This window comes from Muscardinus avellanarius, assembly GCF_963383645.1.
Source record: "Muscardinus avellanarius genome assembly, chromosome: 4".
In the NCBI taxonomy this organism is placed as follows: domain Eukaryota; kingdom Metazoa; phylum Chordata; class Mammalia; order Rodentia; family Gliridae; genus Muscardinus; species Muscardinus avellanarius.
Genome location: NC_137789.1, coordinates 72408133 through 72696490, shown reverse-complemented (window position 1 = coordinate 72696490; position 288358 = coordinate 72408133). Strand labels below are relative to the sequence as shown.

The window sequence follows — 288358 nt, the reverse complement described above, 5'->3', positions numbered from 1 at the left end:
CCAGCTGCACGCGCTGGCCTAGGAGACCCTGTTTCCAAATAAAAAAATGTAAAAAATAGGTCTGGGAGTGTAGCCTGGAGGTAGAAGGGCTTCCAGGAACCCCAGTACCATGCACAAAAAAAAATGGGCAACTGATTTGAATAGACAAAAGAAGAGATACAAATAACTAACAGATACACAAAAAAATATTCAACATCATTAGCCATCAGGGAGATGCAAATCAAAACTACACTGAGATTCCATCTTATCCCAGAGTGGCAAGCAAAAAGAAGTCAAATAACACAAATGCTAATGAGGATGTGGGGAAAGAGGAACTTTTTTACACTGTTGGGAGTGCAAACTAATTCAGCCACTATGGAGATCAGTGTGGAGATTCCTTAGAAAACTGGGAATAGATCCACCATATGATCTGACTATACCACTCCTGGGTATCTTTCCAAAGGGGTTGATGTCTGAGAACTACACTAACATATGCATACCCATGTTCATAGAAGCACAATTTGTGATAGCCAAAATATGGAACCAACCTACGTCTCCATCAACAGATGAATGGATTGCAAAATTATGGGAAATACACACAATGGAATTCTACTCAGCAATAAGGAAGAAAAAAATCATGTCATTCTCAAGAAGATTAAAAGACCTGGATAACATTATGTTAAGTGAGACCAGCCAGGCACAGAAAGAGAAGGGACATAAGGAAGAAGGCTGAGGTTGATTAGTGGAGGAGCTATATTCAAATATGTGCATAAGTGTGAATGTAGCATGGTCAATCTGGACACTCATTACTGGGAGAGGGGAAAAAGGAAATGGGGCAGGGGAGAGCACCAAGCACTGTGTAAGTATATGCCTTTTCCAATATGATCCACATAAAAATAAGTATAAAAAATAAAAAAATAATAATAACACAAATATTTAGTTTGCTAGGATTTTAATTTTGTGTATTTCTTCAAAAAGTTTGTTAATTTCTTTGGTTTTGTTTCTACTATATTTCTATTTTTTACTTTGTGTATTGTTAACTTTATAAATGTTAACCTTCCATTCATCTTTTTTATTTAATTTGATGAGTATCTTTAGCTTCTGGGTTAAATTTTTAGCTTTGTTTTATTTATTTATTTATTTATTTATTTATTTAAAATTTTGGTGCACTGTAGTCATACATCTTAATGAAGTACAAGATGGTAAAGGCATACATGCATCCATCACTCATTTAGCCCTTCCCCAATTCCCACCCCATTCTCTCCCCCCTCCTCATTCTCATATTCAGCATAGTGATTGACTTTGATATGACTGTTAATATACATCATGTACATTAGGGAACTTCCCTCTTCCCCCCCATCCCCCTCAATTAGGTCACCAGATTTCCTCCTATGATCCATTTTCTTCCTAGATTTCACATATTAGGGAGAGCATTCGATATCTTACTTTTTGTGACTGACTAATCTCACTTAGCTTAATATTCTCCAGTTCCATTCATTTCCCTGTGAATGACATAATTTTGCTCTTCTTTATGACTGAATAAAATTCCATTGTTTGCATATGCCACAGTTTTGTAATCCATTCATCTGTTGATGGACATCTTGGCTGGTTCCATAGTTTGGCCATTGTGAATTGTGCAGCTATTAACATAGATACACATGCATTAGTTTGGTAGTTTGGTTTCCATTCTTTGGGGTAGATACCCAGAAGTGGTATTGCTGGGTCAAATGGTAGGTTCCTTTTCATTCTTATGAAAATCCTCCATACTGTTTTCCAAAGTGGTTGCACTAATTATTATTTTTGTTATATTTATTGTTATGGTATTAAATACTATAAAAATTTCCAATATCAGCTTTGACAGTTCCCCATAAATTTTATTTGCTATGTATTTTTACCACTATTTTCTAGAAACATTGCAACTTTGTATGTTTCCCCTTTGATCCAAAAATTGTTTGAGTTTAAACTTTTATAAGAATGAAGCCTTCTAAAAATGCTTTAAAAATAGATTACTAGCTTTTTGAATTATGGTTAGAGAATGCCATTTGAATTATTTTCACTTTTTGGAAATCACTGAGATTTTTCTGTTGGTCTGGTCTGATTATTTTTAATCAATGATATAGATGCACTGAAAAGCATTTTTCTTTCATGTTGTGGAAAATAATATATACTTACCAGGTGACTTATTAATTTTTCATTTGTATTTTTGTACTTATTATATTGTTCATTCTGTTCACTTAATTTGTCTAATTTTGAGAAAGGTTTGTTAACATCTCCTACTATTATGTGTTTCTAGTTCCCTTTTCATATCCCGTAGTATCTATTTTATGACTTCCTATTATATTGTTTTTTTAAGCTGTAGACTTTAGTTTTAAAATATATTCATTTTGTTTTCATTAATACTTTTCTGATAATAAAATTGTGACCCCTGATTTACTCTTACCTGTATTGACCTATTATATCTTAATTTTAACTTTAATCATTTAAATTAGCTCATTTTATGAGTGTGTCTTGGACATAGCACAGAATTTAGTTCAATTTTTTAGACATATTAAATGGCTTTTTATTTTAGTAGTGGACATAAGCATTTTTTTATTGATACTACTGATGCATTTACTTTCAGTGCTGTTATGTTTTCTGTTTGTATATTTACTATCTACAGCTGGCTTTCAGTACATGGATTCCATATTTATGGATTCAATCAACTACAGATTAAAAGCTTCTTTTTGGAAGTAGAAATTGCACTTGTACTGAACTTGTACAGATTTCTTTGTCTTATCAGTAGTCCATAAAAATATAGTATAACAACTATTTATGTAGCATTTCTACTTTACTAAATATTTTAACCAATCTAGAGATGAATCACACAAGAGAATTGTATAGGTTACATACAAACACCACACCATTCTATATAGGGGACCTGAACATCTGCAGATTTTGGAATCTGAAGAGATCCTGGGACAAATGTCCTGGTTGCTGTGGGTTGACTATACTATATGCTCTCTTTTTCTTCCATTTATTTTGTTTAGTGTTCAGGAAAATTTGTGTGTTTGTTGAAGTTCCTAAACTTATACTAATGTCTTTAGTCACTTATATATTAGGATATTACCTTTTGGTTCCCTACTATGTAATGTTTTATAGTTAGTTAGAAAAAGGGTCATATGAGGAAAAGAAGCAAGGCAAGATACAAGTAAGGAGCCCCTCAGAATGGGTGTGTGAGTGTGGCTAGTCCTCTAACATATCGTAGAGGACATTGGTATTGGAAGTCACCCTACCTGGTCTGAAGTTGTTTTTACCATCACTGCCTAGTCCAACAAGACAAGAAAAAATAATGATCAAAATAAGGATTCTATTAATGGGATAGGAACATCATCAGGGGAAAAGAGCACAAAAAAGAATGAAGACTATATATATATATATATATATATATATATATATATTCAGATAGATGATAGATAGATAGATAGATAGATAGATAGATAGATAGATAGATAGACTGACCAACCTTCAAGCTGGGCATGGTGGTGCACACCTGCAACCCTAGTACCTAGGAGGCTGAGACAGAAGAAATGACACACACATTTGAGGCCAGCATAAGCAACTTCATGAGACCCTGTTTCAAATCTTAAAAAAAAGTAATAAGAGCTGAGGGGTACAGCACAACAGTAAAGCACCCCTGGATTCAATCCCTAGTATCTCAAAAAAGATCCTTCAAAAGTTTGTTTCAAGCTGGGCATGGTGGCACATGCTTGTAATCCCAGTATTTGGGAGGCTGAGACAGGAGGATCGCAGTTCGTGGCCAGCCTCAGCTACTTAGTGAGGCCCTTTGCAACTCAGTGAGATCCTGTTTCAGAATAAAAAATAGGACAGGGAGTGTAACTTGGAGGTAGAATGCCTCTGGGTTTAATCCCCAGTACTACAAAAAAACCTTTTTGTTTCATTACACGTGTTGTTTTTTTTTTTTTCTTCATTAGATAGGGATATCTACCAATTTTCTTTCTGACACTCAAAGTAGGCATTCTATGACCCACTTTGAAACTAAGCATTGCAGATACTAAACTGCCAGCTTGTCAAATTTTAAGCCCCTGAAATTCTTGGCACCAGAAAATAAAATTTGAATTGAATTCTACTGAAGCCGTGCTTGTGATCAGTCTTTTCTACAAAAACTCCTGATTAAAAAGTTTTGTGTAACTAATGAAGAGTTATAGAAAATATTCATGTCTTAGGCCTAGAATGGATCAAATAGTGATCATATATGACTGAATCCAGCCATGTGGTCTGGCTCTTTTCTCTGTGCCTCTTCAGCACCTTCACCACTTCATATCCCAGCATGAGGCTGCACCAGAGTCTAATTCTGATGGAACATGCTGGTAATAAAAAGACTACGTGCAGATGACCAGGAGCAGGAGTCAAATTTTTAAATATTTTAAAATTTAAAATTTAAAAATTTTCCACTCATCATGTATTAAGAAACAATTAATTGAGAGCTAAACCTAGTGCTCCTCTGAGCTATTTTTCTAAACAACATGAATGAGGTTGCAAAGTGGGTGAGCTAAAACATAGTCCCTCATGATACCTGACCAGGATATTGTGAGGATTGAAGCTTTAACCCATGTAAGGTGTTTACCATGGTGTTGCTGAAGGACCTCCAAAAATAATTGCTAATATTTCTATTATTATAAGCCTTCATCAGCCTTAGACCAAAGAAAGGAATTTAGCAAAGATGTATCTGTGAAGCATAGCATACCTCCTTTTGTCCTTTGCTGAGATAAAATATATATATTGGTTGTTTATTAATTTATAATAAGTTTATTAATTATTTAATAATTTATTAATACTATAAAGTGCTTTGTAAATAAGTAAACTAAAAATGATATCTAGCAGCTTCTTTTAAATGGTATCTTCAGTACACAATAATGTAACCTGATTTAATTAAAGAATACAGAGTTAAATAATAAAAAGCAGAGGAAGAAATAAATTAAAAGGCACAGTCCAGGGAGAAGGGCAAGTTTTCAGATGAGATTTGAGAAAAGATGGTGAATCAATGAGGCAAAGACACTAAAAAGCTGTTTTACTTGAGAGAAGATAGAGAAGAGGTCTCTCCTTAGACAATCTGCTACATTCCCTGGTACCTAATTATAACATTAAATGCATCAGCATCTCCAATAACATGAATGTTAATGACAATCATTGCTGAGACACAAAAGAGCACTTAATTATCTTTTGGGAAAGTAAATGCCATCATTACTGAGAATTGTGGAAGTCATATAAAAGTTGAAAATGTAGTAAGTCTGGGTTAGCTAACAATGAAGATCTGAGCTCCCCTTCTGCAGTTTATAAGGTCATTCTGGAGAATACCTGACCACCTGGGATCTATGTTTCCAGCACTGTGGCATCTAAAGGGGACCAGTGGCTAGGCTGAATGCTGAGGAAAATGGCAGCCGCAGAATGCAGCATATCTCGGTAGCTGAAACAAAAATGTTCAACTACAGAGCCAACCGAGGGGTTAGGCCGATGCTGGGGCCAGCGGCCAGCATTGGAGCCTTCTGTGAGGCAAGGACAGTGCCAGGGCCTCCGAGGCCGGGATTGGAGCCTGCAGAGGGGTGAAGCCGGTGCTGGGGCCAACGGCCGGTGTCGGAGCCTGCCTTGAAGCAAAGCCAGTACTGAGGCCTCTGAGGCCGGAATCGGAGCCTGCCAAGGGGTTAGGCCGGTGCCGGGGCCAATGGCCGGCATCAGAGCCTGCTGTGCGGCAAGGCCGGTGCTGGGGCCTCCGAGGCCGGGATCGGAGCCTGCAGAGGGGTGAAGCCGGTGCTGGGGCCAACGGCCGGTGTTGGAGCCTGCCTTGAAGCAAAGCCACTACTGAGGCCTCTGAGGCCGGAATCGGAGCCTGCCAAGGGGTTAGGCCGGTGCTGAGACCAGCAAGGCCGAAATTGGAGCCTGCCGTGAAGCGAAGCCGGTGCTGGGGCCTCCAAGGCCGGGATCGGAGCCTGCCAAGGGCTTAGGCTGGTGCCGGGGCCAGCGAGGCTGGGATCGGAGCCTGCCGTGAGGCAAGGCCGGAGCTGGGGCCTCTGAGGCTGTGTTTGGAGCCTGCCGAAGGGTAAGGCCGGTGCTGGGTCCAATGGCCGACATCAGAGCCTGCCGTGAGGCAAGGCCACTACTGAGGCCTCTGAGGCTGAGATCGGAGCCTGCCTTGAGGCTAGGCTGGTGCTGGGGCCACCGAGGCCAGGATTGGAGCCAGCTGAGGGGTTAGGCTGGTGTCAGGGCCAGCGAGACCAGAATCGGGGCCTCCCATGAGGCAAGGCTGCTGCTTGAGCCAGCGAGGTCTGGATCAGTCCACCAGGTAGCCAGGCCACTACTGGGGCCGTCAAGAGTGGGATCGGTACTTGCAACGTGGCATGCACAGAGAAATATCGCAGAAAATAAAAACCAGATGCTTCCCTTAATCAGCAATAACTAGGAGGAAAGGGGCAATAGGAAGAGGTCGAGCTATAGAAAGGGTCCAATAGTGAAGCAATTAAGGTGACCAATCAGAGGGTATGGAATAGGGGAGGATGGAGCCTCTTTAATATGCAGGAGGTACATAAACAAATGTATCAAAGTTAATCACCAAACAAGCATGGGATCAAGGGAGAGGGAGGGAATGGGATGGGGACTGGATGAGGGATAATTGGATGATGTGTGCTTGTATATCCTCTCAAGTCTTGTATTCCAATGTGATATATGATTACAATGCATATATATATATATATATATATATATATATATATATATATATATATTTTTTTTTTTAACCCAAAAACACAGTCAACAGCATACAGAAGTCATTACAGCAACAAAATCTAAACATCCAACAACGATGGACAACATGAAGTATCCTAAATTATGGATAAAAGGCACTGAAGAAGGAATGGAGGTACAGACCAAGGACATTCATAATCTCTTCAGAGAAATAATTTCAGAGAATTTTCTAAACATGAAAAGAGATTTGAATCTTCACGTCCAGGAGACACACAGAACACCATTACAAGATCAAAGAAGAACCTCCTCACACCATATAATAATCAAAATGACCAATATAGAGGCCAAGGAAAGAATCTTAAGAGCAGAGAGAACAAAAGGACAGGTGACATATATAGGCAAAACAATAAGAATCACCCAGACTATACAACCCAAATCATGAATGCCAGGAGAGACTGGTATGATGTAATCCAGACCCTGGAAGAAAACAACTTCCAACCAAAATTGCTATATCCAGAAAAACTATTATTCAAAATTGATGGAAAAACTAAAGTGTTTCAAGATAAGCAGATCCTCAAAAAATTTATGAATTCAAAGCCAACACTAGAGAAAATACTTAAAGAAATAAACCATAAAGAACAAAAAAGAAACAGACTTCAGAACCAGAGAAGAGAATAAATGAAGGTGAAAAGCGGGTCATCTAAGTAAAGAAGAAATAACAGGATACCTAACAGAAGACAAAACACAACATGACAGGAAACAAAAATCATATTCCAATAACAACTCTGAACGTGAAAGGACTTAACTCACCAATAAAAAGACGTAGACTGGAAATGTGGATTAAAAAACATAATCCAAATATATGCTATTTCCAAGAAACTTACATTACAGCCAAAGACATTCACAGACTGAAAGTGAAAGGATATAAAAAGATATACCATGCTAATGGAGACCAAAAATGGGCAGTAGAAGCAACACTGATATCCAACAAATCAGACTTAAAGCAAAAAACAGAAGAGACAAAGCAGGACACTACCTTTTGTTAAAAGGAACAATCCACCAAGAAGATATAATGATAGTAAATGTTTATGCCCCAAATGTGGGGGCAGCCACATTTGTAAAACAAAATATTCTAGACATCAAATCTCAAATAGACCCAAATACAATAATATTAGGAGACTTCAACACACCTCTCATACCAAAAGATGAGTAAAGACTCTTCAGAATTAAAGAAAACTATAAACCAAATGAACCTAATTAACATATACAGAATATTTCAACCAGAAACAACAGAATACACATTCTTTTCAGCAGCCTATGGAACCTTCTCAAAAATAGATCACATCCTGGGCCACAAAGCAAGCACTAGCAAATTGAAAAGATGTAATATAATTCCCTGCATCTTTTCAGACCATAATGGAATGAAAGTAGAAATCAACAACAGGAAACACAAAAGAAACTATTTAAATGCATGAATATTGAATGCTACACTTTTGAATGATGAGTGGGTAAGATCAGAAATTAGGGGAGAAATAACGAAAGTTTTGGAATTAAGTGAAAATAGAGAAACAACTCACCAAAATTTATGGGACACTTTGAAGGCAGTGTTAAAAGTTAAAATCACTGATTGACCACATAAGAAGAGCAGAGAGTCGCAAAGTAAACAACCTAATGATACATCTCAAGGACCTAGAAAGACTGCAACAGTGTAATCACAAAGCCTGCAAAAGGCAGGAAATTATTAAAATCAGAGCATAAATTATAGAACAAAACAAAATTCAAAAAATCAACAAAAGAAAAAGCGGCTTCTTTGAGAAGATTAATAAGATTGACAACCCCCTGGCCAACCTAACCAAATGAAAGAGAGAATCAAACCAAATTATTAAAATCAGAAATAAAAAGGAGAACATCACCACAGACAGTGAGAAAATTCAAAGGATTGTCATAAACTATTTTGAAAACGTATACTCCAATAGACGGGAAAACATGAAAGAAATCAACAGATTTCTAAACACATATAACCTACCTAACTGAACCAAGAGGACACAGAAAATCTAAACCAACCAATAACAAGCAAAGAAATAGAAAGAACAATAAACATTCTGACATCAATGAAAACCCCAGGCCCAGATGGGTTTCCAGCCAAATTCTACAAAACCTTCAATGAAGAACTAATATAAATACTTGACAAATTGTTCCAGGAAATTGAAAGAGATGGAATTCTCCCAAATTTCTTCTACAAGGCCAGTATCACTTTAATCCCCAAACCAAATAAAGATACCTCAAAAAGGAAAAATTATAGACCAATATTCTTGATGAACATAGATGCAAAACTTCTAAACAAAAACTAGCTATACACATTCAAAACCATATTAAGAGAATTATACACCATGACCAAGTTGGTTTTATCCCAGAAAAGCAAGGCTGATTCTACTTACACAAATCAATATATGTTATTCACCACATAGAACTGAGAACAAAAACCACATGATCATATCAATAGATGCGGAAAAAGCATTTGACAAAAAAAAACACCCATTTATGTTAAAAACACTACAGAAAATTGGAAGAGAAGGAATGTATTTCAACATCATTAAGGCAATATGCAATAAACCCAAAGCCAGCATCATATTGAATGGGGAAAAACTGCAAGAATTTCCTCTAAAATCAGGAACAAGACAAGGAGGCTCACTATCACCACTCCTTTCCAATATAGTCCTTAAGACTCTTGCTACAGCAATAAGAAAAGAGAAGGACCAATAAGACAAGAGAAGGAAATCAAAGGAATTTGAATAGGAAGAGAATAATTAAAATTATCCTTATTTGCATATGGCATGATATTTTATCTAGAAGACCCAAAGAACTCAACCAAAAGACTACTGGAGCTGATTAACTAATTCAGCAAAGTAGCAGGATACAAAATCAATCTAAAGAAATCAGTTGCTTTCCTTTATGCCAACAATGAATCCACAACAAAAGAAATAAAACTATTTCATTCCCTATAACCTCAAAACCAATAAAATACCTAAGAATAAACCTAACCAAAGATATAAAAGACCTCTACAACAATAACTATAAAACATGAAAGAAAAAATTGAAGATGACCTTGGAAGATGGAAAGATTTCCCATGTTCATGGATAGGCAGAATAAATATCATCAAAATGGACATTCTGCTAAAACTGATCTGTAGATTCAATGCAATTTCTATTAAAATGCCAAAGACATTCTTCATAGACCTAGAAAAATCAGTCATGAATTTTATATGGAGAAAGAAAAGACCCAGAAAATCCTAAGTAATCCTCAGCAATAAAAATCAGGCAGGAGGCATCACAATTCCGGACTTCAAATTAAACTATACAGCAATAGTAGTATAAAGAGTGTGGTACTGGCAAAACAGGCAGACTGACCTGCTACAGCATCTCATACAGGCCTTGAGCACAATCTCAACCAAAAAAACTCGCAAAAGCCTAAGTCCCCCATGAGTATAAACATTTCCTTCTTCAAAAAATTATTTTAAGATTATTTAGATTAATATTTATAATTTAAATTTTATAAATAAGCATTATAACTAATAAACAATGGCATATAAAAATCTGAGTCAACAAAGATCAGTGCGGGAAAGCCTTTATTCATCCCTCTGAGCTTAGACAGCATATTCCAACTCACACTGGAGAGAAGCCATATGAATGCAATGTGTATGGAAAAACCTTCATCAAGACCTCCAAAGCTAGACAACACAGGAGCACACACACTGGAGAGAGACCATACGAATGCCTTCAGTGTGGGAAAGTCTTCAGTACACCTTCTATCCTCATGCAGCATGAGAGAACACACTCCGGGGAGAAGCCTTATAAATGCCACCATTGTGGAAAAGCCTTCAACCATCCTTCCAGCCATAGGTTGCACCTGAGAACACACACCAGGGAGAAGCCTTATGAGTGCGGGCTGTGTGGGAAAACCTTCAGCTACCTCACTTCTTTTAACCGACATGAGATGGTCCACACTAGAAAGAGGCCTTACAAATGTCCTCACTGTGAGAAAGCGTTTGCTGCCACTTCCTCCCTCAAAACACACACCCACACTCTCTCTCCAGTGGAGAGAAACCGTATGAATGTCATCAGTGTGGGAAAGTCTTTGGTTCATATCATAGCCTGAGACAGCACAGAAAGACACACAGTGCAGAGAAAGCCCATGCATGCTGTGAGTGTGGGAAAGCCTTCACTCACCATTCTGGCCTTAGAAACCACGAGAAAACACATACAGAAGAGAAACTCTATAAATGCCATTGGTGTGGGAAAGCCTTCCTCCAAGTTGTGAACCTTAGGCGACACGAGAAGACACACACTGGAGAGAAGCCTCACGGGTGCCATTTGTGTGGGAAAGCCTTCATCCAGCTCAGTCACCTCAAACAGCATGAGAGGAAACACACGAGAGAAGCCCTTATGACTGTTATCAGGATGGGAGCCCTAATCAAGAAATGGGCCACTGAACTGAATAGATACTTCACACAAGAAGAGATACAAATGGCCAATAGATACATGAAAAGATGTTCAACATCACTAGCCATCATGGAGATGCAAATCAAAACTATGCTGAGATTCCATCTAACTCCAATCAGTGTGGCAAGCATAAAGAACTAAAGCAACAACAAATGCTGGAAAGGATGTGGGGAAAGAGGAACTCTTTTTTACACTGTTGGTGGGAGTGCAAACAAGTACAGTCACTATGAAGATCAGTTTGGAGATTCCTTAGAAAACTGGGAATGGATCCACCATTTGATCCAGCTATACCACTCCTGGGTATCTTTCCAACGGGGTTGAAACCAGGGCACTACAGCAACATATGTATACCCATGTTCATAGCAGCACAATTCATAATAGCCAAAATATGGAACCAACCTAGGTATCCATAAACAGATGAATGGATTGCAAAATTATGGGAAATACACACAATGGAATTCTTTTTTTTTCATACAATGGAATTCTACTCCACTATAAAAAAAGAACAAAATCATGTCATTTGTGAAAAGATGGAAAGACCTGGAGAACATTATCTTAAGTGAGATCAGCCAAGCACAGAAAGAGATGAAACATATGTTTTCTCTAATATGCTCAAACTAGAGAGTATTAGGGATACCAGAGGGACTCCAGACAATGGAGGGGAAACCTCATCAAAGATAGAGTGGAAGGATAGGAGAGGAAGAAGGCTGAGGTTGATTCATGAAGGAGTTACATCTGAATTTGTGTAAAAATATAAATATAGCATGGTCACCCTAGTCACTCATTGTTGGGAGGGGTAAGGGGAAGGTGGGTAGGGTGCCAAGCACAGTTTGAATGTATTCCATTTTCAATATGTTCCACATTTAAAAAAATAATAATAATAATAAAAAAGAAAAATGTGGAAGAAGCCTGAGTCCCAGAGTCTGTGTAACAGTTTGAGATGTCGAAGGTGGGTTCTTATTCACAGCTAGTTTAGGAAAAAATAGCCAGAACTGCTGCAAGCTTCAGCAAATTTTATTATTACAAAGGCAGAAAGAAGGGACAGAGTAACAAAGTACCACATTAGAGGAAATATGGTGGAGTGTCTAAAAAGGAAGACATTGAGGTTTTTGAAGGCACAAATTTTTCATAAGAATTTACCACCTCTCTCTTTTTTAATACCTTATAGCCAATAATCTTCTTTTTCCCCCAAATGCAGGTGCAGGCCTGCCAGTTATCTTTGCAGTGAAAGCCTTCTTTGTTCATCGTCACAGGACAGTCAGGTCTGACATCACTGATCTAAATGTGTTACTTGGTTAGCAAGGTCAGGGGGCTGCATGGTAGAAGCCTGCTTTGTCTTTGACTTTAGTCTTAAGCATGCATTGTCCACCTGTGTTCTTGGAGAGGTTTAGCCCTTTCCTATCCGTCTGTAAAAAGTTGCTTGTTATGTTAAAAATTTGTTCTGCAATAAAGAAAATAAAGACACAGGAATAGAGTCTTTTAAAGCATGAAGGTTTGGGGCTATAACTATTTTGTCTAATTAGTAATTAATATTGGGTTAATATACCTTGCTTTTACATCATTAACTTTAGTCTACACTATTGTAAAAATCCATATAATTCTAGTGTTTAGCTGGGCTAACAGCCAACTCTTAGCTGACCAAGGTCAATCCTGGCTGGAGCTCTTGGCTGACAGCTTAGAGGCAGAGAAATAGATTTTATTGTTCTGCCTAAGTACAAAAGCTTGTTCAATTAATACAGCTCTTATTAATAATCAATACATGTTCAGTCCCCATCAGTCTCCATTTGAAGAAATAATTTAGGAGAGTGCCCAGCTTGACCATCTATAGTGGAGCAGACATGAGTAAGGAAGTTTTATTTGTTAAACTACTAGTATTTCAGAGTTTTTCATACTGTTTCTATCAATATATTTCCATCACTTTTATTTCTGAAGTTAATTTTTTACTAAAACACATAGCTATTAGAGAAAAAGGCAATTATTAAAAATTATGCAAAGAATAAAATGGAGGGGCAAAGGAGAGAAGCAAAATCCAGCCAGGCAGGTGCTGCCTGTAATCCTAGCTATTCAGGAGGCTGAAGCAGGAGAATTGCAAATTTAAAGTGGGCCTGGGCAACTTAGGGAGACCCTTACTCAAAAAATAAGAGGGGCTGGAGATGTAGCTCAAGGGTACAGTACAGTGCTTATCTGGCATATTTAGACACTAGGTTCAGTTCCCAGCACTGAGAAAAGTCACTAGTTAGAAGTATATTTACAAAGTGAAGAAGTGAGAAAGCAGTATGGCGAGTTGTTCAGTATGGCTGAAGTGAAGAGTTTGGCAAAGGTTTATTCATAAATATAGCAGAAAGGTCAAATAAGATAAGAAGAAGATTCTTTAATTGGATTGAGGAACCAGGATATCATAACCATCGTTAGTGAAATCAGCTTCCAATGAGTGTTGGGAGATGAGGTCAATCTACAGGGAAAGGACTGAATAGAAATTAAGATAAAGAAGAGAAATGAAAAATTCTTTTTCAAAAACTCTGGCATGAAAGGAAAGAAAAGCTATCTAGAGAGAGGGTATATAGAGGAAGCTATAGAAGGAGGAAATTCTTGTTGTGTTTTATTATTTTTTTAAGAACTGGAGCGACTGGTATACACTTAAATGCTACTGGAAATGCTGCAGCAGAAAGGAATAAAAGAAAGGGTATAAAAGAACTTCCTGAGAAATTGAGAGGCCTCATGGAGAGACTTGCCTTGAATGGTAGAAAAGGCAACCGGGCCTCATATATGGACACAAGGCAAGAACAGGTGCTGCTGCAAATGGCTGAAGGAATGGCTACCTGCTCTTACTATAGAGCCTGCAAAGCATTTAGGAAATGTGGGTAATGATGTTTTAGGCAAAAGGAAAAAGATCCGCAGAAAAAACATCAAACAATGCATAAGCAAGGGAGAGTGAAAATAAACCCAAGTGAGGCTAAAAACTAAAACTATATAGAGATACAGATAAAGATTCACCCATGAGGGTGTAACTGTGAAATGTAGTAAAACAATACAATAAATAAAAAGAAGTGTTTTTCATAGATACTGGCAATAATATATTTAATACTTGTCTTGCTAATATTAAGTAAGAGACAAGCTAGTTTTACAAGCATCGTTTTATCTGATTGCACCTACCAAAATTGCACAAATCAGGCTGGGCATGGTGGCACATGCTTGTAATCTCAGCATTTGGGAGACTGGCACAGGAGGTTCACAATTCTCAGACAGTCCCTGCTACTTAGTGAGATCCTCAACTAAGTGAGTTGGGTGCAACTCAGTGAGACCTTGTTTCAAAAATAAAGAATAAAAAATAGGTCTGGGGGTGTAGCTCAGAGTTAAGAGTGCCCCTGTGTTCCATTCCCAGTACCACACACACACACACACACACACACACACACACACACACACACACAGAAAATGTACACATCAGCTGGGCGTGGTGGCACATACCTATAATCCCCGTATTTGGGAGGCTGAAATAAGAGAATCACAGGTTCAAGGCCAGCCTCAGCAATTTAGCTAGACTCTCAGAAACTTAGGAAGACCCTGTTTCAAAATAAAAAGGATTGGGGGTATAGCTTAGAAGAAGAATGCCCCTGGGGTGGTTCAATCTTTAGTACCACAAATGCATGTGTGTGTGTGTGTGTGTGTGTGTGTGTGTGTGTGTGTGTGGAGAGAGAGAGAGAGAGAGAGAGAGAGAGAGAGAGAGAGAGAGGAGAGAGAGAGAGAGAGAAAGAATATATCACAGCTCCACAAAATATAACTTGTATTTGTGTGTGTGTGTGTGTGTGTGTGTGTGTGTGTGTGTGATACCAGGGATGGAACACAGAGGCATTCTACCTTCGAGTTACACCCTGAGCTCAATTTTTTTTTTTTTTTTTTTTTTTTGGTGGTACTGGGGTTCCTGGAAGCCCTTCTACCTCCGGGCTACACTCCCAGACCTATTTTATACTTTTTTATTTGGAAACAGGGTCTCTTAAGCCAGCGCGGCTGGCTTCGAAACTGCACGATCCTCCTGTCTCGGCCTCCCAAGTGCGGAGATTACAAGTGTGCGCCACCACACCTGGCCCTATTTTTATTTTTATTTTGAAAAATAAAAATAGGGTCTCAACTAAGTTGCCAAGGGCCTCACTAAGTAGCTGAGGCAGGCCTCGAACCTGTGATTGCAATCCTCCTGATCCTCCTGTCTCAGCTTCCCAAGTACTGGGATTACAAGCATTCACCACCACGCCAGGCAACTTATATTTTTTTTAACTTGAGTCTGATTCATATTAAGTAACAAAATCATGTCTGTGTGAGAACACATATTCTCACCATACTTCAAAAATGCTGTTCCTTTGAGCAATTAAAGAACATTCATTTTGGAGAAAAATAAATGGGGATTGATATATTATTTTCATATTTTCCTATGGTCAACTTTTGGAGAACAAGGTCTTTGTCTTTCATTTACATATCACATGGGCATAGCAAGTGCTTAAGTATAAAAAAGATATCCAATAAGTAAGCATAGTATTACATTTAATTTCCTGATGCCTATTTTAACATTCAGAACAGAATAAAATGAAAATACCACAAAGAAAGACATATTAAAAAAAAAGAAGTGATTTGAAAAAAACATCTTAGTCAAGAAGAAAATAAAGTGGAAAAGTGTATCCATCAGCATTCTTGCAACCATACTCTAAAGATTGACACATAACCTAAAGAAAAGATGTATTTTCTTATAGTTTTGGGTTTTGGCCATATTAGGGCATAGCTCCAGGAAGCAGAGAAAGGAAGAGCACATGGGCTGTGCTCACACTTGGAGGCCAGGAGCAAGTGAGATGGAGCCGGGAGAGGGGAAACCATTTCTATAATCTCCAAGGCTTCACCCCCAGGGGTCACCTCCTCCAGCCACACCCTACAGCCTATTGTGTACCACCCAGGTAACTCCATTTCAATGGATCTACCCACTTGTGGGATCACAACCATCATGTCTCAATTATATCAACCCTGAATAGTAATAAATAGGGGACATTTTATATCTAACTGTAACAAAAAGTAAAATATGGTATACATTACACATGGCAGTACAATTGCCTGGGTTATTGAATGATTTGCACATGCTGAAAATAATGAAACTCGTGCCACTACTCGTGAACAAGAATGGCACATTCTTGCCTACACCAGTTCCCAACATTTTACATGGGTGCAATAAATTTTAAAATTCCATTTTCATGTTTACATCGCAAATAATGAATTTTCTTAAAGTTGAATTAACCCCTTTTCAGACTCCATTTGGGAAATCCAAAAAGCTAGCCTTTCAAAAATCATACATTAATATATACAATTTTAACAACATGGAGTTAAGAGTTTGGAATCAAAATATTGCAAATTCTAACAAAAGTTCACAGTTTTAGGTATCAAAGGAAAGCATAATATGCATAATGCACAATAAGCAACATTTGCAAACTACACGTATGGTGTGGGTACATCTGGTGTAATATTTAATTTGAATTCTATCTTTGTGTTACGTACTCAGAATGTCAAATAGTACCAGCTTTATCAATCCCCCCAAATAGCAAACTACTTAAGATGTTTCACTCCAAATCTATATCAACAAAGCTCCAAAAGCAAAAATTATAGTAAAAAGAAATGACATGAACTTCTATTCTTTTCTTTAGGGGAGAGGGTGTAACTCAGTAGTAGAGTGCATGTTTTGCATGTACGAGGTATTGGTTCAGTCACAGGCACCAAAAACCAAAAGGAAAAAAGATATTTCTTTAAATGATTTATTTTTTTATGAAATTCAAACAACAGCAACAAAAAGAAATAATCACTTTAGATCCAAGTTAGAAATTATTTTAATTAACCATAGGTCAACATGGTTGTCTAGATATCACTATGTCAATATAGATAAATAATAAATATAAAACTGACTATAAGGATTTTCCTGTGTATCTAAAATTATTTAATTCATTTGCACTTAATAACAAAACAGAAAAAAATATAAAATTCTAATTTTAGATAAATGTTTCACTACCATCAAAATTAATGAAAGTTACAAAGAAAAAAATTAGTGGTTGGAATTTTGGCCATTCTTAAAACTACCTTTCACTTTTAATTAATACTGCCTGATAATGTTGAAAAGATAATCACACTTCCTCTGGCTTATTTTATTTTTGTTAATTAATTATTATTTAGGCCCTGTCAAGGTTTACCACATTTATATCCTGTTCTATTGCAATTATCCACATAGATGTTTAATTTTAGTTTTATGTTGAAATAAAATGACACCTCTGTTCCCTTTTCCAGCTCTTCTGCATTCCTAACTTCTCAATTTCAACTCATTGAACGGCTGGCTGAATGTCAGCATCCTTGGTTTTTCCAGGAAGGACTCAACAATACTGAGTGTGTTCATGTTTGGGAATGGCTGCCTTTTCCCTTCATAGGGTGGACAGCTTTGATGAGTGTAATATTCTTTGACTATACTTTGCCTAAATCAAGCTTCTTTTACTCCATTGTCTTATGCATTGGACAAGAAATCTGACGCCAGCCTGCTCTTTCTCCATGTAGGTAACATCCAATTCCTGCGTAAATGCCTCAGTCATTTATTATCCGTAAAGTCTGGCAACCTAAGATATGAATCAGGACTACTCATTCTGTGTTAATCTTCTCTGGAACATGATGTGATGGCTTACGCTGCTGAGTCAATTCCTAGTTTACTTCAGGAAAAATATTTTTAATTGATGTTCTTCAATTATTTTTCCACTTTATTTATTGGGTTCTCAAATTCATAAACACTAGGCATCCTTATGTTGGACATCTCTTTTGTCCATGTCCAATTCTAATTGTTAAAATCTATGCCTTTTTCTTTTAAATTCAATTTTTTTCTTATAATCATTCATTCATGGTGCTTCTAATGGTCTTAATTTTTTTGTGGAATTATTTGAGTTTCTAAAAAGAAAATCCTGGACATTCTAGAATAACTAAATAAAAGAAGTTAGGATACAAGTAATAGATATCAGGCAGTTACAAATTATAACATTGAAATTGTTCTCTTTAGACAAAAATAATTGATGATTTTAATAATATAAGTTATGCTATTGAATCTATTCTTATCTAAAACATCCTTGTAATGCCAGTTATGATTAGTTGCTTTGAACACAGGAATGTTAAAAAGGAAACAACACTACTTCCCTGAGCTTTTCATCTGATGTGTTCTGAACACCACTTGAGTGCTACTAATCAATACCATTTTGTACTAAAGGTGCTAATTATGTACTTAAACCTTTTATGTCAAATATCTGTGCATCCCCCCTATCAGCCTAGATAAAATCTATTTAAACTGGAGTTTTTTAAATGCTGATTTTAGGAAAAAAGCATTTCAATTAATGTTATGTTTATATATAAATATATTGCCATGAATCTCAGTAACAAGCATGAGGAGACATGTGCATGTGTAAAGGTACCACTTTGAACCTCACTAGGATGTATAATTACAATGCACCAATAAAATAATTAAAATGCTGATTTTACTGCCAGGTTTAATGTCAAAGAAAACATTTTTTTTATATTTTATTTTATTTTGTTGCGGGTTTGGGGATGGAACCCAGGGGCATTTGACCTCTGAGATACACCCCCTGCCCTATTTTTTTTTCTTTATTTTGAAACCAGGTCTCACTGAGTTGCAGAGGGCCTCACTATGTAGCTGAGGCTGTCCACGAACCGCAGTCCTCAGGTCTCAGCCTCCCGAATGCTGGGAATACAAACATGTGCCACCCACCCAGCGAAAACATAATTTTTTAAATGATTACTTTTTTATCTTTACAAGCAACTTTCTTAGGATTATGATGACAACTTGGAATTTCAAACAAAAAGCTTCAATGTATAGATAGTTTTATTTTCTTTGAGTTTTTTTTTCTTTCTTTGCAAAGAAAACAAATGGCCTAAAATAAATTGGATTGAGGTAATTAAGATCTTGAAGTAAAGAGCAATAAAAAATATTAGAATTATCAAACATTACATAAGTGAGTAAAAGATATTAAGGAGTTGGATGTCACTGTGTAAGGGACAAAATCATACCAATCCACGTAAGGACTTAACAAATCATGACATCTAATCTCTTTATGGGTCAGAAAAGTCCTATGCAGAACCTGTTCTTCCCAGTCTTCAATTCAAAACTGTGTTAGCCCACAGGAAAATAGAATTTAAAATGTAGAATTTTAAAGAAAAAATAAAATTAGTACGACCAGCATTGGAAGTTTGAGGCTTTTTTAACACAATTTTTTTTTTCAATATCGGGGATGGAACCCAGGGGCATTCTACCTCTGAGCTACAACCCCAGCCCTATTTTTTATTCTTTATTTGAAAACAGGGTCTCACTGAATTGCAAAGGGCATCACTAAGTAGTAGCTGAGGCTGTCCTCGAACCATGATCCTCCTGTCTCAGCCTTCCAAATGCTAGGATTACAAGAGTGAGCCACCATGTCAGGCAACACAAAATTTGATATCTATTCACTAAGAAGTACTGATATACTCTAGAGAGGAGTAACAACCAATAATAACTTTGGTTTAAACGTATAATAATAATTTGCTTTCCAAAATTATTCTATCTCCCTCAAGTTGAAACCATTCATTGCACATGTTGGGAAAAAACAGCTATACTCCCCGGGTGTGGTGGCACACACTTGTAATCCTGCGCTTGGGAGGCGGAGACAGGAGGATCGCAGCAGGTTGGAAGCCAGCAGCTTAAGAGACCCTGTTTCCAAATTTATAAAAAGTATAAAAATAGGTCTGGGAGTGTAGCCTCGAAGTAGAAGGGTTTCCAGGAACCCCAGTACCACCCCTCCCCCCCAAAAAAGCTGTATTCATTTGATGTATTTAAAAAAAAAAAAACAGGATCAGAGAAGGGAAAAGATTTAAGTTCATACAATTTCATTAACCAGATAAATGGAACAAGAATCTAGGACCCAGGCCTTCATAAAGGTCATAACAGAAATGCAAAAGACTGCTAAATACATAGCTGGTTGTACAGTCTATTTTGTTTGTTGTTTTCTCATGAGTGTCCTGTTTGAATCTAATTCAGAAGTTTGCCACCATTTCTCCTGCTTTTCAGGAACATAGAGGGACCAGTAGTGGAGCAATCCGTGCTGCTGAACAAATTTTATATAAAATGGTGGCAAACGTGTTTTTGCTTTTTAAGACACAAAATAAAGTGTGTAATACTCATGATCATAAATAAAATTTCCATGAAATTAAGATGAAAACCAAATATGCTAAATTTGATATTTCAATATATATTTACAGAAGTCATAAAAACAAAGATAACAGCGAAAGAAAACTAAGATACTCGAAGGCATTTGACAGCCACTCATAAAAAAATGAATTATAAGGACATAAAATGCTGAGATTATGTTATGCATTTGAACAAAAAAATCCATCAGATCCATTTTTATTTTATAAAGTGAGATTTTAAGAAGCATCTGTTTATATATTTAATGACCCATTTTGCAATCAGTGCCTTTGTAACCTCCAAATAAACTTACAAGTTTTGTAGTCTATGATTATTCTTTCTCTTTTTCAAAGTAAACACTTTAATTGCAATAATATGGGCAACAGACTGCATAAGGTTAAAAAGAATGAGAGATTGTGGTAAAAACTTTCTCTTCAGAAGTCAATGTTGCTGCTTTCAATCAGTAGTAGAAGATGTATTTTTATAAACCGGGCATGGTGGTGCATGCTTGTAAGCCCAGTACTTGGGAGGCTGAGACAGGAGGATTGCAAGTTCACAGCTAGCCTCAGCTACTTAGTGAGGCCCTTTGCAACTTAGTGAGACCTTGTTTCAAAAAAAAAAAAAAAATAGGGCTGGGGGTGTAGCTCAGAGGTAGAATTCCCCTGTGTTCAACTGTTCAATTCCCAGTACTGCAAATATATGTGTATGTTTGTGTGTGTGTGTGTGTGTGTGTGTGTGTACACATATATACCTTACATATATAATATATATTATACATATATATATATGATAGTCCCTGCTATGAAAGTGATTTGGCATTAACTAGACACGGCACCTGGTCCTGTGACTAAAACTGTCTAAGAAGTCAAGACTGTACCATCACTAGGTAACAGTGGTACCATCTAGGGGAATAATGACCCCACATAATGGCTTTTTCTAAATTACACCATACCTTTCCTCCTCCACAGCATCGAAGGTTTCTAAAAATCTAATACAACTCATCTGGTATTTTTTTTTGTTATTAAGGAATAACTGAATTCACAAATTTAACACTAATCACACAACTTTTGCAAAGAGAAATAACATTAGCCTCAGAATTTAAAGAAAGATAGACCTGTATGTGGCCTTGAATATTTGCTGCACTGCTCTTCAGTTGAACTGAGTTGAGTTGTACTGCGCTGAGCTGAGCTGAATCAAGTTAGCACAGAGAGATGCATTTGCCAGGATGTTTAAATAGGTTTTGTCACCACTTACATTAATTTAGGTTACAAAATTACTCTGACATGCTTCACAAAGGCAGGAGCTCTCCTGATTCTGTTCCTTCAGGTGAGTTTTAAACTCTCTGCTTACTCTTATCAAGATGAAGCATCACATTTTATTTTGATAATGAGATCTGAGGCAATTTCACCTTGCAGAACTGTTACTCTTCCAAGAAAGACTGACTAAATTCTTGCTAGAGCATGCTTTTTCTTTTCCCTCTCAAACTCACCCATGGCTCAAAACTGTCACCTTTGCTGTGAGTTACATTCACTGAGAATCAATGTTTTCTTAAATATCTTGTCATCTGTATGCCTCTTTAATAATTTGCCTCTTCGGAAGCTTTTTTTTTTTTTTAATTATGGATTGCTCCTTTTCCCCACACACAATCATTTAAGACATCAACTTAACAGTTTGCAGACCTCTTCAAGTCTCTCTTTAAGAAAGGTAGGTTCTCTTGTCTTTGATTATTCTCTTAAGTAGACAGAAGAGATTGATTTCCAAACTTCTTTGGCTAACAACTGTGTCTGTATAACTTAAGTAGTATCAGGTTCCATGAAAAGTACCTGTATTCATTAAACAAAGAAAAAAAGACTTCCTCTTCATCCTAGCCTGAGATTATTCACAATGTGACTATTTTGTTATCATATCTTTAAAGCTTAAAAAAGACCATGATTTTAAATAAGAAAGGTAATAACATCAGTATTGGTAATTAGAAGATACACAGAATTTGATAGACCCCGAAAGCAAAAAAATAAAATAAAACAGCGGAGAGCTGTTCTGAACTTAAGTAGTATGCAAATTGCTTTCTTTTAAATGGTAGCATGATAACAAATTATATTTCTGGATCTTGGCACATCAAACTACCCACAGATGAAAGATGACTTAATTGCTTTGACCACAGTCCGAATCAGAATAGCTCAGTTGGCAAATATAAAAATAGCTTGGTGCTATTTGCATTTGCATGTGAACAAGGAGTGATTTCATTTTAATGTCCAAAGTTTAAGTAACAAAGCCACCTACAGGTAGTGAAACACACCTTATAAGAAAAAGAACCAATTCCTGACCGTAGTGTCTAAGGGTTGCATGGGACACATTGATCTTGTCAGCTACATCCGTGTGTGTAGGATATAACACTGTCAGCTCAGTGCCTTCAAATTCAGATCACAGTACATCGTGAGTTTATGTCTTTAGAGGTTTAGCAGTTAAGGATTCACAGAGATTTGTTGCCTGTGCCATCACCTTTAAATAACCTCCTAAAATATTTTAATAATTCATTGTTACCCTGAATGTCTAATGTTGCTGTTAATAGCTTAAGTTGCTTCTTAAAATTTTACCTAACAAAATGTTTCAAATAAATAATCATAGCAGAATGTGGCTCACTATATTTTAGACTTTACTGTGTAGCAGCCCAAAATAAAGTAAAAATATATAGAAGAGAAAAAATATGACACAAAGAATAGAAAATGTCTCCAGGCCTTGTATTAAATGTGAATTTAAAGCAAGTAATGGTAAAGCATGGACTACAGACTCTCCATTTTTTCCATGTTGGAGATGATATTCCTTTCATATTTTCTAAACTTTGTAATCTACACAGCAAACTTAATTCAGGGGAAAAAAAATCTACCATAACTGATTACCATAACCAGGATCAGACATTTAAATCAAAAGTCACTTGAGTCGAAAAAGGTTTAAGTTTTTTCAATAAATTATTTTTTATAATGACCATAAAAGTTATATAGTACACAGAGCCTGCCGGAGCTAGATACTTTACTGTACCTGAATTGCAAGGAATACTTTCTGAGATATAAAGCTGACAATCAGACATCCAAGTGTGTCTGGAAAATAGCAGTCCCTGAAAGATTAAAGTGAAAATGTTAGCAACCTCGAAGGTAACAACCATTGTTCTTTTGCTTTTGAACCAGGAGATAGAATGGGCAAATTATAATACAATCACTTATACAGAAATCAAAAGAGTAAAATCACAGATCCAAATCATTTTCAAAGCAGAAAGTGAGAATTCTTGCTCCACAAAAACCTATATTGCGTCTGCTACTTATAAACCAGTTCTTTGGTCAGGCTAAAAATACAAGCATAAAATGGCTTATTTTGTAAGGTAAAACCATTCAAATTCAATGAAGCCACTACTTTTGCAATATGATCGCCTTGTGTTTTAAATGTAATTTTTTTTCAAAATTTAATGACTACTAAAGAAGGACAGATATATCTGAGGTTAAGCAAGATAAAGTATTGTTCATAAATATCATTATTACAAAACATATTCTTGACCAAAACAACATGAAAGAAAGCAGTTTAAGGTGATGGAACTTGGAGGTAAACTTAGGGAGAACAAATATTTAAAACTGGCAAAACTACTGCAGATATTTTTAAATGGAGAAGAGGATGAATAATGATGCGAGGACTTAAGGGATATATCATCATTTTAAGTATTTAATCTTTTATTCTTAAGCTTTTTAATTGTTAAAGAAAACTGTACACAAAACAATACTAATGTGTCATCTATTATCTCTCCACTTTCTGTGGAGTTTTTTAAAGAAACTTATGGGAAAATTTCACCCATGACATTCTAATCTCATTTCCCAGAGACAAACAGGTCAAGTGTTCAATGATTTTCATATTTTTTTCTATGTGTATTCACACACACACACGCACACACACACACACACACACACACACACACACACACACATAATGCAGAGTGGGTGAATGGTTAAAGGGTTTCATTTTTTTTCTTTAGCCGGGCACTGTGTTGAACACTTGTAATCCCAGCATTTGGGAGGCTGAGACAGAAACAGCTTATACTATAATCACTTATACAGAAATCAAAAGATTACAGTTTGCAACAGCCTCAGCTACTATTTAGTGAGACCCTTTGCAACTCAGTGAGACCCTGTTTCAAAATAAAGAATAAAAAATAGGGCTGGGGTGTAGCTCAAAAAACAACAACAACAACAAAAGAAAAAAACTGGTCCTGTGTTTGACAGAATCCTCCATCTGGTCTTCATTCATAATCTCCACAATACCTGCAATGGAGAAACGTGTCATCTTTTTTCTTATATGATTTCTGCTGGAACTGCCATAACCAGATATTCCTTCTCTCTGAACTCTGATTTTTCTTTTTTTTTTCTTCTTTTTTTTTTTTTTTTTGGTACTGGGGATGGAACCCAGGGGCACACTACCTCTGAGCTACACCCCCAGCTCTATTTTTTATTCTTTATTTTGAAACAGGATCTCACTGAATTGCAAAGGGCCTCACTAAATAGCTAAAGCTGCTGCAAACCGAGATCCTCCTGTCTCAGCCTCTCAAATTCTGGGATTACAAGAGTGAGCCCCACCACATCTGGCTCTGGTTTTCCTTTTTGACTGTGAACATCTCCACTTAACCCACTCCAGCATCAAGGAGTCTATTCAGATACTTCCTGATGCACTTCACAGAGAGGAGGTACAGATTTTTGGTTTATAGGTTAGCACCCTAATCATGACTCTACTGAAAATTCCAAAGAAATCTGGGATTTTGCACTGGGGGACTCACCATGTCTTGGGTTAATCATCTTGAGTGTTGGTAAGGAACACATACTCTTTTTTTTTTTTTTCTTGTTTTTGGTGGTACTGGGGTTCCTTGAAGCCCTTCTACCTCCGGGCTACACTCCCACGGGCTACACTCCCAGACCTATTTTTTAACTTTATGTGGAAACAGGGTCTCTTAAGCCAGCAAGGCTGGCTCCGAACCAGCGCGATCCTCCTGTCTCCGCCTCCCAAGCGCAGGGATTACAAGAGTGCGCCACCACGCCTGGCCACATACTCTTTTTTAATAATAAATATAGCTGCATCATTTTCTCCACCTTGCTTTTTTAACTTAATTATGCATCAGAAATGTCTATACAGCTCATTGTTTATAAAAGTATACCCACATTTACTTTTTATGACAGTAAATTATTTTATGGAATGGAGGTATCATAGTTTATTTAACCACTTGATTACTGGAAAACATTTGTTTAATATATTCTGTACTTTAAGATAATTTGCATATATCTACCTTGTTAATGATACTGAACATCTTGTAGTTTTTAGATATTTATATTTTTTCATATAATTGCCAGATTAAATTATTTTCTTATTCTTATTAGATTTTTGTTTTGTAGATCTTTGTATATTTGATGAGCTTATTTCCTCCCAGTCTGCCATTTTTGGTTGCTGTTATTTTTGTTTTACTTTGCTTATGGTCTTTTTCTTCATAAAACAGGAACCTTAGTGTTTTTTGCATGTTCTTAAAAATGTCAGCCTTTTTCTTGTGACTCCTTGGATTTTATATTACTTAAGAAAGACTTTCCACTCTAAGTCTATAAAAACCATCGTTATATAAGTAGTAATGTTATAGTTTTATTACTGTATTTCTTAAACTATAATACTGTTTAACTTGATTCTAATATTTATTTAACATTTATTCTAATTAATTAATTAACATTTAAATAGAGTATGTTGGCAAGCACTTACATAATAATAAAACTTGGGGAAATAAATAGCTGAGGTTTAAAAAGATGAAATAATTCAGACAAAGTTGATTACCTTTCTTGATAAAAATCACTAAATAGTTGGTGATGAAAGCAAGGCATATATTAAATTTAGACTCATGATATGCATTGTCTCCATAAGTCTTTCATTAAAAGAAATAATTCAAGTTGGCTTCTTACTGCATTAAAAACTGCCTGATGGACCATGCATAACAGAAATACTAATGGCATAGATACATCCAATCATAAGGAGAAAAAACGAATATCACACTAAGAGTAGTGATAGGTCTGCATTCACAAAGCTTTTATATTAATTATCTAAAGGAAGAAAGAAATTACATAATCATTAACATATCACCAAACTGAAAAGTGTGCTCCACACATCTAGAAGTATTTTACAGGAGATTATTGTAAAGGATAAAAACAGAGTAGAGTGTCTAAGAACTGACCTTGAGCCGACTCATGGCCATTTCTCTATCTATCTATACACAGTTTAGTCAAATCATACTATGGTGATTGCTTTATAACAGAATGGAGACAAATTCATTCAGTTTAAGACAGCAAAAAGAGAGCGAGCACTCCACAGGAAGGGCAATGGGGCTATTCATGACAGAAGGGCAAAGCAGTGGTGGGTATGGCCCCTGAGGACCCAGGAATGCAAAGGGTCACACTATAGCTCCTACTCCCATGGCCTTTAAACATGGCCCAAGCAGTGAAACATGCTCTAAAATCTGCCAGTACCTGAAAGATGAGGTTTTTAGTCTTGTTTGATCAACACCCAGAGGCAGTCAGGAAAGGCATGGGCAACAGATCAACAGATCCATTTTACACCCGAAAGTAAATAGGACTAAAGACTGTGCCAAATATGTAGTTATTTTGATATGTATCTGCTATGTCTACTCCTACTTATTCCTTGTAAAACAATTCACAGAGAATTAAACTTAGGTTTAAGATCTATAAAGACTATAATTCGTAAACTCTTTTTAAAAGTAAAGCAGACTTTATGATACAAGTACCTTTCCCATACACTAAGTATACTAAATACAGTCTTTGGCCTCCAATGTACATATTTACTTTTCTGCTTTCTTTCTTTTCATCCTTCCTCCCCGTCCCCATTGTTCTTGAAAACATGGAAAACAACTTAAAGGAGTAAGAGTGTTTAAATATATTAATTATAATACAATCTTTCTGGGAAAAATGTCTGAACTTCTCACCCATGAAGTAGTGGGAATTTTTTTGTTTTATTTCCAGAAGTACCTATGGTCGAAGGAGGTTCTCAAATAAGTTTGGAGATTTACTTTAATGTCCCCACGCTGCCCACATGGTAATGTCCATCCTCCATGTGAGCTCTGCACTACATGAGCCACACAACCTGGTTTGACTACCAACAGTGTAGCAGGACCCTCTTCTGATAGTGGGGATGCAACATTTCATCAGAGTATGTTGCTTGTACGTTGACACTCTTGTTATGATGACTTGTAGCTGTTGATTTCCCTTTTGCCATGCTTGCTTACTGCTGTGTAAATACAGCACAAATGTGTGTGTGTGTGCTGTATGTTTTTTTCTAAGTGGACAACTTAATCAGTAGCTTTCAGCCAAATAAATTACTCAGGCAGCCAAGTTAAATGTTTCTTAAACAGAAATTAAGATGATTATGTGCAACACTACTGCACTGCTAGAATAGATCAAATGACCTCATCAGAAATGTTTGAGGAGGTGTCAAACTTATCCATGTTAAATTTCAAAACTTAACTGTGAAAAGCTCTCTAGCTAACCATCTGTTTATCTAGTTCCTCCTATATATAATCAAATTTCTTTCAAACAGAAACTCTTGCATTGACAGAGTAAATGAGTCCAAATATTTGGCTTAATATATCTTCACTTTAATTAATCAAATAAAATTAATCTTTCAACTGAAGTGACATTTACATTTGTCTGTTTGATCTACAATATTTTTGAAGAATATTCATAATATTTTGTACACTATAAAAATCATATCTTCTTTTATTTGTATTCAAGCAGCTGGCCTGTGTATACAATCATAGATGAGAATGTTTAGTTGTTGAGAAAAAAATGACTAGTAACCAATGATGATTACTAAAAATGTAATAAGGAAGTAGGAGAATTTATGTTCAATGCATCATTTCATATTACTCCTTTTACCGAGTATGGTAAATACTGTCCCCCAAAGTAATACTGAGAATGCTTTTATTAAAAAATACTTATCCTTAAGCCGGGCATGGCGGTGTATGCTTGTAATCCCAGCATTGGGGAGGCTGAGGCAGGAGGATCAAGGTTCACCACCAGCCTCAGGTACTTAATGAGGCCCTTTGTAGCTCAGTGAGACTCTGTTTCAAAAATAAAAAATAAAAGTAGGGCTGGGGACATAGGTCGGAGGTAGAATGATCCTGGGCTCTATCCCCAGTACACACAAAAAAAAAACCCCACACTTATCTTTGAAGATAAAATGTTTGGGTCATTAAAGTATCTGAATAGTATTTAAGCATTTGGTTTTTTTACTAGTCAGCTAATTCTTGAGAGCGCTGAGGTTGCAGCATCCTTTGCATAAAAGTAGTTCAAATCCTGACCTAAATGTTAATTTGTGTTTTAACTTCTTTCATCAAGTTATGCATTTATGATAAATTAAATAAATCTATGTTATCATAAACTTCAAGGATAATAACTACATCTGAATCCATAAAAACTATAAATCTTTAAATGTAATGCATAAGCTTATTTACAAATAATTTTCTTCTAAAATTGTGTCTGACAATTTTTAATGATCACAAATGTGCAGATAATGTTCTTTAATCACAACTAACCTATCAGCGAAGTAATCTTTGAGGCATAAAATGAAGTACTTCTCCCATCTCTGAATATTTTTTTATTTAGATTAAGTATTATCACCCACCTTGTTATTCTCTTCATTGTCAGGAGATGGCGCTGTGGGTTTTAAATCACAAGGCGAAAAATCCCAAAGCACTGCAGAATTTTTAGTTTGGTTTTTTCTTTATTCGTGCACACCGGACAAACCCTAAATATGTTCACCTTTTTTTTTTCCGAATAGTTTTAACTTCTTTTCAAACATTTTTTCTAGATTCTTTTAAAATAAGGTTGAGAGAGAGAGAGACACGTGTAATACAAACAAGAGTGTTTTTATTGGTCCCTGGAGAAAACAACTGACTTGCAGAAGTTATGTACTGAGCCAGGAAAACGGGAGTAAATCTTCATAAATTATTTTCAGTAGTTTTCTACTACCTTTATCACCTGCCGTCGTTCCCACAGTGATGAGCAGGCACCGAGTGATTCATTTATTGTAGTGGCCAACGCCCTTAAAAGCCTCCAAGACTGGGAAAGTTCGGCAGGGACTTGGTGTGACCTCTAGGACCGGCTGGAGTCTATACTCGTGCGCGGCACTAAAGAGCTGTTTCTCAGGGGCTGAGGGTGCCGCTGCGGTGTCTGTTCCAACTTGGGCTAATTTGTCGCCAAGAAGTAGCGAGAACCAACCGACTTTCTTTAAAGAAAAGGGAAATCTTCTCTCAGGAACTTCGTGTAACGAGTTCCAACTTTTCCACTGTCAGAGTCCTGGGAAGCGCCGCAGCTGGGGCCGGGGAAAGCCCTGGGACTCCATCCGCCAGTTCGGGTTCCCGCCAGCCCCTCCGCCCTCTCCCTCATTAGCTCCCCCAGTCCCGGGACACCCGGGAACCCAGAGGCTCCTTCTGCAGTGAGCTTTATAGGACCTAGCAGAGGGAGAGAAAATAGTGGTGACCGAGTCACTTGGAGCCTTGACCCCGAGTCTTGGGTAGTGAATCTTTCTTTCACTGGGCAGATCTGCAGTCCCCTAACCCTGCTGGGGCGCAGGATGCGGAACCCAGATCCCGGCTGCCTAAGCTACGCAGGTTTTCGGCTGACCCCGGCGCCCCAGACCGCGCTGGGCCGGCCAGGCAAATGCAACTTCAAGGTCACCGCGTGCGTGTCCGGGTGGGCGCGCGGCCGAGAGTCCCCCGGCCTCCAGCGCCAAAGCCAGAGATGGGAGACCCTGTCTGGGATCTTTCTCAGTGAGGAGGGTCCAGCTGAGGTCTCCGCGTTCCTGGCCAGACCTTCCAAGCTGGACTCCATCAGTCGGGAAAGAGTTCCCCTGGGGCTCTTTGGGAATTGGCTTTCTCAGAGCAGCTCCCATGCTAAAGTTGATGTTATTTTTGCCAAAGTTTGTTTTTTATGTTCTAGAATGTTCTGAAATCCATAAATCGAAACACACGCAGACACAATTCTCCCTCTTCGAAAACACACTTAGCTACCCCAATCCAGGCTGTTCCTGTTTAATCTAGCTATGCAATAAAGCTGTTTATCAGAACTGCAGAAACAACAAAGGGGAACTCGTGGCTTTTCAATTTCAAGGAAGTTTGTGTTCCGTTCGTCTTTTATTAGGGCTCCTATTTCAAATTTCAATATTAGGATGATCGCTAAGAATAAAAACTACCTTCGTCTGCAGCTCACTGCTCTAATTGCGCTGCGCTGCTGCGCTCTGGACATTTCAGAATCCTTTCCAAGCCATAGGTGCGTTCCTCCCGCAGTAACACAACTGCGTTCGTCTATACGCATGGCACTGTGCTCCGGTGTATACATATTTGGTATCCAACACCTGGCTGGCCGAAAATGCTCCCTTTACTGACGTGTTTGCCTGGGCCTCACTGCGCCTAACAGCCCAGCTGGGTGTCCCCCCCAGTGGCCTAAACTGCCCCACCCCGTAGCGCGGGCAAAAGGGATGATCCCCTGCTTCAGTTCCCCCAACTGTGTAGGTAATTCACATCGCTCCTCCCTGAAACTGCAAAGGATTTCTCTCCCCTTGCTTTATTTTAAGAGGTCATGTGTGGGTCAGGAGATTTCTTCGCTGTGGGTGGCTTCACACCCTCGGCGCCCGTGTCAGAATGTTCTGATTCTGTCTTTCCCCCCCGGCCACCTTTCCAACTGCCGGTTCCCCGAGCATCCAGGACTCTGTCCCTATTCTTGGCGGAACAAAGTTGGAGCGCGCAGGTTCCCTGATCCCTGCGGCCCGGGGGCTCCGAGCGAGCGAGCGAGCGGCCGACTCACCCTCCCCTCCGCGGGCTGAAACCAGACAGCCGGATCCCACTCAGGGGAGGAGAGGGAGCTGGGGCCGCGACTCCGAGTTCGCGACGATTAAACCAGGTAACGAGACAAGGGGCAGATGTGCTTTCATTGCTCGGTAAGATAAATGCAGAGTTAAGTGCCTGACAACTTCCCAGAAGCAATCAGCAAAAGTTTACGAGTGCATAAACCTCAAAGACCATTCCCCGACCGTGGTTAGAAAGCCCGCGTTTAGAGCTTCTATAAATTCTCTGGTCGTTTCCCAACGCAAAGTTTCCAGCGACTATTAAGCAGCCACCTACTCTGGAGAGACTGGAGAGATTTTCTTGACTCTCAAAAGAAAGAGGCGTTGCGTTCTTAAGGAGTGAAATAAAGCTGTTCAAAAGTTTGTTCTGGAAGTTGGACGGCCTCGGGCAGGAGGGGGGTGGTAGAAGGGCGTAAAGGTGGGATAGGGAGGTGCTGAGACACTTCCTGGCCTGAACTGTCTAACAGCTTCGAGAAACCAAGGTCCAGAGAAGGTCCCGAGTCTCGCCCCGACAGGCAGCCCGTGGCCACCACGGAAGTCGCCCCCGTTTTGTCCTGCTGGCCCTGTAAAGCACAGCCTCGCCAGGCACCTACCGCTAAAGCCCGCCCCCCACTAGGCCCGGACTTGGCCCTTCCCGCGCCTTGCCAGTGCGCACTGCGCGATAGGATTCGAGGCGTCTGGAAAAAAGTTTCAAGGCAACAAAGAAAGAGGCTGTATGGAGAACTAAGTGAGCCGTCGGGGGTTGGGAGGCTCGTAGCCACCCCACCCAGAGCCACAGCCGGCGAGCCTCCTGTAAGGAGCGCGAGGATTCTGACCTGTTAGCATCCTCAGGCAAACACACCAACCCGGGCGTATAGAGAAAATTCACTTATTATCCCAGTGAAAACAGAGCTACTAATTGAAAAACGGTAACACTAGCGTGTGCTTAGCCTCCAAAAGGAGAAGTTAACAGCTAACAGCTACTGGAGTCCGGGGAGGGAAGGGGAGAGACCAGCGGTGAGTGAGGGGCAGCCCTGCAGGTCACCTAGCCCTGGGCCCCCTGCGACGCGTGAGGGGGAGACTCTGGCCTCTGTCAGCCCCAGTCTGAGTGCCCCTCAATAGAGCCTCCTGCAGCCCGACGGCTCTTTCTGAATCTCTGGGTTCCAATGTATCCAAAGGAGCAAGGTAACTGAGGACTGCTTAGGGTTCAGGGCCCCTGGAGATCAGAACACAGACAATTGTTTTGGAAAGAGAGCGCTGAGCTCCTTTTCAGCCTTTCCAGGTGAAACGACACAGACATTTCTGTGTCACCCTTACCCTTCCATCCTGAAATAAAGCGCCCAACTGTTCTGACATTACCATTCAAAAACAGGTTCTGTGGTGAACCTCATTTGTGAATCTATTACAGAGATTAATAGATTATTTCTCCTTTTTCAACTAATTCTCAGTGGGGAAATTTAACCATATGGTAAGGAGAGAATTAGAATTTCATCACATTAGAGCAAAATGTAATGAAAAGAGTCCAACACCTGGGGCCAACTCTGAAAGCCACAATTAAAAGGTTCTTAATGAAACCAGAGAAACAAATACTAATAATAACCTGCTCAGCCTTCAGTAATTCTGCCATCTAAGAAAGAATTATTGGAGGTGCTGGGAAATACTGTTTTTACTTATGTCAGAAGGATGAACCCAGCTGCTAGATACCACGTAGTGGAAGGATGGACTCGGAGGCCAGGGGACTCCAGCGCTTTTCTCTCCAGGATTGGAGCACGAGTCTTCACAGCTCTCCCCCTCCCTAAGCCTCCAAGAACCACCCTGATCTAGGTGTCCTCAAAGGGCTTCATAGACGTGTTCCTTCCAAATAAGCACGCATAAACGCCCACGCTTAGGGTGTGAGTGGATTCGACTCGCGGTGTTGACTCTTCTAAAGCAACTGAATTTTAATCTTCAAAGTTTGAGAAACCAGTTTCTTCCTGTTTAGGAAATCATGTGCTTCCTAATCACCATCACTGCAGAAGTCATTTGGACACCGCTGCAAACCCCCAGACCCCTTTAAAGATCATATGGAGTATATAATCAATTTCTTTTCATTTTGCTGTTTAAATTTTTTTAATTCGGGTCGGAAACGGGGAGTGAAATGGGGAGTGGAAAAAAGGGCAGCGTTCGGGGGTCCGGGGGCGGGGGGGGGCACACTTGCTTTGCTCTCTTATTAGCCGAAAATCTGAACCGAAATTTGGGCAAGCCAGCTGAGACACCACCTCCCCCCCCCCCCCTGGAAGTCCCATCTCTAAATCCAGACCGGGGACGTCCGATGAACCGGGGCGGAGTATAATTCTCGCCCGGAAGGGTAATTTAGCACAAGCTGAGACAGCAGTGGAGAGGGAAGGGCAGTGGGGGTGGGGTGCGGTGGGTGGGGGCGTCTGCTTTCCACAGGACTCCCGAGCCTCGCAGTGCAGCTACAATTTGCTGAAGGAGCAAAGAACATCCTCGGCTCTAAGTAGGGCTTTTAGTGTGCTCATTGATGAGTGAAAGTCGCCACACATGTCAAGCTAAAGGCAGTTGTTGGGTTACTAACAGGACCCAGCGCCTTGCAAACATATGCGCTAAGCTGTGTATACAGATGGCAAGCAGAATAATGGAGCCGGCGCCTTTTATAAAGCTCTAGCTGCTGCCTGTCTTCAGACCTGGGAAATGAAACTATTCAGACTCGCGGCCAGATAGCGCCTGCGATTGTTTGTTACCGTTTTAATCCTATTAATTAAAACGTTAACCTGATTGGGTAGAAAGCGCTGTCCCAACAGGCGAGTCTTCTTCATAATAACCTACTCAGAGATAATGATGTAAAAGACTCCCCCGTCTGCGGCGGCGGCGGCTGGTTGATGGGTCCGGAAATCTCTTGAAGGTGAATCCAAGCAAGATAAACGGCGCGGAGAGGCGGCGCGGGGCCGGGCTCCGGGCGGCGGCGGCGGCGGCGGCTGCACTCCCTGCGCGCCCGCCCTCCCACCATGCGGGGCCGCGGCCCATGGTGAGCCCCAGCAGCCAGCACCGCCGGCTGGAGACGAAGAAGAAAAAGAAGAGGAGGCGGCGAGCGCGGGGGAAGGCGAAAAAGAAAAAGAAAGAAGCGGAGCGGGCTGCCGGCGGCGCGCGCGTCCTCGGGGCCGCCTGAGCGGGCATGGAGCGCGGGCTGCACCTGGGCGCGGCGGCGGCGGGCGAGGACGACCTCTTCCTGCAGCCCAAGAGCCTGGGCGCGCCGGCCGCCAAGCGGCTGGAGGCGGCGTTCCGCCCCGCGCCCCCGGGCATGGACCCGCCGCGCGAGCGCCCCGCGGCCGCCGCCGCCGCGTCGCCCCTGGGCGGCTTCGAGCCGGCCGACGCCGAGGGGGCCGGGCTGCTGCTGCCGCCGCCCGGGGGAGGCGGCGCGGGCGGCCCCGGGCTGCTGACGGGCGGCGGGGGCGACCCCGGCCTGGGCAGCCTGCCGGCCGGCGCCGCCCTGTGCCTCAAGTTCGGCGAGGGCGCGGGCCGCGGCGCGGTGGCCGAGAGCAGCGGCGGCGAGCAGAGCCCCGACGACGACAGCGACGGCCGCGGCGAGCCGGGGCTGCGGGGCGCGGGCGCCGAGCCGCGGGGCTCCCCGGGCGCGGGCGGCGGCGGCGGCGGCGCCAGGGCGGCCGAGGGCTGCTCGGGCGCGCACCTGCACGGCGGCGCGGGCGGCCCCCCGGGGGGTCCCGGCGGCGGCGGCGGAGGCAGCAAGAAGTCCAAAGAGCAGAAGGCGCTGCGGCTCAACATCAACGCCCGCGAGCGCCGGCGGATGCACGACCTGAACGACGCGCTGGACGAGCTGCGCGCCGTGATCCCCTACGCGCACAGCCCCTCGGTGCGCAAGCTCTCCAAGATCGCCACGCTGCTGCTGGCCAAGAACTACATCCTCATGCAGGCGCAGGCCCTGGAGGAGATGCGGCGCCTCGTCGCCTACCTCAACCAGGGCCAGGCCATCTCGGCCGCCTCCCTGCCCAGCTCGGCGGCGGCGGCCGCGGCGGCGGCGGCGCTGCACCCCGCGCTCGGCGCCTACGAGCAGGCGGCCGGCTACCCGTTCAGCGCCGGGCTGCCCCCCGCCGCCTCCTGCCCGGAGAAGTGCGCCCTGTTCAACAGCGTCTCCTCCAGCCTCTGCAAACAGTGCACGGAGAAGCCTTAAACACCCCCCACCCCGAAAACCGCCGGACCGACGCCACAGCTGGAGGCCCCGCGAAGCTGCTCCCTACCCCCTTTTATTTTGGTCCTCTCGTGGTTGCGAAAAACTTGGAGAACAAACAAAGCAGAGGCCGGAACTGAGAGGTGTCGGAGACAAGCGAGACTCTCGGCCTCGACAGCCCTATAGCACCTCGGTCTTTGGGGTGGGGAGGGAGGGAGGGGAAGAAGGTGAAGTTGGGATGGAGTCTGGAGGTCTTTTTATTATTTATTTATTTTTATTTTCCTCAGAAAAGTGGCAACTTTGGTGGCAGCCTAGATCGCCGGAAGCAGAGTTTTCCATAAAGGTGAAAAATAAGTTGAGAAGTAGTGCTTGGTTATGAAGCCCAGACAATGTTAATCTAACCATTAAGCTTGAATTTGGGTGGTGCTGAAGGGAAGAGGAGTCCGGGGTCTGGAGACAGGTGGAACGGAATATTCATTCAGACAAATCAAAAAGGGCACTTGAAAAGAAATTTTGATTCTGAGCCAGGAGACAAACTTGAAATGTAGACTTATTTAAGTGTGGGGCGGGGCGGGGGGGACCCAGAGAGAGACTCGTTGTTATGAAAGACTTGTATTTTTTATTGTCTCTGAACTTTAATCCTGTGAAAATGCTCAAAGTTTTGGCGAGAGTGACATAACAAAAAACAAACTGACTGTGGCCGAAAGAAAAGAAATGCATTTAAAAATATTTATGTGCACCTTGTTACTTTCTACTCTGCAGTGACGGATTAACAATTCATGGTATTTATTTGTTATTCTTCAATGACCCTTCCACATCAACAGTATTTATCATGTGTTAAGGTCATGGGTCTTATGTGCAGATTTTTTAATGCCTCTAAAATTCTGTTTATAGATTAACTTATACTGTGTGCCAAGTGTTTAAAGGTTTATTTGCCAACAAGTATGAAGAGAAATATTGATGTATCTGAGCTGCTTAGGTTTATGAAAGGTCACCTGGATATTTTCAGTTGCATCATCCCTGTATTTAAATTGAGCTTTAATAAATTGCTTCAGTCCAAAAATTACAGGAAAGGTGTATTCTTAATTGATGAATGAATTGATCTCTTTTTTGAAAGGGGACTTCTTTGCATTCCAAAAGGGAAAAACATCACAGCAATAGATTCTACAAGTAAGAACATGCTAAGCAAGTATTTTTTTCCAGGCTGTGCTGTACATTTTTAAAGGTCTGATTTAGTTGCTTTTAATATATATGTACATATATAAGTTATTTTAACTGTGAAGAATTATTTAAGTTAAAAGATTGGTTTGATTTGCCTATGGTGTGATATCCTTTGTTATTTTTCTAAAAAAAAATTAAAAAGAAATAAAATAAAGCTAAGGTAAAACAAGAAGCTATTTACCCAAAGTGAGCTTTCAGTTTTAGTTTGCATGGCTGTTTGCCTGCCTTTCTGTCCTATGAAAATCAAGAGAACCTTCTTTATTTTCCTTCTTAAATGGAATCCTTCTATTTTCCACTCCTTAAAAATAATACAAATTCAGTTTTTCAGGTTGGATGGCGAGTTGGGAGCTGTGACGGATCTGTCCGTGGGTTTTGGATGTGTAAAGAATGATATTATATATATATATTAAATAGGTCAATCAGATTATGACAGCTATGTACGACCATTTGTATGTGTATCTATGTCAGAAAGAATCTTTATTAAAATATTTTGATCAAACATTTTATTATGCTGTGCTTTGTGGAAGGAGCAATCACCTCTCTTCTGTGTTACTCTTTGCTTGAAAGGTAACAAAAAAGAAAAGAGTTTCAGAGAAGGTGGACCAAAATTGTAAACAGTAGTCATAGTTCACTTGTTTACTTGGTAAAAGAACCACAGGTAGGCCTTGCCATGGAAGGAGAGGTGGATGGGGCCAGTGGAGGGACCCTTAAGAGGTCCAGAGTTCCTGGCTGCTGGTATGCACTTGAAGGCCATCCTTACACTGGAATTCATTTCCACTGGAATGGCATTGATAGCTATGGAGGGTCTCGCAAAAGTGGGTAAAGTTTCTTAAGTAGTTTTAAGTCGGTGTTTCTACCTTCAAATACTTAAAGGCCAAGGAAAAAGAGGGATTTGGATTCTCTAAACACTGATTTTATTGTGGCTTTTTACTGTTTTTTTACTTTTTTGGGACAAAAGAATCAGGTATGTTGAATTCCATAAGTATAAATCATGCCCATAGAGATCCAGAACCTGCTGTAGGCCTTGTTTGTTAATGAAGACTTTTAGATATTTGGATTGGGTTGAGCATGGATTCTTACTAAAGAATGAAGGATACACTTGTCTTTGGACCTTTATATTGCCCTCCAGTGTACAAGGTGCAATTTGGATGGTGGTGGAGGTGGTGACGGTGGCGGTGGTGGTGGTGGTGTGGTGGGAAAGGTTTGAGTGGTTCCTCTGCATCCAATGTGCTGAATGTGTTTTGGTCTATGTAGCCTCTGTTCATAAAGCTCTCCCTAACTGCTATGGAACTTCCTGGGGGGCGAGGGAGGATATTTTCTGCTCCACTTGCCATCAAAGAAGATTAATCAGAACCTGTAACTTTTCAGAAAACATAACAGCAAAGGGCCTTGAAGCTGGAGCTCTCCCAGTCTGGGAGTCTGGGTGGAAAGAGCAAAGAGACCAGGGCAGCCCCCAGGCAGAAGGAGACCCGTCTCTCAGCATTTACCAGACAAAGCCTGGGTGCTTCTAATTATGATTATTAAAACAATTTCCATGACGATGTCTAATATTATGTTAATTTGAAAACAACTGTGTATGAAAACTGTCGACTATAATACCTAAATTCATTTAATGAAACACATCGTTAAGGCAATTAAACCTCCTGGATGTGATTAAGAAACATAATTACGACACTGTTCTGCGCCATAATTGGGTGTCTTTAATCAAGGGGTAAAGTGATCAGCAACACAGCCATTAGTTTGTATTGTTCTGGCCCTGCTGTCCATCATTCTGATTAGGAATTAACCACAGCCACCACCAGCCTGATGCGTTCCCCCTTCTGCATATTAACATTGTAGGGGACACATTCGCTGTAAGATTTACTGCCTGATACTTATCATTATTAAGAAAGCCTCCTTGAAATAATTCCTCTACACTGTTCAACTACTATTAGAAAATGGACAGAACAACAAATCTTGAACTTCAGGAGAAAAGAGAAAAAAGGTCACTGTCCTCACATCCTTATCATTCAGCCTCTAGGCTTAGTCCTGCAGAGACATGACATCCATAGGGATGGGGATGGGGAAGAGAAGAGAAAAAGTCGAAGTGACAGCGGAATAGTCCTACTAACTGCAGCAGCGCTAATGATATTAATTTTCTAATAATTTCAGAGCAATCAACCTTCCTTCCAATCCCATGAGTTTCAGCATGCAGTTGCAGGAGGAATGGGGGACACCTGGAAGAACAGGAGAAGGGTCTACTGGTTCGCTCAGGTAGCAAAGGTTTTTCAGCAGTAGATGTTGGAGAAGGAAACGGTGGTTGGAAAGATAACTCTTTCCGGGCCACTGTTCTGCTGAGGTTGGGGCACTGAGTTTCTGCCTAGTCTGGAGAGGTGTGTGCACACACCTTGAGGCCCCAGATGTCTGTCTTGCTTGGAGCAACATGTCAGGACCTGGTGATTGAGCTCCGGGAGTTCAGAAGTGCAGAGGTGCCTTCCAGGGAGCAGACAACCTGGTCCCTAAGGCTGCTTTGTGCGCCACAGTACAGTGGCCAGCACCCACCCTGTGGCAGTGGTGGTGACGCATCTCCCAGGCACACCCAGTGTTCTTTTAGGGAACTGAAGAGTGGGCAGATTAAGCCCAGGTAAACTTCAAGAGTTCCACTTAGCTTTTTAGCCCCAGTTAAGTCCTACGCCAGCTTGACACTGGGCACTGACAAAGGCTTCAGCTTTTCTTTTACTACAAGACCAGCAAATGATCATCTTGGGAAAGCTTTCTAGTTACCTCTCCTCCCCACCACCTCTCTTGGTGGGTGGAAGCCTGTGCGCCTGTGTGCATGCGTGCTTTCCTGTGCACCCTGAGCTCTGCAACTATGAAATCCTTCCAAGACCTTGTGACCTTCGTGTTCTAGCAGCACCCACTACCCATCCTCACAACCAAAGATCTACTAGGGACAGAGGCTTACAGAATCCCCTTTTCCACTTTGGGTCTCCAGCACTAGAACCGGACCTTTCTAGGCGATCTGGACCCTGCGATTGCTCTGGGATGAGTGGCATTGGCTTTTCTAATGTAATGACTTGTGAAAGATATAATCATGTGTTAAATTGAATCCTCCGTTTAACTGTTAATGGTGTGCTCTGGGCACATTTATGTATTAGATGCTATGGTAACTAATTACCACTTGGAAAAAGGATAATACACTTCCTAGACTTTGAAAAATAATGATGGGAGTTCACTTCCCGGCTGCTCGCAGCACATTGTGAAGGCTCTGCCTGGTTGAGCAAGGGAACCAACGCTCCTGGAACCAGAGGTGATGAATCCTGGTCAGGTGAGGCTCCCTTAGTCAAACCTTTGATGAAAATGTGATTCCGCTCCAGAAGTGGGGAGTGCAGTCGACAAAACGAGCCTCTATAAAAAATTTAATTGCAAGACCTACACATCAGAAACATAAATAAGTTTTCTTTTAATTAAAATGCAGCTCAGACTAAATTATCCATGTGTCGAGCAACTTTACATCAATTAACAATTTTTGTTGTGTGGGCAAAATAATTGAGCCTGTCTCCTGTGCACTCTGCATTGGCATTTATGACTCCAGTGCTCTTGGATTCGCCAAGCCAGTGAACTGCAGATTGATTTAAACTTGATCTTTTAAATCAAACCTTGGGCACATTAGGGAAAACCAGAAGGCAGCAACTTCATTTTAAGAGTAAAAAGAACTTTCAGGATGAGAGTCTTTTTCTCATAACCAGATCTTGGTGTGTTTCCTAGAACCGGGTTTCTGCAGGCTGTGAAGCATAACCAGGAGTCTGTTTCGCCCAGGGCTGAAGTGTTTGTTCTGGGCTCAGGAGCTGGGAGGTGGTGGCCTTCCACAGGCCCGCCCGGCAGCTCTAGGTGGCCCCCGACCCCGAACCGAAGGAAGTCCACCAGCCGAGCCCGAACCGCGTAGTTCTGGCTTAGCTATCCAACTGAGCACCCCTACGACCCAGGTTTTGCGGTCCCTCCTGCTGGTGCAATTGCTGCCCAACTTCCGAGTTCTTTGGGGGCAGAAAGCCAACTTCAAGGTTTCTGCCTAGAACTCTCTTTCAAGGGTCTCTGTAGCATCGGACTGTCCCCTGGACCCCGGCGGCAGATTGGGCTCCCGCGTAGTTGCAGGACTTCGAAGAAGCACCCAGCCGCAGCTCCAAATTCGGAAATTCTGCGACAGTGCTTCAGCTTTAAACCCCAAAGGACTCTTGCTTTCTCAGGTGGCAGGAAAACTGATCGCCTTTCCTGAGGTTTGATTTGGGTTTAATTCTACCACTTTTTCTAAATTACTAGCTTTAATGTGATCCAGGAAACTTTTCTGGCTGTTGCAAAATAATAAGGGGGAGGGAAGGAGAGAGAGAGAGAGAGAGAGAGAGAGAGAGAGAGAGAGAGAGAGAGAGAGAGAGAGAGAGAGAGAGAAAAGAGGAGAGGAGAGGAGAGGAGAGGAGAGGAGAGGAGAGGAGAGGAGAGGAGATTGACTTTTCTTTCCCTTCTCCAGTATTCTCTAATTCCTACAATAGATCAGGGAGTTTAGGGAGAGAAGTGCCTGGGATGGGAAGGATAGATTGAAGAAGGAAAGAGGATTTTGCAGTTGCCCTCCCCCCACCTCCATGGATAATGGACAAGCCTATCTTACAAGTTACCAGGATGCTTTGAGAGGGAGTTGACTTTAAGTATTTGCAATGTTTCATCTTTCTTCCAAGCTGGAGAAAGAGTTAATTCTTTCCAAAGACCGTAGTTGCCCTTGTCTTCTCAACCTGATTCAGGGATGCAATAAAATATGAAGCAAATTTATGATCTGTTTCAAGCATTTTATTGCTGTATTTTTAAATTCATATATGCACATATAAGAACTATGATCTGTGAATAATTTGAAATGCTATAGTAGAATGATACATTTTAGATAAAACATAATCATATCTTTATATAATTGTCTCAGATTCAAATAAAAAAGAAAAATAGATTTCTAATGTGGACCAAACTGAAAAACTAATGACAGCCATAAACTGCTAACCAACCATAAATTAACATCTTCATCAAATGCTAAAATGTATCAGTGGTTATATAAAGCAATTATTATTTCTCTTTATAAGTTTTAGAATAAAGTCCAGGGATATTTAAAGGATCCATAATTTACAAATGTTTTTAGTCCTAAAGATTTCATTTTTTATTAAGAGGATAGTCACAACTCAAATCTGCTATATTAATAGAGGTGTTTAGAGATGAAAATTTAGATTTAAATATAAAAATGCTTCATAGCCTAACCTCATTTTACACATTCATTCTGCTCTGAAAATAAAGAATTTCAGGCAAGGATTTCTCTTTTAAATATTCTTACCTACTTTTGGAAAAGAGAAGACAAATAATCCTGTTAGTAAAGAGACTTGAATTATGTACCAAACTAGTAAAACATAAAATCATTCATTGTTTGTCCAAGTATAGCTACATTTGCCATGTACAGACTCTCTGCAGTATTATGGTCAAAATTTGGATACTAGTCTGACCTTCATTTGAGACTTCCGTGGAAAGAAGTAATTTCCCTTGTAAGGCCTCTATACAAACACAAAGGACCATGGGAGAGGAAAGGGCATCTATCTATTAAATGCCTGAACTATCAGGCATTAAATATAGTCAATTAATACCTGTGTAGGTCTATATAACTTTTTTTTTGGAGAAGCATCAAGAATACATGTATTTAAAGTGTAGGTTTCTCGAAAAAGTGAAATATTTAAAAACAAATTAAGTTTTTGGACAATATAGAAAATTATTTTTTATGAAAGCAAAAAGCAGTTATTTGAACTATGGAGGATGTGAGTGGTATACACATTCAAATTATCTCTGCTACTCAGTTGTTATTTATAGCGTATTATCTTATAGAATAGTTATGCGTGATCATCCCTCAATTTCAAGGATTAATGGAGGTCTTTAACTGGTTAAGGCCAGGAGGCCCTTCCTTAAATCTAATGTATTGCAGACTTGTTTAATCTATTTCTTGTTTAAAAATGGAAAGCATTTTATAACTTTTCTGTAATTTTAGACTATTTCCAAACAAAAAGGGTGTGTGTGTGTGTGTGTGGTGGGGGGTACTGGGGTTCCTGGAAGGCCTTTTACCTCTGGGCTACACTCCCAGACCTATTTTATATTTTTATTTGGAAACAGGGTCTCTTAAGCCAACACAGCTGGCTTGGAACCTGCCTGATCCTCCTGTCTCTGCCTCCCAGGCGCGGGGATTACAAGCGTGCGCCCCCATGCCTGGCAACAAAAAAGTTTTAAAAGTGAAAATCTACTTGTCCAATATGGAGGGAGTACTACTAAATGTATATTATTAACTTTGTTGAAAGTTCAAAAGTGATTTCAAAGACTTTTTAAAGTATATAATTTAGAGTATAAAACAAAGACATTTGTAAAACTTAAAATACACTGGTTAGTTCTTCTAATTATAGAATTTAAGTATATTTTATTTAAACATTAATTAAAATAAGACAAAAGCATGTCTTAAATTATTATCTATCAGGTCATAATGATATACATTTTATGTTAACTCCCATGGCTACTTCTAAGAAAAAAAGTATGTGGAGTAAGTGCTTCTTTGCAAGCAAATGAAAACCTCTAGTGAATACATGCCTCATACAGACATTACATCTGAGTCGATGATGAATCATTAGATGGTAATACCTTTACCTGTTATTTCCACTCCTCTAGTTTCTCTTATAAGCACACAGTGCTGTAAAGGATATAAAATGCTTCATAATTCTCTCTAAATATTTTTTGTGTATTCTGCAAAATATCATGTCTCTCCTTATAAATATCAATATATTTAGGAATTGAGAACATAGACTATATTTCCAATAAGTAATAATAGATATTACCAAATGCTCTTTAAAAATGCCAGCATAGCTGGTTGTGGTGGCGCTTGCTTGTAATCCCCGCGCTTGGGAGATGGAGACAGGAGGATCACGCAGGTTTGAAGCCAGCCTGAGACCCTGTTTCCAAATAAAAATATAAAAAATAGGTGTCTGGGAGTGTAGCCCGGAGGTAGAAGGGTTTCCAGGAACCCCAGTACCCCCCAAAATAATAATAATAATAATAATAATAATATAAAAAATAAAAATGCCAGCATAACCACCGAGTAGTTTTTATCCAACTTTGTCCTGAGTAGAAAATGCACATTATTACTCACATTATCATGGCTGATTTTAAAAAAAAATCTACAAATTTTTATCTTTTACACTAAGTATGTTGTAGAGTAGAATTGAAAGCAAAGATAATTACTTCGCAGCTCTTTCATTGATTGGGAAATTTACCTTAGCTAGGAAATAGTGAACTGACTACTTAAAATGAATGGATACAGCTTTTTGTAGAGGCTTCTATTATCTGCGAAGAGGAGCACCTTCTAATAGACTTCTTTTTTTTTTTGTCTTTGATTTTCTTTTAACTTTTTATTGGTGCATTGTAGTCGTACTTCTTAATGGAGTACAAGATGGAGGAGGCATACATGCACACATCAGCCAATTAGCCCTTAGCCAATTCCTGCCCCATTCCCTCCCCCTCCCTCCTTCTCATGTTTGGCTTAGTGCTTGACTTTGATATGTTTGTTAATGTACATCATGAACATTAGAGAATTCCCTGTTCCCCCCTCCCATCCCCTCAGGTCGCCTTATTTGCTCATCTATAATATTTCCTTTTTCATCTAGAGTTCCTCCTATGACCCATTTTCTCCCTAGCTTCCGCATATTAGGGAGAGCTAACAGAGTCTATAGCAAGTGCCTGCAGAACGTTAGTGACTCACATGTGTGTTTCTTAGAAAAGTCAGTGTCCCAGTGAAATGCTGTACAGGTACAGTGACTGAACAAGTCACCTTTCATTTTCATCAACAACATTCTGTACTCTATGCTTTGTTGACAATTTTAAGAATAAATCAAATACTATCCAAATATTATACAACTTTATTCATTATCTGTGGTACAGTGAAAAAAACCTATAGAAGACAAAGACCACATCTAATAAGATCTCTCTCCCATTTTCTGTTGTTCTTATAAGTGTCTTTCTCCACAGAATAATAGTGATTATTAAGAATTATAACTCAGCCACATCAGCTAGCTTAAAATAAACATTACAGGCCAGGCGTGGTGGTGGCACATGCCTGTAATCCCCACGCTTGGGAGGTGGAGACAGGAGGATTGCACTGGTTCGAAGCCAGCCTAGTTTCCAAATAAAAATATAAAATAGGTCTGGGAGTGTAGCCTAGAGGTAGAAGGGTTTCCATGAACCTCAGTACCTCTAAAGATATAAAACAATAAAAAATAAACATTACAAAACTTAGTGATATTTTTTGGATCTCATATATAAGCAACAAAATTAAAACTAAGTGAAAAATACTCTGAATATGTAAATTGATGTATTTATAGAGAGTGTCAAAAATAATATATGTATATAAGAAGGGTGGGGTGGGAGTATTCAGACATAAAATCATCTTTTATAATTTACAATACTGTTCTTTTCTATTTTAAAAGCCATTCTTAAACATAACTTTTGACAAATTTTCACCTATTTAAAACTGTAATTAAATTTTCTATGAATTCAATTCTAGAAGTTGTATGTATAAAATAAACATTTAAGCTGAAAGTTCAAACCTCACTGATCATTTATTTAGATTAACACTTATAAATAGAATAAATAATAATTGCTTAAAATCCATATTATTAAGTTTTATGAAATTGTTTATTACAATTTAAAATAATGCTACATGGAATGTAATTTTGAATGCTAACTTTTTATAATTGAGCATGTGAATATGAATACCTAATAATGCAGTGCAAGTGATAGTTTTCAACACTGAAAATTTTAATTAATTAAAATGCATATTTTAGGCCATGAGATTCTTGATTATACGATTATTGTCATTCTTGTATACTTGGATCAACACTTAGATAAACCTTATGCTTTGGTCTTTAAAGCATTTAAGATTCCATTGTTAAATTAGGAAATGTTTAAGGAAAATATCACCCAACTCATTTGGTTTTAGTACAATAAAGAAAGCAATCATGTACACTTTGAGCAAGAAAGATACTTTGCCTTAGGTGTGTGGCTCAAAACTTAATGTAAAATGGACATGATATTGCAAAGAAAAAACAAGACAGATGAAAGCTTGCATATAGGTTGCTTATCAGCATGCTTTATTTGGTGATAAATGGCTTTTTATGAACTAATTCAGGGCATTTAGCTTTAGCCACCAACTGGATGCTTCATTATTATTGGCCTTTGATATAAAACAATACCTTATTTATTTTCTTTAATTTGAAACTTAGGTGATGCTGTAAAAATGTAAAAATGGGCTTTAATGATATAGATAAAATACATATATGCATATAAAATATATGTATAATAGGTAAAAATAAAAGACAAATTTCTACAATATATATATAATAGTTCATTAAAACTCTTTAATGGCTGGTTTTGGTTGTTTTTGTGCTATTTTCACAATATCTGTTGTGTTCTACTTTATATAATTATGCATAAGAATTTCTCATTATAGATACTACATTGGTATGACTGATGAAGACTGTTTAGAACTAACAAATTAGAACACTTTTAAAGAATTAATTTATTTCTTAGGACTATATTTACAGTAAATCAGTTGTGTGTATGTTTTTTTTAATAAATTGTGTATTCTTGAAATTGAAGGATAATCCAGTATGCAGTGTCATATCTAGAATAGAGAAAATGCTCAATAAATGTTTAGCTGAATAAATAAATAATGCATTAACTACTGACTAAAAATTATTCCCTTTAGCAAAAAAAGAGGAATAATTTTAAAAGGCAAAATAATTGCTAAAGTGTCTCTGTCAGATTTCGCAATTATATATACTGCATTATATATTTTAAGTAAGTTAACATGGCTAGGTGTAGTGACACACTCCTGTAATTCCAGTACTTGGAAGGCCAAGACAGGAGGATTACAGGTTCAAGTCCAGCTTCAGCAACTTAGTGAGATCCCACTTTATAATAAAACATAAAATAAGTCTGGGGGTATAACTCAGAGGTAGAATGCCATTGGGTTTGATCCCAGTACCACCAAAAAAAGCACCTGTAACTGATTGCCATCATTAACCCAAGTATCAAAAGACCTCATTAGTTTTATTTTTCAAATGAAGACACTGATGCACTGATAGACACAGTGACTTGTGGATGATAAAAACCAATCATGTCAAAACTAGAATCCATGTCTTTTAGCTGATTCCTTCATGACATTTTTTTCTATTTATAAACAATTTAGTTATTGTATTCAAATCTGTCAAAAAAAAACAACCTTTTTGGTTTTTCTGCCCATTTATTTTATGGAACCCAGGGGCATTCTACCTCCGAGCAACACCTCTAGCCCTATTTTTTTTTTATATCCTTTTATTTTGCAGTACTAGAAATGGAAACCAGGGGCATTGTACCTCCAAGCTATACCCCTGCTCCTATTTTTTAGTCTTTTTTATTTTTTGAAACAAGGCCTCACTGAGTTGCGAAGGGCCTCACTAAGTAGCTGAGGCTGTCTGCAAACTGTGATCCTCTGGTCTTTGCCTCCGGAATGCTGGGATTACAAGCATGTGACACCATGCCTGGCCTTTATTCTTTATTTTGAAACAGGGTCTCACTGAGTTGAAAAAGGCCTTAGTAAGTAGTTGAAGCTGTCCACGAACTATGATTCTCCTGTCTCAGCCTCCCAAATGTTGGGATTACAAGTGTGTGCCTCCATGCTCATTTATATAACCCTTTCTTGGCCATCTTATTCTTACTTTCTGTTCTAAATGTCTGTGTACCCATGTAATTATATATTAAGCTGAAATTAGAAAGCAATAATTTCTTATGCTCCTTCTACTGCATCATAATGAGAAGTGTACTTCTAAGTCGAATTTAAGAATATGGAGGTTTTAGGCAATATGGCAGACTAGATGTATGAGCACAAAGTGAATAGATTATGCTTTTTTGCAGGCAGGAGATTAAACCTAGGGCCCAAGCTGAGCACAAGTGTGTGTGTGTGTGTGTGTGTGTGTGTGTGTGTGTGTGTGTGTGTGATTCAAGATCCTGCATAGCTAACATACATAGTTAGTATACTATAAGGAAATTGCCTAGCAGGGTATGGTGGCACATGCTTATAATCCAAATACTTGGGAGGCTTAGACAGGGGAATAGCGACCTCAGCAACTTATCAAGATCCTACTTCAAAATAAAAAATAAGAAGAGCTGAGATATTGCTCAGAGGTAGAATGCCCCTGGGTTTAATACCTGATGCAGAAACAAAAAAATCTGCTCCATAACATAAGACTGTGGAGATACTTACCTGTCTAAGCCTTGTGTCTTGGTGAAATGAACAAATAAATTAATCTCTCTCCTGTCTATTTCAAAGCATGAGATTGCATTCTACATGACTTAAGGCTAGAATTCACAGTATATATGTAGTATCCCCTGTTTCCTCCCAAATAAACAGACCCAAAATTTCAAGTGATCTGAGTTTGATAGTAACATTAGCAGTCAAACAGAAACAACCACAAATTCTCTCTGGAGTAATGAACTTTAGGCACAGGTCTTAACATTTCCCAGAGACAAAATTCCAAGAGGCTCAGTAATCAAGCCATCCTGAGAAAGAGTTAAAAGAAAAAATAAACTACGGAATCAGATCCACAAAACAGTAATAAATCAGAAATATCAGATGGAGAATACAAAGTATGTTTGCTGAATATAAAGAAATTAAAGAACACATAGAGTATATGATGAAGGAACAAGATATTGTAAAAAATTACCAAGCAGAAATGAGAAACAAGAGAATTAGTGAACTATAAAAGGTAATCATTGATTTTGGCAAACTCAATGAAAAGGAGAATTTGAAGGCTGAGAATTGGAGGCTGGCACTGATTCCAAATCAACCATGCAGACTCACAGAAGGGCAAGGGTGGAATGCACCTAAGCACAGCACATAAACTAAGAATGCTTCAGGGAGAGAGAAGGCTGTCTGAATTAAATGTGTGTATGAGATGGGGCAGTTGGAGACAGGGCCTGCAGCAGTTCAAGGCTGCTTATGGCTGGGCACAGCCAGGGAAAGATGGGAGGTAGTGTCTCAAGCTCTTGGTTGGCCTCTTCTCCACTTTAACTGACATTGTGAAAAGACAGCATTAAAACATGGTGAGTGCATGCTGCAGTTAGAATGATAGAGTAGATACACATAAAGCAGCATGGGCATTTCTTTAAAAACCATGCTTAACAAGAAAACAGAGAAGCCACAATTTATAGAGAATATGCTTAAGGCAAATACATGTGCATTCAAGACAGATATATATATATATATATATATTACATGTAATATATATAACATATATTCAAAAGTATGCACATAAAAGTTATGCATCAAGCACATTAGCATGCTTGCCCATGAGGGGAGTCACATGATGTTACAGATTAGGGATAAAAATAGAACAAGTACATAAAGCCAGAGGGGCTTGCATAGACCAACTACAATTGTATACCATGAACTAACAAGCATTATAAATATTATCACCCAATCTTATAAAACTGAGGTTGAAATAAAAACAAGGAAGAGAGTCTCACTGGGCACTATGGCAGCACCATCATGCCAGTGGCAGCCCAAATCACCACACCCCCCCAGAGTTCCAGACCAGTGTGCGCCAAGATCTTAAGTGAAGCTGTGTCCCACAGGAGAACTTCCAGTACTGTGCCCCTAGGTATTCACACAGCCGTAATAAACTTCCTGGGTCTGAAATCTGTGGTTCAACTCAGCTTTGCTCAATAACATTGTAAGTGAGGTTGTGGTCCCTGCAGGAAAACGCCCATCCCGGGACCCCTAGGGACTCCTGCAGTCCCAGTAAACACTCTGGCTCTGAGACTTCCCAATGCAGCCCAGAGAAAGCAGGAGAGGGGGCTATTATTGGACATAACATATGCTTTGACAGACTCAGGCTTTGATCAGCAGAAAGTGTGGGGGGAAAGTCTAGCTTTGCCTAACTAATAGAAGCTCCAGGATCACCACAGACCTCCCAGTCGTGGCGATCAGGAAGAAGTCAGACCAGACCAGTCCTATCTGTGGAGAACAGACTCTTACTTTGAGTTTTGTCTCAGAGACATATATCACCAACAGTGACAGGGAGAAACTTAGACTCCAAACTGGTGAAGTGTGGAGGGCGACCTATGCTTAATACTTAACCCAGCCCCAATGGTATCAACCATCTGCAGAGGCTGAGAAAATCTCAGAGAACCAAACTCACAACAGGAAGGGTGCCAATGGTACTCAGAATCTGCACAGAGAGAGACTGCAGCAGACCTATCTGCTGAATACTCATTTATTTGTAGAGTTACCTTAATTAGTTGTTGAGGTTTGTTTTTTTTTTTTTTTTTTTTGTGTGTGTGTGTGTATGCCTGCTTGTTTTTTTGTTTGTCTTTTTTTTCTTCTAACTTATTCCCAAACCCTCTCCCAAGCTTCTTCCTTTGTATATATCAACTCTCTTCTCACTGTACCTTTTCTGTATTTTTTCTGCTTTTTATCTCTCCCTTGTCTTGTATCAAATTTACTTCATATCATTATACCACAAACTCTACATTGGTTACTAGAATACTACTACATTCTTACTATCTCTAATCACTGGTTTATACTACTTTGCCAAATTCATACTTTCATTCTATTCAACTATATCTGAGATTTTACCCTATTCTTCCATTTACTCCTGTACTTCCTTCCTTCCTCAACATTCACTGTTGAATACAATACAAAAAAACCTTGGATATATTAGCTGACTTCTAGAGACTGAGAGAAATCTATCAAAAGCAACAGAGGCAAACTTCTAAAAAAATTTAAAGGAAGAACAACAAGGGAGCAATGAGCTCCCACAACTCCACAATTACTGAACCTGATAATACAGAATTGCAGAGATCTGCAGAAGGTCAAATCAGGAATGTAACTGTAGAAATAATACAGGAATTCTGAAAGAATTTAGAAGGAGTCTGAAAGAAATAAAGGATGCAATCATTAAAGTCAAGGCATCTATTCAAACCATAAACAATGGCTTAGACCACATGGAGAGTAAGTATTATTTTCCTTCTAGAAGATGATCATTCCAAAAATGAACACATAGTTTATAACATAGAAAAAAAATTCAACAGTAAGAATTAGACATTAAAGAAATATGGACACATCTTAAAAGAGCTAACCTAAGAATAATTGACATAGAGGAGGGAAAAGAAGGTGAAACCAAGGGGATCAACAATCTTTCAAAGAGGTAATAGCAGAGAATTTTCCAAACATAGAGCAAGAGATTGACACACAGGTACAGGAAACTTATAGAACCCCCTTTAGACAAGATCAGAGAAAAGCTTCCCCATGCCACATAATACTCAAAATGACCAGTGTAGAAGCCAAGGAGAGAATCTTAAAGGCAACAAAAACAAAAGACAAAATGATATTCAGAGGGAAACCAATTCGAATCACTCCAGACTTTCAAAACCAAGTCATGAAAGCCAGAAGGTCCTGGAGTAACACATTCCAAACTCTGAAAAAAAACAACCTCCAGACAAAAATTTCCTACCCAGCAAAACTATCTTTCAAATTAGATGGGAAATAAGAAGTTTACATGACAAACAGAAGCTGAGGGAATTTATGTCTAAAAAACCGCACGAGAGAAAATATTCAGAGATTAACTACAAAGAAGAAACAAATAATACATGCCAGAAGCAGAGAAACAAGAATTTCCATCCAGCAGACAACTAAGAAGAGAAGAACAAACAGTATTTCAAACAGAAGTAAAATCTCAACATGTTAGGAATTAAAAATCCTCTCTCAATAATCACACTGAATGTAAATGGCCTCAATTCCCCAATAAAAAGACATAAAGTGGCTAAATGGATTAAAGGCCAGAATCCATCTATATGCTGCCTGCAAGAAACACACCTTTCAAGTAAAGATAGAAACAAAACTTAAGGTAAAGGGCTGGAGCAAAGTAACCCATGCCAATGGAACTCGAAGACAAGAAGGAGTTGTAACTATGATATCAGATAAGTTAGACTTCAAGCCTAAGCTCATTAGAAGAGACAAAGAAGGTCATTTTTTACTGGGAAAAGGAACAATTCATTATGAGAAAATAACGATAATTAACATTAATGCCCCAAACTTAGGTGCAGCTGCTTTCATAAAATAAACTCTTTGTGACATTAAGTCACATATAAATCCCAATACAATAATACTGCGAGACTTCAACACACCTCTCACACCATTAGATCAATCTTCTAGACTAAAAGTCAGTAAAGATACCTCAGACCTAAAGAACACCATTAATCAAATGGACCTGTTAGAAACATATAGAATATTTCACCCAACTGCAGCAGAGTTCACATTTTTATCAGCTGCTCACAGAACCTTCTCCAAAATAGATCACATCCAGGGCCACAAAGTGAGCACTAGCTAATTCAAAAAATGTGACATACTTCCCTGTGTCTTTTCAGATCATAATGAAATGAAATTAGAAATCAACTATAAGAAGACTCAGAGAAACCACATAAACATGTGGAGTCTGAACAAAACACTTCTGAATGAAGAATGAGTCATAGAAGAAGTGAGGGTGAAATAAACAAATTTCTAAAAATAAACAAAAAGAGATATAACATATCAAAACCTCTGGGACACACTGAAGGCATCATTAAGAGAAAAATTTATAGCACTGAGTGCTCACATAAGAAAAACAGAAAATCATCAAATAAATAACTTAATGACACACCTCAAAGCTCTTGAAAATCAGGAACAATCTACCCACTAATCCAGTAGAAGACAGGAAATCATTAAAATCAGAGTAAAATAAATGAAATAGAGAATAAAAAAATACAAAAAAATTAACAAAACCAAAAGCTGGTTCCTCAACCTCAAAAAAAATTAACAAGATAGATAAACACTAATCAAGTTACCTAAAAAAAGAGAGAATCAATCCAAATTTTGAAGTTAAGAGATGAAAAAGGAGATATCACAACTGACAGTGCAGAAATCCAGAGTATTACCAGAAATTACTTTGAAAAACTATACTCCAACAAAATGGAAAATATGGAGGAAATTGACAACTTTCTAGATAAATACCACCTTCCTAAACTAAGTCAAGAAGACATAGAATATTTAAACCAACCAATAGCAATCAAAGAGATTGAAACAGCAATAAAGACCTTACCGTCAAAGAAAAGCCCAGGACCAGATGGTTTCCCAAGTGAATTTTATAAAACCTTTATAGAAGAACTAATCCTGATACTCCTCAATCTATTTTGCAAAATAGAGAGAAACAGGACTCTCCCAAATACAAATCTATGAAGCCAACATCACATTAATACCAAAACCAAAATAAAGAGAGCATAAGGAAGGAAAACTACAAGCCTGTATCATTGATGAACTTGGACACAAACCTGTTAAACTAAATACTAGCAACACACATTCAAAACCACATCAAGAAAATCATACACCATGACCAGGTAGGCTTCATCCCAGGGATGCAAAGCTGGTTCAACATACAAAAATAAATCCATGTAATTCATCATATAAACAGAACCAAAGACAAAAATCACATAATCATTTCAATAGATGCTGAAAAGCCTTTGATAAAATCCAACATCCATTTATGAAAAATGCAGTTCAGGCAACTGAAATAGAAGGAACATATCTCAACATCATAAAGGAAATCTACAATAAGCTCACAGCTAACATCATATTAAATGGGGAAAAACTTCAAGAATTCCCCCTAAAAATAGGAAGAAGACAAGGATGTCCATTATCACCACTTCTCTTCAATATATTACTTGAGACCATAGCTAGAGCAATAAGGCAAGAAAAGGATATCAAAGGAGTACAAGTAGGAAAAGAAGAACTCAAATTTTCACTATTTGCAGATGACACGATACTACACATAGAAGACCCAACAAACTCAACCAAAAGGCTTAGAGAACTGATCAATAAATTCAGCAAAGTGTTAGTATACAAAATCAATCTTAAAAAATCAGAAGCTTTTTGTATACCAATCATAAATCCACTGAAAAAGAAATCCAGAAAACACTTCCACTCAGGATTTTCCACAAAAAAACAAAATACTTAGGAATAAACTTAACCAAGGAGGTAAAAGACCTCTACAAAGAAAATCATAAAAATTAAAAAAAGAAATCAAAGAAGATCTTAGAAGTTGGAAAGATCTTCCATGTTCGTGGATACGTAGAATGAATATCATCAAAATGGCCATACTTCCAAAAGTGATCTACAGACTCAACGTAACATCCATTAAAGGTAAAAGATCATTCCTCACAGACATAGAAAAACCAGTCCTTAAGTTCATTTGGAATAACAAAAAACCCAGAATAGCCAAAGTAGTTCTCAGCAACAGAAACTACAAAGCTATTGTAATAAAAACAGCATGGTACTGGCACAAAAACAGATACATAAACCAATGGAGCAGAATAGAAGACTCAGAAACAAATCCACACACTTATAGCCAACTGATATTTGATAAAGAGGCCAAAAACCTGCACTGGAAAAATGATAGCCTGTTCAACAAATGGTGTTGGCAAAACTAGTTAACCATATGCAGAAAATTGGAAATAAATCCCACTTTCTCACCCTGCCCAAGAGTCAATTCAAGTTGGATCAAATACTTGGAAATTAGACCAGAGACCTGAGGTTCTTTGAAGAGGGCATAGGTCCAACACTGCAACACATAGGCACAGATAAAAACTTTCTCAACAAGACCCCATAGGCACAAGAAACTAAAAGGCGAATCAATACATAGGATTGCATGAAACTGAAGAGCTTCTGTTTAGCAAAGGAAACTGTCAAAAACCTCAACCAAGAGCCAACAGAATGGGAGAAGGTTTTTGCCAACTACTCCTCAGATGGAGGACCAATATCTAGTATATACAGAGAACTCAAGAAACTCAACACTAAAGAAACGAATAATCCAATAAAAAAATGGGCAAGTGTACTAAATAGACACTTTATGAAAAAAAAATTCAAATGTCCAATAAATGTATGAAAAAATGCTCAATATCATTGGCAATCAGAGAGATGCAAATCAAAACTACCCTGAGATTTCACCTAACTCCAACTAGAATGGCAACCATTTAAAACATAAACAACAATAAATGCTGGTGAGGATGTGGAGAAGTGGAAACTCTAAAACATTGTTGGTCAAATTGCAAATTAATGCAACCACTTTGGAAAACATTATGCAGGATTCTCAGAAGAATGGGAACAAATCTACCATTTGATCCAGCAATACCTCTTCTGGGTATCTACCCAAACGAAAGCAAACCTAACTACCAAACTAATGCGTGCGTATCTATGTTCATAGCTTCACAATTCACCATAGCCAAACTATAGAACCAGCAAGATGTCATCAACAGATGAATGGATTACAGAACTGTGGGATCTGTGAGATATGTACACAGTGGAATTTTACTAAGCCACAAAAAAACACAATTACATCATTTTCAGGGAAATGGATGGAACTGGAGGACATTATGCTCAGCAAGATTAGTCAGTCACAAAAATAAGAAATCGGATGCTTTCCCTAATATGTGAAAGCTAAGGAGAAATGGGTCATAGGAGGAACTCTAGGTGAAAAAAGGAAATCCTATAGAGGAGCAAATAAGGCAACCTAACTGAGGGGATGGAAGGGGGAAAGAAGGAAACTCTCTAAAGCACATAATGTACTTAAATAAACATATCAAAGTCAACCACTAGGCCAAGCATGAGAAGAAGGGTTGGGGAGGGAATGGGGTGAGGATTGGTTAGGGCCTAATTGGGCGATGTGTGCATATATGTCTACACAAAATTTTTTTTAAAAATCCCATTTGATGTATGAATACAATGCAGCAATTAAAAAAAAACAAAAAACAAAAAACAACAACAACAACAAAAAAAAGGAAGACGCCGGGCGTGGTGGCGCACGCTTGTAATCCCCACGCTTGGGAGGCAAAGACAGGAGGATGGTGCAGGTTCGAAGTCAGCTGTGCTGGCTTAAGAGACCCTGTTTCCAAAAAAAAAAAAAAAATAGTTCTGGGAGTGTAGCCCGGGTATAGAAGGGCTTCCAGGGACCCCAGTACCACCACAAACAAACAAACAAACAAACAAACAAACAAAAAACAAGGAAGAAACAAACTCAATGGATGGGTCAAAGAGCAGATTAGATGTACTAGATTGAAAAGAAAGATGAAGAAATATTTAAATAAATTACTTCAAATGAAAGTTAAAAATAGAAAATGTGCGAAGAAAGTCACACAACATGGAATATATAGTGAGAACCTCTGAAGTAGTCAAAGATAAAATGGCTTAAAATATTTTGTACATTAAAGACCTCAGACTCAGGAAGCAGGCTGCAGACATGACATACAGAAAGAAATTAAGAACATTAGAGTCAAGTGGAACACAGTATAATGGTCAAAGAGAAGCAGCAGACCACCAACTGAGTAATTAAGTTGACTAGCAGCTACCCTTTGAACGGAAGCATTAAGAATGTGGAAAATCATCAAAGTGCTATGTGGAAATGACTATCAGCTTAGACTAGTGCACCTGGCAAAACATCTCTTAAGAAAGAGGGCCTCCAGCAACCCCACTTCTGGACGTTTGTCCAGTTGACTTACAATCTTGTTTGTTAAAGAGATGCCTGCACTCCCATATTCACAGCAGCAATGGAATCAGCCAAAGTGTCCATCAACAGATGAACACATAGAGATAGTGATATATCCGTAGACATCCTTAGAAAAGAATGAAATTCTGTCATTTGTGACTACATATATGGACCTGGAGAACATTATGTTAAGCGAAATAAAGGCAAGCATAGAAATAAAAATACTTCATATTATCACTATGTATAGAATCTAAAATAAAATAATAGAAGCAGAGAATACAGTGGTGGCTACAGACCGTGGGGATGAGGAGAATGAGGAGATGATGAGCAAAAGGTACAAAATCTCAGAGCCAAGATGAATTAATTTTTTCTTTTTGACTTTTATTACACAGTATGTTAAATATAGTTGATAATAGATCATTATATGTTCCAAAGTTACCAACAGACTACATTTCACATTACCACAAAAATTAAAAATGAGTGGATGGATATATTGTCTGGCTTGATTTGTCATACATTGTATTCTTAAGTCATAACATATTTTTTATCCCACAAACGTATACAATTATAAACTGTCATTTTTAAGAAAAAAAGAATGAGGGTGAAAATAAAAAATTTCTCAATCAAATCAAACCAGAATTCATAGCAGCAGATCTTAACTAAAGGAACATTTAACGCATCTACTTTTAAGTAAAGAGAAAATAGATACTAGACTATCTTATTTACTGATTAATATAATAAATATTTTGTAATGTTACTTTAAAAATCAAGTTCTTTTCATAAACATAACAAATTTCTGAAATACTAGAATTTATAGATAATGCTGCATGAGTGAACTTGGGCTTAATTATCTGTCTTGTCTTTTTACATATTGTATCATTATGTAGGACAAATGTCATAAACTTGGTAATTATATTTCAAACATAATTCAAATAAATTCCAAATCTAAAAGGTGAGACATCAAGAACAAATACTAGCATTTAGTTTCTTCTGTTATATAAATGGAAGCATTTAAGAAAGAGTTTATTGCAATGTTGGCATAACTCTTAGCAGTTATACTAAAGCCAAATGTTATGATCAATGCTATAATGATTGCAATATTTGCTCTTAGAATAAACCTAATTCTAATGTCTAGAGTAATTGCTGAATATATAATAGTTTTTGTGTTTTCTTATATATTAACTCTTAACAGTATCTAACTTGAACATGAGAGGTCTTATATAACAAGAATTTTTATTCGATTGAGCCATAGTATATGAAGTAATAAAGAACATTTATGGATGATTAAATATTGAAGTGAAGTTGAAGCATTTAATCTACTGAAAAACTCATTTAATGCAAAAGTACCCTGACAATATAGATATTATTGATTTTATACTTGAAGAGAACATTTTCATCCAGTGTGGCTCATGGAAATTTAATTTCTTCTCTGAGAATTTGGAATCTGTTAGACTGTGTCTATTTTCCAGCACAATTTCCCAGGAGTACATAAAGTATACTTTTACATATTAGAGAAGAATTTGAGTAACTTAAAAAAATCCCACAGTGCCAAATGTACTGCTATGAAAGTATATTCACTGTAACATGTGAAAATCACAAAAAGTAAAAACTATAAAAAGGTATTCTGAACTTATCATAGCGTTGACTTGGATGTCCCTATTATACCACCACCCTGCTTTATTTTATGGGTTTCATGACCATGTGCAAACTGGACTGATCTCAGATCAATTATAAATTGGTACTTTTTAAACAAATAAATATTAGATGTGCAGAAATTAAAAACAAATAGGTGAGCTTAGGACATTTAGGTTTTATTTTTACAGATTTCTTTCCTTTTAGCTTCTCTAAGATTTTGCCTTGTACCTAAATAAAAATTCAGAATCTGGATGTGCAACACCAACCAAAACACGGCTGTGGTCTAATCCTATAGGCTTCTTGTCAATTATTTCCAAATCAAAGTAGGTTAAAAATACAATCAACAATAATTTTATTTCAATAACTGCTAAATATCGGCCTGGACATTTGCTGGCACCAAACCCAAATGGCATTAAATACGTCTTCAGTTTTTTTCCTCTTTTGTAAAAGGTGGTTTTCTTCTTACCGTCTTGCAAAAAACGATCAAATCTAAACTCCTAGAAAAAAGAACAAATAGTGTTAAAGTTGAAATTTTTGCATGAAATAGTTTGAGTTCAGGTCCACAAAGTTACTAGTTATCTATGCCTATCTTAAAAAGCTACTTTTAACCTGGTAAACACCAGGAAGTAAAACCTGACTACTTGGAACTGAAAACTTGAAATTATTTTCTCCACTCAGTGTGGTGATTACACCTGTACTCTCAATAATTAGGATGGGAAGACAAGAGGATTGCAGGTTTGAAGTCAGTCTTAGCAACTTAGGGAATCCCTCAGTAACTTAGTGAGACCCTGTTTCAAAATAAAAAATAAAAAAGAACAACTGAAGTCTAGCTTAGAGGTAGAACACACCTGGTTCAAATCCTAGTGCCAAAATGATGATGATAATAACACTTATAATAATAAAACACAAACAAAAAGAAATTATTCCCTCATTTTCAAGTGGAACCTAAACACCTATCTGACATCCCTTCATTGTTTTCTCTCTTACTGGCTTAGTTTTCTGCTGCTATCACAGGCTGAGTAACTTATAGAGTGAGGTGTTTTTGGCTCATAGTTCTGGAAGTCCAGGAGCATGGAGAGGGTGAGGGTCTCATGATACTTCTTTTTCTGGTGGAGAGGTCATTCATAAGACAGACACACCATCACTTTATAATAAACTCCTGTTGTGGGAACCAACCTAGTCCAAGGAAATTGAGAACTAATGTAAGAAAAGCCTTAATCTCTCTTAATGACAACTCTTATGGGATCCACCTTCCAACACTGTCTCAATGGCAGATTTCAACATGAATTTTAGAGGGGACAAACCATATTAAAAATATGCTACTTACACTGAGCTGTTTATGTGTAGAATTTGTGTCGCTGTTTTTGTCCTGTAATCTGGATCATGATAGACCTTGATAGACTGATTTTGAGGTAGGAGGTATTGCAGTGCTTCCATCTTATCATGGGATAGTGAATCCTAGTAGTCACAGGCGCTGTCTAACTGTAGATCCCTAACTTTCTTTTTCCTTATATGTTCCCAGTTCCCAACTAGCTATGGATGAGTAAGAACAACGAGTTTAGGATTTGGTGCTTATATTTGGATTAAACAAATACAAAATTAATAAGATTTAGACAAAGAACTGGAGAGAACCTAAGCCCAAAAGTCAAATATTATTTTCTTGGATGTTGAAGAGAGTTTTTCCTATGGATTTTTTTTTTTTTTGTGATACTGGGATCCTGGAAGCCCTTCTACCTCTGGGCTACACTCCCAGACCTATTTTTAAGCCAGTGAGGCTGGCTTCAAACCAGCGCGATCCTCCTGTCTCCACCTCCCAAGCCCAGGGATTACATGCCCGGCCCTTTGGAATTTCTATTATAGTGAATTCTCTTTGGGTTAACTCTTGGGTGGCTAGCATTTCTGGTATATTTCACAAATAAGTTATATTATTTGCTACAGAAAATCATGGGACTGGTTTATCTAGGGTGTTTAGACCATCACTTTAATTTTGCCAAGCTGCCAGTGAGTTATGGTTCAATGCTTATCTGAGTGTTTTTTTATTTATTCATGTATGTATGTATGTATGTATGTATGTATGTATGTATGTATTTAGTTACTTATTTATTCATTTTTTGTGGTACTGGGGTTCCTGGAAGCCCTTCTACCTCTGGGCTACACTCCCAGACCTATTTTATATTTTTATTTGGAAACAGGGTCTCTTAAGCCAGCAAGACTGGCTTCGAACCTTCGTGATCCTCCTGTCTCCACCTCCCAAGCGTGGGGATTACATAAGTGTATGCCACCACGCCCGGCAATTTGGGTGTTTTAGAGGAGACTGGGTGACCTTATTTTAACCCTTGATGAATTAAACCAATGATTAAATTAGGGCAAGTAGCTTGCATTAAAATGACCACATATTTACTATAATAACATTAGACCTGTTCCACACACAATTCTGATATAACCTACATAAAATAAATGCAAAGAAATAGGTCAGATCCAAGGCATTTCAGGCTATGGCGACAACACTATAATAACATATGGATAGGTTCTGAATCCTTCATAAGTGCTCTAATTTTCTCACTCAAGGCCAATGTTGCTAATGTTAGTGAATATTTTAATAGTAATGGTTTTACCCTCATTTATCTATAATACTTATTTTTAATAAGTATTTGATCTTAGAAAAATTTTGGTATTTTCTCTTTCCCTCTGATTTGGATATGTAATTACAATGGCAAAATTAATCTGCACCTTTATAATTATTTTACTTCCTGAAAACTATTACCTTAAGCCTTTTGGAACATGAGTGTATTTTATCATAGTTCTGTGATGTAGCCACATAGGAGGTAAACCAGTGCTAACTATTTGTAGTAAGGAACAAGGACACTGTCTGCTGATATAGACTGTTGCTGGATATAGAGTTACTGTAAGGAATTCCCTCCCATGATCTCCTTCCATCACTGTGACCCGAGCCTGCTGGACTCAGCTGAGTCTTGGTGCTGCTTCCTTCCTGCTGACCAATATGAGGATGCTAACACACTTTCCAGAGCTCCCTGGAGATGTCAAATTAGTTAAAGAGAACTTTGCTGTGAAACAATTCATTAGTAAAAAGTCTAACTACAGACCCAGAAAATAACAAAAACAAACAAACAAAAAATCGGCACAGGTTTTGACTTAATAATTGTAAACATACCCGAAACTATGGTGACTTTTCAGGATCTTCCTTGTGAGTATCTGTGCACTGCCCTTTGAGAGGCCATAGTGCTCATGACCTTTACTTAGCATTTACAGCCAAGTCCCTCAAGCTTCCAGTCAATCATTAATGCCTCTCCTCTAGTTTTCTGGGACCTTCAATTTAGCTTCCTAATAATAATCATAGAGAAATTCCTATTTTGAGTGAGGCATGGTGATTACACCAGTAATTTCAGTGCTTGATAGTCTGAGAAGGGAAGATAGCGCTTAGCCACTTAGCTAGATCCTGTTTCAAAATAAAAAAAATAATAATAATACAACGGGTGTATTTGTGATGTAGAGTGCCACTGGGTTCAATCTCCAGTAACAAAATAAAAGAAATTCTACTTTATTTTTTGAGACGAAAAGAGACCATCACCACACAGGCACAAATATTTTTGGTTTAAAATTTACTTTCGGTTTGTTCCACTGCCCAGGCATGGAAGCCAGAAATTAATTTTGGAAAAGGCTTGTGGCCTCTGCAGGAATATAGTTTGGTTTACTCAAAGGAGAATGGATATTATAATCTTACTCTTGAGATTTGTGAGGTCACAATAACATAAACAAATGGACAGGAAGTTCACGATGTATCCACTCACTTGGATGCACTTAACTCAGGATTTATTATGCTGCCTTAAATTCTTTTCAATGGCCATAGTAAGTTCCATGGTTCACAATTAAAGAGGGTTAGCTAGCCAGGCATGGTGCCACACGCTTGTAATCTCAGTGTTTGGGAGGCTAAGGGAGGAGGATCGCGGCTCATGGCCAGCCTCAGCTACTTAGTAAGGCTCCTTGCAATTCAGTGAAATTATGTTTCAAAATAAAGAATAAAAACGCTGGGCGTGGTGGCGCACATTTGTAATCCCCGCACTTGGGAGGCGGAGACAGGAGGATTGCGCAGGTTCGAAGCCAGCCTTGCTGGCTTAAAAGATCCTGTTTCCAAATAAAAATATAAAATAGGTCTGGGAGTGTAGCTCAGAGGTAGAAGGGTTTCCAGGAACTCTAGTACCACCACCAAAAAAAAAAAAATAAAAAAAGAATAAAAAAATAGGGTTGGGAGTGTCGCTCCGAGGTAGAATGTCCCTGGGTTCCATCCCCAGTGCCAATGTAAAATAAAATAAAAGAGGGTTAGCTAAATGGATGAGAATAGAGAAATCAGAAGACAGTATAAGACACTGAAATTCCCCATTACCCCTCTAATTGACTTCCATACATCATTCTTCTGCATGAGGTTTATCTACCAAAGGTTTCCAAAGGAGGCTACCCCCTCCAGGGGTGCTAGAATGAAATACAGAACCATAAAATAATTCAAAGTTGTCACTGCATCTTTCTGTTTATTCCCTTAAAGATGGCCAATTTTAATGGGCGTGGTGGCACATACCTGCACTCTCAGTACTTGGAAGGCTGAGACAGAAGAATTACAGGTTTGAAACTAGCCCCAGCAACCTAGCAAGGCCCTGTTTCAAAATAAAAAAAAAATAAAAAGGGCTGGTGTGGAGGGAAGCTCAGAGGTAGAATGTCCCTGGGTTTAATCCTCAGCACCACACACACACACACACACACACACACACACACACACACACACAGCAGATTTCTAGGGAGGTGTTGAGTAACTGTTTTTTATTTTCAAACAGGGGTCAAATAAACAAGTATGTCTGAAATCTCTTCTGGCTGGCTCATGATAGGGTACGTGAACCAATCTTGTCAGTGCAAGTCTTTGGGGGATACTTAAGAGAAAACTTTCCTTCTTGTAAAGAGAGAGAAAAGTAAAAAGAAATATATTATCAGCCTTCCTCCTCTGAACCTGTTCATGTGGAATCTGATGTCTGGAACTGCCCAGGCACTCTGCCACTAGGCTGAAGACAGAGCTTACCCACTGGAGAAATCCCAGGTGCTCACACCTGCACACTCTCTTACTCACGTCTGCATTTTCCATGCATCCAACACTATGCTATTCCCATAGCAGAGGTTCCATATATGTTTGTTGAATTAATGAACAAATATGTGAGATCAAAGAACCTCTGAAAAGCAATGTTTAAGCCTTTGAAAGAAATACTGAATAAGAAAATATATAGAGAATGAGAAAGAGATGAATATTCAATATTTACAAATAGTAGAAATTGATATAATATTGAAGCACTTGAAATCAAGATTGGATAGAGGATACAATTATCTGAATAGAGGAGAATTTTTTGTGTATGTGACATGGAAAATTGTGTAATATCAAATTTTTGTTTTCAAAATACTATGTTTAGTTCAGCTCAACAGACTTCTTTAGTGCTTCCTATATGAGAAGCATTGAAGTGACAAAGGCATGAACCATGACAGGTGACCAAAATATGGTCATGTCTGGTATCCACTCAATTCATAATTTGAGCATCAGAATCTAAATTAGATAAAAGATGTGACTTCCTAGTAAGAAACAAAATCTGCCAGTGTTTTGAGTGGATGAGTAAGCTGCACTGCTGCCCCTGGTTTACAGCCCTCCGGAGGGCAAGATGGCAAAGTACCAAGTCCTTTTTTTATCCCCATGACTTGGATTCAAATGAGTTGTGAGCTGTAGCCAGCTGCTACCAGCCTGGGAAAGCTTGTGTACACCTCTTTCCAACTCTCTCCAGGGTCATATTGTTATTAACATACAATCTACCAAGGATGGCCATATTGATACCATGAAAACTCACAAATATTGTGAATCAGAGCTTTTCAGGTCTCTGATTTACAAGGACACCACTGGTCTCAATATGGAAGTCTCGAAGTGCTGATTTACAGGTACACAAAACTCCCTCAATGCTCAGTGTCTGAGTATGACGAAACGGCTATGTGATAAGTTCCTGTATTGTAGGCTCTTTAGAACAGAGGATTTTTCATTTCTGTGTCACCCATTATGGCAATCAAAGGGCTTTGGGGATAGTAGATGTTCAGTCTGTGTTTGTTTCCTTAAAGTCTACTGATGACACAATTTCTTTTCCTGTTTGCGATACAGACAAAAATTTGAGTATTTCCCCATTTGCCATAACTGGTATATTTGAAGAGCAATGATGATAATTAAATAATAATTGATAGCATAGTTTCTATAATGATTTAGAATTTTTTCAAGGATTTTCAAATTCTTTTATCTTATTATTCCTACAATTCTGAGCAAGAGCCATGGCAGAAGTGCCCTTTCAACTTCAGATTTTAGGGGGGCTACTCCCAAGGCTTTGGCTGCATGGTGATGGTAGTACTTGCCATCTGAAATACTTGCTGCTTTTCCCCATAGCTCAACAGTGCTGCTAGGTCTTCTTTTATCACTTAGCATTTCAAGATCCAGGAAAACAAACCCACAAGTTTTGTTTTCTCCACAGTTACACTTCTCGGCACTATTGCATTCTTGGTAGAAAAAAAATCATCTTTTTTTTTCCCCAAAATGGCGACTGAGGGACACAGCACTTCTCAGTAGCTGAAGCAAATAAAGTTCAAATACGTAGAAAGCTGTGTCTTAATCAACAAAATAAATACATACCAGGAACCAAAACAAATCCTGGTACCTCAGGGGAATTCTGAACGTGAAGAAGAAGAAGAACAAGGATCGGACACCGGACCTGCTACAGATACAATCGGATCGGAACGCTGATCCGCGCGCCGCTTTCGCGGCTGTCCGTGGATCTGCCTGCCCGATATTACCGCGGCAAGATAATCCGGGACTGAAAACGGACTTAGTTTCTCATCTTAAGCAACGAACAGCACCCACGTCAGAATTCTGTGTGGTCACCAGCGATTGGATCACAACAGCATAGAGACAGACTCCCATGGAATCCTGAACCAAGGAAGGCAGGTAACTGCGGGCGCCCAGGGAAGTACAGACCCTAGTGTGCGCTGCACCCCAACCCCCCAGCACGCCCCAGCCTCAGAACCGAGCACTCCCTTCGGTGCACCTTGTCTGCGCCCCGGTCCCCTGCTAGCAGTCAGTGCCTGTGCCACTGCCACTGCCACCTCTAAATTGGAGACTGCCTGTGCGTCTAGCTCCCGCCACCTTGCCAGAGCCTGCCTTCCAGGTTGCAAAAGCCCTGTGTGACCCGGAAACCTCCTTGGGGCACCCCCAGTTTCTACATCCCGCGGGAGGCAGGGACCATTGCTGGACACCATGCACTGGATCCTTGAGCACCTATCCTGCACCCCTGGCCCACCACTGGGTGTTCCCACCCTCCTGGTAGCCAGATGCTTAGTTCTAAGCGAGAACACAGCTCAATACACCTTGGAAGAGCATACCAGCAGCAATAGACAGCTGTATCCACTCACACCTGGGTCCAGTACTAGCAGCACACCCAGCCTGCACTCTCGGAATAGGCAGAGCTCTGGCAGTAAATGTGGGCATCCAGGAGTCAGCATCCATTTGCCCAGGGTACATCTTGGGACCACACCGGCTAACCCAGCTGGAATTTCCAGAGACACAGGAAAATCCATCGGGCCGCAATATCTGCACAGGACCTCAGGGGGAGGTTCTAATTATACATTGGTCATTCTCCACCACTGTTATAGGGAAGCACAGGCTGGAGACTAGGGTGGTGAGTGCAGAGGTGCTGACCACAGGTTAGAATTTTGCAGAACCTGTGAATTGTACAGAATCAAATAAAAGTGAAACCAGACATCCGGACACATAAACCTAAAGCAGCTACAGGAGAGAAAGGTGTCCAAACACCCAGAGTGATCTAAGAAGATAAAAATAGAGTATAAAGAAAACTAAGAGACATTGGATGGTATTCTGAAAGTTACCAAAGCAATCAGATACGCACATATTATATGGACCTGACACCATATGCATAAATAAGGAGGACTGTTTGTTTTACTTTTAATGTGGATGTTTTGTTTTATTTTGCTTTTACAGTACTTTTGTTTTGGTATGGTTATTGCTGTTTTATTTTTTTTCTTTTAACCCACACTTCTCTTACTTTAACTTGTTTTTTTTTATATATATTGGATAGTTTGCCTTATCTTTTTATATCACACAGCTGCTAGTTCCTTTTATTTTATTCTTGTTCTTTTTTCCTCTTTCTTCCTCTTTCCTTCCCTTATTTTCATCCTCCTCCTTTGATTGGTTTTCCTCCCTTTTTCTTGGATTACATAATAGTCTTGGTATCTTGTGTGGATTTTTTTCTTTTTTCTTTTTTCTTTTTTTATATGTCTGTCTGCTCCTTCCATCACTCCTATTTACAAACCTTCCCACACTAACCCTACATACTTTTCTCCCCCAAAACTTTTCCCCATAATATACCTCCTGGTTTAATACTCAAAGTATTTCTTATATCCATAATTACTCTACTAACGACAAGAGTCCTAGTAGTTAACTCTCTCTCATTCCTAGCAAGATATTACCTTATCATACTTAAAGTCTTTCTCAACCTAAACATATCCTCTACCTAATCCGGCTCCTTTACCAATCACCCCAGCTCCCCCCACATCACCCACCTTCAACACTGGAAAGGCTCTGCTGACTAGCCGATATTCCTAAACTCCCAATATTAAGATTTGACTAAGCATAATGCTCACGAACGATGGGTAGAAACCAGAAAAACAGGACAGAGAACGCTATTAATATGAGAACCAGGAATTATGAAGAGACAGCAGAAATCACGAATACTGACCTACTAGAAATGCAAGAAGGGGAGTTCAGAATCTTGATGTTCAATATGATGAAAGGATTTAAAACAAGTATAGAGGAGGTTAAAGGTGAACTAGAAACACTAAAAAAGAATCAGAAAGAGGTCTGGAATGAAATGAAAGAGGCAATAAGTGAAATGAAGACAGCAATAGAAAGAAATTCTGGAAGATTAGATGAAATGGAAAACAGAATATCAATATTAGAAGACAGCGCATCCCAAACCGAAAACATAGTCTGCGATATACAGAAATCTTTACAGCAACAAAACCTAAATATCCAACAATTACGGGATAATATGAAGCGCCCTAATTTACGGATAATAGGCATTGAGGAAGGGTTAGAGGTACAGACCAAGGGCATCTGCAACATCTTCAAGGAAATAATCTCAGAGAATTTTCCAAATATGGAAAGAGACTTCGATCTTCAAGTCCAGGAGGCATACAGAACTCCACTGAGACAAGACCAAAAAAAGACCACTCCACGTCACATAATAACCAAAATGACCAATATAGAGGCTAAGGAAGGAATCTTAAAAGCAGTGAGAACAAAAGGACGGGTGACATATAGAGGCAAAACAATAAGAATCACCCCAGACTATACAACCCAGGTTAGGAATGCTAGGAGAGACTGGTACGACGTGATTCAGACCCTGGAAGAAAATAACTTCCAGCCCAAACTAATCTATCCAGCAAAACTACTATTCAAGATCAATGGTGAAACCAAAGTCTTTCACGATAAACAGAATCTCAAAAAATTCATGAATTCAAAGCCAACACTAGAGAAAATTCTTAAAGAAATAAACCATAAGGAAGAAAAAAGAAGCAGACTTCAGAACCAGAGAAGAGAGGAAGTTAATAAGTGGGCCATTTAAGTAAAGAAGAAAGATCACACCACCCAAGAGTAGACAGAACACAAAATGGCAGAAAACAAAAATCATATTTCAATAATATCTCTTAATGTCAAAGGACTTAACTCACCAATCAAAAGACATAGACTGGCAATGTGGATTAGGAAACATAATCCAAATATATGCTGTCTGCAAGAAACTCACCTCACAGCCAAAGACACTCACAGGCTGAAGGTGAAAGGATGGAAAAAGATATACCATGCAACCAGTGACCAAAAAATAGCAGGGATAGTAATCCTAATATCCAACAAAACAGACTTTAAACTAAAACACATCAAAAGAGATAAATCAGGGCATTTCCTTTTATTAAAAGGAACAATATACCAAGAAGATATAATGATAGTAAATATTTATGCCCCAAATATGGGTGCAACCACATTTGTAAAACAAATCCTTCTGGACATAAGATCCCAAGTAGATCCAAATACAATAATTCTGGGAGATTTTAATACGCCTCTCACACCACTGGATCGATCTTCAAGGCAAAAGATGAGTAAAGACGCTCTAGAACTAAAGGAAACCATAAACCAAATGGACCTAATAGACATTTTCAGAGTATATCAACCAGGAACTACAGAATACACTTTCTTCGCAGCAGCTCATGGAACCTTCTCCAAAATTGATCACATCCTGGGACACAAAGAAAATACCAGCAAATTCAAAAAATGTAATATAATTCCTTGCATCTTTTCAGACCACAACGGAATAAAAGTAGAAATCAACAACAGAAAACTCGAAAGTAAGTATTCAAATTCATGGAGAATGAATGATACACTATTGAACAACGAATGGGTAAGAGCAGAAATTAGGGAAGAAATAAAGAAACTTATGGAAACAAACGAAAACAGAAACACAACCTACCAAAACCTATGGGACACCATGAAGGCAGTTCTAAGAGGAAAGTTTATTGCATTGAGTGCCCACATAAAAAGGACGGAGAACCACCAAGTAAAGAACCTAATGACACAAGGCAAGGATCTAGAAATTCTGCAACAGTCTATTCCCAAAGCCAGCAGAAGGCAAGAAATCATCAAAATTAGAGCAGAAATAAATGAAATAGAGAACAAAAAAACAATTCAAAGAATCAATAAAACAAAAAGTTGGTTCTTTGAAAAGATTAATAGAATTGATAAACCCCTGGCCAACCTAACCAAAAGAAAAAGAGAATCAACTCAAATTATCAAAATTAGAAATGAAAAAGGAGATATCACCACAGATAGAGAAGAAATTCAAAATATTATCAGAAACTACTTTAAAAATTTATACTCCAATAGACTTGAAAATCTGGAAGAAATTGATAGATTTCTAAGCACAGTTAACCTTCCTACACTCAACCAAGAGGACATAGCAAGCCTAAACCAACCAATAACAACCAAAGAAATAGAAATGGCAATAAAAATTCTTCCACCAAAGAAAAGCCCAGGCCCAGATGGGTTCCCAGCTGAATTCTACAAAACCTTCAGTGAACAACTAATACCAATACTGCATAACATGTTCCGGGAAATTGAAAGGGATGGAACTCTTCCAAATTCCTTCTATGAGGCCAGTATCACATTAATCCCCAAACCAAATAAAGATACCTCAAGAAAGGAAAACTACAGACCAATATCCTTAGTGAACATAGATGCAAAAATTCTAAACAAAATACTAGCTATATGCATTCAAAACTATATCAAGAGAATAATACATCATGACCAAGTCGGTTTCATCCCAGAAAAACAAGGCTGGTTCAACATACGCAAATCAATACATGTTATTCACCACATAAATAGAACCAAGAACAAAAACCACATCATCATAGCAATAGATGCTGAAAAAGCATTTGACAAAATCCAGCACCCATTTATGTTAAAAACACTGCAAAAAATTGGGATAGAAGGAAAGTACCTCAACATTATCAAGGCAATATACTGCAAACCCAAAGCCAACATTATATTGAATAGGGAAAACTGCAAGAATTTCCGCTACAGTCAGGAACAAGACAAGGATGCCCACTATCACCACTCCTTTTCAATATAGTCCTTGAGACTCTTGCTGCAGCAATCAGACAAGAGAAGGAAATCAAAGGAATTCACATAGGAAGAGAGGAATTAAAATTATCCTTATTCGCAGATGACATGATCCTTTATCTGGAAGACCCAAAGAACTCAACCAAAAGACTTCTGGACCTGATTGACAAATTCAGCAAAGTCGCAGGTTACAAAATCAACCTAAAGAAATCAGTGGCTTTCTTTATGCCAACAACGAATCCACAATGAAAGAAATAAAAACAGCAATTCCATTCACTATAACCTCAAAACCAATAAAATACCTAGGAATAAACCTAACCAAAGATGTAAAAGACCTCTACAACAAAAACTATAAAACATTAAAGAAAGAAATTGAAGAAGACCTTGGAAGATGGAAAGATCTCCCGTGCTCATGGATAGGCAGAATAAATATCATCAAAATGGCCATTCTGCCAAAACTGATCTATAGGTTCAATGCAATTCCCATTAAAATACCAGTGGCATTCTTCAGAGACCTAGAAAAATCAATCATGAACTTCATATGGAGAAAGAAAAGACCTAGAATAGCCAAAGCAATTCTCAATAACAAGAAACATGCAGGAGGCATTACAATCCCAGACTTCAAACTATACTATAGAGCAATAGTAGTAAAAACAGCATGGTACTGGCACAAAAACAGATATACTGACCAGTGGATTAGAATAGAAGATACAGAAACAATCCCACACATCTTTAGTCAATTAATCTTTGACAAAGGGGCCAAACACATACGCTGGAGAAAAGACAGCCTTTTCAACAAGTGGTGCTGGGAGAACTGGCTAACCATTTGTAAAAAGATGAATCTAAACCCCTATATCTCACCAAACACAGGAATCAACTCAAGATGGATCAAAGACTTAGAAATTAGACCTGAGACTGTGAAGTTAATAGAGGAGAGCATAGGTTCAACACTACAACATATTGGCACAGGCAGTAACTTTCTCAACAAAACCCCCAAAGCTCAGGAAATTAAAGCACGAATAAAGAAGTGGGATAACATCAAACTAAAAAGTTTCTTCTCATCAAAGGAAACTATCAATAACCTTAAGAGGAAGCCCACAGTATGGGAAAGGATCTTTACCAGCCTCCATTCTGATAGGGGGCTAATATCCAGAGTATACAAAGAGCTCAAAAGACTCTACACTGGCAAAACAAACAACCCAATCAAGAAATGGGCAAATGAACTAAATACACACTTCACAAAAGAAGAGATACAAAGGGCTAATAGATACATGAAAAGATGTTCTTCATCACTGGCCATCAGGGAGATGCAAATCAAAACTACACTGAGATTCCATCTAACCCCAGTCAGAGTAGCAAGCATAAAGAAATCAAACAACAACAAATGCTGGCGAGGATGTGGGGAAAGAGGAACTCTTTTACACTGTTGGTGGGAATGCAAACTAGTTCAACCACTATGGAGATCTGTGTGGAGATTCCTAAGAAAGGTGGGAATAGATCCACCATATGATCCAGCTATACCACTCCTGAGTATCTTTCCAAAGGGGTTGAATTCAGAGAAATATAGCAACATATGCATACCTATGTTCATAGCAGCACAATATGTAATAGCCAAAATATGGAACCAACCCAGATCACCATCAACAGATGAATGGATAGCAAAACTGTGGGAAATATACACAATGGAATTCTATTCATCCATAAAGAAGAACAAAATTATGTCATTTGCAAGGAGATGGAAAACCCTGGAGAACATTATGTTAAGTGAGATCAGCCAAGCACAAAAGAAGAAGATACATATGTTTCCTCTAATATGCCCTAACTAGGAAACACAAAGAATACCAGTGGGACTCCAGTTATTGAAGGGGAAATACTAGCTAAGTTTGGATGGTAAGATAGGAGAGGAGGAAGTTTGGTCTTGATTAACGAGGGTCTACACCTGAACATGTGTAAAATTATGAATACGTCATGGTTAACCTGGACAGCCATTGGTGGGAGGGGGGAAAGGAAAATGGGGGCGGGGGGGAGGGCATCAAATATAGTGTAAATGTATACTATTTACGTTCAATAAAAATTGTTTAAATAAATAAAATAAATTGAAGAAAAAAAAAGAAATCATCACTACTTACTTCTGATTATTTGGTAGCCATTGGCATAATTTCTGGCTAATAATAGATGTAAATTTAAAAAAATTCAGAAAAAAATTAAAAGCTATTTACTCCTAGTTAATTAATAGATTATCTAGACTTTGTTGGATGGCAGGTATACCTCTAAAGATAGAGGAAGAGTCAAGAAGGGGAGTTTGGTTTGTTTTCACTCTCACCATTATAAAATTCACTTGTCAGTCTGTTTTCCCACATAGTCAGGAACCACCTGAATGCTTAGCATTACAGTAAACTAAGTAACTAATATTAAGTCAAAATAATTCTTAACACAGAAATTACATGTTGGTAACTTATAAGCCAAATTAGGACTCAAAATATATTTTACTTATCCTTTATTTTCTTAAACTTTATTTTTTCAAATATCTAAACATCCAAACTTCATTCAAAAGTCAAAATTTTTTGATTCTAAAAAATCCCAAAGAAACAAAACAGCTTGGCCAAAATAGACCTAAATGTTTGCAAGCGCTGAGGGCTAGTTCAGAAACATATAGTGGTCCCCTTTACATGCTTTCTGGGGTCTGCTTTCACCATAGTTCTTTCTGCCCCCCAATAGCATCACTGTATTCACACACATGCCACTTCATTATTTGATCTGTTTATGTCCAGTACATATTTGAATATGCACTCTCTTTCCTGACTTAAAGTTTCAACTAAAGTATATTTCTACTTTCAGTGTGTGCATCCATCCCAGAATCCCCTTCTTTATCCAGCTCACTTGGATGGTCTCCTGTGTGGGCAGGAGACAATGAAACAAGTAACTTCCAGGTACCTTGACCTGCACTATGACACAGGTATGTACACGACACAGAGGAGACAATGGCAAATTCTCAGGAATGAGGTGGGAAGCAGGGACATCACCAAAGAAGTGGTGATTGAGGGATTCTTGGGTAAGTAGACTGATGAGTAGACAAGTAAGGAAGGATTTTTCAGGAATAGATGGCCTGTAAAGCCATCAATTGCAAAAGGATGACCATGACCTATTTGGAATGCAGTAGTCTATATGTCTTTGGAGCTCAGCCATTCTGAAACTGAGCCTCATTGAGAACTATGTTCTGATAAGGTGCTTGGGCTTCTATGTCTCACTAAAATAGTTCTACTTGTGTTCAGAGTTGGGCTTCCTCCTATTTGGGGCCCAAAAGGTGTTGTTTGTTTTATCTAAGGTCTGGTATTCTCATTCAAAGGTTGTAGGATACAAAAAGCTGGTAGCAGTAAATATGGGTCCCTGGTGAGTTCCTGGGCCAGTGTTCTTGATGACAAATAGCCAGGAAGAGGATTTTTCAGAATTTTTCTTCTTTTTTTTTTACTGTCAACACATGGTGGTTTGAGACGGGCATCTGTTATATGAACTTCTGTAGCATCTATGTATTGCCATCTTGTACTAAACTAGAAGAATAAATCTATATGTCTGACAGTGGTGGATGCTTAGTAAATGTTTATCGAATGAATATTAAGAGCTGGCCAAGTCATATCAAGGTGGTTCTGTGCTAGGACTTATCAGTATTCCACAACTAATTTCAAGAAAATAATACCATACCAAAAAATTAGCTAGTTAATTTTATCATTAGTCAGGCATAATTGGCTAATTTAAAAATCTAGTAAATAATAGTGTTTATCATCTCAAGTTAGAGCTACTCTAATGCTATTAAATCTGCATTCACGAAATTGCAATTTTGTTCTTAGCCACTGATTTAGTATGAGGCAAACTCTTCTGATTACTATTGAGATTGGCAATTTATTATGTAAAGTTTGAACATTGCTATTTAGTATTTAACAGAAAAAGTACATTGAAATGCCTTCAAATTTTAATGTTAGTTTTTAATTTTCTAAAGTTCTAAACCAAAGTCATTTTTTTTTATCATGGGGGTAAAGAGTGGTGGGAACTGGGAGTCTCACAAAGAATGCTGCCATAAGCCGGGTGTGGTGGCGCACGCTTGTAATCCCCGCGCTTGGGAGACGGAGACAGGAGGATTGCGCAGGTTCAAAGCCAGCCTCGCTGGCTTAAAAGAGCCTGTTTCCAAATAAAAAAGTATAAAAATAGGTCTGGGAGTGTAGCCCGGAGGTAGAAGGGTTTACAGGAACCCCAGTACCACCAAAAACAAACAAACAAACAAACAATACAAAAAACAAAGAATGCTGCCATAAAGATGGTGATCAACATTTGCTGTTTATTGATAACTTGAATATTGATTTAACTATTATGAAATGCATAGTAAACTTAGTGTAATGATTACAATGAAAACAATAAATAGAAGTTAAATGAAAAATTATAGATAGACATGAAATTCTTTCAAATTTAAAAATATTTCTCAAATATTACCTAATTATTTGCCTTGTTTATTGAATATTTATGAGTAGGATTTCTCTTTCTCTTTCTTTTCTTTTTTTGCTGTTTGGTACTGGTGATAGAATGCAGGGGCATTCTACCTCTAACTTATACCTTTACCCTTTTCTAATTTTATTTGGAAACAGGATCTTGCTAGGTTGCCAAGAGTCTCACTATGTTGCTAATGTCCTTGAACCTGTGATCAAGCTGTCTCATCCTTCCAAGTACTGGGATTGCAGGATTATATTACCAGGCCTGGCTGAGTGGATTTTTTAAAAAACATTTACAATGTGGAGATAAACTTTTCTGTAGAATGTTAATTAACTTGCTAAGGCTACATCTTATTTGCTGTTATCATTCACATATTATTTCTTCCGAAAAATACAGAAACAATACGTACATTTTCCCTCCACACTAAGATATTTGCTGCTGCCAATTAAATAAATGCAAATCATGTTATTGTATTTGATGTTTGTTCTTTTCTTATTAATTTTTAAAATGTAACAATATTTTAATTAACTCAACCTGGTTTGAAATAGCTAACTTAGAAACTGAGTTCCAAAATGGTCCAAGTTATGAAGAAGTCAAAAAAGAGCACAGAAGTTACTTTTTGAAAAAAATAAAATAAAAGGTCTATACACAAAAACTGCAGCAGCAACCTGACTTCGGAGAAGCACAGGCAGAATATGGCTGCACTCAATTTGCATGCAGGTGGTGAACCTCTGAAGTGGTATTAAGGGATGAACCAGGGTGGATTAATTTCCAAGTCTTTGATATTCATTAACTCCAGCTTCAGAAAAAAAAATATGAGATGACACAATTACCCTCAGAGCTTCACCCATGAGCAGCAGCTTTATAATCTCAAGTTTATAGTGCCACATTAATTGATGAAGAAGGGGCACACACCTTTGGTGAAAAAGTATTTGGTCTTAACTACAGAGATGATGGTATTTGACTTTGGGAGAGTCAACTCCATTTTGGAAATAATTAGCAAAATGGTGGTCATTATTTATTTTCTGTGCCACTTATCAATAAGCAGCCTTTCATGGCTTTCTCTGCAAAACAGAACCTAATTTGGGTGGGCCTAAAAGTCATGGTAGCCAAGATACAACGTCCATTTCATTTGAAGCAAATTGTATTTAGTCTCATTATTGTATTTCTATTTATAGATCCCACAATATTTCAAAGCTGGCTTCTTAGAAAACACTTCAATAAAAAGGAAAATTATCTTTTTAGAAGGTAAAAGAGAAGGCATTAAGCTGCTGCAAATCTTTCCTGGAATAAGGTGGCAAGAGGAAGAGCGAGCTCATGAAGGAGTGGTAGGTACTGTGCTGAGTAGCAGTAGTAATAAGCTTGATGGTTACTTACCTCCGGAGCTTCATAGATTTCGGGGTCACTATGTAGGACTGGAGGGAAGAAGGCTACGAAGTCTCCCTTTCGCAGACAGTAGTTGCCAGTTTCTGAATTGACAGTCAAATCCTCTTCAATGAAACGAATGACGCTAGAATATGTGCACAGTCGCAATACCTCCAAAAGGAAGCTTTCTGAAGGAAACAAACAAAAGCTTACCAAAACATTACTGCTCCTGAAAAGGGCTCTCCATTAGCCTCTAATGTTCATTACTAATAGCCTTGATTGAAAAGGAAAAGATTTCTTCATCACATTCATGGAACCCAAAGAGGGAGCCCAGTGTGGTGGTGGATGGCAAAATGAGCAGGGAGCGATCTATTCCCATCACAGTTGGGGGCCTTTCACAGGTAGGAGGCAGGAGTGCTGAGTTTGGGCAGAAAATAGTTGATTAGGATGTTTCTAAGAAAGAACAGCCTGTAAGAGAGGAATGCTGTGTCAAGGGCATACCTGTCTCACTATGATAGATAATTACATTGTACCAATAAAAGTATTTAAAAAAGAGCATACTTGTTGGAAAGTAAGACCACATTCCACTCACAGTACACTGCTGGTGGGTCACCTGAATGACCTTTAAACCAGAGATGCCTTTAAAGGGAGGCTTAGATATTTAATAACACTTAAGCAGTTAATAGTAAAGTAATTGTAGTAGGGCTTTCTGAGTCAGCTCAACACTTAATTTTCTTTTATGCTAGCTGTAAATAAAATGTGAGTCAGCATGTGCTAGAAAATTTTTAAGCAAAAATACTTTCATTGGATTCAAAAGAAAGCCATGTTTTCTCTTGCATCCAGAGGAAATAACAGTAACCATCACATCTTGGAAGGTTCCAGAAACTGAATGTCCTTGCTTTCCCAGTGGCCTTCACCTTTTGCTCCTAGCACGACAGATTTTATGGCTAATTTCCGGCAATTTATCCTGGCAGTTTGAGGAGGAATTCCTTTGGGAATAATATGCATAATTTGCATAAATCATTCTGATAGCATGCATATCAGCGTGTAGCTCCTGTCTAGGTCTGCATCTCTCCCTTCATAATCAAAACTGACTATGTTTCCACCAGCATGAATAGGTCTTAGAATATAAAGCTTGATTCTTTCTAATCAGCAACATGAAAAGGAACTCCAAATGCAGATTTCCCCCTCTGCACATGATAACAAATGGTTGTGTTTATGACTTGCAATTTAGAACCCCCACACACACACCAGTTCCTTAGTATTCAGCAAAATTCAGACACACTGAGTACTCAATTGTTAGATTATTAAAGGCAGGGCCATCAGTGAAGGCTTGCATCTGGCTAAAAAAAAAATGTTATTTCAGTAAAATTTATATCCATGCAACGCTCACACAGAGCTATGAAGTAGCTTTGGGTGCCTTCTCCCAAGAGGTTTGTCCTTAAGCATGCATTTGTCTAAAGAAATGCGGCTGCGGTCAGCTCTGTGTGGGCAGTGTGGTGATTCAATGTGACGTACAGATAGGCTGTGCATATTCTCTTGGACTGCCTTCATTATTATAATCAGGCAGAGTCAAATCGGTTTGCTGGTGATGAGGCCAGAAAAGAACTTTGGTTTTGGAACATGGACTCTACTGAAGATCGCCACAAGGCACCTGACACGACGGATTTCAGCCGGCAGGACACCAAGCGCCAGCACTGCCATGGAGAAAAGCGAGGGCCGGCTTCCCACACGCTGCTGCTGGCCCTGTTGGACCAACAGCAGCATAGCATCATCTTAGCTGGTGGTGTGAAATGGTAGCTGACATATGTAGTGATGCTGTTCACCCAACAAGTCCAGTAGGGGTGTGGGAAGAAGCAAAACAAAAGCAAAACAATGGTCGGGTGGCTGTTGTGACCGGGCAGCCTTTTACAGTCTGGATAACATGGTTCCACCCGATTGGCCGGCATGCTCTTGGGAAGCTTGGCAGCTTGCGCCCACCACAGTATCGCAAATGACAATTGGGCCGGCATATCTTATGCAGAAGTTAATCACAATAATGGAGCTCAAAGTGTGGCTCAGCAGTCAGATCGTAAGTGACAAATCTGTTTTACCTTCCAGTACCGGTTATGTGTGCAAGATGAGAGGTTGGCTCTCGCTCTGAGCGATCATGCCGATAATCATTAGACGACAAAAGTAATGAGTTGGGTTATTATCAGCAATGGAAAGTCGAGCTTATGGGGCTCTGCAGTACAACATACAGACACAATAGCCAGCAGCTCTGCACCAGCCCCAGTATGAGTACAGGCAGAGCTATATGTTGAGAAGGATGACAACTGCATAATAATAATAATAAAATGCAGGCTCTACTTGTAGTTGTCATAGTTGAGCAGACACAAACCAGTGCCACCGACAGACCAGCTGGGCCCTGGGAGGACTTCCATGCTACACCAGGAGGTACAGTAAATTATCCTGCACGGTGGAGCAACATCTGTTTCTGCGCTAGTGCCGAACAAACAAGGCAATTTAAAACATACCAAGGGATAACCAAGCAACAAATGAACATGACCCTCATTTTTTCCCCTTCTCACACACGAGGTGCTAAACTTCACTGTGCAAGCATTCCATGAAAGAGAAGCCAGGTTTTTATTTGATAAGGTGTTGTCAGAGAGATTTTACATATTTCCAAAATAGAAAGAAAAAGCTTATAGTATTGTTATTCTTAGAATCTTTCCCCCTTCTATCTTCATTTATTTTACACCAAAGCTAGCACTGAGTTCTCAATTCACTCTAGAATTTAAAAAAAAAAACTTTCCATATACTTATAAATATTCAGTCTTTAAACCTAATTTGCTATACTTAGTTCACATGCCTTCAAGCATTTGTCTTCCAATTTCCACTGAATAAATGCGTACTAATGAGAACTAGAGCAAGCTGCTGAGGCAAAGCTGGGTGACTTGGGTCTGGCCTGCCACCAGCTTGTGATAGGCGGGCAAATTGAGTTAAAATGAAAAGTCTTGTCAGCTGAAATTCAACATGGTAGCCAAACAGCAAGCTGTCAATCATCCAGCCAAAACAAGGGACTGCAGGTAATAAAAGGTCATTGTGAATCATTAGTGCACTTGGCTTTCATATGGAAGTTAATTTTAATTAAACATGATCTCTATCTGTAAATGTTTTATAAAACTTATTGTACATAATGGATTGTTAATTTATACTAACATTTAGCAGGTAATGGAACCCTCTAATTATTAGAACGCATTGTAGAAAAATGGCTATCCAGAATGCAAATATTTGGGAGATGAAATTTACACCAGTAATTCACTGCAAGGTGCCAACAGTTGCAACTGTGATTAAGATAAGGCTGCCAGTGTATTATTAAAAACCAAGCTTTACTGACTAGTATGCACAAGGAAATTGGATTACAAAATTCTCACAAGGAACGTACAATTCCCAGCCTGTGATACTTTGTCCACCTGGTGAGGGAAGGTTCTTTTCCCTTTTCAGGATATAAAACTATTCTGACTAAGTGTCCCTACTGAGCAAAGAGCTGGGGAGTGTCTCCAGCTAAGATGCTTTACAATATAATTGAAGGAAAATGCCAAATGAAAGGAAATGCTGGTAGAAAAAGACGACACTTTCTCTTCTGACCTCACATAGCTATTGTGGCTGGAATAATTGACAGATGATTCTTATTTGCAGGTTTAAAGTGCTAAAGTGGATCATGACAATCAATAATGCATGTTACAATGCAAAAACAAATAAGCACATCCAGGATTCTGCTTCACACTCAGGCCATGTCTGTGTATGTGGAATGAATGTACTGTGACATGGCCAGGCTGTTAATTTGGGTCATCTTAATGATTGGTGCAGGCTGGCATGCCATCTGATTAGCCATGGTGATCAGTGGAAGCAGAGGTGGCTGGAGTGAAATGTGTGTGCTAGGCCATGCTGTAGTCACTGGGGCTGAACACTTGGACAGTCTCAAAGAGAAGGCAGGCGGGAAGGGGAAGGAGGATGCAAATGTGGTGTGTCCTAGAAGGTGCAATGACATGAAGTGAGACTCAAGGTGTGTGTGTGTGTGTGTGTGTGTGTGTGTGTGTGTGTGTGTGTGAGATAGAGAGAGAGAGAGAGAGAGAGAGAGAGAGAGAGAGAGAGAGAGAGAAGAGAGAGGGAGGAATTTCTATATAACCTCGTCTAGGCAAATGAGAAGGTAAATAAAAAGTTGTGATCATAATATCATTTGAAGCAAAATCACACATTTTTGGCTCAGTAATTTTCTATTTCAGTAAAGTTAAAAATAAATCTAAATTGGTACACATGCCTACCTTCGCAGTGCATTGAAGATGCAGCCTTTGGTTTACTGCTAAAATACATAAATGTAAATTGAACATTGTATATTAAGTAAACATTTGTAAAGATCCTACTCTGCTCAAAGCACCAGGCCACTGTTGCTGGTAGAAAGCAGAACAACACAGGAATTTGACTGTCAGGTACACACAACCTAGGTGGATCAGGCGAAAGGCTACAAAAAGGGCTCACACAGCAGAAAGAACCAACAGGCTAGTACCTGCTTTTCGGTGGAAAAGAAGACTATTGGATAAATTATATGAGAAAAAGGAGATGAATTCTTATAAAAATGTTATGCATTCAGAGACCTCAGTGTCTTACTATCAAAGCACTCCACTGCCTCTGACATAGTGCTTTGATTATTCTGGCCCCCTTTCTACCTGTAATAATAAAACTTGCTTAAGCTTGCAAAATAAAAAGGAAAGTTACATAGTTACATATACTCACACAAGAATGCACTCAAGATTCTAGTGAAAATATTGCATGTTTTCTTTTAAATTTTATTTTAATTGACAAATGAAAATTATACATATTTATGGTGTGCAATGTGATGTTTTGAAATACATGTAGATTGTGGCTGGCTAAATTGACCTAACAAGTGTATTTATTGTCTGTCTCATACTTATTTGTGGTGAGAACACTTAAAATCTACTTTCTTCGTAATCTGATATTGCATAATTTCTAATTGTATAATTACAATGATGGCATTTTGAAAGTTCAAAATGCACTTTTCATATTGAGGTAAATTTTTTTCTCCCCTTTGGTTTGCTCCTTTTAGAAAACACACAGGCAGAAAAGTCTAATCCCTCTTCCACTTAACAAACCTTTAAAAATGTGTAGAGGTAATTATCACGTCATTTTCAACTTGAGTGTCAGTGACGTTATGAACGTCACTCTTCTGACATGCTGGTAAATTCAACTAGTTAATGTTGAATTCTCTTAAAATGTGGCAGAACTACCACAGATGAGCAAATAAGGTGTCCTAACTGAGCGGGGAGGGAGGCAGAGAAGGGAAATCCTTAATGTTCATGATATAAATTCACAAGCATATCAAAGTCAATCACTAAGCCAAACATGAGAAGGAGGGAAGGTGAAGGAATGGGGTGGGAAGTGGGGAAGGGCTAAATGAGTGATGTGTGCGTGTATGCCTCTACCATCTTGGACTCCATTAAGATATAGGACCACAGTGCACCAATTAAAAAAAATGTGGCAGAACTGAGTGTACTTTTTTTAGTTAGGAAAGTAGAGAGGAACTCGTATTTCCTGTGTCCTAGACACCAAACTTGTACTGATGCTTTGTGGAAGTAGACAAGGAGTAGATCTCTTTTAAGCTTTCCAGAAGTTATTAGCAGCCCTGGCTGCCTATTAGAGTCACCTGAAATTGTTCAAAATAAAACAACTCTCTCAATACCAGCCCAATGGATTCAGAACCACTGCCTTTACTCTAAAACCTTAAAGTTAGTGGTTTTGAACCGTAGCCAAACATTAGAAACCTCTGGGGAGCTTTGAAAGCCCTCAGCCCACACCACAAAACAAAGAAATCAGAACCTCTGGGGGCAGCACCAGGGATGACCATTTTTTAAAGCTCCCTGGATGATTAAAATGAACGATCAAGGCTGACGACTACTGCTTTAAACCACTTTTTCATAAACCACATATTTTCTCAATCTTATTCTTTTGCAATTGATTTTTAGACCTAAACATAATAATTTGCTATTTTAGATGTCATTAAAGTTCCCTTTCAATCCTTTTAGCTTCTGTTTTCATCATTCATTATCTTATTGAACCTCCTTAGTTTTGTGCCAAAATAAAAATTTAATGAACGTCTAAATCAGTGTTTTTCACATTTTTACTCATGTTTTCTTGTATTACTTCTAAAAATCTCACTGTCTCCATTGCTTAACTTTCTGAGGTAGCTCTTTATGGAAGATTCCTTTCCCCTCTCTACAGTTAAAAGTTCCTACTATAAGGGAAGATTATACCTCCTCTATTTCTCTATTAGAGGAGATGATTTTAGAAAATATCACAATTGTCTGACTTACACAAACTTTTAATTTTTAAAGTATTTTATAATACTAAATGAGATTTTTCAAAAATATCTGTAATTGTGATAAACACACCATACAAATATGTTAGTAATAAAGAAAAAGACAACTGCATGTAGGATATATAAAATCCCCACCTACTTTCTTCATATCTTTTCTGTAAATCTGAAACTATTCTAAAATGAAAAGCTTATTTTGTTTACAAAAACAACCACACGATTTCAACACAAGCCTCCCTCCTTATATTCACCCTCAAACTCAGCTGCATTTGAGAAATGGCGAAGCATATCTTATAATAAATAGTGCTCAAGATCTCTCGTACTTTTCTAGACAGTGGTATGGTCGGGCATTGAAGTCAGGCAGGCCTGGCATCAATTTCTCGATCTGGTCCTATCTAGTTGTCTGATTTAGGTTGATTAGCTAATTTCTCTGGATTTTATTAACCAATAAATAAATACAAATGTTAGTAGCTAAGAATTAAATAAGCTAAGATACATAAAGTACTTAATTGAGTGTCTGGCACATAGTAATATAATAATTATTAATATCATCAGCCTAGGATGTAGCTCACAAGTTCTTGCATAGTATACCTGAGGCCTTTAGTTTAATCCCCAGCACTGCAAAAAACAAAACAAAACAAAATAAAACTCTGAAAAGTGCATCTATATGGATATATATGTATAAATATATATAATATACACACATACACTGTATATGTGTATTCAGATGCACACACACACACACACACACACATTATCTTATCCTGAAGTTAGACATTCAGTTAACTCTATCATGATCTGGCCCACATTTCCTGATCTTGTCCATGTATATATTATGTCTAACTTTGCAATATCAAGGAAAATAAAAAATTCATCTCCCCTCTCAGTAGAACAATGAAAAAAAAAGATTTTAAAGGCTCTGGGATCAGACAAGGCTAAGGAAAAGATGTGGTCAGAAAATCTGACTGAATATCCTGCCCATCTCCTTTAAGACCTCCATGCCCATAGGCAAGTTATTTAGCATCCTGAGAATTATGTCATCTGTAAAAAATAATAAGCTGGGCGTGGTGGCACACGCTTGTAATCCCAGCATTTGGGAGGTTGAGACAGGAGGCCCGCAGTTCATGGACAGCCTCAGCTACTTAGTGAGGCCCTCTGCAACTTAGTGAGACCCTGTTTCAAAATAAGAATAAAAAAAATTAAGAATAAAAGCCGGGCGTGGTGGCACACGCTTGTAATCCCAGTGCTTGGGAGGCAGAGACAGGAGGTTCGCGTAGGGCGGTGCTGGCTTAAGAGACCGTTTCCAAATTTTAAAAAGTATAAAAATAGGTCTGGGAGCGTAGCCTGGAGGTAGAAGGGTTTCCAGGAATCCCAGTACCACCAAAAAAAAAAAAAAAAAAAAAACTAAGAATAAAATGTAGGGCAGGGGGTGTATGTAGCTCAGAGGTCAAATGCCCCTGGGTTCTATCCTCAGATCTGCAAAAAAGAAAAAAAATAATAATAACAAATAATATTGGCCACAGTCACTCAGAGTATTCTGATGAAGCTCCCCATGAAATAAGTCTATAAAATTGCACTGAACTATTAAAAATCATAATATGTTTGATATAGACTATAATAATTATTGTTATTAAAGGACCTTTATTTTTTCCAGCCAACCCTTCATTTCTGTGTTTCTCCAACCCCAACTGCTCACAAGTAATAAGCTTAAGAATCTTTAATAAAATTTTGATGAGGACACTGGAAGCTCCTAATTCTATAGTTATTACAATTTATAGCCCTTTTCTTTTATTAAAAACACAAACTATGAGCTGGGTGTGGTGGCACACGCTTGTAATCCCAGCATTTAGGAGGCTGAGACAGGAGGACTGTACAAGTTCGAAGCCAGCCTCAGCTACTTTAGTAAGGCCCTTTGCAACTCAGTGAGACCCTGTTTCAAAATAAGAATTAAAAAAATAGGGCTGGAGGTGCCTCTTGGCAGTAGAATGCCCCTGGGTTCCATCCCCAGTACCACACACAAAACAAACAAACAAACAAACACACAAATAAATAAAAAACAAAACTATGACAGATTTTTCCCAGCTCTTGTTTTTTTTTATTTTTATTTTTTTTGGTGGTACTGGGGTTCCTGGAAGCCCTTCTACCTCCGGGCTACACTCCCAGACCTATTTTTACATTTTTATTTGGAAACAGCGTCTCCTAAGCCAGCGTATGCGGCTGGCTTCGAACCTGCACGATCCTCCTGTCTCTGCCTCCCAAGTGCGGGAATTACAAGCGTGCACCACCACGCCCGGCTCAGCTCTTGTTTTATAGCACCTTCTTTTATTACAGTATCCCTCAAAGGGAGCATGTTTGCAACTTTGCTCAATTTCAGGACATATACTTAAACAAAACTAGATGCCTAAAATTCACCTACACTGTTGAGGAGCTATTATCCACTTTGCCTATGTTTTAACTAGAATTCTGCCTGCTCTTTTAATGGGCAATGCATAGAAAGAGCATCCAGGTGGGGTAAAGTGGACTTGAATATGAGGCCAATTTAGGATCATAAATAATTGAAAAGCAAAAAAACAATATAAACTATGTAGGGAAGTCATTTTGGTGCTATCAATATCATTTTGGTGAAAACAATAGCTAATATATATTGTGTCTATGCTCTGTGCCATTATATCATCTAGATGATATTCAGGTTAAGTATAAGTAGTATTCATCAAGATATTATTATTTATCAAAATTGCAATCGTGAGAGCTTGTCCTTCTTTATTAACATTTTTCTTATCTTTGTGAATCATCTTTTATGTTTTTCTTTTTCCTACATTTGAAACCTTCAGTTCTATGTGATATATTCAGTTAGGTATGGTGGCACACGCCTGTAATCTCAGTAGTTGGTAGGTTGAAAGAGGAGAATGGTAGGTTTGAAGTAAGCCTTAGCAACTTAGTGAGGCTATAAGGACCTTAGTGAGACCCTATTTCAAAATAAAATAGGTCTGGTGGTGTAGTTCAGAGATAGGATGCCCTTGTGGGTTCAATTGCCAGTACCACACACACAAAATATAAATAAATAAAAATAAAAATAAATAGTATCTCCACCCAGCTATTTCTTTCTAGAAAAACTGAATAATTTTTATTTTTCTCTCAGAGCTTCTCAAATTTCTATTCTATTAGCATATTTTCCTATTAAGATTTTTGGCTCTGAGTAATAGTTATCGAATCCTCATTGAATTTATTTTAAATTTTATTTAGATTTGAATGTAGAGATATTTAATAAACATTAATAGATTAAAATTTAGTGAGGTTATGATAAGAAGAACCTTTATTTATAAGATATATAAATATAAAAATTTTAACATTGTGGTATGTTTTGTCTAAAAGAAAAAAAGAATGGTTTTAATGTTTCCAATGACTTAGCCTATGGAATTCTAACTTCCCTTCTGTAAACTGTTTTGTAACCAAAGTGTGTTGAAATGCAAAATTTCTGTAAAAAGAATCTCTTTTGCTGTGCCGATATTAAAATTATCCTTCCTAGTTAAAAAAATGCAGCATTCATTTAACCATTGTAATATTTTTTATAATGATAAAAATTCAAGCTAGCCTTTAAAAATGAAATTGTATTTAAAGTATGCAGAAGACTTCTTAGAGCCAGTCATGGTGGCAAATACCTGTAATCCTAGTACTTGGGAGGCTGAGACAGGAGGATTGTATGTTCAAGAATAGCCTCAGCAACAACAGACTTTCAGCATCTAGCAAGACCCTGCTTTAAAACAAAATAACAAGGGCTGGGGACGTAGTTTGAGGTAGAATGTTTCTGAATTTAATCCCCATTATCTCTTCCCTTCCCTTCCCTTCCCTTCCCTTCCCTTCCCTTCCCTTCCCTTCCCTTCCCTCCCCCTTCCCCTTCCCTCCCCCTCCCCCCCTCTCTCATCACACTCTTCCCCTGCAGTACACTATATGTTTAGTTATGTGGATCTTGCCTTTGCATATATAGTTTATGCTTTTTTGGTAGAGGAAGACACTCATGACTGAACTATGACTAAAGGCAGAGGTTACTGTTGTGTTACTAATTCATAAGAATTGGCTCCAATTTACTTAAACCTCCATATCATGAATGAAAAAGTGTACTATTTCCCAAAAAGTATTCAGATCCAAACTTGTAAATTCTATTCATAAACAGAACTGGCCTCTGCTGGAGACTGAGGTCAGGATGAATCTGTTGGCTGCTAAAAAATATAAATAAATAAGATGTGCCTACTTTTTTTTTGGTGGTGGTACTGGGGTTCCTGGAAGCCCTTCTACCTCCGGGCTACACTCCCAGACCTATTTTTACATTTTTTTATTTGGAAACAGGGTCTCCTAAGCCAGCGCACGCTGCTGGCTTCGAACCTGCGCGATCCTCCTGTCTCTGCCTCCCAAGTGCGGGGATTACAAGCATGAGCCACCATGCCCGGCAAGATGTGCCTACTTTATTGGCCTTTGTCCAGGACGATATCAAGTCTCTTGAGATTTTTGTGGATGATCATTGATAGGACAGCTATAAATTTCTGAGGGCTCTAAGGATAAAAGTCTGTAGGTCTAGCCATGTACCTATATGAACCCAAATTATAGCTCTAGAACTTTCCATTTCTTCTGATCAAATAAATTGAAATTTTTCTCTTTTAATATTATACTTTTCTAAGAGTAAAACATTTGTTAACATATACTATAAACATAGTTGTGAATGATCTATATTGTTTTATTTTTCAAGAGGCAGTGCAAGTGGAATATAATATAGAGAAGGCTGAGTAGAAGTTGAAGTGTGTATATTAAATTTATTTGGGAGATGGAGTAACAAGGAAATTCAAAATAAGGAGGAAAAGGAGAGAAGAAGCAAAGATAATGTAGTAGGGGAAGGATAGGAGATAGAAGTTAAAATGTGGGGAGTAATATAGAAGGGGGATGGGGACTGAGATAAGAGTAAAAAAAGAAGAGTACTTTGGGAGAGAAGCAGAGGAATAAAAGGAGAATTAAGGAAGAGAACGGTTCAAATAATGTTATGTTCATATATGAAGGTATCACTATCAATCTCACCAAAATGTATGGAGAAGAGATAGAGAAGCAAGGTGGGATGCAGGGAAACACAGGTGTTGTGTGTATATATGAAGGTGTCACTTTAAAAATTTTTATTTTATTTTTATACATATTTTATTGAAAGTAAATGGTATTTACTTTTGTTTAAACTGTACTTGGGGCCCTCTACTCCCTCCCCCTGTTTTCGCTTTCCCTCTCCCAACAATGAGTGCCCAGGGTAACCATGCTATATTCATACTTTTACACATATCAGAAGTAGACCCCATTAATCAAGTCCAGCCTTCTTCCTTTCCTATCTTTACATTCAAATTTTGCTGAGATTTCCCTTCCATTATCTGGAGTAATGCTCTAGATATCCCAGTGCTCCCTAGTTTGGGCATATTAGAGGAAAGATTTGTCTCATCTCTTTCTGTGCTTGGCTGATCCCACTTACCATAATGCTCTCCATGACTCTCAATCTTCTTGCAAATGACATGATTTTGTTTTTCTTTATAGCTAAATAAATTCTATCATGTGTATTTCCCATAATTTTGCAAACCATTCATCTGTTGATGGGGACCTGGGTTGTTTCCATATTTTGGCTATTACAAATTGTGCTACTATAAACATGGGTATGCATATGTTGCTATAGTTCTCTGATTTCAACCCCTTTGGAAAAATACCCAGGAATAGCAGAGCTGGATCCTATGGTGGATCGATTCCCAGTTTTCTAAGGAATATCCACACAGATCTCCATAGTGGCTGAACTAGTTTGCACTCCCACCAATAGTGTAAAAGAGTTCCTCTTCCCCCACATACTGGCCAGCATTTGTTGTTATTTGATTTATGTTTGCCAATCTGACTGGGGTTAGATGGAATCTCAGCGTAGTTTTGATTTGCATCTCTCTGATGGTTAATGATGAAGAACATCTTTTCATGTATCTATTGGCCATTTGTATCTCTTCTTTTGTAAAGTGTCTATTCAATTCAATTGCCCATTTCTTGATTGGGTTGTTTTACTAGTGAAAAGTATTTTGAGCTCTTTGTATATTCTGGATATTAGCCCCCTATCAGAGTGGTGGCTGGTAAAGATCTCCCATTCTGTAGGCTTCCTCTTTAGGTTCTTGATGGTTTCCTTTGGTGAGAAGAAACTTTTTAGTTTGATGCTATCCCACTTGTTAATTCTTGTTTTAATTTCCTGAGCTTTGGAGGTTTTGTTGAGAAAGTTACTGCCTGTGCTGATATGTTGTAGTGATGAGCCTATGTTCTCCTGTAATAACTTCACAGTCTCTGGTCTGATTTCTAAGTCTTTGATCCATCTCGAGTTGATTCCTGTGGATGGTGAGATATAGGGGTTTAATTCCATCTTTCTACAAATGGATAGCCAGTTTTCCCAGCACCATTTGTTGAAAAGGCTGTCTTTTCTCCAACGTATGAGTTTGGCCCCTTTGTCAAAGATTAATTGACTATAGGTGTGCAGATTTGTTTCTATATCTTCTATTCTGTTCCACTGGTCAGTATACCTGTTATTGTGCCAGTAACATGCTGTTTTTACTACTATTGATCTACAGAATAATTTGAAGTCTGGGATTGTAATGCTTCCTGCGTGATTCTTATTGCCGAGAATTGCTTTGGCTATTCTGGGTCTTTTCTTTCTCCATATAAAGTTCATGATTGATTTTTCTAGGTCTATGAAGAATGTAGTTGGTATTTTAGTGGGAATTGCATTGAATCTATAAATCATTTTTGGCAAAATGGTCATTTTGATTATATTTATTCTGCCTATCTATGAGCACGGGAGATCTTTCCATCTTCCAAGTTCTTCAATTTCTTTCTTTAATGTTTTATAGTTTTTGTTGTAGAGGTCTTTTACATCTTGGGTTAGGTTTATTCCTAGGTATTTTATTGGTTTTGAGGTTATAGTGAATGGAATTGTTTGGTTTATTTCATTCATTGTGGATTCATTGTTGGTACAAAGAAAAGCAACTGATTTCTTTAGCTTGAGTTTGTATCTTGCAACTTTGCTGAATTTGTTAATCAGATCCAGAAATCTTTTGGTTGAGTTCATTGGGTCTTCTAGATAAAGGGTCATGTCATCTGCAAATAAGGATAATTTTAATTCCTCTCTTTGTATTTGAATTCCTTTGATTTCCCTCTCTTGTCTTATTGCTGTGGCAAGAGTCTCAAGGACTCTATTGAAAAGGAGTCGTGATAGTGGGCATCCTTGTCTTGTTCCTGATTTTAGAGGAAATTCTTGCAGTTTTCCCCCATTCAATATAAATGAAATAGAGAACAAAAAAAATTTCAAAGAATCAACAAAACTAAAATCTGGTTCTTTGAAAAGATTAATAGAAGTGATAAACACCTGGCCAACCTAACGAAAAGAAAAAGAGAATCAACTCAAATTATTAAAATCAGAAATGAAAAAGGAGACATCACCACAAATAGTAGAGCAATTCATAGAATTATCAGAAACTATTTTAAAGTTTTACTCCCAAAGACAAGAAAACATGGAAGAAATTGATAGATTTCTAAACACAGTTAACCTACCTAAACTGAACCAAGAGGACATAGCAAGCCTAAACCAGCCAATAGCAAACAAAGAAATAGAAATGGCAATAAAAATTTTCCATCAAAGAAAAGCCCAGGCCCAAATGGGTTTCCAGCTGAATTCTACAAAACCTTCAGTGAACAACTAATACCAATACTTCATAACTTGTTCCAGGAAAGTGAAAGAGATGGAACTCTCACAAATTCCTTTTATGAGGCCAGTGTCACATTAATCTCCAAACCAAATAAAGATACCTCAAGAAAGGAAAACTCCAGACCAATATCCTTAATGACCATAGATGAAAAAATTCTACACAAAATACTAGCCATACACATTCAAAACCATATCAAGAGAATAATACACCAGGACCAAGGTGGTTTCATCTCAGAAAAACAAGGCTGGTTCAACATAAGCAAATCAATGCATGTCATTTACCACATAAATAGAACCAAGAACAAAAACCACATGATCATAACAATAGATGCTGCAATAGCATTCAACAAAATCCAACACCCATTTATGTTAAAAACACTGGAGAAAAGTGGAATAGAAGGAATGTATTTTAACATGAAGGTGTCACTTTGAACCTCACCAATAATTACAATACTCTAATAAAAGTATTAAAAATAATGTTGGGTTTCAATGACAAGGAATTGAGAGCAAAAAATAAGAGAGTTGGTGAATTTCAACTACATTTTTAAAGATAATTATCATATTCAGAATACAATCACACATTCTTTGAGTGTTACTTCCCAGTATGCATCATCTTGTTCAAATAATTCAATGGAATCTACTTGAATATATGGAAAATGTAATCTAAATGTTTATAGAAAGTGTCAAAATATCCAAGTGGAGTTAACTTCCAAGAACTTTATACACATCTTGTGTATTTTTTTCCAGTACAAAGCATACTTTCTGCCATTGTCTCTGATCAGTCTTAGTGTGACCAGTAGGAATAACCTTGACAAGACCTAGGCCATTTTTCTCAATGCCAACTGTGACCAAGACTGGGACAGCCTCTGTTCTCAGAAGTTGCATCAAATAATCTGGAATGTATTTAAATGATAAAAAGTTAATTACAATAACTCAACTAAAATACTAGCCAACATGGTCAAAAAAAATGAAGTAATAGAGATATATAAGCACTTATTATGGCATTTATTTATATCCTAAAAAATATAGGGTTAAACATTAACACAGAGGAACTAGTGAATAGCTCATTGATAGGTAATTTGACTTTGGGAGTATGAATTTACTACATTATGATAACAAAGAGCCTTCTCAGGACTACTAAAGGGGACGGTAGTCTGCTGTGATTAAGAACTCATGTCACAGATGTATTGGCTGTGAAAACAAAACAAAAAAAAACCAAAGATTCAAATATATAATGACTGTATATCTAATGAGTTGGTCAACATTTTACAAAATATTAATATTGTACATAGATCAACAGTACAACAGGACAAATAGTACAACAAAAAATAAAAATACTATTTTTCTCTCCTTCCTTCCTTCCTTCCTTCTTTCCTTCCTTCCTTCCTTCCTTCCTTCCTTCCTTCCTTCCTTCCTTCCTTCCTTCCTTCCTTCCTGTGTGTGTTTAAATCATGAACTTTCAAGGAAAAGGAATTTTACTATATATTTTTAAGAATAATACATTCCAACTACATACTACAAACACCCTAACCCATGCCTGAAAATATAGACACCATTTTAAGAAAGAATAAATATGTTTTGCACAGATCTTGCCTTTCTGAAATACCGTTTTGATTCCAAAATTATTTTCTTATCAAGACAGTACAGTAGTGTTTGAAAGCATTGTCATGCCAACAGATGCTTAGAATCAAATGACTTAACAGGCATAAACTCCCCCCCCCCCGAAAATAATTGCAAAGCTTTGGTTTAGTCTTTTGCATACCTTGCATAGTTAATTACCTAGGCTTTAATGTTTACATGCGATGAGAGTATCTACAGCTATAAACTACATAATTTATAATTGATGTAAATGGGTGTTATTATGTCAATTAGGCAGCTGTGTCCTCCACCTCTTGGTAAACAGCTATGAGTGATAAACTGAGTTTGCAGAGTTACCTTTATTTCTTCAAAACAGATAAAATAAATTACCTAGGCAGAGCAGGCTGTCCAATTGTTCTCTGGTGATGTGGATGGAAAATCCAGACCCTTTCTTTTGACCTGTTGACTGTAGCAAATGGTCAATTTCGTCACGTAGTGCTTCCACAGCTTCTGGGTGCTGGAGAAGATAATACATTGCCCAGAACATAGCTGGAATAGTGTTTGTCACAGAGGCCCAGAGAAAGCCAAAATGATGTGCTGGGAGAAAATAAGTGAAAAGGAAGATTAATAGCGTTTATTACACTGATTAGATTTGCAGTGTGCTAATTAAAAGATGTTAGGACACAGACCCAGCCAAGGATCAGTGCATGCTAATGAGAACCAATAGGCTTCTGAAGTCTAATTTTCTGCTTAATGAGAATAGTTTAAAATGTAATGTGTGTGGGGGGGCAGGGAGGTGGACGATGAGATAAGAGGAGTAAATGCAGTTTAGTTATACTTTCTCATTATCATCATTAAGTATCTTGTTTTACCACCTCAGCAAAAAAAAAAAAAAATCAATTATCACAGAGGGTTGTTTCAGAGTAAAACATTTTATCATTAGCCAATTAGAAAGAGCATAAAAATTTTCAAGGTCGTCATTTTGTCTTTTTATTTCAAAGGTCTACTGTAAATTATTTTATTTTAGGCAAGTAATGGTTCAGAAGTATCTTACCTCCTATTTCAAAGTCTCCATGCACATAGTATTTCTCCAGGATATCTTGCCTTCTTTGCACAATTTCTGACTGTTCATGAATCCTAGCTAATTTTTCTGATGACAGAGCTTTTATAAGTTTCTTCTGAAGAGACTTATAATTTCTCAGAAGCTCAATGGGTATGTCAGAAATAAAGTATAAGAACTTGCTATCAAAATCTAATATATCATCTCTTAGTTCATTGATAATTATTTTCCTGTCACTAGTAGGAATTTTTCCATAGATGGTTGTAAATGTGATCTCAAATATTATTGAACTGAAGAATGTTAATACTTGTTCTGTGTTCCATGTTGTGGTTTCTAATAGCTGGGGCTCAATTATTTGTTTTAGATTCTGCAACATGTTTTCCAAGAGGATGTCCAAAGATTTGCCTTGCAAATGTTGATAGGGAATATGAAGATCATGGTACAAGTTTTCATTGGTTACCATCTTCTTGGTGGAGAATGCTTTTTCTGATATTTTTGCAGAAAATTTATGAAAGCTTAATTGTTTATGATTTTTCAACACTAATGGGCACAGGAAAGGATCCAAAATAAATGTTATGTACTTCCCTGAAAAAAATGAAAAAAGAATATAAATTCATCTGATAGAAAACCAAGAACATACATTCTTACTTTGAAAACATTTTAATATAAATTAGAAAGACCTTATTAACTAAGACAGAACATTTGATAAAATCAATTTCACCTAAAAGTCCAATATATGTACTGTTTAAAATAGAAGACGGTGTAAAGAAAAACTCCAGAAGCTTAAAGCTGGGAGTAGTGGTGCATGCTTATCATCCCAGCATTTGGGAAGTAGAGACTGGAGGATCACGGTTCGTAAACAGCGTCAGCTACTTGGTGAGGCCCTTCGCAACTCAGTGAGACCCTGTTTCAAAAATAAAGAATAAAAAATTAGGCCAAGCATGGGAAGGAGGGATGGAAGGAAATGGGGTGGGGATCGTGTATGGGCTAATTGGATGACATGTGCATGCATATCTACACAAGTCTTTTATCCCATTAAGATGTATAACTACAATGCACCAATAAAAAATTTAAAAAATGATGTGGAAGCTAGGGAGAAAGTGGGCCATAAGAAAAATTCTAGACGAAGGAGTAGACTCTATAGATGAACAAATAAGGTGAACTAACTGAGGGGGTTGGGAGAGAAGAGGGAAATTCCCTAATGTACATGATTTATATTTACAAACACATCAAAGCCAATCACTAAAGCAAACATGAGAAGGAGAGAAGGAGTGAATGGGGAGGGAATTGGGGAAGGGTAAATGAGTGATGTATGCATTTATGCCTCTACCATCTTGTACCCCATTAAGATGTATGCGTGGTGGCACATGCTTGTAATCCCAGCATTTGGGAGGCTGAGACAGGAGGATTGCAGGTTTGCGGACAGCCTCAGCTACTTTGTGAGGCCCTTTTCAACTCAGTGAGACCTTGTTTCAAAATAAAGAATAAAAAATTGGTCTGGGGTGTAGCTCAGAGGTAGAATGCCCCTAGGTTCAATCCCCAGCACCACACAAAAAAAGTTTTATGACTACCATGCACCAATAAAAAAAAATATATTGAAAAAATTAGGGCTGGGGGTGTCTCTCAGAGGTAAAATGCCCCTGAGTTCTATCCCCAGTATCGCAAAAAAAAAAAAAAAAAGAAAACAAAGCAAAACTCCAGAAGCTTAAAGTCAAATATCTTGAAGTTCTTAAAATATCTGTTACATGGTCATGTATATTTCCAATTTTTATTTTAATTAAGGCCTCCAAATATTTTAAATATTTTTAAAATATTCTCAGACTCCCTCGACGTAAATACTTCTAATTTTTCTTCAATAAGTGAAACAAAAAAAAAAAAACAAATTGCTAAGATAAATCATCCATTGATAATTGTTTTCTCCTGATAAAGAGCCATTTTACACTTGGTATCAGTTTGGGTCAGATAAAATAATTTTGGTTGAAATAAATAACAATGTCATGCACAGTGGACACTTACAAATAAGTGTTGAATTTAATGTAAGCAAATAAAAAAACACCTATGCTAGCATTTTCTATTTTTGTAGATGAGAATATAGTGGCTCAGGGAGATTCAGAAAAATGCTCAAGGTCATATGCTGACTTGTGATTGAAACAGGATTCCAAACTAGAACCCATGCATTTAACTGTCCATCCATCCTTTCATTCATATATTCAGTCAACATTTACTGAGATCCAGACATTTGGTTGGATTCTTTTCCTCTTAATAAATAGATGAAGATAGAAAAAGAAATCACTGTGTTGCTTTGGGTAGTGACCTGGCAGAGGAAAGCAGAAAGAAGACTGCTGAAGCTTGCCTCTGCTTACCAACAAGGGTTCCATGAGGTGATAACATTTATCTTTTCCATATTATCATCATTGCTCAAGCTTATATAATTAAAATCCTGGGATGGGTGTTAAAACTACAGATTCTTGCAAGATTCTGATTGAGAATGCCCAGAGGTGAGGCTTATTAGTGTCTTTTTTGAAAAGACCCTCAAGTGATTCTTACAAGGAGATGACCTTGAGGAACAGTTACGCTTACAAAACTGTCAAGGACCTTGGAAAGTTCCCAGCTCGACCCCTGCATTTATGGGTTGAGAAAGCTGCGGATGGACTAGAAATTCCTTCCCAGACACCCATCTTTTTCTTACACAGTGCTGGTTTCTTCATACTGGAGGCTGTTTTAAGATTCTTTCTAATTGAGCTGGGCATTGTGGGACATGCCTGCAATCTCAGTATTTAGAAGGCTGATACAGGAGAATGGGAGGCTTGAGGCAGCATCAGCAACATAGCGAGAACCTATCTAAAAAAAAATAAATAAAAGATAGGGCTGAAGTGTAGCTCAGAGATAGAATGCCTCTGGGTTCATTCAATCTCCTTAGCAAAAAAAAAAAAAATTCCTTCTACTTAAAAAGACATTATATGCAGATAATACTCAATAATGACATTTAATAAGTTATTCTTATTATATACATATGTCCAAATACATACATGAAGCTTAAATGGCCCTAGAACTTTTAAAATCTAATTATTTGTCTCCATCCTTTTTTTTTTTCTTTCTCTCCTAAAGAACTTCCTTTTGTTATTTGTGGTAACTCAAATGGCATTATAGAAAATAAATTCAATTTGGTACAAGATATTTAGGATAAAGTTTTGAAATAATTTTCAACCAAATCTTAGAAAAAGAATAAATGTATTTGTTTTACAATTTACTATGTCTTAACATAGTTTAAGTTTTCAATACACACAAATATACATGTGCTATGGTTTATTTCTCTAAAAATGAATCATAATACTTGAATTTTATTTACTTCATAACCTCTTGTTTAATTTAATAATCAAAGACAGGCTAGAATTGAGTATTCATTCTGGTAAAATACCAAAGCTGGGACTTCCGGGAAGATGGCGATGGAGAAAAGCAGGGCTTATGAGCCCCGCTAACAACCAATCTCTATTACCACAAAATCAGCGCCTTTCATAGCCAGAAAACACCATCAGCAGAGAAACAAAAATGTAATTACAAGAGACAGAGAAAAAGAGGCTGGAAAAACAAGACACCAGAAAGAAACCAGACCACAGTGCTGCGGCGGAAGACACGACACAAAGCGGTGGGCACCATTTTCCCTTGCAGCACCAGGCTCCAGAGAGGAGGGGAACTCAGAACGGAGCTCAGAGCCACAGAGGAGACAGGCCGGCCTCACAGCCGAGGACGCAGCAGCAGCTCCATACTGCCGGCGGCAGTGGCGAGCTCACCGGACAGCACCAGAACAATGCACTCAATAGCCCACCAGGCTCCAGAGAGGAGCAGCAGACAGGAAGCCGAGGTGAGCCGCTGCGGATCAGCCGGGAGGAATTCGGCAGATTTCTCGGCGCAGGGAGCATCTAAATCTCCCAGAGGCTGGGCTCAGCACACCCTGCAGGGACTCAGAGTGGAGCTCAAAAACAGAAAAGAAATACACCAGCTTCACGGCCGAGGGTGTGGCAGCGGCGCCATATTGCCACCGGCGGCAGCAGCAGCGAATTCACCGAGTCCACTACACCTCCATCAGCGCACTCAACAACAGTGAGTCAATTTGTGGCCCTAGAGGAGAAATCCCAGTACTGCACTCCCAGGGACTTGACCCAGTGGGGGAGTGGCGGTGGCAGAGATATCACACCATAGGAGAACGCCCAACCTGGCACCCCACCATGGTCTAAGGCAGCCTCGATTGACTCCCTGGGTCTGAGACTCTGCGATACAACCCCATAAAGGAGTAGTGGGGACTGAGATACCACAGACTCAAGATCCAGAGCACCTTAAGTGAAGTCGTAGTGACCCAAGGAAAGAACCCAGAGAAGGCACAAACTACCTAAATCATGGGGAAAAGGAATAATAATGGAGCAATGAATGCTCACAACCCCACAACATCAGAATCTGATAAAACAGAAATTCAGAGATGTCTAGAAGATCAAATCAGGAAAATAACTGTAGAAATAATAGAGGTGTTTCAAAAAGAATTCAGAGAGAGCCAGAAAGAGATAAAGGATGCAATTAATGAAGCAAAGGCCTCAATTCAAAGTACAAACAACCAATTAGACCACATGGAGAATAGAATCTCGTTCTTAGAAGATGATCATTCAAAAAATGAATGCATAGTTTCTAATTTAGAAAAAAAAATCCAACAGCAGGAATCTGACATTGAAGAAATATGGGCCCATTTTAAGAGAGCTAACCTAAGAATAATCAGAATAGAAGAGGGAAAAGAAGGTGAAACCAAAGGGATCAACAATCTCTTCAAGGAAGTAATAGAAAATTTTCCAAACATAGAGCAAGAGGTCGATACACAGGTCCAGGAAACTTATAGAACCCCCTTTTAGACAGGATCAGAGAAGAGGATCCCCACGCCACATAACTGTCAAAATGACCAATGTGGAAGCCAAGCAGAGAATCTTAAAGGCAACAAAAACAAAGGGCCAAGTGACATTCAGAGGCAAACCAATTAGAATCACTCCAGACTTCCCAAACCAAGTCATGAGAGCCAGAAGGGCTTGAAGTAACATATTCCAAACTCTGAAAGTAAACAACTTCCAGCCAAAAATTTCCTACCCAGCAAAACTTACTACCAAATTAGATGGGGAAATAAGAAGCTTCCACGACAAACAGAAACTGAAGGAATTTATGTCTTCAAAACCAGCGCTAGAGAAAATACTCAAAGAGATTAACTACAAAGAAGAAATAGGTAACACACACCAGAACCAGAAAAACAAGATTTTCCATCCAACAGACAAGTAAGATTTGTTATCTGTGGAGATTCATTATTTATGTTAGTCTTTTACCTATCTCTAAATTGTATTGTTTGCTTTTATTGTTGCTAATTTTCAGGATTTCTAGTTGGAATATTAATATACCTCCAGATATAGCATTTGGAAATATTTTATCCCAGTCTATCAGTAACTTTTAACTCTGTTTACATTGTCTTTGGATATACAATATTTTTTTTATTTTTTAGGGAGTTTGTTTACCCTTTTGTTGCCTGTGCCATTGAAATCATATCCAAGAAATCACTGCCAGTTTCAATGTTGTGAGGTTTTTATGACCCAGATTTTCTTCTAAAAGTTTATAGTCTTAAGATTTATATTTAGGTCTTTTATCTATTTTGAGTTAATATTTGTATATAGTGTTAGGTAAGGGTCCAATTTTATTCTTTTTCATGTAATTATTATTTTTCAACAATATTTAGTTAAAAGATTATTACCTCCACCAAATGTTCGTGGAAACCTTGTCAAAAATAACTTGACAATATATGGAAGAACTTATCTCTAGGCTTTTATTTAACTGCAGTGGTTTATATATCTGCCTTTAGAACAGTACTACACTGTTTCAATTATTGTAGCTTTATATGGTTTGAAATCAGAAAATATACATCTTCTAGCTTTGTTCTTCTTCGAGATTGTTTTGGGTATCTAGAGTCCATATTCCATACCAGGATAGATTTTTTCTGAAAAATAAATAAATAAATGTATGATAGCTTCACCTAAAAAAAAAAAAAAGAAAAGAAAAGAAAAAAAATATTCTCTGGTAAGAAAGAAAGCAAAAAGAAATATTGAACTGTTATCTTTTAGTCATCAAAAGCTTGGAATCAGACAAACTGTTTTGTGAGATTATCATCGTTAATATTGGATAAATTGCTATAAAACTAGATGTCAACCACTAAGCCAAGCATGGGAAGGAGGGATGGGGAGGGAACGGGGTGGGGATCGTTTAGGGGCTAACTGCGCGATGTGTGCATGTATGTCTACAAAAGTATTATCTTTCTACCATTATGATGTATGAATACAGTGCACCAATAAAAAAAAATACAAAAGCTGTCTTCTGTACACTTTTTTTTCTTTTCTTGTCTTTTACCCTGTGGAAATTAAAATAAAAAGACTCAACTGGTTTGGGGCATACATTATGACACCTGTTTTACTATGGCAGCTTAATTAAATAAAATTGCCAGCATTTTCCTGACAACTAATTGAAAAAAGTCAATTCTCTTATTTTACACAGATATAATTTTAGGCGATGCTGTATATTTTCACAGGTGGTGATTCATACTTTTCTCTCTTCACTAAATAAGAGGATTTGATAAATATTTATAGGATTATTTTAAATTATTCCCTAAAGTCCAGAGCATGTATAAAAGGCCTAATTAATAAAACTTCGATTTTTAGAAAATATTTTGAATTTTTTTCTAACAATTTTCCATATTCATCTATGACTTAAATAAAAAGATAAAAACATAATCAGACTAGACAGTATGAGCTACCTGTTATTGGGCTTCCTGAGGTATAGGGTGTATATATGTGAAAATATTTTTCTTTATAATTCATAAGAAATATTATCTATCCTTCTATCTATCTTCATATCTATTATCTATCTGTTTCAATGGGAATAAAATGACATTCATTTCAAATATAAGGAATAAATATTGAATGTGAAAAATTGGTTGGGGTTAGTAACCAAATTGTTTACATTTTCAAAAGTCAGTTGTCTTTGTTAGATTCTTTTGAAAAATCATTACCAATTAGTTTGAAGCAATGTTCAATTATAATTCTCAATGTTTAACCCTCTCAAGGCTCTTTATGCCATAGGGTCTGTATTTTATCTTTCTCATTCTTACTTTGATTTTCTTTAAAATCAAGTCATTACTTTCTGCCTTCTACCTTTCTGATTAAGATGTGGATTGCTTTAGAAGTAGACATCTTGATTTTATGGATTTTACTTTTCAAGTGGGTTTGGAAGTACTAATAACCCCGGAGATGTTAACTGGCTTTCCAACTTTTAATCTTCAGTATAAACAATTTAAGCTAAGTTTTCCAAAATTAATATTAATTTAAACCATCTGTCCACCATCTGCTAATGTGAGATGCAAAACCAGAATTTCTTTGTGATCTTTAATCAGACAGTTAGGAAAACACATATACATTCATAAAATGAATTTAAATTTTCTAACAAAGGAAATCTTTTGAAAAGTTATTTTGAAAGCTATATACTCTTGGAGCAAAATTAACTCTTGCCCCAGCATGATTTTATGTAAATGAATGCCACGTGTCAGCAGGCATGTTGCCTAGTTCACAAAGATCACAAGGTAGAAAGACTATCTTTTGCCATGTTTCTCAATGAGAAGATGGTGCTGTCAGTAATTGATATGAAATATTGATTTAAAGAATTTCAGAGTTTGCATTTGTCTAAAATATAAATGTCAAAATTGGGCCCATGTCTGCAAAAAAAAAAATACAATATCAAATGATTCTTTTGAACACTAAATTTGAAATGGGGCCAAAAATTTTAAGCTATGCCTTGCCAATTATTTAATTCTCTTCCCTTTTACAGAGTCAACTGGGCCTTTTAAGATATTAATTAATTCTAGCATTCTTGTATAACCTGTCAGTGTTCCTTCACTGAGTCAACAACAGCCTCTTTACTTCAGAACTAGTCCTCTAGGAGGGTAAAGCTACATGATTCAAAGTATGTTGATAAATGTAATTTTAAAAATCCAGCTATTAGCCCTGATAGCTCATATATATGAATTTTGATATCTGGATCATTATCAATTGAATTTGGGTTTTTTCATGCCTGATAGTTGGTGTTATATGGAGACAAAGCCATGGGGATATAAGACAACTATTTGGCTACGTGGAATAGAAATATCTAGTCAAGAAATATGAGCTAAGTCTGAACCTTAAATAAATTTCCCCTAAGTCTATCTTTGATTTCTGTGTTTAGTTGCTTCTTCGGCAGATTTCTTTTTTAAACTCTCAAGCTGAAAGTACCAGTTAGGAGAGTGGAATATGTGCCAACTTCTAATCCTGTGAGGTTGACCACCTCTATGTTCTACCCCTCTTGTTAGGGAGATTTCACTAGCTGTTGACAATGATGTACAGTAGAGTTTCGCTGGGGTGACAAGCAAGGAAAACGATTCCACTGTAACACCACACAAAACCAATTAGAGAGCTATTTTCTGCGACAGGCCACGAATTTACGTGGTTTCTCATGAAAAGATGTATCTTTTAATTTCTTTATTAAGATGACATCCATGTCCCTTGAGACTTTGGGGGATGACAATCATTTGCTCATCCAGCACAAACATACCCTCACTGAAATCACACTGTGGGAAAAGGGGGAAGATTTTGTCCTTCATTTTCTAAATGAGCTACCTTGCAAATCAGTCATTCAAACCATATACACTAATGAGATTTCTCAATAGGAATTATTCAAACTGTAGTAAAAAAACTGGAAGAAAAGCAGTAGTACCTTTTGCACTGTGGTTTACCACAATGTCTACCACAATTGTCTGTGACTGAATTAAAAATATATAACCATGGTCAAATTATTGAGACACTAAAAATTCAACATCCTTTTCAGAATTCAAGATAAAGATATGAAGTGTCAACAGAAATTGATTATTTGAAAAGTGAATAAAGTTATTCAAATCTGCCACAAGTTTCTGCAGAATCATCTCAGATAGTTTTTGTATGATGTGTTAAAAAGGGAAAGCTAAATGTTTTCAATAATTTTTGTACCTACTCATTGGAAACATGAGAGTAAGTTTTTTAGAGTAAGAATGATTTTTTAAGGAGTACCAGATAGATAGCTTATGTATATCATAATATTTCATTAGTTCTGAAGTATTAGAAATTTTCCACATAAAATATTTATTGTAAATCAATTGGCGTTGAGCTGTGGACTAACTGTTGGTATAAAAATAAGGAGCTAAAAGAATAATGAAGGGTGAAAGATGAGTTAATAATACATTCACAGTGTATTAGATGATTTGATACCAATGATACTGGGATTAATTAGACCCTGAAGAAGAGGCTCTAATATAGGGGGAAATGTTCACAATAGGATCTGAGGAGAAAGGAATGTGTGACTATGGCCTCAAAAGAAGAGCCTGTATCAATCAGGTGAGAACAGAATCCTGCCAGGAGCAGGAGGAAGCACAGAGGCCATGGTGTATGATGAGGAAATTTCCAACAGTGTATACATTAACGGAACATTAAGCACAAGACAAGCTTTAGCAGAGGAGTGGGCTGGAGAGGCAGATGTAGGCTGGGTCTTGGTAACCCTTGTGAGGATTAAATTATACATTACAAGTCCTCTTTTTCTAAGATAAATGCTTTTTTCCATTTCAATTTTTCTGCAGTTGGAGTACATGCAGTTATTATTGAAAGAGACTTGCCAGATGTCAAGAGAAAGTTGTGATAAAACTAATACTGCCTGTTCATGGGAGAACTCAACCATGTTGATGAGGTAGTCCAGTTGAATCCTTAAAAAAATTGTAATTTGGGTGTTGTGGTGCACACTTGTAATCCCAATACTCAGGATGCTGAGGCAGGAGGATCACAGGTTTGCAACCAGCCTCAGCTACTTCGTGAGGCCCTCTGAAACTTAGTGAGGCCCTATTTCAAAATAAAGAATAAAAATAGGGCTAGGGGCATAGCTTGGAGGTAGAATGCCCCTGAATTTATTTCTAAGTACTGAAAAACAAACAAACAAACAAACAAACAAACAAACACACAATAAAAATGGTTAGCACTGAAATCAAGTTATTGTATGTGTAAAGATTACCTCTCATCCTTACTGCTGAGTAATTACAGAAAGAAGCAGAAGATGTAAGGGGTTGAGCTAAGAAAAACGCATGCATAGAAATGATCTACTATGCCGGGCGTGGTGGCGCACGCTTGTAATCCCCGCGCTTGGGAGGCAGAGACAGGAGGATCGCGCAGGTTCGAAGCCAGCCGCGCGCGCTGGCTTAGGAGACCATGTTTCCAAATAAAAATGTAAAAATAGGTCTGGGAGTGTAGTCCGGAGATAGAAGGGCTTCCAGGAACCCCAGTACCACCAAAAAAAAAAAAAAAAAAGAAATGATCTACTATTCAGAGTCCATGGAGGAACTAGAAAAGCCAGTGCCAAAAAGTAGCAACAGAATGTTTCAGGAAGAAATGAGAGGTCAGTGATGTCAGACTAGGTAGAGATGCCTAGTCAATTGGACCCATGAATGAAGGAGAGAGAATACAGCCTCTTCCTGCCTCCTTCTGGTATTGCCCAACTGGAAGTCGACAGACAAAGGGATAGAGGGTAAGTCAGCCTGTAGAGACCAGCTTTCAGGATATGGATAAGACTTAAAATTAAGGAAAGGAACAGACAGCACAACAGATAACTGATGTGGAGGTGTATGGGTGATAATGGCCATGGCCACCATCAATTTTTTCTGTCCTCACAGGCACTCTGGTGCGCTGACTCTGCTCCTCTTCCAGGAAGAGGCAGAATCTATTTCCTTGCCCTTGAAATTGGGCTGCACCTTGACCTGCTCTAACTAACAGAACGTTTCAAAAGTGTGCTTTTGCAACTCCTGAGCTGAGGCCTCAAGAAAACTTATAGGTTTTCCTTTCATTCTCTTGAAACACTAACTGCCAGGTAGGAAAGTTTTCCTGAGGATCTCATAGACAAGGAAGCTCAGCCAGTATGTGAGGAGGCCACAGTGAACCCTGCAGAACAATCAGGCACACAGATGACTCAAGCCACACAGGTGATGCAGGCAAGACAAGTTGTTTTAAACCACTAAGTTTTGGGGAGATTCGTTAACACAACAATAGATAACAGATACAGCTGGATAACTTCGGCCTGGAAATAGGACTAGCTAAGAACATTTCAGGGTCTCCTCTAAAACCTATATGTTTAGGGTGTGTCATATTCTTATAGTTTGGTTGTTTTAGAAGACATTTTTATTAAAGTTGGAAGCACAATGAACAGTTTAAAGTGAAAAGCAAAATCCAGGCAGTATTTGCTAGGGACACAGGGATGGATGAAGAGGAATGGGTATATAGAACATTGAGAAGTTTTAGGACAGTGAAATCATTCACTGTCATAGTAGATAGATCACATGATGCATTTTATGTTTGCTTGTTTGTTTCTTGTGGTACTGGGGATGAAACCCAGGGGCATTTTACCTCTGGGCTATACCCTCCGGCCTTATTTTACTTTTTTTTGGTGATACTTGGGTTTCTGAAAGCCCTTCTACCTCCAGGCTACACTCCCAGACCTATGATTTTTTAAATAATATTTTTATTTGGAAACAGGGTCTCTTAAGCCAGTGCAGCTGGCTTCGAACCTGTGCAATCCTCCTGTCTCCACCTCCCAAGCATGGGGATTACAAGCGTGCGCCACCATGCCCGGCACTTATTTTACTTTTTATAAAGAGTCCTTAACTTACTTTAATAAAGGGTCTCACTAAATTGGTCTGGAACCTGAGATCCTCCTGTCTCAGCCTCCCAAGTACTGGGATTATAGGCATGCACTACCATGCCCGGCATACATGATGGATTTTTTAAAACCTAAAGAATAATAGAAAAAGTAGGCAACCCTAATGTAAAAAAATAAACTTTAAATCATTTATCAGTATTCACTCATCAGTTGTAATAATGGTGTCACACTGACAGAAAACGTTAATTAGGGAAACTGATCAGAGTGGAGAGTGTTGCATATGCCAAATCTCTTAGCTATCTGCTAAATTGTCTATAAACCTAAAACGGCTCCTCAAAATAAGGGCATTAACTTAAAAATTTATTCTTGTTCTTTTTTTATTTGTTTTTACTCTTAAATCCCAGCCAAACTAAAACAAAATGATGAGTGATACCTGGAAAGGGAAGTTCTCTAGGTGCTATTTAGAGGGCTCTATAATTTTCTTTCTTTTCTTTCTTTCTCCTTCTTTCTTTCTACCTTTCTCTCTCTTTCTTTCTTTCTTTCTTTCTTTCTTTCTTTCTTTCTTTCTTTCTTTCTTTCTTTCTTTCTTTCTTTCTTTCTTTCTTTCTTTCTTTCTTTCTTGGTGTGGAATGGAAATAAAACCCAGAATCCAGGGGCATTCACCCTCTGAATAATACCTTCTTCTCCCCTAGCCCTTTTTATTTTTTTATTTTGAAACAGGGTCTTGCTAAATTGCTGAGGCTGGCCGTAAACCTGTGACTTTCCTGTCTCAGCCTTTCAAGTACTAAAATTACAGGCATGTGCCACCACACTCTTTTAAATGTGATGATGGCTACACTCGAAAATATGGTACGGTTAGCATTAGCTCTACAAATAAAACAATGTTGTAAGAATATCCAACTTTTTTCTGCAGAAAAATATGAAGTCATTAAAGAACAGATTAATTATAACATATGTAAGGTACTCATAGAAGAGCTTCTTACCTCCAAGAAGAACAGTAAAAATGTCACCATATTGCTTTTGAATAGTTCTCAAGTAACCTATGGGATCCTTTTGTAATTTCAGAGCCTCTCCAAGATAAGGAAGCCAGCCTTTTATCAATGGAGGCTCTCCAGGTTGCCTATAAAAAAAAAAAAAGAAAAAAGAAAAGTTAAATCATTCTTATTTTAATGCATTTGGTTTTTATTCAGTCTAGAAATAGATTACATGGTTTGCACATTTTCTTTCTGTTCTCTTATTCAGTGATCTTTCTATAATGATAGTCCTGTTTATTTGTTTTGTGGTACTGGGGTTGGAACCCAGGGGCATTCTACCTTCAAGCTACACCCCCAGCCCTATTTTTTATTCTTTATTTTGAAACTGGGTCTCACTGAGTTGCAAAGGGCCTCACTAAGCAGCTGAGGCTGTCTGCGAACCGCGATCCTGATCCTCTTATCTCAGTTTCCCAAATGCTGAGATTACAAGAGTGCACCACCTCCCTCCTCAGCTTATAACTATAGTCGTGTGTTGTTCATATTCCTCCAATATCTGGCTCTGGGGTAGGCAGTTTAATTCACAACTTTTGCTGAGCAATGTTTGAGAACTTTATCTTGCAAGGCATGAACATCTGCCCAACAGCTAAGTTACAACCTGTTTTAGATATTTCATGTTCAATTTTCCTTCATCATAAGTAAGCACCTGAAGAGTCTGTGACTAAGAGAGCCTTCAGGAAACTAAATCAACTGTTTATGGTAACTTATTCTATGAAATTATCAGTTTGGTATAGTGCCAACCAAAAACAAATGGTCAGCTGCCTCATTTTTTGGTCTTCCACAAGTCATCTCATAAATGCTGCCTGGTCAATTTAGTCAGTAAGACTCAACTTACTTTTGACTAAGTTGTGGTCACCTAGCATGAGTTTGGTGAGAGATGCTCCTAATCTAACATCCAATTAAGCAGCTTGTAACAAATCATGCAAGCAACACAACACATTTTGATTGTTATTTTGTTTTATACTAGCACTATGTGTTTATATATGTGGATCCTGCCCAACTACTCCCGACCTCATTTTAAATCTCAACCCATTCCTAGTTATTTAGGTTTTTATACAAATAAAGGGAAGGCATTTTTTAATGTTGAGAAATCTTCAGTGATATTATGATTCATTAAAGCTTTAGGGGAAAGATGTATTAAGGAATTTGAAGTTTTTCAAACCACTGATGAGCATGTAACACAGTAAATGGGGGGGGTGTTCTTTAGCATGAACGAGTGATATTAAAGTATTTATTAGGCATTTTTTTCACTGATTTCATTTATCAAAGAGTTTAGAACTAGACGGTACCTTGGGGGCTTTGGTGCAATCTATCAGTTTTACAGGTAAAGAGATCTCAGATTTGAGAGTCAACAAACTCGCCTAAAGTCATAAGACTACTTAAGAGCAAGCTGTGCACCAGGATGTAAGTCCTGGAGACCCACAGATACACTAGGGCCCCCCTAGGAACATTAAACAGTCAACCTGTGAACTTGGTAAAAAAACCCATCAAAGCAGCTCCCCGCTTAAACTGACAGACACATGCAGTAAACATTAGGCCCCTGTGAATCTGAGTGCTCTTGCTGTGCTCTGGGTGTTAGATGTGGGTAGTTTAGTTGCCAAAGGAGAGCTCTTTGTTATCAGATGTCAGTTATGCTGGGACTGCATAATCAGAAGAGACACAATTAGTAATCTTGAAAAATATGTTATGCTACTGAGAACAATAAAAATCTCAACATTATTTCCACCAGGTATATATTTTGATAAATTCTTTTTGAAGTGTTAAAAGTTGAAATTACAAGGGACTATGGATATTTGTTAAATTTCATTAATAATGCGACCCTTTTTAAAAATATGAAGCATCCTTTAAAATACAATGAATTAAACAAAAAATTGCTCCAGCAAACTTTTATTTGAAAATTTCTTTCTAGTCATTTATTTGGTGACCTCAATCCCATTTGAAGTAAAAGCCAAATAAACAAAAATGCCACTTTTATCCTTGGAGGAATTAAAACAAATATTCAAAAGAACTCAGATTCCTTAGTCCATCTGTGAGATGACTTATATTACATGCAACCCACTTTGATTAATCACAAGATATTCCTAGCTTGGATCTAATCAAAGATCAAGATTATGATCACACCAGCATGGATTTTAATGTAGCAGGATTAACCCTATTTAAGAACATATATTTAAGAACATATTTAAGAACATATACTTAGAAACTATTTAAGATTAATATTTAAGAACATATACTTATAAGAACATATACTTAGAAACTATTTAAGAACATATACTTAGAAACAGGAAAACAAGAAGCATTGCATGGAAATATGGACCTTATTTTTCATATTTTGTTCCTATTATTTTCTTGAATATAGCATTATATATTTCTATATGTCCTTTTCATTAAAGGACATATAGAAAAAAAACTATATGCATTGCTTTAAAAGGACATATAGAAAAAACTAAAAAAAAAAACACTGTAATAGTTGATTTTATGTCCAAAGACTAAACAAGAGACTGTATGCATATAATTAAAAATCAGAATCCATAAGGTGGAAGTTGTCATAGCCCACATGCTATCTATCTGTGACTATGAATTTGTAAGTGGTCCACTTCACATAATTTCTTTTCAAAATTTCAACTATTTTCCTTGTACTTTTACTGTGTTTGGTTTAATGCTGCTTGAATGTTGCATTGTGACAAAGATTTAAAAAAGGTTTTTTGTCATATTCTAATTTCATGTAGTCAGTGTCATCCCCTCTGCTGTCATTCAGGCAAAAGCTGGATCCTTCATGCTCTCCACAGCAGGAGAGGATGGAGCTCTAAAATCCAGGGAAATATTAACATTCAGAGTTCTGGAAGCACATTAGAAAGCCAGTTTACTGTTACAAAAATGAGAGGGTCATCATTTCTTACAGCTATGTTTATTTTGGCAGCAGTAAGCTTAAGGCTATTAAACATCATGTCACAACTATGCATAGTTTCAGAAAAAAATACAGTGCTACTTCAACTTATGACCCACTGAAGACAAATAACAGAAATGTCTTTATCAGTGTATTTGTAAAAATTATTTAGAGGAAAGACATCATCACAATAATCCAGAAAGGCCGGTTGACACATGGCACATAGAAAATACTGCTATTTTTCTTCCTCATGCTCTATGACTTTGTGAATAAAATACTGACTTCCCACTACTAAGTGAGAATAAAGGATGCTTAGTGCTTGCTGGGGATAATGAGATTCCAAAGTTTAAAAGAAATTGATCCTAAAGTAATGATGGGAAGTTAAGAAAATCTATGGTCTATATCCTCTCTTAATGTCACTTAAACAGTACACACTTTTAAAAATCTTCTCATTAGTATTTAAGAGACTACACAGACACATTAAAGAAATAAAATAAACTAGAGTTTATCTAAATATATAGACTGACTATAAAATATAACACATATCTAAGGATTATAGGTGTGTGCCACTGCACCCAGCTGTCAAATTCAGCTTTGACAAAGTAGCAAAGACAATTCAATGGCTAAAGGACAGTTTTTATCAACAAATGTAATGGTAACTGGGCATCTACATGCAAAGATGTGCATTGAGACAACTTTTTGTAACCTTTACAAAATGGAACTAAAAATGGATCAGAGACATAACTGCAAAATGCAAAATCATAAAACTCTTAGAAGATCACATGGGAGAAAATGTCTGAGCTATGAGGACCCTGGAGGGCTGAGTTGTGAAGGGGGTAGTGAGAAGCAATGGTATAAAGGCTGTGAAGGATGAAAGCAATAGCATCAATGCTGAGCCTGCATGCACAGGTGGAAGCACCTGGGGGTGCTGCATGGTACCCACTTGCAGAGTCCAGCAACATTTACTTCTCAAGAAATTTCTTCACAGTATTCTTTTAAGTGAACACAGCAGTATCTCAGTCAAAATTCTTCCTGAACAACTGACCATACAATTTAGAGAAGGAAGATTTATTTACTCAAAAATGTTTGGAGGTTCAGAGTTTCAGTGCATTTGAGGCCAACATCTAGAGCTCAGGGCATGATGGCAAGATGTACAAAAAGAAAGAGTGTAGGGTTTCTGCTCCTCACATCACAGAGGCCAGAAGTAGATAGCACAAGCAAGGGAATCAAGGACTATAGATAACTCCCAAGGCCACAGCCGAAGGGACCCACCTTCTCTAGCCACCCAGTAAATTTATTACAATAGACTTAACCAGTGATGAGATTACAACTCTCATAATTTAATTATGTGAACTATAAATATTAATATATAAGCTCTTCAGGGAACATTCTATATCTAACCATAATGAGCAGTAAGTAACCATAGTCATAACCACATAATGCTATCTCCCTTAAAAAATATGGAAATAGAAATGCAAAAAAAATAAAAAGGTATACTGTACCTTAGATTTTGGTGATGAGATTAAGGGGCTTTGGTTGTTGATATATTCTAATTTGCACATGACACAGAAATATTGCTTTTGAACTGTAGGTGTTGCTAATCTAATAAAATAACCTTCAACTTGGGTTTTTAAATTTTTTTCATGATTAGACTGAGGCTATACCTTTTGGAACAGATTTCTATAGCAGTGATGTGACTTTTTCAGAGTACAGCAGTTTTATATAATACAGAAATGCTATTTTAGTGTTTAAAATGAAATGCATGTTCAGAAACTATTGTCTTCTTTAAAAATGTTAATTGCAAAAAATCACACTCTTCAAATGATTGAAGTCTGAATCTAAAGAGGAGTTCAACATTCTTAAAGTGGTTGGGTACAGAATCAGCCTAAAATTTGCAGTAAGGACAACCACTGTGAAGATAGAGGGAAGATGTTGAGGGGCAGATGCTATAACCACATGATGTGTGGGCATTCGGTATTACCCAGGGAAATTCTTTTTTTATGGTAGCATGGCCCACTGGCTTTTAATACATATTTTTCACCTTTTTACATATACAACTTTGAATGCATTTTAAAATTGATAATTATATTATACTTGGAAGTATTTTTTTTCTTTATAGTGACCCATAAAATACTGCTAACCTTCAGTGGTAGCATTTAGGACTGAATTAAATATACAAATATATTAGGAAGCAAAGAAGAATAGAGAGTGGAATATTATAATTATTGTGTGTGTGTGTGTGTGTGTGTGTGTGTGTGTGTGTGTGTGTGGTACTGGCAATAGAACCCAGGGGCTTTCTACCTCCAAGCTATACCCCCAGCCCTATTTTATTCTTTTTTCCGTATTTTATTTATATGTCGAACATATTGAAAATGGTGTACATTTAGATTGTGCTTTGTGACCTCCCCCCATATTCCCCTTCACCCCTCCCAATAATGAGTATCTAGGTTAACCATGCTATATTTATACTATTACACATATTCAGATGTAGCTCCTCCATTGAACAACCTCAGCTTTCTTCCTCTTCTATACTTCCATTCTAGATTTACTGAGATTTTCCCTCCATTATCTGGAGTCCCTCTGGTATTACCACTACTCCCTAGCTTGGGCATATTAGAGAAAACATATGTCCCTTCTCTTTCTGTGCGTGACTAATCTCACTTAACAAAGTTCTCCAGTTCCTTCCATCTTCTTGCAAATGATGCTATTATTTTATTCTTCTTTATAGTTGAATAGAATTCCATTGTGTGTATTTCCCATAATTTTGCGATCCATTCATCTATTGATGGAGACCTAGTTTGGTTCCATATTTTGGCTATTACAAATTGTGCTGCTATGAACATTGGTATGCATATGTTAATGTAGTTCTCTGATTTCAAGCCCTTTGGAAAAATACCCAGGAGTGGTACAACTGGATCAAATGGTGGATCTATTCCCAGTTTTCTAAGGAATCTCCACACAGATCTCCATAGCAGCTGAAAAAGTTTGCACTCCCACCAATAGTGTAAAAGAGTTCCTCTTTCCCCGCATTTTTGCCAGCATTTGTTTTTGTTTGATTTCTTTATGCTTGACACTCTGATTGGGTTTAGATGGAATCTCAGCGTAGTTTTAATTTGCATCTCCCTGATGGCTAGTGATGTTGAACATCTTTTCATACATCTATTGGCCATTTGTATCTCTTCTTTTGTGAAGTGTCTATTCAGTTCAGTAGCCCATTTCTTGATTGAGTTGTTTGTTTTGCTAGTGTATTTTGAGGTCTTTGTATATTCTGGATATCAGCCCTCTATCAGAGTGGTGGCTGGTAAAATCTTCCATTCTGTAGGCTTCCTCTTTAGGTTCTTGATGGTTTCCTTTAATGAGAATAAACTTTTTAGTTTGATGCCATCCCACTTGTTAATTCTTGCTTTAATTTCCCACACTTTGGAAGTCTTGTTGAGAAATTTACTGCCTGTGCCTATGTTAGAGTGTTGATCCTATGCCTTTCTCTAATAACTTCACAGTCTCTGGTCTAATTTCTAAGTCTTTGATTCATCTCAAGTTGATTCCTGTGCATGGTGAGAGATAAGGATTCAGATCCAACTTTCTATAAATGGTTAGCCAGTTCTCCCAGCACCATTGGTTGAAAAGGCTATCTTTTCTCCAGCATATGAGTTTGGCCCCTTTGTCAAATATCAATTGTGGGTTTGTTTCTGTATCTTCTATTCTGATCCACTGGTGAGTCTGCCTGTTGTTCTGCCAATACCATGCTGTTTTTACTACTACTGCTCTATAGTATAATTTGAAATCTGGGATTGTGATGCCTCCTGCCTGGTTCTTGTTGCTGAGAATTACTTTGGCTATTCTGGGTCTTTTCTTTCTCCATACAAAATTCATAACTGATATTTACAGGTCTATGAGAAATTTTGTTGGTATTTTAATGGGAATTGCATTACATCTATATCACTTTTGGCAGAATGGCCATTTTGATATTTATTCTGTATATTTATGAGCAAGGGAGATCTTTCCATCCTCCAAGGTCTTCTTCAATTTCTTTCTTTAATGTTTTATAGTTTTTGTTGTAAAGGTCTTTTACATCTTTGCTTAGGTTTATTCCTAGGTATTTTATTGGTTTAGAGATTATACTAAATGGAATAGTTTTCTTTATTTATTTTTTGTGGATTCATTGTTGGCGTAAAGAAAAGCAACTGATTTCTTTAGGTTGAGTTTGTATTCTGCAACTTTGCAGAATTTGTTAATCAGCTCCAGAAGTCTTTTGGTTGAGTTCATTGAGTCTTCTAGATAAAGAATCATGCCATCTGCAAATAAGGATAGTTTTAATTCCTCTCTTCCTATTTGAATTCCATTCATTTCCTTCTCTTGCCTAATTGCTGTGGCAAGAGTCTCAAGGACTATATTGAAAAGGAGTGGTGATAGTGGGCATCCTTGGCTTGTTCCTGACTTTAAAGGGAATTCTTGCAGTTTTTCCCTATTCAATATGATGTTGGCTTTGGGTTTATTGTATATTGCCTTAATGGTGTTGAAATATGTTCCTTCTATTCCAATTTTCTGCAGTGTTTTTTTTTAACATAAATGGGTGTTGTATTTTGTCGAATGCTTTTTCAGCATCTATTGTTATGATCATGTGGTTTTTGTTTTTAGTTCTAATTATGTGGTGAATAACATGTATTAATTTGCTTATGTTGAACCAGCCTTGCTTTTCCAGGATGAAATCAACATGGTCATGGTGTACAATTCTCTTGATATGGTTTTGAATGTGTACAGCTAGGTCCTCTTGGTTCAGGTAGATAGGTTATATGAACTTAGAAATCTATCAATTTTGCCGGGCATGGTGGCACACGCTTATAATCCCTGTGCTTGGGAGGCAGAGACAGGAGGATCACACGGGTTCGAAGCCAGCTGTGACTGGTTTAAAAGACCCTGTTTCCAAATAAAAATATAAAATAGGTCTGGGATGTAGCCCAGAGGTAGAAGGGCTTCCAGGAACCCCAGTACCACCAAAAAAAAAAAAAAAAAAAAAAAAAGGAAGAAAGAAATCTATCAATTTTGTCCATGTTTCTGATAATTCTTTGTATTTCCCCACTGTCTGTGGTGATGTCTCTTTTTTCATTTCAGATTTTAATAATTTGATTTGATTCTCTTTTTCTTTTGTTTAGGCTGGCCAAGGCTTTGTCAATCCTATTAATCTTTTCAAAGAACCAGCTTTTTGTTTTGTTTTGTTGATTCTTTTAATTGTTTTTTTTGTTTGTTGTTGTTGTTCTTCTCTCATTTATTTCTGCTCTGATTTTAATGAATTCCTGCCTTCTGCTGGCTTTGGGATTAGACTGCTGCAGTCTTTCTAGGTCCTTGGTTGTGTCACTAGGTTTTTTGCTTGGTGGCTTTCTGTTCCTATGTGTGCACTCAATGCTATAAACTTTCCTCTCAACACTGCCTTCAAAGTGTCCCATATATTTTGGTAAGTTGTTTCTCTATTTTCATTTATTTCCAGAAAATTCTTTATTTCTCCCCTAATTTCCAATCCTACCCATTCGCCATTCAATAGTGTATCCTTGAATTTCCATGTATTTATATAGTTTCTTTTGGGTTTCCTGTTGTTGATTTCTACTTTCATTCCATTGCAGTCTTAAAAGATGCAGGCAATTATATTACATCATTTGAATTTTCTGGTGGTTGCTTTGTTTCCCAGAATGTGATCTATTATGGAGAAGGTGCCATAGGCTGCTGAGAAGAATGTGTATTCTGTTGTTCCTGGTTGAAATATTCTGTATATGTCTATTAAGTCCATATATAGAGATTTATAGATTTAATTAGATCTGAAGAGTCTTTACCCATCTTTTGCCTTGAATGTCTATCCAGTGTGTTGAGAGGTGTATTGAAGTCTCCCACTATTATTGTATTTTTACAAATGTGGCTGCACCCACATTCAGGGCATAATCATTAACTATTATATCTTCTTGGTGGATTGCTCCTTTTAATAAAAGAAAGTACCCTTCTTTGTCTCTTCTGATGTGTTTTAGCTTAAAGTCTGTTTTGTTGGATATCATTGTTGCTACTCCTGCCTGTTTTTGGTCCCCATTGGCATGATATATCTTTTTCTATCCTTTCATTTCCAGTCTGTGAATGTCTTTTGCTGTAAGGTGAGTTTCTTGCAAAAGCATATATTTGGATTATGTTTTTTAATCCACATTGCCCACCTCTGTCTTTTGATTGGAGTGTGAAGTCCTTTGACATTCAGTGTTATTATTGAAACCTGGTATTTGTTTCTTGTCATTTTGTGTTCTATCTTCTGTTGGATATATTATTTCTTCTTTACTTAGATGCCATGCTGATCAACTTCATCTCTTCTCTGGTTCTGGGGTCTGCTTCTTTTTTCTTCTTTATGGTTTATTTCCTTAAGTATTTTCTCTAGTGTTTGCTTAGAATTCATGGATTTTTTGAAGTTCTGCTTATTTTGAAACACTTTTGTTTCTCCATCAATTTTGAATAATAGTTTTGCTGGATATAACAGTTTTGGTTGGAAGTTGTTTTCTTGCAGGGTCTGGGTTACATCATACCAGTCTCTCCTAGCATTCATGACTTGGGATGATTTTTATTGTTTTGCCTCTATATGTTACCTGTCCTTTTGTTCTCACTGCTTTCAAGATTCTTTCCTTGACGTCTACGTTGGTCATTTTGATTATTATATGGCATGGAGAAGTTCTTCTTTGATCTTTTCTTAATGGTGTTCTGTATGTCTCCTATGTTCTGTGAAGATCCAAGTCTCTTTCCATATTTGGAAAATTCTCTGAAATTATTTCTTTGAAAAGATGCCCTTAGTCTGTTCCTCTATTCCTTCTTCAATGTCTTTTATCTGTAAGTCAGAACGCTTCATATTGTCCCATAGTTGTTGGATGTTTAGGTTTTGTTGCTGTAATGACTTCTGTATGCTGTTGACTGTGTTTTCAGTTTTGAATGAACTGTCTTCTAACAGTGATATTCTACTTTCCATTTCATCTAATCTTCCAGAATTTCTTTCTATTGCTGTCTTCATTTCATTTATTGACTCTTATTTCATTCCAGACCTCTTTCTGATTCTTTCTTAATGTTTCTATTTCCTTTTTCATTTCTTGTAGACTTGTTTTAAAACCTTTCATAATATTGTAGACCAAGATTCTGAACTCCCCCTTTTTTAATTTCTTGTAGGTCAGTATTTGTGATTTCTGTTGTCTCTTCATTATTCCTGGTTCTCATATCTTCAAGGTTCTCAGGCCTCTTTTTCTTATGTGTTCCCATCATTTGTGAGTATTATGTCTAATCCCATCTTAGTATTAGGAATTTAGATGAGTCATCAGGTTAGCAGTACTTTTTCCAATGGTGAAGGTTGGGTAATAGGGGAGGAGCCATGCTGATGGGTACAGGTGTCGGGTTAGGTAGAGGATATGTTTAGGTTTAGTAAGAATTTAAGTATAATAAGATAATATCTTGTTGAAAATGGGAGAAAGTTAGATAGTACGACTCTTGTAATTAGTAGACTATATAAGTATGGAGATATGAAATACCTTGAATATTAAACAACGAGATACAGTATGGGGAAAAGTTTTGAAGGAAGCGAGTAGGTAGGCTAAAGTGGGGAAGTTTTTAAGAGGGATGGGGGAAGGAGCAAACAAACATAAATAAAGTATCAACACAAGATACAAAAACTATTATATAATCAAAGACAAAAAAAAAACCTAAAAGAGGAAAAAGAAAAAAGAAAAAAAAAGAGTAAGAAAGAGAAAAAAAGGACAAAAATAAAATAAAATAAAAAGAACTAGCGACTGTGTGGGACCAGACAACAAAGCACACTATCAAACATATAAAAAAAAACCCAAATAAAAGAAAAAGAAAGAAGGGGGGGAAAGAACTAATAAAACAACAACAGCAGTCCTACTAATTTACGAATATAGGGTTGGGTCCATATAATATCTGAATGATTGCTCTGGTAGCTTTCAGAGTATAATCCAATGTCTCTTAATTTGCTCTGTGCCCTGTTGTCTGCTTCTTAACCCACTCTCTGGGTGTTTGGACCCCTCTTTTGCCTTTGACAACTTGGGGTTTAGGTGTCAGGGTGTCTGGTGTCAGTTAATAAATTCTGTACAAGTCCCGAGTTCTGTGTATTTCCACCCTGTAGTCCGCACTCTGCACTCTCCACCCTGGACTCAGGCCTGTGCTTCCCTACCGCAGGGGTGGAGGGTGTCCAAAGTAGACTTGGATTCTCCCCCTGAGGCCCTGTGCAGATACTGGGCCTTGAGGACATTTCCTGTATCTCTAGAAATTCTAAGTGGGCTAGCCCATGGGGTTCCAAGGTGCACACTGGGCACAAAGGGTTACTGTAGGGTCCCGGGGAGCACACAATTACTGCCAAAGCGCTGCTGGTCCCAGGGCATGGACTGGGTACGTGGCTATCACTCATCAGGAGCACGGGTATGCACAGACACCTAGCACCTGGTCCCAGGCTCCAGCAGGGTGCACAGGGCTAGCGCTGGACGCAGGGTGCAGGCTGGGCACTCTAGGCTAGCTCTGACTCTCGCGGCGCAGGTTGGGCACAGACAGGTAGTGCCAAGACTCGAGGCTTGAGGCAGGTGCAGACAGCTGTGCTGGGTCCAGGGGCGCAGACGGGGGCACATAGGCTAGCACTGGTCTTGGGCTCGGGCAGGGTGCACAAAGCTAGTGCTGGGTTTGGGGGGGCGGGGCACAGGCGGGGCACACAGGCTGGCACTGGTCTCCGGCTTGGGCAGGATGCACAAGGCTAGTTCTGGGTCCCAGGGCATGGGCCAGGCATACACGGCTAGTGCTGGACCTGGGGCCCAGGCTGGGCACCCAAGGTTAGGGCCCAGTCTCGGGGCACAATTGGGGTGCACAGAGCTAGTGCTGTCCTGGGGAGCAGGCAGGGCCCGCAAAGCTACCGCCAGGGCTCAGGAAGGGCACACACGGCTAGCACTGGACACGGGGCATGGGCTAGGCGCACAAGGTGAGCATTGGGTCTATGGGTGCGGGTGGTGCACACAGCTAGCACAGGTCTTGGGGCCTGGGCAGGGCGCACAAGGATAGCGCTGGGTCCTGGGGTGGGAGACAGGTGCCCAGGTCTAGCACAGAACTTGGGGTGCATGCTAAGTCCAGCAGCTTCTCTGAATACACTCAGATACCTGGCTTCCTTGATCCAGGTGTCTGGAGGACTCGCTGTGCCACTGTGGTCCTGCCTTTGGTGAGCACACGGGCTTCTGGCTGGGGCGCCGCTCGCTGCTTAAGATGTTAGAGCTCTATGTCCGTTTTCAAAGTCTTGGGTTATTTTGCCACATTGGTGTCAGTCAGGTCCAGGGATTGTGGTTTGGGCCAGCAACTCGCGCTGGCATTGGTGAGTGACCCAGCTGTGTCTGCAGCAGATCCAATGCTCGAACTTTTTTTTTCTTTCCAGTGGATCTTGCAGCTTAGGGTTTCTGGATTCCTTCTGCCGAGGTTCCTGGATCTGTTTTGGCTCCGGGGATATATTTATTTTGTTGATTATGATGCTGCCTTCTCGGTAGTTGAACTTTATTTATTTCAGCCACTGATAAGTGCTGTGTCCTGCAGTCGTCATTTTGAATCCCCCTACCCAGGGAAATTCTAATGTTTTCAGGTCACATTATAATGAGGGAGGCAAAATGGGTTTCTGTGGCAGCTCTGGTAGGGAGTAATGCTCCTTACAGCTAGGGTGAATGTTAGACAGTTACAACTGAAGTTTCTGAATCTCTCTCTAAGTTTTTCCCCCAAAGAAAGAAGCAGAACACTCAGTCCCCACTCCCTTTAAAATACTACTGCATCTCACTAGTACAGTTAGGGAACAGAGCACTCTCAATTCATAGGCTGAATATAAATATCTGCTTAATATTTGCTGTCTACGAATCTGACCTACTATAATCTCTTTTCAGGATGAGTATTAATCCAACTCTGTCTAGAAAAATTATGCAGTTCATTACCATAAGTAATCTCTGTTGTACCCTGTGCTTAACCTTCATTTTTTTTCCTCGAGTCCTATAATCTTGCAAATCCACTGGTGGTATGTGATCAGCATCTGGTGTTCACACAAATTCTGCCTCCTAACAACAAATGAAAATCCTTGGATAAAATTGTCATTTTCCAGGCTATCAATGATTTGATTCTCTGCTCTTTGGTGATTTCTGTACCCTTTTAGAAAGGTCTGTCATAATAAATAAGGCCTTTACTCTTGAAAGGTTTTGGCTCTATCAGATGGCAATCGACTTGAACCTTGATTTAATTTCCCTGTACCAAAGATATTCACTATATAAGTACTTTTGATCAAAGCATTAACTGTAATGGCAATGCAAAAGCAAGCAATACTGAATAGTCACAGATTTCTCCACTCCTGGCATGGAATCAGAGCAAAGCCAACACAAATATGAATAAATATATCTTCTCACCCCAGAACATAATGTTGCAAGCCATACACCAGCTGAATCTTGAGCCATCAGTTAATCTATGCAGTTTTGTGATCCAAATAATACTGTCTATAGAATGTGCCTTGTAAGCTAGATTCCATTAGCAGATTTATACTAAAGCCTTGATCAAGTGAGTGATCTGTAAATGCCTTTTTGGATAAGAAGCCAAATCACATCAATTTGGATTTCTCTCAGAGAAGTGTATGATTGAGCTATTTTTAAGTGGGAGAGGTGCCTAGGTTGGCACTATGAAAATAATACCAAGGTGTACATTTTTAAGATATCATTTAAAACTTGGGTCTCAAGCAATAAAGCAATAAATGACAATACAAATGGAGTCTGATTTTTTTATAAACTTGACCCTGGATATTAGAGCATAGTTCAAGGCTTCCTAATTTTCTCTATGTGTTACTACAACAGCCCAATGGCTTTCTTTCAATCTTTCTTTCTCTTTTTTCTTCCCTTATTTCCCTTTCCTTTCTTCTTTCCTCTCTTTCTTTCTTCCTTGTTATGCTAGTCATTAATTTATGTTGGTTTTGATAAGTTACATTTAAAAAGTTTCTATTGATGCATTGTAACCCACATCATAATTAAGTTTAGAGTGATCAAGACATACATCCACACAGAACTTTCTCCCAGATCCCCACCCTACTCTCTTTCTGTCCCAGTACTTAATATTGAAATGGGCATTAATTTTGTATATGTACATGTCATATGTTTGTTAATTGAAGTGTTTCCTTCATCAAATCTCCCTCCTCCCACCTGCCTTTCTTCCCTTCACCTCCTCTCATTACTCTACTTGGGTTTCTCCTTTTTTGTCTGGAGTCCCTTTGGTAGTCTAAATTCTCTCTAGTTTCCACATATAAGGGAATATATGACTCTTCATTTTTTGTGACTGGCTGATCTCAACCTAATATTCTCTTAATTTCATCCATTTTCCTTCAAACAATACAAATTTTCTTCTTCATTCCTGAGGAAAAGTTCATTGCATGTATATCCCACAATTTCATAACCCACTCATCTGCTGATGGGCACCTTGACTGGTTTCATACTGGTCAAGGTCATCAAACTGGTTGTTAACAGAAGCTGGGATCGGAGCCACATGGTGCAGTGTAGTGAGAGGAATCAGGTGGCCATTGGCCCAGCTTTGTGAATTTGACCAGTTTACTTATTTTTTTCATGTTTCCTCATCTGTAAAATACTACATACTATGGTACTTTCTTTTTGTGAGAAGTATATCACAGTTGATAGATGTACAGGACTGAATGTAATACCTTTTACATGATAAGCACTCAAAATGTTAACTACTATTGTTCTTATCATTATTATTATTATGTCAACCTGGGATCATCTGAAATACAGATCTCATCAGAGCTCTCTTCTGACTTGCCTAAGAGTTTTCAATAGAGTAACGGTTTTTATTATTATTTTTATTTGTTTGAACACTTCTTTTATTTGGCTAATTTAGATTTTAGTTTAGTGCTGCCATTTTTGATTTGCTGGTCAAGGGATGAAACAGCAGAATGACCTGCCCACTTTGAAGGGATGAAAACATTTTAGGCTTTGTATTCTGAATGAACACATTTCAAGAGAAATGGAATTGGCTTACTAAGTTACTGGATCATAGAAGAAAGCCAGTCAGAAATATTTAACTGGCCCAGACAATTTAAAGAAAGGGAAATCAATTCATAATAGAAAGTTATTTCAACTCCTTAATTAAAATAGAAAGCCGTGCAACCAAATGTGTAATTTCTGAGATGATCAGTTTCTCATTTATTTTACAGATGGGATTTGATTTGACTCAATGGAAATGATATCAATCCTATTAATTCATCACTTCTTACATTTGATTAAATCATTTGATTTTGAAATGCTTAATCAAAAATTAGAACCCAGAGTTTTGTGGAAACTAAATTATAATAGAAGGCAATCCCAGAAGCCTTGGTGATGACAATTTAGAGATCAATGCCAATGATGTATCAAATGACATTTCATCAGACCAAGCCAATGAGAAAATAAAGTTCCCAATGCTACAGGTCAAAGTCAATACTAAAATAATTAAACACAACTTATCAGAACCGTGGGAAAGGCAACCCAAGGACACTCTGGTTTGCTGAAATGGGAAGTTAATGGAGAGCCCATAGAGCGTTGTGCTACATCTGCTTTGTAAAATGATTCATAATTTTGTTTTAATATGGAATAAACTAATGTACTAAAAGCTAAGAGTATCTTTACATTTTTTGCACAGTGTACTCTACTGAAAAGGCAATGTTTTTGTGTTGTCCTGAGTTACAGGCTTTTCCCAAAGATCAGTACCTAACTTTGACTAGTAGTTTTAAGTCACTGGATAGAAGGAGAATATGACTACTCAGGAAATTTACTGTCACCAGTATCGGAACATGCAACATCAGAGGCATGACATGCTTACACATAGACTCATAAAGGTTTTCAACTTCTAATATTCTTTCAGAGATAAGCTCTCACATAGTATAAACAACATAATTCTTGCATGAGCATGTTCTTTGTTTGCTCACCCATCTCACATGCATCTTCTTACTTATTTGGGGACATCAAGTTTCAGTATTTATGCAACTGTCATAATATAGCATTCCATTGCTTTGTTTTTGTTTGCCTTGTTTTCTAAGTACACATTACTAGTTTTTATTGATCTCTTCCCATCCTCTCTAAGTTCTCTATATGGTCGCACATATGGTCCTGTAATTTTATACAGTCCTTTCTTATTTTTTCATTGTTCTTTCTCTTGCTCTACTTATAAGAGATTTTTTAATCAAATTTATTCCTTCCATAGATTATTTCACTACTTTTAAATTTCTAATTTTCAATATTTCTTTTGTTCTCTCTGGTTTATATCTTATAAAAACTGCATTCTGTTCTTCTTTTATAAACAGGATATCTTCTTTTTCTATGATTATTGTAATTCTTTGGGATTTTTCTTCTGTTCTCTGAAATTTATATTTCCTCCAGGTCTTTTTTTTTCTGTTTCCTTGTTATGTTTTCTCTCTTCCACAGTGAAAACTTTCTTTCATGTTTCATGATCTACCTCTTTTACATTTGAAGAAGGGCTCTGTGTATGTTGGTAGGGCTGAGCCATTTGATTATATGGTGGTTGGCAGGGGACCTAGGTAGAATAATAATCTAACTCTCTTTTTTAAGTATATGGGTGGCTTTGCATATTTTTTATTTTGCTTTGGGTCCTTTAGGAATAGAACGTGGTATACAAATACAAATAATTATATTTCCTACTAAAAGTGAAATTGACCAATTTTGAATTTATCCTTATAGTTTTGAGAAACTATTGCCAAAGACATTTAGAGAATATTTGGAGATAAAATATATTTTAGTTTTATTTTATTTGTGGAAATAAAAATAAACAGAAGAAGTAGAGAAGACTGGCATCGGAAGTCAGGAAAGAGAGAAAAAAGGTGATGCAGTTATGTAAACTATCAGTTACAACTGCAGGTGAAAAGAGGGGTTATTATTTTCTGATGTTGTTCTCAGTTAATTACAACACTCCTGTAAGTGATATCAACTTCTTTCAGTGACTGGAAAATTTGGGGAAAACTGGCAGAAACTTTAAACCCGAGTAAATTAATATACTGATTTTCATATGTGTTTACATGCATTTGTATGTGAATTTTAAATTGGGATCATAAAAAGCGATGCCAAAGTTAATAATTTGCTAATTTCTTCCACAGTTCACTCCTTAGATGCAAACACCTTTCCTCATAATAGGATAGAAAAAATTAAATACGCAAGGGCCCTAAAGTCTCTTTCCTTGTTCCTCAGATACTTGCTTAGGAATAGCTGAAGTCTGATAGTCTTCTGCATCTATAGAAAGTGATTTCATTTTTATTCCCACAAAAATATGACATTGGCTAAGAAAAATAGGACACAGACTAAGAAGCCACTGTTAGATTTGCAAAGGTTCATTCTGCCATTTTGAGAGTTTACAGATAAGTTCTTATTTAGTGATTGCTAACGAACATTTAAAAGTTCATTCTGTTTCTTTCCCAGAATTATAAGGTCCATATTATTTTCATAGGATTTGTTTCAAACTGTGAGTATAAAAGAAACAAGTAGTTTATTTATATTAAAATAGACAGAGGTTCGTGGCAGGGAAAGTTCCCTAACATTTAGAGTGAATACTCAGAGAAGTCTCACAACTCTATAATAAAGAGATAATAAAAAATGGGCAAAATCTTTGAATAAGCATTTCATTCAAAAAGATATACAAATGGATAATAAGCACATGAAAATGTATTCAATATCATTAGTGTTTAAGAAAATGCAATTTAAAAACTGAAATAAGATATACTCACTAGAATAGTAAAAAAAAAAAGGATGAATATACCAAGTATTATAAGAATGAAGAGGAATCAGAACTCACATATATATTCCTTTCTCTATATATTCCTCTATGTACTGTATATTCTTGTTAGTAGGAATATATAGTAATGTAATCAATTAAAATGTTAGCAGTTTCTTATAATGTTCATTAAACACAAATATATGACCCATTGATTCCACTCTGATATATTTTTACACAAGGGAAACAAAAACATGTGTTCACACAAAGACTTGTATATGAATGTTCATAAAGGCTAGAAACAAGTCAAATGTCTTTTGCCTAGTGAATGGATAAACAATATGTGGTATTATACAATGAAATATGACTCAGTAAGCAAGAGTAAATCACAAGTCACAGATACATGCAATGACACAGATGATTCTCAAAGGTATTGTGCTAAGAGAAATAACCGGACATATGATTCCATTTAAATAAAATGTCTAGAAAACATGAAAACAGAGGCAGAAGGCAGATTACTGCCCCTTCATGCTGAGGTAAGAGCAAGGATTAAACGTAACCAGGCATAGGAAGTTTTGAGGCTGATGTACTAATTAACTAAAATGCATCAATTGCACATTTAAAAATGAATGAATTTCATAGTGTGTGAATTAAATCTTTAAAATCTACTTAAACTTAAGTCATGTTCTATAATATTTTATATTTCAATTGTCAGAAATGTCTCTAAATGAGATATATCACTGAAAAACTGTATTAATTAATTAATTAATTAATTAATTTTGGTGGTACTGGGGTTCCTGGAAGCCCTTCTACCTCTGGGCTACACTCTGAGACCTATTTTTTATATTTTTATTTGGAAATAGGGTCTTTTAAGCCAGCACGTCTGGCTTCGAACCTGCGCGATCCTCCTGTCTCCACCTCCCAAGTGCAGGGATTACAAGTGTGTGCCACCACGCTGGGCGAAAAACTGTATTTAAATTTGTATTATTATGCAAAGAAAAAGTAAGGATAATTCCATTGAACTTCACGTTATAGATACTGTTGGCAAAAATGTTAAGATAAATTAATTTTATTTTACTTTTATTTATTTATTTATTTATTTTTGCAGTACTGGGGATGGAACCTAGGGGCATTCTACCTCCCAGCTAAACCCCCAGCCCTATTTTTCATTCTTTATTTTGAAACAGAGTCTCACTGAGTTGCAAAAGGCCTCACTAAGTAGCTGAGGCTGGCTGCGAACCTGAAATCCTCCTGTCTCAGCCCCTTGAATGCTGGAATTACAAGCATGCACCACCACGGCCAGCTGATAAGTTAATTTTAGATGCTCTTAGCAATTTTTATATATGAAAAAAAACTATTTTCATATCTTTCAAACAAAATTCTTATTTTTTATTTTTTAATTATTTATTTAATTTTTGCTGAGCAATCTATATGCTTCTGCAAAATTCCCTAAGTAGAACAGGGTCCTGAAACTAGAAAAGACTTAAAAAATATGGAAACAGAATCAGAGAAGTAAAATAAATTGCCCAAGATTGCACAGCAATAAAGCAGCTAGAAAAATATTTGGGCCAAGCCTCCTGACTCACAAGCCAACGATTCACTTTCTGCATCACACTATCCAAGAAAGGACAGGCACATGCCAAGGGTAAGGGCATCTTGACTTTCTGAAATCTGATTTCTCTTTTCTCTGCAATGTTCTGAACTTACAGTGAGCCCAGAGGTGATAATTCTATAAAGTAAATAAACATAAGATGTTATCTCCCATAGGGCAACTTCTGTTTATAGCTAAATGAGCCAAGATGAAGACACACTTCAAATAAAAGACTCAGCTGGAATAACACAGCAAAGAGGCTGCTTAGCTTGAAAGGGAGTCTGGCACATCGCCACTGTGATTCATAAACTATAATGTAATAAACTTGTATGAACAAAAATCTAATTTCCATATTCAACACTGGTTACCTGAATGAGCCATATGAGATCTAATTTTTGGAAACAACATTAATTCTCTGGAAACAAAATAAGCCACTTGATACTAGCCAGAATGTGGTAGCTGAAGGGTTTTCAAATTCTCCATCCCAACAATACATCATGTCCATCTCTCGATTCCAAGAGGTATTCCTAGAAACTTCCAGAATGGAATCCTAGTCTGGTATAGTGTCCGTTTTTCAAATCACTTCTGGTTGATGAAAGTATAACACAAAAATTCGGCATTGTAAAAAAAATAAGGAAATAAAGATAAGGTCATCTGAGTGTCCGTTTAGATTTCAAAATTTAAATTTTACCCATTTAGAGAGCTGCATTCATTGTTGTTGTTATTATTATTTTGGTAGTAAAATGAAAAGGAAATGGAAGATTTGTGGCATCAAAGTTTTTAGAGACCAGAAATGGCAAATATTTACTCAAAAAATGCTCAGGCAATTCTTATTAAATTTCTAAAGCCATACAAAGAAGGAACAGGAGTACTCGATATTCCTTAAGCATAAATTTTAGTGGACCTAGCGTAGGACCTACACTGGTCTGTGATAATTGTGAACTTTTCCTTCCTGGAGGTGCTTTCTCCCCTGCTGCCCCCCTAATGCTGGGCACCTGTCCCTCTCTGGGCACACTCACAGTCCTGTGGGGTCACTCTCATCCTCCCTCAGCAAGTTGCTCACACAGTACTTAACTTTTGTTCTTGTTAAATGATGTCTCCAGAGCCCTTTGCTCCTTTCTATCCCTGCTTCTCTATAAAGTAGAAGCTTAGAATGCTTAAGTCACTGTCTTTTTCTCTAGCCCCAGTAGTAACTGGAAAATCTGTAATAACCATTTTTCCTTAATATGATAATATTCATATTTAAAGGTAGTTCATGGGAGATGTGGGAATAATCTCCATTTGATATGGAAGGAGCTATAAAATTTTTCTTAACATCAACACCTCTAAACATATATTAAATGGGATGTGGAAGAATACCACACTCTAACACTGTCAACTGTCTACCTTCCAAAGTGATCCGAGTTTTAAAAACAAAAGACAAAGATGTCTTATCACAGTCAAAAGAGTAACATCAAAAGTAACCCACATGCTCTAGATTCTGTGCCTTTTCAAAAACTGTGGTATGAACACACATAATATGAAGCTGGGTGTGGTGGGACACGCCTGGAACCCCAGGACTTGGGAGACTGAGAGGAGGACTGCAAGTTCCAGTCAGCTTCAGCAACTTAGCTAGATCCTTTTTCAAAATAAAAAATAAAATAGAGTTGGGGTTCAGAATGCCCATGGATTCAGTCTTCAACAAACAAACTAAAATAAAAAATTAATAAACACATCTTAAATTTATCATCTCAACCATTTCTAAGTGTGCAGGAGTGTTAAATATGTTCACCTAATGGTGCAACAAATATAATATTTTTCATACTGCATAATATTCCTTTGTATGTATATAATAAGTATATACACACACTAAGTATGCATGTATTTTCTTTACTCATTCATCTGTTGATGGACACCTGGGCCGCTTCCACTGTTGGCTATGGTAAATAATGTTGCAATGAACATAGGTGTGCATATATCTCTGCAAGATCCTGCTTTGAAATTTTTTAGATACAGACCCAGAAGTGGGATTGTTAAATCATACTGCAGTTCCATTTTTGTTTTTTGAGGATCCTCCACATTGTTTTTCCTAATGACTGGACCAGTTTACATTCCAACCATCGTGCACAAACATTGTAACTTCTCTGAATCCTCACCACTTGTTATTATCTGTTCTTCTGATAGTGGCCACCCCTGATTTTGATTTGTGTCTCCTTAATTTCTAATCACCACAAACATAGTTTCATGTGCTTATTGGCCATTTGTACACAATCTTTGGAGAAATTTCTAGTTCTTTGCTTACTTTTAATTTTTATTTTTGTGGTACTGGGGATGGAACTCAGGGGCCTTCTACCTCTGGGCTACACTCCCAGACCTATTTTATATTTTATTTAAAAACAGAGTCACATTATGCTGCTGAGAGCCTCACTAATTAGCTGAGGCTGGTTTTGCACCTGTGCGATCCTTCTGTCCCAGCCTCCCATATACGGGGATTATAAGCACGCACCACCACACACGGCTCTACTTTAAAATTTTTTTTTTTATGGTACTGGGGATTGAACCCAGGGGCATTCATTCTATCTCTGAGATAAACCCCCAGTCCAATTTTTTTAAACAGGGTCTCACTAAGTTGCGGAGGGCCTCACTAAGTGGCTGAGGCTGGCCTCGAACCTGTGATCCTCCTGTATCAGCCTCCCAAGTACTGAGATTACAAGTATACACCACCACCCCAGCTACTTTTTGACTTTTTAAATGTTGTTGATGAATCATAGAAGTTTTTTATATAGTCTGGATATTAACCCTTTATCAGATATATGATTTTCAATTATTTTTCCCACTCAGTAGATTGTTCAACAGGTTTTGTTCTATTGATTGCTTCATTCTGTAGATTATTTTTAAGTGTGATTATGTCCCATTTGTCTATATTTTTATTTTGTTGCCTGTGCTTGCAAATATTTTTAAAGAAAAATTACCTGATACACAGGCCCAGATCAAGGTGGAAGCTATTTACATGGAGTAAAACAGGTCATAGAAAAGCTAAGAGAAGTGCATAAGCAACATAGGACTCTGGAATTTAAATGTTTCCCAGGCTTTCTGAGAACCTAGGTTGGTGATCTTGGAGGTTAGAAGCCCAGGACCTGGAACGAGATGGTCTGGGTTTGATTCCTGGTTTCATCCTCTACTCAGCACTTTCTGAGAACCTAGATTGGTGATCTTGGAGGTTAGAAACCCAGGACCTGGGACGAGATGGTCTGGGTTTGATTCCTGGTTTCATCCTCTACTCAACACATAATTTTGAAATAAATCCGTCTGTCTTGGCTACTGCTATAGGTTGAGCCCCTTGCTTCCAAACCCTATGCTGAGATATAATCTCCAGTGTGATTGTGTTTGGAGTAGAGATTTTTGGTAGTTGATCTAGTCATGAGGGCCCAACTGCCAAAAATTGGATTAATGTCTTTTGGGGAGGCCCTCAAAAAGCTCACTCTCTTCTCCTTCCATGTGAGGCCACAGCAGGAAGTCAGCCATCTAGGAGCCAGGAAGCAGGTCCTCACCTAGCAACGACTTCCCACCCTTCAGAGGTGAGGCATGAATTTCTGTTGCTCATCAGCCACCTACTCTGTGGTATTCTATCAGAGCAGCCTGACAGGACCAAGCTTCATTTTCTGCAAAGTGGGGCTAAGAATTCTACTTAATTGGCTGATTGTGAGGATTCAGTGGTCTATAAAAATATTGGGAACACTCAGGCTTAAAATAAAGGCTATATCATTGGAAACTGGCCTGCACCCTTAATCCCAGTACTAAATTTTGAGAGTTTAAAACATGCATCCTAATCTTTGAAGTGCCAGGCCATTAATTCTGCTTTCTTGTATTCATTAGAAACAAAGTAGTAAGTGGGTTTCTCACACAAGGGAGGGGCACACTGAAGGCAGGACGGGCAGGAGGAGAGGATGGCTGGGAAAGTCTCAGATGAGTCTCCCATACGGATCTGAGCAGCAACAGATTAGACTAAATGAGGGACCAGGAACTGGGGGCGGGACCTGCACATGACTGAGCAGTACTCTGGAATCTGGACTGTCATTTCAGCTCTTGCTTCTGCTGTGAGGAGAGAAGCTGGCTGGAGAGTGTGATGAGGAAGTCACAAAGCTAATTAGTGAGAGGCTAAAAAAATATTCTGACATTTGGGACGATTTGGGGGAAACGACATGTGAAAGGAGACATGGAGTGACTCGAAGATCTTCCATTTATTTATTTATTCATTTATTTATTTCTGTGGTAGTGGGGACTGACCCAGGGGTGTTCTATCTATGAGCTACACGCCATCCCTATTTATTTATTTATTTATTTATTTATTTATTATTTATTTATTTTTGGTGGTACTGGGGTTCCTGGAAGCCCTTCTACCTCCGGGCTACACTCCCAGACCTATTTTATATATTTTTTTTATTTGGAAACAGGGTCTCTTAAGCCAGCAAGGCTGGCTCTGAACCAGCACAATCCTCCTGTCTCCGCCTCCTAAGCACGGGGATTACAAGCGTGCACCACCACACCCGGCTGGAAATGTATTTTTGCTTTCATAATTTTTTTTTTTTTTTGGTGGTACTGGGGTTCCTGGAAGCCCTTCTACCTCCGGGCTACACTCCCAGACCTCTTTTTACATTTTATATTTGGTAACAGGGTCTCCTAAGCCAGCGCGCGCGGCTGGCTTCGAACCTGCGCGATCCTCCTGTCTCCGCCTCCCAAGCGCGGGGATGACAAGCGTGCGCCACCACGCCCGGCTTAGTTTTTGTTTTGAAACAAGGTCTTGCTAGGTTGCTGAGTGTCTCCTTTTGCTGCTAAGGCTGCCTGTAACCTGTGATCCTCCTGTTTCAGCCTCCCAAGTGGTGGGATAACAGGTGTGCGCCATCACACCCTGCTAGTTCTTCCATTTAAGCGGCAGCAGCGGGACACCACCGCCCGAAACTGCAACTTGCAAGATTCAGAAGAGCCTGGAGGATCAAGTCTGGATGGGAATTGCTATTAGTACAAGAATAAGAGGTTGACAGATGTGCACAACACACCTCCCAGTGTGAGGGTGGCTCTTCCGGACACCAGGGGTGAGATCAAGTGTCTTATAGATTTTAATCCTGACAAAATTAAATAGGACTCTGGACAAAAACCGCAGAATCTTCCACATAAGGCCAGTTCAGCCTCCTTAAAAGTTCAGTATCTGCCAGCTCCAAAATACTGAGATGATCCACTGACATTTGTGTGCAAGTAGGCCAGTTTCAGCATTCCTTGATTTTCTTCCTGGGAACTAGAGGTGCTGTGCTCTGCTTTCTTATCCTAGTGGGTCCAGAGCAGCTGATCCCAGCCATATCCAGATGGTTTGCACGGCTTAGGCTGATTTCTGTTAAACTGGTTAATATCACTAATAATCCTTTTACTATATTTAAATGTGTGTAGAGGGTAAAGGGGAACAGATCTGGTATGGATTGGGAGTTGTGGCTCCTGCAGGACTTCTTTTGACTTGTTAAATCCAACTGTGGTCTCCAGCACTCGTTCCAATTTTACTGAACTCACAGTAACCTCTTTTTTAAGCTGAGATGCAATGGCTGAATGGACTGCAAATGGCTCACTGACATTCAGGGAATGAGGGACATTCAGGGAATGAGGGACATTCAGGGAATGAGGACCTGACTGTGCTGGAAGTATATGCCTTTAATATGACATGCAGCTTTTAGAAAAGTCAAATTAACTATGGTGTATACTTCTGTGGAGAAAAAAAGTATACTGTGAAGCAAAGAATGCCAACAGAGATTTTCTTCTACATTGGGTAAATCCCAGAATTATTGATCTTCACTTCTTTGGAGAGCAGGTTTTGCTCTGCTGCCTAGGCTGGTCTCAAACTCTGGGGCTCCAGTGATCCCACATCTGGAGTGGCTGGGACGGTGGGACACACTGTCACGCCTGGCCTTTTCATTCTTAAATATCTAAAGTCAACACCCTTCAGCCCATCTTGTCATGGTTCCACCTTACCCCTGGCTTGCTGGTCTCTATTTTTAACATCCTCTTCACTTGATTCTATACTCAAGTAATTTATTTTATTTTATTTTTCTTTTTTTGTGGTACTGAGGGTGGGACCCAGGGGCTTTTCTACCTAAGTCCGGGCTATACTCCCAGACCTATTTTTATACTCTATTTGGAAACAGGGGTCTCACTAAGTTGCTGAGAGCCTCACTAAGTAACAAAAAAACAAAAAAACAAATCTGTAACTGGTTGTGGTCAATTAGTCGTAGCTGAGGCTGGCTTCGAACCTGTGAGATCCTCCTGTCTCAGCCTTCCAAGCACTGGGATTACAAGTAATTTTGAAAGGAAGGCAACTTTGGAAATACCAGCTTCCGAATACCCAGAATTCACTTCTTTTTCTTGTTCATCTATCATTTAAAACTGGCTCAGACAAATCTCTCCTTTTGAACATCTGGTTGTTCTTCCTCCCACCACCCTCTCCTTGCTGGAAGGGGAGAAATGAGACTTTGTTCATAGTTATGAGGTTGCTCCTTTACCTTATTAATGATGTTTACTTGTAATAAAGAGGAGTCATGTATCCTGTGCGATCCTCCTGTCTCTGCCTCCCAAGCACAGGGATTACAAGCGTGCACCACCACGCCCGGCTCATATTTTTTATTCTTTACTTTAAAATGGTCTCACTGAGTTGCAAAGGGCCTCACTAAGTAGCTGAGGGTGTCTGAGAACCGCGATCTTCCTGTCTCAGCCTTCTGAATGCTGGGATTACAAGAGTGCACCACAACATCTGACTAGCCGTAGTCATTTCTGAATCAGACTATAAACTACTGAAATATCGTCTGCCATGACTCACTTTGCTTCTCCGTTTGTGGGGAAGGCTTCCTTGATCTAAACCCTGTTTTTAAAAAGACATGTTACAGAGCTGATGAGCCCGTCTAATTTCTGAAATTTGCACATAGAAAGGAAACATTCGGTAGGTCATTCCAACAGAATAACCCTTCAAATGCTGCTGCTCTTTCTCTCTTTCAATTATCATGTGTCAGCCTCCATCCAAACTACAAATAACATGTAGTCAGGTCAGGGCTGGGAAATGCATAGAGATGGCCATTTTCTTCATCTTTTCTCTGAGAACCAAGAATTTCATTTCTGTCCCCTCCAATCTAGCAGCTCCATGTGTTTCTCTTGCCTAGCCCAGGCTACCCAAACTTTCCCCAAGTTTCAGGATACTCCCAACTTGTCAGCCAGCCTGTCCTTCCAGCAGGCTTGGAAACACTAACAGAAGCAGGCCTCTTCAGGATACACCTAGGGCAGGAGAGGGAAGAGCTGGGGCTCAGATCAAACAGCGCCCTTCCTGAAGTCAGCCCTGGGGTGAGCCTGCAGACTGGGCCCTTGTACATGTGTTCGTCTGTACTGGGGGCAGGGTGAGCAGGATTTGAAATCAGATTCAATCTGTTTACACTTTGAATAATGCAACTAATATAATTTTGCTATTTTTTATGCAACAGCATATATATTTACACACACACACACACACACACCTATCTTCTGGTTCAGTTTAGTAATACTAGCTATTACTTATAGGATTCATTTATATCAGACATTATTAAGTGTTTTGAATGGATTATCTAATTTAATCTTTATAGCCACCCTTTGAAGCAGATTTGATCATTATCTTCTTTTACAAAGAGCTAGAGAGAGGGAGGTAGGGAAGGAGAAAGGAGGGAGGAGATAGAAAGATAGATAGATAGATAAGAAACTTGACCCTCATCCAGCAGGAAAGCTGGAATGTCAATTAGGTCTCCATAGCCAGTAAGAGGCTGGGGTTTGGTTGAATAGACACTAACGCCACACCCTAGATCACTGTTCCATTAAACCAATGCACTTCCATGCAGGTTTCATTGACTTTCATTGAAGCTTAAGGAGCAGACCTAGAAACATCAGAGTCCAGTGACAGGTCAGGGCTGTGAGCTAAGCCTTATTCTGCATGAGAAAGGAGCCGCCTTGTACCTTTACTTTATCTATAAATTCTTGTCTGTCCTAAGGGCACTGGAGCGTAAGAAACACTGAGACAGGATATAGAATTGAAATACTGACAGAACAATGGCATAATTAGTTTGTCCAAAGGAACCTAAGCCAACTGCAATTTGGCTTGGTTACACATGGAATTAAAATTTGTCTCTGCCAGTCGCATTAGCATCATCATAAAAAAGCACTCAGACCACGGCTGGCCAGTGAACTGCACTCTGGCAACTTATATAATAATTTTCTATCTGTCCTATATGTACAGAAGTAATGCTAGTCCTTGACTGTCAGGGGGACACACATTAATATTTATTAATTAATACAGCAGACATTTATTGAGTGCCTACTGTGTTCTGGGTTCTGGGTCAGCTTGTATGTGTAGCAGCCACATGAAAGCTATGATTTTATGCACCCTTCTGAGTCATTATCAAGAATGGGGCAAGCAATAAGATAATTAAGAGGGGAGGAGTAAGGCTGTATGAGGTATAACACACTCTTGTGATGGAGATCAGAGGTCATCTTCTTATGAGGTGCTAGAAAGGTTTCAAGGAAGAGGAGGCATTTGACATGTAGTAAAATGAGCTGGGCATGGTGCCACATGCCTGTAATCCCACTACTTGTGAGCCTGAGAAGGAGGATATAGCCAGTTTAAAGAAAGCTTTAGTAACTTAGAGAGACTTTCAGCAATCTAGTGAAACATGTTTCAAAGCCAAAATAAAAAATGAGCTAGAGTATAGCTCAGAGAGAGAGAATGTCTCTGGGTTCAATCCCCAATACCACCACCAAAAAAGAAAAAATATATATAAATAATTACGAGAAATGTTCTAGGAAATCATCTTCGAAAAACAAGCATATTACTATTTAACATGCTATACAAATTGGATAAGACTAAATGAGTTTGGAAAAATTTTTACCTAGATAAACTACTCCACCCTAGAACAACCTCTAAGATTTTTAATATAACATCTTGAAAAAATTTTCTTATGACTTACCAGTTAACTCTCACTAACATAGAAAGGTTACACTTTAAGTATTCTTTCTGCAAACAAATTTTCTTTTTAACTTTCCTTTATTTAACTAACACATAAGACATGAAAATCATACATATTTATTGGGTACCAGGTGGTGTTTGATACATGTATACATTGTGTAATGTTTAAATCAGGTTAAACATACCTATCTCCTCAAACATTTATCATTTACTTATGGTGAAAACATTCAGAATATTTTCTTCTAGCTATATAAATTTTATGCAAATAAAATTTGAATGCTCTTTTTAAAAGTGACTTACATCATCATTATTATTGTTTTTGTTTGTTTGTTATCATAATCATTAGGTACTGGGGATTGAACCCAGGGCCTTTCACATGTTAAGCACATTCTGTACTACTAAGCTATACCTCCAGGCCTAAAATTGCTTACTTTTATAAATGTATAAAATGAAATAAAAAGACTTGAAGCCAGGTATGGTGGTGCATGCTTGTGATCCCAGCATTTGAGAGGGTGAGACAGGAGGATCTCGCATTTGGAGGACAGCATCAGCTACTTAGTGAGGCCCTTTGCAATTCGGTGAGACTGTGTTTCAAAAATAAAATAGAATAAGAAATAGGGCAGGGAGGGTAGCTTGGAGGTAGAATGCCCCTGGGCATTCTCAGTATCACACCCACACAAAAAAAGACTTGAAGGATATACACTGCGATGCAAAATTAACAATTGTTTTTAAGTAAATTGGAACGATGGTCAATTTTTTTTCTTTTGTGATTTTTCTTAGTTTTTCAATTTTTCAGTAACAAAGATTCACTTCTTCCATAATCAGACAAAAACACAAATGTTACTCTAAGTAGTCCTTTAGATGCATTTCAGAGAAAGATGCAGAGTAACTTGGTTCCCACATATAACATGTGTATTCGAGTCCGATTCCCTATCTTTGTCATTATGCACACAGAGGTGAGTTAACATCCCTGTCCCCTTACAGAGTTTATACTCTGCTGAGGGAAAAAATGAACAACCTAGATGAATTTTAAAATTACAAGGTGAGAGAAAGAAATGAAGAGGGTCCTGTGAGAAGGTGGTGCCAGCACCAGATAGTGACTGGAGACGAGGAGAGGGCTGAGGGCAGCTGGTCCTGGGGTCAGATCCTGGGGTGAGTAGGGGAAGGCTGGGAAGAGTTTGCAGGTGGGGAGGACAGGTGTGCTGACCCCAGGGTGAAAGAGCTCCTCACAAGAGCAGGACCAACAACCCTGTGGCTGGGACGCCTTGAAGGGAGGAGGACTGTGTTGAAAACAATTTGCAGGGACCTGTGGGGTCTAAATTCTACAGGGACTAGTAGGCTCTGTCCTGCCACTAACTCCAAATCTGTTCTTAAGAATAAGTAGTGAGTGCTGGGCTTGATGATACATGCCTGTCATTCCAATACTTGAAAGTTTGAGACAGAAGGATCTCAGGTTGAAGGCCAGCCTCAGCAAGTTAGCAAGACCTTCAGCAACTTAGTAAGACCATGGTCAAAATAAAAAAATACAAAGGGTTAGGGGTATATCTCAGAAGTAAGATGCCACTGGGTTCGATCTCCAGTACCACATGAAGGGAGATGAAGATAAGGAGGAGGAGGGGGGAGGAGGAGAAGGAGGAGGAGGAGGGGGAGGAGGAGAGAGAGGAGAAAGAGGAGGGGGAGGAGGAAAAGGAAGAGGAGGAAGAATAAAGAACTGAGAGAGGTTAAGGTTTGAGAAGAAGTAGCCAGAGTTCACATGCCCAGTTAGTTGGACTTGGCATAAATCCCGTTTTTGCCTTTGGTGAAAAGTGTGGTGTCCTTAGAGATGACCTTACACAGCCTTCCTATACAACCTGTCTCATCCGTTAGAAAGTGGAACTAACCCTAATCTGCGAAGGTGATTTTAGGATTAAATAAGATGACATATTTGAAAAATGGTGCCAAGAACATAACAGTTAACCTATAAACTAGTTCTGACATTAATATCCTTTCCACAACCTTGAAAAACACTAGGAGAGTAATTATAAATTTTTCATCACAAAAGTGTTAACTACATGTAATGCATATGTTAATCAGCTGCATTTAGTCACTGCACAATGTGTGTAAACTCTACAACATCTTTGTGTACACAATAAATACATATAGTTTTATCTATTTAAATAAATATGCATTTATTTAAAATATTTATTTGCATAAATAAACACACAAATATTTATTTAATGCATAAATACATGTAAAATCCTTTTTAGACATGAAAGCAAAAAAGAAAGAAAAAAAGCTTGTATTAGTGTTTTTTTTTTTTAAAAATAGCTATTCATTATGTAACTAAGAGAGATGCTTAAATTGGGCATGGTGACAAACGTCTGGAATCCAATAGTAGGGAGGCTGAGACAGGATATTCAGGAAGACTGCAGGTTCCTGGCCAGCCTCAGATATGTAGTAGAAAGACCCTCAGTAACCTAGCCAGACTGCTTTAAACAAAAGGTAAAAAGAGCTAATGGTATAGTAGTGGTGTAGCTTGGAGGTAGAACACCCTGGGTACAATCCCCAGTAAAACACAACACACACACACACACACACACACACACGCACACACATGCATGCATAATAACTTGTTCTAAGGGTGTTCATTTTTGATGAGTAAGGAAAACCTTGTATAAATGTAATAATAAGTACTTCCAAACACATACACAAATAAACCATTTTTTCTTCTAACGCTTTCTTTTTAGGTTTGCATCAATGAATTCAACTGGCTCCAAGCTAAATAAATAAATTTTATACTGCCAGTTGAACATTTCAGGGCTTGGCAACAATAGTGACCTTTAAAAATTTGAAGTCTTGAAGCAGATAAGAAAGATAATTATAATCTGATTCTTTTGAGCAACACTTTATTAGCCTATTCACCAAGTGAGACAAGACTCCCCTTTAAATGAAGTTAGGATTGTCAGATCCTTATCTATTCTTGAAAATGTCTCTGATGGGAGAAACCACTGCCTTTTCTTTCTGTGGGGCAGAGTGGAACAAATGCATACCTAGTCCTTTCTTTACATTCTAAAGAAGTTTTTTTTTAATATCAACTAATAGGTATAAGCACTACATACAGCCCCACACATAGCAGGTAATCTTGTAACCTAACTTAACTTCGTTAAATAAGAATATAATGACATCATCCACTTGAAATAGTCACATGAGCCTGGTGAGGTGGCACACACTTGTAATCCCAGTATTTTGGAGGCTGAGACAGGAGGATAGCGGTTTGTGAACAGCCTCAGCTACTTAGGGAGGAGGCCCTTCGCAACTCAGCAAGGCCCTGTCTTAAAAATAAAAAGGACTACAAAACAGGGCTGGGGGTATAGTTTGGGGACACAGTGCCCCTGGGTTTCATCCCCAGTAACACACACACACACACACACAGAAATAGTCATCTGAACTTCTCTGTACATCTCTGAATTCAAACACTACAGACAATGACTTAAATTTCCAAAGAATTCTTACAGCACAGGGAGAGTTTCAGAGGGTAATTCTCTTTCTTTTCCTTTTTTCCCTAGCAAGCCCAGCCTTCCTGTCAACGGCAGTGTTTGAGATGTTTGGGGCTTTACCTTTGATGAATACATGACATGCCACGTTCTATGGGCCTACAGATTCATCACTCTCCAAATTTATAGGGATCTATGCAGTGTGATTTGATAAATTGTTTTGTTTTGCCTCTCATCGCTCACACGATATTGGAAGGACGCTCCCTGTATATCTTGGGCCTCATCTATCAAAAATAAGGCTTTGGGGAGAACAAATAAAATGCAGTAAAAACTTGTTGAACTGATAACCGTATAATATGAATGTGTCCTCTCTGGGGGCCACTATATGAGGCTCATATTTTATGTTTTCTAGCAAGTTTACATATCTGTCTCCCAGCAGTTTAAATTGCATTTTGGTTCAAATGTTTGCAAAGCTTCCCAACTATCTTTGGGAAAGAGTGTACTATAAATTAAAATGGTTATTAATCTTACTAAATCGGGTCCTTTTTACTGGCAGTTACTAAGGAGTTCTGTACCTCCTCTTGATGGATAGGTTTGGCAACTTATTCCACAAACATATATGAAATAAGATACAGGAGAAGCCTCATACTCAGTTTTGCTTTGCTTTGTTTTTATGGGAAATAAAAAAATTTCTACTAAAATGACAAATACATTGACCAAAAAAAAAAAAAAAAAACAACTGAAAAGAGAATTCTGGGACTCTATAATTGCTGGACCTGGCAATTTAAATCAAGGTGGGAATGAAAATGATTGCATTTATTTAATTAAAATTCTATTTATACTTTATAATGAGAACTACAAGTACCCTCTAATTAATAAAATGTTCTCTATTCAAGGTCACAAATGAAGAAGTGTCCATGAAAATATATTTGAATCTAAGACAATTGCTTTATAAGTTACAAGCCCTAAATTTCTTATGAGACATATTATGTATAATAATAGTCAATAACCCTGCTAAACCGATTCCATGATTAAAACATTCACCCCCTTTTCAGAATTTAGGTGATCATCAACATAATAGATAATGAGATACTTATCTACTAGTATACAAAACTCAGAAAAGAAACCGGAGTAACACAAGATACCAGATACCAAATTTGTTCTTTTTTTTTGGTGGGACTGGAGTTCCTGGAAGTCTGGAAGTTCTTCTACCTCCGGGCTACACTCCCAGACCTATTTTATACTTTTTTATTTGGAAACAGGGTCTCTTAAGCCAGCAAGGCTGGCTTCAAACCGGCGCCATCCTCCTGTCTCCTCCCACGTGCGGGGATTACAAGCGTGCGCCACCACGCCCAGCCAAATTTGCTCTTTTGATAGCAAACATTTCAATGATTGATAATCTCCAGGACTTTGATGGTTTGGGACAAATGGGAATTTCCATCTATTTATTAGTAAGCCCTGTTAAGCACTGAGAATGGATTAAGTATATCATACTCATACTAATACTGAATTATTTTTAAGGCATACAAATAAATGAAAAAATTACAGAATAATAACTTTAATGTGATCTAATCCATGTAAATATATACATAAATCAGTGTAAAAGTGAATATTTGAAGTTTCACACCCAAATCCCAACAGAGCTAGGTAAGGTGGGAGATGGGGAAAAAGATATAAGGTGAAGAGGACTTCCATTTTATTTTTCTTACTCTAGGTATTCCTGGGCCATCTAAACTATAAGACATATCCCATACTTTTTTCTACTTTCTTCACATTCACTATTGAGGTTTATTCTACCAGAAAATGAATTGCAAATTGGACACTCCTACAGTGTGTTAAACCTTGATTTTTGGTCTTTTTGTTTTTATTTATATATTTTATACTTTTACTGGTGCATTTTATATCATAGTGAGATTCACAGTAATACATTCATACATGCACACATCACTTGGCATATTTCTCTCTGCATCTTACCCCACTCCATGTTCTGTTCCTCCTCCCCACACTTTAGTGAGATTCGTAGGAATACTTTCATATATGGACATAAGATTATTTGAACTGTTTGCTTCCTCAAGCCTGGATTCTTTATTTCCTCCAACCCTCTTCCACTATTCTACTGGTTTATCTCCTCTTTTAACTGAAGTCCCGTTTGTTTCCTATGATTTCTTTAGCTTTCACATATGAGAGAAAACATGTGACTCTTGACTTCCTGATCCTGGCTGATCTTGGTTATCATACTGTTCTTTAGTTCTACCCATTTTTATGAAAATTCATGTAACCTATTCATGTGATTATTATTTTTAAAATCATACTTATAAATAGCTGCAGATGAATCATCTCATTCACAATGTTGTATAGAATCTCAAAGTAGGCAAAGGCATCATTAAATCCCTGAATTTACTGTCTGCAAAGAATAATATGAAGTCTTAGGGACTAAAGGCTAGAATTAGTGTTTGGGGACACACACGTGCACACACACACACACACACACACACACACACACACGCAAGCACATACACATCAACTTCTCTCCCAACTGTCCATCTACTTTTCTGATGCACTAATTAGAACCACACATAGGATTTTGTGTGAGCAGTGTTTCAAGCCCTAAAAATGTGCTATTCCAACTCCATTTTGGATTTTTTAATTTGTCCACACACTGATGATTGGCTCAAGTCCATACCCTACTGACCAAGCCTGGAGAATGAAGAATGCAAAGTCTCTTACCTGTCCAGTGCCATGTAGCACCTGACCTCTCCATAATATCAGGGTTCTTTCATCTCCTATGCTAGTCCACTCACCCCAAAGTTAGATGCAGCCAGAAGTAGAGTCAAAGTCATGAGAACATCTTTTAACCATTTTCACTGACATTTATATTTTTTAATGCCATGAATATGTGAAACCACTGCAAAGGCACTGTCTTCTAGGTGCCTTAAGAAGGATGATTTTCATAGAAGATGATGTTAATAAATACACAAGAAAAGTTTCCTCTATTTTCCTCAAGATTATAAAAATTGCCAAACTTCTGAATAAAGTAGCATGTGTTATGGTCAGTAAAATACCACACTGAAGTCACCTAGTGCAACACAGATTAAATGAGTCTCCCTTACCCAAAGAAGAGCTGACCCACAGGATCCAAGAAGATGAAGACAAGAAATAAGGTGCAGTGGGACTAAAGCTTTCCCAAGAAAACAGTTGAGTGCTATTATCTCCTGCAAAGATGAACTGAACCGAAGATATTCACAAACCCCTGGAGGAAGAAGAAAAAGTGTCTCACTAAGTCGTCAGTTACTGTCACACAAAGAAAAATGGCAGTGAAATGACAACCTGCCATTGACCACTAGACTACAAGTGGGTCCTCCCCATTCCTTGCACTCAGGAAGACCTTCTCTTCTCTGAATTCCTAGTCATTTTTAAAAAAAAAATTGTTGTTAGTATCCTTATATATACACTTGCCAGTATACACATGTATATATACACTTGCCAGTGCCATGCCTTAATTATTTTGAGGGGTATGTCTCTCCAACTAAGCCATGCACACAAAGAGGACAGGGTTGTATTTTGCAGGGGACTCTTAAAATTTGTAAATAGTTAACTAATTATTTCTTCTAAAAAAATTTGTTGAGTTCATTCTATGTAAATTTAAGCAAGACCTATGTAAGGAACCAAAACGTAATGAGAATGTCAATTCCTGTTTCTGTTTGAATGTCACTGCTTCAAAGAAACCTTTCCTGACTTCCTGCACTGAATGTAGCTTACACAAAGAATTAGTTAGTAGTAGCCAACAAATACTTTAAAACAGGCCATATGCCAAACACTCTTCTAATGCTAGAGATAGAGATATGTAGTGGTTAGTTCCATGCGTCAAATTGGCTAAGCTATGGAACCGAGTGCTTCAAACACTAAGTGGACTGCTAAGGCGTTTGGTAGATATGTAGACATCTGTTAAGTGACAGAGGCATCGTCAATAATGTAAGCAAACCACATCTAACCAGCTGAAAAACTGATTGACCAATGCATACTAAGTTATAATTTGATAAGAGTAAGAAGTCCAGGGGAACCAGGTAACAGTAATGTGTTGGTTATTTTTAAAAAGCTGGAAGAAAGTATCTTGAGTGTTTTCATCATAGAGAAATGGTAATGAGCCAGGCATAGTGGCACAGGCCTGCATTCTTGGCACTCTGAAAGATGAGGTAGGAGGATCACAGGTTAGAGGCCAGCACAGTATCTCAGTGAGACCCTGTTTAAAAATAAAGAATAAAAAAGAGGGCTTGGAGTGTAGCTTAGAGATAGAATGCCCCTGGGTTCCATCCCTAGGACACCCCCACACAAATAAATAAATAAAACTGGTTTGAAGTATAACTCAGAGGTAGAATTCCCCTGAATTAAATCCCCAGTACTCCACCCCTTCCGCACAAAAGATAAATGTTCAAGGAGCTCTGTTTACTTTTATTTATTATTTATTAATTTTTGCCGTGCTGGCAATGGAACCCAAGACTTCTACCTGTAAGGCATGCACTCTACTACTGAGCTACATGCCCAGTCTTCTGTTTATCCTAATTTAAACATTGTACAATTCATACACACACCAAAATATCACATGGTATACCATAAATATTAACAATTTTATGTTTCTATGTATCAGTTAAAATTAATTTAAAAACAGAAAAACCAAGTCTTTTTTAAAAAGTAGAAATTTTGCCTCAAGATTGTAGCATCATCTCTCACCTAACATCTCCAGCCTGGCATCCTATGGATTTTGTATAGCACCTAAAATCCTATGGGCACCTTAGAATACCTTAAAATAAAACACATACATACATATAACATATAGAAAACACACACACACACACACACACACACACACATACACACACACACACACACCATACACATGCATGTTTTTCCTTCTGTTTTTATTTCTCTAGACTCATAAAAGAGATGTATAGAATGCAAGGTTCTGCCTTCATGGCCTGATATTCTTGTAGGAAAAAACTAAAACTCTCTTAAACATAATCACTAATCAAGATAAACACAGTGAGTGACAAGGCTGTGCAGAAAATAAGGCAAGATGGACATGTCTGCAGCTGGCTATCAAGCTACACTCAGTTCAGGAGGTCAGGGATGGCTTCTTTGAAGCAGTGACATTCAGGCTGAAACAGGGGTTGACATTTTCATTACTGTTTTGGTTCTTTCCATAGATCTTGTATAAAGTAATTTACATAGAATGAGCTCAATAAGTTATTTGGGATAAATAATGAATAAATTAACAATATGATCATAAGGAAGACTGGCCATTCTAATTTTCAGGTAACTAAGACACAAGCTGAGTTTAAGAACTTAATGAGAGGATCTTTCCTCTGAGCTGAAATTACAACAACCCCCAGCTGGAGGCTCTTGTTTCTAACTTGATTAATGAATGGAGGTGACTGATTAAGTCGTTTTAAGTACGCAATTGCTTTAACCTGCACTAATTTAAAAATAGTATAGACATTCCACAGGGTGGACAAGAAAGCACAACAGATATCCCTCTGTGACCCCATTTCTTCTCCTTCTCATCTTTCCTTTCTTACAAAGCACAAACATGAGACCTCCTACCCTAAACATTCCAGACTTGATGGTTTTTTTTCTTGGAAAAAAGACCTTAAATCTCATTTTAATTTTTTTTAGTATAAGTATTACTATATAGCCAGTTGTGTTTACTGTCTTTATTACTAAATTATTTGCAATGTGTGAGGGAGTGGTCAAGAGAAGGCTGAGATTTCTCTAGGCTTGAATGTAAGAGATGTTCTTCTCATCCAAGAGCTGTGATCGTCACATGGAGATCTCAACCATTTCAGGAGGCGCAGCAAGATCCAGGTCTACCTCTCTGGGAGGGCTGAGTGACTTGCATATAACACGGCCTTTGGTCCCAGCATGGTCCTATCTGATGACTTGAAGTTTATGTTTCTTGGCATACTTAGGCTGACTTCTTGGTGAGAGCACATGGGTATGTTATAGCTAGAGACCTAATGTAGATGAAAGCTCAGGCAGCCATCAACTAGCAAGCTCCCTTTGATTTGTTTCTTGGGTTGCAGGTGTTCAAGTGATGATAAATGTTGTTTAACCTTGCTTAAAAGAATTTCACTGTTTAGCTGGGTTGTGTGTCAAATATGAGCACAGTGGTTATACTGGGTTGCATGTAGAGTAGGAGCACAGACCAAATGAGGTAATAATGATAAAATTACACTCTTGACTTCAGAAGCTGCTCATATGAAAGCCAGACTCAGAGGTGTCTCTCGTTACAGCATAAGAGGAATCCTCCCTGGCTTCCAGTAGCTCAAAATCTCAGTACCTGCATGAAACAAACCCATATGCAGCCATTCCATAATAGGGTACTGGGAGTGATGGGAACAGGGCAGAGTAAGGTGCTGACTTCCTAAGAGATTCAAAAGTGTTTCTCACCAAGATATCACATCTTAAGATAGCAATTCCACAAGTTGGGGATTAGTTGATGAGTTTGGCCTGTCCTGTTGGTGCTTTTACAAGCTGCCCTGTGAACTTATTCTCTTCCTTGCCTTAGCAGCAGTGTGGAAAGCATGAGCAGAGGCTAATACTCCAAACAGAAAGGCAGGTTGTAGGATTTCCAAGCTGACTCTTGTAGCCAGTGGAGGTTGACCAGAATAGGAGTGTGCAGAGAGATAAGAGACGTGCTGAAGACTTAATTAACACCCTTGCTCAAAGAAACAGAATACTTTGCCCAACAGGCTTGAACAGGATTTCCACCTTAGCAGGGCTATATGTTGGGGTGGGCCCATACACAATAAACCTGACCTTTTCATGTTAGCAAAAAAAAAAAAAGGATAATGTTAAATCAAGTGGCAATAATATTTATTTAGCTTCTAGAAGCAGACTTTTAGAATCAAAGTAGACTGCTGAGATAACTTAGATCAACACCCTGATTTGAGCTGGAGGCTCAAAAAGAAACACATTTCCCTTGAGTGAGAAACACGTTTTTCTGCCAACAGCAGATACTTCTGTTTGCTAGGATACCCAAGCCTATCAACAGGTTCTTGGTAGAAAACTATTAGTACAAAGCTTGCCCTGTGCCACGCTATTTCAATAGAAAGCCATTTATAAGTAAAGCCCTGGGTAGGTTTTTGTTGTTGTTGTTTTTGTTTTGTTTTGATTTTTCTATTTCATCATTTCATGTGTCAGTCTTCAGCAGTCCTGCTTTACATACCAATACAAGTTATGCATATCGTAATAATGTCAAAGGTAGTCACCACCATTTATTGAAAAGTGACTATGTTAAGCATGGTGATAGGAATTTACAGGTAGGAGTTGTTGAAGAAAGATATATCAATAGGCTTCCTCAACAAACCAACACCCTGATGATCCACTATGCACAGAAAATTCTATGCAGCACTGCACACCTGCTCCTTTGCTCCTTGTCCCAAATACACACACACACACACACACACATACACACACACACACACACACCCCTTGAAGACTCAAGCTCCCTACCTAGCTTCCCCAGCTGATCCAGTCTCGAAGTTTTTCCATTTTTTTCTGGTATCTTAGACAAATTTCACTGGGTTGTTCCCTGTTCTGATTTTCCTTACTTCATTTTGAGACAACCCTGTTCTACATAAACCATAATTAGGATTTTCTAATACTAAAGCTTGATCAAATTCAAGTGTTCAGGAGGCTGAATGCTTTGCCACATCCCTGTTGAACTTGACCTCAAATGTCTTCCTGTCACCTCTACCCTTTCTGACTTCCTTTTCTGTCAGTGAGTTTCTGCTGATTGGAGGACACAGCTCCTTCTTCTGGCTCTGGTCTTGGTTCCTCCTTGATCTGTGTGGCTGCTGCTCACTCTAGCCACGTCTAGGGAGCAAAGGCGGAAAGCATAACTCAAACAAACCAGTATTTTGAACAGAATTATAACCTTCAGGTAATTCATGATTCTATTAATTGTTTGTTCTTTCTTCCTCTGAGTGAGATATTAGCCACCATCGAGTCTCTAGCCATAATAAACAAGCACATGAGGTGACAGTGGAAACAGGTCCTTGATTAAAAATCTATGCCCTGCAAACCTGCAAATTAGATAATCAAAGTAGATGTGGTAGAGTTTCTTAGTGAACAGACCTCTCAGAAAATAAATAGCCATGGGGCTAAAGAATATGAGCTAAGTGGTGCGTAGAAAAGCACAAAATATGCTTTTAAATGATGATAGCTGATATCTACCTAAACCCTTACAGACATCAGAAAAGGTCCTTCAAAAGGCCAAACAGCTAGCTGGACTGCTCTTTTCTCTTCCTTTCGCCTGCCCCTCTGGAACTGAGCAAGGTTTTAGTACCTTGTTGACAGAGCCAAGAAGTGAATGATCGACACTAATGGGATTTTTAATCTTCAACCTAATTAACTTTGTTAAAATTAAGGCTTACCAGGAAGAATCAGCACAAAGAAATTAATTAAAGCAATGGAATTTTTGCTGGATTTAACAGCTGAGTACCAGCTCTATCTAAGACGCACATGGAGAGAGATATTTTAAATTCATTTTCATTTTTCTTTTGTTGCTTTGGTGTTTCTATTTTCAAGACAGCCTGTGTTCACAGAGCTGAGAGTGCATACCTTGGTTGCTGGCACAGGTACAGCTGTGTGTGCAGTGTTGTCAAGGGGCTTTCCTTGCCTGTCCAGGCCTCTCCACTTTTGACCTTGTTGGCCTTGGACTGACTCATTCCTGGCAAGGTGTCTGGCACCTGGCGAATGCTTGATAGGTGTTTTTTGAGAGAACGAATGTGTGCAGGAACAAATAATGCTAACTCCAAATAATTGATGGACATTAGTAGTAGCACTGATATTCAGCTTATATTTTCTTCAACTTGTGGTTATTAAGTAAAAAAAGCAAAGATAAAGAAAATGGAAGTATTTCCTTCCTTGCAGAAACTAAGCAAGCTGATGTATATAATATTTTGTAGTGCATAGAAGACTCTTTCAGAGAAAACTAGTTTTGAGCATACCTACGCACGACCAATTAAAATTCATGTTCAAGCCATCATGGTGCACAGCTGTGATCCCAGTACTTGGGAGAGTGAGCAATGAGGATCACAGGTTTGAGACCAGTCTCAGCAGCTTAGTAAGGCTCTCAGCAATCTAGTGAAATCTTATTTCAAAATAAGGCCTGGGGTATGGCTTGGAGGCAGAATGCCCCTGGGTTCAATCCCAGTATCACAAATAAAGGGATAAAAAAAAATAAAATTCATGTCCACCTGAAACCTGATGATGTTAATGATAAATAAAGGAATACCTTTGTTTTATTAGGCATGCTGGTGCATGCCTGTAATCCCAGTACTTGGAAGGCTGAGACAAGGAGGATCACAGGTTCGTGGCCAGCCTCACCTACTTATTGAGGCCTTTAAAAACGTAGTGATATTCTGTTTCAAAGTAAAGAATAAAAAATAGGGTTGAGGGTATAGCTTGGAAGCAGCGATCCTCTGGTTCAATACTTAGCACAGAAGAAAAAAAAAAGAATTGATACCTTTGTTTTAGATCATAGAGAAATAAAATATTCTGGGTAAATCCATTTTGTTTAGACGTGAATATCAAAAAAAATATTCTGGATAGCAATGCTTGTATACCTTATCACAAATTTCCTTGACTCAATATCACTGTATAACGATTATACTTGAAAGACTTTTTAGTAAGTGGGGGCCATCATTGTGAACAGCCATTATTAAGTCAAATGCTGCAAAATAATATTATACTGTCCACCTAGTTTTAAAAAGGATCTCTGTAATCTTTTTAATTTTCACTTTACATGTCTTCATCAAAATTCTGGGACAAAATCATATCTATAATTAAATATGAGCAGTAGTTCACAAAGCTCACCATCGTACCATGAGGGCAGAGAACAGAGCAGGGGCCAGGCAGGGCAGAGGAGGAGATGGCTTCACCAGCAACAGTGCCTGGGCAAGCAACATGTTAGCAGATGAAGGAGAGGAATGGGACAAACAGCAGTTTAAAAGGAGTCAGTTGCATAAAGGATAGGGGCCAGAACTGATGTGGTGGGGGGGAATAAAGGTGAAGATAGGGAGGATATTCTGATATCTGAAAAGGGGCTAGAAAGATATGGACAAGAGTGTAAGGGGAAAGTCATTAAATTTTTATTTTATTAAGGGTGGGACAGAGTTCTATCACCAATGTGAAGAAGTCAAAGTGAGAAAATATTTGAAAAGTGAAGAGAAGCACAGGAGAGCCTACTGTTGCCTGTGCAGAGGAAGAACAATAAGAGCAGGCTATGGGGTTGACTCAGCAGTATCACAGCAGCCACCAGATGCGACTTCTCAATTCCTATTTCCAGGTACTCAGTCCCTGTTGAAGTCCACTCCAGTGATTTGGCAATTCTGGGACTTCAGTTGAGCCTTTGAATGCCTCTTCCATACTTAGGACCCCAGGGCTACTATAGGATCTGATTTCTATGGGGGTCCCACTGCTGCAGGCTGGTACCAACCATAATCACCTCTTGCATAGGGTAAATATATGTGGGGGTACCTCTGTTAATAGCCAGATCCTCAGTCCTTCTTGTCTTTCTTAGACCTTCCTACTCAATGGTCTTGTCCTTGTGAATCCAGCTAAGACCTGGCTCATAGGTGATTCTAACTGGGCCCATTTCACTTCAGACTAGACCTGTGCTACAAAATTTGACATTAGTCATTCTCAACTCCTGTACAATGTTAGAATAACTTTAAAGAAATGATGCCCAGGTCCCAGGCTCAAAGAGTCTTATTCAGTTCCTCTGGCATGAGACACAAATGGATAATTTTTAAATTTCTCCAAGTGATCTGAAACTGTGGGTTTAGAACCACTACTAGACACCTTGCCTGCTCCCTAACAGTGTGTCACAGCTGAACCAGTGCATGTCTAGCTACTGAATTCATTGTCATTGGCTGCAGTCAGTTCAGATTCCCCAAAGCTCCCAACTGGTTAGGGCAACATTTGAGCCCACCCTCACCAGCAGACCCACTAGAAAAAATTTCATAAATGTACTTTCCCTAATTAAATTGCTACTTCTTCCTTCCTGACCACCAAAGCCAAGCAAATCCCGACTGAGCTGGGCCAGCAAGCAAGCCAGCAAGGCAGGGACCAGGCCAGAATTTGGATAAGGCAAGAGGTGAAGCAAGCTGAGCAATAACAGACTAATGTCAATCAAGGCAAAGAGAGGCAGCTAAGCACAGGAGGTCCAGGCAGACAAATTTTGAAATCTAGAAAATCAGTAAATCAGAAAGTTGCACCAGTAGAGAAATAGTGGCGATACATACTCTGTAAATAAATATATGAGTCAGAATGAGAAGAGGTCAGAGACTAGGAAGTGTTTGGTAAGTCCACCTAGCCCAGTGAACTCTGGCTTTACATTCAGGCAGGCTGCCTGCATCCACAGGTGGAGCAAGTGGTCAAGTGTGGTGGCAGAGCAGGAGCTCCAGTGGCTTGTTCCACCCTGGCAGTGGGTAAAAATGTGGGCAATGTTCACAGAGAATTTAAGAACAATGATAACACTAGTATAAGTAGATCTACTTTGCATTATTACCCTGTACCAACAATTCCAGATAATGTTAGTTGACAAAACCCTCCACACCCTAAAGATCTTTTGTGTTGACCTAAGTTCTAAACAGTTACTAGGGTTATATAAGTTAGAAAATATTTCTTTAATTTATTTTCATAAACATGGTATCTTGCAAGGAAGTTAAATTTGGGGAACCAGTAGTTACACAATCAGCCCTCTCGACATAGCCAGCCAGACTTGACAACATGCATTCTTCTCAAGAGAGTTCTTGAACATTTGAAAATTTCAAACTTGCTTTGAATGTAATGCATTTGGCCTAATCCAGCTTTTTCACATAGTTCTTGGTTTAAGCAGTTGGTCCTAAATAGATATGATTGCACAGGTATTGTGATGGTGAGAAAAAAAAATCTGGGCTACGAGTCGGTCAATCTGTGGAATCCCCTGGAATTTTGTATTTATGTTTAATGTTTAAAATAATGAAACACTGAAAACTGCAAGGTGAATTATTTTTGTGTAGTACATGCAAATTTTAGTTTGTGCATGACAAATTTTATTGTGAATAATATCTAAAAAATTGAATTTCCTCATTAATTTTAAAAACTAAGGAAAGCATCTATTACTGTTTAGCACAAAATAATCGCTAAATAATTTTGTCACATAGAAAGAAGACTAAAAATCTACTCTTGGTGTTAAATATGTGAGTTATGCCACTAAAACTCAGGTGGGTGAACCCAGGAGAGTAAGAGTCAGAAGTGTGAGCAGGGCAGGTCCTTAGAGCGTGCACTTGTGCACTTGAACTTTCCAGGAATAATCTCAGGGTAAGCCACAAAATTACATAACTAGATCCTGGCCCAGGACCAATGTATTTTTCCTGCTGAGATTTACAAAACAAAACAAAAAAACAACCCAACCTTGTACACCACTCCAAGGGCAGCCCTTAGAAGTTTATCATGTTGAACACTCATCTGCATTGATCTCTGGTTTGGCCAAATCATTCAGCTTATAAAGCCTAAATTTGGAGGTCAAGGAGGCCAGGGATAGCATATTCCATCCCCTCCCTCTCTGATTCTATCACAGTACCTAGAATGGTGATAAAGGTAGACAGAATGGGAAAGAGACATTTTGAACAAAATGACAGCCTTCTAGCATGCTAACTGGTGACTTTCTTAAAAGCTATTCAGTTAGTCTATTGCTTGTTTTAGTGTTTCAGTGTACTTGGGTTCTTCTGTCAACCATTCATTGATAAATATTTACAGGGCATCCACCCTGACAGAATGGTTTTAAGGGACAAAGAGCTTTAGTCTCATGAGTAAAGTAGTTCCTGATCAGTTAAAAACAGGAACTGGCATTTTAAGTCTGAGCACACCTGAGCGCACCACCTGTACCTGCTAAAGCAACCTTACTTCCCCTTCAGGAAAGAGGAACTAAGTGGAGTTCTCTTTTTAATCTCACGGAGTCACCTGGGTTTTATACAATGCAGTGTCTTTGAGAAACCTCTTTAGATTCTCCTGGTCGAACTGAAATTTTGCCTTACTAAATACATGGGAGAGACACACTGGGTCTGAATTCAGAGCTTATACATTCTTATTAAATTTATCACACCTGGCATGTAATAGACTCTCAATAAATATTTATTAAATGAATTAATCATATATTACTCATAATGGCTCATTTGTGATGACATACTAATCATATATAAAATTTCCAGTAATTTATCTCTTATTGCAACTTGATTTCTCTTGTACTCTTAATTTTCTCTTAAATGGTCATTTGCTCCCATTTTCTATGACTGTGTTAAAACACTGCTTTCTTCCCACAAGCTTTCAATTTAAATATGCTAGCAGAAATTCCTATTAATTCCATTCCAAGTATCTGCACAGAACTGATCCACTATAGCCGTCTGCTAATGATGCATCTGTCATTTTATTGACACCCCTAAACAGCTTTATTCTCGTTTCTAATTAAAAGACAAAACTGGTATTGTCAGCTGAAGAACCAACATTTGGGGGCTTTTGTTCTAATGTAAAAGGCAACACATTATGATGCTAAAACAAAAACTCGGGAATGTTAACAGAGAAGCCCACTAGACAAAATATATTTATGTGAACATTTTGAATTAAGCTGGCTATAGGACTAATAGGCATCCAATATTTTGGGTTGTAGGGAAAAAATATATACTGTGACAAAATACATCCAAAACAAAACATAGTTTTTTCTACCCTAAAGGCCCATTCAATTCCAAGCATAGCATTTTCATATACTAACCAGACAATCAAAAAATCTTAAGAAACGACCACAACAACGACAACAAAACTAAACCTTTTAAAGCTGACGTGCTGGCATACAGTTTTTATAGAAGTACTAGAAATATTTAAATAACACCTATAACTTCTTACACTAAAAACATAAAAGTAAGATAAATAGAATACTTTTAAGAGCTTAAAAAAAGCAATGATGATTATATTAGCTAATTCCAAGAAAAATGACAATTATGAACAAGCACAAAACCAACAGCTTGCCAGAATGTTCTCAAGCAACTAAGGAGGGCAGGCCATAAAAGCTCTAACAGGCCATCACATTAAAATCTAATCTAAAATCATTGCGTGTCAGAAAATTAAAGCTTCATCAAAATATTCCCAAAGGTTATGTCCTGGAAGGAATGCATAAGAAGGAACCACAGTCCTTGATTTCTTTACATAAAAATGTATCTTAGGATTTTCATTTTAATATAAACTAGATATAAAATCAGGTCTGCCAAGTGGGATCATTGTTAGGGAGCAGTTAGCATACTTCCTGACACCAGTAACTGTTAGATAAGGTTAAGCTGCTCTTATTATTATTATTACAGCAGTGCCAGAATCAGCTCATTGCCTTTCATGGTCCCCTCCTAAGATTTAAAGAAACTCTAGAAAGATGTCTTTATATCTAAACCATAATTTCAGCTAATCTGTTTCTATCCCTTTGTGTATATTTTTGTTCTGGTTTGGAATTCTGGTTGCCAGATTCTGTCTTCTACCTGAATTCTCCCTCTGCCTGAATGTTTAAGACTAGAGCTTTAGACTTAAGGTTTCTCTTGTATGTCTTGCTTTTATTGCCCATTTAACCCTAACTTGTCTTTTGTACCACTTAAGGTATCAAGGAACATGGATAAGACCTACCACATAGGTAGCTCATATCCATGCTTAAATTTCTGCTTGTCTAGAAGCAGAGTTTGGGTATATTATGTGCAGATATTACTGCACCAGTCCTGCTGTTTGCATGCACCAAGGCTGAGAGTCTACACAGACTGTCCCAAGACCCCAAAAGAGTTAGGCATTGATCCTCCATTAAGAGGGACATACAGGTCTCTGAGTGTAGTCACTAGACTAGCAGAATTTACTTAGCATCAATTATTTAACATTAGGAAGTCATTAAAACAAAAGAAGAAACCAATCAGACCAAGATATTACTTCTGTAATAACAAAGCCAACCTATTAGTTACAAATAAATGCTGGCTCGTCTGTCACAGTGCTGTGGACACCCATGAGATGCTATAGCATGTGCTCTTTAAACCATTCTCACAGGAGGATATGTGCAACAAGACTAATCTCTCAGCTTCAGTTCATTGGCCCAGGATGGAGCCAAGCTGAGCCAAACTGAGCCTCACCTTAGAATATTTGTACAAGAGGTAGGGTACATGTGGCAATATTTAGAGAACAGAAAAAGCGTGTTTAGTTAATATGTGGTCACACAGTTGCTGCTAGGGATGGACATTCTATCCACATAAAAATAAAGATAAAACATTGCTTTGAAGTAGAGAATGCCTCAAGGCACAGGATAGCCATGTTTGTGGACACAGGTCATTGATGATTTTGAAGGAATGCTATTCACATGTGATTAGGAATGTTTAGGCCTTCCACATCACAAGAAATTAGAATTCTTATAAAATTTCAGGATTCTTATAAAATTTGCTTTCATCAAAAAGAAATGGTCTATCTGTGTGTGAAAAAGAATCAGAGATGAAGAGGAAGAGAGAAAATGGGAGGATAAAAAGAACGGGGGGAAGCAGGGCGTGGTGGTGCATGCTTGTAATCCCAGCATTTGGGAGGCTGAGACAAGAGGATCACAGCCTCAGCTTCGTGGACAGCCTCAGATTACTTACTGAAGCTCTCTGCAACTTAGTGAGAGCCTGTTTCAAAATAAAGAATAAAAGAAAAAGAAGGAGGAGGAGGAAGAGGAGGATTGGAGGAGAAAGAGACAGCCAGGAAGAGACAGAGAGACTGACAGATTATTCTGGTGCCAGTTTCTGGAAACTCAGTAAGGATGCTTGAAGATGTATTTGGTTACACACTGATGACAATAATTAGGGGTAGAGTTTGTGATTCATAGATGTAAAACTTTCATAAACTCCTTTGAAATCCAATTTCATTAAGATAATCAAACTAAGGATGCTATCCAAGAGTCCAACTATGTTTCCACAAGAGTATACTTATTCATCCATTCAATGTCAGCTTGAAAGATAAAACGGTGAACAAAACCAGTCTCTACTTTGAGACCAAGGAATAGAGCTTATTTGTGGAAGTGCATAGATAGAGATTTCTAGTATCATTAATTGATTGCCCAGTGACTGGGGAAGATAAATAGGAAAAAATGAACCATCCTTTAGTAAAAGGAAGTGGTGTGAGTCTGTAAATGCATGTTCAAATAAGAAAATATCTCTGTCCTTCTGTGGGACTGGACTTCTGAGCTAAGAAGCATTCTACCTCCAAGCTACACCTCAGTCATATGTGTGTGTGTGTGTGTGTGTGTGTGTGTGTGTGTGTGTGTGTTGTATTTTTTATTTTGTATTTTGTAACAGGATCTCACTAAATTGATGAGGTCCTAAGTTGCTGAGGCTGATTTTGAACCTGTGATCTTCCTATCTCAGCCTCTCAAGTACTGGGATTATAGGCATGTCCCACCATACCCATCCCTTAAATGTGAACTTAAAAAATATATTTTGGCAAAAGAGCCATTCTGCAGATAGTAGTAGTAGTAGTAGTAGTAGTAGTAGTAGTAGTAGTAGTAGTAGTAGTAGTTGTTGTTGTTCTACTTCTCCTCCTTTTACTTTTCCTTTTTCTTCTTCTTCTTCTCCTCCTTCTTCTTCTATTAGAACTAAATTCCTACCTCTTACCCTGCACAGGGGTCAACTTGAGATGGATTAAAGACCTGGATTTTAGACCAGAGACTTTGAAGCTATTAGAGGAGGGCACAGGTCCAACACTCCAACATATAGGCACAGGTAGAAACTTCCTCAATAAAATCCTCAAAGTTCAAGAAATTAAAACAAGAATTAATAAATTGGATGGCATTAAATTAAAAGTTTCTGTTCATCAAAAGAAACCATCAAAAGTCTAAAGAGAATGCCTACAGAATGGGAGATCTTTGCCAGTTATCTCTCAGATAGAGGACTAATATCTAGAATATACAAAGAACTTATAAGATTTTACACTATCAAAACCAAATAACCCAATAAAAAATCGGCAACTGAACTGGATACTTCACAAAAGAAGAAATAGAAATGGCCAATAAATACATGAAAAAATGTTCAATATCATTAGCAATCAGAGATATACAATCCAAAACTACAGTGAAAGCCAGGTGTGGTGTTGTACACTTGTAATCCCAGTACTTGGGAGACTGAGACAGGAGGCTCACAGGTTTGTGGCCAGCCTCAGCAAGTTGTGAGGCCCTCTCACTGTTTCAAAATAAAGAATAAAATTAGGGCGGAGGGTGTAGCTTGGAGGAGAATTCCCCTGGGTTTAATCTCCAGTACCAGAAAAAAAAAAAAAAACTACAGAGATTCCACCTAATCCCAATCAGACTGGCAATCATCAAGAAGTCAAAGATAATAAATGTTGGTGAGGATGTGATGTGGATATGATATCTGTGCCACTCCTGGATATCTTTCCAAGGGGGTTAAAACCAGAGAGCTGCAGTAATATAGGAATACCTATGTTCATAGCAGCACAATTCACAATAGCCAAAATATGGAACCAACCTAGGTGTCCATCAATGAATGAATGGATTACTAGATTATGGGATATCCACAAAATGGAATTCCACTCAGCAATAAAGAAGAACAAAATTACTCTTTGCAAGAAAATAGAAGGACCTGTATTATTAGTTAATTTAACATTATGTTAAGTGAGTTATGTTTAATCACAGAAAGTAAAGGGTCATATGTGTTCTCTAATATGTAAAATCCAAAGAGTACTGGGCATATCAGAGGGGCACCAGATAATGGAGGAGAAACCTCAGTGGAGCCAGGGAGGTGGTCTAAGGGAAGGGGAGAGGAGGGAATGGAGGAGAGTGGGGAAGGAATTAACTACCATCAGCTATGTATGCATATGTGAAAATACCAATGTCGATCTCAGTACTCTTATGGAAGGGGGAGATGGGGAGTAGGCAGAAGGGGGGCACCAAGTGCTATGTGCATGTATGTCACTGTCAACATGATTTATATTATGAAATGAGGCTATAATGCACCAATAAAAGCATATATTAAAAAGAAGAATAAAATGATGGTAAATAATTTGTGATGTTCTGAATTTGGGCTATTAGGGCTAAGAAGGCTGATTACTGGGCATTTATTTTCTTTGTCATGGGTGAATACTACTGAGCACTAAAAATAGAAGAATCTGAATATAAATTGTACTGTGAGTTGGCACACTAAAATCTGATGGTATGGATATTAATAAAGTAATTTTTTGAGGTACTGGGGATGGAACCCAGGGGCATTCTACCTCTCATCTACACCCACCAGATTTAATTTTTTATTCTTTACTTTGAAACAGAATCTCACTGAGTTGCAATAGGCCTCACTAAGTAGTAGCTGAGGCCATCTATGAACTGCAATCCTCCTGTCTCAGCATCATGAATGCTAGGATTACACACATGCACCACCACACCCAGCTATTAATATTTTTTAAGATAAAAAAGAAATACTCGTGAGGTTTCATTATTTTACAATTTTATTTTTTTTAATTTCACTTACTGAGGAAGAGAAAACCTTTCAATTTGACTTTTCTCCCATTACAGTACATTTTGTTCTCCATAAGGAAATAAATTTTATTCTGCATAAGGAAAATCAGCCCATATTTCCCCCACCTCATCTCTCTGCAGTGCTGGAGATCTAGCAGCTTAGGGGATCATGCATGTCCAGCAAACCAGCTACCACTGAGCTCCATCAGGTCATAAGCTTTTCTCTTTCATGGCACCTTTGTTTTTCTCTCCAGTTTGGGCATGCTCATTTTATTCTATTTAACTCACTGGACCTTCCTATTGAATATAATCTTACTTTCCTGATATGCTCCTTTTGCCTTACCCAGCTGATGAGCTCCACTAGTCTTTTGTCTTCTCATGAAAAATAATGTGACAGTCCTTGCCCAACAATTTTTGTGGTTGGAGAAGGGCAGTCCCAACATTTCTACTTTATTTATATTAAAAATATGAAATCAGACCTTCTCTGTTTTTTTTTTTTTAGCACCAGGGTGTTATTTTGTTTATATAAAAGTGTCTGTGACTTGTATGAATTTCCAAGAAACCACCCCATGGGCCCTTTAACTATTAAAAACAGAAAATAAAGGTGGCGACAGTTACCAGTGACTCAAATTTCAGATACTTTAGCCAGAAATCTGGTTTGAATGAAGCACATTATATGGTAATGGAAAGACCCAGATCCTGAAAGTCACATGCGGTCACTTTCCCCAAGTGCTTTAGAGTGAAATAGAGAATATTGTGCTAAGTGAGATCAGCCAGCCTCAAAAAGTCAAGGGCTGAGCCAGGTGTGGTGATGAACGCTTGTAATCCCAGCATTTGAGAGGCTGAGACAGGAGGATCTTGGTTCACAGACAGCCTCAGCTACTTAGTGAGGCCCTTTGCAACTCAGTGAGACCCTGTTTCAAAATAAAGAATAAAAAATAGGGCTGGGGGGCGGGGGTAGCTCTGAGGTAGAATGCCCCTGGGTTCCATTCCTAGTACTGCCAAAAAAAAAAAAAAAAAAAAAGCCAAGCTGTATGTGTCCTCTCATATGTGGAAGCTAGAGAGAAAAACAGAAAACAAAAGTGGCTTCAGATGAATGAGGAGGGAGACCAGTAGGACAGTGGAAAGGCTAACAGAAGGCAGAGAGAGGGAAAGGGAGACGGGAAATGAAACAGACCAAATAATATTAGATCATAGATGAAGGTATCACACTGACCTTACTAGCATGTGAGAGGAAAAAGGACAGGTTAATGGCATCCAATTAGGAGGGAATCACACCCAAGAGATGTTGTGTGCATATAAGAATATATCTCTTTGAATCTCACTACAATGCATAATTATATTGCACAATCAGAAGTCTTTAAAAAATTAAAAATTGAAGCAACAATTTAACCATGTTGTGTTTGTGAGAAAGGTCAGTTTTCTAATAATCCCTTTGCTCCTGTTTTATCTGGGAGTCTCCTCAGAACCCAGGTCTCAACTGCTGTCCCTGCACCACCAAGCTCTGCTCTACCTGTAAGTGGTTCTTTCCTAAACTATTTCCCTTGTTAACTCAGATGTCACTCAACATCCACCCCACCAGATGAAGGAATAAATAATAAATAAGTTAAAAACACAGTCATGCACCACATATCTGTCATGAGGGACACATACAGAACTGTGGTCCCGTAGGATGATATCATCTAGTGATGTAGCAGCCATCTTAGTTTGTGTAAATACACTAGATGGAGCTTGCACAGTGACCAGATCACTTAATAACACATTGCTCAGAATGTATCCCTGCCATTAAAGAAGGCATGATTAGCTGTGCATGAGGGTACACATCTGTAATCCCAGTACTTGGAAGGTTAAGACAGGAGGATCACAGGTTCAAGGCCAGCCCCAGCAATTAATGAGGCCCTTGGCAACTTAGTGAGACCCGGTTGAAAATCAAAAAACTAATATTTAAAGGGCTAAGGGTATGGCTCACAGGTTTCAGTCCCTCCTCCCCACATACATACACACTCAAGAATGCATGATGGTACCTTTCTTTCTGTCCCAGGAACTTGCCAGCCATGCTGGGATTTGGGGGCCTTTGCACCTGCAACTTTTCCAGTCTGGAACACTGTTCTTCCAGATATCCTGTGGTTGCTTATTTTCTTCCTATCACTGTTCAGATGTCACTGGCCTAGAAAAGCTTCTCCTGATGCCCGTCTACACGTTCCTCCCACCATCCCATCATCCTCTCTCCCTTCACCTTGCCCCAGGTAACAGGTCTTGTCTCTGCTCACAGGACAGCTAGCTTTCCCCACTAGGAGCTGAACCCCAGAGGGCAAGGGCTCTGCCAGCCTCTCCTTTGCTGCTCCCCAGGGCACGGATCAGTGACTGACTCAGCAGCTCCTGTTAAATGGGTGAATCATTGGGCTTACTCACTCCTCACCCCAAATACCAAGGCAGGAGAGAGAGCACCAATGCGAGCGTGGTGGAGCTCAGCAGTTCAAAGCAAGTGGTCCAGATCCAAACTGATCACTAGCTGTGTGACCTTGAGCAAGGTTCTTCCTCTATTTTTGTCCTGGCTTCCTCACTTTGAATGGGAGATGATAACAATATTGACTACTAGTTGTTACTAATCTCAAATAAATAAATTAATATATTCTTTAAGCAGCATGAATGATGTTGAACTACAATTTACTTACATGATCAATATGTTAAAAATGTCTAAGGTCACAATCATCACTCAAACATTTTTTTCAGGGTTCAGAGATGAGTTAACTCAAAAGTACCTGCTGATGCCACCCTGCCAAGCAATCGTTGGCAGGTGCAGAGGTGAGGGGCTCAGCAAATGTTTGGTGCTAGAGTGAAGGAAGGTCTGCCTTAATTTTGTCTCCTAAATAATACAGCAATGCACAAGTGCCAACAAAATCACTTTTATACAAGTGACCAATAAGTACCTTTAGAGATGCTTAGCATCATTAGTCATCAGGGCAATATGAATCAAAACCACCTTGAGATACCACTCCTCGCCCACTAGCATGGTTGCTATCAATAGACACACCAAGTGTTGTCAAGGAGATGGAGAAATCAGCCTATTTACACTGCTGCTGTGAATATAAAAAGGTGCAGCCACTGGAGGAAAAAAGTTCTGCAGACTCTCAGAATTCAAACACAGAATTACCAAATAATTCAGCAATTCCACTTCTAGTTATGCACCCAATGAAAAATAATATGTGCCCATAAAAACTTGTAAATAAAGTTTCATATCAGCATTGCTCACAATAGCTAAAACTGGGACAATTTAGATGAGCATAATCTGACAAATGGATACAGAAAATGTGGTATGTTTATACAATGGAGTATTATTTAGTCATTAAAAGGAATGAAGTATTAATATATACTATAACATGAATAGACCTTAAAACTGTTTTGCTAAATGAAAGTAAGTAGACACAAAAAGTTATAAATTGTATGATTTCACTCAGGTAAAAATCTCTTTCTGTCTGTATGGAATAGGCAAATCCATACAGACAGAAATAGGTCTAGAGGTGAAGGAAGGAACAAGTGAGAAGTAAGCACTTCTTTTGAAGGTGATTAAAGTGTTTTGGAGTTGGATGGCCACACAGCCTTTTGAATATATTATGAACTGTACAAGTTAAGAGTGAATATTATAATGTGTGGTTTATATCTCAATTAAAAATTTTAAATGTCCCAAACAAAACAAAAAAGATGATAACATCTAAAAATATGTGGTCTATAACAGGTGCTCCAGAAATGTAAATTTTTCTTTTACAAAAATTACTTCTTGGATAATTCTAAATTTTCCAAGCATTTTTCAACCATGTGTTATGTAGTACAGTTGGGAAAAGAGCTCCACCTGCTTTTAATGTTGTCAAAGAAGTAATGAATAACAAGAGCCGCACTTGGTAACCGTACATCTTTTCTCTTGCTATTGTATTTCTCACACACCCATGAGTCTCCCTAAGGTTGTTTGAAAGATTCTCTTCAGTATGAAACAGTGGCTAAGTAAAGCCCATATCTCTGGGAACAGAAACAGCGCTAGTTCTAAAGCATTAATATCGCCCTACATGTTGTGTTGTCCTTCCCAGCCATCTCTTGGCTGTGCAGAGCACTTTTACCCCCTATTGCAATACATACAACACTTAGTGGCAAATAACGACACTCGACCCTTGTTCTCTCTGCTTTTCACCCTGGTAGCCAGCATAAAGCTGACTCGCTGACTTGGTAGAGGCATGATTAGCATGAACGTCTGCACATAGAGCCTAGTGTTCATTCTGGGTCCTCGTGCCTCTGAACACCCTGCAGGAACCCCACAGTCCTTCCACTGTGTATCCATCACCTCTCCCAACAGAGCTTTGGGGGCTTGGGTGGCTGTAGGGACTACAATTAGTCTACAAAAAGCAGTTCACTTCGGAAGTGTTTCCATTTCAAGCCCTCACTTCCTTTTTCCCCATCCTCCCTCCCTTTCTTATTTATTTATATAACAATAAATATTTATTAAATGTAAACTATGTGCCAGGCACAATGCTAGATGTTGAATATCCATCGAATATTAAAAAGCAACACCTATGAGGAAGAGTTTCCTTTAAAATGCACCGCTCCTTGTAAGCTTCCAGGAGTCCAACTTTGGCTATGTGCCAGTTGCTTGGATTCTGGTTTTCTAGGCTCCCATGCAAAAATTGTTGACTTAAAAATAAACTTTTTATGGGTATGGTGGTGCACACCTGTAATCCCAGTACTTGAGAGGCGGAGAGAGTATTATTGTAGGCTTGAGGTCAGCCTCAGCATTTTAACAAGACCCTCAACATCCTAGCAAGACCCTGTTTTCAAAATAAAATTTTAAAAAAAGGACTGGGGGTGTATCTCAGAGGTAGAATGTCCATGGGTTAAACTCCCAGTACTACAAATTGTTTCCAAATATATAGTATAGAGATTGAGATGCATTTAAAATGACCTGTATGAATATCAGACCTTAAAATAAATTATACTTATAATGTAAGTTATAATGTAATAATGTAAGTTGAATTGTAAATTCAACTTTATCTCTAGCATTTCCCTAAAGAGGAGAGGGACACATTAATACCTGAAATCTCACAAACGGATCCACACAGGCAGGTGCTGCTTTCCCAACAGGAACCGTGAATGCTATCTTACATACTGACACTTGCAGGCTCATACCAAAAATACTGTTCTCCAAATCGTGAAGCACCCATACATTCTCTCTTCTGCACGAGTATTTGTGAATGAAATCTGTGCACACTGAAATATCTATTGTTTCTATAGCTTATATACAACTAAAAAACAATGGGGTTTAAATTGGTTATTTCAATATCAGAAATAAAGTGTCAATAAAGCAGAGCCGAGTATCTACTATGTCAAAATACACATTTCCTTTATGAAAAAGGGGTGTTGAGCTATATCGTGCTATAATGTCCCCCCCCCCCCTCTCTCTCTCTCTCTCTCTCTCTCTCTCTCTCCCCCTTCCCCCCGCCATTCTGAAGACTATTTCGATGCAGGTTATTTTTTAAAATATACAAACTATTTGATTCCATTTCCCATGTTTATAGCAAAATCTTCTTGTCAAAGAAAATAACACGCAAACCCAGGTACTGTGTATGTTGGGAGGAAGAGGAGCTACTCTTATGTGCAGTCCACTTTGAAGTCAAGAGCCTATAAGGCCCTTACAATACTTAATTCCTTTTTCCCAGACCTGCTGATAAAATGCTGGTTAACAGGAACAAATAAAATGTAGTACTACACTTCCCTAAATATGAAGGAATGATGTACATTTCCAATAACACATTAAACCGTAAATGAAGAAACATGTGAGACTTATTCTATTTAAAAATATGTAAAATAAACTCTGAAAAGTGAGAACGGTTCCATCCCAAGCTTTAGCTTCTCCTTTAGCTGCAACCACTTGTGTTCACTCCACTGTGGGATGTGGATACAAATATCCCGAGGCACTTGCTTTCTGCCAGGACATTTTTTTGTGGCTTAAACATGCACATAAGCAATTAGTTTTATGCCTTCCAGTAGAAATAGAACCAGATTCTCACAGCACATGGGTCAGTGAGCACAGGATTCACCCCATTCCCAGGCCCCTACTCGGGCCAAGAGGAGCAACCCTGGGCTGTGACCACTCTGAGATGGAGCAACGCCCTCCTGAGGAATGGATGGGGCAGAGGCAGTTTAATAGTGACAGTGAGGAAAGTCCTATGGATGCTTAAGTATTTGTTGCATATTCTATAACACCATCCATAGCATCTAAAAAGTTTCATAAAGCCTAAATTATCTTAAGCATTAATCGAAGCTGTAAATTTGACCAAAATATCTGCATTTTCACATTTATCAACATACATTCAACTGTGAAGGGTCATTAAGCTGACTTAGTGACCACTGGGCTTTTCAAAATCTCTGACAGAGAGCACAGGAGAAGTCCAATAAATACCCACTTCTTCTATCTCAACTCCTGTTTGCTATCAAAGGACACAGAGTGCTGGAAAAGTAGGGACTCCATTGCATGCACATTCAACACATAAATAAGGACCAACACAGAAAGATGTTTCCAGGTGGTGGTGGTGGTTAGGGGTGGAATGTGGTTGCCCTCCAAAGTCCTTTTCAGCTACAAATGTAATAGGCTTGTTCCTGCTTGCCATTGCCTGGGACAGAGTATGTCCTTAGGTGGTACAAAAAGTTCCTTCCACTTCAATGTGGCATGAGAGAATATCAAATCTGTCTTGAGCATGGGCTCAATAGTCATGGGATCATCAGAGCATTGAGACTGGAGGTGCTGGGATTGCTCACCAATCCAACCTCCCACATCTACAGAGGAACTGAGCACTGCTGTGCTAGGGCCAGAGTCTGAGCAGATCCCCTGCACAAACTGGGCCAGGACACTTCCTCTGGCCATGACTCCTCAGTACTGGCCATGCTCAATAGAGTTCCTGGGAATGTAGAAGGTACAGAGTATAGATATCCATGTTCTACCTTAAAGGGTTGCAATCAGTCACCATCTGAGTGACTCCTCTCTGGGGAGAGCATTATTAGGAAAGATATTCACTGATGAACTGAATATATTTCAGAGATATTATCCTAGAAATGAACACACAGTACACCTACAAGAGAGGCCTGCCCCAAAGAGTCATAGGACTGTCCACTTTCCATTGCTTCGGATTCCAGTGTCATGAAGCAGCCTCCATACAGTCTCCATATTGAAAGGGATCTTGAGATGCCCCACTTAGAAGATACAAGCATCTGTATTATTGAGGCTCCACCTTCAATAAAAATTAATAAATGGACATTCTCATTTACCCAAGTCACCTGAGAGATGGTAAGTGTACATCAGTCCCTGAGAGGACAATTCATCTTTATTCACTGATGAACTCAGATGCTTGTACTGCAAGATGTTGACCCAGACTCTAGAACTGAGAGATGGTCCATCCTCTAACCTGCTGGATGTTTCCCTCAACATTGCTGGTCACACATCACTAAAACCATTAGAAAATGGCCAGGAATATTTCTTAGTGGAGTGGACAGAAGGCAGAATTTGAATCATAGCTACTACAACCATCTTTTACCTGATCACTTAGTGTACCCTTTCAAAGAGGCAAAAGAGAAAAAAGTCTCTTGAAGTCATTTCTACACCCTGCATTATACTTATCTGTATTTTTCATGAGAGCAGGGAACTATATGATAATGATGATGATTTTGCCTTTGTCAACCCAGCACCAACCACAGGACCTGATACATAATAAGTGCTCAATGAATGTTTGAATGTTTGTATGTATGTATGTATGTACCCATGAATGAATGAAAGATATTCCAAAATTCTTCCAAACTGTTCTAGAGCCACAAGTGAATATTTCAGGGGATAATGCAGATCTTTTTTGTTTATTAGGGTAAAAAGTACTTTTTTATTTCCAGAACTTCATATTTGAAGTCAAATTGTTCAAATCTGTCTCCTCTGGGACTGAAGAGGCTGGCGAGGACTATGTTCTGCCAAGTGTCACAGCATGGAGGCCACCTGCTTCTTTGCTCTCAGGGCAATGACCTTGTGATCTCATTTGCAATGGTTGTTCTACCAAAGAAGCCCCATTATGATCCTTTGTGGAGCAGAACCAGGATGATAAGATATCAACCGCGTGTCAGATCTTGGGATTGTGTGCATGTGAGTGTCTGTGTACCCATGAGTCTGCATGGGTGTATAAGTGTATGTGTGTGCTCATGGATATGTACACATGAATATGCAGTTGTGTGTGTGTGTGTGTTGGCAAGGAGGGAGAAAACAAAGAGGCTTGGCACTGAACCTCCAGATGCAGGACTCTTTTTTTCTCCAGCCCCACAAACTCAGAACCACAGCTTTGCTAAACATCACTGGAAAAAGTGAGGCTAGGCCTTAGAAATAGTATTTAAATGATCTTTTTCTTGATCTTTTTTTTTTTTTTTTTTTTTGGGTGGTACTGGGGTTCCTGGAAGCCCTTCTACCTCCGGGCTATACTCCCATACCTATTTTTACATTTTTTAAATTTGGAAACAGGGTCTCCTAAGCCAGCGCGCGCGGCTGGCTTGGAACCTGCGCGATCCTCCTGTCTCTGCCTCCCAAGCGCAGGGATTACAAGCATGCGCCACCACGCCCGGCCTTCTTGATCTTTTTTAAAAATAGATTTGATCACGTATATTTGAGATCTATCTTCTACCTTTTAGGACAGTGAATAAAAATAATCATGTAATTAATGTTAAGGATGGACTGGGGGCAAAATAAAAATAAACTATAAAATTTTGTATGTAATGGGTTAACAGTGGATATTTCATGGGAATTAAAAAAATAAATGTTAAGAAAAATGAATATGCCATACACATGTGCAACATTTCTGATGATCTTCAAAGCCCATTAACTCAAGCTTCCAGGTGACCACACCTGTGAGGAAGACAGAGCGTTCATACTTTCCTATTTTGAGAAAAGAAAACTGAGATCTAAAGTAATTTGCTGAAGGCCATATTTCTAGGAAGGACAAGAGAGATAACCGGTCTGTCGATTCCGAGACCAGTGTGCTGGCTTAGTTAATCTGTTCTCAATATGTGTTGAGGATTCAAAGACAAAATTACCATCAATTTAAAAAGGGTAATTAAAAAATGCAGGAACGTGCTCAGCGTTTTTTTTTTTTTTTACAAAGCTTTGAGAATTTTTTTGCTTATTGAATATCTCTTGAACACAAAGACCCCCTTTCACTGCTTCATCCTTGCCCCAAATTCATGAAAAAAATTAACATCGAATATTTTGCATTGGGAGGTGACTAGAAAATACAATCTGCAATTAATTAATTAATGCTCAGCGTCAAGCACTTGAAATCTTATTTTCATTAAACCCACATTGCCACAAGCTCTTCTTTTAAGAGACTGTGTAGTCTTTAAGACAATTATTTTTTTCTTTTCTACTCATTCCAACCCTATATTTGGTTTAGAAGCAAATCCCTTCAAGTATTCCCCTGCTCTATTTAAGGGAGAATAAAAGAGATCCGTTAAAGTTGGAGTATTGCAGTAGTCTGAAAGGCAATATAAGAATCCATTGTTCCAAATGCTTGAGACCAGAAATATTCTGAATTTTTTTCAGATGTTGGAGTATTTGTGCATCCATAATGAGATAGCATGTGGATGATATCCAAGTCTAAACACAAAGTTAACTTATGTTTGATATATACTTTATATAGACATATATAAGAATATTATATGTGTAAATATACTGTAAATACTTTAGTTAGACGAGTCACATGAGAGCATGTATGAGATTTCCTAATTGTGGCATCATCACGTTGAGCAAAATATTTTTATATTAGAGTACAATTCACATTTCAGATTCTCAACTTGTGCCACCTATTTTCTGATTGGATCATCAGGAAGGTATGATGTTGTAGTGAAAATCGAAAATGCTAATAGCCCAGTGACACTCAAAGCACAAGCCTAGGGATTGCGCATGCTGGTCCACCAGGAGATACACAAAGGTGAGGATGTGCTCAGACACTCTCATGGCGAGTACACATAGGCATTTCATGTCTGTCATGTATACTACTACTACTACTACTACTACTACTAATAATAATAATAATAATAAATTAGGTAGTGCTTCAGATGCCTTTTACCTCCATTTTCTAGTCATTCAGTTTTATTATATTTAAAAGAGGTATTGATCCACAACAAATTAGAAAATAAATCAAGAAACTGGTCCATTACCATAGGTAGTTTGGGAAGCACTGTGCTAGTCCACCTTACCAGGCTCTCTGAATCAGATTTTCTTTAGGAAGAACATAATGGCTTCCAAGAATTTAAAGAAATCAGTATCTAAATGCAAGAGCAAAGCGTAAATATATGTAAATAGGTATGTATATATATTCATATATGTGTTCATATATGTATTCACATATGTATGTATTAACCAATGAGAGTTTTGATTACTAATTGCTTCATGCTCCTGGCTGATTTCAAAGTACTGGGGTAAGGAGAAACAGTCCAGAAATGAATAGAATCTAATGTCAGTAATGTGTAAGGTAAGACATTAAAACAAAAAATCCAGTGACCCTTTTGGAAGCTTGAAATTTTAAAAACTTGAACTCTTTAGTTTCCCGCTGCTGACTGAAAACCAGCCACCCTGAGAGAGGACAGGCCGCCTCTCCCCGCTCTACTTCTCGTAGCTGAGGTGAAATGAGCAGGTGGTTTCCCTTCAGCTCCTCATTTATAAACCTGCTCTGTGAAAATACACACACAAAGTCACTTGTTCGGCAGTCTCAGAAGAGAGGCTGAGGACTGACCGGACATGAGACACAATTACCCTCTCACCCTAGAAGGAAGTCCCTGCAGGTTAGGGGTGATGTACATCAGCAGGCCGGGATGCAGAGAGCCAGCCCAGCTGCTGCCTGCGGGCGGGTCTGAGGGAGAAGGAGCTTTTCACTTCCAGATTAAAAGCCAGCCTGAAAACTGAAGTGGCTTATGTGCTTTAACCCCTTACATTTTCTTACAGCTTGCTAAATATGTCATTTTAAGGAAGCATGTTAAGTTTTTGTCACTTTGGAAATTTGTTGATTTTTAAAGAAAAAAATAACTATGATCACAAATTTCTCTTTTTAAAATTTTTGGGGTCTGATAAAACTAAATACGATTATCACGGCATTTGTACATGTATGATGTGGTGGACAGGCAATGAGTATGTTAGCAGCACACTCAAACAGCCTGCTTTTCTTCTCTGGGTTTTTTTTTTTTTTTTTTTTTTGGTGTTCATGACAAGGCAGACTCCCTCTAGTGGCTAAAGAGATATATGTAAATCCTCTGGTTGACGAAAACGGGTCTTTTTATAATCTGACTTTTTAAAAAAGAAAGTAAACATTTTGAGTACCTTAAATGAGGTAATTATATACAAATCTAAAAATTATAACTATATGTTCTATCCTTCCAATATTTGTTTATAGTAAATATGATATTTAGTTATAAGGTTATAGCTTATTCACAGTAACTCATTCTTCTTAGTGTTTAGTGCTATATATTCAGAAGACCCATTATCAAACTTACTAATAAGGTCATGATTATTCTCTACTAATACCAGCACTCATTTTAGGTGGCTGAATTGCCACATATTGATAATATCCAAAGCAGGTATGGGGTCATTCCATTGGATCCTGATAGTGTGATGTCTGCAGTGAAGGTTGTATTCAACATGTCAGTGTCTAACCTTTCTAGTGAAACTGCTGATTCCTGAAATATCAGAACTGAGCATCGTGGCTAATGGAGATCATTTATGCTATAAAGCAAAGCAACGGATATAAATTATTGTTTTTACCATCTAGTCCTCAGACTCTTGTTTTTAGATAAAAAGTAAAACCTGAGAATCAAAGAATCATGACTTTCTCACAGTTACGGAACTGGCAGAAAAGGCAATGAGAAGCCAGCTCCTCTGCCCCCAGTTCTTTGGCGCCATGTAGGATTCAGGAGAGAATCCTAGTGTTTTCGGCATGACTTATGGCTGTGTTTAGATGGATTTCTATATGCAAGAGAGCCTCATTATTTTTGTCATGTCACTTGAATTCTATTCTATTTTTTGATTATTTAAAACACTTTCAGGAGTATTTGTTAACTGGCAGAGCTAGCACTTATAAAATTCTTTTATGGAATGAAAACGACCCTTTAGAAATAAAAAATGATCAATATACACAGATCTAGAGTCCTAATATGCTCTCCCAGTTATTGTGGATTTAAGAGTTAAGCCCTGAGTTTCTTGTATGTTTCTGAGATTCTTGCAAAGAACAAATGATACTAAATTAGTAAAAAGGGCTTTGAAAATTGTGGCAATTGCTACAAAAACACGTTCTTGTTTTAGTTAGCCAAAGTTAAATCAGAAAAAAATGCCATTTTATCTACTGCTTTAGTTTTTCTGGACGGTGAAGGAAAATAGAAGGAAACTGCCAGGCTTTTTGCAGAATGAATGAAAATAGAAGATAACAAATTCTCTCCACAGACATGTATCAGAGCAGCAGGTTCTGAACTAGGTGCTGGAGAGTGCATCAAAATTTTCTCCTGAGTTTTGGCATTTGATTTGGACGGGAATTAAAATCTTGTTATAGTCATAACTGTGAGCTATCATCATTGTACTCACATATAAAGATAGCCATGGGTTGCCAGTTCTTGGGGAAGGCCAAACACATTTTGAATCATTGAGATTTATGACATGAAAATTTTGACCACCTCCTCATCTATTCGGATTGTTAACTCTGAGAAAATAGGAGGCCTGTATGGCTTGTCCACTTCTGTCTGCACAGTACCTAGGACGGCGCCAGATGTAGAATAGGCATTCAGTACACTTTTGCAGAATTTCCGCTCTGGAGAGGAGACTATAAGAATGCGCCTAAGGGGGGAGGCCTGAGGAATAAACAGGCACTGAGCTAAAGGTGTCACAGGGGTGCTCACCGCCTCATCCAGAAGCTAAGTGGCCTCTAAGAACAGGCTACGTAACCAGCTGCAGCTGCAGTGAGGGCATTCCATTGAGTTTCATTTTCCATCTGAGTAAAACTTGATTCCACTTGCCAATACTTCTCCAGAGATGATGCAGCAAGCCCAAACTGTCTATTTTCCAAATTGTTGGATTTAACAAATGCATGATATCTCAACTACTAATAGAAATGTCAGAAGAGCAGGCAACATATAGCAACATGGACTCTTCAGTCGGTAGGAAACAAAAACCAGAAACCACTGGTACTATTCAATTTTTATTCTTTAGGTGATGACCAAGTGGGACAAGATGAGGCTCATTTAGACTAGATATTTTCACATATTGGATTTACTGATCATGGCAGTATCTTTGGAAATTAAGAGTAGAATAACTTCAATCCATGACCCCATGTCAGACTGAGTGTTCCACTTAAAAAAGGTAAAAAGAAAGGGGCAAAAAAGTAAAATCCCACCAGTTTTGTAATGCCCTGTATTTTTGAAATTTTTTTAAAAAATTCTAACACATGATGGGTGATAGAAGCTTCTTTTCACTGTCAGAGAGATCAAAGAGGGGTTGAGAAAGACGCCAGAGCAGATGCTGCCCAGTGACAAACCTGAGAGGAGCAGACAGTGGGCCAGATGTTGAAGTGACCTTCGGCCCACACCACACATTGGCATGGTGTTGATTTAGATGGCTGTTGGCAGAAGCTTTAGCTCCAGCAGCAGGGGGAAAAAACTAAGCTACAGAATTCTTCCCTACTCTTTCCCTTCCCTAGAAAATTCGAACCCACTGGTCAGTGGTGCTGATGGCTGTCAAAGAAGTTGAATTCACGACACAGCCCTGCCAGGAGGTATCACATCAGAGGGGAGCCAGCTGAGTGAACAAGAACGTCTTCGGGCAGTGCCATTTTGCATCCCATTCAACTTCCAACAGCTGTTTCTTGAGTGCATATGGATGCAAAATAATTATAAGAAAAGAACAACATATTTGACTCGAGAGACAATGTTTATATATCTTACATTGCCATTGATGGAGATGATAAATAGAAAAGATGCTGACATGTCTGAAAACTGAACAGCTTGTCAACAGGTATAATTGGCATCCAATGAGAGTCCCCTTAAAAGAAACTCTGAACCATAAACTCTGACAATAGCATGAGAAAGTCATTTTTCATCAAGCAGAACTTCTCAATTCAGTACCCCAGATAGAAAATAATGTGTAATGGTGTGCTAGTTTTAAAGACTCCTTTCACATTCTTTGATCATTCCCAGGAATTTAGGGATTTTTCTAGTGACCTCACTATCCTCCATCTCATAACCACTCATAAGTAAGGCAAAAGCTCTGTCGTTGCAGGTGCTGACGGAACTTTACATCACAGCCACCCTGCAATGCTTAAATACAGAGCATAAATAGAGGCTTTCCTTGGATTATTAGATATGATTGAAGACTGCACAGTTCTTCTGACGCTTTTAGACATTTTGTCACTTTACCTGGAGAAATATACACTGCTTATTCTGAATTGCTGCTGATGTCCAGCACTTGTCAAAACCTCTATCTGTCAAGGCCTTCACAAAGAGTTGCAAAATGACAGATCAGGATGTCTGAGTTGATGGAGCCTCAGGAAAAATGGAACAGATAGAAAATTCATGACTCTAAACTACATCAAAGTGACTTCTGTCAACATCATGTCAAAAGAACTGTTCATTTTTAGAGTTTTTTTTAAATTATATAAACACTTTTTGGAGCATGAGCTAAGTGTAATGAAAAAATTTTCTTGGTGTACAGTATGATCATCCAAATGTTCCAAAAATACACTTTAGATCATCCAGGAATAAGGAAAATTCTAATAGTAGATACTGTCTGCCAGTTAAAACCAATGACATTCAAGAGAGAATTATGAAGATACTATCTGCCTAAAATAGGACAGACCATCTGGCTATCATAGAACAAAAGTATTTTTTTGCACACATCAAGTTTCTACAACTGGATTAATTTTTAAATCTTCTACAATCAGTTTTGATCCATTTTTGCTTCATGTGACAGTTATAAAACATCAGTATATTATCTTCCTAAAATAACTGGCATTATTTTGATTGTTTAAAAAATCAATGGAAAAACCTTTATTATGTATAGTTTCCTTAAATTATTGCTTTCTGAAGGAAGTAAGAAAATAAATGGCTTGGGCTATGCAGTACTGCATACGCAGAAACACTCCATAATCACATTCAAAGAATCATTCACTGAATGAAATATGAGTTGCATAAATCTGGAAATGACCACGCTCCTATTTTATTTCCGGCACCTTTAGAGAAAATGGCTGGCACCTGGTGCTAGAACCCAGGCAACTTGATTCCCCTGCTAATGTGTCACTCAGATAAACAGGGTAAGTGACCTTGTGAGGACAGGACCATGTACTGCGCTGCATGTGTATGTATAGGGCAGAGAGCAGAAAGAGCACACACATGTGTGTGCACATAGACATGTGCACACACATGTACAACTGAAAGAAGAATCAATTGGGCAGCCTCCACCGTCCCCACAACTGACCCAACACAGTGACACTGTTATTCACTTCCACATCCCACTGACCTTTCCTTTAGCTGGGACTGAGAAATGTTGACCTCCTTCCTTTCTAACAACCACTGTCACAAAGGTGACCTACAATCCAATAATAATGGCCACCAACTGTTTCCATGCACCTGTCCAGTGGCACAAAGGTTTCATGACCCGCAACCAGAAAAGTTTTCTACCTCCCGAATGACAAAAGATTTTAAAAAATAACAACCATTTCCGGCTTTGAGAAAAGAAGCTTGCTTGAAAATGGTTTCACTGCATTGTGTCTGTATTGTACAGCAAATGCCATCTATTGCCACAAAAGTAGGACCAGACCTCCATATCTTATTATAGGCAGAACTCAATATATTTTGTGTCCTATTTATGAAAAGATGTTTATTACCCGTAAGTGTACAGAGGTGTGGGCTTTGCAGCAGCCGTGATTGGTAATAAGCCTCTTTTTCTCATTTACATTGATAGCAAACATTAGTGAAGATATATGCATTTCATTTCATGGTTCAGAAAGAACAAAGTATATGTATATGTGATAGCAGTGGGTGGTTAATGAAATGGTCTGACAAACATAAGCTAATACATAATCATACCAGAATGTGACTGGAACACCTGTTCCTGCTTCACAGACTTCCAATTCTTAAGGAAAAGTTACCATTCTCAAGAAGTGCAGCCACGACTATTTAGACATCAATATGCTCTGAGGAAATTTTAGTCACTTTTTTTGGTTGTTGTTGTTGCAATCACTAAAGGGTGGCTATTTTAATGATATCAAATCTCTTTTGCTTGTGTCCTAAGAGTAATGAAAACTTCACACATGCATGAAGCTCCAGTAATTATTTTAAACTGCCTTCTGTTGTCCCCCTGAGGAACACGGTGGTATTTGTTTGATGCAGTTTAATTAGTGTCAGGGTAATTAATGCTATGCTATCTACATGAGATCAAAACCCTTCCTTTGTAACACTCTGGTAACTAAGAACTAAGAAAAGAAAGCATTTTGCAAACGTTGAGGCCCGGTGTTAACCTGGGTTCCTCACCGAAGCGGATTGCTCATTGCTCCCTCCACGTCTTGCCCAAATGGCAATTCTAATCTCTCCCAGGACAAGATCAGACCCATAACGTGTTGGAACCATACCGCCAGGCATAAGACCAGTTGCCGCTATGGAATTAAATTCTTTTTTTATGGGCATAATCAAATTAACTAAAACATGCACGGTCACCAGGCACCTTTTGCTATAGTTTAATCTTTTAGTAATGAATTAGTAAACTTTCGCATGGACAGAACTAGAGTCCCTTGTAAGCAGGGTGTGAGGTTACCGTGAGCTGATATATTTTTTCAAATAAAAGAATCATTTGGTTTAATGAATGAATGTGATTCTGCTTAAATGCCTGAATAAAATTTGCATTTAATTGTAGGTATAGTCTCTCTGTTTGACAATAATGTTAAGAGAGGAAAGAACAGAGATAGGCAAGGAGAGACGTTAAATACACAAAAATTCCAGACACACACATAACGTGCACCACCATAAATCCTTTTTAACTGTTTCTTTGGTAATAAGCAACGGCAGTATAAATCTCCCCACACACAAACTCAAGCTGATCACAGGCTTAAGGAAATAGCTCCAGTTATCTTGACTGGATAAATTATTACATCCTGGAGGTTATTTCAGTTTCTAATACAGCACTGTAGCTAACAAACAAAAATAAAAAGATCCACCATTCTCTTTATTTTATAACAGATGAAATTACAGGCTGTGTGGGATCCACACAATGGTATTGAATTTATTTTCTCTCTCAAAAATACACCATGTAATGTTCGCTTTGGAAGGAGACTGGTACTTTAACACGACGAGGAAGAGCCGCATTAGATTGATAATATTTTTTTATGATAACGGAGGCTTAATGGCACATATCTAAAAAATAAACAGGACTGGTTCTAAGTCAAACCAAATGGACTTAGCCCATTACATAAGTATAATAAGCATGAAAATAACCTCTGCACTGCACGAGAAACAAACAAACAAAAAAAAAAAACACCTCTGGAGGGCACAAATGCTAAGTCCACAACAGTTACAAAGCCATGTCAGCATCCATCAGTGGCTGAAATTAAGGTTAACATTATAAAATGAAATTTCTCTGGCTTGGACTGGTGGTGGATCGCCTAAGAGGGCTCACACCGAATGTTCCTTCTTGAGGTCATTCATTACCAAGTCCCTACTGGGATCAGCTGACTAGCAAAATATGTTTTTTCACATCTTCCGTTCTGCTTCCTGCGACTTCGTTGTTTATCAATTAAAGTGATAAATACAAGGGACTTTGATAGCGCCAGAAACACATTATGCAGTAAAGTAACCTCCAGGAACCCTGCAATAAGAACTGTGCGCAAAGTTCAACAACTGTGAAGCAACTATTAAAGAGGACACACAAACAAGTGACCTTGACTGACAAGCGCACTTCATCCCAGCAATAAACAGCGGTGCTGCTGATAACTGTTCATTGGCGCAGAGAGTAATTACCTATCTGTCAGCGTTGCTGGGGTGTGCGAAATAGTATAAATGAAACATACATAATGTACGGCAATAATATCGGGCATGCAGAACCTAATGCATTATCATCATTCTCAGGACCCAGGTTTATGTGGCTGCCACTACTGAGTAAATGCCTCCTAGCCATGATAATTTCATTCTAATCTCTGTTCCATATTATAATTTTCATAGCTAAAAGATACTAAGGAGCAATACGTTTCAATCAAGGGCTAAATAGAACACAACCTGTAACTGGAAATTTTATACACCTATATATTTTTTCTTTCAAAAATTTAGTCAATTTATGAAGAGACTGAAATAAGCTATAAATTTATGGGTGACAAACCCTGTCTGTGCCAATGTCACCATGTCTGGAGATGGGCTGGAAGGGGCTTATGGAAGGAGTGTCAGCTTTGTCTCCCATTTCTATCAACAATAAAAAAAAATCTGTCTTTTAAAATGTTCCTATTCTGTTCCAAAACAGAAGGTAAGAATGCATTTATAAACAAAATAAAAGATACCTTCTATTCAAAAGAAGAAAAAACAACCCAATTTCGAAGTTTAAATTGCTTGATTCATTTAACTATATAACAGAAGTATAGAATAATCTCCTGCCCTGGGATACTCTCCTCCTCTTATAAAACTGTCTGACTCTGCCTACTCTTTCCCTCCTTGAAATCTGGTGACACCTTTAAGTTATATTTAAGACCATGAAAAAGAAACTAAGAAAATATAAGTAGCAGCTAGGCCCCCAGGGCAAGCTCCTTGTCTGGAGGGTGAAACCTTTGAAATCTTCCCTGCGGACACAGAAAACAAGAGAAAGCAGCACATCCCCAAACTACAAAATAGAAATGCTCTTGGTCAACCAGTTCTGTCATGTAGAAAAGGAAGAGAATATATGAATGTTTAGAACAGAAATGAGCACTTTCGGTTAATTTAATCTAGCCCTCCTATCTTTCAGCAAGAGAGCATGTTCTAGAAACTTTTGGTTACACAAACTAATAACAAATGCAATAGTCTATCTGTATTTTTAGAGAAAGCATTTTAATTGACTGTCTAATGTCACATATAAAAAAATCATATATGAATGGTGTTGACTATAAAAGGACCTCTTCATTTTTTCAGCTTTTTGTTTACCAATTTTTTGACGTGTTTTTCTCAAGCTAATATTATTGGTAATAAAGATGTCTTGGTAAGAGATTAGGCAAACCAGAAAAATAGTTCAAGTTCTTCTGGTGCTATCTTTTTGTCTTGGGAATTATTTTTCTTTCTTTCTATGTTTCTAGTTAAAAGAAGAATCGATAAAAAACTAACTGATAAGTTGTTAGGGATATGATGTGCTATCTCTCAAAGACATATGTGTAAGCTAGGTATGTCGAGACCCTGTTTCTAAACAAGAAAATTAAAAAGGACTGGGCTGTTGCTTGGAGGTAGAATGCCCCTGGTCAGTCTGTCTGTCTGTCTGTCTGTCTGTCACACACACACACACACACACACACACACACACACACACACACACGACAAATGCCTATTCTAAAGAAAAGGTAATACAGAAATCATCTTTAATATGAAGAAATACAACTTTTTTTTTTTAGTTTCTCAAGTCTTGACATTCAATGGTTTATCTAGTCTACCTGTGCATCAGCCATCTTGATTATAAGGTCAGCCCAATACAGAAAGGATTTTAACCCAAACTGGGCATTTCAGGATAACCTATCAAAAGGCAGTATCTGGTAGATGAATAATACCTATATATTCCACAGGTATTGTTTTAATCATCTTAGGGAACTCCCACTTGATTCATACATTACTACTTACCTGGGTCATTAAGTCTTTCCTAGTGTGTATTATTACATGTGTTTTATATGCAGGTTTAAGAATTTAACATTTATCAGAACACAGAAATTTTCATGGAGAGGTTAAGCCCCCATTTCATTGATTCTAAGGATGAGAACACATTTTTATGTCATAGTCTCTATGAAATAATAACTTCTAGTTTTTAGAATCCAGGTGGTAAGATCAAGACTGATCCAGCATTAAAGCACCAAAGCATCTAAGACTTGACTTCTACACTATATAAAATAGAATATTCTATTTTATTCTAATCTTGAGAAATATCTCTTATATGCTTGCCTTAAGAGGATCCTGATCACAATAATCACTTCGTAACAAAATATACAACCAAATATTTATCTTATGTTGACATTTAGTGTATATTTGTGTGACTTGAAACATAAACACCTCGTTAAATCAACAGCTAATTGTTTTAAAGCGGGGAAAATAAACCAAACTTACGTAGCTCTACTGACTCTAAGAAGACTATAAGTGCTTTTAATTGGATGTCATGAGACATTTATCTTGCAGCCAAATCAACAATTGTTACACACTTATTGATGTTTCACAGCATAGGTATGGGGCAGAGAGTCAAAGGACTCTCACAAATTCCTAGGTCCTGCAAAAAGAACAAGTGACTTCTTCCCTCCAGCTGAGAATCATGGTCACAGGCACCAATGTGTCTGGTGGTTTTGTCTTATTACCATGGTGTGTTAGTTTGGTAAAAACAGCAAGAGCCAGTGGAGAATGTAATCACTTAATTCACAACAGTTCAAGGGAGGGGGACATCATCTTTACATAATTTTCTCAAATATCCACAAGGTGATTAGAAATCAAGTTGTTCATTATCTCCTAATATACCAGAAAATTGCTATGGCACATCAGTCATTAAGAAATGAATGAATGCATGAATGAATGAAGGAGTGATCTGTATTTGCCAAATAAGATTATTTTATAAAGAAGTATATCCTAATTCCACATTTCAAAGTTCATTCCAAAAAAGGAAACTCTAAATGTTAAGTACAAAGCACTCTCTTTATTATGTTCTTTGGTGCTATAAGATTTTGGGGACCATTAAATTTTTTTAGAATTGATGGTTTTACAGTTAAAACGCACTTTTAAATTAGAAATTAACTTTTAATATATGGCTGTGCGATGATAGTGCTGAGGTATGTAAAGTGTAGTTGCCTTCTTATAGGCAATATACTTGATTAATTTTGAACAATTTAACAGTGAAAGATTAATTAAGAATTTCATCCAGTACAGGCCATCTTTCTTTTCCAATTACATTCCTTTAGAGCCATAATAACTGTTTTAATAATTGCATTGAAAATGCTAGAAAGTATCAAGACAATACAGTGATTTGGGAAGAAAAATAAAACTCAGAAACATGGCACTTTGACATTTGGAGCATTTAGCACTGTGCTGTAGATTTAAGCCCTCTAAACTGCAACAGGTTCTTGTCACCTGAGAGGTCAAATTTGAGCCTTACAGTTTTTACTACTTTTCATAAAACATCTATTTAGAAATACCTTACTGAAAGAGGAAAATAACATTAAGAATCCCTATAATAAGATGCTTTTATATTTTGAGCTTATAACATTAGTAAATGTCATCAGAATTGAAATGGAGTCACTTATGTCAACCCTAACAAAAAAACAAAATATAGCCAGAATGTTATGAAGGGTTCTCGTGAATGACTGCCTGATAACAAAAGCTACTCATGATATTTTGTGAGATCCATGACCTTGCACAAAAAGTATTACTGCAAAGGACATCTGCTCCACACCTGTCTATTAATCTCTTGGATGGATGCCACCCTTGTTATATATTCTTATAGCCAACAATTATTCTTTCAAAATATCTTGTGAAATCCTGCAATCTTCCTCATTTTGCCTTTAACACTTCCCTTTGTTCAACCTCTTTGAATATATTTATACTTTACTATGGCATGTCACGCTCATTGCCATTCTCTGAAAACATATTTGCTACAATATTCTTTGAAATGAAAATATGCACAAACTTCATCCAACTCACGGAAGTTTTAAAATGCAAAGGAAAGGCAGAAAACTAGGATTCATGGTAAAGCAGACTATGAGTCCCAAGTAAAACATGCTCCTTGTGAGTATCAAGAAGAAAATTTAAAATTTAGGTAGTATTTATATAATCAGCCATAAAAGAACAACATTATGTCAATTACAGGGAAATAGATGAAACTGGCAAACATGATAAGTGAGATTAGTCAGTCACAAAGAGTAAGAAATCAGATGATTTCTCTAATATGTGAAAGCTAGGGAGAAAATGGGTCATATAAGAAACTCTAGATGAAGAAGAAGAAATTGCAGCTGAGCAAATAAGGTGACCTAACTGAGGGGGATGGGAGTGGAGAGGAGGGAAATTCCCTAATGTACATGATATATATTCACAAACATATCAAAGTCAATCACTAAGCCAAATAAGAGAAGGAGGGAGGGGGAGGGAATGAGGTGGGAATTGGGGAAGGGCTAAATGAGTGATGTGTGTGTGTATGTCTCTATCTTGTACCCCATTAAGATGTATGACTACAGTGCACCAATAAAAAAAATAAAAAATAAACATATTGAAATTCAAATAAACCAAATTTATATTTATAAAAACCAAAAATTCTTTCCACAGACTAAATGATAAATTGTTTTTCATATCTCTAATATTGGTAATCAAAATTCTAATTCTAATGGAATAGAAATAGTTGTAAAAAGTTTAACAATTAAGTTTCCTTCCTTTCCTTCCCTTCCCTGGCTTATGATATGCAACTTGCAGTGAGAAGTCTTGGTTGCTTTAAGACAATAGAGAGAAATAAGAGCTCTAGTATTCATATGGATTAGATTTAAGTAGGTCTATCACATCCCCAGTGAAAAACAGCAAAATATTTACAGTAAAAAGAAGTACTGAGTAATCCCAGCATTAGGGAGGATGAGACCAGAGGATCGCGGTTCGCGGATAGCCTCAGCTACTTAGTGAGGCTCTCTACAACTTAGTGAGACCCTGTTTCAAAATAAAGAATAAAACATAGGGCAGGGGGTGTAGCTTGGAGGTCAAATGCCCCTGGGTTCCATCCCCAGACCCGCAAAAAAAAAAAAAAAAGTACTGATAGAGAGGCTGTCCTGAATCACCACCATGGTAAGAGCTGAGATGAACTTTAATGAGCTTTCCACATCCAGAAAGGTCTCTCCTCTTTGAATCTCTTCTCTAAGGTAGTATAGTAAGATCAATAACTCACTGGCATATAGTAAGCTTTCAATAAGAAAAAAAAAAGAGAGAGAGAAAATTACTCTTAGCTTACAAAATTTCTTTTCTGGAAAAAAGGAATTTTGATTGGCCTAAAAACCAGAATGGGTTGTGAAACAGGCACTATTATTCAGCAATTCATCCCCTTAATGCTATCTAGTAGCTCACAGAATCAGATTTTGTATTAGAAACCTTGAATGACTCAGCTTTAAACAATGACACACATTAGTATGCATTTAGAATCTGCACCTGAACGACTCACAATGCATATGCTGTGCAACATATGTGTGTTCCAAACAAGCCTTCCAGAGAGGGAATGAGCATCTGAGAGTGACACTAAGATCATAATTCATCCTAATGAAGCTCATCTCCATTTAGTCCTGTGGATCCTTAGAGGGGCCAACAAAATGACTATCGGAGCTAACATTATTTCCCAAATTCCAGGGTCCAATATTTGTTTCAATGTGTTTGTCTGACTTCAGGACACATCCCCTGCTAAGTAGCAAATTGATGTCGTAAGTAGAAACGTTGATGTTCACAAGCTTTCTAACTTGTGAACATCAACTCTATGTGAAGGTTTTTTTCTAAGTAAAAGTGCAGGCCAAGCTTATGTAGAAGACTCATTTAGTACTGAAAGGGTTAGAGTACATTTTTCTCCTCTTTTGCATAAATAGAGACCTCATACACCCAAATTCAAGCAGTTCAGAAACTGTGGACTTTATTGAAAATATGACTTCCAACCAAAAGCTAACTCCTGGGAATGGGATTCTCCTGCCATTTGAAGAGAAAAAAAATCTTTGCAATTACAGACATGGAAGGCTATACTGGATAGTTAGTTATCATCAATTATACTAATAAACTAGGTGTGGGGTTCACTCTCATAATCCTAGTACTTGGAAGGCTGAGACAGGAGGATTGGGGTTCCCAGACAGCCTCAGCTACTTAATAAGGCCCTCTGCAATTTAGTGAGACCGTTTCAAAATAAAGAATAAAAAATAGGGCTGAGGGTGTAGCTTGGAGGTAGAATGCCCCTGGGTTCCATCCCCAGTACCACAAAAACAAAATTATACTAATAAACTATTGCATCAAAACACTAACATTTTATTGGCTTAGATTTTTTCTACTTTGAGGAAACTTATTTTCTAGATTCACAATCCAAAATTATTTTTACTTAGCAATTTAATTTTTTTACTTTTATTAATTTAATTTTTTTACTTTTATTGATGCATTATAGTCTCACATCATAATGTAGGTCAGAGTGATAGTGACATACTTACACCACACTTGATGAACTTCCCCCCAGCTCCCTCCCCCACCCCCTTACCCATACAAGCTACTGAAATTGGCATTGCTATTCTCACATAGTACACCATGTGAGTGGAAGTGTTTCCTTCATTAATTCTCTTTCCCCCCACTCCGTCCCCAAAACTACCTGCCTTCCTCCACAAAATCCAAAATTAAACTTAACATTTTCTAATACGACCTATCATAAACTCTGGGATTCTGAAGGTTTTGTTAGAAAATATATAGAGAAAATTATATGAAGCTATTTTTAATAATTCACTATCAAAGTATATATGGAGATAGAACTGACTCCTGGGACATGGAGGGAGGGAGAGAGGTATAGGAGAAATGTGCTAGAAATAAAAAGTGCTAGTTATAGCTAGGTGTGGTGGTGCACACTTGTAATCCCAATACTTGGGAGGCTGAGACAGTAGGACTGCAAGTTTGAGGCCAGTCTCAGCAACTTAGCAGGGCTCTGTTTTAAAGTAAAAATTAAAAAAGGGCTAGGGATGTAGTTCAGAGATGGGATACCTCTGGTTCAACTCCCAGTACAAGAGAAAAACAAAAAACGTGCTAGTTCTATATTTCTGACTTTCATCGTGTCAGAATGTGGACGCACAGGCTATGGAAGAAACAGGCAAAGGATGTGCCATTTCCTTCTTTGTCTGGATATCTGGATTGAGCAACTGACACTGGACAGGAGAACATCATTTTTGAGTGTAAATCTTACTTCAATTAAATATTTTGCCTAGCCAGACATGGTGGTGTGCCGCATGCTTCTAATTCCAGTACTTGAGAGGCTAAGACAGGAGGATTGCAAGTTCAAAGACAGCCTCAGCAAGTAGTGAGACTCTTGTCCACTTAGCAAGACCCTGCTTTAAAATAAAAATAAAATAGGTCTGGGGGTATAGATCAGATGTAGGATGTCTCTGGGTTCAATCCACAGTACTACACCAAAAAAAAATTTTTTTAATCTAAATTACAACAAATTTGAACAAAAGCTTAGCTGTACTCACTAAAATTTACTGAGCTTGGGATTCTGTGGTATCTTCTGCTTTTTAATTTGTCCTCACTGTGGCTACCAGTTCACCCTACTTAAAACAACATCATTACCTCATTTTCACAATCAGCCAGTATCCCCTTACTTTTCTTTGGTGCTTTAAAAAACTTAATAATCACTTTTTGTTGTACATGAAATCTTTAAGGAAATAAATCTCTCATTAAAACCCACAAAGGTATAAATAAAATATTTAAAAATATAATGTCAGTATGAGGATTGTGAAACAGGCTAGACACTTCAGTTTGTGGGTTTATGTCCTGTGGCATCCTCCTACTGAGCCATTTCATAAGTACTGATGGAGTTTCCAGAAGAAGGTGACAGGAGAAACACAGCACAGTAAAACAATAAGACACTTGCAAAGTTTCCAGAAAAAATAATAAAAGAAGAACTAGAAAAAAATGTGTGAACACAGTTGAGAGGGCAAAAGCATTTTGTGGTTATTGTAAAACATTTAAATGATGCTTCCAGATTGATTATTTATAAGCTCAGCTAGAGATTCTGCAACAATTCCATATGTTCACAACTGGGTTCTCTCTCCACTGCAATGAATAATTATTAAAAATCATAGTCACACATAGAAAAAACATTGCAAAAATATTTCCATAAACTTGTCCTTCAATACAATCTAAAGACATGAGTGTGTGTGTGTGTGTGTGTGTGTGTGTGTGTGTGTGTGTGTGTTATAGGGGATTCCTTCAACTCGTTTGGTGAATCTAGATGGAGAGAGTTCTTACAATTAACACAACTGGGCTCTATCTCCCCAGTCCTCACCTCTTCCTATGCTTCCTGTGAAGGAGTGCTAACTTAACTACTCATAGGCAACAGTGTTCTGACCTGAACTGGTCAATGTCACTCCAATGGGTAGAGAATCTTCAGAAAACAGAAGCAGTGGGACTTCTTTTCTTCTTCCCTACAAATTCCAGATCAATGGAAACAAGGATGCTCCTGGCAAGGGACATGTACTCTGAAGATACAATCATTTGCTTGGGTGGATGTCACTTCTGTGTATTGTGAGGAAGGGCCAAAAGAAAAGGATGTTAGATAAGCCCTTTTGTTGCAAATGTCAAACTTCATTATTCCAACCACTGTGGTCAACTATAAATTTTCTATTTTGATTTCCATCTCTCTTTTTTGTGTCCTATTTATCAGTTGTTTCAGAATATAAGGGATAGAGGATTATGAGCCAAATTCTCTCAATGTCAAAAAACTATAATAGCACAAGTGTGTGTGTGTCTGTATGTGTGTGTATCAAATTAAATATACATCTATGTACATATATGTTTATTTAAGCAGTGTCTTTATTACTACTCATAAAGTATGTAAATATATAGTAGAAGAGTGGCAATTATAAAAAATTAGGATTCTATAACCTATAAGAGTTTATAAATACCTGGAATGCTTCCTATAAGCATTATTTTGATTGTGTATTTTACAAAGAATGAAGTAGTTCTCAAAATATTAAAAGTGAGATATCATAGAGCTCATCTGGATGGAATTAGTATAAACAATATAAGGCCTTTCCAAAGAAGAAAAAAAAAGAAAATGAAAATATCAACTTAGAGTACTCTCCCCAGGAACACTTTCAACACTGTTGAATATTAAACATGAAAATAAAGCACAATAAGTAGCAAAGGATCTGATTTCAGGTTTCCCTATGTTGATTTTTCTTTCTCATGAGCAATTTCATCTCACATTTCCCCATTTGGGAGCAATTTATTTGAGTCTGATTCCATGACTGACTGTGCCCTGCCGCAGTATGTGGCTGGCATTTTCCTGTACTCTGTATGGAGCGTGGTTCTGTCAGACAACAGTGGGCTCTGGTCATTTTTCTGCAGCTGCTGTTTGAGCAGTGGGCATTCAGCAGGTTGTGTCTCACTGACCGCCCTGATGCCCCAACTGGCCCCACGGTTGTGAGATCTTTCCATCCCCTCTACTAGTTGAGTCTTTGTAAAATACGGATCAGACAAGTCACCCCTCCTTTCTGGAAATCTCATTAGCTTCCCCTGGTACACATTAAATCCAGATTCTTTAGAGTGGAGTCTGAGGTCCTCTGATATTTGACTCTGAACTAGAGTCATCCATTGATGTCAATGAGGATTAGTTTCAGGATATACTTAGCTGCTCAAGTCCCAACTCCCACGTACAAAATTATGTAGTATTTGCATATCACCTATACATACCTTTCCATATACTTTTAATAATCTCTTGATGACTTATAATATGTAGAACAATAAAAAATGTTATGTAAATAGTTGTTACACTGTTCTATTTAGGGAATAATGATAAGAAGTCTGTATTTATTCAGACACAATTTTTAAAATTATTTTCAGCCGCCAGTCATTTGAACTTTTTGATGCAGACACTGTGGGTGTGGAGGAGCAACTGGGTTTTAAGAAGACTCTTCCCTGGAATCCAGTTAGACTGAAATGATGCTCTTCATTCCCTAAACCTGTCTTGAATTTTGTCTTCGCCTCCTCTGCTCACATGGTTGTTTCTTACTCATCTCTGTCCTTTGTCTATTTGCTCTTATTTGTGCATTAAATACTGTCATCATAACCAACAGTTGCATTTAGAAAAAAAATATTGCAGTTGTCCACCCCCCTGCAGTTTTTAGAAGGGGGAGGGGAGCTGTGGGGGGAGAGGAGGAGGGGAAGAAGGAGGCGGGAAAGCTCCATTTTCCAAATCTTTCACAGTTTAATCTGCCATAGAAAGATATGAATAGAGATCCCAAGTAGCCTTAACTCTAATACTGCTGGTCCTATTTATCTCTCAGCTCAACATAGGGGTTCAGCTACAACTTCTGGAATAGCAGAGTCACTGAAAACCTGCTCTGTATTTTTAGGCAGCTCACAGCTGAGTGGAACTGACTGCACAGCTGATGGCAAACCTCCTGGTGCCTCTCGGCTTGGAGGCCCCTCTGCCTGGGACCAGTCACTGCAGAGAGGCGCATCACCTGCTCTCTGAAACAGGAAAAGTGGTGGTGCCACAAAGAGAGTGAGGTGCCAATGCAGGGCCACCTGCCCAGTTTTTGTTGTCATCTGTCAGTTTTTGAAGTCCCTGCCTTAGAGATGGAAGTCGAGGCCAACAGGGAAAGGTCCCCCCGGGGCACTGATGTTGGCCTTACTGATCTTGTCTCTGACTCAACTTTGTGTGAGTTCTTAGCAAAAAATAGACAGGTAGGGCATTTGTCTTTGAGTTAGGCATGGATACAGAGGAGGTACTCTGTTGAGTGTTATTTTAAATTTGAAATTTTCTTATAATATGCCTTCCTTCTATAAAATAGTATAGAACTACAGTTGAATTTTCCCAATAAGGCTTTCTCAGAAAGCCATCCACTCAGTCATCAAATCAACAATGCTAATTGCAATTTACAATGTGCAGTGTAGCATGTGCTAATAGTCTTATTATAGCACTTTCAATATAGCAGATTAAAAATTATTTCTGTCTTGGTGACTATGTCTCATTTTCACAAATACTTTGAAAATGATTTTATGGCCAATCCTAACTTTTCTGTGCTGTTATTATCCTTCACATCACATAGTGCTTTCAAGGATTAACAGAGATAAAGTAAGTAAAGTACTTAACAGATCCCAATTAAAGAAATCAGAGCTGGTATCAGCAGCCACAAAGACAGTGGTAAAAGTGGTAGCGACATTTGTACTAGCAGCTAAAGCCTGATTTTCCAATTAAGAATCTTCTTGAAATTCATACCCTAAAACTCTAAAAAGAGAAATTCGATTTGTATCTATAAAAATAGCACCAAATAAAAAAGACAAAAATATAGCTATATCAGTAATCCTTTTGGAAGGAAACTCTTATCTGGAACTGGCCTTTGTCAGTAGCACTAACAAGTTGGCCTGCCCAGGGACAAGTTTTCTATCATTAGCTCCACGTGGGATCACTGGGTCACTTCAAAACTGGAAAGACCAATCTGGAATCTTCATTTTATATTATACTTTATCACCACTCGGTTTTGTGATTTGAATTCGTGTTTTGAAAAGACTTGGTTTTGTTCATGATGTGGCTCCAATTCCAGAGCTGGCACATTATGCTCAGTTATATTTATTAGTTAAGTAAGTTCTTGAATTTTTGTAAATATAGATACATTTTTATTCTCATATATGTAACTATATATGTATACACACATACACACACACAATTTTTCTCCCCATACATTTTTCTCTCCTTTTTAAAAATTTTTTTTTGTACTGGGGATTGAACCCAGGGATTTTCTTCTGAGCTATACCCTCAGACCTTTTTATTCTTTTATTTTGATACTAAATTTTTAACGGTCTCATCATGAAGTTGAAGAGGCTGACCTTGAACATGTGATCCTCTTGTCACAGCCTCCCAAGTACTGAGATTACAGGCATGCATCACCATGCCTAGCTTTTTATTATTACTTGTATATATCTCATTCTATATCTGTGTGTATTTGTGTGTGTATGCATGTGTGCACACATGCATGGTCATAAGATGAGACATCTGTATAAACAATTTTCTTAAACACTGTAAGGCCAAAAGAGAATATTCAAGAAAAAAAGAAAAGTAAGATATCAAAAAATTCTACAAAAAAAAGTATAATTCTATTAGTATATATTACTGATAATAGTTTATTTTTTATCTATATTCCACGATGAACTGTAAGGTTCTTCAGGGTTTTTATTCATCTTTATTCAATCATGCAAGGGAAATTCAATAAAAATAGTTGAGTAAATGGATAGAGAGATGATTAATAAAGAATACCACCAAACTGTCAGGATAGTATATGACTTATCAAATGATCTGTTCAAGATAGTATATGGTTTATCAAATGATCGGTTCCCTAACCCACCCTTCCAAATCTTAAACAGAAATTTTAAATAAATGACAGATACTAAGAAGTTTAACTGCATCCCAGAACAAAGTCCAATAATATTTTTTAAATGATAAAATATAGCCAGGCATGGTGGCAGACGCTTGTAATCCCCGCGCTTGGGAGGCTTAGACAGGAGAATCACACAGGTTCGAAGCCAGCCTCCGGTACTTAGTGAGGCTCTCAGCAACTTAGTGAGACCCTGTTTCCAAATAAAGTATAAAATAGGTCTGGGAGTATAGCCTGGAGGTAGAAAAGTCCCTAGGTTCCACCCCCAGTACCACACACAAAAAAAGATGAAATACAGCACCCCAATACATTAATTTGCAATAAAAAGCTATCAGACAGGCAAAGAAGCAGAAAAATACATATAAATAAATAAATAAACAAACAAACAAACAAACAACAGACCCCCAGCCAGGTATGGTGGCACAAGCTTGAAATCACAGCATTTGGGAGGCTGAGACAGGAGGATCGTGGTTCGTGGACAGCCTCAGCTACTTAGTGAGGCCCTGGAAACTCAGTGAAACCCAGTTTCAAAATAAAAAAAAATAATAAAAAATAGGACAGGGGTATAGTTCAGAATGTAGATTTCCCCTATGTTCCATCCCCAGTACCACAAAAAAGGACCTGAAAAATGATAGAGGATGAAATAAGCATTTAAGGATGCTAAAGTAGTATTTGTTTCAATGTTTTCCTTTTACTCAAAAATATAAAAAAATCTTGAAAAATATGGTAGATACAAATACAAAAATTTGTAGGAATAAAAATAAAAATACCTGCAAGAAAACTACACCAGATGAGAATAACACAGATTAAATTAGATACCATGGAAGAAAAGAGAAATTGTCTTGAAAATAGTAATTAAAAACTACTCAAAAGAAAGAAAAAGAGATAAAAGGCTAAAAGCAAAAAGAGTCACTATGACCAGCGGCACCATGTAAGCAATCTAATTAACACAAGTAAGTGGAATTTCAAAAGGAGTCAGAGGAGAAAAAAAATGAGGGAATGAGGATATCACATTTTCCAAATATGGTAAAAAAAAATTAAAAACTCAGAGATCCTTTCTTTTTCCATCATGTTATCTCATTGAGAGTGCACTTTGGATATGTAAACATTGAGTGAGATAATTAATAATAATTAAGAAACCTGTCTTATAGCAGATCTTGTTCTAAGTGCTTCACTGGTATCCATTTATGTAATCTTAACAAAGTGTGGGAGAGGATCTCTTATTATCCCAGTTTTACAGATGAGGACAATGTGAGTCCCAGAAAGAATAGGCAGTAGTGTGCTCAGCCTGGCCCAGCTCACTAATGACTCAGACCAGTATGGTCCAGCTTCAGCATTCCCACTGTTAACCATCATGTCACAGGGTCTCTGTACTATCTATAATGGTTAGAGGTTAACACAAGACTCAAACTCCAGCCAGAAGTGTTCATTTTAATATTAAACACGATTTTAAAACAATGCAATTCAGATGTGTGTTTTTAAAATGATGTCAATTACATCTGGCGTGGTGGCCCACGCTTGTAATTCCCGCGCTTGGGAGGTAGAGACGGGAGGATCGTGTAGGTTCGAAGCCAGCTGCGCTGGCTTAAGAGGCCCTGTTTCCAAATAAAAAATATAAAAACAAAAAATAGGTCTGGAAGTGTAGCCCGGAGGTAGAAGGGTTTCCAGAAATCCCAGTACCACCAAACAAACAAACAAAAAAAAGAAAAAAATGATGTCAATTTACCCCTTTTCATTCAGAAACGAGAATGATGCCAATAAATGTGGGAAAATGCATGAAGAAACTAGCAAAACGACAAAGAACATGTTAGCATTCGAGTCAGTGTGACCAGCCACTGAGCCACAGACTAAGTCATCAGGAAAACTTTGGATGAAGGGGAATATACACTTGTGAACTTTCTGAAGCCTTATTTCAAAAGAAAACCCAGAGCATCCAAATACAAGAGTTGTCAGTGGCTTGACTCATTGTAATCAGAGGGTTCTTGCTGACACATGGAGCCCTGCTTGTCCTTTGTCACATATGTGCTTCCCCTGCAAACTGTCAGTGACTTGTCAGAATCAATCAGGAAATCTAGAGTCATTCCTCAGGGACGGACAGGTCTGGATACGATGGGGTCCTGTTTCTAGCTCTGTGTCACATCCCATATGAAAACAGATGTCCCTATCATTCTCCTCTCAGGATGAATGGCTGCACACAGTGATGATGAGATTTTTCAAAAGGAAAAAAAAATTATCAACACTATAAACTCAATATTTAATCATATTTAGACAATTATTTAGTCTAATGTTGGAGAGAGAAGGGATATCATAAGGCATGTATAATCCTTTCTCCATGTATTATGAATGAAACGGCCATACTCTTCATTTGGAAATTAAATTATCAAACAACAAACTCCAGGAATAAAGCAATAGGACACTTCAGTAAATGGTCTGAGATCCTGATGGCTCCCCAGGCCTCCACCCACAACTTGCACTCTAGAAATCTGAAAGTAACATTGTTGTTCTTCAAGGCATCTACCTTGAAATTTGGTAGAAATTAAGATATGTGTTAGACTTTAAAGGCCTGTATTTTTAAAAATTGAGCATTTTACTCCATTAACCTCCACTCATTCATTTTTACTTTTCACTGTTTCAGTTACTACTAGTCAACTGTGGTCTGAAAATATTGCATGGACAAACCCAGAAATAATTTCAAAGTGGTACATTGTGCACTGCTCTAAGTAGCATGATGAAATCTCACACCATCCCACTCTGTTCTACCTGGGGCATGAATTGTCTCTTTGACATGCATATCCACACCGTGTATGCTACCCACCCACCCGTTCATCACTTAGTGGCCATCTCAATTATCAGAGTAACTATCCTGGTACCAAGTGCATATGTTTCAGGATCCCTTTCCTGAAAACTTAAGAATAGTTCTCAGTTCCTGCATCACTCATCTCACTCCGTTTTATCACAGAGGCATTATTATATCATCACAAGAAGAGAAAGTGCAGTATAATAGGATAATAGGTTAAAAACCACATTCACATAAATTTTATTATGGTAAATTGTTACAATTATTTTACTATTTTTGTTAATTTCCTACAATGTCTAATTTATAAATTGAACTTTATTATAAACATATATAGGTAGAAAAACATTAGTATATATAGGATTCTGTTCTATTTGTGGTTTCAGGCATCTCCTGAGGGACTTTATATCTATCTCTAGTGAATAAAAGGGGACAGATATATTTAAGTTGTTCTTTCTAGAAGAGAAAAGATTCTTGAAAAGTTTTGGGCAACATTTTAAAGTTGTCTGACACCACTGACACATATGAAGAGACTATAAAGAGACTGAATATAGGGGGAAAGAAAAGATACTGCTAACTGAAGATGGGTCTAAAGTATATAGTGTATTGTTCAAAGGGAAAAAGGCTCCCTCAATAGAACCTCTTTAGGACTAAGCCTCCAGGGCACCTCCCATAAGTCCTCTGCTTATATGCCTCCTCACAGGAAAGGGGCCCAGGAAGCATGTACCCAAGACCCCCCAACCTTTGTACTCATGGACAAGATAATCAAAAATAGGATTTCTCTGCCTTAACAACAGGGAGCCCACTGTTGGGACATACATGGGCTTCTTCTTGGGTCTGTCTTCCAAGTGCTAATCATGCAAATATTATGCTCTCCTCTAGCCCGGAGACTAGTCAATGGCAGTTGTTTGGAGTAGAAGTTTGATAGAGCTTCTGGGCCAGGTTAGTTCATTCCAGGCACATAAGAGAAGATAGCACTGTAGAATAGGAGATGCAAGATGTGAGATAAAGACCTCATATTTCCTTGTGCTCCAGTATCCTGAGTTAGATTGTCAACAGCCTAACTAGAGAGCAGTGTGAGGTAAATTCTTGCAAGGGCCTCGATAACATTCCAGGGCCTGGCCATTGTGTGTGGGGCTACCTCTTCAAGATCATCAAGGCACCAGCTGTTTTACCCCAACAATCATGACTTAATTGTCATGGGATGCAGTGGCTTCTAAGAATGTGTATAATTTAGAGGTCACTGGAGTATATTTTTAAAGGACTTTTAGCATATAACAAATACTTTTGACAGATTTTAGTACAACGAATATACAACAGGCCATACTCATCACTCTCCTTCCAAAATAAATAAAATTCATAAGAATAAAAATCTAACCAGGTACAGTGGTACATACCTGTAATCTCAGTACTTGGGAGGTTGAGACAGGAGGATCATAGGTCCAAGACCAACCTCAGCTACTTAGTGAGGTCTTCTAAAACTTAATGAGACCCTGTTTAAAAAAAATAGGGCTGGAATTACAGCTCAGAGGTAGACTGCCTCTGGGGTTCAATCCCCAGTAATGCAAAAAAAAAAAAAAAGAATAAAAAATCTGGAAATGAAACATGAATGTCATTTGGACGAGCAGCCTGCAATTATGACCCTTGAGGTATTCTTGTGACTGAAACTAAAATCTCTTCTTCCCCTCCACATGCTCAAATATTGACTATATAAATATATTCAACTGTTAATTCTAAAATTTTATCATTACAATCCCCAGAAAGCAAAGCACAAAGCCCTTCCTCCTTAAGCCATGAATTTGTGTTAAATCATTAATGAGGGCAGCGGATTCACATATTATTAAGTTAATTGTCTGTCAAGATATTACAGTGTTGATTTCTGAAAATAAGTCTAGAATTTTAGGAGCCAAATGGAATTTATCCACTAGGCCAGAATGCTGCTTGTCCAAGTGACTTAGTTCTTATGACAAGAGCTATACGCTGCCTTTGGGTTCACAAGTCCTTCAAAACCAAAGCTCCGTGCTAATGGAAACCTTTTCAGCATAAAACACCCAACAATCAGAGTTAAAGTTTTATTTATTGGCTTTGACCATCTACTTCTGTTATCAACCATAAGGGCCCATACACTTCATCAACCCCTAACAATAGCCGCAAGCTTGGACAATCTGTCTTGCGTCTTCATTGGGTACGACTTCAATGGGACAGCCTTGATTAAAGAGCGGCCCACGCATAAAATGGAAACTCATTAAAATAAACTTTCTCAAAGGGGGGAACTTCGGTTCCAATTGAACTGCACTGTTTTTATTTCAAAGATGAAAGGTCCATTACCCAGCCATACATTCATGTGCTCTTGGCTTAAGAGTTTCTATTTGAAGACTTTAACTTTGGGTCCCTTCCCATGTCTTTTTGGAGGCTTTAAGAAACATAATAGGAATTCAGTCCTCATTGAGCCTGATTGGAACATAGTATCTGTGAACCTCTTAATAATACTTCAGACCTTTATGGTTTAATTTGCAATGGTGTCCCTTTTGTCTGCCTCACTGGCCTTTAATCTAAGGCACAATGTGCCCACTTCACATTTATTTGCAGAAAAGCACTGAATAGCTAAGGATTTTTTAATGTGCCCATTAGAAATAGTGATTTTTTTTTCTAAAAAAACAACAGGTATGGTCATTTACATAACAGAATGCAAAGCTGAATAAAAGAACCAATGTCAAAGAGAGTTGTTGTCACTTGCCTATTTGAAAACTGACTTACAGCTTTGAGCCGCAAACTTCACCTTGAACTCATTCTGAGGGGTATCAGTGAAATGAATGGCCCAATAAAACGAAAAAGTCAAGAGACTGGGAAAAAATCTCTGCTATGTGAAAATATCAGGCAACCTATAAAAGAGTAATATAACTGGTATTAGCTGAAGCAAATAATAATATTCTCAGCTTTAATTTTATATGAATGACAATTAAGTGAAATGAACCACAATCATGGTTACTTAGATACACAGAATATTCAGAGAAAATGTTAATGCTCAAAGCAATGCAAAAACATCCACCTAATGGCTGTATACATGCCATCAAAAGGAAATTAAGCTCCTTAAGATTGGATGTGTCATTACATAACTTTAATTCATACATCTCTGAGACCAAAATTTATGTCATGTGCATATTCTAAAAGACATTAGTTAAAAAATATAAATCTCTCCTGTCAAAAATATTCCTTTAAATTATATAATTATAAAAGTTTATGTGGATATATTTTAAATTTTATTGTAATTAATAACTAGCATAATGGTCTCTGTGTAATGAAAATGTGATACAATTTTCAGCAGTTTACTAAAAGCTTCTCAATTACATTTTGAATTTAATCTATTTTAAATTACTTCCAAAGGTTATCTTTAAGCAAAAATCTATCAAAAATTGAATATATAAATGAACATTTCCCTGTAAACAAACTCTGTTATTGAAAAACAAAGCAGATCAAAATCTAAAATATTACAGTCAAACATAACCACAGATGACAAGCTATAGAAAAATACCTGATTTGTACCTAATTCTTTATTTGTAATGCCAGCCTCAATTTTTTATTTATTTTTGTTTTGTTGTTTTTTGGAAATTGTTGCTTGTTTGGTTTTAGGGTAGAATATATTAAAATGTTGACATTAATGTTAAACAAAAACCAGAGAAACAAAACCCATCTTCACTGAATGAGTTCAATTTCAAATAATTCTGTCACTAGCCAAGTTACACAACTATCTCAAGTACAAGAGGAATATTTGCCCTGGTGGATAGAAATCACTAAGTTAATCCTCAACTTTGCTCTGCCAGGGTCACATCGATATAGTTATTTATTTTTTCTATTTCTCATGTTTAACACCTTATTTTTGGCATAATGGTATTTTTTCATGTTATTTTGGTCTTACTATATCTTTTCTATGCCTTGGAATTCTAAATACATTAATAAGGAAGAAACAAATTAAAACAAGCAGGAATCTCTCAAAAAAAAAAAACTAAGATATGTCTGTCTCGCTTAAGGAAAAGCAGTGTATGAGGCAGGTAAAAGATGATGATTAATATTTGTAATGCATAGTATTAGCAATAGGACTTCTGAGATTACAAACTCTCTCACTGAAATTTACAGTTTAAAAATGTGTATCACTAGCTGGGCAGAGTGGCAGGTGCCTGTAATCCTAGCTTTATGAAGACTGAGAGGCTGAGGACAGGAGGATCATGACAGATCCTGTATCAAAGAAGAAAAAAAGTGTATTACTTACAGCTTTTTCTTGACTCTATCTGACACAAAATAAACCTTTATATAAATAAAAGCACCTGCATATACAGATTTTATGTGTATAGTAGATGCTATATTTATCATTCTATATCATAACATATAATATATATAACTATTATATATATATAGATAGATAGATAGATAGATAGATAGATAGATAGATAGAATTATCTACTGTTGATGTTTTCATTTGTGTTATTCAAATAAGTCCATAGAATCCAGATTATCCCACCAAGAATATTAGCTTATCTACTGTTGATGTTTTCATTTGTGTTATTCAAATAAGTCCATAGAATCCAGATTATTCCACCAAGAATATTAGCTCACAAAAAATATGATTATGGTTCATGGGAGACTGTTCATGCCTAAAAAGCTGACCTATGAAGATTACATGAACTGTAAACCATTTATTATTTTGGAAGATAACATAACAGGGGCATCAATACTCTTCTTACCAGACAACTGAACCATGGAAGTTCAGATGATTGATTTCTGATTTAGCCAGGTTGGCCAAAGTTACCATAGAGCATCCCATTACTTAAAACAACTGCTAAGTAAGTTTTGTGTCCTAAAGATAAGCTCTTTTTTCGACCTAAACCCAATAGGTAGTGCATAATTACAACAGAAAACTGCAGGCTGGAAGCCATGGGCTCTGTAGGCTGCATTTGCAAACTGAAAACAAGAACAGCCCAAACCTGTGTAGTCTGTATCCCAGACCTTAGCAGCCCCATGACAGAAGTCCCCCAAAGCACACCAGGACTGAAAATATGGTGACAAACATTAAGCATAAAAACATTTATATGCAAATAAATTTAATATTCATTTAAACAAAGCATGTATATGTGGAATAATTTTTAAACATATGTTTTTAAATTCGAACATGAGTACATCATATACTAAACAAAATCTAACATAATTGTAATGCTTTTACTTTTGCATTGAAATTATTGTCACAGTATGAGATAAGACAGAGTACCCTTTCCATGTGCATGCTTGTTCATGGTTGTGAATAATATATGCGATTTTCAATTTTATGATTTCATCTCCTGATGCTCTTCTTCCAGCAAAACTGGAATCCTGTAGTTGTGAATTTAACAACAAACAGATGATTACAACAGTGTATAGTGTAGAGAGGGCTGGGGGTGGGGTTTTGGGGGGACTTTTTTTGCCTTCTTTTTCTTTTTGCCTTAATCCTCTCATTTGGTTTAGAAACATAAGGCCCTGTTCACTTCATTTAAGCCTCACAATGACTGGGAGCCTGATCAATCTGTCTTGTGTCTTCTTAGGGTGAAACTGCAATTGAGCGGAAGCAACAGATGAACAAAGCCCACATTCAAATCTGTAGCTCATTAAAATAACGTTAAAATAGAGTAAAATCTCAATTGTAAGCGAATTGTAGCTGGCTTTTTTCTTCTGCTAAATACATTTGATTAATAAACTATACAATCATTAGTCCTGAATCAATGGTCTTTAAAGTAAATTTAAATAAATGTCTCCTTTTTAAAAATTTGAACATTTAAGAAGTCATCTTGGAAATAGGCTTTCAACATAGCACTGCATGAGATAACTTTGGAACATGCTCCAGTGACACATCCTATCAAGATAGTGACTCACAGAGATCTGCAGAATTGATGGTTCCTCCTACACTGTATGGAGAAACCATATCCTGGATAGAATCAGTTTGAGACAATGGGACTCTTACAGCTCTGAATTCCTGTAATTCTATAACGATACCTTATAGGAACATTCATATAAGTAATGTCTCAACTTTAACAAGCTATTCAGCAATTTGGCAACAAATGATCAACAAGTAAAATTTTTAGAACTTTTGTGAATTTTGAATAATCTGGAAGTTCAATAGGGATATACACAAGTAAATGTACTATTTCTGGTGATAGATTTTTCAACTGATTCTGTGGATACCAGTCTGTACCTAACTGTACCTGATACAATTATAAACACATTTAATTAAAATGGAGTTTGTGAGAGTCAAATGTTACTTGGGAACTCTTGTGTCCATCATTTAGGCAATCTAGAGATCTTTATTACAATAAAAATACCCATACTTTTCAATCCCCAAACTCAAGCTCTAGAAAACCACTCCCATTGAAATTAAAGTACCAACATGAAATCATGCAGAACCAAAAATATTTAGAGCAGAGCTATTTCTTGGAGCTAAAAAAAATACAGCAACAAAACAAACAAAAAGAAATCTTGAAAATAAAATTAGAAAAACTGTAGACCATTCAAACTATGGACTATTATATTATTTTTAAGAGTGTGTTAGAGCTATACAGCTGACCAGGACATTTTTCTAAGATGTACTCATGAATGAACAGAAAGATGACAGAAGGCATATTAAAAAAATGAACCATAAATAAGATCCCTATACACATGTGTGTGCACAAACAGGCTTATTCTGATCATTTGCTCATAGAGAAAGATTTGAAAGGCCATTAGAGAAGTATAGAAAAAGAAGGGTGAAGAAGGCAGGGGGTGGGGGTGAGAAGTTGGTTGATAACCAAAAGAATTATTTTTTTCCCCCAAAGGTCTTCAGTGTACCATATTATTCTGTACTATCTGATTTTTACAATGAGTATGCACTATTTATATAATCAGACTAAAACCATAAAACTAGTTCTATGAAGAGAAAAGAAGAGATGGCTGAAAAGCAAGGCTATTTGGGAGCTTTCTAGATCATGCATAGTTTTTCAGATCAACTCCCAGCTTTCCCTATTTGCTAGCTTTATAATTTCCAGGAAATCTGTGTATTTATGGCAAAGCCAGCATAAAATATAATTATATAAAGATTTGGAGTAATGAATGACCACAGTAGAACCTCACTCAGTACGTTGGGATTGATATTGTGTGTGTGTGTGTGTGTGTGTGTGTGTGTGTGTGTGTGTGTGTGTCTAGGTCTCTCTGAATTGCTAAAACTGGTATTGAATGTGAGATCAGCCTCCTTCCTGAAAATCTGGCTTACAGGCCTGCACACCAATGCTTATTATCCCTGGTGCTCATTGTAGGCTGGAGAGAGTCTGTTACCTTGCTGACAGCAGAGCTGGGTTCAGTAGGGAAAAGCTACTAAAAGACTCTCGGATGAATACAAAATTACATGGCCTGAGCCTGCAAGATCAGAGTAAAGAACAGGAACCCACACAGCGAAAAAGGGAGGAAAGGTAAGGAGAAAAGGGAGGGAAGAGTGACAAACTTCTTGGGTGTGTTTTTGGTGATGAGAATGGAAAAAATGACTGTGGGTCCTTTAGTTCAATACAGTCTCTGATGGCTCAATGTTTAGGACCTGATGCTCCACCCGGATCTATCCTGACTCTACTCCTCGCTCTCCCTGAGCCTGCAATTCCATCAGCAGAGGAAGCCAGTTCTCCCCACGGCCACCATCGGCGCTCCTGGTGGGTGTGGGTCAGAAGTATCAGAGTAACACAGGAAGTGGACCGTATGTTTCATGGGTATCTGGTTGCTGCAAAGGGATTTGAATGACACGTTTTAATTAAACTGGCCCACTGGAGTTTAATTAAGGTGTTGTCTTCTTGAGACAAAACTAAAGGAAAATAGATCCCTTTTAAAAAACAAGCATTGTAGGATAAGAAACCTTCAGTCCTCTAATCTTTAAGAGGAAAAAATATTAACCCCCCCCCACTCTCAGCAAGAAAGGGTAGAGGGGAGGGTAGATATGATCAAATAAGGAAATGTCACTGAGAAACCCATAAATTTGTTCAATTAGTATGTGTTAGTAATTATTTTTTAAAATCTTTTCATGGTTTATCTTATTCCCCAACTGTCTCTTCTTTGTATTAACAAAGTTGTTTCAGAAGTGATTTATTTATTTTTATTTATTTATTATTCATTCATGATGCATGCATGCATTCATTGACACTGGGGATTGAACCCAGGGTTTTTCTATCTCTGAGCTACATCTTCATCTCTATTTTATTTCCTTCAAAACTGCGATTCTTCTGTTTCAGTTCCCAAGTACTGGGATTATGAGTGTGAGCCACCACACCTGGCTCAGAAGTGACCAACTCTATAAAGTTACAAGTATCTAAAAAATTAGAGACTGAATATGTACCTTCTGAAAGTCCTTCCTTCATTGTAACTCAATTTAATAAAAATAAGCTGAGAAAATGTGTACCTACCTCCACTCATCCACAGGAGATATGACCTAAGACCCTCAGAGGATGCCTGGAAATGGACAGTACCAGTCCCTATATACATTATAATTTTCCTGTACATACATACCTATGATAAAGTTTAATTTATGAATTAAACAGAGTAAGAGATGAGAATAACTAAAAAGAAAATAACAATTGTAACAATATGCTTTAATAAAAGAGAACTCAGGAACAGTGTGACAGAATAGTGCACAATTTAAAACTTGTGAATAGTTTGTTTCTAGGATTTTCCATTTAATATTTTGGGACCAGTGTTGCACGCAGGTAAGATGAAACCACAAGAAGCAAAACCTCATGTAAGGGAGGACTACTTTATTAGTGGGGCAGTAATGACACAAAATCTTAAAAATAGTGTAAATACCATAGAAAAACTTACCAGGTTAAAAAAAAATATATATATATATATAGTTAAAAAAAACTACTCTGGAGAGAACACAAGATCGAGATGAGGAGTGTAGGCTTTGGTTTGGGTGCTTCCATTTTCTGGCTTTGAGCAGGTTATCTATTCTCTTAACATAAGTGGCCTAAATTGTAAGTCTCATCCCTGGATTATAGTGAAATTATATGGTAAAATGAATGTGAGAATCTGGTGTGAACTATGTATGTGGCACAGTATAAATACAGGGAATTGCAACTATTTCTCGGATTACAGAAATAAACAGTTTCTTTTGGAAAGGCATTATACAGCAACAGATTAAAGTAAGTACGGCTCTGGAGTCACACTGATGTGCCCTGTGTCTTAAATGAGCCACTTGACAACTAGTTGTGTTTTCTTGAGATAAATGATGTGTGTGTGTGTGTGTGTGTGTGTGTGTGTGTGTGTGTTTAATTCAATATGCTGTATAATTCAATTGTTCATTTGCCCATTCAGCAATCACCCAAGGGCATTATAACTCAGAGCTACATCCCATCCCTATTTTTTTAGTCTTTTTATTTTTGAAACGGGATCTCACTGAGTTGTGAAGGGCCTCACTAAATAGCTGAGGCTGTCCAGCAACCACGATCCTCATCCTATGGTCTCTGCCTCCCAAATTCTGGGATTACAAGTGTGCACCACTACATCTGGCCCTCATTTTTATTTTATTTTATTTATTTATTTTTTTGCAGACATTTTTATCTGGAGTCTTCAAATAGGGGAAATTATACTATCTACTTTCCTGAGAATCAATGGTATAATGCACTTAAAGGACTTGACCTATAGTAGCCCAATAAATAGTTGGTTCTGTTTGTTTTATGAACAAGAAATCAATAAACAAGGATTCTTAATATGGTTGTTCTGATTTTTCTTTAATCTGATAAACTAGAAAAGATTTGAAATATCCTCACTGAAATTTATGCATATTTAAGTAACTTACTTATGATCATATAGGAGGTGATGCTGTATCTCCCTCCCATTCATTTTTACCATTTCTGCCGGTACCCCACCTCTTGAATTTGTAATCTGCTGCTTTTGATGGCCAGAAGAACCACCCTATAGCTCTTGAAAAGGCAAATCTCAGGCTGCTGAAGCCCCTTTGGACAAGTAGAGGAGTAGAAAGGTTCTGAAGGACTATGATCTTCTACATCCTGGATTATGGAATGAAGAACATGAACCTTCAACATGGATATATACTTTATATTCCACAATTATTTTGTAGGAGCTCACCTTATGGGAGATTTTTTTGCCTAGATTACCCCATCTTTTTTTCTTTTACTTGTCTTGCTATTTCTGTTCCCTTTAAGTTTTCCCCTGGGAGTTTTACTTCTAAGGAACCCAGTTGAAGGTAATATGCCATAACAAAGTCTAAAGTCTCTTGTAATTTATTTTACTTAATTAGGGACCAAAATTCTTATTTCTTTTAAGCAATAAGCATAATAATCCACCCTTTCACTTTGCTGATTAGCTTTTTTTTTTTTTTTTTGGTTGTACTGGGGTAAAACCCAGAGGCTTTCTACCTCCAGGCTATACTCCCAGACCTATTTTATATTTTATAAAATATAAGATATTTTATAAAATATAAAAATATTTATATTTTTTATAAAATATTTTTATAAAATATAAAAATTTATATATTATAAAATATTTTTATAAAATATAAAAATATATTTTATATTTATATATCACTAAGTAGCTGAGGCTGGCTTCGAACCTGTGTGATCCTCCTGTCTCAGCCTCCCAAGCACGGGGATTACAAGCATGCGCTGCTGACTAGCTTTCTAAATGACATAATTCCAATCATTCATTTATTTCATTTAATTATTCTTTCTGAAACAAATTATTTGTTGTTTACTCAACAGCTTTTAATGTATGTATACCCAAGGAACTAGTTTTAATGATAATTTTCATGAATTAAGTCTTCACACAACATACAAATTGACCATAACAGTAAGCAACCCAAAGGACCTAGGTTCTTAAAAAGAATAATTATCATGAAGATGCCAACATCAAAGTTACCTCATTTGTCTCATTACTTCATTTTTCTAAGCTTAAAGGTCTATAGAAAACAGTGTACCAAGTGGAAATCTTCAGGCAAAGATATTGCTAATATATTTGCCAACAGAGCCAGGGAAGTCAGTCTAGAAAGACCAATGAGAAGAACCTCGGTTTTTTTAGGCTGAAAGACTTAAAACCAACACCCAAGGTTCACAGCCAGGGTGATGTCCTTTGCCAATTCTAACAGAATTCCAAAGGGATCTCCCACCTCAAAACACAGGGAATTAAGTGAAGATGGTAAGGATTTCATCGCACTCTGATTCCAACCTTCCAAGAAGAATGGTTAATTTGAAATGAATCTAAATATTAAAGTTTTGAGCAAGAACATTTAAATGAATCTCTTTCACTGTCATCACTATCTCCCTATCTTCGCATTCCCACCACAGAAAAGAAGTAAGTTATGCTTGCCAGTCATGTGGACAATAGGGTCATAAGTCTGGGGCTTACCATGCAGTACCTGCTGTGATACATATTCTTCTGTTAATGAGCATGCATAACTCTTGTCCCTAAGGGACTGTCTCTGCACATAAAAAGATACATAATTTTTATAATGCCAGAAAGAAGTAAATACACCTCATTGGGTTTTCTATGGGAGGATTTGGAGAGTTTAATTATCATGTATCGCTAGTATCTCCAGGCACCAGTCTGGCTCATTTTCCACGTTTTTTTCATATCACACAATCGAGTCACCAAGTATATTGTCAGTGAGTATAAGGTAAAAAGCACATGTTAGATGGCCTTACTGATCTGGCAAGCACTGACAGCTCTTCTCATGAGCAAGTTTCAGGTTATTGAAGCCAACTTCTTACCTTCTCTGTCAGCCCCTTTTCTTAGTTGGGAATACCTCAAAGGTATGAATTACATTTGAAATAATTCATATGAAACAGCCTTTTTTTCTGGATGGAATCAAATTATAAGTTATTTCTTGCATAAAAGAAAAATACAAATAAAGTGCTTTGCAATAGAGCTGACACATAGTAAATGTTTAGTAAATTTTAGCTGCTTCTAAGATGATTCTGCTTACTACTATCATTAAGTTTGTGTGATATGTCCTGAGCGCCTACCCCTTTAGTTATAACTGTAAGGAAAATGCAAAACTAACATAAACTGATATTTTTTATTATTCTATAATTTAAAACATTTTTAAAGTAGGCTTTCCCCTTTGTAAGAACTTATCCAAAGGAAGTTTGAATTTCTGGTTGTTAAAATTTACAATATAGGATAATCAACTTTTCTAAATCTTGGCTAATCCGAACTTTTTTTCTATATTTGGATCAGGTTCTAACATTTTATCCTTTGTGAGTTCAGTGTTATAAAATATCTCTTGAGGGTTCCATTGTAAGAAAGGAAAGCAATCTTTCCTTTCTTATGGAAAGTTACAAGATCACATAGAAAGGAAGTTACAAGATCACATAGAAAGGGACAGGCTTCCATTTTGTAACTGCAGCTTAGGTCTCCATTTTGTTACTTTTGTACAGGGTCTATGTGTTGCACTCCTGCTGTACTGATTTCGTGTTTTTCCTTTCGTAAAATCTGCCCAGGGAAAACCAGCCAACCGGATTAGACTGTGAAGTCTTACTGTAGACAATGGGGGATGGTGTGGTGACCTTTTGTGAGGGAGATAAAAGACTGCGTGGACTGTGGACTGGCCGCACAGTGTGCTTGCTCCAGTTTTACAGTGGTACTCACACCTTTCTGTGCATAAGTAAATGATCTTACTGAGGTACTTTTGGTTTCATGAGTTTTTATTTGCAGCTTTCCTAAAATCAGTTTCTAACACATTCATGTAAAGTTGTTATTGTCACTTATTCTGAGGTATTGTCATACTTTTTATCACCAACATTTTCCCTTTTATGTTGGTAAATTGTTTACCTTCCCTAAGTTCCTCTGGCTGTGCATCCAGTCTCCAGAATGTAACAGTGTCGTCAACTAGGTACCTCCTGTCTCTTTCACTCACTGGGGTTCTAACCCAGCTCCTTCCACACACTAGGGAAGTGCTCACCACTGAGTTATACCTTCAACCCCCTTCACTTTCATATTTGTTGGTCAACACTCTTTTTCAGTTCTTCATTTTTGTAAAATACCTCACAGGGAGACAAGGAGGCAACACACCTACACACTTTGTATTCTGTGCTCAAGAGAAGTAACAAATGTGCTGTGACCCATTAAAGCAGACTTAGAACGGAGGCAACTGGTCATGGATCAGGATGAACTTCTGTGATGTACCTAATGATTTGTGAGATGAAGACCTAGCAGCAAAGGTTTGATTTTGGGTAGTTACTCAGTTAACACAGAGTGGCAAATAAAATTTTAACTGTGCTATTAGAATACTGGTATTATTTAACAAACTGTGGTTACAGAAATTAATGCAGATTAGAACAATGCAAACCAAGAACTCCCACTATAACACACACGCACACATTGTATATGCATGTATACATGATATATCCAGATGCATATATAGTCATCTCTGTTGAGTTTAATCTGTCATAAAATGTAAATATATCAAGTTAAGATACATGTTCTCCTATTATAATAATTGATGAACATAGTCTGATAAACTAGAGATGAAGAAGAAGCTGGGATTCCTCAATGCTAGATTCCAGACCTCTTTTTCCAAGAGTTTCAAAGGCATTTTTAATGCCAATATTGGTGGAATAGAATGGGATGACACTTCTCACCCACTACCTGAGGATCTACTAGGGCTTTATCTCCCCACAACAACCCAATAGGTAGTAAAGAAAGATTTGATTTCTAATAGTCCAGCGTGCATGCTCCAGCTCTTCTCCTCTATGTACTGATAATCTCTTGCAATTTACATCTAGTAAACTGGCTTATGTGTGAAGCTGCCTTAACCCTGACAATTATATAGAACACACATGGAAATTCCTACTCATTCGTGGTCACAAGTTAAAAGGTCATTTCCTCAGAGAAGCAAAGACTAAGTGAACATCACCTCCATTAATTTCTTCATAGTCTATACTTTTGATTTATAGTGTACATTTAATGTATAACTGTGCTTAATTTGAGCTCAGAAAGTAGGCATTAAAATTAATAATAGATTTAATTCTCATACCAATAATAAATCACAAATTTATTCATTCAATAAATAAGTTAGACCATGTACTTCATCACTAAATCTTGTTTTAGTTCCTTAGTACTGTTGTAACACAATAGGAGAATAAAACTGGGCAATTTGTAAAGAACAGAAATTTACTTTTTCACAACTTTGAAGGCTGAGAAGTCCAAGACCAGGCACTGGCAAATTTGGTGTCTGATGAGGGTTCAGGCTCTGTTTCCAAGATGGTACCTTGAATCAGTGTCCTCACAGGCGTAAGGGGAAAAAAGCGGAAAAGTGTACAAAGGCTGGAGAGAACTAACTAGTCTGATCATATAACCAATTCATGACGGGAAAGACCTCAAGGTCTAGTCATCTTCCCAAGGCCACAAGTTCTTTTAATTAATGTTGCACTAGGGATTTAGCCTCAACATGAATTTTGGGGAGGACACAAACATTCGAACCATAGCAGATCCCTAATGCCTGGGCCCAATACCTAACACATACTAGATGCTCAACAAACATTCATTCCATTTATATCCCTATAGGAATATAATCCTATGAGAGTATTGCTCAAAGCATTCCTAGATTATACGATTGGACTACTGGTTAAACACACACCTTTATTAATTAACAGCTTTTAACTATAGAAATATTATCTCTATAAACTTTTTTTTACACAAAGGTTGCCTAAATATTAAGTTGTTCACTATCATAACTCAAATATAGTGTCTGTCAAGAAATAGGAATGGGAAAATATTTATATGCATAAAAACCATCACTACTGTGCTTTTCCTAGTCACCTTCCCATTACTGTCCTCCCCAACACTCATTTTTCATTGAATATTCACTTCTAAACATATACTATTCAACCTAAAGAAAATGAAAGACAGGAAAAATCTTGAAAGTAACCAAAGGAGGAAAAAGGTAATAATTACAGCTGAATTGTTATGGTTTGGATATGATGTGTCTCCTGAAGACTCCTTTGTTGAAGGCTTTATCCTCAGTGCAGTAATGTTCAGAGGTGGCTCTGACCTTATTAGTGGATTGTCCTAATGAATTACTGGGAGGTGGTAGAAAAAATAGGAGGTGGGGCCTAGTTAGATGGAGTAGGTCCTTGCGATTGTATCCTTGGAGACTATATTTTCCCCTCCTTTCCCCTCTTCCTAGCTATTATGAGATGAGCAACTTTTCTTTGCTTTAGCACAGGCCCAGGGAAAAGAAAATGGAGCCAGGTGACCATGGGCTAAAACCTCTGAAATCATGAGCCAAAGTAAAACTTTCTCAGGTATTTTTGTCACAGTGACAAAAAGAATTATCAAGATAATTCTTTGCTGAAAATTTATCTTCAATTAAGCAAAAAGAGAGGAGACTGTATTATAGATAGATATAAAATATCCTCTAAAGAGCTCATGCGTTCATGTTTGGAGCTGATATAATTGAGTCCTGTGGATTGTAATCCTGGCAGTGAATATATCCATTGTCATGGATTTATCGTGTGTGTGTGTGTGTGTGTGTGTGTGTGTGTGTGTGTGTGACTGTACCTCGGAGCCATACCCTCAGCCCTAGTTTTTAGTCTTTTTGGTTTTGAAAAAAGATTTCACTGAGTTGCTAAGTAGCTGAAGCTGTCCTTGGACTGTGATCTTCAGGTCTCTGCTTCCCAAATGCTGGGATTACAAGCATGCATGCCCTGCAGTACTGGATTTATCTGGATGGTGACCCAGGCAAGTAGGGTGTGGCTGGAGATGGGTCCTAGGAGTGTGGCCTTGGGGATTGTATAAATGGTGCCTCCTACCCCTCTCTCCCTCTTGATTCCAGCTTCTATGATGTGCAGAGCACAGGACATGTACTCTTCCTTCCTGTTTCCCACCACTGTCCTCTGAGATTTGAGGTTGCTGGCCCCAATGGAACTGAACCCTCAAACCATAACAAAAATAAATCTTCTTTCCTTTTAGTTACACAGTCAGTCTTTTGGGTAATAATTGCAAGAATTCCAACTGGAACAGATTGAAATAGTTAAAATATTGCTAGGGAAAAACCACCAACCTAGAATTTTAATCTGTTAAAGTTATTTTCCAGAGGAAAGGGACATATAAAGATTTTCTTAAACATAAAAAAGGAAATTCATCATCAGCCAATCTGCCTAGCAAGAAATGTTAAAATAATTTTTTCAGCAGTAAAGAAAATAATATAGGTTAAAAAACAAACAAACAACAACAACAAAAACCTAGAGCCAGGCCTGGTGGCACATGCTTGTAATCACAGCATTCAGGAGGCTGAGGCCAGAGGACCATGGTTCAAGGACAGCCTCAGCTACTCAGCTACTTAGTGAGGCCTTTCACAACTCAGTGAGACCCTATTTCAAAAATAAAAAAGACTAAAAAATAGGGCTGGGGGTGTGGCTCAGAGGTACAATGCCCTTGGGTTCCATCCACAGTACTGCAAACAAACAAATAAAAAACGAAAACAAATTGGATCCACATAAAGAAATGAAGAGTAGAGAAGAAGAAATAAGAGTAAAATAAGCTTTCTTCCCAAGGTCACAGGAAATATTCACCAACACAGACACATCTTTAAATTTAATAAATTTAAAAGGTCATACAAAGTATGTTATCAGAACATAATAGAACTAACTGGAAATCAATAACAGAAAGGTGGAAGATCTCTACATATTTGAGAACTAAACAATACATTTCTAAGTAATACATGGGTCAAGGAAGAAGTACTTAAAGAAATCACAAATATTTTGAACTAAGTGAAAATAAAAATATAACTTATAAAAAATTTTGGTAAACAATGAAAGTAGTACTAAAGGAAAAAATAGTATTTTTAAGCACATGTATTATAAAAGATTTATAATCAACAATCTAACATTCTTCTCTCAGGAATTTAGAAAAGTTGAGCAATTTAACGCAGGGCGTGGTGGCACACGCTTGTAATCCCCGCGCTTGGGAGGCTGAGACAGGAGGATCACGCTGGTTGGAAGCCAGCCATGCTGGCTTAAGAGACCCTGTTTCAAAAATATAAAATAGGTCTGGGAGTGTAGCCCAGAGGTAGAAGGGCTTCCAGGAACCCCAGTACCACCAAAAAAAAAAAGAAAGAAAGAAAGAAAGAAAGAAAGAAAGAAAGAAAGAAAGAAAGAAAGAAAGAAAGAAAAAAAAGGGAGAAAAGTTGAGCAATTTAAACACAAAACAAGAAGAATAAAAAAGTTTAGTTGAGCTGGGCATGGTGGTGCATGGTTATAATCCCAGCATTTGGAAAGCTAAAACAGAAGGATTACTGTTTGCTAACAACCTCAGCTACTTAGGCCCTCTGCAACTTATTGAGACCCTGTTTCAAAATAAAAAATAAAAAAAAATAAGGCTGGAGGTGTACCTTCGAGGTAGAATGCCCCTGTGTTTCATCCCCAGTACTGCTTCCCCCCAAAAAAGTTTAGTTTGTAGCAGAAATGAATGAAATAAATTAGAAAAACAACAGAAAAAATGAATAAAACAAAAAACGGATATATTGCAAACATCTGTAAATTTGATAAGTTTTCAGCCAGGTTAACACCTTCCATACACACAAGCCACAGAGAAATAAAAAAGAAGAGATACTGATAAGTTGGGTCCCTCACCCGCATGATCTCGCAACGGAACCCTGGAAGCCAGAAGCGGAGATAGCGCAAGACTGCAGGTGCCTCGAGACTCCAAACATTGCAACGCTACAGATGTCGCGAGAGAATCGGCATGCCTATAAAACAGCAGTGCCTCCATAATAATACAGTGGTTTCTAACCCAGTTGGTGTTTTTACCTCCCTCCTGAACCTCCAAGTCAATTTTCAACTATTCATCTGGTGCTGACCCCGGGAGGAGTTTTGGGTTTTGGGGGAGAAGTTTTGGGGTTTTTTCTCCCTTTTTTTACTCTCTTTTTGAGCCCCGGACTCTCTGACACATCAGCAGCTCGATTGCAAGGTCCTGCACCAGCACTCCGCTTACACTGCCGCTGCAGTGTGCAGGCTCTGCAGGCCGCCAGGCTGCCAGTTGCACCCACCATGAGCCAGGCTTGTTGGGAGTGCATGCCCCACGGCCGCTGGCGCCTACTCAGCCTGCCGACCACCTGCATGGTCCAGGACCCCCGCCCGCTGCTTGGACCTCCCACAACCACCATTCCACTCAGAACCTCTGGTGCGTCACTGCCAGAACCTCTGGTGCGTGGCCCGACCTCTGCCTCTGCTTCATGTCTGGAAGCCATTTTGTTACCACGCCATGGGCCCCACAAGCCATACCACCTGTGCGCCACCGTTTGATTCTGCCTGCACCAGCCGCCAGTGCTACCCACATAAGGCACAGGGTCCGCACACCCTGGCTCCACTGTGCCCCCAGCAGCTTCTCAGTACTTCTGCCGCAGCCGGCGCTGGCCAGCAACACTTCACTCTGGTAAGCTCCCTCTGCTTCCTTTGGTTAGCAGTTTCCAGACTTGGGTCTTCTGGTCCACTGGGACCCTGAAATCCAAGTGCTTGGTGACCCATTTTCCCCCGGTCCATTGGGACTACCCTCCGGATGACCAGGTCATCCTCTGATTTTGAGAAGGGATGGAGACATCCTTCCCGATCTCTTAACCCCTGTTTCTGAACAATTGATCAGGAAAATGGGGACGCCTGTTTCCTGTTCTTCATTTTCACCTGCAAACCAATTATGGGAAGTCGAACCTCCAAACTAGCAGAGGACTTATGCCCTGAGCACCTGTCTGGCCTTGATACAAGTTGGGTAATTGGTTGTGGTGGCCCAAGAACAGTTAAGAACTTTTATAAGTGGTCTGGTAAATGGTCGAAAGTCTTTATGTCCAGGTTTTTTTTTCTTCTCTGCATTCCCTCCCTCCAAATGCTCTCCCTTATCAGCTGCCATTTTCCCGCCAGCCGCCATTTTGTGATGGCAAGTAGTCGCTGCCTGGTGATGTCACAGTCGCCATCTTTGTCACCATCTTGTGACATTACACAGTTGTGACCATGTGACATTATTTAGTCGCCATCTTGGCCTGCACCAGCCTGCAATTTTGCTGAGTCACAGGCATAGTCCACATTTTGTGGCGATACGTGGATGCCAGAGTATGACTGGGCTGGCTTGTAGGAGCCACTTTCTGCAGACACTGATTTACAGGTTCTCTCCTCACTGTCCTGGTCACCATCCTATCCCAGGAGAGCCTCCCACTCTAACCCTCTCTGTTCCCCCTGCCTTCCTCCCTTAAGGAACCGACTCAGGAGGCTTTTCAAAAAATTAAGAAAGGCTGAAGATGGTCCTCAAACTCCTATCTGAGATTTGGTTAACATAGCATTTAAAGATTTAATTCCAGAGAGGAACAGGTGGAGATGGAGTGTACACTCTGACTTTGCCAAAAGGTAGATCCCTGGTAGCTGCCCTTCAGCTGGCGGTGGCAGCTCAGCCCTCTGGAGCACCACCTAGGGGTGGAGGACAGCAATGATGACTATCTCCAGGAGCCTGCCTCAAGTGCAGCACGGCCAAGCCCACCAATCACACTGTGCCCTGCATGTGGCCAGGAGGGCCACTGGAACAGTGCCCTTGGAAAAGCAGTGAGCCCCAGGTGCCTCAACATAGGGGGACCACATTTCCAGACCAGGCCCTGCCACTGGCCCTACTCAGCCTGGCTGAAAACTGATGGCTCCTGGATCCCTCAACCTCCCTCCTCCTTGCCAGCCCAGGGTAACTCTCCAGGTAGTGGGTAAGCCAGTCTCCTTTTTGGTTGCCTGCTGAGTGCTTCCATCCTCTCAGGTTCTAGTTTTTCCTTTTCCGATCTCGGTAAAGGGAATTGATGGCAAGCTCTCATGACCACACATTACATGCCCTCTTTTACAGGACAAAATTGCTCTGCCTGAAGCTCAGGCAGAGTCTATAAAGGGCTCCGCTAGAACAGCCTCATGACAAATTGTCTTGCACAGTTTTGGGGCCCACTAAGCTTTGTTTTTCTCAGTATAATTCTCTTTAATGTTTTTATTTTAGCAGGTACATTTGTTTACATAGTATGATGCTCTCCCTCTCCAGATGCCAAACAGCCATAAGTATTAAACTCCCTAAAATCCATTACTGATGCTCCTGACCCAGTAGCATGCTTTCATTTGACCAGATTGACCCAAACTCACTCACTGCTCTCACTATTTGCCTTTTCTTTAATAGCTCCTTGGCTGTTAAAGAAGACTTCCTATCCGGGCATGGTGGCACATGTTTGTAATCCCAGCATTTGGGAGGCTAAGACTTGAGGATCATGGTTCGCAGATGGCCTCAGCTACTTAATGAGGCCCTGCGCAATTCAGTGAGACCCTGTTTCAAAATATCCAATAAATAGTTTAAATCTGTTAAAATAAATAAAGAAAGAATAAAAAATAGGGCTGGGAGTGTAGCTCGGAAATAGAATGCCCTTGGGTTCCATCCCCAGTACTAAAAACAAAGAACAAACAAAAAAACCACTTCCTAACTCATTCTATTAGGCTAGCATGACTCTAATCACCAAACTAGATAAAGACATTAGACAACAGGAAAGTGACAGACCAATATGTCTTATAAATATATATGCAAAAACTTAACAAAATTATATATACGATTATATGCCATAACCAGATAGGGTTTATTCCAGATATGTAACTCTGGTTCATCATTTGATTATTAGTTAATGGAATCTATCCTCTCGCTACACAAAAGATGAAAAAAATTATGATAATATCTATTGATAGAGAAAATACACTTGGAAAAAATCCAACATTCATCATGACAAAAACTCAGAAAACTAGGACTATAGGAGAACTTCTTCAACTTGGTAAAAAATTATAAAAAACTTACATTTAATATAGTAATGATGTGATATTGGATACTTTTCCTCTAAGATAAAGAAGAAAAGCTTGTCTTTTTCAACATTCCCTTAAAATATTGTTTTAGAAATCCTAGTACATGTAATAACAACAACAGAAAATAAAAGGCATACAGAGTAAAAGAAGGAAGAGATAAAAATGTCTTTTTTGATAGATGACATCACTTTCTATGTAGAAATAATACAGATTTGAACAAAAAAGATATTTGAACAAATAATCGATTATAGCAAGGTTACAGGATATAAGCTCAATATGCAAAAAATAAATTACTTTCTTCTAAATCAGAAATTAGAATTAGAGTTGAGTTTTAATTGAAAAAATGCAATATCATTTAAAATAACAACAAAAAATATAGATTGGTTGGTAGAAAGCTAACAAAATACATATAGGTACTATATGTATAAAACTGCAAAACTTCAATGAAAGAGATTAAAAAAATTTTTTGTAGTACTGGGAATGGAACCCAGGGGCTTTCTACCTCCAGGTTACACCCCCAGACCTATTTTATATATATTTTTGGAAACAGGATCTCGCTTAGCAGCTGAGAGCCTAAGTAGCTGAGGCTGGCTTCGAACCTGGTGATCCTCCTGCCCCAAGCCTCCGAAGTGCTGAGATTACAAGTGTGTGCAACCATGCCCAGCGAGATTAAAGATTTTAAAAAATGGAGAAATATCCCTTGTTCATGAACTGGAAGGGTCAATACTGTTAAGATGTCAATTATTTCTAATCTGATCTCTAGATTCAGTAATTCCTATCAAAACTCCAGCAAGCTGTTTTGCAGTTGTCTACAATGAGAATAATTAATATAAATTTGTTTCTTATGCTGGTTTACTAATGAGATAGGTTGCCATTATTCTCACATAAGATCTATGATTATAAAATCAGAAATTATGTGTTCAACTAAACTGAACTATAATTCTGAAAATATATGTTACACTATAAACTACAGCTTGTATTCTGTCAATTAAAATTTAATTTCTGAGATCTTTAGTTAGCATTCATACCTGGTACATCAGCCCTTTCCTCTTTCTCTATGCTTCATAGCTGCTATGAGGTGAACAGATTTGCTCCACCATGCTGTTTTTCTTCACTACAGGTCCAAAAAACTTCTGAAACCGTACACTAAAATAATTTTTTTCATCATTTAAGTTGATTTTCTTTGGTATTTTGTCACAGCAACAGAAATATGATTGCCACAACTTATAAATACTACAGATTAAACTTCCATCCTCTTACACCTCATGATGGGAATTAAACTCCTGCTTTGGAGGTACAGACTATATTCAAATCATAGCACTCTCTAAGCTATGTGAGCAAAAGTCAAGGTCATAATTTGTTTTATCAGCTTCAACTTCTAACCTCAAATCATACAGCTAAGCTTAATGAGGTTATTAGTTTCCCAAATCATTTGGTAATATTCTAAGACATTTCCTTTATAAACTTAAGCTCTTCTCCATAACATCACTTAGAAAATTTTAAAATATTGCTTGCTAAAATTTATTTACTAGAAAATCAATACAAGTGGGGGGCTTTCCAGTAAATTTACTCTCAGAAATAAAATTACCAAAGATGAGATAATAGTATGTAATAGTAATCTCAATTAACAAAATTATTAGGTAATAGACCAATTTGTTAAAATTGACTTTTCTATTAATAAGAATTAAAATGTTAGTCTTTCTACACCTACATTTATTGTTGAAATTCTTTTAAAGTGGAATTTATACCATTCTTCACTTAGTTGGGATAGCAGGGAGCATGGAGATGAAGAGAAAGGCAGAGACTCACAGACATGGAGTCAAAATGAAGTTTCTCAGTTAGCTGTGGGGCCCTGGCATATCTGGAACTCTTTAATCCTGTATTGCCTTATCTATATTAAACCAAAAAAATTACCTCAAAACACTGTTTTGAGGACTAAAGATAAGTTAAACTATAATATGGCCTTTGCATCCTATATTAATTTTCTAAGTCTGACATAACAAAATACCATAGACTAGGTGGCTTAAGAGACAAAACTTATTTTCTCACAGTTCTGGAGGCTAAAAGTCCAAAGTCAAAGGACCAGGCAGGTTTGGTTCTTCTCAGAGCGCTCTCTCTCTCTCTCTCTCTCTCTCTCTCTCTCTCTCTCTCTCTCTCTCTCTCTCTCTCTCTCTCTCTCTCTCTCTTTTTTTTCAGATGGTGGGCTTTACATTGAGTCCTTACATGGGCTTTCATTGTTGTGCAAGCCTCCTGGAGTCAGTCAGTCAGTCTGTCTGTCTCTCTCTCTCTCTCTCTCTCTCTCTCTCTCTGTGTGTGTGTGTGTGTGTGTGTGTGTGTGTGTGTGTGTGTATAAATTTCCTTTTCTCAAAAGGACAACAGTCAGATTGGATTAGAACCACTGGTGTGACCTCATTTAATGTTAATTACCTCTGTAAAGGCCCTGTCTCCAAATAGGGTCTCCTTCTGAGATACTCAGAGTTAGGGATTCAACATGAGAAGGGCAGGGGCACAACTCAACCCATAAAACATGTTTTTTCATTTCATTAATTTGGAATAGAAAATTATTCCTTTTTATATAAAAAGTTGAACTTCCCCAAAGGCACACAGTAAAATCCAATAAGTAGCTATTGTTAAGAGTAGCATTATGAGCACTGTATAATTATTCATTGGTGGCTACCATGTCACTGTTGTACCTCAGGTCATCATACTGAAAAGAAGAAATTTGATCAGATGTTCACTCATGCTAGGACTCTATCCTAGAAATTGATTTGGGGAATAAATAGCTTATATTTGCTTTTTTGTCATTGTGATTGGACTCATTATTAGAGTTAGAGAAGTATAATCAGCTGAGTGTTAAAAGAATAAAATGCTGTCATTGGTTATTTTTTCCATAAAATACTTAAGAAGTTGAATCAATGTATTAATTTCATAGATATTTCTCTATACAGATATATACAGCTATATATCTATATCTCAATAGATATATCTATAAGTAGATATAGATATAAATACTTCATAGCTATTCTATGAAATACTAAATCATCCACACATTCAGTAAATTCAGGTAAAAATCAGATATTTATGAGGGCACAGATTTTAATTTTTTCTTTCCTACAGGCCTTCTACCCAGTTATGCACTGAATTTGCCATGGTAGAATGTTCCATAGGTTTTCTCCCCACCACAGTTACAGTGACACCAAGAGAACCAAATGTATTCAAGGAAACAGGGTAAGCCACTAAAATGCTGCTCAGACATAATTATTTAAGCAATAGAAATTATGAGTAATAAAAATGAGATTTTCTCTTTTATTTTCATTTATTTATTTATTTATTTGTGGTGCTGGGACTTGAACCCAGGGTCTTGTACAGAATAGGCATATATTCTACTACTGAGCTACAAACCTAGGCCTTTTATTTTCTTAAAAAATGCTCAGTCTTACTTTCATTTCTACATTTGTCAATAAAAGTAGAGTTGCACATATTTATGTTTTCTTTTACATATATTCCCCCAAGCCTATAATTTATCTTAATGTTACCCTGTTACTTGTATTTCACTGAGTAAACAGCAAAATTCCATCCACAACCAAATATCTCTACTTGAGGGAGTTTTCATTGTTCTAAACTGAACCACAGAGGACTTTTGAAAGTCAATGAACTACAGATGTATATATTTGCAAGCACATAGCCAGTTTTTAAAACATTTTTATTGGGCTCTATAGTGTAATAAGTTTAGATGCAGTAGTATCATGACTAAAACTAAGTATATGCATGTGTTATAACTGGTTGATCATACAAATAATTATTAAATATAAACACATATGCTTTTGTAGATTTGTTGGAGAGATTCGTTAATTGCTTAATGAAAGATGTCTTTCAGATACTAATTCCTTCATTTAGTTCAACAGATTAAATTTTATATGAGAAGATATTAGCATGCATGCAATGAAGTGACAAGGACAACCAAAAAGCTTAAATGTTAATGGATAAAATATAGCATCCAAGTTATTTAAAAAGTGAAACAGTATAATTTTCATTTTGTATGCTTCCATTTGCTCTCTGCAGAGACAAGAATGTCCTTTTTAATATTCATGCAAATATTGCAATATCAAGATTGTTTCTACATTTTTCTGAGTTGTAAATAAATTATAAAACTTCAGCATACAAAAAATTCCACATAAGCTAAGATTGTACATTTTCTAATTTGCAGAACTAGCCAAGACTTGACATTTGAAAACAAAGCAAATCACTTTTTTGCTATAGTTTTAAGTCATTAATTTTATGGAGATTCTCTGCAGTTTTCAGAAAGCTGTCATATAAAAATAGTTTTGCCACCATAGAGTTAATGTTGACATTTTTTGTGTGAAAGAAAATTACTCCTAATACCAACAGACCTGTGTCTTCATTCCCTCCAGTCCCTTTAAACTGCAGTTCAATCTGGTATAATCTTTTTTCCTCCCCCAGTAGGGTGCAGAGAGCCCTCTAGCTTCCAAGCCTGTTTCCTACTGAGGTACATATTGGCTAGCATACAGCTGCTCAGAACAACTATTTGCATCTACAATGGGGTCATCCCACCACGTTCTTTTCAGATCAATATGATTGGTACAAACAATAGTTTGATTTTGATTGCTCTATAGTACGCTTGGGTAGAGCCTCTGAATGCAAGTGAATTGCTTAGAAACAATAGGCTGGTTCATCATCCAAAGCGTCCCTTTGCAAACAGCTGCCTCTGCCACACTCACCCTGACAACGTCCAGAAAAACAGATGGTTTCAGCATTCATGGCCAGTTTAGTGAAAGCCCCCGAGTCAACCATTCAACGCATGCTTTTTCATCTAGTTGATATTAAGGGGTATCTCTCTCCACTAGAAATTCTAAATATATTTAAATTCTCTTGTTGGCTCCAAGTTGAATTAAACAGAAAGAAGTAGGCATTTTGGAGGTGAGAATAAAATCCCTATCTTAAGTCAATATAGCTAGGTCTTTTGATAAAACTGCAATGTAGACCTTCATGAATGATATGTGTAGTAATTCTGAAACACAGAAAAAGTAAATAATAATATAGCACAGGTCCCTGAACATAGATGTCTGGAGCTTCTACTGTGTACTTAAAGGTAGACCCTTAAGGTTATTTCAAAATAAAAGCATTTTTCTCAAGGTTTTGATTTATCACAAGAAAAATCAATCCTGGGAACTGCAGCAGTAATAACACAAGAGGCACTGTCATTCCTGTGGGCTCCATCGCTCATTATAGAATATATTAAAATGTGTTTTGCATTCAGATGGTTGCAATGGCTGTGAAAGCTGAAGTATTGATCCTAAAGGTATTTGTATTTTGGTGATTTAAACACAACAATAAATATTATACTTGGACTATCATCCCAATACTTTTGCATTTTATAGTAAGTATTGAGAGCACTAAGAAGTTTTTACCTGTAAGCTAGGAAAAATATTTTAATTTCAAAATCAAATTATTAGAGAATAATAAAAAACAATAATAAACAGGAGAATAAACAAAATTATTTTCCATTAATATTACTTAAGATATAAGACTTTGGTAAAGAACACCCAAATAACCCAATGTTACATATTTATTTTAAATAGCCCTTGTTTATATCATAACTCTCTAAGGACACAAAAGAGATTAAGGGGACATTTTGACATACTTGTTAGTAACTGCCTTCTGCAGAATGGCTTTAACCCCAATCTGAAAATTTATAAACCCACAATAAAGTCTGAATATGAAATACATTTATAAAAATTAATTCTATCATCTTTAGTTTTCTTTTAAATTACTATTATTATAAGCCTATGTTAACTATGTTAAAATACTAAAGCAAACTATAAATTAATTGGTTGTACATTATTTATACATACATTTATTTAATAATGAGTAATTTATATCACATACACACATATTTATATTCTGTATGATATATTAGAGTTGCATATATGATCTATTATGTACTTATATAATACATATTATAACTACAACATTATATGTTATACATATTATATAAAAATATATTCTAACATTACTTACCTGGAAAATGAAGATAATAAGTTTATCCAATCCATTGGGTTATTCACAGGAATAAAGAAGTTATGCTTATAAAAGCACTTAAGGACTTCGATATTCATTATTCCTATTATCACCATTGTTTTCATTATCATCAGTAGAGAAATGTAAAGAAAATATGGAGAAGAAAGCATGAAATCACCCAACAGGTCAAGCTACAAACTTGCCAGGTGAAGAACTAAAGTCCTGGCCTGGTTCATGAGCCCTTATAATACACATAACCAGCAGTTCACACTCCAGGGTCCATGCTTGCCCTTCACACCAAATGCCTCTCCTGGAGGCCCTGAGATGATCCTCGGGTCTGCCAAGCATGGCCAGAGTTGATGCAGTTCTCACCTCCCCTCCTCAGCTCTTTGATGCTGCCTCATAACCCCTGAGCTTCCTGGACTCTTGGCTTATCCCCCTTCAGGCACCCAGACCAAAGCACCTGCTGAGGTGCTCTGATGGGGCTGAGCAGCGCTGGATTTTTCACCCTTGCTGTAGAGAGCTTCACAGACCTCATGCCTGCAAATGCAAAAGGCAGACACTCTTCTTTTCTCTCCATTCACACTTTGCCTACTGGCCAATATGTCTCCTTCCCTTTCCTTCTGTAAGTGGTCTGTCCTCACCACGTCCCCTACATTACCTCCTGCATCAAACTTGCCACAAAGCTGTGATTATCCAGTTAATTTCCCTGGACCCCCAATGTGACACACTCAATGAGCAGTTTTCAGTCCCTGTGGTATCTGAATTGATGAAGAATTTGAATCTGCTGACCACCATTCATTCCCTGGGCACTTACCCACCTCTGCACTGGGATCTCTAGATCCCAGGAAACCATGACTGAAATATTCTACTTCTCAAGATACCTCCTACAATCATGCCTAGCTTTCTATTTATCTTCCCAATGACATTCACAGATTCACCTTCCTTTATCAGCCAATCAAATGTTTAGCATTCTTCAGGGTTTATTGTTTGTGCCTGTGTATAGACAACTTCATTTTCTATCCATTCATTCAACAAAACCCTAAATGAGCATCTCCTCCCTCCAGATTTCATCTGTGTCTCAATATGACTTCCAAGATGGCATCCTTCATTCCTCCCACAAATACTGTTGAGTGCCTACTCTGTGATGGGCACAGCTTCAGGCTCATTCATCAAACAATAGACTACAGACTTCAACCTGACAGAGCTTTGAATGTGGCCTGGGAGAAGGATTACTATGCATAAATGTAGGCACAAAGAAGGTTCACAGAATTTACACAAAGGGTTGACCTTACATGTATGAAAGCAGAGGGGAGACATCCTTCAATTTTTGTTTTAGAATGTGTTCTTGCCGGGCGTGGTGGTGCACGCTTGTAATCCCCGCGCTTGGGAGGCAGAGACAGGAGGATCGCGCAGGTTCGAAGCCAGCCACGCGCGCTGGCTTAGGAGACCCTGTTTCCAAATAAAAATGTAAAAATAGGTCTGGGAGTGTAGCCCGGAGGTAGAAGGGCTTCCAGGAACCCCAGTACCACCAAAAAAAAAAAAAAAAAAAGAATGTGTTCTCTGGTTTTACTGTGAAAAACAGATTTGAAGCTGGGCAGTGAGAAGAGGTATGCTAAAATAATCCAGGCAAGTGATAATGGCCAACTGGATTAAGGGTGAAGCCATGAGGACAGAAAGAAACAGATGGAATTTAGAGCTATTTATGAAGCTCTACACATGAGGATTTATTGATTGAGGCCTGAAGCTAGGTATATAGAAAATTCCTGGAAGCAGGATGGAATACCTGGGGTCAGGTATGTTTCTGTGGCTGTGGTAAAGTTTTATAGTAGTGATTTATAGCTGCCTACATTCAAGTCTGTCTTCTGCACCAAGCCAGAAGTTTCTCCATATTGTTTACATATTTGATTAAATTCTTATTAGAAGCATAGTGGGGAAAAAAAGAAGAGAGAAGATGTTCTAGGGGAATATATAGTATAGTAGTTAATAATCCTCTACTAAATAGAGTGTTTCTTGAAGGCAGGAGAGGTGTCATCCATTAAATGTTGTTACCTGAGACCTAGCACAAAGTCTGGCACAAAACCAGGTGTTGGATGATTCTTGAATAAATAAATGAATGAATGCTAGAATGCCCCAGAATTATAGATGAATAGTCTATAAGAATGTTCCTGGCAAAAAGAAAGGAAGCAACTTGCCCTACTCAGTCTGAACTTCCATGACTGATTTTCCTCTCCAGTGCTTCTTTCTTTCTTTCTTTCTTTCTTTCTTTCTTTCTTTCTTTCTTTCTTTCTTTCTTTCTTCTTTCTTTCTTTCTATTTAAGGTCCAGAGAGACACGAAGTTTCAGAGCTAAAAGAGCTATCTACCTTTATCTGACTTTACAGTTGGCAGTAATGAGATGGAAGTTTCCCAGTCACACAGAGCAGGAAAATAGGATCTAGATGTCCTAACTCGAATCTGGTAGTATTTTCCTCTTCAAATATTCACAGCCCTGAATTTTTCACAAGGATGAAAACATTTAGATGTTGCAATGATAGCAATTTAAAACACATTTGTTTTCCAGGTATTTCCATCTTCTTGCAAATGACATGATTTTCTTCTTTTTTACAGCTGAGTAGAATTCCATTGTGTGTATTTTTTATAATTTTGCAATCCATTCATCTGTTGATGGAGACCTAGGTTGGTTCCATTATTTGGCTATTACAAATTGTGCTACTATGAACATGGGTATGCATACACTACTGTAGTTCTCTGATTTCAACTCCTTTATGTTAAGTGAGTTCAGCCAGGCACAGAAAGAGAAGGGACATATGTTTTCTCTAATACGCCCAAACTAAGGAGTATTAGGAATACCAGAAGGACTCCAAACAATGGAGGGAAAACCTCAGCAAAGCTAAAATTGAAGGATAGGAGAGGAAGAAGGCTGAGGTTGATTAATGAAGGAGCTAAATCTGAATATGTGTAAAAGTATGAATATAGCATGGTTAACCTGGATACTCATTGTTGAGAGGGAGAAAGGGGAAGGGGGGAGGATACCAAGCACAATCTGAATGTATATAATTTTTAATATGTTTCCCATAAAAATAAAAAAATACAAAATAAAGACACATTTGAAGTAAAAAGGGATGAATTTAACCACCTTTGCTTCATAGAGCAAAATTAAACAAAACAAAGATTAAAGGTCACATCTGTTGGTTTAGTTTTGTCCATCCCTCCCCCTTGATCTCACTACACTAATAGTCCTAAGCAACTTTTAGTACACTAGACATGTGCTCTGACTACCTGTCAACAAATGATTCTCTCAATTTTCATTGTAATATCAGGAAAGGGAGCCAGGCCCATTTGGAGTATTATCAAAAGGAAATATAGAGTCCTGAGGGCAGTTATTCAACAACTTAATACTGACTTTTCTTCTTTCTACCCCAGGTTTACATACACCTTCTACAACTAATCCCAGTTACTGTCTTTATCTCTTCTCCTCTGGTCTGTAAGACAAAGATGATTTATATTCTGGGACTACTCTTTAGACACTGTGGCTGGGACCCTGCCTTTCAGACATCTAAGATGCCACCTGCCCCTCTGTGTGCTTCCTGACTTTCCTCTGTAACACGTCAGTATGACAGCCTTAGGACACTTGCTTCCTCTCCTTGCTGCCTCTTGTGGACTCCCCTCAACTTGCTGCTGCAGGGGCATGTGTTTTTCCAGTTCTGTTCCCACTGGATCTCTTTTATTCTGGATCCCTGGTTGGTTCCTGTAACCATAGTTTAAATTTTTTTCTTCAAATATTAACTATTTAAAACTTGACAGTAATGTGGTTTTTATTGTAGGCAATTTATAAAATAGAGATGAGAGAATAAAGATAAACATGATCTTTCATTTTACATCGCAGAGATAATTACTGTTGGTATTTTGTATATCTTCTTCAAAAACCCACACAATTGACACCTATGTATATAAAGTTCTACCCCAAAATGGTATCATATAGAAGTGTAAACCTATCTTTTTACTGAATAATATGGTAAAAACATTTTTCATTCCATTAAACATTCCTTAAATATTACATTAAATATTTCATTCTATTCAATATGTGTGACATCTTTTAAAAGATGAATATAATTCCATTTTAGGAATATACCATAATCAGTGCCAACAATATTTTGTTATTTAGATAATGTTCACAACTATAATAAATGCTGTAATATATAGCATGTATCTATTGAGAGAGATGCAATAACCATGTACATTAATAAACTCTCAAGGATTTCTATGATTATTTTCCGAGGAAAAAATTTATTAGAATTAGTATTGCTTAGTCAAATGGAAAGTCTTCTTTTAAGGTTTTTGATGCAGAAAAAACTGAAGCAATACACAAATGGCTGTACATGAGAGTGCGTATTGCCACCCAAATCCTTATATAGTCTTTTCTTTCATGCCTCAAAAACGAAATCATCCTAATTATTTACCAGGATCAAGATTTGTTTTGAATCCTGCCTTCACCAGCCTGTGAATCTGGACATATTTCTCTGATCTTTTAATCTCTCTGATAGCAGGTGGTAACACACATACAAGTACACGATTATTCACAATAAACCTTCATTTTTCTCCCTTCCTTCTGTCATGTGCTAACCAACATGTAAAGATCGCTGCCACCCTGTTTTATTATTTATCACTTTATATCTATGTTTGCCCTGAGAAATACAACTCCATGATCTGCTCACTAGGGATGTGCTGAGATGAGGGGCCAAGCCACCTATAGAATTAGAGAGTAATATCACTCACTGCCAGCAGATGCCACTACCTGATCCATGATGTATACCAGAAATGTCTGAGTCCGAGGTTCCAGGTTCTGTAAGCAAACTGTTGGTCTAGTTAGATAACAAGTAGTGCACATCCAAAATGTGTAAAAAAAAGTATGTAAATATATGTATAAGTAAGTTTACTTATAAACAGGGCTATATATGTTGGAATATATTTTCATAATTAATTGTCCTGTCCAACTTTCTATTAAATTGTGTGTGTTGTATACATGTATATGTACAAATCAAGTTAAATACTAAAGTTTCCCCATGATGTTTTTATTAATTAAAAGCTGCTCTCCAGTGTATCTCTGCCACCCATTGAGTTCTAATGACTTTAAAATATGCTAGTAATGAGGAAAGACATATGGGATATTATGTAGAGCTGAGGTAGGTGGTAAGAGATACAGAATGAGACTCAAGGAGAGAATATTTTTTTCCTAATGTTCTCTGTGTGAAATTACATATCACAGTATTTGAAAGGAAACTGCAAAACCTTATGTCTTTTTCTATATATGTAAGTATATATATATACATATATATGTGTGTGTGTGTGTGTGTGTGTGTATGTCTGAAACATTGACTCTGTGCAAATATACATATATAATTTTTGTTATCATTTTTCTTTCAATGTATGCAGAACGTACATTTCCAGACTCTTCTATACTTTAATGATATCCAGCGACACCTTGTTACTCAACATCCTGATGCAGGTTTTTCTTCTCAGGAATTATAAAAGTTCTAGCTAGCTCTCTGTGAGTTACCACCTCCATCACACATTATAGGTATGAAAAGAAAATTGAGAGAACCTATGAATGGCATGCACACACACACACACACACACACACACACACACTCACACACACACACAACTGACAATCTGGAAAAATTAATAGAAATTATAAAAATCAGGTCCAAGATGAATTATTAAGATCATTCAGCATTCAAAATGTTATATTCCTCTTTACATTTAAAGAGAAGACTTTTTACTTAGGATGTACCAGAATTAAACAGTTCTAAGTGGATAACACATTTTAAAAATGAAAATGATGGATTCAGATTTGGAAAGACTTACAGGGATTTCTCCTAAAAACAGTAAACTTTACTGGCTGACTGATGAATTCTCAAGTGTAGGTAGTGTGCTACACGAGGGGCAAGCCTTCGCTAACACTCTACTCTACCCCAGCAAGTGAAGACTGATAGTAGTCCTTGCTACAAGTATATAAAAGAAAAAAACAGTAACCTTTAAAGAACAATAACAGAACAGATATCCAATACCCACTATCTAGTTCTCTTCTCTATTCCAAATGCATTGACAACATGTAAAAGGTTTGTTTGCTATGTCAAAATAAGAAAAGCTAAGATAATATTTAGTCTCACATCAGTTCAAGCAGTGGTCAAGTCAGTCCTGAAGGATGAGAAGTAGTGAGTCCAGCACGGGTAAGTATTAGAAGTCCTGGAATTGGGCTAACCCATGGAAGAAAGAAGCAGGAGATTGCTAGGGATGGTGGGGCTCAAGGTGCAGGCATGTAGGCCTAATGTGCACAGAGTCCTCTGACACTCCTCATGGTAATGGCGGGCCTCTGTGGAGTTGTAAGTGGAGGAGCTGAGTACTGTGATCAAATTCCAGGAGGAGTGAGATCTTCAAAGGAAAGCTAAAGAAAGGGTGGCAAAGAGCTGAGGACCAAGCCTTGAACAATCCTGTATTTCTACAAGGAGTTTCAAAACAAAAGAGACATCGATAAGGATGATGAAAAACTTCTATAGAAGAGTAGTTTCCAGAATACACTCCCACTAGTTTTGGTGATTTCAAGTCCAACTGGCCACTCTGGGGAATAGAGTCAGTAAGAGGGGGAAGGACTCTCCAAATCACATGATACATTCCTGGCAGACCTGAGATTTGGGTTCACAGTTTCCCTCATAGCAGGCTAGCTGCTAGGCATGTGCACTTATGTGCCCATGTGCATCTGTGTGTGTGCACAGGCATGTGTACACTATGCTTTAACACAAATGACATATTTCACATAGATGATAACTTTCTACTCTATAATAATTTTTGCTGTTTTGATAGACATGATAACTTTTTTTTTTGCAGTACTGAGGATAAGAACCCAAGGGCATTCTACCTCTGAAGTACACCCTCAGCCCTATTTTTTTAAATTCTTTATTTTGAAACAGGCTCAATGAGTTGCAAAGGGCCTCACTAAGTAGTAGCTGAGGCCATCTGTGAACCACAATCCTCCTGTCTCAGCTTCCCAAATACTGGGATTACAAGTGTGTGCCACCATGCCGGGCCTCAGACATGATAACTTTTTGTTGGGATAGGAGCAAGCTAGCCAGCCCTTAAGATTCCATGTAAGTGGTTCATATAATTAGTGAAAGAATTTTCTATTTCGTTCATTTTATTTGTAACATCACTTCACGGTTCTCTGTTTTGTTTGTTTGTGGGTTTTTTTTTTTTTGGTGGTACTGGGGTTCCTGGAAACCCTTCCACCTCCAGGCTACACTCCCAGACTTATTTTATTTATACTTTTTATTTGGAAACAGGGTATCTTAAGCCAGCGCGGCTGGCTTCGAACCTGCGTGATCCTCTTGTCTCCGCCTCCCAAGCACAGGGATTACAAGTGTGCGCCACCATGCCTGGCTCTGTTTCTCTTTTAATCTCTCCTCATATTCCTCCTATTGCCTCCTGTTTTAGCTTTTCATCACTGTGACCAAAATACCTGATAAGAACAACTTAGAGGAGGAAAAGTATATTAGGCTCATGGCTTGAGAGGTTCAGTCCATGGTTGGCTGGTTTCAGAGCAGAAACATCATGGCAGAAGGGCCTGGTGAAGGAAAAGTATTTGGCTCACAACCGCCAGGAAACATACAGAGAGATGGGAAGTGGCCAGGGACATATAGAGCCCCTCAGGTCATGTCTCCACTGATCTACTTCCTCCAACATACCCCACCTACCTATAGTTTCTGCCCTGTAAATTCACTCAAATTATTGATCCATCAATGGATTAGCCCACTGATGATGAGGTTAGAGCCCTCATGATTCAATTTTTCACCTCTAAACATTGCTGTCTTGTCTATCTTATGACATTTGTGGAACATTTCAGACCAAACCATAAAATGGTTTCTTTTCCTCTTAACCAAGAACTGGCAAACTTATTTTTTTTCTGAAAGGACCTGTATACCTTAAGTTCTGTGGTATTTATTATACCAAATACCTTAACTTTTGAGGGCTAAAAATCAAATGCAAAGCAATATGTAGTTATTTGGGGAACAAAAATTTCACACATCTCTCACATTAAAATTTAAAATATAATAAAAATAATTGAGTGCAGCTCTCTGTTTTGTAACATAGTTTTAATTATGAAATCTGAAATCAATGAAATGAAAAAAAATGAAACTTGTTGAGGATGGTTGGCATTTCACTTAATTGTAGTTCAAAGTTAGGTGTTCTCAATTATCAAATTGGTTGCAAACATTCACCTGTAAAAGATGTGCAAGCATTCCTAGCTTGCACATCAAAAAAGAACCATAGGTGATGAGCTGCTGCAGACCCATAGGTTGAAGTTTGCCCACCTTTGTTCTAAATTGTCACATCCTTCAGTCCCCCTATGTACTTTAAACCTGGTGCCTCTGAAGGTAGACAACAGAGAAAGGAGTGTCTGGATTTTATGGTAGTGCCTGTGGTCTGTATTTCCCTTTCATTTCTTTTATATCTGTCCTTCTGTGATAGAAAGCACTCTTTCTTGGCTGTGATGTATATGCAATTTGGGTTTTATGTCCCAGGGAATGAATTTAGAGTTCCAGGAAAGTCCTGTCCTTTAAAAATAAAACTAGGAATGTATTTTACTTAAGCACTTAGACATAGTGATTATTGTGGAGTATAAAATATAGTTCAATCTGTACAATTCTTAATCCCAACAATGTATAGTAGTCTTCTGTACACTTCCTTGACTCTCCAGTTTTGCATCTATCCTCTTTTTCTCCTAAAATCTCCTAAGTATTTCCTTATAGTTATATAGACTATTATGAGATATAAATATATAATAACTTTGTGATATTCCAAAAGATGAAAACAGCAAGAAAAATACTTGATAAAGTGTCATTACTAGAACATATCCTTTGACTTCACCATTAGATCTAAATCTCAACATGTAAATACACTTGAGGAGTAGAATACATTGACTTAAGGCCCTTCACATTACAGTGGAAATAAGTATGGATCCACTCCTGGAGCTCAGGGTTCGTCTTGGGAGCAGGATGTATTGGTGCTGGGATGGGATGAAGAAGGCTAAGGGACCATAGGAAGGAAATGCAGAGGGCAGTTCCAGTCCCCCATGTCACTGGCACACATCCCACACCTCAGTAGCAAAAACAGATTCTGCCAGATTCTGAGCATGCAGAAATGTTAAAACCTCAGTCTCTCACATTTTTGGTATAGCCTCTGTATCATGAAATTTAGCTTGGAAAGGGCCTTAGAGACCAAGAAATCCACACCCTTATTACATAAATGAGAATGCCATACTCAGAGAAGTTGATGCCAATTTCCTTTGTAATTCTGGACAAAATTTAATCTTTGTGTTTCTGAATACTAGGGAAATGGTGTCCTTCCAGCACTTGTGGGAAGAAACATTAGTGCAGTTTCTAAGAACTTCCAGCTTCAGCTTTTGCTTACACAGACGGTTTAAAGATTCATGGGCTCAGAATCACAGTTCTGAGTCAGAAGTGCCGTGGGGATTTCCAGCACTTACTGTGGAGACCCGCCAGGTCTGCAGTTGACTCACTGGAAGGATGTTGACAGGCCATGTCCCAGAAGAGAGTTCATGTGATAGAGTCCCAGGGTAAGCACTCAAGCACCAGCCAAACAAGAGCCAAGCCATTTTGTCTTTGCCAGTGAAACAGCACACAGAGTAGAAAGAATAGGGGCCCAGGAATCAGCTGGAGGCATGTTTGGACTTCAGCTCAAATTTATCTGTGGAAGTAGTGTTTGGCAACTGGGACTGGCTCCCTAGGCTCAATTCCCTCTATGAGAGCAAGGAAAATACCTAGGTCACCAGAATGTGTTAAGATTGAGTAAGGTCATGGCTCAGAGTCTGTCACATATGAGAGTCCCAACAAAATGGGATTATGCTTATGCTCTCACTAATTGATCATTTATGAGCCCAACTTTCTAATAAAATAGTGATGGAGAGAGGAAAAGTTCTGGAAGTAGTTAGGACTAAATGGCATTACTATTTCCATAACATACACATATACCTGTTACATGGCTTACATAGGCCAAGGTCATAGAGTCCTCTAAGGCCTCTGGGAGTTATGGAGATCAACAGTGCTCAGAATCCTGTAGGGCACTACTTTGGGATCTGCTTGGCCCCACTATTCATGTCACCATGAAGGAACTAATCGCGTTCAATGCAGGCTTTTACTAGCTTCAACCAGATGTAACTTGACAATACCTCACATCCCATCTGCATTGGGGGCTTCTCACTTTCTACCCCAGGCTTCTTTGATATTACAGAATAGCGAACCCCTCCCCTACAAGCCCCGAACACTCAAACATGTGCCATCAGGTAGTGTGGAGGAGTTAATATCTATAGAACTGACTCCTTCCAATACAAGAGACTGTGCAAAGGTTCTCCTCGCCCCTTTGATCCTCCTCTGTGGACTGGTCATGAAGCTCCTCAGAAGTCACTCTAGACTGTATACCAGTGGTGCCACCTCCCTAATGTGTCCTCCTGTTGGTTTCCCCCATCCTTGTCTTTTGCTCTCACTTTTTGGGGTCACATTTCCAACTGAACTACCTACATTTTACCCAAGTCTGTCTTGAACTTTCAGGGGAATTCATGCCAAGACACTAGCTATTCCCATGGTTATCCAGAATGACAGGAGCTCATCTACTTGAAGAATGGGTGCTGCCACCTCCTTTCACTCTTGTGACAAAGGTCACAAACTGAATAAGCTGCTCTTTCCCAAGGTTTACAGACAGCCCCAGAATACTTCTTTGTGAGGCAAAGTTACAGCCTTTGGATGACTGAAGCTGATGCTTTAAATTTAGTGGCTACCCCAATAGACTGGGGATGGGTCTCAAGTACTTAACAGCTATGTGACCTCCAACATCTTTCTAAACTTCTCTGAACTTCAGTTTTCTCATCTACAAAATAGAGATGATAAATTGGCATGGTGGCACATGCCTGCAATGCCAACACTTGGGAGATGGAGACAGAAGAATTACAGCCTCAGCAACTTTGAAAAACCTTGTTTCAAAAAAATAAAAAGGTAGTATTGGAGACTGTAGCTCAGAGATAGAATGTCCCTAGGTTCAGCCCTCAGTATCTAAATAAATAAACGGGGGTAATAATTTCTTTCATATTAAGTACCTTTATTATTAAACAAATTAATTAATTTATTTAATGTTTCATACTACACTAAAGCACCTAGCAAAATATTTGGTACATAGTAAATACTATGTACATCATGCTTTACCTCAATAAATATAATTCTGATGTCCCTTTTTAAATTTTAAAATGCAAGCAGCAAGCAAAGATGAAATAGTTACTCACTTGGTAAGTTAATTCCTCTCCTCAGATTTTATACGTATAAAATATATATGATAATTCATATCTCATTAGTCATACTAGTGAGGATCAAATGAAATGGTATATGGACCACAATACTGTTTTCAGTAGTAATGTTAGGATTATTGTTGTACGTCAGTAGAAAAATTCTGAAGACCAGCTGAGGCTGAGATCAATGTCTTTCTATCAAACTGCCTCTACCTGGGACATTAGACAACCTGACCACCCTCAACAGGATGACAGCTCAATGCAGGGTCTGTTGATGAACAAATGCTGACTGTGGAGTCCTTCTGTACTGCAAGAAGAATGAAGAGGAAGGTAAGTAACTCTGAGGGTGGCCTTACCAACCTGGTTAGCTCTGAACTGAATGATGGGAAGGAGGAGGTGACCACAGGAATCTGGATCTGTTGTGGCCTGCCAGAGTGAAAGATGTCTTCCTGAATGTCACAAACCAGTGATTACCTCAGATCACGGACATCACCGCCCATGGCACAGCTATACTGCAAGATGAAATGGCCAGGTCATCAATCTGCTCATTTCTGAATTAATAGATCCTTCTCTATATCAAAACTGAGCCCCTGCCATTGCTTTTCTAGCTTTTAATGGGTAGGATTGATAGTTTGTGATCACAAGTATCCCTAAATATCCATACTTCTTACATGAATTTGTAAGAATAAACTTTGCTTCCGCTATCTATTTAGCTGCACAAGAAATGGGTCAGAAAACAGAACTGACCAGCAAGAAAGAGCAATCACATGTCAAATGATAAGAATTAGCAAACAGAAGCTGATATAAGTTATATATAAGAAAATATGTGGAAAGTGATCAAGCTATGAGTAGGGGATGTTAGATGTTTGTGAAAATAAAAATTCAGACCTGGAATGGATCTTAGAGATCATGGAATAACAACATTCTTTATTTTATGGATAAAAATACTGAAATTCAAAGTGGTTAAACCATTTTCTTTTTAAGATCAATAAGCTAATTTGTGAGAAAAGCACTGCTGCTTGAAAGTTCAAGCATATGAACTCAGGTCTCCAAACTTTAAACTATCTATTCTCTCCACTTTATCACAGATGCCTATCATGGGCAACATGAACTATTTGGGGGTAAAATGTAAAAGTTCCCAAAAGCTTGCAATCCATTCATCTGTCGAAATAAACACAATGGAATTCTACTCAGCTATAAAGAAGAACAAAATCATGGCATTCACAAAAAGATGAAAAGACCTGGAGGACATTATGTTAAGTGAGATCAGCCAAGCACAGAAAGAGAAGGGACATATGTTTTCTCTAATATGCCCAAACTAGGGAGTGTTAGGAATAACAAAGGGACTACAAATAATGGAGGGGAAACCTCATCCAAGCTGAAATGAAAGGGTAAAAGAGTTGAGGTTAATTAATAGAGGGGAGGGGCTACATCCGAATATGTATAAAAGTATGGTCAACCTGGACACTCATTGTTGGGAGGGGAGAGGGGTACAGGGGGGTGGGGAGGCACCAAGCACTGTCTGAATGTATGCCACTTTCAATATGATCCACACAAAAATAAAAAATAAAATAGAATAAAATAAAAAAGAAAATATAAAGGTTCCAATAGGAGTTCACAGTTCCATTGTTTTTTTATGACAAAAAGAACCAATATTCTTGAAAACATTTTACATAACTTTTACATTTTTTGTTTTTTAGAGCAAATATTTATTAACATCACAATTGAACAGATGATGTAATTTGCACACATAAACATACACACAATCACACAGATCCACATGCACATGTATAGTTTTTATTTAAAAGAAAAACTTCTTAAGCCAGGTGTGGTGCGCACGCTTGTAATCCCCACATTTGGGAGGCTGAGACCTGAGGATCGCGGTTCGCAGACAGCCTCAGCTACTTAGTGAGGCCCTCTGCAACTCAGTGCGACCTGGTTTCAAAATAAAGAATAAAAAATAGGGCAGGGGGTGTAGTTTGGAGGTCAAATGCCCCTGGGTTCCACCCCCAGACCCGCAAAATAAATAAATAAATAAATAAATAAATAATAAAAGAAAAACTTCTTTAATTAAGCTCATCATTTCCTAAAAGAAAAAAAAAACTGAGGTTCAGAGAGATTATATAACTTCATCAATATGACTTAGTTAGTGAACTAAAATATAGAAATTAGATTTCTGAAATCATAATTGGGAATCAAAATTACTATAACATAAAAATAGAATTAAAGACAAATGGAAGAGAAGTGAGGGTTCAGAAATAAACCCACTCATATATGATCAACTAATCTTCAATGAGTGTGCCAATAATACACAATGGCGAAAGAAAGAATAGTCTCCTCAATAAACAGTGCTGGTAAAACCGGGCATCTAGAAAAAGAAGAATAGCTGGGCGTGGTTGCGCATGCCTGTAATCCCGGAGCTTGGGAGGCTGAGACAGGAGGATCACGCAGGTTTGAAGCCAGCCTCAGCTACTTAGTGAGGTTCTCAGCAACTTAGTGAGACCCTGTTTCCAAATAAAATATAAAATAGGTCTGGGAGTATAGTCCAGAGGTAGAAAGCCTCTGGGTTCCACCTCCAGTATCACCAAAAAATTAATAATAATAATAATAATAATAATAATAATAATAATAAATAAAATAAAATAGAAGAATAAAATTGAATCCTTATTTTACACTGTGTACCCAAATCCACTCACAATGAATTAAAGACTCAAATGGAAGGCCTACAAGTACAAAACACTTAGAAGAAAAGATAGAGGAAAATCTTCTTGTCAATGGTCTTAGAAATGATTTTTCAGATATGACCTTAAATGTAGAGTCAATAAAACCCAAAGTAGCCGGGCGTGGTGGCACACGCTTGTAATCCTCGCGCTTGGGAGGCAGAGACAGGAGGATGAGGATCGGCACACGTTCAAAGCCAGCTGCGCTAGCTTTAGAGACCCTGTTTCCAAATAAAAACATAAAAAAGAGGTGTCTGCGAGTGTGGCCCGGAGGTAGAAGGGTTTCCAGGAACCCCAGTACCACCAAAAATAAATAAATAAATAAATAAATAATAAAAAAATAAAACCCAAACTAAAAGAAGTGGAATTACATAAGTCTGAGAAGCTTCTGCACAGCAAAGAAAACAATCAACAAAATAAAAGGGCAATCTGCAGGATGGTACAAACTATTTTCAGAGTATATATCTGATGAAAAGTTAATATTTAATATAAATAAGGAACTTATACCATTCAATAACAACAAATGCTCAAAATAATTTTTAAAAGGGCAAATACACTTTAATACACAGTTATTTCAAAGACATAAAAATGACCAACAAGAATTGGAACAGCTGCCCCAAATCTCCAGACATCAGGGAAATGTAACTCAAAATGACAATGAGATATCACCTTGTACCTGTCAGGATGGCTATTACCAACAGACAAAAGGGAAATAAGTGCCAGCAAAGGTATAGAGAGAAGGGAACACATGTATACCATTAGTGGTACTGTAAATTAGTACAGCTACTGTGGAAAACACTAGGGAGGTTCCTCAGAAAATTAAAAACACAGCCAGGCATGGTGGCTCATGCTTGTGGGCCAAGTACGTGTGAGGCTGACCCAGGAGGATCACAGGTTTGTAGCCAGCCTTAGATACTTAGTGAGGCCCTTCACAACTTAGTGGAGACCCTTTTCAAAGTAAAGAATACAAAATACGGCTGAGGGTTAGCTTGCAGGTACAATGCCCCTAGTTTCCATTCCCAGTACCACTAAATAAATAAATAAATAAATAAATAAAATCTAAAAACCCAACTAAGAAGTGATCTAACAATCCTGCATCTGAGTATATATCCAGAGGATATAAAATCCAGATACCAGAGAGATAGCTGCACTCTGGTGTTCATTATAGCACTGTCCATAATAGACAGGATTTGGAAAAAGTAAAACATCCATTCTTTAAACAGAAGGAAAGTTTGCCATTTGTGGTGACATAAATGAACTTGGAGAACATTATGCTAAGTGAAACAAGCCAGGTCTAGAAAGACAAATATTGCATGATATCATTCACATATAGAAGCTAAAAAGGTCCAACTTGGAGTAACAGAGAGTGAAATGGTGAGAAATGGAGAGATGCTAGTCAAAGGGTTAAAACTTTCAGTTATAAGATGAGTATGTTCAAGGTCTAATGTGTAGCTTGTCAGCTATACTTCAAACAGCTGCACTTCAGACTTATTAAGAGTAGATCTTAAATTCCCTTATACAAAATGGTTATGATATAAGGTGATAGACACATTGATTAGCTAAATTATGAGAATAATTACACATGTGTATTTATATCAAAGCACCATTTTCTATTCCTTAAGTATATACAATTATTTATTTGTCAATCATATATCCATAAAGCTGGGGGGGGGAATTACCTTAAAATGAACACTCATTTTCTTAAAGGGATTGAAAATATAAATAAAAGCATGTATAAGTGAGTATAGATGTATCAAACAGGTAGAAACTACTTGAAATTATCAAACTAAGAATGTGTCTAATGAGATACCAGTATGATAGAAACATTCCTTGGGAAAATGAGTCTGTTCTGTGCTGACCCCCAAAAGCCCCACTTGTGACATGTGTTTCACACCAGAATGAACATAAACCAGAATATATTTAGGAGTTGGTCTATTTCTAGTCACACAAGTTTTGTTTCCTAAATAAGACTTCAGATTACCATTTTGGTTTGTTCCCCAAAATTTCAGCACTCCATATGGTTGAAGATGTAGTCTCATCTTCTTAACAAGACCTTGTGTGAACTGTGTACAATACTGCCTTCAAACCGTTCGCTCCTATCCATATTCCATGGTGAGGCAAAATGTAGTGTTTAGGAAGGGAGCAGGAAATGAGAAAGGCAGGCACGTTCCAAAGTTAAGATTTCAGGACTGCTTTCCAAATTTTCAAATGTGAAAATTTCTTTAGTTTGCTAAAACTGTTATAAATGATAGCACAGAACATACACATTCAGCTTATGGAGTCACACAGTATGGTACTTATACTAATGAGGGCTCAAAGCCTACAGTAGACTGTTTTTTAAATATACTAATAATAGTATAATAGCTGTAATTTTATTTTATCTAGAATAATAATAAAACTTATAAGTCTGAAAAGGGACACTGAGGATATATTAAAATTATTTCTAATGTGGTATGAGAACAAACCTACCTGTTTATAAGAGATCATATTGATTTTTTCCTGACTTGCTCTATGATTTAAGGTCAATTTTACTCATATTAGCCAAACAACTAATCTACTAAAATTCTAGAATCTATGCCATACAAAAAGTATTTCCATGCAAATAAGTTAAAACAATAGATTATTAATAATTGTATGAAATTAGTTTGAGAAAATAAAATACATGTAGGTAAGAAAATAGGTTACTTACTATTGAGTAAACACTGGTTAAATAAAGCAGTGACACAGAATTACCAACTGTTTACTGTAGCACAAATCTGCACAAATTAAAGAGATGTCTTTTAATAGTTCTTAATTTTTTGGAGAGAAAACCATTTTTCATGATCATTATTCATTCAAATCCCTTTAATCACCTTTTAAATAACTGTTTTATGCACTAATCTTATAAAAAATTAACCAAAAGATTTATTACTATTTTTCTTCTAAAAATATTTTCTACCTATTTTATTTTTATTGTTATCACTCTTGGTGAATAATATTTGTATTTTAGATATTTCTTAATTAGTAGATTGAGGTTACTTTTTTGTTGCTGTTTTGGTTTGGGGTTTTTTGGTGGTACTCAGGATTGAACCCAGGGGCATTCTACCTCTGAACTACACGCCCAGTCATATGTTTATTCTTTATTTTGAAACAGGGTCTCACTAAGTTGCAGAGGGCCTCACTAAGTAACTAAGGCTGGCTGTAAACCTGTGATTCTCCAGTCTCAGCTTCCCAAGTATTGGGATTAGAAGCCTGAGCCACCACGCCTGGCTGAAAGGCTACGTTTGAAAGATACATTTAATTTAGTGTTGGATCTATAATTAAGTCAAGCCACTCACAAATAGGGAGAGATAAGAGATGGCATTTACTGAGTGCTTTCTGTTTAAGCACTTACATATTATCTAATTTGCTTCTCAGATCTGAATTATGATGTAGGTCTTATCCTCAATTTACTTATAAAAAACTGAGACCTAGAGTGGTTAAGTAATTTACCTAAGATTATACATTGGCAGGTAGCTAACCTTGAATTCTAAGTTCTGTGTTTTTTAATTGTAGGCATAACCAAATCTAGTAGGGTGCCATGGTGTTTGCTTGTAATTGCAGCTATTCAGGAGGCTAAGACCAGACTGGGCAACATAGTGATGCCCTGTCTCAAAAACTAAACCAAACCAAAACAGAACAGAACAGAACAACTATACTACAATAAAACAAAACAAAGACCTCAATGGAAGAATTGTGCCTCTTTGACAGGTTCTAATTCCTGGTTGATTTTCCAATAGAAACTGATAACTCAACAAGATTAGGTACACAGGATTATCATTCACTGTTTTTTTATAGATCATCTCAGCATGCATATTGGCAACAAATGTTATGTATATTAAAATTTAAAATATTGAGCCGGTCATGGTGGCACACACTTGTAATTCCAGTACTTGGGAGACTGAGACAAGAGGTTTGCATGTTTGTTGCCAGCCTCAGCTACTTAAGTGAGGTCATCTGCAACTTAGTGAGACCCTGTGTCAAAATAAAATAATTTATAGGGCTTGGAAATAGATTGTCTCTGGGTTCCATCCGCCATATCACACAAACACAAAATATAGTAATTAATGCTCAGGACTATAATATTCTCTTTAAAATGCCCTTCTGGCCTAAATCATCATTAATTTTTATAGTCATTAGTAGCATGAAAATGAGTAAAAATAAATATGTTCTGCACATTTGATATATTACCTTTGCCTAAAAAGTAAAATGTACTGGAACCTAATCTTTTTATGAGGTCTATAGAAGGGGATGATGCTGTGCCTTGGCTAAAGGAGTTGAAACAAACACAGATATTTTAATCTTTACTTTTTTCCCCCAGCTAAGAGATTTTATAACTTGAGACAATATTGAGATCCTATGAGATGGTGAAAGAGGAGGCAGGAAAACTCCTTGTCAGACAGTATGTTCTGGGCTATAATGTCAGAGAATTAACTCTGCATGTTCTCCCAGGGATGCACAAGCTCTAGTTTGCTGGGGGTGTAGCTCAGAGGTAAAATGTCCTTAGGTTCAACCCCCAGTAACACAAAAAGAATACCCCTAAACCTCAAAAAAATAATTTAGAAGAAAATGACACTGTTATTTATTTATTTATTTATTTATTTATTTATTTATTTATTTATTTATTTTGTGTGTGTGGTACGGAAGGTGTAACCCAGGGGCATTTCTACCTCTGGGCTATACTCCCAGACCTATTTTTATATTTTATTTGGAAACAGGGATCACTAAGTTGCTGAGAGCCTCACTAGTAGCTGAGGCTGGTTTCAAACCTATGCAATCCACCTGTCTCAGCCTCCCAAGTGCTGGGATTACAAGTGTGCGCCACACCCGGCCTTTACACTGTCTAAGTTATAGAGTTCTGGAGCTAAAACAGAACTTAGAGCTACAGTATAGCCCCTCATTTTACAGAAGACTCAGGCACAAATAGGTAAGGACTGTGCCTTGAATATCAGACCTGGGAAGTAGAAGAAAGGACTGAAACAAAGACCTGTGAACACACAGACCAAAGCTCTGTCCAGTACATTCTGCTGCTCTGTTCTAAATATCTATTAAAAGGGGCATACTTTACATACCAAGATTATTTAAGGAACCTTAATTTGCCATAAAGTGTTCTTCTACCATAAAGGATAAAACTATGGAACCATAAATCTAGAACCAATACAATCACCATAATAAACATTAAACAAACAATACTACAAACAAAAACTCCACAGCATGCTCACTCGTGCATGGTGCCCTGAAAACAAGGCCCACAAACCTGCCTCTTTTGTGCACAAACCCACAGGCTGGGCACCTGCTTCCTCCAGCTCCACCCAAGGCCAGTCACTAGATTCTCCAGTGGAAATCTGAAACTCCTTTCTTCCCCAAAAATAAGTAGCATGCAGAGACAATCCAAACATTAACTATCATTTAGCTCAAAGATTAATTAGAAGCATCTAAATAATTTTAATCTGTCATTAAAGACCTGAGTTCAGAGGGTTTCAATTTATGGCCCTCAATCCAGTCTGCAGTTTTGAAAACAAATTTCTGGATTCTCTTCAATTAAATCAGAATCTCAAGACTGAGGTATGGGCATCATTTTAAAAAGTTGATATGCTTAATAATTCTGATACACTATGAGAGTTTGGGAACTTGTTTGGGAACTTGGTAGTTTTGTCAATTAGCTCCCCATCTTTTTTTGGGGGGTCTGTTTTTGTTTACTTTATTTTCTCTGCTAAAATTGGCAGAATTCTTTTAGCCTCAAGTATCAAAATGTGCTCACGTGTGGCCTGAGGCATGAGCAGAACAACTTTCAGGGTCCTTTGCCTTTTCTTTCCTTTCCTTTCTTTCTTCTTTTTTATTCCTGTTTCTTTCTTTTCTTTTTTTCTCATTACTAGAGATTAAGCCCAGGGGCTTTTTACCTCTGAGCTATACCCTCAGCCTTTATTTTTAATTTTGAAACAATATCTCACTTCCTTGCTGAGGTTGGCCAGGAACCTGCCATTCTTCTGTCTCTGACTCCCAAGTACTGACATGACAGGCATGCACTGCCCCACCTGGCTCCCTTTGCCTTTTCTGAGTCCCTCTCCTACTTGATGTCCTTTCTTCCCCTTTCCAAGGTCCCATGGCTAATCATCATAATCACCCCACGGCTCTCCCCCTCAACCATCTCAACTATCTTTTTCCTGTTCCTCTGACATGGGGCTTACGGACAAAACCATAAGCCTCACTTTAACCGAATTACCACAATCTGGGAACTTGCTGCATTCTGCCAGCAGCAGCCAGACTATGTCTACCTACTCCATTCACCCACCCACATTCCTTCAAGATAGGCAAATCATTTCTCATTATTCCTAGGCCCACATCTTTATAACTTCAGGACCTTTGGTAAATAGGACCTTTTCTATCAATTACAGATTGAGAAAACTCCAAAATAAAAGATGATGATGGTCACATGGTGGCCTTCAGCCAATTACTTTGACCCAGAAGATATAATCTTTAGAAAGAATGGCAGAGAACATATCATGTAGCATAGGAAAACGTGAGGTCTGGGAGAACTGTCCTGAGCTGGCAAGTAGCTCATTTATTTCTAATTACCTAACACCAAATCACAAAGATAGAATTGAATTAAAACTAATGTCTATGTATTCCATTGCCAAAACTCTATGACAGAGTTTCCCACAAATACTGCATATTCAACATGGCCAACAAAGCAGGCTCACCATCCTATCCCAAACTTAGTTCTCACTTTAAACCAGAAGTTTGAGAGTTGACCTGACATCTTTGTTCTTTCTCTTCTTCACATATCCAGTCCAATACCAAGTCCAAAAGTTTCTACTCCTATAAATTTCTCCATTCTAGCCAAATTTCTCCATTCTAGTCAAAACAAATATTGACATTTGTTTTCTGTGGCATACCTCTATCCTCATTACCTAGCATACTGTGTATTGGGATTGCCAAAAGCAGTTTTGAATCACATCATTATTACATAATAACCGCCATAGTGGTTTACTAATTTACAACTTTTATATAACAGTGTATAAGAGTTCCTATTTTTCCACATCTCCACCAGTATTTATTATTGTACCTCTCTTTACTGACTGAAACATTCCATTCATGGAATAAATTGAAAGAACTGTAGTGGGAAGGATTCTACAACTCTAAGACTCCATCCCCCTGCAGTGGGTTTTGTCTCCAAGGCTCTTGCTTTTGAAAACACACTCTAAAGATTAAAATGCATGGTAACTCTAAAGATTAAAATGAGAGGCAATTCTATGCATAGATATAGAGAATTTTGATAGAAAATGAAAACATACATTTGAATATATTTCTATAGAAAAATAGTTTCAAAAATTATATTTGGATCCTTTCTCTTAAGAAGCAATATGCTTAAGTGGGGTGGTGATGAGGAACACAGTTACTGGGTGTCACTTCGATGGTATTGTCCACATGCAGAATCACCTCTGCTGCTTCAGCTGTACCCAAAAGAACTTAACGCTTCGCTTGGAAACTCTGTTATACCCAATACTGCCAAATCTCCAATGGCACTTTTCTTCATATCCAGTCCAGTAGTCATATTACCTTCACTGTGCAAGCTTGGAGTTGTGCCACCAGATCTGCACTGTCATAACCTGAATTGTCAGCTATCTTGGTTGGCAACTTTCTCAAAGACTCAATTGTAACAGCCTCTTTGCCTGGTGTTCTACTGGCAAACCGTGCCACAGCATGAGCCATTGGCATCTAAGAACAGCCTCCTCCAGAAACTGTTTTAGGTTCCTTCACAGTTTGGGAAAGAACAAAAGAACATCATGCAAAGATATTTCAGCTTCATCTAAAATTCATTGAGTGGCACCACACAAAATAGCTGTACAAACCTCGCCAAGGGCAACCCCTGAAAAGTGAATGAGTTTGTCTTTTCCAATCATGACTTCCTCAATAAGTTCGCAACTTTCAAGTTTCACCAGTTCTGGGTGATCAAAAGTAGAGGTGATTTTCCCACCTCTGACAAGAGCAAGATGTTCATCTACAGATCTAAGAGAAGAACATCTAAGAGAAGAACATCTACAAAATGTTCATGCTCAAGAGCCAAGAGCATGCATGCACCAGCAGCACCGAAGAGCTGTTCAGGAAACTCACAAATTAATTGCCTGTTAAGCATTCCTATGTGCTCTTGCTCTCTAAACCAGTTTTGAAACAAAGACTTCACCTTATAAGACAGTGGAATTGATGGTTATCTGTACCCATTATGTCCTTAAATGGACATTTAGCTGACCTTCTGTTTTATTTTTTAATTAAAAAAATCTTTTGCAATACTGGGGATGGGACCCAGGGGCATTCTATCTCCAAGCTACAGCACCCCCCCCCATTTTTTATTTTTTTGAGGGTCTTGGGACGGAAACTAGGAGCATTCGACCTCCGAACTATACCTCCTGCCCTATTTTTTATTATTTATTTTGAAACCGGGTCTCACTAAGTTGCAGAGGGCCTTACTAAGTAGTTGAGGCTGTCCACGAACTGTGATTCTTCTGTCTCAGCCTCCCAAATTCTGGGATTACAAGCGTGAGCCACCAGGCCCAGCTTCTTTATTTAGAAAGAGAGTTACACTGAGTTACAAAGGGCCTCACTAAGTAGCTGATCCTCCTGTCAACCATGATCCTCCTGTCTCAGCCTCCCAAATGCTGGGATTATAAGTATGTGCCAAAACGCCCAACTGACTTTGTTTTAACATGGGTCTAATTTATTTGATATTTCATTTTCCATACAATTTGGTTATTTTAAAAGTGCATTTATCATGTAGTAAAATAAAAATTTGAACAAATAAAAAAGTAATAAGCATTTTATATTTAGAATTGTGGGTATTAAAGCCATGTATTATTGCCTCTAAATATATCAAAGTCGCAAATGCTTTGGTCAAAAGTCTTTACCCTTCTTCAGTTGGCTGATGCTTTCATATGTTCTAGAAATATTTTTATCTTTTGGCATGATGCTCCATACCATATGGTACAACACACTGACAAGCAAAAAGGGTAGAACTACTTTGAAATATATACACATATATTTATATGCATGTGTATACATGTAAATGTATACACATATATATGAACATGTACATATACTGCATATATGGTAAATGAAGTAACATGTATGAATATAAAGAAACAGAAGGGCAGAGTTACAGTTACAGTCCTGAGATTCTTTGCTTAAGTAGAAAAGGTCATTCAAAATCTAAAACGAGAGTAAAAGTTCACCACAGTCCTGAAGTATTTAAGAGACAGATCAGTAACAACTATGCTTACTACATTAAGTAATATATGAGCAGTCTAAACACTTTCTCACTCAGTATTTGATGCTGTTTCTCTAGGTACAATAACAACAGCAGCAGTGACACATGCAACAGCTTGCTTGATCCATTTAGGAAGGACTGTTAAAATGGAAAACCACTACACTGTCTTTAATTAATTCCCAGAGGGTGGAAAGATCCTTCCCCTTTGAATGTGGGTTCCTTCAATGTGTTTTTCCTCTTGAAAACAGGGATCTCAAAGCAAATTTTAAAGTTTTCAGTTCAATTCTATCCTGGCCACTATATCCTTCTGTCAACAGGCAGGTTCCCACATCATCTGACCTGTCTCCATTACATGTGAATTGGTAGAACATTCGGGATATTCGGTGAACCCCAAATTCTTTGCTGATCCAGTAAGAAACAGGTAAAAAGGTTAGTGAATAGGATAAAAAAAGAGGTACATATTTGCTCATGTTATCAATCAAGTGTGGATGTCACACAACTAGGGTAAGAGCAAGACAGCAGACTATTTTTCCTGCTTTTTTTCCTTATACCTAAAATATTCTTTTTTAAAATTCAAATATATATGTTCATGTCCTAAATTTCTACAAGAAATGCTTAAATGTTGTACTGGATCTTAATATGTTCATTTTTATCAAAGGAGGAGATCATATGCCAGAAAAATTGTTTTTAAAAGGGGTTAAAAATAAGAAAAAAAAAAAGAAAGAAAAGAAAACCCACAGTATTAACAGGTTGGGCTTGAAGTGAAACACTGTGAATTGAACCCTAAATGCACTAAAATTCTAGCTGTATGATGTTGGGGAAATTATTTAAAGGAGACTTAATTTTTACTTCTATAAAATGAGATTGTTGCTATAAGAGAATGATTCAATAAAATATAATAGTAAATAAATTACTTGCTTACTTCTGATAAGAATATAAAAAAATACTTGAATGTGTTGGCCAACATTATTACAAGGCAAAAAAGTTCTACAGTACCATATATTCAATACACAAAGACTGACCAATGCTAATCCCTTCATATTCTAGACAAAAAAGGAACAGCAGTACCAAAGTACAGTACTACCACACTAAGTCCTTGCTGGACATGACCCAATAAGCCACTGTCTTCCTTGTATGTTCATAGTTCTAAGGTGTACTTAATAAAAAAAATCACTTTAACCAAGCCAACTTTGATTTTTCAAACAGAAAACATGGTCTTTTTAATAATTTATGAGCATTTCTCCTATCCTTATTTGTTTTAAGGGTATTAAGGAACAAACATATGTATAATTCTATGTGATTACAAAAAAAAAAAAAAAACAGACTCAGCCCTTTCACAATAGTGATGTTTTGTTAAATAAAGCACACTGCCCATCGACAAGAGGGAATGGAATCTTAACACAGTTATATAAATTGTCACTAAAATATACCTCTATAAAATGAGGTATATTGAAAGATAACAATGCATATTTCTTAACTCTGAATTTTCAGAAGGAAGAGTTGTCTGCACTCCAGTCACTGTGTTTTCAATTAGGTTTATACTAAAGAATAACCATCGTAGCCTATGTTCTCCATTTATAAATATTCAGAATATGTAAGTACTGGCTTAATAAATCTCTGCTTTTTAATTGAATAGCAGAAAAATCATAGGATATTAGGTTTGTATGATATTAGATATTATTTTTGTATGTACTTTGTATATTTTTATAACATTTCTAAAACCCCAAACTATTCATACTGAAAAAAAGATAGCAATCATTGCACCAAACTGTTCATTCATTCATTCATTCATCCTTCATTCATTCTTTTTACAAATATACCCTGGGAGCTTTCTCAATGCTGGATATCATGCTCAGTGCCAAATCAAATAAGGATTCTAAAGTTTTTTTCTTTATGAATATTAACTATTTAGAAAGAAGTTATAAGGGGAAATGACAATGAATTTAAATCGCATTACAATTACACTTTTGTTAAAAATTCTATTAATTTTTATATTAGGCAATTATAGAATTAATTAGTCTTTTATACTTTTCCATAGACAAAAATATCCCATCCCAAATATTTCTGTTTAAAAAAAAAGCCAAAGCCATTAAAATAAAAATGAGTACTTTAGCTGTAAAGATGCATGACATAATTGATGCCACCTTCTCTTATTCAGCAAAGTAGCTTTCTATAATTTTGTCCTTTGCCTTTCACAGAACAGTAACCTGGAGCACTTTCAATGTGATTGTGCTTTGGATAAAGCACAAAACCATTTCCCTACAAGAAGCTGTTAATCTTTCCTCTGCAGCCTATGGCTCTCTCTGCTCTATTACTTTTGGGAAACCAGTGAAGTACAGCTCTCGTTTCCTTAGTTTCTTCACATCCTAAATCCATCTCAGCCTTTTCCTCCAGGCTGCAGGCAGCCATGAGAAGGTTGCACTGAGTCTATGCTAGAAAGTTATCTCCTGACAAAATTGTGTTGGTCACAGTGCCTATAGCCTATGTCCTGTTTCCAAAAACAATTTGAAAATTCATGAAGTTGCTGGATACATAATATTCAAAACATAATTATGATGGATAAGGAGGAAAGACACAGATGAATGGCCATGATAGTCTGTGAAGTCAGGGACCAACAATTCTCCAGCGATTGTGTGCTAGCATGGCAATGAAGGTGCTAAGGTTTTGTAAACGTTCACTTTCTATCCTGCTTTTCCTGGGCAATCAGCACAGTCAGCCAAAGCCAATCTTCTTGCAAAAAGCAATGAAGTTTAATGTAAAGAGCAGGTGGGATATGGCTAAACTGTTGGTTTTCCATAAATGAAGTAGAAAATTACTACAAATTTAGTGGCTTAATGCAAATTTATTACCAAACAGTTCTATAGGCCAGAAGACCAACATGGACATTCTGAGTTAAAATCATGGTATTGGCAGGATGACTATACCTATATTACTTTCTGGAATTTCTAAAGGAGAGGCTGTGTGTGTGTGTGTGTGTGTGCGCGCGCGCGCGCACGCACGTGCGTGTGTGTGTGTGTGTGTGTGTGTATGTGTCTCATGGGATCCTTTATCCTTTATGCATCTTAAAACCCAGCAACATGTGCAGGGTCCTGCATTCCATCCCCAGCACTCACCATAAGCAAATAAATACTAGCAAAAGTCGAATCTTTCTCAAGTTACCTCGCCCTGACCTCCTTTTCTGCCTTTCTCCTCCAGTTTTAATGAACTGGGTGATTCCACTGGGCCTACCCAAATAATCAAAGATAATCCTCATGTGGAAGTTAGCTTGATTATCAACTTTCATTCCTCCTGCAACCATAATTCCCCTTTTCCAGGTAACCTAACCTATTCACATGTTATGAGGAAGAATGTGTGGATATCTCTGGAGTTGAAAGGGCTTTATTCTTTTTACCACACTTCTAATGGATCTAGAACTCCATTAGTATAACTCTAGTACTTAGGAGACTGAGACAGGAGGATTACAGGTTAGATGTCAGCCCCAGCAATTTAGTGAGATGCTCAGCAACTTAGTACTACCCTGTTTAAAAATTAAAAATAAAAAAGGCTGGTAGAAAGCCCCTAATTTCAACTTGCAGTGTCACATTACATATACATACATACATACATACATACATTCACACATACATAAAATTGCTGAGTATCACTGTACCTTAGGCAAGTTAATTGGTCTCTTATGATTTTAGCTTCTTTTTTTGAAAATAGTTTGGTGACAGTTATCACTTCAGTGGGAGTGAAGATTCCATGAGATGCTGTATAAAACTTCCCAGCCTAGAGCCTGGGACACAGCAGTGCTCAGCATCCTTCACTTCTGCTCCCTGTTACCATTCTCTCAAAAGTCATCACTGTAGGGGGTACTGGATTTTGGATCCTGGTTCATTTCAGTTTCATGACTATGTATGCACTTTAAAAAAAATTACATGTCTTTCTGCAAGAAAGCCTCAGTGCTAAGAAAGGCTGAGCTACAATTGACTTCACATTTACAAGCTGCTGGTTGCATTCTGCGTGTCTGTGTCCCCTCAAAAATTTTATGTCGAACCTACCTTCTGAGGTGATGGCATTAGGAGGTAAGACTTTTGGGAGGTGATTAGAATACGAGAGCAGAGCCCACATAAATGTGGTTAGTTTCCTGATAAAAACATGCCCAACAGTTATCCAGAATACAAACCATAACTGGGTGTGGTGACTCACATTTATAATCCCAACATTTAGGAGGCTGAGACTGGAGGACTGAGGTTCACTGATCGCCTCAGCTATTTAGTGAGGCCCTCCGCAATGTAGTGAGACCCTGTTTCAAAATAAAGAATAAAAAATAGGGCAGGGGGTGTAGCTTGAAGGTCGAATGCCCCTGGGTTCCATCCCCAGTACCTCAAAAACAAAAACAAAAACAAAAACAAAAAAACATAATAAATGCTGGCCAGGATATGGAAAAATAGAAACTCATATACTTTTGGTGGGACTGCAAATGAGTACAAGGACTATGGAGATCAGTATGGGGGTTCCTCAAAAGACTAGGAGTGGAACCACCATATAACCCAGCTCTACCACTCCTAGGAACCTTTACAAAAGAAACAAAGTCAGAATACTACAGTAACACACCCACAGCCAAGTTTGTAGCAGCACAGTTCACAAGAGCCACACTGTGGAACCAACCTAGGTGTCTATCAACAGATGAACAGATATTTAAAAAATGTGGGTATATACACACAATGGAATCTTATTCATTCACAAAGAAGAACAAAATATGTCATTTGCAGGAAAACGGATGGAACTAGAAAGTATTATGCTAAGTATGATCAGCCTGTCTCAGAAAGTGAAGGGTGATGTATTTTCTCTCATATGTAGAAACTATGATGAAAAGAGGAAATAAAAGGGATTTCAATTAAATGAGGAGAGACCAATAGAACAGTGGGAAGGAACTGGGAGAAGGACATTGGGAGGGGAAAAAGGAGGCCTGAGGAAGGCAAAAGTTCAAGTAAGGTTATATCCATACACAAAGGTATGATTACCAACATCTCTAACGTGTATGGGGAGGGAGGAAGGGGGAGCAGGCTCGGATATGCAAGGACATACGCCTGGTAATGTGTATATGTATTTATATATTACTTTAAATTTCACTATGGTATAATTACAATCTACCAATAAAAATACACTAATAAAGAGTCCCAAGCAACCTTTGCTTCTTCCACCTTATAAGTGCACCGAATGTGAAAAGATGATCATCTCTTAACGAATGGGTCCTTGCCAGACACAAATTTTCTAGAATCTGGGCCTTGAACTTTCCACTCTCCAGAACTGTTAGAAATAAATTTCTGTTGTTTTAAAAGACACCCAGTTTGTGGTATTTTGTTTATAGCAACCCAAATGGACTAAGACACTGCCCCACAAGGCCAGGCAAGCACTCTAAGATTTTATTCTGAAAGAGATAAGACATTTATGCCAACCCAATCAAACCTCTGAATTAACTTTCTGCTAAAACAAAGAGATGGAATATTTAAATCGTTGGCAGAATTTTTCAGAATTACGACCACAGGCCAGAGCAACAGTGAGGTCTGTTGACCTAAGTTGTTCTACTGAGCATCTTGTAACTCATTAAGTGGTTACCATCAATGACAAGCAAAATAAAGTTAACCACAAAATGTTTGTTTTTCATAACAAGTACCTTCCTCTATTACATAATAGAAGTACTTTCAAAGAATTCTTTTTAAGTTACAAAACAAAACAGTGATGCAAGCCAGAAATCTGTTAAATGATAACAAGAACAATCCAAAGTCTGTGCTCAATTAACGGAAAGCATGGTACAGCGCACTGACTGCTTAGCCGTTTAATGAAGAGCCACACATGCCCAGAGAATGGTCTGATGCCTTCTCTGTAAAAACACCAAATCTCTCTGTTACTTCAGCATATTCGTAAACAGAAAAATGGCTTTGCTCTTAGCTGCCTACATCCTTTTCCTATGAGAAAAGGATTTTATTATGAGAAAAGGAAATGAAACAAGAATTGTACCCACTAATAATGGTAAACCTACTTCTTATTCTCTAGGCAACAGAAACAGTGTGATGGATCTAAAGTACCACGGGTCTTGTTTTGGAGGAAAATCAGCACAGTCAACTCTCAAAATACATGGGTTCCATATTTATGAATTCAACCAACCATAAACTCAAAATATTTGGAAAAAACTGCATCTGTACTGAACATGTACATACTTTTTCCCTGGTCATTATTCCTTAAGCAATATAGTATAACAACTATTTAGGCTGCTTTAGTTATTATGAGTAGTCTAGATTTGATTTAAAGTATACATGAATGACATCACTTATATAAGGGTCTTGAGCATACTGGCTTTTCGTATCCAAGGAAGTTCTGGAACCAATTCTACACAGATACTGAAGGATGACTGTAATTAGGAAGAGACATAATTGACTTGTGTGAAACAATGATATCAAAAAATCAAAATTTCAAAACAATTCATTATCTATATAACCTTAATGTCTTACAACTCAATAAAGTCAACTGAGTTCTTGCTTTGGCTAAAATTTTATCTTAACATTTTAATCTTATTTCTTACCAATGACAGCAATTCAGAGGTATGAGCATGTGTGTGTGTTGGAGAAGAGGAATAAATAAAGATAAATAAAGGGGGAAGAAAATTCATACAATATTTTTTCCCTAAACAATACTGAGGCAAAGTTCTCCAGTTAGTGCCAAAAAAACAAAAACAAAAACAAAAACAAATGGGCGATTCAACTTTGTTCCAAGCTTTAAAATCCAAACAAGGTTAAAAGAACTGGAGTTTAAAAAAAAAAATCAGTGTTATTCAAAGCACAGTCCTGATAGGTAAAGTCTGCAAACTTTTCTTTTCACTTATCTGCAAAAAGATAAACATAGCCGGGCGTGGTGGCGCTTGCGGGAGGCTGAGACCGGAGGATCGCGGTTTGTGGACAGCCTCAGCTACCTAGTGAGGCTCTCTGCAACTTAGCAAGACCCTGTTTCAAAATAAAGAATAAAAAATAGGGCAGGAGGTGTAGCTCGGAGGTCGAATGGCCCTGGGTTCCACCCCCAGACCAGCAAAAAAAAAAAAAAAAAAAAAAAAAAAAAGATAAACATGAAACCTGTAAATAAATGTTGAGAAACTTTTACACCAACTTGACAGAAAAAAATTTATGTCTGCTAAATTTAATAAAAAAGAAAAATGATTCTGTATTTTGTCAACTTTTAAATATTACTTTGTGAATTATTTTTTCATTGATTTACCAAAGAATTAGTTCATGATAGGTAGAAATTAAAAAGAGAAATGAAAAATACAGCTTCATCACAGCTAGCTTGAGGAGCACTGCACTAGAAAATCTCTTGCAAATAAAAAAGACACACAGCAGTGCCTCAAAGACATCTGCTGGAAAAGTTATTTGCTGTGGTTCAATATTACTTTTATCATGTTTAGCTGGTAACTGACAACTAAGACAAACAGAGATAGCAGGACTCAGAAAAAAAAAACCCAAGAAATTGAAATCTTGAAACCTATAAAATCTTCTATAAGAAATAATTGAGAAGATACAGGAATAAAGTAATTTTGTATATAATGTCATTTAAAAAACTGAAATGAGGTCAAAAGATAAAAAGATCAATGAGAGGGTCAAAATTCAACTCATAATAGTATAATTTTTTTAAAAAGATATATTTTTCAATCCCAGGGGCATTATTCTCCCTCATGGCTATACTCTCTAGTAATTTTGTTTTCTATTGAAATGAGGTTTGGTTAGGTTGCTAGTGTTCCCGATAACTTGCGGAAGCTGGTCTTAAAACTGTGATCCTCCTCTCTCAGCCTCCCAAGAACTGGGATTATAGGCATGTGCTACCATGCCTGGCTAAACTGATTTTTAAGAATACATTTTTTTTCTAGTACTGGGGAATTGAGCTCAGTGCCTTATGCATGTTTGAGAAGTGCTCCACCAGTGGGCCACATCCCCAGCCTGTGAACAGAGATTATTTTTAAGTGAATCTTTTTGCCCATGGATGGACCATTCTCAGATTTTTGTCCTTGTTATTTAGATGACTTAGATGATAAGAGCTGGAAAATTTGAACTAATGAGATTTAGACCATTTTTTTTTTTTTTTTTTTTACTTTGGTTAAGTTGAGGCTTTGGCAGATACTAGGATAAGATGATGATTTATTTTTGGACTGTAGAATGGACATCTTTGGGCTTAGAGCAATGATTATGTTGGGCAGAACATGTGATTGAATTAAGGGTCTTGGTCTGTGGAGATTATTTTGAATAATCTAGGTGGACAAAATGTAAAAGAAAGAGTCCTTATAAAAGAAAGGCTATAGTGTCAGAGTAGAAAAGAAAGACTTGAATTCTGGTAGATCCTAGAAGCTGGAAGAGAAAGAAAAAAGATTCTCCCCCAGATCCTCCTGAAATGAAACATATCTATCAGGGCTTCGAATTTAGGCCTGTGTAGAGTCTGGCATCTAGACTTAAAAAAATTTTTAAATATAAATCTATGATATCAACCCCCTTTCATATTTTCTATAACTACTTTCTCCTATTTATTAGATTTCTTTGAATTCTGATTTGTGTTTCATTGAAAAAAAATGATTTAGTACCACTTTCTATTTAATCTATTTAGAATAATTTAACCATTCTATGTTTATTTTAATTGTTCTATAAAGGATTCATTTTGTCATTTTGTGGGTAATAAAGTTAAATGAGAATAAGAAAGGCATATTTGTTATTATGTCTGTTTTTCACTATACAGGCTAATTATATATGTTATCTGTGACAAAAATTTGAAAAATACTTTGAAATCTATTATTAGTAAACAAAAATTTTAAAAATGCATGTTTTTACTCATCAAATACACATAAGTTAATGAGTTGCTGGAAATTGCCCGGGTTTTCTAGCACTACTTGAATCTAAGTTACAAGTCAAATGCTACCATCTTCTCATAATGTTGGTTCTTACAAAGGAAACAAGAATTGAAACACAGAAAAGGAATTTCTCAAAATTTTATTTTAAGTTTGTGGTCTTGTTTTATAAAGGAACACATGTTTATTAAATGCAATTTTAAAATATCTACAGGCATAAAAATTAAAATTGTCCCACAATCACACATCACTTAGATATAACCACTGTTGGAATTTACCTTCCAGAAATATTGAAGCCTGGATTAACCTAACAGATGACAGAGAGTGGAGGGTTGAAAACCCTAAAGATAAGGTCCCTGTTGAATAAGGTCTGTGATAAACAGCTTTTCCTCGAGCAAAAAGCTACAGCATTACTTAAAGTGTCATAGTTTAGGGCTACTGAATTGACGTGCCTGTAATCCCAGTACTTGGGAGGCTGAGAAGGGAAGATTCCAGGTGGGAGAACTGCCTCAGCACTGCAGCAAGACTCTCAGCAACCCAGCAAGACTGTGTTTCGAAACAAAAAATAAAACAAGGCTTGGGTATATTTTGGAGGTAGAATGCCTGTGGGTATAATGCCTAGTAACACACACACACACACACACACACACACACACACACACACACACACACAATCTACATATAAACATCCTTCAAATTCTTGGCCAACCTTGGAAGAGTACACCTTCAGGGAAGACACCAAAGAGCCCAGTGGCAGGGACCTGTGGCATGGCTGAGCAGACTTCAGCTGCTGTCCACCCAGGAAGGAAGAGTTTAGGTTTGAATTTCATTTGCCTCTGCTTGAGCTACTAAAACAAATTACCACAAAGTGGGTGGATTACAAACAAGAGACACTTATCTCACAGTTCTAGAGCAGCTCAAGATAAGGCACTAGCAGATTCAGTGTCTACTGAGGGCCTGCTTCCTAGTTCATCGATGGTCACCTTCTCTCTGTATTATCACATGGCTGACCTCCTAATATTATCACTTTGGAGGGCAGGATCTCAACAAATGAATTTGGAAAGGAAGCACATTTCAGACCATAGTCCCACCAATGAAGGCAGTCTTGGTAAATATCTCAAGCTTTGCATACTTGCTTTGATAACAAGTAAAACCAAGTTTCCACACATTTAAGAAAAATAGCCAGAAATGTATTTGCTAACCAAAAGAAAAATCAACACTCCACAGAAAGACAAGAAAGCCCCAAATCTAGAAAGACAGTGCTCACAACCAATAGGCTGGCCTAGAATATGAAGCAACTGGAACTCTCATATTTTACTAGTGAAAGTATATAAGAAAAATAAAAGGGCAGGGGGACAATTACTTTGAAAAATTTCCCAACCGGGCATGGTGGCACACATTTGTAATCCCAGCATTCAGGAGGCTGAGACAGGAGGATGATGGTTCGCAGGCAGCCTCAGCTACTTAGTGAGGCCCTTTGCAAGTCAGTGAGACCCTGTTTCAAAATAAAGAAGAAAAATAGGGCTGGGGGTATAGTTTAGAGGTAGAATGTCCCTGGGTTCTGTCCCCAGTGCCGAAAAAAAAAATCCAATTTTGATTTTTCCAGAGTGGTTGTAGATACAAAAGTCTTTACGCTATGACTCATCAATCTTCTATTTGAGATGTACACATACATACCATCACATACAAATATACAAACATATGTATGTGATTTTGAGATACCTATCCAATGTTAAAATATCCATGCAATTTAACATTTTTAAAATAAGAATAAAAAAGAAGCTGGGTGTGGTGGCACTTGCTTGTGATCCCAATACTTGGGAGGCTGAGATAGAAGGATCACAAGTTCACAGCTAGCCTCAGCTACTTAGTGAGATCTTGTTTCAAAATAAAGAATAAAAAATAGAACTGGAGGTATAGTTCAGAGGTAGAAGTCCCCGGTGTTCCATGTGTACCACAAAAAAAGAATGAAAAAAGAAAAGAAAAATCACAATAGATATATCCACAGTTAAACATCTGATATAGAATTTGATTCAAGAAATGGTGAAATTTAGATTAAATATTTCCCTAACTAATGGAAGGATAGGAGAGGAAGAAGGCTGAGGTTGATTAATGGAGGAGTTACATCTGAATTTGTGTAAAAATATAAATATAGCATGGTCAACCTGGTAACTCATTGTTGGGAGAGGGGAGGGGAAGGTAGGGAGGGTGCCAAGCACAGTTTGAATGTATGCCATTTTAAATACGTTCCACATAAAAAATTTTAAAAATGTTAAAAAGGAGAAAAAAACCTCACAATTTGTATTGACTGAAGAACAGGCAAATTGGCAGGGTAAAAACTCTTATTAAGGGACAAACTCATGTTGAATGAGAAAATTATATATAGATATGTGTGTATATATATAATATATACATATTATACATATTTCCCAATCTCAGAAAATGGCATCACTGTTCACCCACATTATCGTGCAAAAAAAGTAACACTTTTAAGTTTTATTGTTGATTTCTTTCTCCTTTACCCATCACAGCAAAGCCTGTTGACTCTACTGTCAAAATATATCCTGATTCTAACCACTTCCCATCTACCCTTCAGCTGCAACCCTAGGCCTAGCCACTGTCATCTCTCTTGAGTAGTGCTGCAGTGGCCTCTGTGGCTGACAATCTTACAATTCCTTTTTCCAGCGGGGGTGGGGGAGTCACAAAAGAAATCAAAGCAGCAAAGCACAGTGGCACATGCCGCTAGTTTCCCATAGCTGTGTGGTAGGTAGTCCAGGAGTTCAGGCAAAGCTAGAGCACAGTGAGACTCTGTCTCAAAACAAATATACAAACAAACAAGGAAGGGAAGGAATGAAAATCAGAGGGAAGCAAAAGAAGGGAGAATCAATGATACACACTCAAAGGTAGTAAGTGACCTCTGAGTTTGTTTTCACTTATTTTTGTTCCAATTTTATAGAACATAAAATTTGTACTTCAGAACATCCAACACTCCTATGATATATTACATACTTTTCAGACATAGATTTTCTAATACATATATATGTAATTTCTAAAATAAGTTGATGATAGGGGAGAACAGTGGTGAATATATTTATTTATGTTGTGATATAAAAGTACTAAGCAAAGAGGTATATCTAGAAACTTAAACAAATCACAATGGTTAAAATAATTTCAGAAGGTACAGAATAGTGTAAAGAGCCATTAGTGAAGAAATAGAAAAAGAACACAAGAGAAAAATAAACACCTTACAGAAAACAAAAAAATAATCTAAGTTACAAGTCAACTGTTATTTCCTTCAAAAATAAAATAAAATAAAATAAAAGGCCGGGCATGGTGGCGCATGCTTGTAATTCCAGTACTTGGGAGGCTGAGACAGGAGGATCACAGGTTTATAGCCAGTCTCAGCTACTTAGTGAGGCCTTCTGTAGCTTAGTGAGACCCTGTTTTAAAATAGAGAATGAAGAATAGGGCTGAGAGTGTAGCTCTGAGGTAGAATTCTGGGTTCCATCCCTAGTGCCCCACAAAATAAAATAAAATTAAAATTAAAATTAAATAAAATAAAGATATTCAAACTCCCTCTTTTGAAGGAGTAAACAAATGGAAAGTGGAATTAAAATGAAGCTGTATTTTCTGTTAGTATCAAATTGGCAAGTCAAAGTGATTTATAAGATTAGTATTGGCAGCATGTGGGGAAATGGAAACTTACAGAGGTCACTACTAGCAACATAAACTGAGACTTGGGGAAGTTTGACAACATCTATTAAAATGTAAAGAACATATACACTTTGACAATTACTCCACAGTCCTACATAAATATTACCACCAGAGCCCAAAGATATACATGTTTCTGTGTGATGTGTGAGGGGTTTCAATATAATATTTACAAAAAATGTTTTTATAAAAATTTATATAGGAGAGGAAGGAGGCTGAACTTGATTGATGAGCGGCTATTTCCAAATAGGTGTAAAAGTACGAATATAGCAAGATTAGCCTGGGTACTATGTATCGGGAGGGGGTAAGGGAAACAGGGGACGGAGGGCACCAAATACAGATTAAATGTATAACATTTACTTTCAATAAAATAAAAAAAAATTAAAGCCTGTAACCACCTCATAATTCATCATCTTTTTTTAACAGGCAATTGTAAAAGCAAAAACAAACACAAATCCCCAGTCCTCAACCCATGTAATGTAAAATTATGCAGTCTTCTGCACTTATGTAACATGGATATATTCAAAATTATGTAGCATTTCGTGTTCTAAATCAATTCTATTGAGTGAATTCCTGTTTCCAGTGAGCTGTAATTTTCAGAGCAAATAAAGTAACTCCTTTCCCAAAATCAAAGGAATCCTAAACAACAACAAAAAAATTATATAGGAAAGTGTGTAAAACATTATAAAGCGGAAAAAGGACATATTTTTACTAACATATATTAGAGATATTAGTATAAGCATATCCATAAGGATAAACAAGGGATTCCTAACCATATTCTCCTTTAGAGGTAACATCACACAAATAATTTTCCTAGAGCATTAAAGTGTCCAATCCAGAAATAGCAAGAATGGAGAACATGACTCTCTAGGTACTAGGACAAATGGAGATATCAGATTTCTCTAGAATGCAGTGTCCTATATATTTATATTATAATCTTCCTGGTCTGAAGATGAATTGGCAGTTGATGGCATGAATTCCTCAGCAAAATAATTTTTACTGATAAAGAGAAAGATCAGCCTGTTCTGAGAATGTTGAGAAAGAAGGCCCATCAGGTTCCTCTGCCCTTCTGACTATGGCCCCAAGTTCCACATTCTCACCCCAATTGCCTTCAACTATTCTGAATGCCCTAGTCAGCCTGTTTGTTCCTGTCCTGCATGCAAAGTGGGAAGAGGACAAACAGCCTTCTTGTCTACTGGCCCTCTTTAAAGAAAACACCTAAGAATTGTATCTTCACGGGCTCTGATACTGCAAATAGAAAAGATAGCACCAGCAAAGGAAAGGAATCCTAGGCAGGTAGAACTCCTTCCAGGCCATTAACATTCTGGATAGCTGATGATCATCGGGGGCTCTAAACATAAAGCACAGGCACTGAAGACAATTTCTGAGTGCTACACATTCCAAAAATATCTCTGAAAACTCACATGAGAAGAAAAGCAAATACTCTTATCTAGAGTATTCATCTGGGGCATTCTAGAAATGTCTACAGGTGATTATATGCCCTAAAACAGTGCTATCCCCAAGCCACAGAGAAACAACCTATAACCATACATAATCACACAATCAGTATATATGTCACGTATAATAATAATTTAATAATAATAATTTAATATGTAATATATTGACATATTAAAATAGCAATTACCGCCGGGCGTGGTGGCGCACGCTTGTAATCCCTGCGCTTGGGAGGCGGAGACAGGAGGATCGCGCAGGATCGAAGCCAGCCGCGCTGGCGTAAGAGACCCTGTTTCAAAAATATAAAATAGGTCTGGGAGTGTAGCCCGGAGGTAAAAGGGCTTCCAGGAACCCCAGTACCACCAAAAAAAAAAAAAAATAGCAATTACCACCTCCCCAAATTATTTGCTTATTTTGTTTGCTTTGTTTTTTGGTACTGGATAATAGCTCTAGGCTGACAGCTTAGAAGTGGAAAAATTTTGGTTTTTTGCCTATGTATAAAAGCTTATTCTTATTATATCTTAGTTCATGTGGCTTAAGTTTGTTGGTAAAATCGAAACGAAAAATGTCACTGAAAATTAACATATTTTGTTTTCCTCAGGCTAAGGCAATTACTATTATATTATCTTCCTAGTAGATGTTTAAATTGTAATGTCATTCTGAGGATTTATTTTGTTAAAATGATGGTTTAAGCTACTGACTGGCTATTAGAATGGATAAATTAGTGGGTAAATGTAAGAAAAAATTGTGTCTAAAATATATACCTGTGACCACAGATGTATCTATATCTGAGAGCTAAATGTCCTATGTATCTAGATTCATCTAAATGTGTCAAAAGAGTTTATAAGTTAAAGGCCTATGGGTTTTATATTTGTGTGTGACCTGACCAATAAGATTTTTTGTCATCTTGATTTGAAGATTCAGCATTAAGACCTGGTTTACATCTGTTTTTCCTGACAGTAAAATGTCTTATTATTGTGTTAGAAAAATACAAACATCTGTCAGGTAACAAGTTTATTTTTTTACTAATAATGTTCTCTAAAATTACAAAAATCTAGAGCTGACTTTTGTCAATACTGTTAGCTTACATAGATTTATAGTTACCAGTGTAATCCAGTGTAAAATTGGGTCAATGTTCAGAAAACTCTGATAAGTATATTAATTGATTTCAAAACCTGGCTATTATGTTTGATCTAACAAAAATGAGATGCATATCCTGTTGTGTTTCTGGGACTCAGGCTCCCATTAATCAGCTTTTAAGCTTGGCCTTTGGGGTATCTCAACAACAGAGATGAGGTAGACAAAATTAAGTACCAAAAGAGACAAATGCAGACACAGGGACAAGCCCATTTTATAGCTCTGATATTGGGTAATAAGTCCTTGCCCCCTCAGAGATACCAAAGGCGTCTTCTATAGAGAAGAAAAGGAGCTGGAGGCCTGGTACCTGCCGTTATTGCAAATGACCTGGGCATTGTATCAAGGACTGCCCTCAGTGGAGTCCATCTGCATCTGGGCTGTGCCACCTCTTCAAAGAGAAAACATTGGAAAGCATGTTGCCCTCACCTCTGAAGGGACGTGAGGTCATCTGCCCCCATCAAGGTCACCCTCAAAGACTGAAGACAGAGGATTCCCAAGGCTTGGTGAGGCCCCCTCTGATCAGCCCTCTAACCAGCTGGATATTCCAATAAAGAAGCCTGGGTGGTTCTTGAGGAACAGGCAAAATACTAATTTTTTTTTTTTCAGCTACAGGATATAGTTCTCTGCTCGCTTTGTCTCTGCTAGAGTTCTCTTCTATAGAGACCAATTTTGTACCTGGGGTTGACAGCACCCCAAGGAGAAATAAATTTATAATGTCTTAAACCTGTAAGTAGCTTAGTCCACTCTTGTATGCTAGCAGGCCTGATCCTGATGATCAGCCTCTAACTAACCCTAATGTAAAATGGGTTGCTAATGAGAATAGCTTCATAAGTGAGGAAACACAAAACTCAGGCTGTGCAGTACTGAGATTTCAGGAGGTAATAATAAAAAGGAAGAGGCTACCTTTTCCAAAATTTTGGAGATATGGATAAGCATAAAATGGGATTCTCCCCTAGATCAACTTTTCCCAAAGTGAAAGAGTTCTTTCCAAGTTCTTAGCATTCCTTCAGCTTCTGCTCCTAAGTTTAAAGGGCCTGTTAAATTTTTAAACTAGTATCTACTTCCAGTTCATCCAAATTACCTTGGTGAAAATGAGTGGTTAACATCTTGGTGGGATAAAAATTTATTTTCTTGGCCAGTATACTTTACATCAGAATACTCTTATGATGTTTAACTGTTGTCTAAGGCTAAAAATATTATGTGATAAACATGTCATATTTTAAAATCATTCAAAAGGTTTACAGTGAGGTCCTATTAAGATAATTTCCTGTGTTTTCTACTCTCTGTTTTCTATGGTTACCTCTTCTATGGTTTCACTTCTAAAGTAAAAGTTAACTCTGGTGTAACTGTTGTGCTGTATTGTGCTTCCGGAATGTATAAATAGGTATTGAGACAAAACACCAGTCAGTGTCGCTATCCCAGTTCATCACAGCTACCTGAAGTCAGCAGCCTCAGAGCCAACTGTCCCAGAAACAACCTACCAGATTGCTCACGAAGGATTTATTTGTTTCCTCATGGGTGATGTGGCTTCTACTTTGGGCGGCCTTGTCTGCCAAACTGTATTGTGAGTTTTTTTTCTCACAGACTTAAAGCTGTCAAGCTCCAGATGATGCTCCAGATAATATCCCAGATGCACATCTGCGGGAGCCCCTTGGACAGCCAAGGACACCTCAAACATCGGATGATCTAACCCCCACAAGTGACTTCCTTCCACCCTCAAGATATGCTTTAGTTTATTACAGGCTCTGCATGAGGTCAGAACTGAAATCCGGACCATGGTGGCTGCTAGCAGGGCAGAACAGGGAAGCCTACACAATGGCTCCATGACTTCCAACCCGCAGACTAGGTGTATGTAAAGATACTGCTTTTGCCATCTTTGGAGCCATGGTGGACCTCCTGTTAAGGTCGCTGAAAAATCTGTATAGTCCTGGTCCAAAAAACACATTTACTACCAAAAATAGAGTACTGTTCATTTTTCCAGATAAAATAGAGAAACTGAGGCATGGAGTGGCACCCAGATTTATCATTCATACCAGGCACTGACGTTTTCTTAAAACACTTTAAAAATTTAAATAAGAGCCAGGGCATGGTGGCTCACACTTGTAATCCCAGCATTTGGGAGCTGAGACAGGAGGATCACGGTTCGCGGCCAGCCTTAGTTACTTAATGAGGCCCTTCGCAACTCAGTAAGACCCTGTTTCAAAGGTAAAGAAACTAAAAAAATAGGGCTGGGGATGTAGCTTACAGGTAGAATGCGCCTGGGTTCCATCTCTGGTACTAAAAAAATAAAATAAAATTATAAAAAAAAAAAATCCCTCCCGAAATGCTGTATGAATACTAGGCCAGAAACATCAACTCACAGGAATGTATAAAATGAGCGCGTTTAGATGCACAGCAAAGCTGGGACTAACTATTGCAACCTAGCTGGAGGGGCGAATTATCATGGGTCCGCGGCTTCTGTGCGAGTGCGCCTTTGGGAAAGAAAGACGTGATGCTGGCGCCTTTGTTAGTTAACTCGGGCGCTCTCCCCGGGCACCGGTGGCGGCCCGGAGCTCAGAGCTTTGCAGCGGGGGTCGCCGTGGGGCTGGGGGTCGCCGTGGGAGGGGGCTGGGGGCGGGGGCACCGCGGGGCGCATGCGTGGCCGGAGCCCGGGCGCTTACCTGGTGCGCCGTGCGCGCAGCCACAGGGCCAGGAGCAGCAGCGCGGCGGCGAGGGCCAGCGCGGGGAGCAGGTCCATGGCGCGGGGGAGCGGGCGGAGGGGAGAAGCTGGCCTACCGGAGCCTGCAGGACGGTCACGGCGGCCCGAGGCAGAAGTACAAAGTTATTGGACTCCGCGCCCCGCCCCCCGCGCCCGCGCCGCCCCGCCCGGCCCCTCCGGGAAGGCGAGCCCCGCGCCTCCCGCCAGAAGGAGGGCCGAGGCGCGCGGAGGGCGCAGGCTCTCCCCGCAGCCGGCCTGGAGCAGGGGCTCGCCCTGGTCGGCGCCAGCCTCCCGGGTTACTCCTCCCGGCCCCGGCCGGCCGGGCTGGTACCTGCCCCGCGCGGGCCTCCATCCCCAGCACCCACTTTGCTTACTGGTTTTGTTTTTTTTTTTTTTTGTCGAGGGCTTGTGTACAGAGCACACACCCCCACCCCCCAGGCAGAGAAACGCCAGCGCTGCCTTTCAGAAGTCGTGGTGAGGAGCACAGGCCTGAGAGAACCTCCAGGTGAAAGGGCGAAGGCAGAACCTCAGTTAAATGGCTGGAGTGGTACAAGTCCCACAGGTTGTACTAAGAAAAAAATAAGGAAGAAGCTTGAGAAATGTGTTTTCTTGAGTCCAGGTATTTTACCTGTTTACTTCCCTCTACTTTCGTATGATAGTTTTACAGTATTTCATAGAAAGTATAGTGAGACAATTTCACTTATCCTGGTCTGCCATTGGTGAATACCATTCTAAAACCGAAGTTCTTTTGCCGACCTCGTTTCATCATATAAGACTTAAAGAGTCCATTCCTCTGGACTTTTAAAACAGTTTCAAAACTGGAGCCCATGCCTCTAATCTTTGACCTTTCAGATCATCATCCCCGAAAACATAGACCCGATTTTACCCTATGCAAAACCCTTTGTGATAAAGTCATAAATCTTCTGTGTTGAGATGTTGGCCACACTGTCTCCATGGTACAACTACCCCAGCTAGTACACTTCTATATACACTAATGCTTGGACCATTGTGTTCTTCAAAGTCAGCCCTTTGTTTAAGATAGTTTCTGTGCCTGAGAAATTGTCCTCTCTACCTTCTATTTACCTCTCAAAACGCAGAATCAATTCCACTTTCTTCTAGAAATTGTCCTAAACTCTGCTTTTGTGATTAATCTTTCTTCCGCCTCCTCCTCCTGGCACTCTGTGGTTGCCTTTCTTTCTATCGCAATTGTCTTCTACATTTAAGTTATTTCTGTTTTTTTCCTGCTATACTCTACCTGGAGTATCAGAAAAGAAAGTGGTCAGCATGGGGTGGTGAAGAGACAATGGGAAATTGAAAAACTTGCACCCATATGGCTTCAGTCTTATGAGTCCTTGTGAAGCAAATGATGTGCTAGGAGAAGGTTGGATGAGAAGGCTTCAGTTGTTGGGAAACACTGAAAGTACCAGTGTCGGGATTGCCAAAGTGGAATTCCACACATTCTTTTTCCAGTATCACGAAGTCCCTAAAATCAGGGTTAAGTTCTCCAGCCTGAAAGGGCCTATCAGCTTATTCAATATAGACTGAGTTTTGAGTCATATCAAAGCACAACCCTCCATAACTCAAAACAATGACCACTGTTACCTTTCCTTCCTTGCAGTGAGTTCTGTCTGGCTCTGATTTCCTCTTTCCTGTTAGATTTAAGAACACAGCTAGGCAAAGTTTGAAGAAGAGAAAGGAAAAAAGAGATAAAGAGGAGATGGGCCTTACGTTTTGTATGAATTGTTTCATCTAATCATTAAACAAAAATCTCTGGTGTAGATATTACAGGTTGATTATCTCTTATCTGAAACACTTGGGACAAGATGTTTTTAATTTTAGATTTTTCAGATTTTGTAATATTTGCAGATACATAATGAGAATTCTTGGGAGTGAAACCCAAGACTAAACACCAAATTCATTTAGTTTGCAGATATATCTTATACACATAGACTAAAGATTACTTTATATAATATTTTAGTGCACCTGTTGCATCATGAGAAAACTCCAGTATTCATTTTAGGGATACTCAACCTGTTTTCTCTTTTACACAAGAGAAAACCAGCCAGCTCAGCAACTTAGCTAGATTATCAGCAATTTGGTGAGACCTTGTTTCGAAATTTAAAAATGCTGCGGGGAGGTGTAGTTCAGAGGTAAAATGCCCCTGGGTTCAATCCAAAGAGAAAGAAAGAAAGAAAAAGAGAAAAAGAAGTAGGAGGAGGAAGGGGTGGAGGAGAAGAAAGAAAAAGAGATAAAACCAAGACCCAAAGAATTTTAGGACACCGTGGTTACACAGCTTGTATTTCTGGCTGTGAAGTTACCACTCTTATGTTGTGCCATCTTGCCCTCAGTGGAGCTTTCTTTCACTGACACTTTACTATATCTATCAGTAATTCTTGTGTGTATTTTTATGGATCAGGTTTTTACCTTAAGTTTTGATAATCTAATGTGCTCCCGTGGAACAATTAAGTTTCTGCAGGTTGCAAGTTGACCTTCCTTGCTCTCAAAACACCCTGAGGCTAGTCTGAGGACGAGAGGTTTTCCATCTTAAAAAAAAAAAATTATATGAAACTGCCTTTCCAGTAAGTTTATGAAAGCTGTATTATGAAGAGTGAATATTCAATAATGGAAATACTAGAGCATTCCTCTCTTCCCATAACTTAGCAACTTCTGCTACACTTATATGGGGTATAAGTAGAAATGAGTTCAAAAGACTAATTCATCGGGGTGCAGCAATACATGCCTCTAATCCCAGTACTTGGGAGGCTGAGTCAGAAGAATTGCAGATTCCAGGACAGTTTTTGGTAGTTTAGCAAGATCTTGTTTTGAAATAAAAAGGGCTCAAGGTGTTAATCAGAGATAAATCAATCTTGGGTTCAACCCCCAGTATCACATACACACACACAAAAGAAAGTACAACCAGGCTGAGGTTTTAGCTTATTGATATATTACTTCTGCCCAATTAAAGTGCAAAATGTGTCATTTTTCTTCTTTCCTGAAGCCTGCTATTCAGACTCTGATTGCAGCTAACAGAGCAATAATCACGTATACTGAAACTGCTATAAGCCCGAAAGTTACTGTTTAATTTAGCACATAGGAAATAGTGAGGCACTGTAGATACAGGAATCAAACCTGAATAAAATATGTCAAATCACAGGGGTTCCCCCTTATTCTCTCATGCTTTACAATTTAAACAATTGCACCTATTTTCTCTCACTTTGCTTTACTTTCTCCTGTGAAGCTAGTTTGCTGTATTAACCTAGAGCCCTGTCTAGTGCAGGGTGTATGTAGACAATATAATGCTATTAAATGAGCAAAGTGACCCAACAGTAAAGGTTAGTTCCATTTAAGTTTTTTTTAATATAAAATACATTTTAGGTAAGACCTGAATATAATTATTTTGAAGCAGCTTTAAAAATGGTGGAGCAGATGGCTCTGATTATGTCCAAGAGAAAAGGAAAGATTGGAGAAATTTGTCATTTTTTGTTTAACAGTTTGGCATTTCTTATAGACACTTGAGTTTTGAATATTCTGGTTTATAAATTCACAATCCCATGTTAAGCCTCAGTATTTGACCCTTTTTGCCATGCCAAGTTTTAAGACTCACTGCCTTTGTCTCTTACTCACCCTGGCCTTCCCAGCATTGCATTTCCTGATTAGCTCCTGATTTTCTTTAAATGAGAACCATTCCCTTCATCCCCATTCCCTAGCCATCTTTGTGGGAAATGTCCTCACTAAGGGAACATTTTATAGACTCAAAAACATTTTCTTTTGGATTAGACCAGGCAGCTTCTCTAGTAATTGTTATCCTCAACAACAGACAGAGAATGAGTCTCTAAAGATTAAGAAACTTGCTTGGAAATAGAGAATTCCCAGAGGAATCAATAAATATGATGTCCATCCAGTATCACAATAAACAAATATTTGTTGGGGTGACATTTGCAAAAGTAGTTTTTGTGTAGATGTATGGTAGTCTTTGCTTTGGCTTGGAGTTCTGGCAGTCTTGTGTGAATAGTTCGTTTTATCAGGCAGTCATGGATGAAATCCCCTTCTTTATAATTTTCTATCATTATTTATTTTTGGGGTTGGGCTTGAAAAAACAGTGACTCCATTTTAGTAAGGACAACTTTTACAGATACCACTTAAACAATCTTCAACATTTTATGTTTTTCAGTCTTCTTGGGTCACATGGGTCTAGGATATATTCTTATTCTTTTCTCTGGAAAAGTTCAGTTTCACTGGTTCTAGTCTTCCTCCAGAATTTTTCTATTTCCTGCTTTGAAATGCAAAACAGATCAACTCATATCTTTTATTTGAGCAAGTAATTAGAATCTCCCATGCCAAGTAGTTACCAAAACTTTCATCAGAATAATATTTTCAAAATATAGTAATCATAATTAAAAGTAACAATAATTTAAAATACTTTAAAAAGGCACATGAATCTTTTTTATTTTCAAGAATGTAAATAGAAGTTAAGGAGTTTAAGGGAGAATTGAATACTCTTCCAGCCATTCTTATAGATACTTTAATCACTAGTAAGTCAAAACATATATAGATAGATGTGTATCAACATCAGGCCCTTCCACATTTGTAGAGTTTTATTTGTCGCCCTGTTTGTCTTTGCTTTATTCAATTCTCCCCTCTTTTGTGCTAGCTTCTCAATCTAGAAAGGCCAAAGAACAAGCCAGGCTTTTCATAATTTCCTTTCTGTCTCTGGGTGTTCCAGGATCTCAAAACTCCTTTGCCCCTTCCCACATCTCTTTATTTTTGCTTCTTCTTTATCAGTCCTGAACCATCTGAAAATCTCTTCCTTAGCTAGATTCTCACTGCCAGACACAGCCAAACTCAAGCCCTCTAACACTTTTACACCCAACCCCTGCAAGCAAAATGAACCATAATGCTTTAAGGAAATGTCTAAAGGTCATTCATTAAGATGTTAAAGTATATATTAGAATTTTACCCTAAATCCATTTTACCCTTTACTCATTAAGATATTAAGGCGTATATTAGAATTTTATTCTTAACTTTTCTCCACATTATGAATCATAATTTTTGTTGTTGTTTTGTTTTTCTTTTTGTTTTTGCCACTGCTGGGGATCAGTCCCAGGACCTCTTTTATGCTAGGAAATCACTTTGCTACTGAGCTACATCTCCAAACTTAAGAACACTTTTTATTTATTTGTTTATTTATTTATTTAGGTACTGAGGATTGAACCTAGAGGCATTCTTCCTTCAAGCTTTGTTTGGAAACAGGGTCTCACTAGATTGAGAGTCTCACTACTTGCTGAGACTGTCCTCAAACCTGTGATCCTCCTATCTCTGCCTCCCAAGTACTGGGATTATAGGCATGTGCCACCATGCCCAGTTTAAGAACACAATTTTTAATTAAAAGTCTGAAGATTAAAAAAAAACACTTCTTCTGAGGCAATAAAGCATTTTCAAACATTATCTCATTTGATCATAAATAATCCAGCTAGCTGAATGTTATCTTCACGTTACCCTCTAGCCTCTCTAACAGCAGGCATCATCTCTGCCTGTTTGCCTAGCTGACTGTGTTTGGTATTGGAATTTATTGTAATGAATCAAGTATCTCTTCACCAAAAAGCCAATTTCTGGTGATTATAGACTGCCTATGTAGTACACTGCTGTATTCATACTGCTATGTCCACAAGGACATATCAATATCCTTGTGCTATCACCACCGGAATACAATAAAAGACCAATCTAAAGCACATACATTACAGGTAGGTCAATCAATGCCCTCATGCCATCACCACCTGATCTCTCTCCGACCTTTTACTTTGAACCTTCTATGACCCCAAACCTTGTTGGCTCTGGGCGAAGGACAGTCAGCTGAGTCAGAAATATTATTTTAGGGGAAAATCGTAATGGCTCCCCACACCTGCCTTTACATATTAAAATAGAGATGATAATCTACCCCACAGGTTATTGTGAGGTTTAAGTGAAAAATGCATGAAAAGCCTTAGAAAAATAAATGTGTAAGTGACTCACAAATATAAAATGGTTCACTTATTTGCCTTCTTATTTTATTTAGTATTAATTGATCTACACAATATGTAAGTACCAACTATAAAATAAGTAGGGCCCAAATTTGCCACTGGAAAAACGGTAATGTAATTGGTGCCTTTAACTGTAGCCAGGTCAAGGAACCAATTCCAGAATTCTAATGTTAAGATTTTGTTACTCTGGAATTATGTTAGGTAATAACAATTGTGTTAGTCGGGAAGCAGAGCCATTATACATATTATGAGAAAAAGAGATCTATTATACAAATTAGACTTTACCAATTGTGGGAGGCACTGGGAAAGTAAAGGTGCAGAAGGAAAATTTTGAGCATTAACTAGGTTGCCTGAAGCATTCTGGTGGGTAGACAAGTTGGAATTTTCAGAGAACTCATGCATCCCAGAAAACCCAATAGGCAAACTGAACTCTGAAGGAGAAGACTGGGGAGAGTGCCTGGGAGGCCATAGCTCTGAGAGTCTGCAGCCAAGCAGCAGGGCTGCTGTGGGTCAGCTGGCCACCTGTTGGAAAGATGAGCTGGACACAAAGTGGAGTGGAGTCAGGGAAAGCTGGGGAGGTGAAACTACAGTTTATAGTCAAACAGACCCTCCCAGTTTCAACACATTCCTAGTAACACACACACACACACACACACACAAAGATGTGATATCTGGAATATTTTAACTATTGACATCTGATAACAAAATTGTAGTATCATTTTCAATATATTTCAATATATATATTTCAGTGTAATTTAAATACTATAACAACTTTATTCCCACCATCATCAATTTTAAAATACATGAATAAGCTATTCTTTAACAACCAGAAATTTTACATTGTTCGATTTTCTCCTTGAACTCATATTTCCATTCCATTTCTCCCACAAAATTTTATCCTAACATAATATATTTTTATGCTTGAAGGTCTTTTATTGATAATATTTTATATCTTTCTGCAATAAAAATATGTATATAAATTGAAATTAATTTTATATTCTCTGGGACCATAAGACTTAGTATCTTTTTCTCTGAATTAAGATATTATAATTACTATTGGCACATTATGAAACAAAAAAACTTAAATGTACTATAGAAATTAATAAGTAAACCTAAACAGTCAAGTTTAATTAAAAATGCACATTTGAATTTGTGTATATCCATATGCATCTGTACTCGTGTGTGTGTGTGTGTGTGTGTGTGTGTGTGTGTGTGTATCTTTCCTCTGAAAGTGAGTATGTTGGATCCCATCATTTATGCATTTACTTATTTAATCATTTCCTCCTGTATGTAACCACCTTCATGCCCCATTTCTACAACCTCTCACCACTTTTGGACTCTGACATTTCACATAGGGCTGGTGTGTAGATGCCTTTTTCACCCTCTGAGGCTTCCACTCTTGGAGCTGAGCTTTGTCCTCCTACTTCCTCTTTGTGTGTTCATTTGCTCTGCTCTGGGTACTAGCTTTTGGACAAAATTATTCATAGAGGAAAAGAGGGCAGGAAGAAGGGATAGAGCATGTGCCTTTTTACAAATCTTAATTCTAATTCTGAGATAAATAGGCAGTCAGGCACACAGATAGGACACAGAGCTTGTCTTTATTTTGTGCTGATATACCTGAGCAGCAGCCTGAAAACTGGGTAAATTATAAAGGATAGAGATTTATTTCTTACTGGGAAGTCTAAGGTTGAGGGGTTTGCAATGGAGAGAGCCACCTGCTGCTGCATTATCCCATGGTAGAAGGTGGAAGGGTCAGGGTAAAAGGGGAAATAACTTACACTTTTACCAGGAACCTCAGTAATGGCATGAATCCATTCATGAAGACAGAGCCCTGGTGACCTAATTACCTCCCTCAGTACTGTGGCACTATGGTACTGGAGACCGTTTCTAACACATGAACTTTGAGGAATACATTCAAATTGCAACAAAGCTTTGCCCTGAGTTTCTCATCAAATGAAATAGCCTCAGAGCACTTCAGTATTTACTACTGACACACGTTTCTTGCTTTCTGCTCGGAATCTGCCTCAGCATTAATGATTTCTCTGACAAAAGTTAGGGAGTTAAGCTATACATCTTTAGCCAGACATGATGGTGCACGCTTGTAATCCCAGCGCTTGGGAGGCTGAGACAGGAGGATTGCACAGGTTCGAAGTCAGCCTCAGCTACTTAGTGAGGCTTTCAGCAACTTAGTGAGACCCTGTTTCCAAATAAAATACAAAAAATAGATCTGGGAGTATAGCCCGGAGGTAGAAAACCTCTGGGTTCCACCCCCAGTACCACAAAAAAGAAAAAAAAGATATATATCTTTAAAAGAAACTTATCACCACTCCACCCAGCCGTGCAAGTATATCTAATTTCAGAATATCTCATCTCAAGAAAAATGTTTAGAACAGATAAGTATATGAGAAAGGGAAAAACAAAAGTCCTTTTAAAGGCTTATAGTGACTTGCTTGAAGAAAGTTTCAGACACTTGGATAAGAGTTGGGATGGGAGACGCATAATCCTTTCCCTTTTTATGTGATAAGTTTGGTTGTGGAGTGGAGAAATAGGAAAAGAAAAAACAAATTACCTTTACCACAGGCCTACTCTCAGCCCAGTGAACTCTAGGAAAAGGTAGAAGTTGAGAACAAGAAAATAGATTTTCTTGCATCTTTTAATGCTTACTGAGTTCTTAGAAAATTATCATGGATTCTTATAAGCGCACATACCTAATGTTGTAATTGTTGATGTAGGTGATCAAAAAATTACAAGTAACAACAAATTTTAGTGAATTGATGGCTGTGGAAAAATAAAATAATTTTTTCAGATAATCAAGTAATGTTCACCTGTTAGAGTGAGATGACATATGTGTATGTGTCATTTATTTATGAGAATGAGTAAAAATTGAAGATAAATTACACTTCACTTGGGTAAGATAGAATAACACATATACAAAGTCTGAAAGGTATCTAAAGGTTTTTCTATCTTAAGTTTTTTTACTTATTTAACTTTTCACTGGGCATGGTGATCCACTCCTGTAATCCCAGTACTTGGGAGTGTAATTCAGGATTATAGGCTTAAGGCCAGCCTCAGCGACTTAGACCCTCAGTGACTTAACCAGACTCTGTTCCAAAATTAAAAATGCAAAGAAGCCAGGGGTATACCTCAGAGGTAGAATGCCCTTAGGTTCAGTCTCTGATACCAAAAATAGATAAATAAATATAATTCTTATATTAGTAAGCTCACATCTGTCATATTTTAATGTTTAATAAAAAGTACTCCAACTATTCTGATTTAAGATATAAATCAATTCCCCCTCATACTGGGAATTGAACCCATGGGTGTTCTACCTCTAAGTTATGTCCCCAGCCCTATTTTTTAATTTTTTCCTTAAGGGGGGAAAAGGGGTTTTACTGAAAGAAAAAGAGGAAGTATATAGAGGCCAAGAATATCCATTTTAGTTTTCAACCATGAACAAAATCAAATCTGTGTCTGGTTCATCTAGTTATAGACAAGTCGACTTAGTTTCTATTTGCTTTGTTACCTCTGTCCTTGACCATGGGCCTCCACCGCTTTGACCTCAATAGACCAGGCTCAGCCACCCATCTTAATATGCCAATCATATAGATGACCAGTGGGGAAAAGCAGGAAAGGAGCTTTTAATCAGCAAGGCTGCACCAGGAAGAACAGCTATAGGGTATGGTAGCTAAAAGTCTCTTCATAGGACTGACAGAAACTGAGGTTTCATACAAGGGAAATAAAGAAAAGGGTTGAGGGCTCGAATGGCTGCAAAGCTCTTGCATCTGGCAGTGTCATTCTGGTCAGGCCATGGTCATTGCCGCAGGACAGGCTCTGTGGAGCTTTCTGGAGGTTATCAGCACTGGAAGGAGAGTTTGGTTCCCACAGAGAGATGACTGTTTCTACTGAGGGGCAGGCTCACTGCCAGTGACCTGTTTTTCTAGGCTCAGTGTTGCTTGGAGTATTTTCAATCTTTTATCATGACGATGCTTATTAACCAGACCTGTTATTCCTGGATTTACTGCCAAAAAAGCGGCTCAGAGGAAGAAAAGTTAAAGATAAATGGAGCGGGGGCGGGGCCTCTGCAACTTCCAACATGGCCAGAGGAGATGGCAGCAGAAGGGTCTGTGGGGGAGGCTGCGCAGGGTACCTATCCAGTCTGGCCCTCAGCTGAAGCAGCCCCTTGCCCCATCCACACCTGCCGCGCCTCCCCTCGCAGCAGGATCGCAAGAAGTCAACTGGTCTGGAGAGGTGGCAGTGTCCCCCGTTAGACAACAGGCTTCTGAGCCTGGACTCACCCACCTTTGTCCTGTACAGGTACAGAGGAAAATGGGCTAATATAGATCTAGTGCCACAGAATGATGGTCCCAGTCCAGTGGTCCAGATTATCTACAGTGAAAAATTTAGAGATATTTATGATTATTTTCAAGCTGTTCTGCAATGGCATGTAAGAAGTGAGCAGGCCTTTAAAGCTCACCCAGGATGCTATTGAATTAAATGCAGCCAATGATAACAGTGTGGTGTGTTGGGAGAGTTCTCTTAAAGTCACTTCAAAAGGATTTACATAAGCCGGGCGTGGTGGCGCACGCTTGTAATCCCCGCGCTTGGGAGGCGGAGACAGGAGGATCGCGCAGGTTCGAAGCCAGCCGTGCTGGCGTAAGAGACCCTGTTTCAAAAATATAAAATAGGTCTGGGAGTGTAGCCCGGAGGAAGAAGGGCTTCCAGGAACCCCAGTACCACCAAAAAAAAAAAAAAAAAAAAAAAGGATTTACATAAGAAATGAATTACATTACTTCAATAATTGAGGAACAGCCTGAAAACTATCAAGTTTGGCACCATTGCCAAGTATTAGCGGAATGGCTAAGAGATCCTTCTCAGGAGCTTCAGTTTACTGCTGATATTCTTAACCAGAATGAAAAGAATTATCATTCCTGGCAACATCAACAATGGTTTAAATTCAGGAATTTAAACTTTGGGACAAAAAACTGTAGTATGTAGACCAACTTCTCAAGGAAGATGTGAGAAATAACTGCCTGAAACCAAATATACTTTGTCATTTCTAACACCACTGGCTACGATGACCATGCTGTTTTGGAGAAGTCCAGTACATTCTGGAAATGATCAAACTTATACCACATAATGAAAGTGCATGGAACTATTTGAAAGGGATTTTACAGGATCATGGTCTTTCCAAATCTCCCAGTCTGTTAAATCACTTACTTGACTTAGAACCAAGTCACAGTTCCCCCTACCTAATTGCCTTTCTCGTGCATATCTATGAATACATGCTAGAAAACCAACGTAACCACAAGGAGGATATTCTTAATAAAGCAGTAGAGTTATGTAAAGTCCTTGCTAAAGAAAAGGACAGTATAAGAAAGGAATATTGGAAATATATTGGAAAATCTCTTTAAAGCAAACACAGCAGAAAAAGTGACATGCCAACAAATATACAGAATAACTTCATGTAGAAGAGCTTGAGGAAATGCTTTAAAAAAAAAAAAAAGGAACTCTAATGCAGGAATTTAAAACCAGAGTGATCATTCTCTAACCTGTGATATAAAACATACATTGTACAGGTACTGTTCCTTAACAAGAACTAAGTATGACAATCCTTGGGTGCTGCTACTATTCAGACTAGCAAGTTTGGTTCTTTTAAGCTAATTGTAGGAGAGGGGAAAGGAAAATTCCAATAAAGAAACTACTACTTTTGTAGTCTTATCAACATTTATCCTAATTTCTAGCATCAACTTTTCCATAAAAGATGTATGTGTAAGAATTTGTATCAGGAATGACTGCAGGTAACTTGTATGTAATAGGTATAAGGTAATTTAAATTTTGTTTCAGTAAGCAGAGAATACAGCTGCTACATTAGAGTTGCTATGCCACTTACAGTATCTTGCTATCACTATAATCAACTAATGCCAAAAGAGTGGTTTTGTAATAAAGTCACCTACATATCTAAAAGCAAAAACAAACAAATAAATAAATAAAATGGAATCAGGGAAGGATGACACAGAGTTGGCTAGGAAAGTGACTGAATCCTCAGGCAACTTCAAATTTTAATCTCTTGGGAATTTCAGGCTCAGGGTGCTGGCAGCTTTGGTGTTTGGTGTGGGGCCTATTTCCCAGAGGAACCCAGTAAAGAAGAGCCAGGTTTATATCATAACTTTGGCTGGCATTGGGTCAGTGATTTGGGGGTGTTTGGAGGTTATTCTGCTTAAGAGCACAACCCAGAGAATGTTACACTATTGGGAGAAAGGATTGTAAAAATTATGCCAATGAAATTTACCGGGATTTCTGGACTTAGGGCAATACTTTTGGTTACCGCTTTGTAAAAAGAAATCATTCTCAAAGAATGTCTTACTTTCCCCCTTTGTTTTTATGAAATCACACATTTCTGTTAATTTTAAAAATTAAAATGATAAAAGATGAACAGAAATGTAGCTGTTATCTCCAGATCATTGGTTCTCACAGTGCCATATCCACATCCTTTGTTCACATCAACTAAAATGATGACATTTAGTTATTGATGGGCCACATAGTTCTGTACCATTAAAATGGATTTGAAATATTCCCATCACCAATGGCAATAATATCCAGAGTAATGTAGCAGAAGGCATTTCTCACATGTTTGTGGCAGTGCCACTATAAAAAGCTTATTGTGTTATGAGTAGTATCAAAGTACAGAAAACCAAATATGTATAATACATCATATTTGATATTATTAATAACTGCTACTGGATTATATATTTATTATGCTATAAACTTTATCATTTAAGTGTACTACTTTTACTTATAACAAATAACTGCTAATGTGGTTTATGTATTTAGCATGCTATATATTTATTTTATCACTAGTGTACTGCTTTTACTTATCAAAAAGTTTACTTAAATAGTATGACATGTTTTAGCAGCAGCAGCCACATACAGCTCATATTTACTTTTATCTCTTTATTGCATCAAAAGGCCGCATCAAGGAATTGACTTAAATTTTGTGTCACTACATGCTGTGATATTTTCACGAGGTCATCACCTGACAATACATTTCTCATGATATATCCTTGTTAAGTGATGAATGACTGTTTTCAAATGGACTGAAAGATACTTTAATTTTAAAAGCTTTTTATTAGTAAGTATTGGTTGCACATATTATTGGGATTTATTGTGATATTTCTATATATACATTCAATATGCACTGATCATATCCAACCACCCTTTTCTGTTTTAAAACTTAATGATAGGATATCAATATCTACACTTCAATTTTGGAGATGTATTAACAAACTAAGTTATAATTGATGTGACTATTGGCTTCTTGGTTGTCAGGAAGGTATCTCATTTGCCTTTTGTATGTTTTCATTTCACCCCTATAGTCTTTTATTTGAACCTTTTTAAAAAAAAAAACTTACCCAAATCATGTTAAGAGTAATTGACAGGAACTAACCATGTAGTTCTGGAGTTGAGGCCCATGTAGTGACCCTTTCATCTATGGTTCCTAGAGAAGCCAGCTCAAGGGTCAGGCCAGAACACAAGCCTTAGTAACTTTCACTCTTTTAGGCAGCAGTGTGGGGACTAAACCTAAGTTCTTTTTAACTATACCTCAGAACACATTTAAATTGTGATAGTCACTGGTAATCACTTGATAGTAGAATTATAAGTGCTTTTGTAATTTTGTTCTTTATACTTTTAAAAATTTCTGACTGTCCCAGTGAGTTTATTTTTTAAATAATTTTAACTATTTTTTAAAAATCAAGATAATTAATTCAATATACATATTAAAGTTAAAATTTAATTTTGCTCACATAAAAAGCATTTATGAATTGGCATATTTTGAGTAAGAAAAATTAGAAGGAAATATACCAAATTACTAATGGTGGCTCATGCGGTTTAAAGTAATGGTTTATATGTATTTTATGCTTGTCTGTATTTTCCACAATCTCCACTGTTAGCATGTATTGCATTTATCCTGAGAGCAAATGATCTTTAAAGGCATTTCGGAGGATCTTCTGCATCTCTAGGTCTTCTGGTTCTGCTATAGTTCTCTAGTTCATTCCACTTTGCACCTCAGAAGCAAGTAAAAAGCTTGAAACTTACTATACCACGTAGCTATACTTAAAGAAATTTATAAAAAAATAGCATCACATAAGAATGTAAAAAAGCACTTGTGTAGAGTTACCCACACCAGGGAAGGATCTTGCCAACCTGCTTTTTCTTCTCACTCCTTTACAGGAAATAAAATTCTTCCCCCAAAACTAGAATTTCACGATTCAAACCCCAGTTTAAACAATGGGGGTAGTTGTCGTTTCTTCATTTGAATAAGGTTAATCATTTGGTTACTTTTTTCCTAAATCACTTCTGTTTGCAGAAGCTCCACTGACTCCAGTGTGAGATAGGGGTGGTAGACATTCTAAAATAGGAACTCTTTCAAGGAGGGTAAAGTAAGTCTGGATGGAGCTTCATAGTGGAGGGTTCCAGGTGGCTGGGGTCAGGAACTGTGCTCCAGGTAATTAGAGTGAAGGGCAAGGCCTGGAAAAGTCTAAATGAAGGGAGGCTTTCATCAGAGATAAACCCCCCTGACTTAGTCAGCTCATGTAGCCTCAAGGACAGAGGGACAGGCAAGTCCTGTGAGTCTACAGAAGGTGATTTCAGAAACACCAGGATGGTCCTGATAATCACTTCTCCAAGTGCCTTTACAACCTGTTTGCTGATACTTGAATTATAACTAAGTGAAGCATAAATACCTATTAAGTATTTCATAATTCAAATGCTCAGGAACAAAAGAGTCTTGTATTTCACTTTTTATTTTTGTATTTTGAATATTTAATATATGATGCAATATATTGAGTATAGGACCCAAATCTAAATACAAAATTCATTTATATTTAATATTCACCCCAAAGTAATTTTATACAAATTTTAATATGCTTTAGTGAAGCCATACCTTCTCCCTTTCCCTGAAAAATAACCACACACACACACACACACACACACACACACACACACACACACCACAGTCATAAAAGTATTAGGGGGATTAATAAATTCTAGGAAGAAATCAATTTGAACATGTGTTTGGAAGACGAAAGTCAAAATATTTAGAAGAAATATCATTATGACTGAGGCCTGACTGGATTGTTAAGTTGAGGGAGACAAGGTGAGGCCCCATGGGTCAATGGAACACTTTGGACTAGACAAGTGGACTATGCCAGGTCTACAGGGTTCTGGCAGGTGATGTAAATAGATGGAGAAGCCCTGTGGCTTTTCACTTTCTCACCTTTTCTTGGTCAGTCACTGTCCTCTGTTCCCATTAACTTCTTTCCAGGAACTTGAATCTCTCATTCTGTATTCTCACCCCATCACCAGCAGCGTGTGGATTCTCTAAAAACATGCTGAAGCCCTTCTCTATGTGAGTGATGTTTTCAGCAATTTGGGTTTTTGTTGTTGCTTTGTTATTATTTTAATTTTAAAGGGCAGTGTTTAATCCTTAATTTATTTACCTCTGGAATCTCGTTATATATCATATGTGATTTTATCATTTCATCTTTGATTTCTTGCTTCGTAGCTTTATTATTCTTTTTAATGATATGAGTGTATTATCTGATAAATTAACCATTTATAATTTTTAAAAATTATATATTTTATTATTTTTAATTTATTTTTATGTGGAACATAATGAAAATGGCATACATTCATACTGCTTGGTGCCCTCCTCCACCCTGCTTCCCCTCCCCTTCTTCCCAACAATGAGTGTCGAGTTGAACCATGCTATATTCCTACTTTTACACATATTCAGATGTAGCTTCTCCATTAATAAACCTCAGCCTTCTTTCTCTCCTATCCTTCCATTCTAACTTTGCTGAGATTTACCCTCCATTATCTGGAGTCCCTCTGATATTTCTAATACTCCCTAGTTTGGGCATATTAGAGAAAACATATGTCCGTTCTCTTTCTGTGCCTGGCTGATTTCACTTAACATAATGTTCCCCAGGTCCTTCTATATTTGCGGGAATGACATGATTTTGTTCTTCTTTATAGCTGAATAGAATTCCAGTGGTGTATTTCCCATAATTTTGCAATCTATTCATCTGTTGGTGGAGACCTAGGTTGGTTCCATATTTTGGGTATTACAGATTATACTGCTACGAACATGGATATGCATATGTTACTGTAGTTCTCTGATTTCAACCCCTTTGGACAAATACCCAGGAGTGGTATAGCCAGATTATATGGTGGATCTATTCTGAGTTTTCTAAGGAATCTCCACACTGATCTACATAGCAGCTGAAATAGTTTGCACTCCCACTAACAGTGTAAAAGAGCTCCTCTTTCCCCACATACATGCCAGCATTTGTTGTTATTTGATTTCTTTATGCTTGCCATTCTGATTGGGGTTATGGAATCTCAGCATAATTTTGATTTGCATCTCCCTGATGGTTAATGATGTAAACATCTTTTCATGTATCTATTGGCCATTTGTATCTCTTCTTTTGTGAAGCATCTAGCTAGTTCAGGTGCCATTTTTTTATTGGGTTATTTGTTTTGCTAGTATAGAGTCTTTTGAGCTCTTTGTTATTCTGAATATTAGCCCTCTGTCAGAGTGGTGGCTGGTAAAGATCTTCTATTTGGTAGGCTTTTTTTTAAGGTTCTTAATTATTTCCTTTGATGAGAAGAAACTTTTTAGTTTGATGCCATCCCACTTGTTAATTCTTGCTTTAATTTACTGCACTTTGGAGGTCTTGTTGAGAAATTATTGCCCGTGCCTATATGTTGGAGTGTTGAGCCTATGCCCTCCTCTAATAATTTCAGTCTCTGATCTAATTTCTAAGTCTTTGATCCATCTCCAGTTGATTCCTGTATACCATGAGAGGTAAGGATTAAGTTCTATCTTTCTACAAATGGATAGCCAATTCTCCAAATATCATTTGTTGAAAAGGCCATCTTTTCTCCAATGTATGAGTGTGGCCCCTTTGTCAAACATAACTGACTATAGGTGTGTGGGTTAGTTTCTGTATCTTCTGTTCTGTTTCACTGGTCAGTCTGCCCGTTGTCGTGCCAATATCATGCCGTTTTTACTACCATTGCTCTATAGTATAATTTGAAGTCCAGGATTGTGATGCCTCCTGCCTGGTTTTTATTGCTGAGGGTTGCTTTGGCTATTCTGGGTCTTTTATTTCTCCATATAAAATTCATGAATGATTTTTCTAGGTCTATGAAGAATGTTGCTAGTATTTTAATAGAAATTGCATTGAATCTATAGATCACTTTTGGCCAAATGACTATTTTATTGATATTTATTCTACCTCTCCATGTCCAAGGGAGATCTTTCCATCTTCCAAAGTCTTTTTCAATTTCCTTCTTTAATGTTTTATATTTTTCATTGTAGAGGTCTTTTATGTCTTTGCTTAGGTTTATTCCTAGGTATTTTATTGGTATTTAGATTATAGTGAATGGAATTGTTTTCTCTATTTCTTTCATTGTAGATTCATTATTGGCATAAAGAAAAGCAACTGATTTATTTAGGTTGATTTTGTATCCAGCAATTTTGCTGAATTGGTTAATCAGCTTCAGTAATCTTTTGGTTGAGTTCTTTGGGTCTTCTAAGTAAAGATCATGTCATCTACAAATAAGGATAGTTTTAATTAATCGCTCCCTATTTAAATTCCTTTCATTACCTTCTCCTGTCTTATTGCTGTGGCAAGAGTCTCAAGGACTATATTGAAAAGGAGTGGTAATCATGTACATCCTTGTCTTGTTCCTGATTTTATAGGAAATTCTTGCAGTTTTTCCCCATTCAATATGATGTTGGCTTTGAGTTTATTGTTTATTGCCTTAATGATGTTGAAATACTCTCCGTATATTCCAGTTGTCTGCAGTGTTTTTAAGATGAATGGGTGTTGTTTTTTGTCAAATGCTTTTTAAGCATCTGTTGATATGATCATGTGGTTTTTGTTCACAGTTCTATTTATGTGGTGAATAATGTGTATTGTTTTGCATATGTTGAACAAGCCTTGCTTTTCTGGGATGAAACCAACTTGGTCGTGGTGTACAATTCTCTTGATATGGGTTTGAATACGTATAGGTAGTATTTTGTTTAGAATTTTTGTATCTATGTTTATCAAGGATGTTGGTTTGTAATTTTCCTTTTTTGAGGTGTCTTTATTTGGTTTGGGGACTAATGTGATACTGGCTTCATGGACGAATTTGGGAGAATTCCATCTCTTTCAATTTCTTGGAACAAGTTTTGAAGTACTGGGATTAGTTCTTCACTGAAGGTTTTGTAGAATTCAGCTGGAAACCCATTAAAGCCTTGGCTTTACTTTGATGGCAAAATCTTATTGTTGTTTCTATTTCTTTGTTTGCTATTGGTTGGTTTAGGCCTGCTAAGTCCTCTTGGTTCAGTTTTGGTAGGTTATGTGTGCTTAGAAATCTATCAATTTATTTCCATGTTTTCCAGTCTATTGGAGTATAAATTTTCAAAATAGTTTCCGATAATTCTTTGAATTTTCCCACTGTCTGTGGTGATGTCTCCTTTTTCATTTCTAATTATAAGAATTTGAATTGATTATCTTTCTTTTGGTTAGTTTGTCCAGGGGTTTGTCAATCATTAATCTTTACAAAGAACCAGCTTTTTATTTTGATTCTTTGAATTGCTTTTTTTCTCTATTACATTTATTTCTGCTCTGATTTTTAATAATTTCCTGCCTTCTGCTGGCTTTTGGATTAGACTGTTGCAGTCTTTCTAGGTCCTTGAGATGTGTCATTAGGTTGTTTACTTGGTGACTCTCTGTTCTTCTTACGTGGACACTTAATGCAGTAAACTTTCATCTTAACACTTGCCTTCAAAGTGTACCATAGGTTTTTGTGAGTTGTGTCTCTGTTTTCATTTAATTCCAGAAATTTCTTTATTTCTTCCCTTATTTTTTATCTTACCCACTCATTGTTCAATAGAGTATCATTCAGTCTCCATGTATTTAAATAGTTTCTTTTGGTCTTCCTGTTGTTGATTTCTTCTTTCATTTCATTATAGTCTAAAAATATGCAAGGAATTATATCTTTTGAATTTGCTGGTGCTTGCTTTGTGGCCTAGGATGTGATCTATTTTGGAGAAGGTTCCCTGGGCTGCTGAGAAGAATGTGTATTCTGCTGTTCCTGGTTGAAATATTCTATATATGTCTATTAGGTTAATTTGGTTTATAGTTTTCTTTAGTTCTGAAGAGTCTTTACTCATCTCTTGCCTTGAAGATCTATCTAGTGGTATAAGAGGTGTTTTGAATTCTCCCAATATGATTGTATTTGGATCTATTTGAGATCTGATATCCAGAAGGGTTTGTTTTACAAATGTGGCTGCACCCACATTTGGAGCATAAACATTTATTATAATTATATGTTCTTGATGGATTGTTCCTTTTAATAAAAGGAAGTGCCCTGCTTTGTTTCTACTGATGTGTTTTAGCTTAAAGTCTGTTTTGTTGGATATCAGTGTTAATACCATTGCCCATTTTTGGTCTCCATTAGCATGATATATCTTTTTCCATCCTTTCACATTCTACAAATGTCTTTGGCTATAAGGTGGGTTTCTTGCAAACATCATATAATTGGATTATGTTTTTTGATCCACATTGCCAGTCTGTGACTTTTGATTGGTGAGTTAAGTCATTTGTCATTAAGAGTTATTATTGAAATATGATTTTTTTTCTTGTCATTCTGTCTTCTATCTTCTGCTTGGTATAATGTTATTTCTGCTTTACTTAGATGCTCCACTGATCAACTTGATATCTTCTCTGGTTCTGAAAATTGCTTCTTTTTTTCTTCTTTACGGCTTTTTTCTTTAAGTATTTTCCCTAGTGGTGACTTTGATTTCATGAATTTTTTGAGATTCTGCTTATCTTGAAACACTTTCATTTCTCCCATAAATTTTGAATAATAATTTTGTCAGATATAGCAGTTTTGGTTAGAAGTTGCTTTCTTTTAGGGTCTGAATCACCTCATACCAATCTCTTCTGGCATTCATGCCCTAGGTTGTATAATCTGGGTGATTTTTATATTTTGCCTCTATATGTCACTCATCCTTTTGTTCTCACTGCTTTTAAGATTCTTTCCTTGGCCTCTATATTGGTCATTTTGATTATTACATTACATGAGAGGTCCTTGTTTGATCTTGTCTTAATGGTGGATGTTCTGTATGTCTCCTGGACTTGAAGATCCAAGTCTTTTTCCATATTTGGACAATTCTCTGAAATTATTTCTCTGAAGAGATTACAAATGCCCTTGGTCTATACCTCTATCTCTTCTTCAATACCATTTATCTGTAAGTTAAGATGTTTTGTATTGTCCCATAGTTGTTGGATGTTTAGGTTTTGTTGCTATAATGACTTATGTATGCTGTTGACTGTTCTTTTAGTTTGAACTGTCTTCTTTATTTATTTTTGCAGGTCTGAGAATGCCCTATTTTTTTATTCTTTATTTGGAAACAGGGTCTCACTAAGTTGCAGAGGGTCTCTCTAAGTAGCTGAGGGTATCTATGAACTGCGATCCTCTGGTCTCAGCCTCCCTAATGCTGGGATTACAAGTGTGCACCCACACCCAGCTTGAACTGTCTTCTAACGGTGATATTCTATTTTACATTTCATGTAATCTTCCATAATTTTTTTCTATTGTTTTTTTCATTTCATTTATTGATGCTTTCATTACATTCCAGACCTCTTTCTGATTCTTTCTTAGTGTCTCCATTTCCTCTTTCATTTCCTGTACACTTGCTTTGAGGCCATTCATCATATTGTAGATCAGGATTTGGAATTCTCCTTCTTGCATTTCTTGTAGGTCAGTATTCATGATTTCCGTTATTTTTTCACTGTTCCTATTTCTCGTAGTTTCAAGAATCTCAGGCTTGTTTTTCTGGTGTCTTGGCACGTTTTGTGGGTATTATGTCTAATCCAATCTTAGTAATAGGAATTTAGAAATGTCAGCAGGTAAGCAGTGTTTTTTTCAATGATGAGGGTTGGATAATGGGGGAGCAATTGGGATGATGGGTATAGGATATAGGGTAAGGTAGAGAATATGATTAGATTGAGTAATAATTTAAGTATGATAAGGTAGTATCTGATTTAGAATGAGAGAAGATTAGATAGTAGGACTCTTGTAGTTAGTAACTATGAAGATATGAAATACCTTGAGTATTAAACAAGAAGATACAGTAAGGGAAAAAAAGAAAGTTTTGAGAGAAGAATGTAGATAGGCTAGAGTGAGGAAGTTTGTAAAAGGAATGAGGATAAGGAGCAAATAAACACAAATAAAGTAACAAAACAAGATACAAATGCTAACAATTAAACATTAAAGACCAAAAAAGAAAAGAAAAAAAGGAATAATAAATAGAGAAAACAAATAAAGGACAGAATAAAATAAAAACCTAGCAACAATGTGCAGCAACAAAGCAAAACAAACAAAAAACCCAAATAAAAGAAAGAAAAGAAAGCAACAGTCCTACTAATTTACGAGTAAAGGGCTGAGCTCATATAATATTTGTATGTCTGATCACTGTGGTAGATTCTGGAGTACATTCTAAAGTCTCTTATTTGCTTTGTGCCCTATTGTCAGCTATTGAACCCACTCTCTTAGTGTTTGCGCCCCTCTCTCACCTCTGACAGCTTTGTATTTTGGTGTCAGGATGTCAGGTGTTACTGTTAATGAGTTCTGTGTAAGTCCAGGACTCTGTTTTTTTCCAGCCTGTGGTCTGCAGCTTGGGCCTTTGCACTCTCCACCCCAGGTTAAGGCCTGTTCTTCCCTACCCACACTATGCCAGCACTTCCCTACCTATAGGGGTGGAGTGCGTCCAGTGTAGTCTTGGACTGACCCCCTGTAAACCCGTGCAGGTACTGTGCCTTGAGCACCTTTCCTGTGCCTCTGGAGGATCTAACTGGAATAGCCTGCTGGGGTCCCATGGCTTCTCTGGGTGGTCTTCTACCGAGTACCGTTTAACGCAAGCTTGTTACCTGGCTGCCCTGCTCCGGGTCTCTGGAGGGCCCACTGTCCTGCTATGTGTGCCACCTCTGGTGAGCACAGGGGTTTTTGGATTATTTTCTGCATCCCTGAAGTGTGATACAGGTTGCAGCTTAATATGTTGGAGCTCTGTGGCTGCTTTCAAGCAATTAGATATTTTTTTTCTGGATTTCTTGGGGCTGCCACACCGCTGTCAGCCAGAGCCAGGACTAGTGGTTTTGGCCCACAGCCCATGGCCCTCAATGGCACCTGTGGGCTTTTTGTAGTGGATCTCACAGTTTAGAGTACTGGATTCCTTCCACTACAGTTTCTGGTTCTGTTTTGATTCGTGAGCTGTATTTATTTTGTCAAGATGATGCCTTCTCGGTAGTTGAACTTTATTTGTTTCAGCTACTGAAATGTGCTACATCTGCAGTTGCCATTTGAATCTCTCCTTTGTAATTTTTTTTTCTTTGCAGTACTGGAGATGGAACCCAGGGGCATTCTACTTCTGAGCTACACCCCCACCCTATTTTTTTTCTTTATTTTTAAACAGGGTCTCACTGAACTGCAGTCAGCTGAGGCTGTTCACAAACCAAGATCCTCCTGTCTCAGCCTCCCAAATGCTGGGATTGCTAGAGTGCACCACCACACTTGGCTACCATTTGTAATTTTTAGTTACTTTATTCCTCTACTTTTGTAGTTGTTGTTATAGGAGTTTTTCTTTTTTCCATGCTATTTTTAAATTTTATTCATTTATTTATAATACTAGTGATTGAACCTAGAGGTGTTCTACCACTGAGCTACATTGAAAACAGGAGTGAGGACTAGAGACAACTTAATTGCTTACAGCTTAATTGGTTAACTGGTTCCAGAATCTCCTGTGGTTAATTAGAGCTCAGCTACTGTGATTACCTCCATATTGGATTGATCTGTTGGAGCTTAGTGTCACAGTCCAGTCCATGCAATAACGTCTTGCAAAATTTTGATTACCAAAAAATGAGGTAATAATTGGTAAGAACTTATCAATTCATTATGCCAGTGAGATGGTTAATTTTATATGTCAACTTAGCTACATTAAGGAATACCTGGAAACCTGGAAAAGCACTTTTGGGGGTATGTATGCCCATGAGGATATTTGCAAAGGAGCTTAGCATGGAGGTCTGAGTGGATGGGGTGGGGAAACCCCACCCTCAGTGTGGGTAAGCACCATCCAGTTGACTGGGGGGCATGGCGAGAAGAAATGCAGAAGAAGAGTTGATCTCTCTACCTGAGAACTGGTACCACCCACATGCCCGCCTCCTACTTAAGATAGCAGGACTTGTTGCTGCTAGTCAGAGCAGGGGTTCTGGTTTCCCAGGAGACTCCATTGAAACCTGCCTGGATGGGAGGGATAGAAATGCTTTGTTACAGTTCCCCCCTTCCACCCCTATGACCTAAACTGACAGCACCTTACTGGAGACAAGAGGCTTACCCTATGTGGTCTTTTCAGATATGGAAGAATGGGAAAGGCCCTTCTTAATTTGATAGATAAAATAATCTTGGTTTGTCTTTTTCTGTCACAACCCTATAGCAATGTGGATGCAATTCACTAGAGCCTGGCAGGGGCATGAGCCCAAGCTTTCCATTCAGCCTTTGGTGATTGAATAGGTACAGAACCATAGGTTTTCTGTGCCATTTTGCTGGAGTAGAGTGGTTACTGTATAGCAGTGTTCTATTTTTCTCAACTGCTTCTTTCCTATTCCTTTGGTTAAAGAAAGTAGACTATTGTTGGTGTTTTTTTTTTTTTCCTACTTTGCCATCCTATCCCTCCTCCTTCCTCTTTCTTCCCCACCTCTTCCAGCCCTTTACTCCTCCATCTCTCTTGTTTTCCCCCTTCTTCCTCTCCCTTCTCTCTTTCTCCCTAGCTCTTCCTCCCAGAGCAGGTGCATTTTCTGCAGCTACTGTCCTTTAACATTTTACTCATTAGTATAATTATACTCCTTGGCCTTAGTACTGTGATACTTGCCCTCTGGGAGCTCGCCAGCCTTCCCTTTGGGCTATAGCTACACTGTTGGTCTTTCTTGTTCTGAGATTTCTAGTTTATTGAACAGAGCCACTCCTCTTGGCTTGCCTGGATCTCCAGTTTAAAAATGGCCATTATGGAACTTTTCAGCTTCTGTGACTGTGTAAGACATAAGTAATTTTCCTCTTGTATGGATATTCTATTGGTTCTGTCTCTCTGGAGAACCCTACTAAAACATAATTGTTGCAGATATAATGACCAGGATTTTTGTCTTATGTAGCAATATAAAGAGGTAAAATAATGCATACTTCATCTTCCTGTAGGTATGTCTTTCTCATAGGGTTTTAATTTTGTTCATATCATCTTATTAAAATGCATATTATTCTCTCATATTTATCTTGTCAAAAGTAACTCCTTAAAATATTTCAACTCTGTAGACTTTTTAAAAATAACAATGCATTGAACCTCCTTAACTACATATATAATGGTAGGTTATTAAAGGTGTATAAGTATTCTTCAATAAGCAAAGAATGTATACACATGTGTACACACACACACACACACACACACACACACACACACATCCTCCAGAGATACTTGTAAAGAATAACTACGAAAGTAGGAATTTTCTTTCCTAAAAGATTCTAACACTTGACATGGATATGTTTTTGGAGTATATCTCTTCTTAATCATCTATTGCTAGAAAGATACATAAAATCCATTCTAAAACTCAGCACCTTACCACTTACCCTAATGTTCCTGGGTATTCAGTTTGGCTCCTAGGTTCTAAGCTGTTTGGGTTCTTGTCAGGAACATGTGTCTCTTGTCTCTTTGAACTAGTAGCTCTTGGGTCATGTGGACTGTTTCATGCATCTCTATCTGAAGTTCAGCCAAAAGAACAGACACTCTCTGGTGGCACATTTTTTTAATGGTAGATCATGAAGTCACTAAACAGCACAAGACATGCAAGGCATCTATTTCTATCTAGTTTGTTATTGTTCCATTGGTGTAAGAAAATCTCATGGCCAAACCTAATACCAGCAAGATAGGGAAGTGTATCCTGCATGCAGTGGGTAGGGAGGGAAGTCACAATTTGTGAATTTAGTCAAACTGTCACAATCTCCTTTAACCTTGTTCCAAAGATGAAGGGGAGAAAAAGCTAACTCATATGCCACTCGGAACTTCACAAATGGCCAGTCTTTTCTCTTTTTACTTAGGTTTTTAGAACACTGGACCAGGCTCTGTGTCTTAGCACCTAAATTAACCACCTACTAGCCATTTACTGACCTTTCTCCTCATGTTAATCTCAAAGTGGCTTCTCCAAGTTTGGCTTTTTCTATATGCTGTATTTTCTTGAATGAAAAAGCCATTTTCTCTACCTTCCTATGCATGTAAGAACAAAAAAAAACCCAAATCAGAAAAATATTGTCATATATTATTTTTCAATGCATATGAGAGAGAGCAACTATTCATCTCTTGTGATTTTTCTTAGTCTCTGTTTCTGCTCTGATTTTTGTTATTTCTCTCTACTAATTTTGGATTTGTTTGTTCTTTTTTATAAGTTCTTGAGATTCCTCATTAGGTTGTTTATTTAAAATCTTTGTACTATGTTTTTATATAGGCATTCATTGCTATAAACTTTCCTCTTACTACTCCTATTGCTGTATCCCACAGGTTTTGGTTTGTTACCATTTTCTTTTTTTAAATATTCAATGATTACTTTTAATTTAACAGAAATGAGAACTCCAGTAGAAAATTATATATGAAAGGCAAAAGAGTAGCAAGTATATAAAGAGATGGTCAAATTCTGGTTATCAGAGAAATAAAAAAACAATATTTTACTTTGCATTTGTTAGCTTGGCAAACATTAGAAGGGGTAATAAAGACAAATATTGGTAGAGGTCTTGGCAGGGATGTGAGCAGAAAGACCTATAGGTGCTGTCAGTGGAATTTGTTTTGAGAAATTTTTTAACTTCTCTTCTTCTTCAATCACCTATTTTGAAAAATATTTGTTCAGAACTGTGTTGTTCAGTCTCTGCATAAAGCTTTTTGTCGTTGGCTTCCAGCTTCATTCCATTGTTATCAGAAAAAGATACAGAATGTGTTTTCCATTTTTTTAAAAATTGTTAAGATTTGTTATGTAGCCTAATACACAATCAATTCTAAAGAAAGTCCCATGCACTGATGAAAAGAATATGTGCTCTACAGCTTTGAGACAGAATTTTCAGTAAATGTGTCCTAAATCCAGTTAATCTATAAAAATTTAACTATAGTAAGTTATAATTGAATGAGATATATAATAATAAGTTTTTATCATTCTAAATTAGCTTTGTATTTTTAAATTTTTGACCATAGTACCCCTTCTATGGCACTCACACTAAGTCATGATGGTGGTACATGTACTACTACATAATACTACTACTATGACATACATACATACATATATATATATATATATATATATATATATATATATATATTACACACATATGCACACTGGGGATTGTATACACCTGCCATACTTCTGTTTCAGCCTCCCAAGTGCAGGGATTACAGGCCTGTTCCATTGCACCTGGCTTAATACTACTGATATAATGTTTTTAGTATCTTGTCAGCTGAAATGATTTCTATCGTGGGAGTAAAACAAAGGATTAATGAAGATGTGTCTTATTTTGTTTAAACTTTTCTTTCTTACACAACAGCTCAGTTTCTCAGGGATACTTGGAGTGGACAATCTAGGTCTTATCTACAATCTCAATTAGAACAATCTAATAATCTAATTTCTGTTTCCCATCCATGCATGAGCCAGGGCTGATATGATATGGCCCCAGGTCAAGGCAAGATGGGAAGGCAGAGGAACAGTAGGGAGGCTAAAAGGAAGGGACATGGAGGGTCTTGGAGGTGGTAGGAAAAGGATTCATCAGTATTCTGAAAATGTGAGCTCTTGAAGGGCAGGTGATTTTGGTGCTGTCTAGGTCACTGGTATGGCCCATGTTGTGGGAGAGTTATGCAGAAGAGTGTTAGAGACCAAAGTTATAAGGTTTGAGGCTTCCATGAAGGCAATGAAATATAATTTTAGCCAATTTTCAATGGCCTCATTCTCTCACGTTTTGGTCAATTGCAGAAAATCACTTCAATGACACTAAGAACATCTAGAATATTAAAATTGTATCCCAAGTATTTTTTTCTGTTTCTCCACAGTGCCTATCTTCATATATTAAGGGAATTATTAAGAATAAAATGGAAAATTCAGCCCTTTGATAGTAGATCAATATAAATAAAACTCATGTCCATGTGGCAGGCAAACATTCTCAAAAAACTATTAGGAAACCAGCACCCTCGGCTTGTTGAAGAGTGGATGCTCAATGAGGTGCAAACAGCAAACAGCTCTAATTTTCTCCAGTCACTGCCCACAGCTGCCTGTTGTATGGCTCTCCTTCAGGCCTTTAAGTTGCATCTACCTCAGAACTTGTGTCTTTTCTGTCATGTGTATGCATAAAATTTCCAGTCCAGCTTAATGCAATTTAAACCTCCGGTCCTACATCAATTTTATGCTCTCCAGTGTTTCCTCCCTCCCCAGGGCCACCAGGCTTCTGTTGAGGGACTGGACAGAGAGGAACAAGAATGCTTAGAGGCACCTTCTTTCCTCCTCCATGTCATCCCACCCTAAGTTCTTTACTGTTCTTGTGTTTACAAGTTCGTTATGTTTACAGAACATATGTCTTCACCTCTGATATTGCATTGTGATGTCTTTTCATGGATGACACAGAGGGGCCAACAATGCTGTCCAAGTTGTATTTAAATGCTGATCTTCCCTTGGAACTTTCCTATACCCATGGTGGGCTTTACAGTGTCTCTGTTCTGCCTAGACCTTAAAGCAGATGTATTTTGGGAGGACCAAATGTATTATGGGACCTCTGTCCTCTTAGCTCCCTTCACTAGCAACCTACCCCACAAATTTTTCTCCTATAGTTCTTTCATCAGGTAGTCAGCCCTTTTAGATGGAATGAGCATCTACTAAGATAGTCCAAGTGTAGTGTCAGCATTGCATCTGTTCCTCTCCCTATCCTAAGTCCCCTGCCCCTTAAGAAAGCACAATAGCAGATCAGTGAGAGAATAAGCTTTAAGACCTCCCTTTTCAAAGTTTTTCTTAATCTCTGTGAGTGATTTTCTTGGGGCCCTGAATTGGTTTAGGTCAGGGGTACACTGTCCCTTTCTCCCACAGAAAACAGAATAGAAAGGGTGATGGTAGGGCTAACAAGGCCAGTTTGGTCAGGAATAAGAGCGGGAATGGAAGGCCCAGCTTGTTGATATTGGACTGCTAACATCTTCATTCTACAATCTTCAATAGCAAGGTCACAAGAAAAGCCCTTTCTATGTCCCATTAATGAAAATAAGAGTTAAATTAACTCAGGGTTTGTCTTTCTAGAAGCAGATGCTGAGATTTCGTTTTGGGTACAGGATGTTTCATAAGGATTAACAGCCTTAAAAGAAATGGGGAGGAGGCAGATTTGGACAGAAGGAGTCCAGCTACAATCTAAGACTAACAAAGTCTCGGTCAACCTGTTGGGAATTCTGGATAATTGATCATCTCTCAGTGTCCTTTGATGGTTCAAAATGTTCAGGCCTTTATACTTCTACCTCACACCATCAGTGGGTGTGAGGCTGCCTGGAATGGCTGTGTCCTGAGGAAGGCCTTCTCAACTTGAAGCAGCTGCAAGCTTGGTCCTTTCTCTGACCAGGCTCCCCACAGCTGGATGACAGATCCTACTTGAAGGGGGATCAGGATGGTGCTCCTCCTAGTTTACCAAAAGAGCAACTAAAATCCTCTTGCCTGGCTCCAGATTTACCAAAAGAGCAACTAAAATCCTCTTGCCTGGCCCCAGATTTTGTTGATATTTATATAAAGGACCACAATGTGAGGATATTAAAAAAAACAATTACAATAACTTTGGTCTCTATATTTTTATAGAAATAAATTTGTAAATTAAACATGGTAAGAAGTTTAGAGATGAGTATACTCAGTGTGATTGGACAAAATCTCCTGAAATGCAAAATGAAGAGTCAAATTTCTCTGTAAGATAATCAGAGATACTGAAATTTAAATGGACTTTGCCTAGCACATCTCTTAGAAATCTCTTCAAAACAGTTTTTTTTTTTAGTCTTCCAAGGCATAACTACCAAACATGAAAGTAAAGTCAGTCTCACGCAGGTCTTCCAGAAGTAGTCATTGGGGAATAAAATGAGTCTATTTTCCAGCTAGACTGAGTCACCCTCATCAAATGGAATGCAAATTCTTGCCAAGTAAGGCTGAGGAGAGGAAGATATAAAGGCTGTTTGTTTATATTGTGTGGCTGATCCATGCAAAAGAATTATGTGATTTGTACAAGAATAGCAATTAATTTTTATGTATTTCTTCCGTGGGTTTTCCCTGATTTTCACAAAGCAGTATATACTTTCTGAACAAAGTAATTTAAACCTTTCCCAAATTGAGTTTTGAATCCCAATCCTTCTGTATAGATTTTACCAAATGCATATTTTACATTTGGCTTTCGGTAGTATGAATTTTGAACTGCTCATAGAATCACTTATTGTGTAAACATATTTTGTATATTTCTGGATAAAGAAATATGCATGAGGCCGAGTTTGATGGTACACAACTGTAATTCCTGTAATTTGGAAACTGAGAAAAGATGATAGCACAGGCCAGCCTTAACAACTTAGTGAAACCCTCTCCAAAATAAAAATGTTTTAAAGGGAAGGGAAGATAGCTTGGTATGTACTTGGGCTCACCCCACTAACACACACATACACACACACACATCACATCACATCACATCACATCACATCACATCACATATATATGAGATCTCTGAGGACTTTTCTTATTCTTTGGTTTGTGTTCTGGGCATCTTCAAGTAACTTTTTATTTACTAAGCAAAAAGTGATCAATTTTTACAAAAAGTGATCAATTTTTACAAAAAGTGGCAACTTTGGGGTTGGGGAGGGGAAGGGAAGTAAATGTGGGTACATGACATGTCTCATGCACATCAGGGCCTGAGTTGTATATTAGATTTGACAGATTCACAAAAGAAAAAAAGAGAAAATAACTATTGCATTGAGTTCAGAGAAGAAGTGATACCATACATCAAAATAAGCAAACCGAAACTTGACTTAGTATTCTGAGGCCTCATTTAAAAATGAGTCACTCTGACAGATGTGTAGTTATATGTATTTTTAATCTCAGCCATTTGGAGGCAGGCAGACATCCTACTAAAACACACAAAATGGACACCTGGAGGGTTTCTATAAAACTATGAGTGTTTCTCATAGTTTTCTATGAGTTTAAATGAGCTGTCCAACGAAGAATTGTTGGTAAAGTCTAACTGCTATGGCTGTTAGTAGACATTAGGATTCAATGTGCTTTTCATTTAATTTTAATGAAAGTTGTACTACTGTAGGTTGACAATGTAGTAAATTACTAAACTATTCATTTAGAAATAAAAAAATAGAGCCAGGCATGATAAAAAACACCTGTAAACCCAGTATTTGGGAAGCTGAGACAGGAGGAGCAGAGGTTCAAGGACAGCCTCAGCAATTTAGTGAGACCCTCAGCAACTTAGTGAGACTCTTGTTTCAAAAAAAATAGGGCTGAGGGTCTAGCTCAGAAGTAGAATGCCCCGGGGTTCAATACTCAGTACACACAAAAAAGAAAATGATGAGCATAATTCTAAATAGCCTTATGAATAATTAATCTTTTATGACTGGGTATAGTATATCAAGGAAAACCCCTAACCCCTTATCAACCTAGTATCAAAGCATCTAGACCTGGGGAAAAATTCTAAGAGCTTCCTAATAACAAACAGTCCTGCTTCTTGGACCTGGTCCAAACACCTGGATGTCAAGACATGTAAGAACACTGGTAATATTAACTTCAACACCTATTACATTTTTAACTACAAATAAATAGTTTAATTATTAGTTTTGCTAAGTTAGGTTAATATAAAACAGTTTTCTCTTCTCAAATTAAGAGATCATAACCAAACAGATTGGGCAGACTTTTTACCTTTCCTAATACTGTAGTCGCTGATGAAGCAATGGCAAATTATTTTAGTTTTAATCTGTTTTTGGTAAATGACAGAAAATAAAGCTGAACTTCTAATTAGCATGCTTTAATTTGGAGGTCTTAAAGACTATTTTTAGGTTTCAAGAATATATGACATATATGTATGGTCAAATATAGAATGTTCCCTGAGGGTTATAATCTCATCAGCAGATAAATTCATTGTGACAGACTTAATTGGGTGGTAACCTACATTGGTAGTGTGCACCTGGAGAAGGTAGGTCCCTGGGGTTGTGGCCTTAGGGATGTGTTTGTGTCTTTGAATCCTCTTGCTCAATTGCTCTCTTGCTCAATTGCTCCTTCATGCTATGAGAGTAAAGGCTTGCTTACTCCCTCTGTTTTTGGCCTCCATGATATGAGGAGCATAACTCATGTGTTTTACCTCTCTTCCATCCCCTCCCCATGCCCTGAGATTCCCAGACCTTGACCTCACATGGACTAAGCCTGAAATCTCCAAGAAACTGTGAGCAAATAAATCTTTGTTCCTCTAAGTTGAGTGGTTAGTCATTTTGGATTACATCAGT

General features: G+C 37.9%; 2 protein-coding genes and 1 pseudogene across 3 annotated transcripts; 2 read left to right on the top strand and 1 right to left on the bottom strand.

The window, feature by feature from the left end:
• Positions 1-34514: 34514 nt before the first annotated feature.
• Positions 34515-35528, top strand: BHLHE22 (basic helix-loop-helix family member e22; the record flags this gene model as incomplete). Its single annotated transcript, XM_080693752.1, has 1 exon — positions 34515-35528. One exon carries the CDS (start codon positions 34515-34517, stop codon positions 35526-35528), a length of 1014 nt encoding a protein of 337 aa, XP_080549878.1.
• Positions 35529-58230: 22702 nt separating this feature from the next.
• Positions 58231-256753, bottom strand: CYP7B1 (cytochrome P450 family 7 subfamily B member 1; the record flags this gene model as incomplete). The annotated part of the gene is made up of 6 exons (XM_080694931.1): positions 58231-58518; positions 75642-75817; positions 91718-91924; positions 92382-92972; positions 105137-105273; positions 256677-256753. The coding sequence occupies 6 exons, from the start codon at positions 256751-256753 to the stop codon at positions 58231-58233; spliced, it is 1476 nt and encodes a 491-aa protein (XP_080551057.1).
• Positions 256754-266492: 9739 nt separating this feature from the next.
• On the top strand, positions 266493-268199 carry LOC308262323 (protein farnesyltransferase/geranylgeranyltransferase type-1 subunit alpha-like; annotated as a pseudogene). Its single transcript has 3 exons — positions 266493-266606; positions 266948-267319; positions 267506-268199. The product of its transcript is annotated as a protein farnesyltransferase/geranylgeranyltransferase type-1 subunit alpha-like (transcript).
• The last annotated feature ends 20159 nt before the right edge of the window (positions 268200-288358 follow it).